We start from the raw sequence: 213,353 nt of genomic DNA on the forward strand, positions 1-213,353 counted from the left end.
CCATTTTTCGAAAGTATAAATTGAAAAGAATACAGCAAGTGGCTACCATAGTTTGAAAAAAAAATGCTAAACTAGACAATTTGAAATTATTATACATGTGAAAGTACTTAGAAACAGATGTTATTTGCAGGTTTTAATTGTTCCAAATTTATATAACAGTAAGGGAGGATCAAATTACGAAATTATATATAAAAACTCCATTAGAGTGTTTTTCGGAAAATTCTTTCTGAAAAGCAAAATGCATCTTTTTTCCTAGTTCAGTATTGTGAAAGGTTTTCCAAAGTATCGTCAAACAATTATTTCTATTCTCAAATTCTACTATTAAAATACATTATAGTTTAAGTACTGTTTAGGACCAATTGAAAGTAATAAATGGCATTATGAGGTGTTTGTGAATTGAACAAAGTATTAAAATTATACATTATTGAGTTCCTTATAATCAGTTATATATATACGATTAAATTAGTGGTCTATATGGATTAAAACTGTTTTCTTTTTTTACAGCAATTAATTATAATATCATTGAAAACCCATTTCTTTTATTTCAGATACTTTGATACAAATACTTACTCTTCGAAGTCGGACAGTAATTTCTAGGATTAGGAAAATGTACGAAAAGTTATAATTTTTTTTAAAACAGTTATTCTGTAAAGGTTACAAATTAACTCAACTTATAATGTAAATATTATTCAACATCGTATTTGGTATTATTACAGATACAAAGTCGATCGCTGATCGCTCCAATTTGTATCTATATCTACACTAGAGCGCAAAACTTAAGCAACAATGTACATTTTAAGCAGGTAACCATGAAATTGCAGAAAAGGGGCTATTGTGATCAGCACAATGAACACACAATTCAGTAGAAAGGTGATGCATATGCAAATGTCAGGAACAAAACATAGGCGACGTGAATGTACAAAAACGTGTACAGTCGGGGCGCGCAGCTCAAGATTACAAGGAAAGGAAGGACGGAGGCGCATTTGATTACATTCGCTGCAAATGCGAGGTTTTTTTTGTGAAATATGGCTTGAAGAAATCACCTGTATGATTTCACATGTGGAAGAATGATGGGAAAGCTAGAGGAGGGGCGCAGTTTGACCAGTGTATCAGAAAAGTTCGGAATCAACAAAAGTGTCGTTTCGCGCGCGGGGAAAGCCTTCCAAAACATAGGTGCAATTGTTAGATAGGTTAATGATGGCCACCCTAGGAAAACAACTGCAGTGGATGACCGATATATCGTCCTGCAGGCGAAAAGAGTCCGATGCCATATGCCAGTCAAGAAGCGCTACTACACAACAACAGGGCGACATGTGTTGCAGTTTACTGCGGCCAGACGCCTTCACAATTCGCCCATCGTCCTGAATCCTGCATCCCTTTGAAAGTTTGCCATCGGTGACACCGTTAAGAATGGTGTAAGGAGCACAAAAGCTGAGCATCTCATCAATGGAGTCGTGTCCTCTTTATGGATAAGTGTAGTTTCAGTGCCATAAGTGATTCTCAAAGCCAGTTGATTTAGAAAAAGTCGGGACACGGTTTCATCCCAGTAACATTATGGAAAGATACCGCTAGGGTGGCCCAGGAGTTGTCGTCAGGGAGGCATTATGCTGAACGAGAGGACTGAGCTCCACGTTTTCGACAGAAGTTCTGTAACTAGAGATCTCTATTGTAAGGAGGTGATCCTTCTCCATGGTGCTATAGGATCGAGGTGCTATAGGTCTATTCCGAGGGGCTATAGGACCAAACTTCGTTTTTATGAATGACAATGCAAAGGCCACACCAGACTGCTGGTGTTCAGCAGCTACTGGAAAGTGAAGATATCACACAAATGGATTGGCCAGCATTCTCTCTTGGTTTAAATTCCATAGAACACGTGTGGGATGCTTTGGGGAAACGGCTTGAGCACGATTACATCCTCCGGGGAACAATCAACAACTGAAACAGATGTTGATTGAGGAATAGGCTCTCTTACCTCAACAACTGTTGGACAATCTGATGCTGAGTATTAAGAGACGGTGCGAAGCAACCATTGCTGTAATTGGAGGGTATATACCGTACTAAGAAACATCTGCTTGTTGTTCTTCCTCTTAGACAATCATGTGTAGCGGTACTATGAGTTCAATAAAGCCTTTTTTTTTCTTTTTTTCCATACTATAGACATTGTATTCATTTTTGCTCACCTATGCTTTCGTCATCGTTTAAGTACAAAATTATGTCTCTCATTTCTGAATTTTGTGTCTTTCAGATGATTTCTCTTGGAATTATAGCAAAAAAAAAAAAAAAAAAAAAAAAAGCAAATGTTGCTTAAATTTTTGTACACCATTTTATTGCCAGATGTAATGCAGTTCAAAAAATCTGATGCTTTCAGTTTCAGTATCAATTTCAAGAACTCTTGGATTACGATTTTTCTCAAATTTCCCTTCCGCAAATAACTAAATATTTTTTTATCCATCGAATCATTTGGAAGGTAACAATTTTTTGGTATGGCTCAGTCCTGGGATGTGAAAGTAAGAAAAAGGAATGGAGGCTAAATTACTGTGCTTATCATCAGATTAAGTTTCAAAATGACGAGGCACATTCCAAAATAATCCATTCATAGCTCCATATAACAGACCTAACTCTAAGTAAATTAAACAATATTCTTGCAAATATTTTTTGAGTTATAAAGTAATTAAGGATTTTATATATATATATATATATATATATATATATTTGGAAAATTACAAATCTCTCTATATTTTTTAAAGTTTTATATTTCATGACATAAAACATATTTTTTAGTAACAACTTAAAATTTTCATGGGAACATTTCTATTTCTATATGGTCGATCAATAACTTTCAGCTATGACTGTGCACGATATTTTGCAAAATGCCTATTTACTCCTCAAATGTGTTCCCCCCCCATGATATATTCGCCATTTATTTGTCTAAAACTCAATGTTTTATTTTCTATAAATTTTGTAAATTAATAAATAGAAGTAAAATGTAAAGGCATTAAATATGGAAACCGGGGTAAAAAGTGAACGTCATCTGCTTACGTTTAAATCATTTTTACTTTCTCATATAGGACTGACAGAGAAAATATTTTAATCATCAAAAAATTCGAATATTCGAGATTTTGATAAATTTCCTTATTTTAGATCACCCTGAGCTCGAAGAACATATTTCTGGAAAATGTCTGTCTGTCTGTGAAAGATGGATGAAATTTGGTATACGGTCTTTACAACAAATTTACATATTTCTGCCGAATTTTCAACACAACCGACTTAGAAGAATTCTGTCTCTCCGCCACTTCGAATATAATCTGACACTGTAACTACAAAACGGAAAGGGCTACACGGATAAAATTCGGTGCACAGATTTTGCTTGTAGACATCTGTCATATTTTGAGCCAAATCTAACTATATGTAATTTAGTAAGTGATTTTGTGAATGCAGCTATAGTTCTGCGAATTTTGGTTTCAGTTGGCTGGGGAAAAAAACCAGCCTATAACACAAATTCTCCTTTATTAGACAGTATGCCAAAAACCTTTGGCGGGAAAAATCCCGCTGATTTTTCTTCAACTGAAACAAACAAACTTCTAGGTTCGATTGTCTAGAAAAAAAAAAAAAAAAGACCACCTAACTAAAAATGCTCATTAGAAAAATAAGAGGAAGGGAAAAAAACAACACTTGGAATGTGTCGTAAATTCTGGGGAGTGATAAAACTCGATGGCGGGGGATGATAGGCGGTTATCGATGTATATAGTAACGAAGGTTACGTCATGAGATAGAAGTCAAAACAGCTCCCGGATCAAAGTTCCTTCAGGCGTCAGGTCAATAAACGAAATATAACTCAAGTGTTTATGGGGGGAAAAGTTGATAGCGAAAAGGCTGTGTTGATGTTTTTAAATAAGTAACACATTTTTGAAGAATGGAGGAAAATCAATAAAAAAAAAAAAAAAAAAAAAACGGAAGTGAAAATATTTTATTTTCTTCAAAGTCTTTCGAGACGCCCTAATGTTTCTAGAATATAGTAGATATGAGGAAGGTTTCATATTGCGTGTTAATTGTGAAACTAACTGGGCCTTCAATTTCAAGCATTTGGATTTTCTGCATTTGAATACAAAGTCCAACCAGCAATCCAATAAAAGGGGAGGGGGAGGGAGTAGTAGGAATACATTGCTAAGGGGGGGGGGTTAACAGTTATACAATTTTCATACTAGAAAATGAGCTTTTTATTCATAGAAACAATATTTCACACGCGATTACAAAACATTTTACTTTTTTTTTTTTTACCGTGCAATTCCCTTTTTTATTAATCTTTGTTTCTTTGCACTGGAATCTTGTCTGTTCGTAGTGTTCATGATTTATTAGATTAGAAAGGCAATTGCAGTTAATATTTTCCGAATATGGATTTATCGAACGCGGTTTTCACAAGCGCATTATCTTTTTTTTTTGTTTTTTTTTTTGCCTCATTTATACGTACAGTACACGTTGTTATACTTACATACAGTCTAAGAAGCGTTAAGAAAATTGCGACAGGAACTGAGGATAAAGGATTTTAAATTACAAAAAGAAAGGTGAAGTTGAAAGATTTATAGGAGAACGTGCGCCTGCGCATATGTGTGACGGAAAAGGAAGAAAAACGAATGAAAAAAAAATGCATAATTTTGTAACACCAATTGACTGAAAAAGCAATGATAATGAAGAGAAAGCACCTTTAACCTACAAAAAAAACCCGAATTTTTAGAAATGTTTTGAAATTATCTGATTTTACATTGAAGATTGGCTCAAATAAAGAAGAAAGATGACATTTTACGAGAAACATTAAAAATTCTTTGCTCCTTTATTATCGTTACATTTTTGTTGACCATCGCGTAATCTCGAAGAAAACCTCTTTGGGCAACTTTTCCCAAATGAAGTACTATACTACATCCGATTCTATTATCATATTTAGAGCCATCGGTATATGCATTATAACCATCAATATATCAATGCAATTTTTAAAATTTCATGTTCTTCGGCCCTTTTTCCAAAAGGGGGTCAGGGCATTATTTATCTCATTTTCCCCAATTACACTTCCATAAATAATAACACTTAGTTTAGTTTCCTTAGATTAACTAAAGTTACCTGTTTTTTTTTTTTGTTAATGCTTTGAAATAAGAAGTCCCAACTGATATTCAATAAAATTCTCAACTTATAAGTTATATAGGATAAGAATATAGGTTTATATAGGCTGTTTCTATAAGTTGTCTTCTGGTTCATCTTCATCATCATTCTCTTCATTCTAGATGCATTTGTCTCTTGGGATCATTCTTGCAGGGCGGATTGTTTCTTCTGTAGATTTTTAGTCATCTCCCAATTAATGTCAAGGTTGATCCAGGCGTCATAGTCTTTTTCTTAAAAGTCTGTTGACTTTTCAATGAATTAGGGTCATTCTTCTTGATTCGCTCAAATGAACTGAACCGCCAGGACATTCTTCTTGATTGGGTCGAATGGAACTTTCACACTGAACCCTCAAGACATCCAAATACATTTTATTGGTCAATTGAACCGGAAATTTTCTGATGTAATGTTGTTTCAGGATCTCTTAACTGGCACTTTCTGATGATTTAATTCCATAAAGAGGACATGCAGTAGAGTGGGCACGTTTCCCGAATTCTTTGCTAGGTCATGACTTTGAATTAAGTTCAAATGAAAGCATTTTTTTTTTCATTTCACTCCTATTTTGGCAAAATAAATGCCTCCTGGCGCATGAACGAGATGAGTTTCCATATCCGAAAGTAGAGAGTATCTAGCTAAGGGAGATTAGGTCCCCGTTATTTTGATCAGTGCAGCCGATTGATCGCTATGTTGTGATTACGACAAGCGGCGAATACTACATAATGCATTCAATAAATACAGTACACTCCCGATTATTCTGTTCGCGACTATCCGGCCTAATTTTCTTTTATCGTAATTAAATGAAGAAAGCAAGGCAGCATTGCCAAGGCATTAGAAGCGGGCGTGTACATGCCATGCGCAAAATACAAGTTGCGACAGGAAAAAAGCAGCGTTCTGATCGTTGTTGATTGTTTTGTCAGTGTGTAACGGGACTAAATTAATTACGCTGTTCCTGGTTATAACTACACATTACTAGAGTTTTCGTAATTTGTTCTTGGGATATGTTTACTGCTTTTTTAAGTGTACCACAGTGAAGATTACAGAATTTATGTTAAAATGTAAACAGCTTATATCCTTCGACTTACTCCTTCTCTAATAAATTATTGCCTTGCTATATAAACATGTATAAACTACCAGTGCAGAATATAAATATATGTAAACTACCAGTACAGAACCTTCTATTCTAATTCAACACGCTACTGACAACTGCTAGGATTCATTGCCTCGTTCATATTCTACATAGCTTATGATAATGGAAGGCTAAAAAATGGGAAAATACGTATTATAGCAGTGCGTTTTGGTATAAAAACTTTGTCTTCTGGCATTGGTGGACAAAGAAATGAGTACCCAATACTCTCCAGCCTATCCGACATTTTTGTTCTCCGGCCTAATGTGGCCGAAAGATAGACCGTACAGTACTCGGGAGCGTATTGTACTAGAAACTCTCCACGAGGATCTATTGTTTACATTTTAGTTTTTTCTTTCAGGTTCCTCTCTCTTCCTTCTGAAAATGCTGGAAATGCGGATACCATAAATGGCTTACTGCAACACATGCAAGATTGTAACTTAAATGGAGTATAATACTGAATTCTATCAAACGGTTTTGAAGGGAATCGCAGCAAAATTCGATTAAAAGAAGGTCTCAACGATAGACTATCGATTAATCGAATAAAGAAAAATAAGGAAATTAATCAAATAAGGAAAACCTGCAACTTGAAGGAGGTTCTGAGGTCTCGAGATATTTCCATTTATTTTGCATTATTTCCTAGGTAATTTAATCGTATGCTTTACTTAGATTTACACGATTTTTTTATTTATATTTTACTGCATTAATTGCAATCTTTATACAGAATTCGGTTGCCCGATCGGAGGTTTTTTTTTGTATACTTTAAAATGGAATCAGATTAACAAATAAAAAAGTAGATAACTTACAAAGGATCTCGTAACTTTTTTGCAACCCTGAGAAATTTTTTAGCTATTTTCAGGGCAATTGAAAGTTATGGTCTCATTTTCATACTCCAGTTTATTCAAATTAAAATCAAATATTGTTTAAATCAAGAATAATATTCTTAGGTTTTTTCTTATTTTCAAATTTGCTTTTAAGCCATTTTGTTTTGCTGTTGGCTGACTGATTCTGACAGTCTTTGTATTACAGTATTCAGATCTATGTATAAAAAAATCGCGCAGTTTTCAATCATCTTATTTAAAATTACTTTAAAACTTCTCTTTTATTTAAACACAAGGCACTGAAACCAACTTATTTGAAAGCAATATGCAAGTGAATATTGACTATTTCTGTTTCTTATAATATTTGGTGCTTAAAAATTAATACTATAAAGATATAACTAAAACAAATGAAACATATCTTAGTTTAGTAGTTAGAGGAAGAAGGTTTAAAGTTTGTAATGCTTATTGCGCTTTCAGAACTTATTCCGATAGGGTTTGCATATATAAAAATTTAAGAAAATCAATACGGAAAAGACATTAGAAAATTCAGCATGACCAAATATTTATCAAGTAGATAATTCGGCGACAGAACAGAAATAACGTTAAGAATTAATCTCTTTATTTTTTTTCGATTTCTCCAAGCAACCCAGGAAGAGGATGGGGGGGGGGACTGGGGAGTAGTGAAAATATTTACGTGTGTGACGTCGTCGGCGTGAATGGAGAGATCCGCTGACGGAATGTTTGGGCAGAAAGGCGGCACGATAAACGGCAGTGTTAATAGATATTATCTGCGATCTCGGCCAGCTCGTTACAAATGTTTGTTTACTATTTCCATTCAGCTCGGCTGATAAGAGTCGTCTGGGAAGCTATTCATTCAGAACTTTTCCCGAGATAAATAACCATCTCGTTCAAAAAAAAAAAAAAAAAAAAAACCGACCAGTTTTTCCATCAGTAAATAGTATTTTTGAAGTCTAGGATGCATATCATATGGAATGTAAAATTCAAACTTTAACCAAATAACTTTTGGAATAGACTGTTTTCGGCTTTCTAATGAACTATATTGCAATACCAACTAATTTACCAATCTTGTTCAATTTAACTAGAAAATCTGAATAGTTTTGAAAATGTAAAATATTGCAAACCTGGAAAATACCCTCGCCTAGACGGACTATTATTTTCTTAACAATATCTTAAATATGAATTATTAGTGATTAACTAACGAAAGTTATTGTAGAAAATCTCATTCACAATGGCAGAGTACTAAAAAATTATAAAGAATATATTTTTAAAAAATAAAAATATATATATATTATTTTTTCACTCTGAATGTGAAATGCGAATACAAATTCTTGTTTCCTTGCAACTGGGTCTTATTCAAAGTGTAAACGAGCACTCAAATCAAAACTGATCACTAAAGCCGGATTGAAATAGAAAGATCCATTAACTGGAACATGTAATGCCAAATACAAAATAAACGAAAATATTAACAACAATTTCCAATGGATCAGTATAAATATAAAATTATAAAATGAGTATGTAATACTGTCACAGCAGAAGGGAAGCAAACAAAATTTGCGTAGTAAACTTAATGAAAGTTGACGGACGTTAGCAAGCAGAAAGCAGAGCTCCCTCGTTCATTAGTATTCTTCATAATCGTATAAGCAGTTAGATTTCTATCTCATTATAACATAATTGTATAAAAAGTTCAATAATATAAACAGTTATAGTTTACATAAGCACTGCAACTCAATATTTATTATGAGAGATAGAAATCTAATGAACGGATGTTTTTTGAGCAAGCGTCTTGTAAACGTAGACAACAACATAAAGTGGCCCAACGTCCTGTCCAGGTAGCGTTTATAATATTCAACTGAAGCATTAATTTTATAAGGATTTTCAATTTTCCATCGATTTAATTTCCATTTAATTTCACCGATTTCGGTACATACAGTACATTTCCGAGTATCAGGTCTAATGTGGCAGAAGGGTAGTCCGGATAATAAAAAAGCCGGATAGGTTGGAGTTGTATGAGCTCATTTCTTTGCCCTCCAATATTTTTATATAAAAAAAAACTTACTGTAATTTTTTACTTCTTATTGAGTATTAAATCCTCCATTTATCTCAAACTAAGTGGAATGTGAACGCGGCTTGGTGAATGATAAAAGCAGTTGTCGGTTTTTTGCTGTTAGCCGAAATATAGTCATTATATAGCGCGTAATTTCACCTCAATAGCCAATGCAACTTTTTTTCGGTTATCACCCATTTTGAAATCTTTACTCGGCTACACTTAAATAATAATAATAAAAAAAAACATTAAGCTTACCCCAAGAACAATTTACAAATACTGTACGTACTGCGCAGCTATAATCAGGAACAGCGGCAACAACCGAGATCCACTGACACTGACACTGACGAAACAATGAACAAAGAGCAGAACGCTGCTCTTTTCCGGTCACAACTTGTATTTTGCACACGACACGTCGGAGGATAGTAGTAGATATATGCTTCCAATGTCTTGACAGTGTTGTCAATGAAAGCCTTGCCTTCCTCATTTAATTACGGCAAAACAAAATTAGGCCGCATAGTACAGAAGCCCGATAATAGAGAACCGGGTATTCGGGAGTATTTTTTATATTTAAAACTGAAAGTATATTTGTCTCTTTGTTTGTTTGAAAATGTTATACAATTTTTTACATCTCGATAGATTCAAACGATATTTCTTAGCACCTGGAAGAAATAACTGCACTAATTAAAAGTTTTCTGCTGTTCTCTAAAAGGGAAGAAATTTGGATTGAAATATTATATTTTTTTGCAGTAATTTCTGAATAAACTATTGCGCAGTAAAATAATTTTTCACCATCTTAAAATTTTATTGGATTTCTCGTGATATCAATTTCATTGCAGTTACAGTGTTTTTCTCTGATTATTAAAAATTTTTTTAAAGTTATTTTAAGAATATTTTTTTTATCAGTTCTATTTTTTTTTGTCGAAATTTTAAATTTATTTTCTGTTTAATCAAATGTATCGTTCCGGCGATTCTATCAATGTTAATGTTAAGGCGTCATTTCCAAATACCTTTTTTATTTACTTTTATAATGCACAGAGTAAAAGCGAAATATTTATATGCAAGTGCAGTAATTAAGCACTGACTTTTAAAATTATTACGATTTCTTTAAGTGTTTGAAAAATTTTTGTTCCATATTTTAGTGTTTTTTTTTTTTTTTTTTTTTTTTTTTTTTTTGAAATTTTCAATGTGTCCTGTTGGCATATCATCATTGTTTTATTATTACTATTATTATTATTTAGTTTGAATTCACTGAATGATATCGTATTATACATGGCGAGTTTTTGCTGCATTATTATCTGCCATACGGCAAAACTAAAATTGACATTTAGCCCAAAGCTTTAGGAAGTAATTAATTAATTATTAGGATTAAGGTGACTAAAAGAATTTGAACCTGCTGGGCATAAAAGAGCTAAGCATTTTTATATTTTCTTGCATACAAATAGAACAAATAAACACAGGCCCCGGAGGCTACTGTGGCTGGTTAGGCATAAAATAAAGGTTAAAAAGTAATTCACATTAATGTTAAGAAAATAAATAACTGGAAGAGCTCTTTTTTAACAACTGAATTTTTGGAGTCTTGCTCTTGTCAGCATTTCCCACAATACTTTTTTTCCCGCTTTCTCTTCATCGACCGACTCGCCGGAAATAGACCTTCTGTCTAGACGCACTCCCTCCCCCTCCCTCCCAGACTCTTCATTACCGGAGGGGTTTTAAAGTACCGAAGATAAATATCGGCCAGACGACACACAAAAGCAGCGCGCACAATGATCATTATCAGGCCATTGAACGAATTAACACCATCGGCATCCGGAACAGTGCCGCGGAATCCACGACGGGGCCTGCGTGAGACACCAGACGTGGACAAAAGTGGTAACGATTTGCACAGGAATACGACTAAAGTGCCGTTAACGTTAGTTATCATTTGGAGTGCCTCCAGCAAATGTTTCATTAAGGCTATTAGAACGTTATTGGGCTTTGAGTTTTAATATATTTATTTATTTTTAATATTTTTGCAGCATTTAAAATATTAAATGAATTAGTTAAAAATTATTTACTAAAAACACTTATATTTTCTCAAATATTCTAAGTATCTCATTCGAATAATTTTAATGTAATATTTCACTTGTTAATTATCAAATATTCGAAAATTTCGAATAATTTGATTACAAACTGCGTATTATAAGCAAACAAACAAAGAAAAACATGCAAAAATTATATTTATTCTTGATATTTACAAAATACAGTATATAAAATTAATATTGTGTTCACTATAAAATTTTGGATATTCTAAGAAATGAAAGCGACTTAAATAAATAATAAGAATAACAGTTTAATATTTTTTTATTTGAATTTTAATGCTGATTCCATAAACCTAGGTCATGTCATCTCGTGGAACTAAGGATACAAAAACTATTTGTACTCCTCAACTAAGATCATTGGTATCCGAAATAGGTGGAATCCCCGTCGGGAATGAGCATGAAACACATTGTGAACAAAATTGGTAACAATTTGCACAGGGAATACTAAAGAAGTTCCGTTAGCATTAGTCATCATTCTTATTGCCTCCAGCAAAGATCTCATTAAGGTTATAGAATGTTACTGGGCACTCAATTTTAAATAAAATTATTAAATAAAATAAATAAATATTTATTATAGGTATTTACAAAATACAATATATAAAATTAATATTTTGTGTGCTATACCAAGTTAGACATACTAAGATACTAAAATTACTTAAATCTCTACTAATAATAAAGATGAAAGTGTATTTTGACGCTCTACAGGCCTGCTGGTTTGATTTGGAGCTACCAAATTTGGCACATATATATTTTGGAAGATAGGAATAAGCACATCGGAGTGATTTTCTTAAAAAAAAAGTTAATTGGAATTTCATTTAATTAATAATTAATCGAAATTTTAGGGTTCTCCCACCAAAGCGTTTGAAAATATTAATGCAGAAAAAAAATTTTACACCATTCAAAAATTTTTGAAAAATTTTCTTTTTATTGATACAATAGTCGTGCAAATTTCTTTCTGAATTTTAAATATTAAAAAATAATAAATATTAAAAATATTTTTTCCCTAATTTCCAACAATAGATTATATTGTTGTCCATAAGTTCAAAGTATTTTCTTCGTTTCATCAACTACCTAATAGTGTGATTTTTTTTCCAATGTTGAAAATTGTTTATATTTAATATCTTAATTAATTGTTTATATTAATTGTTATTGTTTAATATCTGTAGACCTTAAAAAGGCAAATGAAAAAAAAATGGAGCTATAATATCATGAAATTTAGGAAATAGATGAATCGTATATTTTAATAGCGCTATAATGTAATAGCTCTGTGCCCATTAGAGTGGTTCATGTATACTATCATAAAATTTAAGTGAAGCAATTAAAATAAAATGGTCTTAATGTAAGACATTTTGGCGAAATCATGGATATTACATTATATATAAATTACTTATCTGAAATGAAATATAAACAGAAGTCCCAGCGAATCAGCTGGTCGCCTGAGGCGACTAGCAAATAATAAGAATAACTGTATTATAGGAGTTGTGTTTCAGTTCTTATTCCATTTAACGTGGGTCATGCACCACGAGGAATCCCATAGAAATGAACTAGGGTTACAAAAACTGCATATACTCTTCAGCTAAGATTAATTCAGCTAACGAACAAAGCGAAAAATTAAGACCAAAAATGTTTATTAAATTTTCTCATAAGATGTTACTTCAGGTTTAATTTTTGTTTACAACATGTACAATATTTGTGCTTTTTTTTTTCAAATTAAATACAATAATAAAAAACTAATTTCTTGTTTTTATAGCAATTTTTAGGACCAGTGTGAATGAAAATATTGTCGGAAATCAAAAAATTTAATTTAAAATCAGCTCCTTTGACGGAATTGTCGGAATGTTAATCGGAATAAGACAGAATCACAAATTCTCTAAACTTTGCTACATTCTTTATCATTTTAGTAAACAATGATTTATTGGGACAATTAGAATGATAAATTATCCTTAAAATTTAGAATTCCTTAAATAATGAATAGTATTTTAAACATTGTTTAAAATTGGAGGTATTGTGTTCTCTATAGTAAATTGAAAATGCATACAATACGCACATGAGTGACAGAAAAAACTCTTTATATTTAAGAGGAGTGAAAAAAGGTTTTGTTTAAATATAATGACATCCTATTTTGAAACAGGATGAGATTTATTTTGGAATGAGCCTTTTTATCCTGACACGTGGTCAGATAACGAAGATGACATCTCAGCAAGCTGCTCGCCACCATATTTGAATGATATACTAGGTCATTTGATTCACCATATTAGATATATTCAACGTCAAAAGGCCCCCATATGTGGTGAATCGATGATGGAATATGGCTTCAACACCAGAACTTTTTGATCCCAATGTTATTATTAATAATTATAAGCTAGACTGAATTTTCAAAATGTCAGATAGAAAAGACTAATTTTAGATATTCAAGCTTTGATGCCCGCATAAAGAGATCTGATGACCAGGTTTATTATTCCAGGACATCATCTTTGAATCCGATTTCCTTGAATTAAGAAAAATGATTAACATTTAAAAAATCTTCTTTTTAATTTTGATAGGCTTCATACTAAAGAAAGATTAAATAAATATAATAATCAAAATATTTGTTTAACTTTATAGCAAAAATTGCTAAGAAATTTCCTTCACAATTCTTATTTGTAGAATGTAAACACGAATAATGTACATAAAGCAAAGAAACGGTGAAAAATTGTAAAAATCTATAAATCTTAAAAGCAAAAAATACTCCAGGAGAAAAAAAAAATGTAAAAGCAGAAAATACTCCAATAGGAAAATAAAATTGTAAAAGCAGAAAATACTCCAATAGGAAAATAAAATTGTAAAAGCAGAAAATACTCCAATAGGAAAAAAAAAATTGTAAAGGGAAAAAATACTGCAGAAAAAAAATGTAAAAACAGAAAATACTCCAACAGAAAAATAAAGCTATAAAAGCAAAATATACTCCATAAGAAAAAATAATGTAAAAGAAGAAAAATATTCCAATAGAAAAATAAAACTGTAAAAGCAGAAAATACTCCAGTAGAAAAAAATTGTAAAAGCAGAAAGTACACCAATAGGAAAAAAAATTGCCAAAGCAGAAAATACTCCAGCACACACACACACACACACACAAAAATGTAAAACCAAAAAATATTCTATTGTTTACTTCACAGTAAAGTAAATAAAATATGATCAAATGTACGATTCTCATCTAAAAGATTACTTTTATACATGATACCTCTTGCAAATCACTAGTCCACTCTTTTTAATCATTTGCAATAGAATTAAAACAAAGCATTTAACAAAAAAAAATCTTTAATTTCCTATCAAATGCGCAGCTTATCCACGCAGGTTTCACTCTTTTGTTATAACGCTTCAACTCATAAATAAGTTTATTTAATCTGACAATTATGAAGGTTATGTTTACGACAGCACTCGATACCACGCGTGCATTCCATATTTGTCCTAAATTGAAAAGAATCCTTGGATGTTTTCAGTACGTTACAGTAAAATAATATCAACCATACACGTGCCGATATCACGAAGCTCAGAATCTCGACGCATGCAAAAGTTTGAAAACAAGCGATTTTCAGTGTTAGGCTCCTCCTTTCGTCCGAATGGAGTGTCTCAGTTATTCTGTAAATATGATAGGATGAAATTATCATCGCAAGTGTAAGATACTGTCATTGAGCAATCGAAATTGACGAGCTTTAGATAATGGTTAGATTGGAGATATCTGCTAGACACTCCCAATTTATATGATTTAAGAATATTGATTTTAGCATTAAATTGATTAAGTCTCCGAATAATTTTTGCTAATCTATGAAATAAATGAATTAACTCATTATTTTAGACCAATTTATTCGGTTAATTGATAAATTGTGAACGATTAACATAAATAATTTCTAGTGAAAGATATTAGCAATGTGTAAAATTGAGATTGATAGTATCTCAATCATATAATATAATATTTGTCCATATGTAATCTTGGAGAGTTTTTTGTTCTTCTGTTGAAGAATATTTTCTGCTCGGACTTCAAACTACTGTTTTTTGTAATTTCTACATTCTATGTACTATGGGTCCCACGAGGGGAAGAAGGGCACCTCGTAATTCAGGATGTGAAGCTTCCAGTATGGTGGTTGATTCTTGCCACCCTTGTGGGTATACGAAAAGATGGGTGTCTGGGTCATTCCCACCGTGAGCGGACGAATTTCCTTAGGGAAGGATTGTACCGCGGCCGGTGATGGCCCTTAGGACTCAACCACAGTTCAAACCAGTGTGGTTGTTGAGGAGGTCCGATCATTCAAGTTTTTCCGTGAGGCTTCCTGTGGGTCAAAGTCAGTTTGTGATTACCACATTATAAAATATTGCTCAATTGACTCATTAACGTGAAAAACGACCTTTGAGTTTTTTGGTCCACATGTTTGTCATTTTCATTCCTTCAATTTTAAAAGAAAATATTTATAAAATTTATATTATTAACTTATAAATAAACGACTAAACATTGGAATATAATTAAAATGAACATACTCTACATTTCTTACACACGAATTAATTAACTTTAAAAATTTATTGTGTTTATTATTTATTGTATTTATTATTAATCGATTTTCTTTGATAAATTCACAATTGAAAAACGTTCCGTTATCTTTTTATACGGTTAAACTTGAATTTGTTGTCTTCAAATAAAAAACATAAAATTGATGACTGTTAATCAGTCTGAGCCGTACTTGTCCTACCCCTAGGCCAGGTCATAGGCATTTTCGAGTTATTATGAGTTTTTTTTAATTTACATCTTTTTGAATCCTGATTAGAAGGATGTCTGTCCTGTTTGTACGTAAAAAAAGACTTGGCAATTTTTCATGGTAATACACAGATATCATTCAATCGTTGTTCTCATTTCATTACTTACAACATATACCTAGACAGTTAAAAATCTTTCACCCTCGAAATTGAAATTACTTTCTCGAAATTTTTTAAATTATTGACAATAACGTTTATGGATTCAAAATGGATACTTGGAATTTTTTTTCCGAATGAATTCAACAACATTTCTATGAAGTCAAATTTCATTCAGCATGATAATGATGACGAAATAAATGATGGTCAAAAGTGCACTTAAGTTGATATTTAATAGCTTCAGTATAAAAATATATTGCAAAGTCGTATATGAACCTTTCGACTTTTTAAACTTAGTCGATTCATCCATTTATTCAGGAATATATTTCTGATAATGCATATTTCAAAAGGAAAAATTAAATTCTTGTGATAAGTTTTTATGAAATTTTCTTGGTAATTAATGAGTAAAATCAAAAAAGGCTATTCCACATTCTATAATCATGAAATTAAAACTGCATGAAAACTCGGAAATAACTTCTTTCAAAAGAAGGCATGCATTAATAGTATCCAAAAATCGAATTTGTGATTTATATATGTTTTCGTCATCAGATTGAAACAAAAATTTGAGTCAGAACTACATTTGTAATCCTAATCCGGTGACAAATTTGATATATTTAAGTCATTGCGTTTTTGAATCATCGCGTTTACACTTTTTTAAAAGTACGGACCGACAGACAGCTAAACCATAATTGAAGTTGCGTCGAAATTTATCTGTCTAGCTTTCTTCGTTTTGTAATTATCATGTTAACTTACATCCCAACAGTACCAAACAGACAAACTTCTCCTGAACAGATTTTAATCAAAATTTGATATAAGTCTGCAAATTTTGTGTGAAGACCTTTTACCAAATATCAACCATCTAGCTCAAAGCGTTTTTGAGATATCTTTGTCGCAGACAGATAGACAGACAGTTCCGAAAAACGTGTTATTCGAACTCAGGGATATCTAAGACGCGGAGATTCGTCAAAATCTCAAGTTCGAATTTTTTGTCGAATTCTTTGCTTTCTGTTTACTATGTATACGAGAAAACAATAAAAATTATTGATAAAAATAAAATGTTTGGGGCGCTGCTTCCTAGAAACTTGAGCAATATTGTTGGATGTTATCCAACATGAATCTATTCCTTATTAAGCATTGCCCATTTAAAACAATATTGGGTTCTTCCTATTCTTTCAACTAAATATGAGAAGATAATTCCGTTATTTAAAATCAGTTTTGAGGGAAGTCAAGCTTCTCGGGGTTGCAACTCTTGAAATAAGAATGACTTTGATATTTACAGCTAAAATAAGTATCTCCTGCTCACCGAATGATTTAATCTTCTGCCAGGAGCTATACTGTCTGGATAAATGAGAGTTTCGCACTCTTTGACATGCCTCAAAATCCTTTTTATTATTCTATTTTTACCGTTTCTTTTACCGCTGTCTTCCATCTAGATCGCAGACAATTTATGCTGTTATTTTTTTCATGTTGTCTTAGCTCTTCGTTTCATTTACCAGCAACTCGGCGAGTCAAACTTCAACGTATTTTTTTTTCTCTTCAGTGGGTATTCTCCTTTGTTGACTTTTTTACAAATGACTTTGCTTTTGTCTACAATTAACTATATTTGATAAGTTTTATGGTTTGCTGTTTTGAACGTTGATTAAATTTGCATGCATTATTGGTTGAGTTTAAATAGTTTTCACATTTTAACTGATTGCTGTGGATTTGGAACAAAAAAAACTCTCTATATCAGCATCAAGTTAAAAGTTACATTTTTAATTTTTCAACATTTATTATTAATACATATAAAAACTCATTTAACATCGTATACAAGTTCGTTGATTTGAATACTTTAACATTTAAGGAAGACAAGGTTCAAAGTTCAAAATGGTAAAAGGATTATTTAAAATGTAACTGTAAACAAAATTTAATAAAATTTAATTTTACACTAGTTATGCTCCATAAAAATGCAGATTATATCATATTTTTAGAATTTCTTTATTCGAATGTATTTGTGGGTATTTATATGACATGTTGTCTATTCAAGATAAAGATCGATTTACATACAAAAAATCAATCCAAACCTTAATGATATATAAGAATGTCTTTTAAACTATAATTATAGACTACAATATTTTAGAATATTCTTATTAAAAAAATTCAAAAGTTAATGAATTGTTTCTATGCGAGCTGATTTACCAAATAAGAAATAATTAACTAATTTCTTTTAAACCTTCTGATTTCATATCCAGCGTTCCACATTTGTTTCCCCAAGCTAATACACGAGAGTCTCAAATTATTTTCATGAACAATTGTACCAAGGTTTTTATATTATTATTGGTGAGCAAATGCGTAATAATTCTTATTCCTCATGAACAATTGTCAAATGTTTTATTCTTTTTCCTTGATGAATAAATGATTGGTTAATTTTACATGATATGAACAAATAAGTCATGAGTTTATTCTAATTCCAGATAAACAAATGTGCAACAATTTTGATTTTATTTCATATGTAAAAATTCACAATTAATGTTCTTGGAAATTTAATTCATTGTCTCAGACTGCTCAACTTGTATTACATGTATAATAGAAATATGAAGAATAATTGATGTATGAAGAAGATCTTGCAGATAAAACTGGTATCGTGAACATAAAGAAGTTGTCTTTAATATGTTTTAGAATACTCAATGTCTAAACGATTGCGTTAAAAAAATTCATTCAAAAATATTCTAGATTTGTACTAGCTTCATGTAATTCAAAGAATGGTATATTAAACTTTCCTATAGAACACAGTATTCATCTTTTAAGTTTATCGAAACCATGTTGCAAAGTGTTAGTTCTTCTTATTACAGTACGATTTCATAACATAAAAGTCACTTTTTCCATGCTGCTCCAAGGAGGGATGTTGAAATGTATTACGTGTATTAGTGTACGTGTATGTACACGTGTATTAGCTATATGTGTTTACGTTGTGTTGCATAAAAACGTATTATAGATTGGCAGTCTCTATGCTTATACCATTTTATACTATATATTTTACTACAATAGAGTTGATTTTAGAATTTTAATTATCCGGATATCTATTATCCGAGGACATCAATAATGTAGTTTGAAACAAATTTTATTCTTAATTTTTTAAAAGAAAATCACCACATTTTCGAAAAATTCATAGTTGTCACTGGAGCCGAATTTGTCCGATTTTCATGACGTAAGGACTTAAAAAGACAGTTAGAGGAAAAACTTCTATAATTTAAAAAAAAAAAAAAACTATTTAGAGAAAAATATATAAATGCTGCTCTATTCTTAAGTGTTTCTATAGCAACGTGATTAAATTCCTAGTATTTTCATGAAAAAAGAAGGGCATAGTAAATGTGTGTAAAAAAACTTTCATTCTGTTCAACAAGCGAAAATATTGATTTTTATTCAATGTTATTTAAATGTTTAGAGAATATTCTTCAAGAATATTTGATAAAATGCAAAGGAAACAGAGAAAATCAGGAACATTCGCGAATCTTTTCTTTCATTGATCGATCTTTTGATATATATATATACATTTTTTTTATCAGGAATGGATCTTTCAGAGGTTCTTTCTAATGTATTTTCCTCGCTTCTCATAATTTTTTTTATAAAAAGAGCAATACTTTGTAGTACTTGCGAACATATTTTTTTATAATTTCAAATTTGCACTTTTGTAAAACATTGTCAGAAAAAAAAAGAAATCGTGCTTTTTTCTGTATTAATCGATTTTTTGATTATCCCAGGGGATTACGATTCCAATCAGTTTGAAAAGTCGGGGTTCCACTGATTAGAGTTCACATCAACTTGGAAACTTTACAACAAAAAATAAATGTTTAATTTTTTTTTCTATGCATTTAACGAGGACGGAAGCATTCCTTAATATTTGTGTACTCTGTACAATAACCATTTTATAAATAGACAATTTTCTATTCTTCTTTTGTGTTGTGAAATATTACATATTGCTGTTCTATATTATAAAAGAATACTTTTTGTCTTCAATTTTTTTGTTCGCGTGCTTCTTATAATTCCTCTGTAACTTTAACAGCTAAAATCAGTTTCTCTGCAACTCTTATAACTATTATAAAATTCAGAATAATCCAAAGCTTATAAAAATAATAATTCAGATCAAAATTTGATACTTGTTTTTCGAAAAAGTTATATGGTACATTCTGCATCGAAGTTTATGTTTTGAAATATTTTTCATGCGGTACACCTGCTCCATTTGCCAAGGCGTGTATTATTTTGAAAAACATAAGGTTCAAACTATCTCATGAATAAAGGGCACTTTACAAAGTCATTCTTCTTTATAACTTTATGATTACTGAAAATTTATAAAGAGCAAAGTAACAAAATATTGTGAAAAAATTGAAAATTTAATAAAGCAATATTTTACCAATACATATCATATTTTCATAAATTCATGATGAAATTGGAGATCTATTTTTTAAATATTTTATCAATCGCTATTCTATTTTCATACATTTCAAAGAATTTATGAATGTACTGATTTGCGCTGCATTGTCTTCTATCTACTTTCAGAAATTTGCGAAGAAATCGGTAATACAATGAAGTACTTCTACTTCCAAAAAGATTTGCTTCACTTCTTTTCAGATCAATATGGAATTATTGAATTTTTAAAGATTTGGTTTCGGATGCTTTATTGGTGTAAAATCTCTAATTGGCAAACTACGCCATTATACGGTTAAAAGTTCCAGACACACAAATAAGTTAAAAACAGCCATAGGATCAAATACAATTGTATCTAACAATGTTTCAAATAAAACGACTGCGTTTCACACTACCAAGATCTAAGCTTTGAATCTCACTACTTCCTCATAATATTGGGACTCTAAACATCAGACGCTACAACTGTTTGACTCTTCACGTGGGCTGCGTGCCAACATATGAAGTGATAATGAAAGTGAGGCTTCAATCCAACTTCTGTTGGAAAAGTGCCTTTGAAAGAGCGAGTAAGTCTTTTATATTTTATAGTGAGAAACATGATTTCTGACACTTTACTAAGTAGTAAGACAAAGCAGTTCTTGCACGTATCTACTTTTACATCAGTTACCTTGTTTAATTTTGAATTGCCAGTCAGCACTTTGTTGAGTTTCAGTTACAGAAACTGTTTCAGTGCTGAGAACATTTTTTTTTGTACGTTTATGATTTAACGTGCACTCCTCGCTTTTTGTGTAGTCATATGGCTTGTATTTATTTAAAATTTATGAATAAACAAAGGTAATCACTTATAAATGTTGATAAATTGAATATTCTTGCAGTTTCAACTATTATTATGTGCAAAAAAATGATCTGATTTCAAAGTAAAGCGATGGTAAATTTGAAAAAAATCTGTTGTCATCCATATGTTCTGAAAATTTTTATTTTCAATAGTTTCCATAAAAATTATGCCATGGAATTTCTATTGAAGGATATCTTTGGATACAAAGTATCAATCTACATCTACATTTTATTTTGATTATATTAATTATTATTAGTTGGAGCTAAAAACGTATGTCCGCAAGTGGCAAGAAAATTAGAAAAAGTTGGCAAATTTTTGAAACATTTTAGTAGATATGTTTTAAAAATGTACTTTTAAAAATATGGAATTATCTTTATGGTTACAAATTTATTTCTATTTTTGACATAATATTACTACAAGCCTACTATTATATCACATCGACAGCATTAATAAAATGGCTTCTCTTCAGTGATAGAAAACTCTCAAACACTTAATATTCTTAATCTTTGAAAACCGGATTTTTTGTCTGAGAGAAATGATTAAAACAGTATCCACAAAGTCAACAAAAAAAATTATTTTGGAATTTATTGTGAACTAATAACGATAGAAATCATTCACATTTTTCTTTCATGTCCTTACACCACCAATAGATAAGAAATGAAGCGAGGGAAATATGCAATAAAACTGATTGATATTTCCCCATCTCTTAATGGAGCTAAACGATATGTTACTTCTTTATAGAATTTCCCTTAATAAAATTGCTATTAAATCTTAAAAATGAGCTTTACCACAAAAAATTCTACAAATGTTGGTCAGTACTGTAGATCAAAGCATTGATATGTAAATGACGCACTATACAATCAAACATTTCTTTTAGAATTTTCACCGTTTAAATGACCTGTTTGAGCTTTTTCTCAGCGAAAATTCGGTAAATTGGAATGGGCTGGAAATTTATAAAGAGAAAAACGATGTATGTTCATCCCAATCACAAAAAGCGGATAACTTTTCGAAATTTTTATTAATGGTTTTGTTTGCTGTACGCAATATTCTCATACATTTTTGTAAAAAAAAATACAATATTTTTGTAAAAAAATTGAAGTTTTTAGAAAAATTCCAAATTTTTTCACAGGTTATTTTAAAATGTAATATGCAGGTTTCAATCAATTTTTACGATACTCATAGAATATGTGACAATGTGTTACCCCAGAATTATTTTTAAATTCGAGATAAAAAAAAAAACATGATTATTCAAGGAAATATAAATGTTTATATAAAACAATTTGCCTCAATAGTAATAGCGTATTTCATTTTCCCTAATTTCAATGGAAGATACATACATCACCTTATATAAAAATTGCAGCTGAATACTATTGAAATTCAAAATGGTATCGACATTGCAGAAGTTGATTTTTAACCATTCTGTAAATGAACCAAAATGACACCGGATTTTCCTTAAATCGATATTTTTTTTTAATTTAATTTTTGAAAAGCTATATTGTATTATATAAAGGTTCGAGTAATGGTAAATGTCCTTGCATATTTCTAAATTAAAAGCACAATTTAAATTTCTGTAAACTATTAATCATAAATAACAATAAAATGTATTAAATTATTCTAATACAATATCAATATCATACTAATCAATACAATATCAATATCATACTAATCAATACAATATCATTCTAATATCAATATCATATGGGATTGAGCCTCGATTTCAGGGCTGTTAGTTGAATTCCTCAGCTCTAGGTGGCAGATTAAGATAAACAAAGCAGCTATCCAGAGTCGTTAGATTGAAAGGGAACCCACACATAAAGATTAAAAAAAATGTTCTTAGCTTAGTTGCCTTACAAATAAGTTTATAAAAATACATAAATTCCGTGAATTATAAAATAATAGGATAATATTAAGGTTGTGTTAATCATAACAGATTAGGTTCGTATCTGTTTCATTAAATCAGTAGGTTCATTATGTTTCATTAGTTCGTTATCATTTATTATCTGTTAGGTTCGTATCTGTTTCATTAGATCAATAGTAGTATTTAATAACACTGAGCGTTTACTTATATATTATTGTGTATAAAAGTATAGTGATAAAAGTTAATAAAATAAAAATTTAACATCAAGTAAATCATTAGCATGTTGATTAATTTAAAAATGTATTGAAATATGAAAATAAATAATGACCAGATTATTAAAAGAGGGGTCTTATAATATACATATGCTAGTGCCGTAAACTCTCTAAATCTTCCACTGCTCAACACTTGCAAAATCAATTCAACTTAGATCACAACATCCTACATCTCTATCAATTTTATTTATAAGAATGGCGTGGAATTCTAACAGAAAATATCAAAAATAAGTGGATAGCCTTCCTCATAGAATGATAGTCGCCGCTGAAGTAAAAGGCGGATCCATTTCATATTCATAAAAAAGGAACAAAGTTATATATAATGTCTAATTTACTGCAATTGAACTTTCGAGTTTAATTTATAAATATGTAAAGGTAATAAGCATATTTTAAATTTTTATATAATTCATTGTGGCTTTTCAAAGAATCAAGATTAAAATACACCAGTCTATAGAAAACTCTTCATGATTTAATCAGCGACTGTTCGACAGTTCGCAGCAATGCCGATAGTTTCGTAAATTTCTAAATTAAATTTTAATAACTTGCCTTATATATCTTACTTTAAAAGTAAGAAAATATAAATATGCTTCGCACACGCGCAATTAAAACATATTTAAGACAAATACTCATACTTCTTTCATGATTCAAATTTTAATATAATCCCGAAATTTGAATAATGTTGTGTATTCTTTCATATATTTCGTACAATTTGGTTGAAAATTCTATTCGTTATAAACAAAGAACCACGTGAGAAAATACTATTTTATTTTAAAAAATAATCTTTTAAAAATCTTCCCGAATATTAGTATAGATTTTTTAAAAATGCTTATATGTATTGTACTTGGAAAGCAAAACTGTCGATAAAAGTTAGGAATTTCTGTCATTTTCATGTGAAATTGGGTGAAAACTCACGTTTTCTTTTTTATGAATTTCTGTTGATGCCTTCAAAACCCTCATGACCGAATTATCATTTGAAACTTATGAGTTGAAACCTATTCTTTGCACGGTCAAAGACTAATTCTTAGAATGTTCTAAAAAAATTCAAAAAACGTATAAACCGAAAGTGTCCTACTGCTTTTGATCATATAGTTTAATCAATCTATCAGAATTAATATCAATCAGAAACTTTTTATAATTACTAATTTTTTTTCAGATAATTATCACATACAATTGAATTTCAATTAAATAGCTTGAGGAATATATTTATTTACAGTACGATTCAAAACATGTATTCAGAAAGTTTGTTAAAAGAAAGATATTTTCATAAATATGTTCGTTTCCTTTTTTCTGAATATTTAATCAGGAGTTTGTGTAATACTAAAAAAAGAACCCGAAATAAGGGAAAATTTTTTGAAAAACAGGGAAAAGTCCTTCATTTTATATATATCAGTCACCGATTGCAATAAATTATCGCGTATTGGATACACCTACGTAAACAAATACTAAATAAATAATGTTCATCAACTTAATCAAGGTCATGAACTTTTAATAAGAAATAGTAAACATTCCAAGAAATATTTACTGTAAAATCAGAAAAAAAAAAAATACATCCTAAAAGTATTGCGTATCAGGATATTGACATAATCATTTTCCCCCATCCAGCTGCATGTTGCAAAATAGTGTTATCAGTAATATCCACAATATTATCCATCAATTTGTCATCGGCTTCTTTCAGATATTTGTGCAAGTATCTTTGTATTGCAATACACAAAGATATCAGAAAAGAGCATTTTCTGAGAAAAATCCCTGGAATTCTAAATCCAGATGATTTGCAATAATTCAAATTCTGTCTTGCTATTGGAGAACCAAAAGCTAACAAGAAAATGCTGCTGAACCCATTCTAGAACCTCTTAAATTAAAACTGGAAATTTCCTTATTAAACATATCCTTCCTTATTATTACATCATCACCTTTCTGAAATTGGTTTAAATATAATTACAGAATACAATTTGATGCGACGATCAATTATTTCCACAGTTATGAAAAGGTGTTTAATGTTTCTACGCATTCATTTAGCAAAATATTAGGATGCCCCATAAGTTTCTTTCCTATTTCTAATATGAAATGAATACACAATATTTACTTTTAAGATATTATTTATTTTGTTATATAAGAACCCTTTTGCTTTATTATCTTCTTCCATCTCTCAGGAAGCCTCATTATGTGGCTTGGACAAGAAATGATCCTCGAGGTGCGCTTTTATTTCGCTGGTGGATTTAAAGCGCTTATCGCGAGGATAATTTTTTTTAGGACAGAAAGAAGTAATAATCAAATGAAGAGAGATCTGGAGAGTGTGCAGGATGCGATAAAACATCCCAATCAAACTGTAAGAGCTTCTCTCTTATGACTAACGCAATATATGGTCCCGCGTTGTCATGACGAAAAACAACGCCTCGTCGGTCCAGTAATTCTGGCCATTATTTTGCTTTCAATGATTCAGTTGAAGACAGCATTTCACAGAATTTATCGTTTCACCTTGTGGAAGGAGCTCGTAGAAGATTACGCCTTTCCAATCCCACCAAATGAATAAAAGAACTTTTTTCGGGTGTAGTAGAGCTCTGGAAAGACTGAAACCGGTGGCATAGACGGCTAACAGATAAGCCTGCATGTTTTCACAAACAGAGCCATTCATAGCGCGGTGAGGAGAAAAAAAACTTTTGGGACACCCTAATATAAAAAATAATGATTAATCTTCATTCATCAATTTGGCGGCTATATCACGACAATACTAGATCTTATTTTCATCGCTATTGCAAAATATTTATTTGACAAAACTTAAATGTGATGTCCTTTTTATACAGCATAGATCTACTTCTGCCTGTTCTCATGCTCGAAAGCGAAACTAGAGGCTAAAGAATCGATTTATCTACGGCGGTTTTGAAGAAAAAAAGTAGAGACATTTTTGAAATAGATGTGAAAAGGAGGTTTTCAACATATATATTCCAGAAATGACTGAAATGAACAGAACTTGTATGAACAGAACAGAAATGGCGCAGGATAGTTTCTTCTAAGGAAGCACTGAAAAAAAAATAGGTACTCTTCCGCAATAAAGTTGAAAACTTTTTCAACAAATAATATTTTTAAATATGCCATGCAAGGAAATATTTTATATATATTTAGTTTGCCTTTAAGCCATCATTTATCTCACCTGTCCGATTTTTTATTTTTCATATTACTAAGAAACAAAATCAAGCTTCTAAAATATTTAAGACATCTTACATATTCGAAAATCAAATTTTTACACAGTTTAAATTCCTATCAGCATCTTTGAAAATTTCTATTTCGAAGCAAGTTCGATCGCTATAATTTTTTTTAACATTTTGTGCAGTATTCGACCGACCTTGCTTTCCTTTCTTTTTTTTACATTTTTTGTATAACTTTACAGCATATTCACAAAAACTATTCAGAACTTTGTTACATACTTGAAGCTCATTTCCAAAATGAAAGATAAACAAAGCAAAACAAAAAATCATTCTGATTAATATAAGTTTAAACTGTTCAGAAGAAAAAAAAGACTGTTTAAACCTAGTTAACGTTTGATCGATGTCTATACAGAACTAAAACCGCAAAAACCACAAAACACCGCAGGAAGATAATTTCAAAACCGCAAATGCGTTTAGTTACAGCATCTGTCACAATGTGTCAGAATGATTTAAATGCCACCACACGAAAGCTGTGAATATCTTAGAAGTCGTGTTGAATCTGACAGCAAGAATATAGAAAACTAATATGTTTCTATATAAATATTTTATTTGAAAATTTGGCAATAGATTATTATAAACTATCAAAAAGATGTAAACTATGTTTTAATTTATTCTTTCATATACGTTTAATTCCTTACTGGTACAATGTGTTTATTTTTTTTAAATTAATTATCCCTTCCCTTCTTCACATGCTTGAGTTTTCATATTTTGTATGCTTTTATACTCTCGATGACCATATACTATTTAAATATTTTAAGAGCTTAAATATCAGTTAATTGTATAATTTAAATTGTGATTTCATATGAGTGACGATACTTGATATTGAATTTAAAATAAATGTTTATTTGATTTTGTTATAAGTATAATGGTTAGTTATAAATTTAAAGACTAAAATATAGGGAACAATTAAAGTGAAAAAACTTTACTTTTTAACCTTCTAATAAAAAAGTGGTTTTAAAATTTTCTTTTTATCAAATTTTTTAAGATTCGCATGGACTGAAGAATGAAGTATTTGTTGAACAAAGTTATTGAAAAAATTATCAAGGCAGTTTTATTTGTTTATTTTAAGGAGAACTCGATTTTGTGAAATTTAAAATAATGCAGTTTAATAAAGAGCATGATGAAATATAAGTTTCAGACTGGAACTAACGGTTGACTGAATAGTTCTAAATCCGCAAATAATTACTGCTACGATCTGAGCAACAATAAACAAAATAGCTGAACTCTCACGAGAGGTCACAATTGGCTTTTGTAGCCTATGGTTTCAAGTAGTATTTATTAAAAATATGCTGTTATTCCGAGCTAAAGTATTAATCATCTCTCTGATCTCCGGTCAAAAATGCGAAAGCAAACTTCTAATTCGTTATTAAAAGAGAAATGGATGTTTGTTAAACAAATCAGATCACATAATCCTTCTTTGTTCAAATACCAAAAATTTATCAATGGCAACGCAGATTTATTTCTTAAATCTGAGAAATTGATTTAAATTGGGAGATTATACAAGGAAAAAAAATCCTATTTCAGAAAATTGAGGAAATCTATTCTGCTTTATGAAATACTTACTCATTTTAACCCTGAAATTTAATAACTGATTTCTATTTGTTATCGGATATTTTCAAAACCTTGCGTGATATTTTTATTTTAATTGCAGAAGATTCAAAATTTCTTTTCTCTCTCTTTGATGTGTGCACTTCATTTGTTTTTGTGATTTATTTTTAGGTGACGATCAAAATACCTTCAGAACTTTATATCGGTATCCTTTTTTTCTTATCTCAGGTGTGACCAATAAATTCTAAACTGCCAAAGGAATTAGCTATTTGTTCATATTTTAGATGCACCCTTTCGGTTTCTCTGTCAATATTCAATTCCCGAGACAAAAATAACGAGCTTCAACGCGATCACGGAAACCGCCTTTTGTTGCCAGCAGTTGCTGGAGATCTCAGTCGAGTTAACGGCTTATAGTTGTCATAGAACCGGGAGCGTTTCCCCAATTTGGCCTCGTCTGGTGCTTGCCACCACGTGCTGCTTATCTGGCAATTTCCATGTCTGCGAGTCCCCGTGTTTTGGATTCGTTCCATCCAGGTAAAGAGTGTCTCGTCACCTTTGCCCAAGGTCAAAGAGTTCTATTTATCGGAAAAATCGTCAGATAAAAATACTCCAGACGGAGCGGAAAAACAGGGGTCTTCCTCTTTCTACCCCCCCTTCCATAAAAGATCGAAGCACTTTCCCTTGCCTGTCTGCTTGAGACCAGAAACGCCTGATTTGGTCGCCATGCCGTCTGGAAAGATCACCCTCCGTTGATTTCTGTTCCAAAAAGACGTAAAAAGACACTCACAGTAGACGGTTAGACAATAACATAAGAAGATGGATGATGAGAGAACTTCGATTGTGTAGCAGTTTCCTCACCGTGAAACTGTAAATTTCTAAGAAATCAGATTTGTCCTTGAATTCTTGATACTCTGGAACCGGGACCATAATCATGGGCGTGGTTTCAGGAGGACAAGAAAATTAAATGAAATCCATTATAGAAATAATATTTAGAAATTCAGAAGTTAGAAATAACTATGAAAAAATTGGAAGTGGTTAAAACTTTTATTATTTAGCTGTTGCTTTTACAATTTTCTTTTTCAGCTTTTTTTCTCTCTTTAATCTGTGAGATTAGCCATAAGTTAATGTTTGCCAAATGTGCGTAGGGCAATTTTTTATAAACAAACTTTTAAAATTGAAATTTAGTTAATCTTTTTACATTATTATTATAAATTATTCACTGTTAAATAAAAAAGATAGAATAATGAAAGACATTTAATGCGAATTTAAGACAATTACTGAATACAATACTCATCCTGAACAAATAGAATTCAGAAATATCCCGTGTATACAAAAACCTTTGTCCCGTAAGTCATTCTGTATATCCACAAGCTTACAAAATTATTTGGAATATCAAAAAGCTAGCGAAATTCAAACAAGCTCACCAAAAGGAAAGCATTTCTCGAGAAATAAAGCTTTTCTGATTAAATAGAAATTAATAATTTAGTACAGAGCGTTTTAAACTTTTTCATTAGCAACTCTTGTTTTAATTATAAAAATTTCCAAAACTCCATTTTTATTTGAAATACTATTTTGTAGTGACTATCAAAATGAATTTTCATTAAAAAAATAATAAATTTAATTTTTAATTTTGATGACCAGCAAATGAGAAATAACTAATACAGAAAGCCTCTCAACAATACAGTGAAATCTTTGAACCCATTAAATTTGTTTCATTATTTTTCTGAAAAGTTTAAGAATTCGAAGTAAAAATTAAATCTGAGTGTTATTTTTTTTCCCCCCAAGACTTTTTCTATACGCTTTATCTTGGAATTCCAAATTTTAAAGGTATTGCTGTTTATCTTCATTTCAAAGTAAGTAATATGATCTGAGAAAGTAAGTGAAAAAGAAGATTTTCCCACCATGTGAAAAATTGTAATTGAAACGCCATTTTATACAAAACAAATTTTCTAGGGTTTTATTTTCTATCCGAAATTTTGCCCCCATTTTTCTAAATCGATGCTTTAAAAAATAGAACGAAAAAATTGTGTTTTGAATGCATAAAATTATTTAAGTCCTCTAAAAAGTATTAAATACTCTAAAGAAATTTTTTTTTCTGTAATGAATTCACCTTGGTGATTTTCATTATTCAAGGCGAATACCTTATAAATCTACTTAAAGACAGCCGAATAGAACAGTCGATTTCAATTAAAAATTTTAATGGAAGGATAATTTTCTATTTAAGTGCTTTTAAACTATCTTTATGTTAACAACTTGAAGCCCTTTTAGAGTTAGAAGTTCAAACCCTTTTAGATTTGGTAATTTCAGACCCTTTTAGAGTTAGTAACTTCCTGGGAGTGTAAAATTTACTCTTTATCCTTTCGTCTGACGTAACTCTAGAGGTGGGCCAACAGGTGCTGTTGTCCTTTTGTATGTAGATGTTCTGTATGTTTGTCCTTCTGTCTTTACTTGGAAGAGCCCTAAAAATATCTCTCTGACTGCTTGAAAATACTACTGTTGAAAGAAGGATTGGTTTTCATGACCAGATTAAAAATAATCTTTAGAGTACTTGGAAAGAAGTAACTGTAGCAACACTTAAATGGAAATGCTTTCTTTCCTTATTGTTGCTTGAATGTATTTGGTGAAGAAAGAGCTGAGTAAATTGTAAATGTGTAGCGAAAAGTTCACGATTTTCAGTAATTATTATGGCAAATTATGGTTTCAAACAGCAATAGTGTTTCAGTTATTCTATATCAGCATAATAGAGAAAGTTGCAAAGTTGATGATATTGACTAATCGTGATTGATTTAGCTTGTATCTTGCTTGGCACATGAACCTGATAAAATAAGTGTAACAGCTTATGTTACTCAAAGCCGCCTTGGAATATCTAGCTATCGACTGAGGTAGAAATTTCATAGTATGTGGGAATACGTAGAAAATCGTTCTTAGAGAATAGTTAGAGGAAACTGAGCCAGAATTCTGTTTCGCTGTGCGGAAACCTCCAAAGAGCAGTCAAATCACTCTACACTTAGTGTAAAGAATAATGCATGTTTAAAAACACAGCCAAAATGGAAAATATGGTCTGCTACTTTAGACTAAAATCCCACAATTATGTCTTATAGTAACCTACTAGGGCTGTGGGGAGCTGTGAAATATGACTGAGTTTTGTTACTTTTAATCCTTTCCTTACTGTCCCGGCTCAACTAAATTCTATACTGGCGAGCCAGTTTCTATTTCAAGCGAGGCTTGCAGAATGTAAAACGAGTATTTACCAAGGATGCATTGGCTTTACATCCTCCTCTTCTTTTGGAATAGAAAGTGGACCGAATTGGTATTGAAAGCATTGTAAATATTTAATTGAAATTCTTAACAATCGTATGTTTTGATTCTTGCCTAAAAATCGTGCAAATATACATTCCATACATCACAATCTTGAAAATTATCTCATTTAGCTTCCTAATAATTTCTGCTGGTCCAAACTTAATCTGTGTGTCTATAAATACAATTAGGCAAAGAAAAGACATACAAATTCTTTAAAAGTTGTATTGCATCTTGATAATATAACTTTCAAACTAGGCATATTCTTTAACAAATTGTGACAGGCATTTTTATGTCTAACAGACATCTATATCCAATCTGCACTCTGAAGCAGTTTCGTGTAACGTAATATAAAACATTGCATACTAAGCTGAAATCTTTCACGTTGAAAGCAGGAAAATCTTCTCATGTCATCAGGGATGTGACTATCTACGCATGCTCAGATCCAGGGCTGCAATTTCTCTTGAATACCAATCAATATTAAGCTACTCGATAATTCTGTGCATCATTTCAAATTTCTCTGACTTAGTAAATACGATAACTGCGAGAAATGTTACCTGTTTCTGAACATGATTAGGAGTACTGTCTCAGGTTTCTACATAAAATAGTAAAAATAATCAAGTTTCAAACAAAACTCCTGAGATCAGGTGCTATGCCGATGAATGGCATGTAAATCATTTTGTGGAAATATTAATTAAAATTATATATATATATATATATATATATATATATATATATATATATATATATATATATATATATATATATATATATATATATATATATATATATATATATATATATATATATATATATATATATATATATATATATATATATATAGGGTTTGCCAGAAATAAGTTACCCACTTCAGAGGGCTCTAAAATGCGTTCTATTGATCCAAATGAGATAAAATTTGAACTACAGATTATTGAGATGATGCGCTTTTACATTTATTAAATAAAAAAAAATAGTACAAAAAGTCACCGTTAGGTGGTGTTGTAATGCACATAAAACCATGTAATATGATTCATAATTGTTAAATAAAGTAAAATTAAAATTGCTCAATATGTCCCACTTCATTTTCAACAATATGCTCGAATCGCATAACTATGTTTTCTATAGATGACCGGAGTGAGTCTGGCGGAATATTAAGAGTATGGCTACGAATCTTGTTTTTCAGATTTGGTAGATATGATGGTCTTTAATGGTAGATATTGGTCTTCAAATAACGCCACAACCAAAAGTCGCAAGGGGGAATGTCCGACGAGAGAGGAGATCTTGCTATTGGGAAATGACGGCTGATAACTCGTGCTTCTTTGGAATGCTGTATTAACAATCGCTTTACACGACGATCAATATGAGGTGGTGCACTATCCAGCATGAAAATGATGCCTTGAAGACATCTACGTTGTAGAAGAGTCGGGATGACAAAATCGTACCGTTATGGTAGCATATCATGGTACTGTTGTCCAATGATAAATGGACAACGGTGACCTGAAGTGGACCTCTGAAAGAATAGATTTGGATTCCACTTGAAGTTATCTTTTCAAAGAAATAAGGTCCAATGATAAATGTAGCTGTAATAACCACATCATACTGTCACTTTTTCAGGATGCAAAGGTTGTTCCTGGATAACGTGAGGAATTTCCTCTGCTCAAATTCGACAATTGTAGGTGTTAACTTGCCTATTGAGGCAAAAGTTGGCCTCATCACTCCACAGAATGTTCCATGGCCAAGTTTTGTTAATCACCATTCGAACAAGGAAATGAAGTGCAAACGTTTCACGGACCTCTAAGACCACGTCCTGCAACAGGTGCACAGACTTGATTTTGTATGGATAGAAATGTAAAATCTGTCGTAGGATTTTTCATGCAGTTCAATACGGCATATCCAGAACACGGGAAAAACTGGCAAACTCACACTATTATGCGGCGACTGACTGCTGGACCTCAACGATTGCAGTTGCAGCAATTTCGACGCTGAAAGACGGGAGTATTTTTCGTCCTCTACCTGGCAGAATGCCAAGTTTTTACACATTTCTGCATCATCTTGCGTAGGGTACCTGCATACATTGGATCTCTTCGTATCTGCTTCATACGACGAAATTTCTTTAGAGCTGCAACGGAGTTTTGTTGGTTCTGGTAGAACAATTTCAACAGTAACGCTTTTTCTTGCACCGTAGGCATGACGAACAGAGAAGAAACTAATGTTCATGTAGAATCCGCCATCTTTTTATCCAAAAAAAAATGGTAATAGACATGCGCTGTAACGCAAATTATGTTTGACATTTTCAATTTATGCAAATAAATGCCATTTGTGTTATAGCGCCTTCTATTGGCGAATTTTTGTATTAATTTTTTTAAATAATAAATGTAAAGCTCATCATCTGAATAATCTGTTGTTCAAATTTTATCTTATTTGGACCAGTAGAACGCATTTTAGATACCTCTGAAGTCTGTAACTTATTTCTTGCTAACCTTGTATATATACAGGGTGTCTCAAAAATCTTGACCGCTGGTTTTATTCCTGAAGTATTGATCATAGACATATACTGTAGATTACAATGTTGCGTGAAAAAAGGTGCAAATTACTATGACATCACTTAAAATTTCCAGGGGATTAAACTTCAAAAAATGTAAAATTTAAATTTTTATAAGGACACCTTACAAAAAAAATTCCCATGAGTAAAATGTGCCGCATCCTCTAATAAGGTCATGTACGAAATTTCAGCATTTTATCGCACAAAGTCTCAAAGATATGAAACAACATAAATGCTGTTTTAAACCACTTTTCGATATCTGGATATGAGTTCGCAAAGGGAAAAAATCATGTCGGATATTCGTGTTTAAGGGATCGTACACAAATTAAAAAAGAAAGTACTGATGGAATAAATACAAAATAATTTTACTATTTATTGGTTCAAAAGTATTAAAAATGTGTAGAAATAATAACTTAAAGGTAAGATTACATAAGGAAAGATTACTTTACTGAAAAATTACTTTTACTTATTTTTTTAAAGTTTAATCCCAGGAAAATTTTAATCGATTTCATATCCTTTTGCACCTTTTTTTTATGCAACTTTGTAATTTACAGTATATGTCTACAATCAATATTTAAGGAATAAAAGCCGCGGTCAAGGTTTCTGAGACACCCTGTATATATAACAAGTTGTCTTTAACAGCAGAATGCTTTCATGCTTTCAATGTGTCTAAAATAAACGATTTTATCCTGTCTTAAAGCTTAAGTCTTTTGACAACAAACTCTGAAGTATATAATCTATTTTCCTATTCGATAATACTCACCCACATGTTGTTAGGCATGTAAAAGAAACTTCAGAATACTTTCGTTGAGATGTGTTTCCCCATCCACCGTATCTACCAAATGTTGTTCCTTCAGATTATTATTTGTTCAGCTCCATGCAGAGCCTCTTTCTAGAGAAAGGTTCAATTCTTTCAAAGGTTCACTCTTTCTAAGTTCTAGTTTAGATCTTTTTTGACTTATCAAGCAAAAACTTTTTTTCTAACAGTTGTTAGGATGTCCGATGGTGTAATGGGAAATAGTGCCATTATCTTGACCTCAGTAATATTCTATGGGCTTAACATAGAAAAGAATTTGATGAGGTGGGAAGTTAAGATCTGGTAGAAAAAAAACAACACTACATGTACAAAAACAGAAATTGACGAGAAGTAGTTCATTCTTCATTTATTTTTCTTCAGGCATTTCTCCTTTAAAATAAAGTGTAATTGCATTAACATTTTATGAAATTCCATGGAAACATAAAGTGGTAAGGCGAAAAACAGAGTTATAGATGAATACTCCGACCAGCCCGAAAGAACACGTAAATATCTGAATGACTGGACCGCCTTAGTAGGAACTAAGGTTGAGTTCTAAGGGCCATCACCGGCCACGATACAACCCCTCCCAAAAGAGGCACGTTATTTCATCTGTAGGAGGTTGCCACCCCACTCTAGTTCTTTATCCACCATTGAAGCGAGAACTGAACCACCATTTCGGATGCTTCTTATTCCCATGTCTGAGGTACCCCTCCCCAGAGAGGCGAACGTTTCCAGAAGGGAACGACGAACATCATAATTTTAAAAACAGAGATGTTTTGGACAAAGTTCTTTTCCGGAAGATACGAGAAAGTAGATATCCGGGTTATTAATATTAATTGTGATTGGTTTTCTATCAGTTTCTAGCTTTGAAACTAAATAGAAAGGTGATTCTATAATACTAGCATGAAAAAGTCGAATTTATTCAAAGTTGTTAACATAATTTTTATTACATGAATATTAATTGGTATTTTGAATATATACGAGAAGCCGAGGGCAAATCATTAAGTAATCGTTGTAAAGTCAGAAAATTGTCATTTTCCTGAAAATTATTTAGTGCAATTACTTCTGACATTAATTGTTTTTTCTCCTTACTTTTTTACATGGAGTAATTCCAACTTGAATGCGGAAGTACCTATAACTATAAAGATCTACTGACTGACATTTTGTCACTGGCATATAGCCATTCTTTCTCAGCTATTAAAAGTCATACTTTATCTCTATGCCTTTGGCTTGTTTGTCCGCCTTCTATCAATGCCATGCAAGCGCATTGAAATATAATTAAAAAGCATAAAAATAAAAGCTTTATTTATCGAAAAACTTTATTAATGTATGAATGGCTATATGTCATGCTATATTACCAATCAATATTAGCAGCATAATAACGTCCAACATATATGAAGGAATGGATGATTACCAAAATCAACACACGTATTGTGGCTAGTTACAAGAAATTGACAATCCATGCAACGATTTTTCCAGAAGGGAAAGCATTTCAATGGCCAATATAGCGAACATACATTTGTTGTACTATTCCCGGAAGCGAGACTTTTCCTCCCGAAATTTTAGGCGCCTTTCCCTCCCGAAATAATAAAAGGATATACTATAATAATTTTAAAAGGCATTCTACTCTAGAATTTCAAAATCCTCCCAGTTGATTGAGAATAACTAAATGATGAAATTTCAATTGATGTTCATTTCAACAGTTTTTGTCATCACTGTATTCCCATATATTTATTATAATTATGTGTGTGTATTTATGTCAATATTCTTTTGAAAGAATTTAGACAAATTTTGGGTTAGTAGGTTCATCTAGAAGGAAGATTATTTAATTTTTCACGTGAATTTGTTCAAATGAAAAAACAATACATAAAATTGGCATATCACATCTCTCACATTTATGTTGCATGTAAAATGATAATGAAGCATATGAAATAAGAGATACGATAAATGAAGATTTATGAAATAAGAGAGTATTTATATCTAATGGTCATGAAATCTTTACATGATTTCATGACCTTTTGAATTCATTTAATGTCAGAATAAATTGCGTTTCAACCATGGGTGTACAGCAACTTATCTTATGTTGTAGATTTATATTGTTATACCTAAAGTCATCACATGTCTTTCGGTATAACTAAAAGTTTTCTGTTTAGTCATGAATATTTTAATTATTTGTCAATAAAAGGAATATCAAAAATTTTAATTTATAGTTTAGTTTTAACGAATAAATTAATTATTTTTAATTAAAATGTAATTAATTTATTTTATTAAATTTGAATTAATTATTTGTAATTAAATTTAATTTTAAATTAATTACAATAAGCAACTTAAAATCAAATTACTTAATTTTTAGTAATTTAATTTTAAATTTTAAGCATATGACATAAATTTTAATAAAACTTAAAAATAATATTTTTGAATATTTTTCTTGAATTACTTATTTTTATTTATGAGGAAATTTAAAACTTTGGTAGAGCAATAGAATAGAATAAAAAATAAAGATGGTAATGTATTTAGAATACCTTGTTGTTTAGAATACCTTGTAAAATACCTTGCTTCCTTCAGAAATTGTGAAGCGAGATCTATACCCTTTATTACTGCACATGCGCAGCAATAGGAAGTAATCTTTTTATAAATTTTCCCTCTTCAAAATCAGGCATATCGGGTTTTTTTCTAAGTATTTTCTAAAATTTAAAAAAGCAAACAAACCCGATTTAAAAAGAATACCATTTGCTCTAAAAAGAAAGCCATTTCCGTTTCTTGATGGATTTAGGCATCACACGCAAAGCTATTTAAATTTTTGATTAAATACTGAAAAAAGTGTGTGGATTGGGGGAGATATGTCACAATTTCGAAGTATCTGTACAAGCAGTACCATGTCAAAATATTTGAAATATGTATGCTCATATGGAAAAAATATTCTCAAAAATATATTATTTCAGTTGATCATGTAATATTCTATATTTTGATTGCTTGATATATATAGTCTGAAATACATCTCTTGAGTTTGTGCAGTCGTGAAATGACAAGAACAAGACATTGGCCGAAAAATGACTCTCCAGTCATTCATAACATTTACACTCAAGAACTTTTCTGCCTATCTATCTTTTATGTATACTCATAATGAAGATGAAAGTGCGTTTGTGTGTATGTGTGTGTTGGCGCTCTGCATGCATCTGACCTAGCATTATCAAACTTTGCATTTATATTGTTTATCTTCCTATTTTTAGTAAATTTTTTAAAAAAATTTTAAGCATATGCACAACAACTTATCTCATTTGTAAAGAAAAACTCATCTCATTTGTAAAGAAAAACTCACGCCGTTGCTACTAATATTTCATACTGCTTTTTTCTGCATTTGTGAACAATATATGAAAAATCTGCTTGTTTTTTTCACGTTGGTTAGGTTTTAGCATAAGGCATACTTTTAATAAATTTTTGGTGTTTTGTTGTATTTAAAATTAAGGTTTAAGTTCAGAGTCAGAAAAATTTTAAAGTGCCTCCACTTTACAAAATTGTTGCTTTTTCAAGTAATGTAATTATACATAAAAATGTAGATAGAAAATTTTGGAAATGCAAAGCGCAATGAGCAACAGATCAGTGCAAGACTTTTGAAACTTTGACTTTGAGTACGTTTATCAAAATTAGAAGTTTAAAAATATTATGCTGAGGAAACAATTGAAATTTTCACCGATCAGTAACCACTAGCCGTCTCTGGCGGTTAAACTGATCGCCAGAGGTAGCTAGCATCACATAAGTTAGAGCGCGCAACGCCCAGATGTACACCCAGCAATTTGGTGGATTCGTCCGATTTTGAAGTGGAAAACCTTGGAGACTAATCTACTACAGACTTGAACAGCACTTAAAAGGAGAAGGAAATGCAATAGAAATCCTTCTACATGAAAATCTAAAAGAATTAGTTGCATGCACGATGCCACGAAATTCAGAGCTGTTTGACTTCGCGAAAGACGTAATTATCTGATATCATAGAAATGGTCGATTCTTAAGGGACATATCTAGTGAGTTAAACATTCCAAAGTTGACAGTGGCTTTTGTGATTAAGAAGCGGAAAGTGAGTGGTGGTTGTCGGAATGTGTTTCGATCCGGCAGACCCAAGAAACTACGAGATAGAGCCCGATGAGTGCTGTCCGAAGAAATTCGGATAAACTGCACCAAACCAACGGCCCATATATTCCAGGAGTTTCAACAAGCAACCGGGACTTGTTCCGATAAATACTATCCGCAAGGAAGATTATTTGCTTGGTTTCTATGGTAGTGCTGTGGACCACAAAATTCTGATTACCGCGCTGCTCAGTTGAGGTGGTGCAAGGCACATCGGTACTGGACCTTAAATGAGTGGAAACAGGTTCTCTGGAGTGATGAAACAAGATTCAATCTCTAACAGTCGGATGACAGAGTCTCGGCTTGGCGTATCCATGGAGAACGCCCTTTGCAGAATGCATTGTGCCTACAATAATGTTTGGTGGAGAAGGAATTATGATCTGGGAATGTTTTTCGTGGTATGGACTGGGACCCTTGATCCCAATTCATGATAAGCTCAACGCCAACTTCACTATTCTGAACAACAATATGCATCTTACTCTGTGGCAGTTTTACTAGTTGGATCATTGTTATTTCAGCATGTCAACACCACTTGTCATATCGTGAAGTCTACCATGGATTGGTATAATGCCAATGGGGTCCACCGACTGGACTGACCTGCCCAGAGTCCAGACTTGAATCTTATAGAAAACGTCTGGGACGAATTGTATTGCCGACCTTCTAAAATCGGTGAAAGGACTTAAATGTCTTCTCCAAGCCGAGTGGAAGAAAATACCACTGTCCAAATTACAAATACTTGTGGGAAGCATGCCCCAGAGGGTTAAGTTTGTAGTTGGCTCAGGTGGAAGCTCTATAAGCTATTCAATAAGTTGTGCTTATCTTTTTTATCACAGGTGTCCAATGGTATTGGTAGAAAGTGTATATTGCAATCTCAGATGAAATTTTATTTCGAATATCAGTTTCCGGATCTAAAGGCGAATGTTTATTAGAAACTTGAAAGAAAAATGTTTGGGAGTTTATTTATTTTTTGCAATAATTTCCTTGAAATTTTAGAATCCTAAAAGAGAAACCTGATCAGCGAAGCTTCATTTCTCTTTCATTGAAAACTAAAAAGAACTGGAAACATGACTGAAACTATCTAAGAAAATCGAATATTAACAAGAAATCATATAAATTTTTTAACGAAACACAGAAGGAATGGAACGTGAAAGAATCTCCTAATCAAACTAAACACGAATAAAATAATTTATAGAAATATCCTAATGGAGCCAAAAAGACAACAGTAAACCTGATAGAAATCTCCCCTAAAAAAACGTGATTGTTGATTACAAGAAGAAATTAATTTCTTATTGAATCTTTTTATATAAATAATAGACATAAAAATTTTATGCCGAATTTACGTGGAATAGATATGATAGCATTTCGAATTTTTACTGTGTCCCCGTCAACTATATATAAGCAACTTTTCCACTATATTTAAAAAATAACTTTATTGTACCAGAGTCATTAAATTTAACTCAGAAATTTTGAAATATAATTAGAAGTTCTGTATGAAATCGAAGTTAATTTCCCCATCGCACTTAACAGTATGCATCTAAGGTTAAGATTAAGATTTATTTAGTACGGATAAACGAGATAAGAGAATCAAAGTACATGAAACGATGTTGCAGTAACTCTTGATTCAACACATGAAATAAAAACCTGCCCCAGTTTTAGCTAATCTTTACATAAATATAGGATAGATATGTGCTTGTTGCAATATTTATTATATTATCTAAGAATAATAAATAGAAAATGTTATTACTTAACTTAATGGAATAGTTATAATTTGAATAAATGCAGATATGGCTTTATGCTACGCTATTTATGAAATATTCTTTGGAAATACCGTGCAAAATAATGGAAATGATTTGTGGTACGTTGTTTATTAACACTTTCCTTTAAAAATCTTTAATGTCATTCAATAAATTTTGAATTCTTTTATCATCAATAAAAATGCTGTCAAAAATATTTAAAACAATAAACTAAAAATGCATATATATTAAAAAAAAATGGAGTAGTTCAAAATCTAACTGTTGCATTGTAGCGGAGTATCTATAAATTTCTTTATTTCAAATTTGTCTATATTCTACTATTTCTTAAATTTTGAAAAATTAATAAGATTTATAAAAAATAATTGCCAAATTGAAATAAAATTGGTATTCTTGAAAAAATAAAATTTTTATTTTTCAAAATAGAAAAAAAAAAAAAATGTTTCTTGTGGGATAAATTGCTTCAAAATTACAGTTAAAAAAAACCTGTAAAACTTTTGTTCATTTTTAATTAATTGATTATTCGATTAACTTTGCACTTTGAAAAGTTGATATTATTTTTTCTTTCTTTTTTTAAGTAACTAGTTTAGAAAGTTTAATGTTTTCTGCTTAATAGTTTAGATGAAATGTGGAATAGAATCGTTTAGAGGAAAGAATGTTCCTCTAAACGATTATCATTGTTCTCTAGCATAAGAAAAATTATTATTTTTATTTATATTAATATTATTGAATATTTAATGATGTTTTTGGATTCATTATCACAACATTTTCTAAAGGCAAGCTAACGAAAAATCGGACCTTCAATCATTTCTTTAAATTTCACATTTTGAAGCATTATCATAAAGCAATTTAAAGAAAAAAGAAGTGTTTGTAATTTTTACCTTTGACTTTGAAACAATCAAAATGAGCTCGAATAAGAGATGATAACTTAAATAAAAATTTAAGTGGACCAGAAAAAATTCAAATTCGAAATATGAAGCGACGAAGAGAAGCATATTGTAAGTGTGATAAATATAGACCAGATTTTGCACGAGCGCCTAGTTAGATTTCATGTTCGTCTATTTTATGTTATATACATGATGTCATTTAATTTGAATTATGAGCTTATCAGGTAACAGAAAAACAAATTGGATTGAAAACAACAATTTAAAAGCTAAAATATAAATCTTTGAGTAGAATACTGTATCAGCTTTAGTTATATGTTTTCCAAGTTATATCTATCTCAAGCATATTCAAGCTATATCTTATGAATTTTGCAATAATTGTGAAGAAAATGAAAGTGAAATTAATGAGTGAATTCGAAAGCAATAAAAAAATTGAAGAATGATAGTTTGATAATAATTTCGAATAAGAAGAAAATATTTTCGAGAGAAATGCAAACTAGAAAAAAAAAATTCATCAAAAAGTAATCATTAAGATTCCTCTGACCTATTATTTCTTTTCCTCAATTGTTTTCCCGCCTTCTGATAATATTTGAAATTAATAAATTTTAAATTAATAATAACATGAAAATAGAAGTAATTAATTCTAGATATTAGAAATATTTTCACTATTAAGGGGACTCTATACTTCCCACCCCCAAATTTGTTTCCACAATCAAATTTTTCAAATTTGGTGATAGATAAATATAAACTATGCAGAAAATTTAATTTTTAAAATAATTTCAGTTTCAAAAGTAACAAATTTTGGATTGTTTAAAAAATACTAATTTTTTTTTTAAAGTGCCTTTTTTCGTACAATTTTCAATATTTTCCCCAAATTTTTTAAAAGGGAACTCACAATACATTTTACAGAATTAGGGATCCGAGTTTTGATATAGATATTAGTTTCTTAGGAAAAAAAAGTTAATCAAAATTTTATGAAATTTTTTAGAAAATATGAAATTTTTCAATTTGAGCATTTTTAGAAAAAATTTTTATGAAAATTTAGGAATTATTTAAAAAAAATAGAAAAATTTTCACTTTTTTTATTCTATAAAATTTTTTTCTTCAAAATATTTATTTATAGTTCTGTTAAACAGATATCTATTACTACACAGCAAAAATTCAGCATTGATATTCAAATGAAATTAGTCATTTTGAAGATAATTATAATAACCAGTGATAGTGAAATTCTATTGAAACGTAAAGTGAAAGCATTAAAACTATAAACAAACAAAGTTACAGTTTCAAACAACTGTTCTGTTTTCTATTTGATGGAAACAAGTAAGCGGCTTGGCTACTTGCACATGAAATATGTTTGATGTAAACACTGGAAGTGGGCGTGGCACCCGATATCGTGTTAGACTCAATAATCCCTTATCTCACTAAATTCTATGTCCAATTGTTTTGAAATTTACCGATTAATAAGTCAAAGGTCAAGGATCATTTTTCACAAAATTGGAAAATCGATATATTCGTAGATTTTTCGCAATTCTTAGGATACGAAGTCCCCTTAAAGTAAGATGAAAGATAATAGACAAGCGGATGAATGAATGTTTATCAAAATTGATTAAGCGTGTAAAAGATAAGAAGGCCTCATAAACTAAATTATTAACCAAACAATCAAATGAATTTAATGTTGTGTTATTCTTATTAAAAGCACCATCTACAGGAGAAAATAAAAAAAATTCTAAACCGTTAATGTTGATGACAGCTATTAAAGATACCTCTTGCTTCAATTTTGTACTATATTTAATAAAAAATAAATTATTGCCAGAATAGAATAAATCATTAAATTTGTTCTCTTCATAAAAAGTTAAAAAAAAAAAGTATGAAATGCAAGCTATTCCAGAAATTGAATGTGTGCTGATTGCAATATAGCTTAAAGATTTGCTGCCCATTATTTTAATCGTAATTTGTTTCCTTTTCTATTATTTTTATTCTATTTTAAGTGCACTGTTTTAAATTGTTAAAGTCATCATAAGCATTTAATATAACATTGTTAGAAATAATATGATTGATGCATTTATTATATTTTCAACCCATATCATATGAGTAATCACATAATCACAAATAAATATTTTTAAACATATATTACATCAGCGTTTCTCAACCTTTCAGTATTAGTGGCCCAATTTTCAATCATAATTTTCATCTCGCCCCCCCCCGCTTACAATAAAAAGTATACAACAATAATGTATATTGAGTATTTTGTATTCTGTTTTTAAATTATTTTTAATTAACTGCCAAATAAAGAGTAAAAGCGAGCCAACATTGGCGAGAAACCACATCTGCTATTTTGAAAAGCGGGCAGTAAACAGATGAAGCAAATGAAAGCGGGGAAAATTTAAATATTATATTTGAAATGAAAGCCAAACAGAGAGATAACGTTAAAAGAATATGAAAGTAGAAAAATTCGTTAATGAAAGTTAACCTAGACGGGGTGAGCTAAATTTAGAAACTGGGAATATATTTTTACGAATATTAAAAGAAATAAAACAGAAGCATGACTAAACAAAAGAGAAAAAAAAGTAATGTTTGTGGAAGAGAATCCACACAACCGATGCCGTCTCGAGCATGCGCAGATGTTTTTTATAGGAAGAAGGAAAATGTTCGATAACGCAAGTTTCGATTCCAGTTAGTCTCATTCGAGCCGATCTTTCTATCGCTATCGAATCTATCGTGAATGTGTATGTTATATATGTTTTCGTGTTAATTGCAATTCACCATATTAAATATTTACGGCAGCAGATTTATGCAGACTCATGGATAAATTTTTAAGCAGAAGTAAGTGAGAATTAGACGACAGTCAAGCATCAACAAGTACACAGACGAGCGTGGTTCCGAAAATAAAATCAAGAAAATATTCTCAAGAATGCTTAAATTTAGGGTTTACCAGTACTGAAGTAAATGAAGAAGAAAGGAACCTGTGTATCATTTGCTCAAAAATGTTGGTCGCAGGCAGCATGAAACCTAATAAACTTAAAAGACATTTGGAAAAGCTTCATAGTGAGTACGTCAGCAAACCCAGAGAATTTTTCGAATTAAAATTAAAATCATATAAAAAGCAAAAACCATTTTTTAAAGAAATTTTGTCTGTGAATAAAAAAAGCTTTAATTGCATCTTACAAAGTTTCAAATAAAATAGACAGATGTAAAAAAAATCTCACACTATTGGTGAAGAGCTTATTTTGCCAGCAGCAATTGAGATTGTAGAAACTATGTTTGGAGATCATTTTTTAAAACAATTGCAGTCCGTATTTGTTTCAAATGATACTGTTGCTCGTCGAATTGGTGATATTGCTGAAGATGTACAGTGTCAGCCTTTCTCGAAGTTGCGTGACAAATTGTTTTCAATACAGCTTGATGAAGCAACAGATAGTAATAAAGATGCTCATTTAATTGCCTATGTTCGATTTTGTGATAATATGTCAGTAGTAGAAGAACTACTTTTCTGCAAACCAATAGAACTTAAAACAACGGCCCTCGCATTATTTTCTATTTTAAATGATTTTATGAACTAGGCAAACATAGAATGGAAAAATTGCGTCACAATATGCACTGATGGTGCTCGTTCAATGTCCGGAAGACTCCAAGGTATACAAGCACTTGTAAAACAAAAATCGCCGAAGTGCGTCTGGACACATTGCATGATCCACGGAGAGGCTTCGACTTCGAAAGAAATGAATCCTGGTCTGAATATTGTGTTAACTACGGTTGTAACCGTAGTAAATTATATAAAAATGAGACCCCCTTTAAATCGAGAATCTTTTCCGCACTTTGTAAAGACATGGGTTCAGTACATTCAGCATTACTATTTTATTGCGAGGCAAGATGGTTATCACGTGGGAAATTTTTGCAACGTGTTTATGAATTAAGAGAAGAAATCGCCATTTTCCTAGAAGAAAACAGACCGGAGGCCGAGAATTTTGCGATGATTTATTTGTGATGAAATTGTGCTACTTGGTCGACATATTCGAGAAATTAAATAACTTGAATCTTCAACTCCAAGGAGCAAATACACATATGTTGGATATGAGTGATAAAGTTAAAGATTTTTGTAGAAAGTCGGAACTGTGGAGCATAAATTTAAAGCAAAGAAATCTAACAATGTTTGCAATTGTGGACGATTGTACTAAAACTTAGAGGGCTGAAGAAGAACATGTAAAAGTTGTTTTTGTAACCACTGAAAATCATTTAGCCATGCTGGCAAAGAATTTTAAAAAAGTATTTTCTTGCTGACGACAAACTGATAGCAAGTTACGAGTGAGTTAGGGATCCATTTCATAAGACTCCTGAAGGACTCTCAATTGATGAAGAAGAAAAATTCATAGACTTCACCACAAGTGACGAAACTAGAAGACAATTTAATAATAAATCACTATTTGAATTTTTAGAGTATGATTTTAATTGCATTAAAAACAAGGGCATTTCACATTCTATTATCATTTTCAACATCCTACCTTTGTGACACTGGATTTTCTGCTGTGGCTACTTTGAAGACAAAATATAGATCTCGGCAGAACTGAGAGTGGCTATTTCTAATATTAAGCCTTTCTTAAAAAAAACTTTGCTCTGCAAGACTGGCCCCAGAAAGTTTCTAATAATTAATAAATTGGTTTTAATTTAGTATGTTTTGATTTAGTAAGTTGTTTCACTTTAATAAGTTATTAAATATGTCGAAATGTTTTTTTTTTCTTCTATGTGTATGTATGCTTACCTTTCAGTCAGTTAATCAATTTTTTTAAGTAATATTTTCTCTTGGATATTCTCGTGCCCCCCTAGGAGGGCGCGCCCCACAGGTTGAGAATCGCTGTATTACATATATGACGCTTTAAATGCATAAAAAGATTCCGCAAGTTCTTATTCAGTTTCCTTAAAGAATAATAATAATAAGACATTGCTACTACTTTTAGAAATTCAATATCTTTTGATACTAGAGAAATTAAAAAAAAAAGAAGAGTTCTTTTAATCAATTTGTGTAGTTTGAAAAGTTGAATTTCTCATTTTTATTAAGATGTAAAACAATTTATTGAGACGTAAATGAAATATTGTAGTGACTAAGTTAAAGCTACGGCTGCATCTGAATTTAATAGGTAAGCATTTATTAAATAGATAAATTCTTAAATATTCAAAGAAGTTTGGTACATATTTTAAAATATATTTTATTTTTTATGCTATGGGAAATTGTTCAGAATTTATTTCTTAATTAAGTTTGGAACTGAAGAAATTAGATGCAATTATTTTTAAAATTAATTTCATCTTTCTTATTTTATTTAAAAGATGGCAGCACGATCTACAAAATTAGAAATTACCAGAAGTTTAAAGTCACGTCAAGCAGAAGAGCAATAGAATTACAATTTTGATTCAAATAAGAGTTTGATATGACATTTGATAGAGAAGAAAAGGAAATATTGCGATACCAAAGCTAAAGGTGCGACCATGTAACAGATATAAGCTTTTAATAAGAAGATAAATTCTTAAATCTTCGTAAAATTTCTATTTATTTTAAAATATTATTTATTTTAAAATAATATTTACATTTCATGCTATGCCAAGTTTCTCAAAATTTACTCATTAATTATAATTTGAATTTGAAGAAATTAGATAATATTATTTTTTAAATAAAACATTTTCTTTCTAAGTTTACAGAAAAGATGGCAGCACTATCTATAAACTTATTAATGACAGAATTTAAATCTCACTCCAAGCAGAACATTAGTAGAATTACAATTTCAGCTAAAGTAAGAGTTTGATGTGATACTTGAGATGCTTAACGATTCTATGAAATTTCTGATTAAAATAATAATGGCTATAAAGAATTTAATTTAAATTCACAATTTTAAATTTCAATAATTTAAACCATGATTTAAGTCATCAAAACCAGTTAAAGTGTTAATTTATCTTCTAAATTTCAAATTTTTAAGTTTAAAAGAAAACTGGCTAAAACATGAAAATCGGGTGCCAGTTTTCCCTCCAAGGAAAAAAAAAAAATTATTCTTAAGCCTTTCAAAACTCGCCAGAAATGGGAAAAAGATACTTATTTGAATTTTGAAAGAACCAGGATACATTTTTCTTTTTTAAATATTTAATAACAGCAATTTGTAGTTTTAGCTATAAGCAGTTAGCTCTTTAAAGAAATTTATTAGTTTATTAAATATAGATTTTATAAAGAGATGGATTCTCATTATTTTTATATTTCCATGCGCATTAGCAAGCAATTATATTGCAAATGACAAAGGCGAGCTTTTTCTATAATAGTCTACTCATAAATGGAATAGATTTTTAAAAAATGAAATCGAAACCAATCCTATATGTTTCAAAAAGATGCTTTTCAAGGAGTCATCGAGTGCTTCAATAGAGTCTTATAGGGTCCTACTTTTCCAGGCATGCTTTTCTGATTAGCACAAGATATTTTTATCCTCAATACTCTATCGTGTGTATATCGTAAGAATGTTATCAGGCATTTTATACAAATAAAGGAGGGATTATCTTATTTGATAGAATTCAACTTTAAGTAACATATTTTTCAATTTCTTTTCTTCACCTTGATAGTTTGATTAAAAATCGAAAATACTTTGATGTAATTTTGTGAAACAGCAGATTCAAATATCAGTTTTTTAAAATTATAATATAAAATTGATAGATTTTATATTTAATATCGCATATAATGTTTATTATAAATGCGAAGACAGTAACAGTCCCATTTATGTCGATAAATGAGAATAATATATAAAAGAAATGAAACTTAAGACAAAAGCCCAACCAACTTCTGTGTGCTACTTAAAGAAATAAAAACGTGCTGATGCAGCATTGATGGATTGTATTCGACAAAAGTACAAAATATTTAAGGAACACTCACAAGGAATCTTTTCAAATACAGAGAATCGATTCTTTGTAAATTCTTTTATCATTTCTTATTTCGCTCTCCAAACTGCCATAAAATAATTGATGTCATTTTATGGAATAGTTTTTAATTTCCGATAGTGCAAATAATAAGTTTTTTCGTCCTAAAATATATCATATTGAATCGAGAGTTATTCGAATTCAGGCATTTTCAAGTGCTGCATTTCATATCAATGTATATGTATAGATAGAAGTTTTTATAAAAAGTTTAGACCATAAATTACCTTTGAAGTATTGTTTACTGTATTAGCTGTATCATAAAATTAGCCTATAAAGTGCATTATAGAAAAAAAAAAATCACAAAAAAATTGTGCGTAAAACAAAATTTTCCTAAAATCTGAATAGCTGAAACTGACTCAAGAAAAATTAAGAAATTCTGAATGAACTTGTAAGATAAAAAATCTTGCTTAATGACAAGGCTTACATTTCTTTTTTTTTTCTTTGTTCCCTTAGAATAGAATAAACGATTTTTGATTAGTGCTGCCATCTACTAATACGATATCTAAAAGTGATAGTCTACGATATCTAAAAGTGATTGAATTAATTATCACTTTCTTACAATATTTAATTACAATATAAGTAGTATTTAAGACATAAATGATACCTAAATGAATTAGTTAACATTCCTAATTAGAGTTTTCGTTGTTTCACTTTTTTCTTGTTAAACTTATTCAATTACTAAATTTTAATGTTTAAAAGGTAGATTACAATTTCTATGAAATTTGATCATTCGAATTCATTGATAAAATTTTAATTATCAAATGATAACTTTTTTTTCTGTGATAACTATAAAAAATGAACGAAAAATACAAGCTTGATTGATATTTCTGAGCCTTACTTTAGAAAATTAACGAATTGACATTAAATGAATCCATAAAGGATTAAAATAATCGTTTCTGAGAAATTTCTATTTTAATTAAATAAATCCTTTATTTAATTTAGCCTCAGTTCTGATTTTCAAACACATTTTTTTTAATAAAATATATCTTGTACCATTTGATTTGCCATGAAGTTTACTTCTTCATTTCCTTTCCAGCCAGAGGCTGCGAAAAAGAGTACAAAACAAATCCAAGATTTATGCCAAGCCAAAATGTTCAAGCACGATAGAATTTTAAGTGCGATTCGCTCGTCTCAATGGTTTTTTTAAAAACTTATTTCTACTTATGCCAACAATAACGTGTATACAAAAGATGAGAAAAATATAGAAGCCAAACACTTCTAAAATATTTGTAAAAATTTAATAAAAATCCAAAAAAAGAAATTTTAAGCAAAATTTCTATCAATGATTTTTTTAATCCGAAAAAAGGTATAATAAAGACTTCTATGCAATAATTTGCTCCAAAGTTATGGAATGAAAACATTAAAATTTTAATGATTTTTAATTAAAAATCAAATTTAAAATTTTTGAAAAGTTCTTTCTTAATGAGTGTTTATTTTGCAATTGCTGCTCTTAACTTTTATAATTCTTTTGTTTCGAGAAATGACTCTTCACCTTTTCTTTCATTTCTTTTTTCATATTTCATGCAATTTTTTTCTTCAATCAGAATTCAAACTTTCCTCCCAGAATTTTTATTATTCTTGAACTTAAAATGTTTTTTCTAAATTTCCCCCTTTTTTTCCTTTCTTTTTTGTTAATATTATAATTGCTAATATTTATTAGAGCTAATTAATATTTATTATTGCTAATATTTATTTGATTTAAAACTTATTTATGTTTTTCTTTTGAATTGGTAACGTATTTACTAGTTTTATTTAAATAACTGATTGAAGTACCTCTTGATTTTCTACAAGTTATTTAATAAACATCTACATCAAAATTTGGGAAAAAAACATTTAATAAGGAATGCAAAGCATTAAAAGCAAACTCTTCGCAGTTGTATTTTTAATAACTCAGCATATTGCTATAGGAAAAATCTAGAAAACATTTCCATATAACAATTTGATTTCTTTTTTTTTGTATGTGAGGAGTAGAGATTGCAATACCGGTATACCGGGATACCGAATACCGGTATTTTGAGCCATTTGTACAATTTTGTAATACCGGTATTCACAAGTTTAAATACCGGTTTTTCGGTATTTACTAGAAATTTTTTAAATGATCTCCATTAAATGTTCAGGGATCGCCAACATAGCAAAATAGTATACGTTTTTGTTTTTATGTCTCCCTAACAGGCGAAATTAATTAGCTAATGAATGGCTTAATTAATTGCTTAAATCTAAATTAGCGAAACATGGATTATCCCTGAAAGGAGATATTGAATCCATAACGACTACTGGAGCAACAGTTATGAAAAAAAGTTGGAAAGTTGATTGGTGCAAATCAGCAATTGTGCTATGCTCATGGAATTCAATTAGGAGTAATAGATGTATTATACCAAAAAAATAAAGAACAGAAGAACCCAAATATTGCGGATATAGAAACTTTGGATTCCGACATTGAAGAGAGTAAGAGTGAGAGCGATATTGACAAAGAAGATAATGACAACGTAATTGTTGAAGAAGATATTGCTAATGAGGATGAAATATTAACCCATCAAAAATCGCTTCCTATAATTTATAAAGTTCGAAAAATTGTTAAGATATTTAAACGTTCTCCTACAAAAATTGCCATTTTACAAAAATATATACTAACTGAAAATAAAACAGAATATATGTTAATAATAGATTCTAAGACACGTTGGAACAGTTTATTCCTAATGATGGAACAATTTTTGAAATTTAGAAATCCAATCCAAAAAGCAATAATCGACTTAAACCTATAAATTGATTTATCATATAGTGAATTCGACTTAATATCCAAAACTATATCAGCTCTACTTCCAATAAAACTGACTATAAAGGCATTATGTCGGAGAGATTATAATTTATTAACAGCTAATGCAACAATCAATTTCATGTTGCAGTCATGAAAGAACAGCACACATCACTATCTGAAGAATTATATATTACATTGAAAAATCGCACAGAAGAAAGGCATACCGAAATAGAATATGTCTTATGATATTTACATAATTATAATGATTTTAAAAATGAAAATGAAAAAGAAGAAAAGAAAATAATCAATTCAAATTCGATTAGGTTTATAGTAAATTTTCTTAAAATTTTTTACGCACAAACCTATCAACTTTCAGAAGAATTCGGTTCAGTTATCGAAGGTTATGATGACACTAATGTCGATAGTGAAAAGGAATTGTCTCTTGAACAAAAATTAGAATTACCGATAAATAAAAAAAATCAACGAACCAAAATACAATACAGATATAAGCTATATCCAAAACCATCCGACGTGAAATTGATTTATTTGAAGATGAGCTATGTAGATGTAAATACTTAGAAAAAGTGTATCGCGCATTGCTAACAGTATCACCAACTAGCGTAGATGCCGAAAGAGCGTTTTCGGCAGCTGGAAATTTTTACACAAAATTGCTTTGAAGGCTTAATGACAGTACAATTAATGCATCATGTTTTTTAAAATCACATTTCAAAAATTTGTAATAGTACCGCAGACTGAATAGTGATATTTGCACTTTTTTTGTGATTTAAATTAATTAGTTGTTCCTTTACTTTTTTATGATTCTTTATATAATGCTATAATTTGTAAGTTACATATTATTTTTGGTGATATTTACACTCTTTTATAAAACTGGCAAATAAAACAAAGAAACACCTGTGTTTTCTTTCTTTTTCTAAAATTTCTAATACCGGTATTAAAACCGGTATCCCGGTATTAAAATCTAAAAAATACCGAATACCGGTATTGAAATTTTGGTCCGGTATTGCAATCCCTAGTGAGGAGAATTAAATATCAGATTTCAAACGTTTTTCTATTCAAAGTCTTAGCGATAGATTTGGAAGCAGCATAGGATATCAGACAGCAGATGTTTTTCAACTCGTCATGCAGCTCAATATGCTACTAGACGTGTACTACTTGTAAATGAGTCATGTGGCAGTGATATCACATTACATGACTCATGCTTACATTCTGATCTCTCTACTGTTTCCCTTCATTTTGTAATCTGTCTCTTTGACTTTTAATCAAAGATCATCGTTATTTCATGTAAAAGAGATTAGAAGTTCTTAGGATTCGGTGCCCTATATTATGGAAACAATTCCTCTTCTGCTTTGAAACTAATCAGATTGAGGGTCATAAAAAAAGAAAACTGCAATTTTAGCGGTATGCCTAACAATGATGCTACAGAAATTTCTTACTAAATAAATGTCATTAAATTTTATAAAAAGTGTACTGCCAGCTTATATTATTAGGTGGGATTTAAATATGTTTGCAATGCGTCATAAAATATCCGAACATTGTTCGTTATTCCGAAAGTAATTATCGCACAATAAAATGGTAAATTATTGTCGCTGTAGAAATCTATTCTCCATGAGGATATGAAATACTTTTTTTCTTCATACAGAGGGGTATCAATGTATTTGTATTCACATGATTTAAATTTTTTTTCAAATACCAACCCCCCAATTTTACACACACACACACATATATATATATGTGCGTGTGTGTGGGTGCGTGCAGTGATATTTTATAAACTTATTTAAATCGTAACTAATTTATTAAATTTTATCTTAATTTAACCCATATTAATTTAATTCTAAAGTACTCCCTTATTTCTTGATCCAATTCTACTTTTTTTTTATTTAATTAATGTTATACGAGCTCTGTAAAACTGCTTTAATCCGCAATTTCACACGCTCCGAGTGAAGGGATAAAAATCTGTCAAGCTAAAAGAATTCCGTTAAAAAAGATATCTAAATTTTCCTTACCTAAATCGGCACATGTAAAGAAATCCTATCAGAATCTCGTTATATATATATATATATATATATATATATATATATATATATATATATATATATATATATAATAGCTCTGAATTTATTGGCAACACTAAGGGGAGGTAAAATACATTTAAAGAAGAATTTTGTATATAAATATGGAATCGGATATGAAAAGTGTAGTCGGAAAAAAAACCAAGAAATGCTGAGGAAATGAAAAAGCAGTTTTTTATTTTTGGAGCAGACGATATACCAGTTTAGTGACGTAGTTTAAATGAAAATGAATTTTTGGGAAAAAAAAATATTAAATAAATATGGAGGTTTTTTTTTTTTTTTTTTTTTGAGTTTGAATTATCAAGTCGTCTTCAAAACAAAATCTTATGGATTGTGAAAGGCATGGCGCAGGTTCTAAACAATTCTTTGCTGATAGAGGATTTTTTTTTCGAGAAGGAGCGATGTACGCTCTACTGTACATCGCTCCATTGGACTGCGCATTGTAATGGAAAAGAAGAGTTAAGGTTATATTATGAACGCTTCCCCGCTACAACAGGATCAAAAATTTTTTCACCATTTTCACTGCACGCTTTACGAGAACCGTCCATTGTATGTTAAGAAACCGGATATGGGCCACTATGGTTATCAGCGTTTCTTATTTTTTCGCCTACGCCTTTTATTTGTGACCCCATATTGATTGAAACACACACACGCACACAAAAAAATGCTTCTTTATATGTATTTTAACTACTTTTAAAGTTAGGCCTAAGAAATCAAGGACTCTATGTATAAGAAAATGAAGTTTTCACTTCCTTATGCTAAATGAGAGCCCCCGAACAAAGAACAGAAGACATATATATATAAATAATTTTTTCCGGAACAAAAAATATTTATAAAATAAACGAAAGGTATGCATTTTTAAAATTATAAAATTATATTTTATATTATTTATTAATGTTTAAATTTAAAAGTTAAAAATTTTTAATAGAAATTCACGAAACTGTTGATACCGATCGAAGTAGGAAAAGCTGAAACGTCATTATTTTGAATGTTATCTGTTTCTACTCAATAATTTCTAAGGTACTTAGCAATAACATTTGGAGTAACAGTATTTTTACTTTCTTTAGGAAACATATTAACTTTACAATAAGGATTAAAAAAAACAAAAACGCTAAAATGGAACGGGAAACAAAGCATGTTTTCCACTATTGTCTTTGATTTAATTTTGTAAACAGAAATTGGTTGGTTTGTAACAACATTTTGTTGAATCGCCTCTTGGAGAGATACATATTATTCCAGAAAATAAAGACATAAATTTAAAGTGAAAGGATCATTCAAATATTACGTCAAACCATTGTTGATACAACGGACTTTTAATCTTTGTAATTTAAATTTAGTTTCCAAATTCCTACGTGAATTTTTTTAATATTTTCCAATTGATGTTAATAATATTATTTGATTTTTTATGAATAATTTTTTATTAAGAATTAAGTATAAAGATGAGGGGAAAAATAATTCATTTGGCAGATTCTACTTTGCTCAAATTTTAAGCAAAGTTTCAAATGATAGTCGATTACAATTATAGAATTAATTTGTGAAAACCGTAACTGACAAAAAGAAAAAACCCAGAATCCAAATCTTACACTAAGTACAAATTTATGTAATGCAAAATTTAAAAATGAATAAAACATTGTTGAACGATACAAAGGCAAATCGCTGTATAAAAATGATATAATAGGCAAAATACTTTAATAAATTAAACCAAGTTTAAAAATTCTGTATTGAATTAATTTTTCTAATTTGATACTCTTTCTGGTAAGAAGCGATTCAATGGGGTAAGATGGAGCAAAATGGCCACAAAATTGTCTATTTTCAACTTTGAAAATCTTATTCCTTATGTTAAATATGTACACTTTTTTCGAATATATTTTACATTGCACTACCTGAGAGTGGCAGCAATTGTTTCTCCGTTTTTTAAAGAATAAAACTAAATAATAATCTCTTTTTTAAAGTTTGTTACTATGATCATTTTAAACCACCGCATGAGGTCAAACGATCATAGATGGTAAAATAGAGACGATTCATAAAAATTCCATCTTTCTCATTAATATCAACTGAGAAAAAATCATACATAAATTTTAACACTGAATTGAAATATCAAAGATTAAAATTATAATGGTTTATTGTGCCGAACAGTGTTTCATGTAGTATTTGAATAATGAATTTCATCTACATCTTTTTTGAAAAAATATATTTCTCTCCAAGAGATGATTCATCAAGATATTAAAATAAAGGAAATAAAAAAAAAACAGGACCTCAAGATAAGCCGAAATATATTTTTTACTTTCTTACAATTTATGTTTCTCAGTAAAATGAATGAACTAATTTAATCTGTTCATCTGTCATTTCTTCTTATAAAGATTATTTAATATTTTCTTTAAATGGGAACAATATTAACAAAAATATCTATTTCGGTTACAAAATGAAAAATACATATTCATTGAATAATACATATTCATCTTCTTACAATCTATGGATTCTAATAGGTTGAAACTCCTTTAATGGGCATGTATTCAATACCTACTTCAGTAAACTGCATGAAATTTAAACTGAATGAAATTGAAGAAAGAGACAAAATTGCCGTTTTCATTGTGCTAAAAGGATCATAACGAAAAAAGCTATTTTGATCACATCACTGCGAGATGAACCGAAATATTTATGTGTTGCTTTCTTCGGTCTATGATTCCGAATAGATCGAACTTTGTTTAATATACATACATAACCACAGACGGCCATTCACTTACCACGTTGGCCACCGAAAGCCGTGGTAGCATAGGGGACTATAGCTGAGTCCTAAGGACCATCACTAGCCACGGTGCAACCTTTTACATAGAAAGCAAGTCTCATCATTGATAGAGGGTAGCTGATCCGACACCTTTTCTGCATCTGAAAAGGCAACGAGAATCAACCACCATACCAGAAGCTTCTCATCTAAATTTTTGAAATGTACCCGGCAGATAGAAATTATAATATGTACATAAAACCCTTTTTTATATCATTAAATTGCTTTTATCTCCTTCTTTATACTGAAATAGTATTAGAGAAGAGAGATAGGCCGATATGTGATATGCCAAGCGTTTTTGAAAATGCTCTGTAGTCAATGCAACGACGTTGTGTTCGTGAAAATCATGGCAATTTTGAGCACCTTCTGTGAATCTGTACATTACCTTGTTGGAATAAAAGTCAAGTTCATTACCACTTAACTTTACAGTTTCCTTGTGTTCACTTCACTTGTCCATTTTTCCATGCAGATGACGTTTGCGGACATACTTTCCTATGTGAAATCGATTTAATAAGATATTCCCTACCTCCCCACGAAATTTGAAAAATAAATTTTGAATCATCCTGTAGAAAATTTCCATATTTTACTTTCATTCATTCTAACAGAAATTTGTTGTAAATGTATGTAATCATCCATGCTTTATCTTATCAAGTTTTTTCGGTAAACTAAGATGATATTCGTTTAAAAAAACAGTGGAGAAATTTCACAGACTTCACGGCGTTATGCTGAGTGTTTTCTTTCTATTGCATCAAGTAAACTGAAACGTTCTTAATAAATGCACATTCTCATTTTAGCTCATTATATCAAGCTGATATGTTATTTATCTTTTTTCATCTTATCTAGTAAACAACTCCAATAATTATCTCTTATTTAAATCTCTGTTTTTTTTTTCTAAAATTGCTGTGACATTCATATAAAAAGCATATTCGATGACTCAGAGTGAAAGTTTTAAATTTATATGTTTTAAATATATATTCATCTGTTTCCTTTTATTTAATTTATTCAATATTTTCTTCAGAGAAAATGATATTCATGAAAGGAAACATTTCTGTGGAATCATGGTGAAATGTCGAAAAAAATATATATTGATTTTTTTTCTTACATTTATTCTTGCAATCTAATTGCCCAAATAGACTGAAATTTATTTTGTGCATACATTCATTTCATCACATTTTGTTGTGAGGAAGTTTTCTTAAAATTCTAAGGTTATTCGTTTTTTAAAAAAAGTGATTTCGGCGTCGTTACGATGGGATTCATCGATAACTATGTGCTATGCATTCGTGGAATCAATCAGTCCAAATTGTTGAAACTTGCCAAATATACATATTGTTTGAAAGAAAGAAAAGAAAAGAAAAAGAAAAAAAACTATAGTCACTCTTGTAAGAAATTGACTATGATGACGTCAGAGACAGTGCCCTTCGATGCCTAGTTGCACAATGTCTCAGTTCAAATCTAGCGATGACATGTGCTGATGTTTTAATTTTTGTTCTTATACATACATTGGTGTGAAAAACTTACGCAACAATGTAAATTTTAAGCAGATAGCCATGAATGAATTATTTATACGTGCATATAAAAAAAAAAAATTTTAGCCAACTGAACTTGATAGGCTTTTATTTCATTCCGATATTTTCTAAAACAGAAATATAACTAAATTTACAGAAAAATAATATAAATATTTTAACTATGTAAAATGCTTTGTTGAATAGTTTAAAGAAATACGTTTACTTCATTGTTGGGTTTTACATAAACGTCGGCTTTTGTGATAGCATTTAATCCTCTTTGCTTCTGTTTCGTTTCTTAAGTTACAAGTTTAGCTATATTAACGTTCCGTTTTAAAGCAACATCAGGGCTGTTTTAGGACGGGATTCGTAAATTTGAACCACAGTCAGATACCTTGCGTTCCGGATAGATATATAGAGATCTGACAATCTGGAGAATAGATATATTGACCAAACTGAATATCTAAAGAGAGAGTGATATAAAACTAAACAAAACTATACACACAAAAAAAAAAAACTATGTGAAATCTTATGTTTTTCAGTGTTTCTTTAAGAAAATGGATTTATAACTATTTGTAAAAAAATTAAAAATATAAAACAATACAGATTGGGAATAAAAATTCAGTAAAAAAGGATTAAGACCTGGTAGGAATTTATTCTATAAAATTCAGGAGTGCATGCCATTTAAAAGTACACACACATATGATACAAACAATAAAGATGGTTTACGTGACATTGTAAACAACAAAAGAAATTATAAAACAGAGACATAACACAAATTCGTTCGAACAATCCATATACAGATAGAAATATTTTTACTTTGGTTGCTATTAAATGCAATTTAAATATACAGTCAGTATATTGAACAGCGAGTGCCAAAAACGCTTTGCTTCCAATTATTGTTTTTTTAAATATAACTTTTCGCAAATATATTGTAATATTAATATAGTCAATGTAATAAATTATAATAAGTCAATTAATTAAGCCAATGTAATATTAACATAGCAAAACAACCTGTATGAAATGACCTAAGATGAAAAATATCAAAAAAGCAGAAGGGAGTTAAAAAATATTTTGTCCAGTTACCATAACAAATTTTTTATGAATATTTCGAGATAAAAAATTTTGTACATATTTCTCCTGTACATTGCATACCTTGTAAGATTGATGTTAATATTTATTAATTAATTAAAAAAATTTTATTAAAGAATACAATCAAGAAGATATTAACTGGAAAATGAAATAGGCTATTTAAGTTTCTTATCAAGAAAGAATGCAACAACCATTATAGGCATAAAATAAAACGATAACGTGATTTATTTTCCTTTATTGTTAACGTTCATTATTTACAAAATGGAATAACATTTAATAAATAAAAATCCGTTCGCTTCACTTCGATCGGTGCTTCATAGTTTTCGCTCCCAGCATTCACTGCTCGTAATTAACTAATTTTCCCATTTTTCAATATGTTTCCACCATCTTAGAGCTCTTCATACAACAAGAAATTCCCTAACATTTGCATAGAATAATAAGTTTTTAGCAAATTGCTATAATAGCACTTTGCATTCTCAAAGCACCCTGGTAAAACACCATCCTTCTTTTAGCTGAGACCAAACAATTCATTATCATACTCTCTGAGCTGCCTCATGAAACCCATATTGGGTGAAATAATTGGCCTGACGTCCTTGACCTTGCTGATGGCTTCTTGCAGATGCATTTTCTGGCGACTCATGAGATATCCGGTGCAGATGGTGGCGGCTCTCGAAATGCCGGCGTTGCAGTGGACGTACACCCATCCTTGGCGACGTCCCTCGTCTATGAACTTGAAGCACTCATCGAAGTGACGTCGAATGTCCATGTCGGGGTGGTCCCGGATGTTCACTCTTTTGTAGGTGAAGTCTGCTGGAAAACAGTTTGCCACACCGGTGGCCACATTGAGAATGTGAGTAACTCCAAGTTTACGAAGGCGACCGAGGTCTTGAGCAACATCTTGCCCACCTGTAAAAGAAATTACAGATAAGTTATAATATTAAACAATATTAAACAACTCGGGAAATATTAAAATAAACTTGCTAAAGCAAAGTTACAGAATTTTTTATAGTTTTAAACATCTTGTTTACTTTGCATTTATTTTATTAATTTTGCTTTATTAATTTTCTTCGACACTAATAATAAACTAGAAGACTCCTGTCATGCGATCTAATAAATTTCCTAAGATCTCCATAGTAAAGGCACATAATTAATTAATGCATCTAACCACGTCGAATAGCAAGAGAATGGATAGAACCCGAATGTGGTGATGAATGTCTGAGAAATGCTGCAAAATCTGATGCAATCGATTGTTAAGAGCACGATCTTTATAATGATTCATAAATCAGGTACGGCACAACATATGTCAGTTTTTTACTAGGTGTAGATATGATTCAACAAACTCTGAAAGTTTTCAGAAACCCAAACTCCGAAAAAATGTTTATTCCGAATTGCCCGACTGATGAAATAATACTTAAACCATGAAATTATGTTGCATTCGTGAATACTTCTCCAAGGTTTCGCTACGTTTCCGCTCACATGAAATGCTTTTTATTTAATAAGTTATAATTTGTTCGTTTCTGTCCTCTAAATGCTGAGTTGCGTCCGTCAGAACTACAAGGAATATATAATCATATCTAATTACTCCGAATCGCCCGAAAGAATATGGGAAAATCTGAATGACCGGACGCCGCGAAAACACTGACATGAACTAAGGTTGAGTTTTAAGGACTATCACCGGCCACGATATAATCCCTCCTATAAGAGGAATGTTCTTTCATCTGGGGGGGGATTAACCACCTCACAACCACCTATATCCATCAGAGCTGCGAGAACCGACTATCATTCCTGAAGCTTCTCATCCCCATATCTGAAATGCACGGGGGTGGGTGGGGAGAGGATACTATAGACAGTATGTGAATCTTCTTTCATTTCCTCTGTCTTTTGCTTCAATGCCTCATTAGATTCATCGGAAGTCTTTAGACAGAAACACCATTTTAGTACTACAGATGCGAGCGACAGAAAATCCCTTCAATTTGGAAGTATGAACTAAAGGCTGGGATAGTCTGTTTGTTAGGGCGTGGAGTTCGAACCTCGCCGGCTGAAGACTTTCCGTGTACATGGTGGCTGGACCACGTTTAATTTAGCCACGAAGTCCTCCATATTAGCCACGAAGTCCTCCATATCGATACAATACCACTGGGGGCACCAGATCAGAGGTGATTGTTCTCTGATTCAAGTCTAAATTATGATCTGTGAATGAAATGTACGAATGAAGTCCGTCTCGTGAAAAGGGCTATCTCGGCTAAAGGGCATGAGTAGCTCAGATGCACTTTTGGACTTAGAAATGCTAAAACTCGGCTTAAAATCGTTGACTACGCCAGCGGGGTTGTCTATGACAAGTGCCATAAGCAACAACTACAATATGAATTAAACCTTCTCTTCTCCGTTAACATAAAATATGGGCAAAAAAATCGGGGTTAGATGAAAAGTGCATTATTTCTCCTTTATTATTAAAATATGAAATAAAAAATGCGCAAAAATATTATTAAATTAATATATGCATCTATTACAGACAGAAATTTTAATTGCTAGGATCAATCAGACCATTGTATTGAGGCTGCAGAAATGATGAATATCATATGTGACTTGATCTCTAGTGACAACTTCTTTAATTGGTTTTCATTACTGCATTTTGAATATCGTTATATGGCATATTCTACGACGAAGTTTATAACTGAAATCATCGAAATTTATGTTATACATAAATGGAATATTTTCAAAATAAAACTATCTCTGAATTGAAATATAAAATACATAGAAAAGAGTACCTACAAAACTACAAAAATAACTGTATCTTTAAGACTTTATGTTTTAAAAGCAAACTGAACATGCGTTGCTATGTGCGCCAGTATGTAGTAATCCTCAAGTACAGGACTAAAAATCGTGAACGAGACTCTATATGAACGCAATTCATGAATTATTAATATTATTTTAATGTTGATCATTCATGATATTAAAAAAATTTTATATTAAAATAAAAATGAAAAAATATGGAATATCATATTGCTTTCAAAATCTGAAAGATACATGACATTTTCAATTATATATATATAGCATTTTAAAATATGTAATAATTATGAAATAAATACAACGATGTTTACCAAGTCATATTCTTAATAAGTATTGTAGTATAATATTTGATATCTAACGATAAAAAGAATTATGTCAGTGTGACCTAAATTTAAAAAAAAATGCCCTCCTTTTGCCCTTTTGAAAAAAATGCCCTCCTTCCATAAAAAATGTTTATGCTCATATGTTTATCATACTGGTTTCACTTGATAAATATTTTTTAAAATTAAATTATAAACTTTCGGTATTTGATAACTATTCATATAAGAAGTATTCATATAACAAGCATTCATATAATGCATTTATGGTATCGGTAAAATGTTTCAATTTTCTAAAAGATAAAATAAAAGAAAACCGATTGTTTTATGATACAAAAGATTTCAATTCTCTAAAATCACAAAAAAAAAAAAAAAAAAAAAAAAAAATCTGTGTGGTTAAAAAAGATATATTTCTTTTCTTTGAAATCTTAATATATATAAATTACGTGTCACGTTGTTTGTCCGCGATGGACTCCTAAACTACTCAACCGATTTTAATCAAATTTGCACACCGTGTGCAGTTTGATCTAACTTAAAAGATAGGATAGCCCTTTTTTTGAATTTTTAATTAGAATTTTAATTATTAATTAAAAACTAACTTTCCCGCCAAAAAAATCGTTTCATTTTCCCCACCACCAAATGAGTACTGTTTCAGTTTTTTTTCCCAACAGTCATGAGGCTAGACTTAAGATTTTTCGGCTGTTTATTTAAAACGATTCTATTTATTTTTTTAATGTTTGATGCATTTAAAATTAAACATTGTTAATTAATCGATCTTTCACCTTCATTCTTAAGTACTTTTGAATTAAAATAAAACAGAATAAAGGAAATTAAAAATTTCTAATCTGCATAGCGTTACCCCAACTGGTGTAGAAACACTCACGCATTTGCGTTACGTTTCGAATCCGAATGTTAGAATTATTTATGATCCTATCCGAAAATGTTTCTCAGGAATAAGATATCGTTTTGCACAATTATTTTTTAATGCATACAATAAATTTGATACGTTGCAACGGATAAAGTATCACGATCTTATGTTTGAATTTTGTATTACTGTGCACGGTGGCAATTCTCAGAAATAAGATATTTTATTTGAAAATGATTAATTACAAACGTTTTAACGGATCACTGATTAATATAACATACTAAAATTCTGCTTTTTTTTAATTATAAAGAAGTTTGGAAAAATACTTGGAGGTGCACACGGATAATTATTACTTTTCGTTTTGAATGAATTCCGATTCTTTATTTGACTGTTTACTAAGAAAAATGTTGTACGGCAATAACATTTGTTACCTTCATTGAATTTTCAATTAAATGATTTTATTTCTTTTGTTAAGCATATCGTAAAAATGGTAAGTGAACGAGCCAGTAATAAGTTCCTCTAATCGGATAATAAAAAAATATGAACTCATTTGTATGCTAAATGAAATTTAATCTTTTTTATATAAATTATTGAAGATATGATAATAAAAAATGGTTACAATAATCGTTTCAGTTTTTCATTTCTTTACTAATAAACTGCATGTACGTATCAAGTTATGTCAGCTATCATCAACTCAGCTATCATTCACTTCAGCTACAATGCTTATCATTATTTGATAAATGTTTCTGAAACTGATTTCATTTTGTAAATGAATTCTGAATTATTGCAACAGACAAATGTATCAATGACGGAATAAATCTCATGGCAACTTCATGTGTGGAATATAGAACTTTTTTTTTAAAATCTTTCCTTTAAGCTGAGGAAGCCAGAATCGGTATCACTGAAGTTAGAGGATTTATTATACATCATAAAGGGTTTATACTAAGAAGGAAGGTTTTAAGAAGGAACAAATTATTTGTTCATTATTTGACAGTCACAATTATCTGTTAGCTCCAAGCGATTCTAACAGATGGCGGTATCTGTTGACTGGATTGAGTAAGTATTCTAACAGATGGCGCTGTGTTAAAAGTACCAACGTTTCACATAAGCTACAATTTAACGGCATAACCACCACGTGTTGCTGAGGCTAAAGTATAAGTTAAATTTATTTCGCAGTAAACGCAATACAATGAAATTCAATTGTTCTTACTTTTTCAATTTTTGGTATTAGCATAGCCGACCACGTGTTATTTAGACTGAAGTATAAATTGAATTCATATTATAGTAAAAGTAATACAGTGCAATTCTTCTTGCTTTTTAATTATTAGTGCTTCATTGTTCAACAATCTTTAATTAAAATGCATGTTTAAAACAATCATACTTATGGCGAAATGTTGAAACACTTCGATTGGCCATAAACATGCGCGTACAATTGCAAAATGATCCATCAGCACAAATATTTTCTGAACAATTAGTAGATATTGGGAACGGTAAAATAGAACTGCAACCAAATACGCAATGCATCAAACTGCCAGACAATTTCTTCACTATTCTTGAGGGGAAAATGAATTGATTCAGAGTATTTTTCCGGATATACAGAGTAATTACTTGAATCATAACTGACTCAGTTATCGGGCTATTTTGGCAGCCAAAAATGTTGATGTTGACGAAATTAACAACATAACCTTCGATTAAAGATTGGTTCACCTATTATTCTCCTGCGTAATTTGAATCCATCTCGATTATGCAACGGTACGCGTTTAGTCATCAAAAAGATCACCGGAAATATACTTGAAGCTACCATTTTAACTGGAAAGTTTAAAGGAGAAGTGGTCCTGTTGCCACGTGTTCGGATGATACCATCAGAATCTACGATACCCTTCAAAAGGTTACAGTTTCCAATTCGTTTAGCTTTTGCCATGTCTATAAATAAGTCTCAAGGCCAAACAATGTCCATTTGTGGTTTAGATTTGGAAAATCCATGTTTTTTTCATGGGCAACTATATGTTGCATGTTCACGTGTAGGAAAACCGTCAAATCTATTTGAGTTAGCTAAAGACAGGTTAACCAAAAATATTGTGCACCGATTAGGGCTAAATTAAATTGAAATTAAAAGTATTTATAATTCAAAATAATAAACATTAAGATAGTTTTAAATCTTTTATTAATAAACATTAATAAAAGATTTAAAACTATCTGCCCTACCTACCTCATTTATAAGTTTAAGTGTTACGTGTTTTTTACTAACAACTTTGTAATGTACTCATTTGTTACAAACTTGAAAACAAAAAATAAAGAAATTTAAATTTATTTTTTTTTTTGTATTGATTTTTGCTCAATATCAACGGTAGTAGAAAATCAATCATGGAGGTCCCCATGTTTTTTTACAAATGGCATCTGTGTAAAAAAGCATGGTGGTCCCCATGATTGGTGTTCTCCTACCGTTTCCCTTGAATAGTTTACTACTATGTAATATAACAAAAACCTTAGCCACAGCAACGAGTGGCCGGGTCTGCTAGTTTGTTTATATAATGAACTGAAATATGATTTACAATATGAACTGAAATATGATGAAACATATTTCTGAACTTCCATTTTGTAAAATTTCTTAAGTTAGCTTCAAGACTTTCCCATACAATGAAATTTGTTGCTCCTTATTTTATTACTGCAATTCTAAATCAGCTAATATAAAATATGAATAATTGCGCGTAAAGGTAAATTGATATTGATATTGTACAGATTCGGCATTTATAAAAATCCCTTAAGCACTTAATGATCAAGTCCTGTTGATCTATGTTTATTTACTTTCTTTTTCTTGACACATTTCAACATAACCCTTTAAAGCGCAGAGAATTTTTTTTATTATCAGTGTGATTAATCAATATGTCGATTATCTTAAGATAACCGCAAAATTGATAGAATCTATACGAAATATTTCGAATCAATTAAACTCTTTATTTGTTGATGTAACTCACTTTTTTAAATTCCTGATCAACAAACCAGTCATTCAGGTTTAAGTGACATGGATAGGAAAAAATTTCTGTTGAAAAATTATTTCAAGATACTGTTTCATTGTAGATACGATGCTAGATAATAGATTTTTCTTAATAGCTTCTTTAGCAAAAGCTTTTTCTTAAACATTAGGCAAGAAATGACTAAGTATTCATCATATTTTTGTGGTAATAGTTATATGCAATCGGTATGCATTCTGAAAACTATTCAAAGATTGGACCAGTAATAGCGTAACAAGAAATTTTCATTCAAAATCCTTTCACTAAGAAAACATGCAACAACACAATTTTTTAAAAAAATTATGAAAATCATGTGTTTAAATTTTCTCATCTTAACATCACACTATATTATATTTCATCAGACAAGATACTAAAGTTTTTATTGGTAGTGTGATATCATGAGACTTTCTCCACGTATTTGATAAGGAGAATAAATCTGAGTTAGTTAAAATAACATGGCTTTAACGTCTATCACAATTTGATACTTAAATATACTTGTTAAAGAAATTATGCACACCATACTATGCATGAGAGATTAATATCTAGTCGAACCAGCGGTTCAGCCGCCAAAGATGATTAGTTTAATAATAATAGCGAATATTTTCATCTTTTGACGTTCTTCATGGCAGAAAACCTATCAAATTCGGTATAAACATAATATAACGGGTAAGAAGGACAATGCGCATCTCGGAGCAAAATCTTTAAAAATTTTAATTCATTACAATGCAATGTTAATTAATTAAACATAGAAATTATATTTATTAGAACATAATAAAAAGATATGCGCTTTCCATTGATATTTTTCGTAAATATTATTGCACAAAACTAATTTTTACAGCATCGTAAAATTTAAGTAAAATTTTTTTAATGCTAAAACAGGACGGCCATAAAATAATTTTCCCTTTTTGGAGGCTACTACAGTTAAAATGAATGACTGAAATGAAACCACATTTTATATACAGACTGTGGAAGGTATGGGAAGATAAATTCCGCAGAAAAAAAAAATTAGCATTACAGTTGCCGATAAGAGAGATATTGGAGCTTCTGTCACGTACGAACGAGGAAATTTGCATATAAAGATGGTTTGTGAAAAATTACTAGTGCGTGAGTGACAGCAGCGCCATGCACTCCTTGTAAAAAAGGAAAAGCAAAAGATATGTTAGTAGTTCGTTCTTGACTGTTGTTCGTAATTGACAGGCTCTAGCCTTACTTCAACATGCTTGACTAGGAAATCCGTTCTTCACTAGACAGTGTAATGCAGTGGCTGCTCTTAAGCAAATCTGCATGCCTTGAAGCAGAACATGAGGCGACAGTTTACAGCAATAAGGAAAGTCATACACCGTATGCAATATGTTGTCCACAGGGAAAGTCAGAATATTGAAAATGTTGCATGGCGTCCAGGCAGTTTTTATATTGATGAATGAAAGATTATTTTTTGTGAGTTTCGTTAATTTATTTATGACAGTACTTCAACAGTAGCAGTATTTCCCCTGTCGTCAACTTTCGGAACAATTTTCTTTCTTCTGAGGAATTCGTCTTACCATACTTTCCGTAGTCTGTATATGAAATGTTGTTTCATTTCGTTCATTTGTTTTAGCTGCAGATGCCTCCAAACAGGGAAAGTCATTTTAATGCCACCCTGTATAATTCGAGTGCAAATATTTAAAAATATTTTAGTCATTCAAAATATTTAATGAATAAAATAATATTTTGCAACAGCACATTACATCGTTTCAATAAAATGAAAAAGTTCAATTTTTTTAATAAATATTTAACTGTATATTTATTTTCAATTGTAGAAAAGTGTAGAATGGAAATTTTTATGTTTGAGCGTTTATGATTGAACATTTTATATTTGAGCCAACTGATCGCCAAATGCTTCTAGGTTTACTTCAAAAGTTTTTATTATGAAAACTTGTCAATATAAAAAAGTTGTTATATAACTAAAAATACGACTTTAAAAAAAAATCAGCGACATGTGGTGATTCTAAAATCTACTGAAGAGCTTCTGTGTAGGGAAAAAAACACAAAATCGCACTTCAAAAAGTTTTCGAGAAAAAAAAAAAGAAAAAATTTTTCTTTTTTTTGTCTCACAACTGTACAGCGCCCGAGGAAACTAATTGCTTACTGCAACAGTGACCAGATGTTTCGGCTGCATTCACATTACAATAAGAAAGAAAATAAAGGAAATAATTCAGTATAAGGCCACATTTCATAATTAAGTATGTTACCATGCAGCGCATTCACTGAATTATAAGCTACTATCATATTACATTTTCGTGTAAAGAAATGGCATTTCCAAAAAACTCATTTAAATGTCTTCAATACTATCTGTGCATTTGAAAATAATGAAAGCATAATGATTTTAATGGAATATTTAACAATAATATTTTAATAGAAGGATGAAAATGATTTCATTTTCAATAAACAATGAATAAATATTTAAAATTTTAAGTAGCACCCTATTCATATTTAGGAATGAGAATAAAATTTGAACAATATCAACTTCTATATATTAACCTTTTGAAGTATGGATGTTCATAAATCTTTTCGGAAATATTTTTACTGAAGAGCCCTTGGAGAATTCTGAAATTCTTTACGCGCCATTGGCATTACATAAAACAGATATATAAACACTATACACATATCTAAACAAATCAGAAGTTAGCTGAAGCATGCAGTTTCTAGAATGTATAAAAGAAACTATTTTATTGAATGGAACATATAAAACATATCAACTAAATATTTCAATTTTAAACTTTTCCTTCTTTTGTTATCTTAGGTTTTTTATTTTTGAGTTTTATGTTCTCTTCCCCTTTCGAAAAGTAATGGCCCCGACCTTTATTCGAAACTGTTTCGCATCTTCTTGACCCATGTTGTTACACAATGAGCAACAACTATCTGCCTTTCTTTGGCATGGATCCAAAGATGCCAGCCATGTTTTAATCCGAAATGTCATTGCCAAGAACACAATTCTTTCACTGCTCAAAATAAACCAGGGAGCGGAGAACAAAAACATTTTTTTTCACTTTTTTTCTCTCTAACCATGGGAGAAAGAGAGAGAGAGCTACATTCTTTTGATGAATGATTTTTCAAAGTGTAGTCGTAATTCGATTACGAAATCGCAATTTGTGCGTCACCGAACTGCCTTAAAGGATGATTCGATTTCGGAATGACTGCCTCAGCCACGAATTCCTTAGTTAAATAGTTTGTCTCCCACTTTCTTCGTTTATTTTTCAATGAACCTAGAGCCAATGTCTAATTTTGACTCTCATTCAGAGTCAAAAGAATATTTTGATGCAATTTATACACAAAACTAGAATTTAATGTCTTTAATCTTGACTTTGAAGAAAATCTATCATTTATGAGGAAAGATATATAATTTATTTAATGCATTAAAGTTTATTTTTTTCTGATGTTTAAAATTTTTTTGTTTAGTTTCTGCGAATCAAATTCCTATTAATAAAGTGTTTAAAATGCTTAAGTGCTGCTGACTTTAGATCTGTAAGTAGATAGGTATTGAAAAATGTTTTCTGAACGAAAGTTTGAAAATTTGTAAATAAGGCCCATTTAAAAATGTAAGCATTTTTCAATCATATGTTCTTAAATTTTTTTCAACCAAGATAAAATCAAATTTATCGAATTACCGCCCTTAACTATTAATCACAGTGTTCTTCTGTGTATGTATTAAAGGTCATACCTTTGAAAAAGTTGATCATTTTAAACACCTTGGTGCAATGATTAATGGTAATAACAAACTCAGAGCAGAAATTGACAACATAATAAAAATGGCTAATAAACTTTTCTTTGGACTGAAAAAAACAATTAAGTTCCAACTGAATCAGGCGATAAACTAAACTAAGAATTTATAAAACTCTTATTATGCCTGTTCTGTTCTATGTAAGTGAAACTCGGACTCTGAACTTGGACATTCAGCGTTCTCTGAACATGTTCGAGAGAAAGATCCTTCGAACTATCTTTGGTCCAGTACCAGAGAGAGGATGTTGGGGAACTAGATTTAATTTTGAATTATACAAACTCTATAGGCAACCACATCACTAGAGAATGATAACAAATCTACCAGCAAATTTCTTTTTTTATATTCAAATATTTACATTGACAAATAGGAACTTTTTTTATGAATAATGAAACACAAGTTTATTTCGGCTACTTCCGTTTAGGAGGTGTCTTGTTTTATGAATCACAAAAACGAAGAATTATTCGAATTTATTTTATTTCCCGAAAATCCTGTTTTTCGTTCAGTGGTTTTCACATGTTTCTTTTCAAGTGACGCTTGTGTTCGCCTTTTTCCGGGAGTCGTAAATTCGAAAACGGTTCGTAAAATATGAGCTGGGAAAAGGAAATCTCCGGACGATTTTATTACTTCTCCTGCTCAGAAATTCATTTGGCTCTGCACTTTTCTTTATAGTTTTTGTGAAGGTAATTTTATGTAACTTGTCGCGAGAAACGATCAAACTTTGTGGTACGTGAGTTTTGCGGATTCTCAACAATTTTAACTATAACTATACCTAAGCAAATAAAAAAAAGTTGCATTCTAGAAATAAATATATTAGAAAAAGATAGATTTCAAAATTCAAATTTTTTCTTTAAAAAGTAATATTTTTTAAAAGAAAAGAATAACAAGCTATTTTGTAAGTTCCATTTAATATTGCATTTGAAATATGAAAACTTTGAAACCTGTATACACTTAAAACTATATATATATATATATATATATATATATATATATATATATATATATATATATATATATATGATCCTGTATTTCCAGTGAACGATTCACGATTTATACGTATAAAAAAGTTAGAGACACAAGTTACACTTATTCATAAATGTACAATGTAATTGTACAATGTACATTCTTCTTTATTCTATACATTTCTATGATATATTTTGTTTGCGAATGTGAAGTCGTTTTGATTCTACTACGAATCGATGTAGACTCATATACACTGAAGAAATTTTTCGAATGAATGCATATTGAAATCAACTGAATTTGTGAGAAAAAGAACAATATAAGACCGAATTCTGTCTTTTTTCATGAATCAATTTCGATAAATATCTAAAAAGTGTATGTATGTGTATTATTATACCTATCTCTCTCTTCTGTGGTTCCGGACATTCATAAAAATTGCTCATAAAAACGTTTTTTTTCTTTTTCTTTTCAGATTTAAATTTCATCTTTTTTTTTTTCTTTTTTTTTTGGACAATTCAGGCACATCTGACATTGCAAAATATCACTTTTAGAGCCAGAGTTTTTTGCTAACTTGCCCATCTTTACTTTCAACCTAATCAGGACAAAACAATTGCTTCTTTTGCATCCTGAAACTTTCTCAACATAAAATTTTAAAACATTCTAGCAATAACAACAAATATTTTTTTATGAAGAAGTTCAAATTTGAGAGAAATGTTTTGTTTTTCCGTAATTATCAAAGATTTTAATATCGTTTACATGTTAAAATAAATGGGACTACTTAATAAAATAGTATTGTTAGAAAGTTAAACATGTTTGTATTACTTTTAAAAATCCTCTATAACATCTTTGCGAATTCGGTAAAATAAACAATTTTCTTTTCAATAACAAAAATAAACAATTTTCTTTTCAAACAATTTCAATTTTCTGTTAACATTTATAAACATATTTATGAAATAAATAAATTTATTCGTGGTTTTAAAACTAATTAATGCAAAATTTATTACTAATTTCCAAAAGTTAACCTTTGAATCAAGCGAGATTTTGGTTTTTTTTTATATCTTTTAAAATCTAATACCAATAACTGATATTCGTAATCTTAAATTACTGAACTAGAAATTCTGAATTAAAACCTGTTTAAGTTGATAAAAGTTTTGATGTTTCGTTAACAACCTCTATCTGATTAAAATTTTCTACTGTGAAGTTTGCTCGTAACATTTCTCTCACAGGGCATGTCTTAGACACATTTAAAATTCGATTTGAAAAATTCATATTTAATAAACTATGATTCATGTTTAAATTAAACTTATTCACAACTTTTCAACTCATGGAATTTCCCCCCCCCCAGATTCGATTATTACTTACACTGTCTTTTCTTTTGTTATAAATGTGCAAATTTCACAACTATTTCATTAAAGAAGAGAGATTTCTTCTTATACCTTTTATAGGGAACTCATAAAATTTTCTTTATAAGGCTTTTGCTCTACACAGAACTCTATCTGAGCACTCTATACTACATTCCTTCGATTTTATCAAATTCGATTACAATTATTTATTAGAAAACCTAAGTCTAAATTAAACGATCGATTCATAGCAAAACTCTTTTACTAAGGTGCATCTGTTATTATTTGAAATTAAATATAATTTATTAAAACAATATGGCTAAATATATGTAACGAAAATTACTTATAGAATTTTGAAAAGATTTTAATGGGTAAAAAACTAATTGCACGTATTGAATCGATTGATCTAATTGTAAAAAAGTCTGCAGATTCATTTAAGCTTAAATGCGAGAATAATACTAAATCTTATCTTATTTCAATAGATGGTTAATAAAAAAAATTAGGATTATTAAAAATAATAATAACAAAACCGTTAATAATTTTTTTTTTTCAATAAAAACCAGTAAAAAAGATTCTATCGACACTCCCTTTCAAAAAAAAAGAAGATAACAATAGTTTAGCATGCTACAAAATTGAAGTTAAATACGTTCTATTTCGTATAAATATTACCTAATACATTTTTGTTACTTTTTATTTCGATGGCTAGAAAAAAAGAATGGCTACTATACTAAGTATATTTATGTATATTTATACTCATTTCCAATTTTCCAATTTTATCACTCACTTCCTTATGTGCTGATGAAAATTTTATGCACCAATAGTATTTTTAACAATAACACAATATTTTAAACTTTTCATATTTTAAATATCTGTTAATCGATTCATTTAATATAATTCCAGAAAAATATATTTCAAGATTTCATAATGTTTGTATTGATAAATTATTTATTTAAGAATAAAAAAATAAAAATTAAAATAAATCTGTCCTATTTTTCTTTTTCTTTAATTTCTTTAAAAATTTATCTTCATACGTTAATTATAATCTGAATTCTATTTTCTAAACCTTTTTAACAAGTAGATATAGAACATGCAGCATAAGCGAATAGGGTGACAGTTAAAGCTTTATTAATTATGATGTTATAAGTCAAAAATATAAAGATTTTCAAAACATAATAATATAGCAGTCTATCGTAAAAAAACAACTACATTGAAAATACATTTTAACAAACAAATGGTAAAAACAAAATAAGTTTCACCAATGTGGAGATTGAATTGGCTAGAATCGAACCTGGGCCCTTGTGGTTCGCAGCCGAGTAACAAGACTACAAAATGAAAGTTATTACTCGTGTCCCGTCGCTGTTATCTGGCTGTTATAAGCTTCATCGCATACAAACTGGCCACATTTTTAACATAAATTCTGTAAAGCCTAATTTAAATGATGGAAACATAAACAAAACACTAATGTAAATTTTAGGCCTAATTCTTGAGAAAATTGACTCAAACTTATTTTATATTTCATTGATAAACATATATAGATAAGAAAAGGTAACCTTAAGATAATTGTCAAAACTTACAGTTTTGGTTTTTTAAAAAAAATAGACCTGCTAGTACGGAAGCCGGATAGTCGCGAACCGAATACTCGGGAGTGTTCTTTGCTCTGAGTTGTCACTGATATTATTAGCAAACCATAGGAGAAATAGAATTTTTACAAATAATTAGCTATTATAGACGGTTTCTCAAAGAAAAAAATAAATATTAGCATATTTCCTTCACTTTAAACCCAACAAAATATTTCGCTGCAGCTGAAAATTATAAATAGCACTCCTGAGAAAGAAATGGGATCCCATAATACCAGTTGAAAATTTCTTGTCATTGTTCAGGAGGAGTTATTTTGATGTTACAGATGTTATCGGCTGATGAATAGAAAATATTACAGAAGAAAGAGAAGATTGCGCAATGGGAATTGAAAGGTTGAACAGGTGCGGTGACGGCACAGATAATTTCCGTCCAAATTAGCCGTGATAATCTTGTCCTACTACGAAAAAACGGAATACCACCTCCTTGTGGGGAAAGGGTGTTAAAACTAGATAATGACAGCTGAAAATTTAGAAAAATTGCCTATTATGCAGACTAAGCACTCTGAATGCGAATTCAATAGTTAGCTTCTAAACCTTTAGATATAGACATATATTTCAAATTAAAAAAAAAAAAGTACTTAAGTTGGTAAATTTTTCTTGTTGCTGTTCATGTCGATAAATGAACGAATGAAAAAAAATACTAATTTTAATTTTTTTAGTAGTTCCATATTTTGCTGTTCATTTTGCCACTCATAAATATCAAATTATTTTTAACACACTAATGTTTTATACAAAAAAATTCATAACATTCTGTGATTTTATAAGAAACGGGTAGAGTTTTATGCTTAAATATCATTCATAGTAGACAATTTTCGATATTTTAATAGACGTCTTGTGAAAAAATAACAATTAAACCCACGTCAATTCCTTCCGATGACCATTGATTTGAATAAAATAATGAAACTCAGAGTTTCATAACCTGGCCAGTTGCTTGAAAAAACACGGAACTTATTTCAGCAATTTCCAGAAGTGATTTATTAACTCATAAAAATAATATAGATCTTCTTTATACTGCTTTTTATCTGGAAGTGTATGGTTAGATAGGTGTGTAGGTTTCTAACAGATTAGAAATTAGCTGTTAGAAAACAAAATATGTGACTTCACTTGGTATGAATATTTTGATAAATACTCTAAAACAGTTATATTTTTGAATTTTGCATAAAAAAGATGAAAGAATTTTCTATGAAAAGAAAATATACCAGTTAAATGCCGTAAGTTTTTAAAAATTGGGAAAAAAAGCTCTCGTTTTGCTAAAAAAAGTGGTGTAAAGCAAACATCTTTTAGTTTATCAAACGATTTGCCTCACATTTTGAAGATAGCTTATGAAACATATTACTTGGTTCCTAAAAATAATCTGTATTTCTAGCCATTTTTTTATATATTTTATTTGACTGATAAATAACAAGAAATGTCCCATACTTTCCTCATTGTGAATTATTAAAACACAATCGATTCATTGTGAATCATTAAACACAATCGATTCATTATATTTCTTAATGAATAGATTTTTTATTTTCTATTTCAGGAATTGCCAAACATATTGATAAATTATTTTACCAAATTTGAACAAAAAAATATGCTTTAAATTTTAATTCATGAGTTTTTCTTAAAAAATACTACAAAATATTGGAATACAAGGAAACAACAATTAAAGATTTAATGCAGTATTAAAACAGTAGATTTAATGCAGTATGTGAATGCAAATATTAATATTAGTGTAACATCTCAAAAAATAGATTTAGAAACAAAAAAATAGATTTTATAAAGACAACTGTTGGATATTAAGAATATTAAACAAATAAATTATATATTCGCAAAAAATAGATTCTTCAATGTAGTCACCTATCTTAAATCTTTTCATCCTTTTTACTTATTTTAATCTTAATCCCTTTATATTTAATTCCTATATTAATTTATTTTTCATTGCATCATATTCTATTCATTCTTATCTTATAAAAGTAACGAAATTTCTTGATCCTTTATATGATTTTATGAATTGAGGTTAGTTTTTATTTATTCAGTTACATAATTTTCCTATGTTCATTTATCTAATTCAGTAAGATTTTTCATGACAATAGGCTAGGCGCCTAAAAAGTGTGGAGACATCGTCTTAAGTTTGTTGATTCTATAGATTTCTCATAAACGCATACTTATACGGGTTCCAATCTTTCTCGAAATGATGCTGAGAGGTCTAGAAATCCCATTTCTCGAAACACAGAGTTAGCTTCTCACCATCAAGTGAAAAAAAAAGTTTCACAAAAAATTCAATTCGGAACTTCTTGAGATTCCAGACATGTTGGGTTATTGATGGGTCCAAGACTAAAATATAGAAAATATGTGACTTTGTATTATTTTATTCTTGAGAAGACATATTTCAAATTTGTCTGTGTTGTCATGCTTCAAATTTCAACACCAGAGACATATTTTAATAAAACTTGCAAAGGAGTATAAGGAATATTTATTCGCTTAGCAAGGATTATGGTACAAATAGAGGAATATGTTTTGAACTATTATACTTTACTATTATCATAAATTTATATTCAGATAATAATCATATGATGATGATATTATTGAAAGATATATTTAAAATATTATTGTGAAAAATTATATTAAGCATAATTGATCCCTTGATTATACTTTACTTAATTTCTTAATTTCCTAATTAGAAGGAATTACTTAATTTTCTAATTAGATGATACATCGCATTGAGGATATTAATTATTATTTTAATTCCTACAATAATATAGGAGCATTTCATATATTGAAGCATTTTCAAATGATTCTTTCATTTTAACTCACTTACTACTACTTTCACTTAATTGCAAATTAAAAATTCAGTCATTCGATACTGATTCATCGATTCAGTCATTCATCAGGCACGCCATTATATTCATACGAAGAGATTAAATTTGTTAATGACGGTTAAACACTGTAAACTTAAGTTCAGCATAATTCGAGACTAATAACATATCTTTTAAGCACATTGATTTACTTTTGGAAAATAAAACATTTGACAGAAATTTTCTTCCTTCGTTTTTCTTGCATACTAGCACGAAATGGCAGATTTTACATTTTGAAGTATCATCCAAAGTGAACAAAATTGAATTTGCATTTTGAGTCTTTTTCTCTTAGACCGACAGTATCCGAAATTTGGCACAGATACACAGATATAGCACAGATATAATGCATTAAATACCCAAATATATTGAGCGAGGGACAGCATTTTTCTACTTTTATGAAGTTAACTCGCTGTATTTTTGAATTGTCTTTGTCACAGACAAATAATCAAAGAGACAATTTCTAAAACCTAAGAATTCAGTCGTATTGAATTTCGGAGTAAGCAAATCCGTTAAAATTTTCAAGACCGAAGCTCCTGACGACGACAGCATTTTCTTTAGGTATACTTAGGTAAAAAAAGTAAAAGATCGGAATTGATCCAAATGGAATCCTGAACCAGATGTAGTAGTCTCCCTGGAGACTCTTCAATCGTGAAAAATCTTATTCTCTCCCCCTGCATACAATTGTGGATTTTGTGTAGGGACGCGGAGGCCTTCCATGGCTTTGGCAAATAGTAATTAGAATAATAGACATTTGGCGTGAATCTAGCCTTTTTACTAAATCTATCATGTGAATATTTATTTTTTTCGGACCGCTTGAAATCAAAATTTTCAGAAAGAATTATTACAATGGTAGTCTCATTACAATGGCAGTCTTTGATTTAAGATTGATTAAACAATTAGTCTGTTTTTCAGCGTTCTAGAAAGTAAAATTTTAAAACAGTATGGGAAGTAAATCACTTAAGCACTGAAGAACAATGGGAATGTGGTGATTTTGGCACCAGAAACCTCGCCAAGTTGGCACCTTACAGCATCGTGTCTAATTATAACCCTTTGTTTTTAAGCTGTCTAAGGAATTTTCACTCATTTTAATGTCTGAGTACCTGTTCTAAATTAGAAATGAAGCATGAAACGTCTTCTAGAATATAGATTCCTTTTGTGTTTGAAATGAGCTTGATCTTTCAGAAGAGGGATTGGCATATCTTTCTGAGATATCGAGAAAAATAAAACGTGTGTATTAAACTTATGTATTATATATGTATATAACAGTGGGAAAATTCTCCATTAAACTCTCACGCACATTCTGATAAAAATATTATTTATTTCCACACTCCCGCATAACATTTTGGATTTTGGACAAAGCCATGAACGCCACAAGTTTTCGAATTTTTATTTTCAGAAACAAGCACATGAGAGTTGTCACAGTACACTATAGTAGAAATTCGTCATTTTTAACTGCATTTGTATATTTTTAACTGAATTTGTATATTTTTAACTGCCTGCCATTATCGTTACAATGGATACGAACGAGGCTATGAGTCTGCCATCTTTGGAGATTAATCGTTAAAATGCGGATTAATACACAAATATAAATAAACGAATATGTATTTTTTGGACCTTTTTTATTCGAAAGTTTGAAGTCAAAGTTGCAATTGCAAATCCAAAATTACATACCAAATTCAATTTATTTAAGTTATTGTGTTTACAAGCGTGCGAAAATACAAACTGACAACCTTCGACAGATTTCGTTCAAAATTTGATAAAATTCTACTTTTTAGATCAGGGATGGGCATTAAGTCGATCGCCGCCGGTGAGCCACCAAAACATTTTGGGGTGATCGCCTTTACCAAGACCTAAGATGCGCTTACTAAAAGAAACATATTCATGGAACATTATATGCTCTTTATCTCTTAAGGAAAATGAAGTTTTAGCTACAAAAGGGCATAATTCTAGTTTAGAATTTAAGAATAACTTTTGGAATCTAATGGGGAAGTAAAGAATCCTAATTTTAAAAAAAAGTTGCAAATCATTTAACATCGTTTTTTGGCTCTACCTATCTGTGTGAATATGCATTTCCAACGATGAATATAATATCAACATATAAGACATATATGATGAATATAATATCGACGAATGACGATAAATATAATATCGATAATAAGACAACATATTGTTCCCATCACACACACAGACACTTACAATCCAGTGTAAGAGTATAAGTTAGTAATTATATACTGAGATATTCAACATTGGCGGGCAATATGTAGACTAAGTATTCTTCTAACTATAACTTCTAGAACTAACTTTAGATGAAAAAGATTTATTTTTTAGGTATTTTGAATTATTTGATATTAAATGCATTACTTGATATTATTATATTTGTGGCTATGATTATTATGTTTGTAGTTATGTAAGTAAGTACTTATTCCGTATTTATTATTAAGTTTTAATAAATATTGTGGACCTTTCTTTAAATCACCACGCCTACGCCACTGGACGGAGCGCAACACCTTAAAAAAATTAGAAGTAGTCCATACGCTGAAAAAGTCTGCCCACCCCTGTTTTAGATGCCAATCTTGTGTACCAAATTTTATCAATGCAGCTCATACCTTTCATCGTAATCGAGTTCACTTGCACTCAATCAGTAGGTCTCTTACAAATTTCCTCTAAATGGACTTCCTTCAAAATTTGATAGAAATGTACAAATTTGGTCTAAAGTCCACATTCCAAATTTCATCCGTCTAGCTCCAAGCGCTTTTGAATTGTCGTGTTCACAGCAAAACTGGCATGCAGTCTAATGCCAAAAATGTGTTATTCAAACTCAGAGAGGTCTAAAACGAGATGATTCATCAAAATGTCGAGAACAAATCTTTTGACCCTTACAATACTTTCTTCATACTTCGTTTACGAGAAAATAAATAGGGTCTGAATGATTTTGATTGAACTAACAGGAAGTGAGTTTTTAAATTCTTGGATTACCATTAGTTTTTCTGTCATCAGATTTATGAATATATATTTTTGATACTAAATCTCTGTGATAAATGTTACCCATTTTGTTTTTTTCGTTTAGTAGCTGTCATGTTTACTTGTACTCGAACAGCCGGACAGAAAAATCACCCTTATATGGAGTTCGTACAAAATTTCAAAGAAACCACCAATGTAGCGCGAATGCTATATGCCAAATTTCATATGTCCAGCTGGAAGCATTTTTTGAGCAATCGTGTTCACAGACAAACGGATTGGCCCTGCTGAAGAAGGTGTGAGTCATTGTGGGAGGCTCACTTTTAGCGAGATTTCTTCCCTGGCAAAAATAGAATTGAACAAGCTTTCGAAACAACTCATGATATTTCGCAAATAATCCGGGTGGGTCCTTCCGGCTTCGACCCAGATCCCACAAACTGCTTTCTAACGCTTCTTGAGTGACCATACTACAAGCCTCACTTTCCGGCAGGGTCAAAAAATATACCCTGAGTGCCATTGGTGTTCATCAGACATGGCCTTCCCTGCCCCTAATTTGATTTGTTTGCTTTTTAACAAAGAAGAAGTCCTCCGGGACCCTCAACTGTTTTTAGACTTTTTAGACGTTTTCGGATTCATGGGGATTGTCTAGCCCTGCTAGATGATTCCGAGATAAGTAACAACAACACGAATTGGCCTGTTTATATGGTTTAGTTCTGTGGTAACGGAATGGCTGAATGTAATTAAAAGTTTCCAGAAATGTGTTTCTCTGATTTAGGGTGTTATGCAAACTCGAGTTTTTTTGTATTGTTCTTTTATGTATAGCAAATCATATTCATAAATGCCAAGATCGCTTCAAAACCACACAACAGCTAAGACTAAAATGTCACTCGTCAAAATCAACCTAAATTATTCCCCCTTAACTGTAATACCCTACGAAACAACTAGCCGGTTCTCACAAAGGAAAACGGAAATCAAAACCGCAGTTCCCAGACGGAGGCTACAGATTTCTGATTCTACAATGTTTGTTTATGTGTTTATACATGTATGTGGTGAATCGCATATAAGCCAGTAACAGCGCTTCTGCCCGAACAGCTGTTTTAGCAAAATCGGTTAGTTACTGGACTGCTAACCTAAAGGTCCCAGGTTCTATCCCAGCGCGTCTCAACCCGCACATTGGTGACCCTGGTTCTGAACAACCGCATCCTTCATTAAGCTGTCGTGGCTCCATCTACCGGCAACAACCACTCACACACGCTCGCCGTCGCCCGCCATAACACTTGGCGCGATTACAACGTTCATCGCTCGCCATAACTGGCGCGATAAGCTCTACCGACTCACTGGTGGGGGACTGTTGTGGTGGTAACATTATAAGCCAGTTAACAACTTCCGGAGAAGAGTGTACACTTTTGTCTAGGGGCTTTGTTACTCGGCTACGAACCCTTACGTTGCGAGTTCGAACGTCAACCCGCACATGTATTATAGATTCGTATAATGCTAAAGGATACATTTTCCCCCCTTTTATTCTTGTCAATTAGCAATCTCATTTCACTGTAAGTTCAACCCATTGTCACTATTTGTTTTTAGGTATTCTTGTTACATTCCTTTAGTTATTATTTCGCCAAAACATTAAATACAGCCGTGGAGGACTTGACACCGATGAGATTCTCTGTGGAGATTCCTGGATAGTTTGTCGTTTCCTTCTTTATTTTCTTCTATTTTCCCCCCTTCTTGTGCGCATCCTACCGGTTAGAGAGCTCAGTGTTATAGGCACCGGGTGCACAGAATGGCGTTATGTTATGCATTAGAAAGTAATAAGAGAGTAACATTATTTCACAAGTAATTTTTTGTTTTTTGAGTTTTAGCATTAGTTTTTTTACACAATGAAATATCACAACAGATAGAGAAATGAAAATGGGATTAAGAATGATGAAAGATAAATTTCCAGAAGATGTATTAAAAATGTCGTCTGTCATTAAATAAAAAGCTAAACAACGCAACCACCCAATATTATTTCTTAAAATAAAAATTTTATAAGCTCTTATATTAAATTAACATTTGATTAACTCAAAAAAATCAACGTTTTTTTCCCCCTTTTTCCTCTTTTCAGTTAAAAATTAATAAGGGATAGGACAGCAACGTAGGATACAAAATAAATCCTAATTTATCAATAAAATCATTCGACATCAGGGAAACTAACTGATGATTACAATGAGAAATATATTTAGCCTGTTTGTCAGAACTGCTAGGTTTAGTTAAGTTATATTAACGCCCCGTTTTAAAGCCCCACCAGGGCTATTTTGGGTTGGACCTCGTAATTTTGAACCGTGGTCAGAGGACAAGGACGACATCTGAGCAGTCACCTCTCTCTCTTCACCACACCAGCGGGAAGGCGTTTTGTCCCGACTGATTTAACGTGCACCAGACGGTGCAATCTTCGGTGGAATTGGGTCTCGAACGTAAAACCCTCCGGTCTAGAAGCCGAGGTCTCATCACCAGACCATCGAGGTCCGAGAAGTGATGTGAAATTATTTTCAGGATGAAAGACTTTGCTAATTATAAACAGATAATTAAAGTACATGAAAAGTCTTTTTTTTAATATACTATTAGTAATGCACAAAACGAAAGAAAATTATAATTTTCATCAACAATATGTAGTACTGGGGAGTAGGAGACGAAAACAAAAATTTAATCCCCATTCGTACGCAAGCGGCGTAACAGACACGTATCACGTGGTCCTGTGTTATCGTCCACTTATGAAAAGAGGGGTGAATTTTTCCTGTTTAGTAGTCTCCTCTCTTTGCTACCGGAGTGTTAACCACATCCAGAGATCCTCCGGATTTTGTTATCACACACTTAGATTACCTTAGACAGACTACCTTAAACTTAGACACACTTAGACTTAGACGACCCGCCCTGAAGTACATTGATAAATCTGAATGGTCGGAAGGCAGCGACAGCATTGGCGGGTAATAAAGTTGAGTCCTAAGGACCATCACCGACCACGGTACAACCCTTCTCGTGGGAAGCACGGCCCATTATCGGGAGGGGGTAGTGAACCCCACTGCATTTCTGTACCGACCTAAGTAGTGAGACCCAACCACCATGCCGAAAGCTTCTCATCCTCATATCTGGCATGCCCTCCCCGAAGATGTTACCAAATGTGGTAAAAAGAGGAGATTCTTATTGGTCCTTTGGGTTCTCCTGCTCAGTTAGCTCCGTCGATTCTTTGAAAATAGTTATCACCATAGTGATTTGCACGGCACATTGAACTTGAAATCTTCACTCATAAGAAGATTCGTAATATTCTGTCTCCATCACGAGCTTTCGTTTTACTTATTTTATAATTATTTCATTCAAAATTATTGAAAATTTGTTAATTTTTCTTTCTTACCACCCAGGATTTCCTCTAATATACAATCGCGCCAATCCGAATCATTCTACAGAAATATGGAGTTCATGTGAAGGCTCCCTTGTTGAATGAGAATGAATCCTGGGGGAACTATAATTTGGGTTTGGTGGTGGTGGTGGTGGGGAGAGGAGTGATATTGATTATCGAGATGACGTGGAAGAAAGTCAGCTGACTGACACCAAGAGAATTTCGTCTTCTGATGTCTTGCATTGTTATATTTATCTTCTTTCAATTTTTTATTATTTACCACCTCCAAATTTTTTGTTCCAACTTTCTTCGTTCATTTAGTTTATAACTTGAAAATTTAAATAAATTTCATAAAAAAAGAGGATGATTTGACATTTTTTTTTTCTTAAATTTCTAAAAACTAGATGTTTTTATTGAAATTATTTCTATTCTTTTTTTCTCTTTAAACATCTGCATAAGGTTATAATTACTTCTAGAATAGCAGAATAAAAAATAATGTGGTTTAATGCTGTTAATTATTATTGTGATTATTATTATTATTACATGCACCAGGCAGATGCATTGTGGAGACTTTTATTTGTAGATTTTTATCAAAGTGTGATCAAATCCATGCACAGAAAGTTTAACTGCCCAAATACAATGAATACGATAATAATAAAATGCAAGGAGCAACATGGATTTAGCGTCTAAAGTGTATATTGGTATCAAATTTTGAATTAAATCCATTAAAGAATGGACTGTTTGCTGCATGCATGTTAATCTGATAAATCAGAAATGTAACTGTTTAAATAAATGAAATTTGGTATCTGATCTTGTTTCTAATTGTAGGCCTATGTTAAATTATGGTTTCATTCGAGTGCCAAAAAGGCCTAACCTATTTTCTTCATTCAAAACGGCCATTTGAAGATACGGCAATCAAGTTTGTTGATAGTGCTTGTTGTCCAGTCATGGTAATAAGATTTATGGCCAAGATCTAGAGTGCGGTTTTTCCCATTTATTTTTTTTCTTTCTCATATGCAAAGAAAAAGCATAGTAATCCTCAAAAAAAAAAAGTTTTACTCGAGAATTTGACTTGTCTCCATGTTTCAGAGCTTCCTAAACCCGAGAAGCACATTTTTTGGAATTATGTCTATTTATCGCTCTGTCTCCTCGCCTGTCTGTCTGTTTGTGAACATAACAACTCAAAAGCAATTTGAGCTAGATGGATAAAATTTGGTATTAGGTCTTAATCTTAATCTTAATTTCTTTAAACATCTTAAGTCAAATTTGTAGAATTCAAATTTTGAATATAATCCATTTATTGAAAATCATTTATTAATTCATTTATTGGAATAGTCTATCCGACTATTTGAGCAACAAGTGAACTCGCAAACTACAAAACTTAAAAAGTTATAGAGATGATTCAAATTTGTCAACGAATTGACCATCTATCGGTCTGTACGTTCGCATGTAAGTGTAATAAATCATAAACGCAATGATTTAAATCAATGAAATTCGATATGTGACCATATGATTACATTTGTAGTTTTGTAACAAATTTTATTTCGATCGGCCAGAAAGAAAAAACATCCAAACTACATTTTCGATTTTTCTGGTACTTGTGTATTAATCGCATCCCAATGATTAATAGCTAAATATGTTGGTTCGTAACTACTGCTCCCCAGTGAAATGGAGTCTTATTTATTATACTATAAAGCACGCGACTGTCATCTGGAAAAGTCTGGAAATAAGTATCTGAGCACTTTTGACGTCAAGATCTACAATGTTATGCTGGTTAGGGAAAGGAGATAAAACTTTTATTAGGCAGAGAGAAAGTTTGAGGGAGATCATTCCGCTGTCTCATAATCACGAATGTTCCGTTTTGTCTCATAATCATGAATGTTTCAAGAAACGATATGACATTTTTGTCTCCATCTACTCATAACTAAACTTTTAACTTTAGTTCCCCTATACTGCATATTTTCTTAAACTATGAATTATTCATCACAAAGAATATTTGTAAACATTTATACACAAATTAAGTTAGCAGTTGACACATTTTATAAGAATAATTCATTTACGTCCCATTTATCAATATAATTTATCAGCATCAGAAAAAAGCCACAAATCTGAAAAAATGAACGAAAACAAAATTTGAGATGAAAAAAATATTAATACCTACTGATGTCTGCTGTTTCTAGAAAAGCGTTTTGAAAGAGAGTAGGGGTTAGTCATATAAATAAAATAAATTAAATTAAATTAAAAATTTAGAAGCAACGTAATAGTTTATTTTCAAAAATTTAGTTAATTATTATTTTTTCTCTTTAATCCATTAAAAGATATATTTTCATTCTGGATTCATTTTAATACATACAAGATAGCCATATTGTGCCAGTAGTAAAAATTAAGGTAGAAACCAGATAGATATGTTTTTTTAAACAAACATAATCTAATCTTTTATCAGTATAATCGACATAAGAATAAATAAAATTAGTAAAATTCCAGATCATTTAATCGATATCCGGTGCAAGTCCATGATAAAGAAATTAATTTGGAGCTGTACCAGTTAATTCAGAAGGTCTGGTCACTTCAGCTAGGTCAAAATATTCAGATAAGGGACTTCAAGCAAGTGTCATGTAAAAAAATTCATAATAATTTAAACTTATTGCCTGCCAATAAAATAATAACTTTGGGAATGCTACTCATTCCTCAAAATTTACCTAATAGTAATCCTGGAAGTATGACAGCAACCTGCAGGTCCGGCCTGTAATCCGGGGCAAACCACTGTCTTCTCCCACCCGGCTCATGTGTTGCCTGGAAGACCCCAGTGGTCAGTTTCTTTTCGAACTCTTGCTGACCCCCGAGGTGAGTGACTCTCGTTTCCACTGATCTCAGCCTGGCCGGCCTGTAGGACTTGACCTCGTCCAGCAGCAGAGATTTCGCCTCCCTGCTCATTCTCTTCATCAAAAACACCCCTCACCAACTGTTGGCAGCCACGGACTCCTAGAAACAGCGGACGGAAGGAAACAGGTGAGCGATAAAGAAAAACACAAAAAGTAAAAACTGAAGGAAACCAGATGGGAGAGAGCGAACTTTTGCAGCGTTTTTGGCAGGCAGCTAGCGACGAAGGAAGTTCTACGTCAATGGAATTGGAACGCTTCCAGTTCCTTCGGAAGACTTCAAGGAATGTAATCAAAGTGTGCGTGTCCGCAGCAGACATTAGTGACAACCAAAGGGTCGTGGTCATCCGCCAATTTATAATCGGAACGGGGGAATGACACCTAACTCTTTTTCACACTATGAGATTCTTGATATTCGTCTTTTATTTCTAATTATAAGCGTCCGAGCCAGCGGGTTGAAGATGAGTAGAATTGCGTCATAAATCTTCGTCTAGATTATTTTTTTTCCCTGAGTCTCCTTTCTTGGATGGGAAAAGTTTTCCGAGTTGAGGTCTTTTTTTTTTGCAAAAGTAATCTCAACTAATTGCGGTTCCTACGTAAATCTAGGACTTGCGAAACATGTTTCTTATAGAGAGTTTTAAAAAAATCTGGGAAAGTTAATTCTTACGCCTAATTTCCGCTCATGTCGTAGTTTTTGTGATTATCATCTCTAATCAAGTTTCTTATACGAGCCGAAAAGTTTCTGAAAAAGTTCGGTACGATATGCGGGATATAAAATCAAGTTTTTGATCTAAACATATCGTAAAATGTTTTCCGTTGATGATGAACATTTTGATTATTAATGTTTCTATACAGACGATATCATTAAAAGATAAATTACTTCTGATAAGATTATTTTGACCTTTCTTTTAAATTAGAATTCTAATAAAGCTCATCACTGCAATTTAAAAAACTAAATAATAATAAAAAAATCCGATTAAATTCTAGTTTCAAATTAAATTTCATTGTGGAAGACGAATTTTATGAATATCATAATTTCAAAATAAGTGATACACGGAAAATTATAAAATCATTTAGAATATATGATTCTAAGGAATTCTAAAAATGTCCTCTTGGATAATTTTGTCAACTTATTGAGCTCATCATGCATATATTTCAAAGCTTGAAAGACCGCCATCATTGTGGCAGAGGTGTGATTAGTTCTGCAGGCCAAATAGTTTTTAAAAGTAACACTTCGTACTTCAAGCAATATTTTATTATTCTATATTTTGATTATCAGAGCACTGAGCAGCAGAATATCTCAATATCTCAATATATATATATATATATATATATATATATATATATATATATATATATGATTCTAAGGAATTCTAAAAATGTCCTCTTGGATAATTTTGTCAACTTATTGAGCTCATCATGCATATATTTCAAAGCTTGAAAGACCGCCATCATTGTGGCAGAGGTGTGATTAGTTCTGCAGGCCAAATAGTTTTTAAAAGTAACACTTCGTACTTCAAGCAATATTTTATTATTCTATATTTTGATTATCAGAGCACTGAGCAGCAGAATATCTCAATATATATATATATATATATATATGATTCTAAGGAATTCTAAAAATGTCCTCTTGGATAATTTTGTCAACTTATTGAGCTCATCATGCATATATTTCAAAGCTTGAAAGACCGCCATCATTGTGGCAGAGGTGTGATTAGTTCTGCAGGCCAAATAGTTTTTAAAAGTACAAGAACACTTCGTACTTCAAGCAATATTTTATTATTCTATATTTTGATTATCAGAGCACTGAGCAGCAGAATATCTCAATATATATATATATATATATATATATGATTCTAAGGAATTCTAAAAATGTCCTCTTGGATAATTTTGTCAACTTATTGAGCTCATCATGCATATATTTCAAAGCTTGAAAGACCGCCATCATTGTGGCAGAGGTGTGATTAGTTCTGCAGGCCAAATAGTTTTTAAAAGTAACACTTCGTACTTCAAGCAATATTTTATTATTCTATATTTTGATTATCAGAGCACTGAGCAGCAGAATATCTCAATATATATATATATATATATATATGATTCTAAGGAATTCTAAAAATGTCCTCTTGGATAATTTTGTCAACTTATTGAGCTCATCATGCATATATTTCAAAGCTTGAAAGACCGCCATCATTGTGGCAGAGGTGTGATTAGTTCTGCAGGCCAAATAGTTTTTAAAAGTACAAGAACACTTCGTACTTCAAGCAATATTTTATTATTCTATATTTTGATTATCAGAGCACTGAGCAGCAGAATATCTCAATATATATATATATATATATATATATATGATTCTAAGGAATTCTAAAAATGTCCTCTTGGATAATTTTGTCAACTTATTGAGCTCATCATGCATATATTTCAAAGCTTGAAAGACCGCCATCATTGTGGCAGAGGTGTGATTAGTTCTGCAGGCCAAATAGTTTTTAAAAGTAACACTTCGTACTTCAAGCAATATTTTATTATTCTATATTTTGATTATCAGAGCACTGAGCAGCAGAATATCTCAATATATATATATATATGTTCAGTGCTGTTTTACAGAATGTTTTTACTGTTGCTCTTGATTAAACATTTCGGTTATTAATAGAACGGTAAAATGTTATTAGAAAAGTTTTAATGATGGCTGGTATCCCATTAAGTCAGAGGAAACAAAATGTAAAAGAAATAAAGAAATAAGCATCAAATAGAACGTTTAACAAGCACTAAAATTGGCTTAACCGTTGCCAAATTGATAATTCCTATGATTTAACTATTCCATATCAACCTCTTAAAATGTCAATAATATGGGTGAATAAGTTCATTCCCAAATGCGACTAGTTTAATGTAATTACAATGAGTTATTACTGTCATTATTATAAATGATTCTTTTATTTATTTGAATCTCACTGCAGTTATGGCGTGCATGTATTCATAAAACTGTAAAAATTATATTTTACACTTCTAATAAATATTGATAGAAAATATTGCATTAGTATTTCATCTTTTAATCAATTTTCGTTTTAAACATTATAAATACAAATGGGTTTAAAATTTCAATTTGGTCCATTTTAGACTTTTAAATAATTGTCTAAGTTTAAAATAAAGACTTAAAACTCCAAAGTTTAATAATAGCATTAGTGGGAGAAATAGAAGTAAAGTTAAATCGATCATTCTCTGATATTATAATTCAATATTTAAGTTCTCTAGAACCCATACGCAGTTTAAATGTTCCAGGGATTCGAATTATTACTACAATATAATTCTAAACTTAAAGACGTCACATAATTGGATATACAATTAAGGGGATTATCAGAATATCGTGTGAAAAATTAAAGGTTTATTCTCTAAAACCACCCAGCAAAATAATTACATTTTATTGATGTACAAAGCATTTTTATCCACTTTTATAGATATTTCATTTCTGGAATTGATTGATTGATTTTTAATGGCGCTTAATGACCATTAAAATGTATGCTTCATTCAAATATTTATATTGAAATAAACCAATAATTTAACTTGAACTACTGGTAAATTTATAAATATAATGTTTTTGACAAATATATCGCTTCCATTTTTTTTTTTTTTGTGCCAAATAAAAACAGTCAAATTTAAAGAAATCTTTAACGAAAATTCCTGACTAAAATAAAAAACTAAATGTATAAAAAAATGTTTGACTTCATTAAATACCTTTAACAGTTGAAATCAATTCAACGCTTCGCTAATTAATGAAGCTTCAAAATAGCACACTAGAAATGCTTTGGAGAAGATTCACCGTATACGCTAAAATTTCATTTATAAGGCATAAAAGAAATGAGAAAAATCTTTAAAACAGAAAGTTTAATAGAACGCCAAAATGGCCTAATTATCACCAAATGGATTAATCGTTATGTCTTAACTAGGTGAAATTGATGATTATCTCTTCCAAAATTCGTAATCCTTCCAATATCGTAAAAATAATTTTAGTATTAATTTAAAACAATGCAAAACCTTTTTAATTATATCAATTTCATTTCTGTATAGTTTATTTTCTTAATGTATAATGTTTTTTTAACCTTAATACACAATCAGCAGCAATGCTTTTAAAAGCACAATGCTAAGAATAAGAATAGATTCTGCCCATGTGCGCGACTAGACTCTTAAAATTCCGATTAAATATAGAAATATTTTGAAATTAAAATATATTTTTGAAATATATGATTTGGAATAATTCATAGTAACTCTATGAATAAAGGAGAAATATAGATAAAATTTATTAAAAAAAAAGAAAAAATGAAATTATTTGTCTTTCTTGAGAATCGAACAGAACACCAGCAAAATACAATGACGCACCCTGCAGATCTAGCCACCAGGCTCCGTACATCGACCGCGTCTGAAGGGTCTAAGATTCTCATTACGACTCAGCAATAAGTATTAAGTACGGTGCAAATCTGGTTTTAAAAGCACAATGCTAAGAATAGGAATAGATTCTGCGCATGTGCGGAAACTTGAATCTTAAAATTCCGATTAAATATAGAAATATTTTGAAACTCAAATATATTTTTGAAATATATGAATTGGAATAAATCATAGTAACTCTATGAATAATTTTGAAATATGGAAAAAATTTATTTAGAAAAAAGAAAAATATATAAAATTATTCGTCGCTCACCAGACGAACCAGCAAATTACAATGACACATACCTCTGATCTAGCCGCCAAGCCTCGTATCTCGAGAGCGTTTGAAGGGTCTAAGATTCTTATTACGGATTGGCAATAAGTTTTAAGTACGGTGCAAACCTGGTTTTAAAAGCACAATGCTAAGAATAGGAATAGATTCTGCGCATGTGCGCGAACTTGACTGTTAAAATAACGATTAAATATTGAAATATTTTGACATTAAACTATATTTTTGAAATATAGGAATTGGAATAATTTATAGTAACTCTATAAATAATGGAGAAATACGGAAAAATTTATTTCAAAAAAAAGAAAAATTATAAAATTATTTCTCGCTCACCAGATTCGAACAGAAGACCAACAAAATACTGTGACACAGCCTGCTGATCTAGCCAACAAGCCTCGTAAATAGAAAGCGTCTGAAGATCTTAGATTCTCATTACGACTAGGCAATAAGATTTAAGTACGGTGCAAATCTGGTTTTAAAAGCAGAATACTAAGAATAGGAATAGAATCTGCGCATGTGCGCGACTTTGACTCTTAAAATGCCGATTAAATATAGAAATATTTTGAAATTAAACTATATTTTTGAAATATATGAATTGGAATTATTCATAGTAACTCTATGAATAATGGAGAAATTGATATAACATTTATTTAAAAAAAAAAGAAAATTATAAAATTGTTTGTCGCTCTCCAGATTCGAACAGAACACCAGGAAAATACTGTGACACAACCTTCCTATCTAGCCACCAAGTCTCGAACCTCGAGAGCGTCTGAAGGGTCCAGGATTCTCATTACGACTCATCAATAATTTTTAGTACGGTGTATATCTGGTTTTAAAAGCACAATGCTAAGAATAGGAATAGATTCTGCGCATGTGCGCGTACTTGACTCTTAAAATTACGTTTATATATTGAAATATTTTGACATTAAACTATATTTTTTAAATATATGAATTGGAAAAATACATAGTAACTCTATAAACAATGGAGAAATATACAAAAATTTATTTAATAAAAAGAAAAAAATATAAAATTATTCGTCGGTCCCGAGATTCGAACTGACGAACCAGCAAAATACAATGACACAACCTGTTCATCTAGCCACCAAGCCTCGTAGCTGGAGAGCGCCTGAAGATTTTAGATTCTCATTACGACTTGGCAATAAGAATTACGATGCAAATCTGGTTTTAAGAGCACAATGCTAAGAATATGAACAGATTCTGCGCATGTGCGTGAACTTGACTCTTAAAATTCCGATTAAATATTGAAATATTTGACATTAAACTATATTTTTGAAAGATATGATTTGGATCAATTCATAGTAACTCTATGAATAATGGAGAAATATAGATAAAATTTATTTAAAAAAAAGAAAAAATGTAAATTTTTTTTTTTTTTTTTTTTGCTATTCTGATTCGAACAGAAGTCCAGCAAAATACAATGACACACCCTGCCTATCAAGCCACGAAGCCTCGTACCTGGAGCGCGTCTGAAGGGTCTAAGATTCTCTTTACGACTCTTCAATAAGTTTTAAATATGGGGAATATCTGGTTTTAAAAGCACAATGCTAAGAATAGGAATATATTCTGCGCATGTGCGAGAACTTGAATCTTAAAATTCCGATTAAATATAGAAATATTTTGACATTAAACTATATTTTTGAAATATATTATTTGTAGTAATTCATATTAACTCTATGAATAATTTAGAAATATAGACAAAATTTATTAAAAAAAAAAGAAAAATTATAAAATTGTTGGTCGCTCTCCGCATTCGAACAGAAGACCAGCGAAATACAATGATACACCCTGCCGAACTAGCCAATATACTCCGTAACATCAGCGCGTCTAAAGGGTCTAAGATTCTAATTATGACTTGGTAATAAGTTTTAAGTACGGTGTAAATCTGATTTTAATATTGTGTTTAGATTCAAATGCTCTGGCCAATTTTAAAATTAAGATTTAAAAAATTGTTTTCTTTGGACATCAGTTCGGAAATGGGATTTTCATTTCCACTTTGATTTAGAAACGTATAATTGTTTTCCTACCCCCATCCCCCAACAGACAAACACACACACACAGTAATTTGTCGCAAACTAATTCAATTAAATTCATGTTTTTCATGAGTTTTCATGAAATTCATTTGTTTCATGTAATCACCTAAAAAAATCAATTATTTGGGTGATCAAGCTGGCCATAAATGGCGGCTAGTACTCAAGTATTACAAAATCTGAGTTGGTGATCTTTAACGAAGAATAAAAGAATTTAAAAAGATTGCAAACAGTAAATAAATTAAAAACTCCAATCCTCCTTTATCATTCCTTCTTTATTTTGTCATGTCACTGAACCCACGCAAGGATTTCTTTGTTTCTAGAATCATATTTAGTTTGAAGTTATGAACTTACAGAAAAAGTCGTGAATAATGGATTGCTTCTTTGGTGAATCAGCGAACGTATCTATGAGCCTCATGAAAAGGGAAGAACGTGCTTGTTAGCAGAGGTTGGTGCGTGACTGAATGCGGTTTACATGACTTTAAGCTTAACAGATAAGAGTCGAATAAAAAGATTCCGTTCATAGAAAAAAATAAAATAACGGACAAGTGGAAGCAGGGAAAATCGCATGTAGAATTAAAAAAAATAGTTTTTATCAATAAAATATAAGTAGTTTAAATGAATCAGAAAAGTAAATAAAAAGACTGGAAATTGTATAAGAATAAACTTGAAATGACCAAGCATCTTGAATAAATTGGCTTAGATTCGGATTTATATCCCCCTCCCCTGTATTTGGAAGAATAGATTTCAACACACAAAACTACCCCATCTTCAAGTTCACGATACTTGCGCCAAATAGTTAGATCATACTTACTGTATCAAATTTAATACCGAATTTGGCGAACCACGGCTGGAAAAATTCGACTTTGGCGGTAATATACTATGTTCATAAGTCTTGCCAAAAGAAGTAAGTAAATTAATTCTTCCTAACAAAACTTTTGGTAAGTTTTTGGTTTAAAAAATATTGAGTCTTATATCAAAGTTCGAATATTCCTGTGAAAAGGTTATTTGGTGGCCATATCATATGTGATAGCAATTTTTTCCATTTTACAAGTTAATCACATATTTGTTTATTTTGCCATTTTAGCGAAATTTTGGACAACAATTAGGATAAACGTATTTGGCTAGTTAAATCCTGTTAAATCGAATTCCATAATGGACAAATTATTATTTATACAAATTTAAGTTTGGAAGTATTAAGGTATTCATGTCTAACTAAAATTGATTTCTGGAGTATTGCCAAAGTTATGATTTAATCCTCATTTAAAGCCCATTGCCTTTAAAATTAAATTAATATGAAATGCCTGCCAAACGAAAGAAAACTGTATAAGCTTCAAACAGTAATTTTGTTAAAACTGTATTATTTAACTGATATTTGGAGGAATTTCTATTGTTTGGCATGATTTGATCGAGATTGGCGAAAACTCTGTGACGCATCCTTTAGTTTTATCGAAAAATCTTAAAAAGTTTTAGTTGTTAACCTATTAACAATAAAACCATTAAAATAGTGCTTGATCTTATATGAAGAAGATAGTTCAGAATTTAGAAATTAATAATAATAGATTAAACCTGATGCACATTATAATATTTTTGAAATGAAACAAACAATGACTGAAATCTACTTTAGTATACCTATCATATGACCACTATTTCCAAGTCGCCAATATCAAAGAGCAAGATGGCTGCTAAGGCTTTTAATACAGCAAAACAATAATAGAAAGTTTTTAGATGTCTGCTTTTAGAACTTGGTTCGTTGAATATGACATTAGCAATAAATTCAAAGGTACAACAAAATAGATTTTAACAGAAAAAACTTCATCAATTCTGTATTAAAAAAATTATGTGTACCAATAGATAATCCGAGATAATTTAATCTATTATGTTGTGCTGAAATATTAAAAAAATAAATAAGCAATATTTCAAATAAATAAAATGTTAACGACTTACAATTTACTTCCAAGATTATTCAAAATTCACCAATAAAATTTATGAATAACTGTTTTATACATCATTTTATAATCTATAATACTATCTCCTTGATAGTTTTATAAAATTAGCAATCCTTAACTTTAAGATTGAGCCATAGTGGCTTTGCCAGTGTTTTTATAATGGCTTGACATTTTTTTAAAAAAATTGATGAGAAAGAAACAAAATTTCATCTTCCCGCTACATATTTTAGAGGGTACACTGATAATTTTAATCAAGCAATTAGAATCAATGAGCTGTCAATACGATAATGATCCACTTCATGATATCAATCAATTCAAACGTTTGTATATTTAGATATTTATGTAATCCTAAATGGAATTTCAATACTTCAAAATTTAAAAGCTGAAGAAAGGACTATTAGTAAATATATTCCAAAAGCGTTTTTTTACTAATTGCTCATGTGGAAGAAGAATTTTTCGCCTTGAAATTATTAATCGATCTTAGTTTCATGTAGCACTACCAAAGAAAAGACATTTCGACTCAATATTTATTAAAATCTTTTGGAATTATCTATTTGATAATTATGTTTCCTAATTTTACTATTTGAATCAAATAACCTTTTCAAAAAATTTAAGAATCAACCAGCTTCAAATGCTTAAAGTTAAGAGAAATTATTCCCTATTTAACTTAAAATAATAGAAAAACAAAGTGTTAAATTGATGATAATCGTATAAATATTCTAATTTTCTTTTAAATTTTTGCAGATTCTATTGTAAATATACAATATGCATTTATTAATAATAAGGATTTAATATAATATGTATATGATTAAAGAGCCAGAAGAATTAATTACTGCGAATGTTAGTTGGTTTTCCAAAATTGAATAAGTTTGGATTTGCAAAATTGATCATTTCTTAGTGCTAAGATATATAGAATATTTGACCGAAAATGAACCTTAGTAACACGATGAATTCATCTTGGCGAATTGAAACTAATTGGCGAGGAGACAGTGAATAAACGTATTCCGAGGATAATTCACAAAATGACAGCAAAAAGAACACAAATATACTCGATTATGCATAGTTCAAATTTACAAAATAAAACTTACAAATAAAATTATGAATGAACCGCAGATCTGTTGCTTTCCTTTTTTAATCAGGCTCTTTTGTGATTGCATTCGATAGAGAATGAATTGTATTATGTTCCTTCAAAGATATAGAATGGTCTTGGCAAAAGTTATGACGCAACCAGAAAGAATGGTTTCTCCGGAACTTTCTCGCATACTCTAATGAAGGTGAATTTGTGTTTATGACGCGTTTTTTTTCCAAACTATTTGAAACCAAAATGTGACACAGAATTACAAATACGTCATATAATTAAATTTAAAGTGTATATATTTAGGTTTTTGAGTTATCGCTTTTAAATGCTTCTGAAAGTACAGACAACAGATGTTCGACTAGTGTTTTGGATTTGACTCAAGATTTGATAAGTGTTTGCAATATAGATTTAAATCTATATTTAACTCTATCTAGTTCCATTTCATTCATAATGTAGTTATTATGTTAACTTATTTTCGAATGGCCTGACTGGCAGAATTTCACTGAATAGATTTTGCTCAAAATTTAATAGAAATTTACAAACTTGGTTAAAGACCATATAGCAATTTCATCGTCTAATTCTGAGTACTTTTGAGTGATCTTTGTTACACACAGATAGACATATGTTTCCAAAAAATGTTTAACTCATGGAAATCTAAAACATGGAGATTCATTAAAATTTTGAATTCGAATTTTTTGGACGATTACAATACTTTCTCTGTATAAGAGAAAGTAAAAATGTACTATATTATTATTGAACATAAGTAAATAGTCATTAAATTAGAACAACTAGATTTAACTCCACGGCTTTTTTCCTAATATATTTTTTAAAAAATTATGTTAGAATTGAAGTTTCCTAATTACAAACGTTGAAGATACAATATCCGTCAGTCTTTTATACAGAGAACAACACAGAATACTACTTTCCTCTCTTATATCACTGTATAAATAACACTAGGGAAAAGCCTCTTTTTCTGCACCTACTTGGGAAGTTCCTGAAGGGCATACGTACAAAAGGGTTCCGCTTCATTCATATAATAATAACTCCATCTAACGTAGAAGAAAATTTTATAAAATATTCATACAGGCTTTCTGCTAAGTCTGGAATCTGTTTGGATATGCACAGAAAGTGGAGCAGTTTGTCAGATAAACATTAGAAGCACTAACATTTCTAATGCCTCTTAAGAAGTGAGTGTTATCCTTATTACCAAGATGAATGTTGACTTTCCATCCAAATGTGATGTGATGCTCTATCCCTCAGAATTGATTTAAAAGTTACTTTATACTCAAATTTCCCTTTTCATGATTGTTTTAAATTAACTTCAAAATGATTTGAATAATCGGATTGAATTTTCAACCAATCGTCTGAAATAGAATAAATTCACATACGAATATATGTATTATTTTTATATAACGTTCCATATTTACTTTAAGCAGACACTACAAATATTTAAAAAAATGTTGAAAAGAAATTTCAATGACGTAAGTTTATAGATACGTATATATGTTTCATGGTATCAAAAAGCTATCAATTAACTCAATAATTCCAATAACTGCCATCAATAAACATATAAATAACATATATAAATATGTTTCTCAAAAAAAGTTTAGTTCTAATATGTTTCTATGTTTCTCAAAAAAGTTTTATTTAGAGAATATCTGAAAAATTTCAATACTTTGTGGTAATGCTATTATTAAAATTAATTGGATTTTACCTTCACCTTTGCACAAGCAACAGCTCTTTGCCGCCTCGTATCTAGTATTTGAATTTTAACATCTGATTTCTTTATTTTACTCTTTGCTCAAACTGATTTTTGTGAACTTTTAGAATATGCTATTAATTCTATTATTGAATTTCCATAAAAGAAAACTTCCTAACTTCCTTCCTAAAACTTCCTTCCGTACCTTCTAAATCGTATTTTTGCACTTTTAGATAATCGCAAAAAAAACTTTGGTTAGCAGTTTTCATTTTGTAATTTATGGCAACGATTTATTAATGTTCTCTGAATTTTGCTTCCCATTGATTTTTATTTTTTCTAAATGTTTAATCTGAAATTTTAAAACGCTGCTTCACCTGGAATATTTTTATTTCATCATCAGTTTTAAATTTTTAACAGTGTTAATCTGGATTCTACCCATGGCATGACGTGATTTCACGAATTTATGTTTTCCTGCCATTTTTTGTAAACCAGTTATCTATATATATATATATATATATATATATATATATATATCCTCATTGATACATTTATTATTATTAATTCTTGCTTAAATATAGCCGAAATGAATTTCATTTCTCGGCACTTCTGGATAGTAGGGGAGTTCTGTGAATGGGATTGAAGTTCCAAGAAAGTTAAATGAAATTTCACTTTTAATAATTCTATATTCCAATTATAAATTAATAATTTGGAGAAAATATTACTTTCTGTTTGGTTAAGACCCATTTTCTAGGCAGGTTTTATCGCTTTTTCCATGTTCTTTCTATATAAAAGCCATGAAATGCGTAAAATTAATTTGTTTATTATAACGTATAGGTGAAATTACCCAATAAATCATTTTAGGCAGAAAGAAGGGGCTTAGTTGAAGTAATTCACTCAAGTAACCAGTGTTTCGTTGTTAAAATTTACTATAGTTATCGAGGTTAGAAATGTAACAAAAGTGACAGGTTAGAAATGTAACATGAATATTAAAAATAAAAGTTGCTATTACTGTTATTTTCTGTCTGCAGGCTGATTCATCCACATATGTCCTCATTTTATATGTAGTAAAAATTTGGAAAAAGAATTCTTCAGAAGTTTTTTTAACCTAAATCTGCATAATTGTTTTGATTAAAATTGTTCACTAATAAGCGAAAAATGGAATTTTTGATTTAAGTTCGAGAATTTAGCGAAATTTGTGACTATTAAGATAATATGGTGTTCTTAGTCACTTTAGAATTAAACTAACATGTCACTTGAGAGAGAAAAAAATGCGCAAAAGTAAGTCAAGTGTAGAAATGAATTCTCTTTTCTCCCAAAAATATGTAGAATATCATTGAAGATATGATCAAAAGCAACTAAGAATATACCAGAAAGTGAATTTTAATTGACATGTTAATTGAAATGGCCTGGCTATGAGTTTTGGCGCTGAAAGATAATATAATGCGACATTTAGCATAAGTAATATACATAAATTATTCATGTGGCATTTACTATGAACAGATGATATCTATAAATTATGAATAAATATTTTCTTTTACAACTGTTACCAATTAATTATCATCAAATATCAGATCATATTTTGAGCACGTTATATTCATAACGCATGTGTGTTGATTACAATAAATGTCATTTGAATAATTGCTAAAATATTGCATTTCAACAGTAAAATATCCCTAAATTTTCTCTTCAGAATAATAATAATAGTTGCAAAATGTCCTCATCCCAAACAATAGTCACAAAATGTTCAGATTTTCTTACTGACTCTTTTGATTTTTCGCAGTCTAGAAATCTGGGTGGGATACCTCTATATGAAAGATAAAGTTCATAATTTGAAGTTTAAATTAATAAATAAATATTTTTGGCATGAGTAATTGTGAAAGAGATGTAGAAAAACAGTTTTTCAATATTGATTCACTTTAAAGTTTATTTAAAGTTTAATAGTAATTTCATGTTACTTTCAAACAAATTCCTACTCTAATCGAATTTGTTTTGCCCTTTCTATTGTTTTATTGTTTTTTCCTGTAAATAAAGGATTCCATATTGTTTTGACGCCTCAGAAGATCTGACATCAACCTTTCTAATAAATTGTAGAAACTAACTTGATTTTTCACATCAATGGCTACAGGATCTTTGGACTCTGAAAAAGAATCAACAAATTGAATTTATCTGTTTGTTTTTTCCAAAAAGATTCATCATCGCCGTAGATGGATTTTGACAAAACCAGAGTAAAAAGAAAAAGTTCCCCGTTCGTTGCTTGAAACTAATCTTCTTACATTTTTCACAATCAAATATTAGCTGAGACAGATCTTTTTCGCCGCCACGGTTCAAATAGCCTCTGCTCATGTTTCGAAGGCCAACAATCCATTTGATATTATTTGTCGGATTTCGGAACAATGGACTAAACTAAGGTTTGCAGAGCGCAGACATTTGTATCAGCAACAATAAGAAATACTGGTAAAAAGTTCTTGTAATGTGAAAATAGATTTTTTTCCATTGGTCTGTGAATTTCCTGATTAAGCTGCATCGCTTGTCTTATTGGAAAAATTTAGCTCCAAGAAAAAGATATAATTGATTTATATCGACTTATTTTTTTAAAAATGGATCTAAGTCTTTTGGAAATAATTTAGTTATTTTTTTTCTTTTAGAAGACCGCAAGAGTTTCATTGTAATTTATTTTTTTTCCATAACAATAATTCTTTTTTATTTTTGAAATGTTTTCACAGTCTCGTGCTATATAAACTGTACTCTCCTGGACACAAAGACTGAGTATGCTTCACTGAAATTTTGTAAAGGTATGGAAATTCCAAATCTTCACCAATATTCTATCGTGAACCAATTAACTTACATTCCAACATTCCTGAAATATGTAAAAACTAAGTCTTGGAACTTCAATTTAAACAATTCATTTTAATTCTATTTTGCATTCCAACTCTGTTTTACATTTTTGGCCAAAAATACTTCGTTCTAATATTAAATAATGTACTACTACTACTAATATGTATTCTTGCCTTTAATTACAGACTACAAAAGGCTTTGATTTTTTTAACAAATTCTTTCCTTCTTCTATATTTTTAATATGTTAATTTTGCGTCGAGTTTTAAAACTAAATGGTTATTGATAGATTAATGTTTCTTAAACTTCCTCGTATGCATTAAATAGAGAAAGTATAGTAATAGTCAAATTCAAACTCGAAATTTTGAAATCGCCATGTTTTAGGTCTTGCTGATTTTGAAAAACACGTGTTTTGAAATTTCCCGCCAGTCTCTCTTTGACACAGATAACTCAAAAACGCTTTGATCTAGACGAATACAACTTGGGATAGTCTTTATACCAAATTGTAGATTTCTGTCAGATTTTATTCAAAATCCATTCAGAGAAAGTTTGTCTACCCAGCTGCTTCAATATAAGTTAACATGATAATTACTAAACTAAGAGAACTAAATAGATAAAATTCGGTACACAGATTTAACATCTATAGCGTCAAATCAAATAGTGTCTATCAAATTTTGAGTCAAATCCAACAAAGGTTTGGCCATATGATGGTTTGTACTTTTAGAAACTTGCAAATTCGATAACTCAAAAAACATAATCACAGGAATGTATCAAATTTCGTGTGGGATTTTGTGACTATAAGTGTGGTTTTGTGTCAATCGGTTAGAAAAAATAGCGTCTGAAACACAAATTTGATTTTCGGACACTATTAACTGCTTGAAAGGGGTCAATCGTGGGAAAGCTCGCCAAGTATGACATGATATATTTAGTAAAAATGCTAAATTGATGCCAGAGTTTAATAGTTCGTAATTATTGCACGTCAATGCCATGCAAGGCGTTCTCTGGGATAACACCTTTATTAGAAAGTATGGGAGAAAATTTCGAGAAACCACTCAGGCGCTGTTTTATCTTTTCCAAATACCATTATATTTCATAGATTTCATCGCAGAACCACCAAAAATATGAAAATATTGTGATCACGGAAATAATATATAATAATATATATTTCAATTTACTGTGACACATAAATTAATTTTAATATCTATTTGCAATAGATATTAAAAAATTATTTGTGCGAAATGAATTTTGAACGAAATTTGTTATCTATACTTATAATAAAGCTCAATGTGTGTGTGTGTGTGAGTTGGCGCTCTACAGGCCAAGTCATTTGGCATACAGCTACCAAATTTGGTACATGTATACCTTGGAGGTCGGGAATGTGCACCTGAGGTCCCTTTTTTTGAAATTTTAATTAGAATTTTAATTATTAATTAAAAACTAACTTTCCCGCCAAAATAATCTTCCATTTTCCCCAACGCCAAATGATTTAGGCTTTAGTTCTTTTTTTCTCCCAACAGTGATGAGGCTTGGGTTAACATTTTTCGGCGGATTATTTCAAACGATTCTGTTTATTTTCTTAATGTTTTATGCATTTAAAATTAAACATTGTTAATTAATCCATGTTTCAGATTCATTCTGAAGTACTTTTGAATTAAAATAACACAGAATAAAGGAAATTAAAAATGTATAATCTGCATAGCGTTACCCCAACTGGCGTAGAAAAATTCACGCATTTGCGTTACCGTAAAAGGCGAAGAAAATTCACGCATGCGCACTGCGTTCTGATTGTTGGCATGGCAACCATTATCAACGGACGATTTAAATTACTTTTAGGTTAGTTGTATGCTTTTGTAAGTAAATTGTATTTATGTTAGTTATATATTTTTTGTATATGCTTATAGTTTTAAGTACATCGTTTTTTAAGTAGTTTTTTTTTAACCTGTTTTCAATGATTTAAATTATTTTTAGGCTAATTGCATGCTTTTGTAATTAAATTGTATTTATGTTAGTTATATATTTTTTGATATATGCTTATAGTTTTAAGTACATCGTTTTTTAAGTAGTTTTTTTAAACCTATTTTCGACCGATTATTTTAAACGATTCATTTTATTTTCTTAGTGTTTGATGCATTTAAAATGAAACATTGTTAATGAATCGATCTGTTCATGATGAATCTGAGAAAATTTTGTTGACAAATTCTTGAGATATTATATAAATTAAGAAAGATATTCTTTAGTGCCCATAAAGTTTAAACGCTCAGTGACTCTATTATCAGTAATCATATTATTAAAAAAAATGCTTTGTTTCAGTAAAAAAATATTATTATATTAATTGAAGATTAATCCTTTCCACTTTAATTTAAAGCATAAATTATACGAGGGGTAACAGAAAATTAGAGAGATACATATCACGTTATGACTGAAGGCCTTTATAATATTATGAGTGAATAATATGACTATCCAAATTTGAAGTTTTAAAATATTTTGCTGAAGAATCTATTAAAGTTGGAATTGCATAAAATATTTAATTATTAAAATTTTAACGAACATTAAGATTGGCGAACCGGCTGGTCGCCAAAGGCGGCTAGTTATTTATATGCATAACCTGAGGTTAACAAGAGCACGTGCATTGAAGGTCATTGAGAGTGTAGAGATGGTATGTGCTTGGATAATTTCCACCTCGATGATTACCATTTTCTGGAGAAGCAAGCCGTGGCTAATAGTTGCAACTAAAACAGCACTAACAATTTCCTTGTAATTGTGACTAAAACGGCCATCACTTAACTCCGAAGGCATAGATAGCTGTTTTGTGGTTATTGCTTCTACGCAACACTTTATAAGCATCACCGGTTCGAACAAATGGAATGAAGGATGTGAGACTTCTATTTATCCGAAATTAGTTAGTGAATGCTTAAGCATCAAAGTTTTCAATTGTGCTTGCAAAACAAATGATTACTTTTTTTATTCTTTACTTCTTATTATATTTTAATGTAAAAGATAAGAAACTTTTGAATGCACATTTTTGTGTAAGCAACTCAAAACAATTTTTATTAAATTATCTCATTCAAAACATCCCGAATTATTTCAAATAGAAGCATTATGTTTCGAACAAGTCTACTTATCTCCATCCAAAATTTCTTGCAAATGTAATTCTTCGGGCATAAATACTCTTCGGTACTCTTTCATGCAGTTGAATTTGTAATTAAAACGCATCGAATAAACAGAAAGCAAACATGAAACACTTGTTAGGAATAACCGTTAGGGTATCTTCAATTTTTTTTAAATAATTTTTTGGCAACTATAATGTCTGAAAAAAAAGGGTACTTATTTTAACTTCTTTTATAAAAAAATCGAGTCATCAAGCAAAGCAAAACACTGTTTTGCGATTTTTCTAAAAATAATTAGATAAATTTATAGGAAACTGCATGAATTAAATCAGAGCTAATGCTATTTTAATACTATTGTTTGAAAATGAAACAAATCATTTTCAGAAATAATATAAATGAGCAATTGATTTATAAAAAAAGAGTAAATAAATAATTCATTGAAAAATTCTGTGTTTGTAAGTCATGCATAAAAATAAGCAAACAAACTAGCTACCGCATTTAAATAAATTTTTTTGATATTTTGGTTATACTAATTTTAGGCGGTCCTTTAGAGGAAATTTCAATAAAAGAAAACTTATTTCATTTACAAACACACAGCTTTTCAAAATTTCAAGATTTTTAAAATTAAGATCTTAACATCTTAAGTTGTCTGGATGTTAGTAATTTTATCTTTTATTAGGTTGAATTATTTTGAACAATTGAATCTAATAATCTCTTCACTATTATATAATCGTTTTAGAAGATTTGAACAATCTGGCTTACTAATTGAAAATTCTCGTTTCTTGGGTAGTGTTTTATTCTATTCTGCAACACATGTACGAACAATTCATTAAAATTGATTTTCTCCCTTGTAATAACTTTATTTTAGAGCTTGCACTTTGAAATTTTATAACAACATACATAATTTCTTCCGTTAGAAATGTATAATGGAAGTTTCATTTAAATATAAATAAAGTAATATTCGTTTATGCATGAAACAGTAAGACTCCTTTAAAATAATGGAAATTGTAGAGATATTAAACTTTGCTATTTTAATTATCATTAGTCGAATAATCAGAAGTATACAGAAAAATATTCAATATGACATAGAAAAATGCATATTAATCAAACACAATAAAACTCGCCAACCCATGGCATTGGCATAAATAGCTTAAAAATTACAAACTTATGCCTTTAAGCCTTATGCTCTAAACTTTTTTAAAAACTTGTACTCATTTAATTTTAGACTATTCAAATGAATACCACAATCGTTAAGCTCTCTAATGTCTTTGCTCACGAAGTACATAATGAATTTATAATCAAATTTTATATTAAACTATTATATCGTTCAATCCCCAGTCGCCAAATGCAAGATGATCCGCTGTAATAAAAGGATTTAAGCACAGAATCCAATCTATTCCTTTCAAGAATCTAGCGTCGTATTTAAAACCACAAAGCTAATTAAATATCCATATTTATTAAACGAGCCAATTGCACAAACAATTATGTATGCTAACCCGCAAGTTTCCCTGGATACCAAACACCTCTTTGGAATTTATCGCCAACTGCCTGAATGCGAGAAATATTCCTTTGATCATGAGAATATATCCTGAATGTAGGAAGGCAGCTTCGTTTGTTTGCTATGATTTGTTTTGGCGACAGAAAGTCGCTAATAATTCGCCTCAGATCTATTTAGGGAATTGCGTTCACAGTAAATGAGAACTGTGAGTTGAGCAGCTTTGTTGTGAAGAGTTAACGGATGTTAATGATTATTTATGAGGGCTGAAATAATACCTGAAGTTTGGCAGCCAAATCAAAGGCCAGATATATTTCACTATTTGAAATGAGTTAAATATTTATGAAACTCGCGAGGTTGAATTATAAGTTAAGGGAAATGAAAATAAAATCTCATGCATATTTGAATCTTTGATAATATTATCTTGAACTGCATTAATAAGGGAAATAATTATTTATTAATTGACTTTAAAGTCATAGTAAAACTTTACAGTCAGTATTCTGGCATTTCATTAAATTTTTGAAAAAAGTTATATTGCTCATTAGTAAAAATAGTATGAATTTAAAATCATACTACTATATGAAACAAAAAGAGAAAGAAAAAAAAATTACATTAAATGAAAGCAAGTGGCATATATGGGAAATGCTTTTTCTTTTAAATACATATTCCAGCTAAAAATACAAAATTGAGAGTTCAATTTTATTGCTGAAAATGCAAAAGAGATAAAAATTTTCTGTGTAAATGTTAGTATTCTGTTCTGTCCTCACCCGTTAATAAGTCAGAATGAATTTCAATAGAAAATAATTTGAGCAAAATCGGAAAGACATTAATATAGCATAAAGGGAGTCATACTTTTGCTAACTACAATTATAAAGAGACAGCTAGAAATTGAAATTTAGAAATTTAAACAAAACATTGAAATGCCATTTTCCATTTTTTATTTCATTCGATGCAGTAATGCAATTTAGAATTTAGAAATACCAATTATTTAGGTTTAGCAGAGTATATGTTATCTGCTAGGTAAATTTGAACAAATTCCAGAGTTTGTACATCGTACTACAGTTGATCCAATTTGGCCACTGTTATTCATTTTATGATTTCAAAGTTTTTTATTAACCTTTCAATAAACAGGTGTAGAGAGGTTAATAATACTCATATGGAATTAATGTCCAATGTTTTATAATAACATAATATATCATAACAACCGATTTCTATCCTATTTCAATTTTGTTCATAAAGGAATGCACAATACATCATTTTTGATTCGATTGAAGTAGTTTTATATTGATTATTTTTGTGAAATTCAACATTTACAACAGTAAATAAATTTAGAGAAAACCAAGCATTAATTTTTTTTTCTGTAATGCATTACAAAATCAATTGCATGAATATGTGTATTTTGAAGAGCGTTTCTGAATGCAAAACTGGATCCATTATTTAATCATTACGCAACAATTTCTATTTGACAATAGTTTAAAAAAAGATATTTTTAAGAACAAGTTTAAAATATTAAAAAAAAGATATCATTAATTGTTTCTCAAACAATTATGGAATAATGTTATGCACTATATATATATAACCAATCTAAAGTAAGAAATATTTTGAAAACGAAACCAAAATGAAAACGATACGAAATAGTTTCGGACTCGCAACTAAAAATTATTTCTTATTCAAACTAAAACCAAAAAAGGAACAGGAAAAACTTCATAGTATTTTGAGAGCGTAACGTTCATAGTATTTAGAGTACATTTGCATATATATATATATATAGTCTTAAGCAAAATTTTCTTCGCAGTAATTTATACAATGACATACATTCATTGCGATAATGGAATGGAAAATCCAGGTGATACTGAAATAAATTCTCTCCAAGATTTTGAATATCAAGAAATTCAAGTCTCTTTAAGTCAATGAAAAATTAAGTTCTCAAAATGGTATCTAATTGCTTTATGAACATGAGAGCAATAAAATTTCTGATTGCTTTATATTTGATCAAAAGTATGGGTTGGACAAATAACATGATACTATTTTAAGGTCGCATTTATCTCTAAAGTGTGGTGATGCACGATACAAAAATGATGTATTGAAACCAGTGGCAGTAGAAGACTCAAAATTTACATACTCCTTAATAAATTAGTTACCCCTTATCCCATATAAAATTATAGACTTTGGGCAAGACCATGAATGTTCATAAGTGCTCAGCTTTTTATTGTTAAAATTGCACATGCGAATCGTAGCATAGTAAAGAAAGCCAGTGCTTGTGCATTCATTGCGTGGTGTTGGTGAACAACAGGAACGAAATATCGATCAGGATTTCGACGCTAGCAGGTGATCATTGACTGTTACTCGCCTGTACATGGTTAAGGCACAAGTACTAGAAGACCGAATATGTGCTTTGGATGTGCTTTTTTCTGACCGATTAACACCAAATATGACAGAAAATCACAATTGTTTTCAAAAGACCATAGACCAAGGTCATATATTTAAATCAATGTATTTTTTTAGTTATCGGATTTACATGCATGAAAAACAAATATGTATACAAATAAATATGTATATGTAAACAAATATGCCTACAGATGGCCCACCATTTGACAGATTTGGTTCTAAATATGATAAAAATCTGTACTTTCAGTGCTAACACTATGTACCAAGTATTATTTATCTAATATTTTATGTATTATGCATACAAAACTACAGACAGACAGACTTTAAACCCGCGCTCACATACACATACATTCTACTTTATTATTAGTGGATATATACAGAAATTAATTTGAATTCCAATAATATATTATAAAACGCATCTTTCCATGAATGGTTAACTGATTTTTTAAAAATCATTTTATTTCCACAAATTTGGAAAATCCATTACACAATAACAATAAATGTGTTTATTAGAAAGAGGGTAAAATGTAAAATGTTAAATAAAATGTGAAAGTTCATTCCAATTAAATTATTCAATTGAAAATCAGAGATATCCCTATCTACGAATTCATATTTCATGCATTTTTTTTCCCTCTGGCTTCATTCCAAAGAAACACTTTTATATTTATGATAAATTCCAAGAAGAAGTAGATAAAGCATGTATTTTTTCTTAATGCTAGAAATTTCGAAAAAAAAAAATATATTCACTTGATATAGTCTATTTTTATTTTCAATAAATTTTCTGTAAATGTGCAGAATAAATCAACATATCTTTTTCAAAATGATATACTTCTTTTAAAATTGAAAGCTAGCGAAGTTTCTAGAATTAAAACTTCTTGATCCTTCTCCAAAAGAAATGGATTTAATCTAAATAATTTTTCTGGTTGCTTAGATACTTCCTTATATATAATCCACACACAGAGAATTTCATATAAAATGAGGACATAAGGAGAAACGATGAGAATTGGTCATTTTAATATTTAAAGGCTAATTCTTTTTTTATCATAAATATTGGACAGAACCAGAAATTCCAACAAGTGAAATGTGAAGGATGATACGATGAAATAAATACGGTTGCAGCGAAATCTATTTTTTTATCAGGAAAGCAGACGATTTCGTTTTCTTCAAGCAAATGAATTATCTGGTGCATAAACCACGAAAATAAAAATTATGCCTATTACAATCTTCTACTGCTTTTATTAGATATTAAGAATTATATATTTGATCATAAATTATCGAATGATCATCACAAATTACAAAAAAAAATACTCTTAAAGTGTGATTTCGATAGGAAATCTCCGCAACGCCAAAGCAGGGTGAATTTTTTGCCTTAAGAGTTAAAATTCACTGACTCATATCGCACTGATGAATTATAAAATAGCTTTTTTTATTTTTCATACCATTTAAAATATCCATAGTTCCGAAAACTATTAGATTAATTATGAAAATGAGAGAAAATTGCTATTTAATTGTTGGATTTGCAGTTCAGATACATTCTTAATGTATTTCTGTTGCAATAAAAGTCAATCATACTCATAAATAATACACAGCTCATTAAATTAATACTAGGTAGCACTAATTGATTTGGTTTAAATAAATTTCATTAAAAATTTTATTGAATATCACAAAATAATCTATGATTTTTCTGTACTCTATTAAAATAGTTCATTTTTTATATATAATCTGTTTAAAATATTATCGATGCTTTTTCTATAATCTCTTAAAAAAATATTTCTTTTATCAGAAGTGAACATCTAGCCCTCTAAATGCCAATTATTTTCGACTGATTCTAAAATCTCTTACAATGCTTAAGAATAAAGGCTTTCTTCCGTTCCACCTCAAATTAGATCACATTAGGATTTACAGAATGGCAACCAGCCCCAATAGTATAGGTATTCGCTAAAAAATGCGGCTAAATGTTGAAGAAGAGATCTTAAGTTATAAGTCTTTTATTTGATATAGATGTTTTCGCAATGCATATCTGAAATTACCATCTCAAGAAAAAAATATATATGTTTTTAATGTTTGTAAAATCTCTCCTACACGGAATCCAAAAGTTTGCGTAAAAGACAATTTTATAGAGAATAACGATCCGTAATAACCCTGTTGCAAAGTGGATGGTAATTTAGAATTAATTTTATAGAAGGAGTGTAAAGAAAGTCGTTTAAGCCTGAGTTCTAAGGTGGACTCACCACTTATAACGTGTAAACTTTGAATTGGCGATACACATTTTAGCTTAGAAAACATGTGCTGAATTTTAAATGGCTTCTTAACAATGATCAGCTAAATATTGTCAAATCAGTGAAAGGAATTTTAGGACCACTTATCTTGGTCGTTTTAGCCTACTTGTAGTATTCTCCTTCAAACTGCTATTTTGATCCGTTCAATGCAGAATACCCGTTTAGGAGAACGGTTCAATTCCCACGCGGGTATTAAAGATTTATTTTATAACTGGATTAAAACCAGGTATTCATTTGTTGTGCAAAAGATGGACAAATATTATAGTCTCTGAGAGGAAATATTTTGAATAAATCGATCTTTAGTTTTTGTAAAAAACAAATGGCTTTTTTAACTTAAAAAAGGACAGAGTCATATTTACACACCCAATAAAACTTCTAAACAGAATTTTTTTTTATTTTGTGTTTTATGCTTATTACGTGAATATATCTTTCTTTTTTACGATGTAATTTTTTTTTCGAGAAAAAGCGCGCTCTTCAAAAAGTGATCACTTGAAGATGTTTTATTGCCTCCTTAAAGCGCAACTTCTCGAGAATCGGTTGTTGCTATAAAAAGTTGCTATCGTTTTGCTTCGTGGCGATATTTTAGGCAAAAGTGTAAAATGCTCTTTTTTATGCCTGAAGAATTTGTATTTTACCTTCGCTACTGTTTTTTCTTTAACTTAAGCACTCAATTTTTAATATTAAAGCTGAATGTCCCTTTCAAGGTATTTCCATTAAGTATTCTTTAACAATCATTTTATCATTCCAAAGGTATTATTTTAATAAAGGCTTCAATGAGCTTATAAAGTTTAATAATTAGAATTAGGATGCCCTAGACTATAATATCATGATCGCTAATTGAAAATCCGTAGAATCATGAAATATAGAGCAAATATAAAACAGATAATGATAAAATTAAAATTTTATTGATCTTCCGTAGATTTGCCATTTCTTGCACTTCAATTTCAAAGTAAATAATATTAACTTACTTACAACTTGTTCGGTGAGGATCCTTAGAATGTGGATGAATATTCATAAGAATTGAAATTCAAGGGCAAAGAAGAAATAAGCAAAGTTTATAACTGAAAATAAAATAAGGGAACATTCATTAACAGAAAAATATATAAATATAATCGAAAATATATTTTAATATCAATTTAACTTCCAAAATTCTTTTGAAAGGAAAGAAAATTTACCAAAAATATTATTCTAATAAGAAAACCGTTCAAGTAATAGAAGATAATGTACAATATTTTTACAATATTAAGAGACACGTGAACACTGAATAATATTGTCAAAATATTGTAAATCTATACTTCAGATAGAATTCACAAAATATTTTGTTATCAAACTTGAGAGCTTTTTGTCTTAAATATTCTGTCTGATAAAAGAAAAAGGGGGAAAAGAAATGAAAAGAAAAAAATACAATTGTTTTAAATGTTAACATTTTTGCAAGAATAACAAAGAAAAGCATCGTGAATACTTGAACATCAAGCTTCTTATGGAATAAGTTCGCTTTTTCTAGCAATGATATCGAAATTAAAATCATCTGATTTAGAAATTTTGCTTTATAGAAGAGTCAGAAACACAATTGTAAGTGAGGGAGAGCTATTCATTTGAAGAATTCCGAATTCAGTTTTCTACGGTTCTTAAATTTCGACAAATGATTAATCCTCTCCCAACTGGTTAATAATAAAAAAAGGATAATTTTTTATTTTCATCTATTGTTATATGAATCTCAAAATTTTCTCTAATCAAAAATATATACTATTTAAAATGAAGAGAATTATTTCCATTTTTTCAAATATTTAAATTTCTGACTTACGAAAATTTCTATTAGCAAATAAAATCTATCAAAAATCACGATAGAATGTAGAGTGTTGTGATTGTCAATTTTTAATTTAAATAAACTTTTAATTAATCGCTAATTAAAATTTCCTGCAATTATTTTGGAAAATATCTATCAATTAAAATAAGTATGGGTATTACAATTCATCCGCATTATGTGATCAAAAGTATCCTCACAATTTCAAATTTACGCATTTTTCCTAATTTCTTCAGGAAGGTTGGACGAACTTAACTTAACCATATACAAAATGCATTGGAATTTACATTTCAACATGAAGAATCTGAAATACTGATGATACTAACAAAAATTTATGAAGAATAGATTTTCCTTCCCACGTTTCTCAGAGAATTCACAATATTTTGAAGCTATCATGAATGATTTTGTTTGCTGTATATAATACTGTAACGTTTTCCTTTTTCCTCAGATAGGTAAAAGATGTAACGTCACCCGTTTTCCCACTCATAGTTAAGTACCTGCGGACCGCCAGATGTGGATCCTCACCACTAATAGAGTCACTGTGTCTAGTCATTTGTTGTATGCAGATAAAGGGTAACAGATGTGTATCCCGCAGTTTCAAATAGATCCATCAAGTCTTCGAGAAGAACGTCAAAACATCCAGATTTTAATTTTTTTTTCCTTATGAAGAGACTCGTCAGATCTTCAAGAAACGATCAATCCCCAGCAACCGTTGTCATTAAGTATCGAACTCATGTGGACGATTTCAGCCAGTGCTAGCTGTAAACTGATTATAATTAACATGTATTCGGGAAGGGCCAGCTACAAAAATGGATCATTAACAGACATTCTCACGATTGACTGAAGATGATTGAGGAAGTATTGTTGAGTAGCTATTGGGTGATAGGGAACTCAAGTTCACCAATGAGAAAATCAAAGGCGGTAATATGAAGGAAATAAAATGCGGTATTTTTGGTTGAAGAAAAGAGGGCAGCAGTGATAGGCGTCGGAGGAGAAGTCATTGGGACGTCGGTGTCCGAAGAAGTTGTTCCTGATTTTGCTAGAAAGCATTCATTAAAGCATTTTTAAAATTAAAACTGTATTAAAAAATTTTTTTTTGGAAATAAAAGCATTTTTAATAAATGGATTTTAAAATTTTAACTGCGTATGCACGAATTATGATATTGCACATTTTCAATATCATAATTTCAAAGCCAGATGTATCGGGCAACTTATATGAACATTTTATTTGAATATCATTAAGACTCAGAAAATTATCAGCGTTATAGTCAGCAGATTTTTAGTTGCTCTCTAAGAGTGGCTAAAAGGCAAGTGATTTTCTGCAAATGTAAAGTCTTCAAATTTGAATATTCGAATAGTTATAGTAAATTCTATAAAAGACTAGATGTTCAATAAATACCCTTTCATTCTCTAGATGTAGGAAATGGTATTTAGTATATTAGTCATGACATGTAACTGATTAAATCAGTATTCACACGTAACAAAATTATCTTAAGTTAGACATCATACATAAAAACTATTATGCCATTCATTATCATTTGCATAAAAATTAGCCTTTGGACACCTCTTTATTCTTTGTTTATCCTGAAGATGTAATAACAACAAATATGGTGTCCTTTTGGTGTAAAGTTAGCAAGAACACTTCTTTATTCTTTAAGTTTCCTGAAGATGTGATAACTACAAATATGGGGTAAGTTTTCTTTTTGATGTAAAGATAAAAGCTACTTTATGAAGAAATTTACCAGTCTGTGGTGTGCTTCTGCAGGAATTACATGCTACGCTTGTAAAAGAAAGCTTACATGCCCTGTCACCGAAAGTGAGATGTAATTTAGCTGGAATACGATGCTCCAACTCTTTCAACAGTCGCTTTAAGGGAATGAGTTTTATATTCTGAGTTTAACAATCCATATTTACATTTAATGTTTGTGCAAAATAATAATAATTCGTAACATAATAAAAATATTTGTTCTTCATATTGCCTAATTTACCACTACTTAAGTTAAATGGTTATTGTGTAAGCATGAAAGGGTTTTTTGTATATTTCTAATCCTTTATAGAATTCAGAATATACTTTCGAAGTATCAAGTTTGAAGATTATACTCCTTTAAACTTAAAAATTGAAATCCAGCTCAATGCAATGGCGATTTTGAAGATGCGCAGTTAAAATTTATGGAATTATCTTGGGATGACTAATCATAGAATTATCTTTAGATTTTAACATCATGTTTCAATAACACTTTGCCATATATTCTGTATATATAATTTGGGGAAAACTCAGCATAGCAAAATACTTATAAGGCACAACTATACTTTATAAGCAAAATTTGGTAATTAAAAAAAAATTCTCTTTTAGAATAAGCCTGCTATATTTAAGAAATTGTATAGAAGTATTACACATGACTTCTATACAAATAAAATGTATTACAAATAGAATGATAAACGAAAATTGCAAAATACAATCAGCTTTCTGAGATGTAGGTAGGAAAATCATTTAATTCTTCATTAATATCTGAGATGTTCTCTCAATGTCTTCGTGACTAAATGACAGCGATAAAGTGTGTGTTCAATCACATTTTGTACTCGGACGAAGTTTAAAGACAGTTCGTTATTTGTTTCTGAAGAAATTATGAAAAATGTGTAAATTCGAAAGTATTCGAATACTTTTGATCACGTATTGTAGTAATGTATCAACTGTTCTAATGATTTCATTTACCAGCCGTTATTCCTTATCAGTCTAAATCTGACAATAAACACATAATTCTAATTAAATAGAAAAATTTCTCGTAATTGAAAAAGCTTTATTTTAACAATATCTTTGAAATTTTTCATCGTAAAGTAAATAATCAAAGAATTAAACTTATAGACTAAATTTTGTTTAATTGATTTGAAGAATAGAGTTTTCACCAAAATAGGAATTAAAACTAATATCAAAAATGTCATTTTAAAAATAAATAAAGATTAAAAAAATCTAAATTCTGGCATTTACCAACTTTTTTTCTAAATCAATAAGATTTCTCTGTTCAACTGATTGCACTAAGGAGGGTGTTTTAAATATATTTGTCAAAAAAGGGGATAAAAAATCGATTCATTTACGTTTCTTGCGACTGCGATGTTCGAAATTATCTTTCTTTTTTTCCTAGCACTTCCGGGTTTGTTTAATAAAACTTTGTCCATAGATAGTACGTCCATAAGGAGCGCTGGGGATGATCAGAAAATTCTGAATGAGACTATGACAAGGATTCCAAAAAGGAATCCAGAACAAAATCGAATTCTTGTTTGCAGCAAACGATTTTCTTGAAACGACAAAATCGATGAAAAGATCTTCGCCGCGTCGTCGCGACCTATTTACTAGCATTCCTTTCTTTTAGCCCGCCTTTGATGACTATCGTATTATAACCAACGAAATCGATGACTGCTTCCAAGGGTGCATACGAAACTCTGCATTATGAGTTATGATCTCTACGGGAAGATTTTATTCATTCGTTTTCTCAGAGAAAAAAAACACCCGAAGAATTCATCGAGTCGTTTCTGTGCGACAGAACAGAAAAAGAAATTTTTTTATCTCCCTCCACCCCTCGCTTCATTGCCCACACTACATCTTTTTTCAAAATGCGATTATATCTTGAGTTAAAAAGATTTATTGCATTTCCTGGACGAGTGCCAGATCATTTTTTTTTCTTATTAAAATAAATGTTTAATTGTAAGAAACCGATTGATAGTTAATGGTGCAACTGTGCACAATTTTCTTCTTTGTTGAGCCCACCTTTTGATACAATGTGTGTGGATTATTTCCAAGATAATAGTTATTTTGATGTTCAGAGAAAAAATGTACTCTCTCTGTTCATTGACTCAGTCTTTGAGTAACTTAATTAGGAATACAATAGTTGTCTGCTTTAAGTCAGATGCCCATTGTCTCACTTGGGAATAAACACACTATTTGTTGGTGGAGTAATGTAATTTTACTATCATTTTTATTGTTTGATAGATGTTGCATGCTAATGTTTGTTTAAAAATATTGAAATGAGTAATTTGTGTCACTTGGGAATAAGCACGCTATTTGCTTATGGGCAGCTGCAATTTTATTATAATTTTTCTGTATGATGCGAATATACGAATATTTTACTCATGCGAATATTCATTTAAAAAATTTAAATATTACCTTCATATGCTTTCTCAGATAAATTAATAATTTAGTTTTATTGTGAATTCCGAATGACATAGTAAAAGTATTATATAAGTAGACCAGTGCATTTTCCTTCGAAGTTTGGCACTGCTGCTTTAGATTATTTTTATGTTAACCTTTCTTTTCAAAACTATTACCCGATAATTAATTTTAGGCCATTCTAAAAATTAATTAAGTTATCTATTAAATTATGTAAGATTCTATGGAATCTGTGTTTTTTTGGGGTGGGTGGAGGGATTTTGTTCTAAAAAGTTTAATTAATTAAAGTATGCTGATGTTATAGGAATAATAAGTTTATTAAGACTTATGAATAAATATGCTGACTTAAATGCACTTAATATTTTCCTTTGAATGTCTGCAGTGAGATTTTAAATCAACGCGAATAGCAATGCGAGTTATAAATATTTTTAAATACTTTCTATTTATGTTTCAATTTTCACACGCGATGACAAAAATTTGTTTTTTTTTAAACAATAATGTTTATTTCTGTTGTCGAATTTCATTCAAATTTTGATACAATTCCTCTTTTTTAATGTAAGAGCATATGTTTAATTGCACACATCTGTGAAAAATTGCATTTTTAGTAATAATTCATAAAAATGATATACATCATACCTATTTTTTATCATGCAGACTTTCATCACCAAACGGAATATCGAAAACAAGCATACACAAAAAAAATCCTAAATATATAGCATAATAGAATAATTCTCATCAAGATCTGGTTACAAACGAGAGATTTTAAATTTCATCCACTTTGATTTTTAGAAAACGCCCAATTGAAAAATAACCGTTTTTAAGATAAAATTTTATTCGACACGTGGATTTCTTTAAAAAAATTTGGGAAAAAATATAAAAAGAATTCTTTAAAATTTTCGTTTGCATTCAAAACATTAATTGTTTCGTTGAGAAATATAATTTTTCTATCCTTAAAAAATTTCTTTTATGGCGCTTTTCGTTCCTGAGAAACATATTTTTTTCTGTTCTTTCAAAAAATTCCTTTATGAACGTTTTTTCGCTGAGAAATATATTTTTGTCTGATGAAACGATGTTGACGATTCACATAAAGTTACATAAGCATATGACAAGCAGATAACACTTGAAACTGAACTACAAATTATCTAATGCAATTTTGTGACATCATGTAAGGTTTCATTCTATAAAATACCCGATGAATTTGAACAATATATTAGCATTGCACATGCACTATGTGCTCACGAAATGATGCAATTGCTCATAAAAGTGGGCAACAGAATTCGCATATGAAGAGGAAGAGAAATTTCATAAATGCTTTTGTGATTATATTTTACTTTCTACTATGCGAAGTACAGAGAAAAAAATATTGCAATCGTCAAAAAATTCGAATTCGAGATTTTGACAACTCACTACGTTAGAGATATCTCTGAGTTCAAAAGGTAAGTTTTTAGAAAATGTCCGTCTGTCTATCCATGACAAAGATAATTCAAAAGCGCTTTGACCTAGACGGATTTCTATCAAATTTTGTAGAAAATCTTTTCAGGGGAAGTCTGTCCATCCGGCTGTTCGAATATAAGTAAGCGAAACTGCAAAATTAAGAGATCTAGATAGTTAAAATTCGGCGAAGAGATCTAACGTCGATAGTGTAGACACCTATGAAAGTTTTTTTATCAAATCCAATAAGGACTTGACCGTTTGTCTAGGTCAAATGTTTGTGCTATGTTCCATTTTTAGACACATGAGAACTAGGGATTGCAATACCGGTATTTTGAGCTATTTGTACAATTTTGTAATACCGGTATTCACAAGTTTAAATACCGGTTTTTCGGTATTTACTAGAAATTTTTAAAATGGTCTTCACTATATGTTCAGGTATCGCGAACATAGCAAAATAGTATACGTTTTTGCTTTTATATCTCCCTAATGGACGAGATTAATTAGCTAATGAATGGCTTAATTAATTGCTTAAATCTAAATTAGCGAAACATGGGTTATCCCTGAAAGAAGATGTATCCATAACGACTGATGGAGCAACAGTTATGAAAAAAGTTGGAAAGTTGATGTGTGCAAATCAACAATTACGATCCAAAGCTGATGGAATTCAATTAGGAGTAATAGATGTATTATATCAAAAAATAAAGAACAGAAGAATCCAAATACTGTGGATATAGAAACTTCGGATTCGAACTTTGAAGAGAGTAAGAGTGAGAGTGAGTGATATTGACAATGAAAATAATGACAATCTAATTGCTGAAGAAGATATTTCTAACGAGGATGAAATATTAACCAATCACGAATTGCTTCCTATAGTTTATAAAGTTCGAAAAATTGTTAAGATATTTAAACGTTCCCCTATAAAAAATGACATATTACTAAAATATATACTAACTGAAAATAAAACAGAATATATGTTAATATTAGATTCTAAAACACGTTGAAATAGGTTACTCCTAATGATGGAACGATTTTTGAAACTGAGAAATCCAATTGAAAAAGCAATAATCGACTTCAACTTATAAATTAATTTTTCAGATAGTGAATTCCAGAATATCCATAACTGCATCAGCTCTACTTCCAATAAAACTGACTGTTGAGGCATTATGTCAGAGAGATTCTAATTTATTAACAGCTAATGCAACAATAAATTTCATGTTGTAGTCACTGAAAGAACAGCTCAGATCACTATCTGAAGAATTATATATTACATTGAAAAATCACACAGAAGAAAGGCATACCAAAATAGAAAATGTCTTATGGTATTTACTTAATTATAATGATTTTAAAAATGCAGATGAAAAAGAAGAAAAGAAAATAATCAATTCAAATCTGATTAAGTTTATAGTAAATTTTCTTAAATTTTTTAACCCAAAAACTTATACACATTCAAAAGAATGCAGTTCACTTATCGAAGATTATGATGACACTAATGTCGATAGTGAAAAGGAATTGTCTCTTGAACAAAAATTAGAATTAGCTATAGATAAAAAAATTTCAAAGAACCAAACTACAATACAGAAATCAGATATATCAAAAACCATACGACAAGAAATCGATTTAGTTGAAGATGAGGGATATATAGGTAAATATTTAGAAAAAAGTATATCGCTCATTCCTAACAGTAACATCAACTAGCGTAGATGCCGAAATAGCGTTTTCGACAGCTGGTAATTTTTACACAAAATTACTTTTCAGGCTTAATGACAGTACAATGGATGCATTATGTTTTTTAAGATCGCATTTCAAAAAATTGTAATAGTACCCCAGACTGAATAGTGATATTTACACTTTTTTTATGATTTAAATAAATAAGATGTTCCTTTACTTTTTTGTGGCTCTTTATATACTGTTATAATTTATAAGTTACAAATTATTTTTTGTGATATTTACGCTCTATAACAAAACTGGCAAATAAAACAAAGAAACATCTGTGTTTTCTTTCTTTTTCTAAAATTTCTAATACCGGTATTAAGATCTGAAAATTACCGAATACCGGTATTGAAATTTTGGTCCGGTATTGCAATCCCTAATGAGAACACGATAATTCAAAAATGCAATGACTTAAATATCTGAAATTTGATATTTGATTTTGTGGCAAACTTTTGTTTCAATTGGTTCGGTAGAAAGCAAATTCCATCATCGTATTCTAGTAATCTCATTCTAGGATTAATTACCAAAAAATTCACCAAAGATCTCACTATAGGTTCTGTAAAAATGCTAATTTCAAGCTATGCAAGGCGTTCTCCGGGATGACCAGTTTTTTTTCTTTTTAGAATTCTGGTTTAAAGAAGAAATTTGAGGTTTATCTTAGCCATAATGCACATGGCTAAGTTACTAATTTTGGCATCAATTATCAGATTCACCATACATTTTATTTATGGGAAAAAATGCAACAATTTTATTTCGATGTTATATAGAGCATGAGTTAGATAAAGCAATATCAATTGTCAAATTTTCTTCTTCTTGATCAAGAACTAAATTGATCACTGGAGCTAGAAGGACAAATATAATGATTTATTTCACTATATACTTCTTTATAGTCATTTCCTTCTCTTACAGCAGTATTTTGTATCGTAAAAATAAATACCATTCCTTCTTTCGTATTAAATGCTTGTTTCTTTCAGTATGAGAGAAACTTCATTACGTCATTCGGCAATACAATTACTGTGAAGAAAGATTAATTTATCGAATCCTTTCATTGACATCAGATAATTCTTTTAAGTAAATGGGTAATGAATCAAAAGTATACAAATGTTCGGTTTTTTTCCCTCGAAAGACGTTGATTTACGAAATGGTAAACCAAGGTCGTAAATACAAAATCGCTTTATGATTCTTTTTAACTATCTTGGTATTATTACCAAATACATTTAATGTGGGTAAATGAATCAAACGAATGATTAAATATCCAAACATTCTAGAATTCCTGATGTTTGTATAAAGCATAGTCGAGAAAATAACATAAAAAATTATTCAGAAATTTGTTAGTAAAAGCAAATATGCATTAGAAATGATTAAGAAAAAAAAAACAGAAAAAGAAAGCGTTTTATTGAATTAGGTTTGATCAATGGCCAAAATGAATAGAATAGAGTAGCCTCAGCACTTTTCGTGTTATAATCTAATTAGGCCTTTTTCTTTTATCTACCATGCAACTTTCCCTGTATAATTTTTGTATTAATAAATGCTTACGAATTTCTTTTATCGTAAATGGAATATTTCTCATTAATATATTTTTGTATTACTTTAATTTTGTGGGGAATATTAACTTTCTAACGAGAAATCGAGCGTTTTATTAGTTGATGTTTATCATTGCCAAAATTACTTTAATACAATAAAGCTGTTTGATAATTTGGCAATATTCCTATCCGAAACAAAACTTTCTGTGGACAAAATAATGCATTTGTTCTTTAAATGTACGATTTCGTTAAATACATGATTCAATGAAGAAAAGAAAGGTTGAATGTATGAAATAAATTGAATAAAAAATTCTTACAAATGATTTTAAAAAAATCGTTTCAGTTGGCAATATGCCAAAAATATTTCAATTAAAAAATATTTCATTGCTGGTGGAAAGTGCTTACTTAACTATTCAACAAAAATATTTAGTTTTAATTTTGAATTACATTTTTTAAAATTATTTAATTTATTAAATTTTTTAAAGATTTTTTATTTAGATATTAGAAATAAATTGTGTCATTTGACAATGGTTTCGTTAAATACATGATGGTTTAAGGGTATAAAAAAGGACATAAGAGAGCGCAAAAACGTCTTCTAAACGTATTTTTTTTATTTCAAAATGATTTTTTGAATGAAATTTGAACGTGAAAATGAATTAATTGAGGAAATGTATCATAGTTTTGTGAATACTGTATCCAGAGTATTTAATTTGGTATATATTTTTATTTTTTGGCTAATCAAAATTTTCAACCATTGTAATTTACTATGGAGTTTTATATTCTAATTATTTTCTGCTCTCAGAATTTTCTCCACCAATGTTTTGTTTCACGACTATTTAACTACTTAATATTGACTATTTCACACTTCCAAGTACTTCTTCATTACATGATGAAATTAACAATTATAAAAAATAAAGTGCTATAATTTCTGTGAAAATGGTTTTGGTAAAATTGAATCAATATCTAATCATTTTACTCAAATGAACAAAATAAAACGTTATTGAAATGAAATATTATTTCCCATAAGTAAGAAATAAAAATGAAATTAAATATCAAATTTGGTTCACTATTGTGAAACAGAACAAACAGTTTTTTGATGTACATTTTAAAATGGGAAAAACATGCGAATATTATGAGAAAATAATTCTAAGAAAAAACATTTAAAGTAAAAGAGAAATTTATGATACTAGGTTATCAGAAAAATAATTATTAAAATCTTTTAGTGTGTAAATTTAGCTTTTGTGTCGTTATTATTTTACACACATTTAAAAATAGAGAATTAATGGCATTTTTTGATAAATTTAATACCTTATTAAAATTTTTTAAAAAATCCTGCGAAATATGTTCATATTAAATTTAGGACCTTAAGAAGTAACTTTTTAGCTAGTAAAGCACCTACTGAAAAAATATGATTACAAATTTTCACTTATTTGTTTGTTGTTAGTCCAAAGAGAGAGAGAGAGAGAGAGAGAGAGAATCCGATGAGCATCAGTCTATTTATTATCATTCGAGATGATACACATGAGTTACAATCTAATTTTAAACGATCAGCAACATTTTAAAATTTTGTTTATAAATCACTTCGCTTTTTCTGCACTTTTTAAAAAAACAGCTGTAAAAGTTAAAAAATTTTTAAAAAATGCGTCTTTTAAAATAACAATTGTAACAGGAAATTCTTACATATCTAAAAAAAGAAAAAAGAAAAAATCAACTACCCTTTTGCAATCTAAAAATTTCATTTTGTCTTAAACCTCCTAGAGTTTTTGAGGTATTATAATTATGAGCAATTATTAATTGTGAGCAACAAAGTATAATATTAGATGAACATAACAGCTGCAAAGTATAATTTTATTATTTACTAATTATACTATCACGTGTTGATCGATATTTAAGGTTTTAAGTATGGTAATTTATACAATAATTATTTACAAGGATGATAATTTATACAAATCAGGCTTTAACTGAATGACGATTAAGACAGAAAAAAAACATAAGAAATGCTAGTTTTTAACGAACGACGATGAAAATAGAAATAATATATTTGTAATTAACTGCCAATAATACAGAAAACTGGATTGAGTAAAACTTCCCGAAACTTATTCCCGAACCCCCCTCCCCCCATAGAGATTCATCAAAATATGTTCACATTTTTTTGACGATTACAATTCTTTCTTTATACTTCGCTTACGAGAAAGTAAAAATGTTGTAGAAAGTAGAAATGTTGCATTTTTAATTGACAACAATTAAAATTAAAAAAATAATAATTTATATAGTTTTTAATGCTTAAGTGTTAAAACACAATTTTTAATTAAGTATTTTGAAACTGAAATAAGATTTTAAAATGTTCCAAGAATTATTCGTCATATGTTACATTATCATCTAATTACTTTTATGCCCTTTTAGTCAAAATTTTGAATCTCCAAGAAGTTTGTTGATAAAAGAATAGCCTTTTTATTCTTTTCCCTTGCCATCTTTCTAGATGGGTATTCTGTTATCTATTTGCGATGGATAGGAAATATTCTTCTGTCTATGTAGTAACATTATCTGAAAATCCGCGCGTTATGTAAAGAAAATTGGTTTGTTTTGTATGGATTTTTCTTTTTCTTTTATTTTTGCAAATATGGAAAAACTGAATGCGAAAACATTCGATTTTCAATAGATAGAATTTCTTTTCTTACAACAGTAAAAGATATTGCTTCTATGACATAACTAGCTACTTATGCTACTTATTGTTTTTTTTTTATATCCATGTAAGATTATTTATTGCAAAACTGATGCTTTTTTTTTCGCCTTCTAAACAGAAAATTATTTTTAGGAATATCAATTTGGAATATTCGATTTTAAATAAGAACAACTATTTCCTTAAAACTAAAAAATAAAGCACAATTTCCTTTATTATTTTCCATATGTGTTAAATTCTTAATGGTATCATCTGTTTCTTCATCCTATTGTAAAGTTAGTATAAATAATTGTTTATTTCTACTCAATTAACTTCCCATTTGGAAATTTACCTCTCCATTTGAACCATTATCAGAAGACGAAGGCGACATCTGAGCCAACATTTTTAGCTTCAAATTTCTTTCCCATATCATTGGGAGAAGTTTTAAAGTTTACTTGAGCCACGAACTCAAATATTTATGATCGGATACCAAGTATTAAGTGCTTGCATATATTGTGATCATTTTTTTTTTCATTTTAAAAATGCATTTACTGAGAAAAATTAGAACAATATATCTATCAATCAAAATATTTTCCATCATTTTGTACAACGTTTTCCCATTTTCGTGCTATAAGTCTTGCAATTGATTGTCTTCGAATTTGTTTGATCCTCCAGACTGTTCTTTGCCATTGACATCGAAATCATCATCTTAAATCGTTGAAACCGAAACGGACGATTGGGATATGACGGAGCAGCACCACCAGAAGTTTCTAAAAGTGTTTGAAGGGCTTCGGCTGCAGATTTCTTCAAATAAAAAAAAAGCGATGAATGTCAAAAATGCATTTTGTAGCGTTCCATGATTGGAGTCTTTATACTCTGAATAACTCAATAATACTAAATGGAAAACTTTCAAAATGATAACAATAAAGGAATAATAAACTGGTAGAACCCAAAACTATTTTTTATAGATACTTCATATGTTTACCAATGGATGTTGCTGATTAAAATGCATACAAGCACCTAATTGAACAATCAAATTTCTACAAAATAAATCTAAATACGACAATGAAGCAAATAAACTGGTCCCAGCACTTCATTATTTTTATTTCTTTTTGCAAATATGAAAAACTGCATTTGTAATGCTACATTATTTGTAGTACAAAAGTAACGTTGTATTAGTAAATAGTGTGTATTTGTTTTCTCCAAATATTAAAATATACAATGTCTCATTTATTTAAATTTAAAATTCCCAAAAAATAGGGCATATCATGAATTGGTGCATCAAAAATGTGTCAGATGAGTAAGCAAATCAATCAGCATCTAATATTTATCATATCTCGGTAACATTAATGGTTTAAAATATTGGGTTGGCAACTAAGTAATTGCGGATTTTACTCATAGATGACTTCAGTTGAATTTTTAGGTTTGTAGACGTAGTAATAATGTAAAACACATTTTGTTATTTGATAGTTGGCAATTCAGCTGTCAATCAGTAAAAAAAGTTTTTTGATCGGTAGCATAGTTTTCGTTTGGCGATCGTTGAAAAATGGACAATCAAAAGGAACATTTTCGTCATATTTTGCTTTTTTATTTCCGCAAAGGAAAAAACGCATCGCAAGCTCATAAAAAAGTTATGTGCTGTTTATGGTGACGAAGCCTTAAAAGAACGGCAGTGTCAAAATTGGTTTGCCAAATTTCGTTCTGGTGCTTTTCCACTCAAAGATGAAAAACACTCTGGTCGTCCAGTTGAAGTTGATGACGACCTAATCAAAGCAATAATCGATTCGGATCGTCACAGTACAACACGTGAGAGTGCAGAGAAGCTTCATGTATCACATACATGCATTGAAAATCACTTAAAACAACTTGGCTATGTTCAAAAACTTGATACATGGGTTCCTCACGAACTGAAAGAAACGCATTTAACGCAACGCATTAACAGCTGCGATTTGCTAAAGAAACGTAATAAAAATGATCCATTTTTAAAACGACTGATAACTGACGATGAAAAATGGGTTGTTTACAACAATATCAAACGGAAAAGATCGTGGAGCAGGCCAGGTGAACCAACTCAAACAACATCAAAAGCTGCTATTCATCAAAAGAAGATTTTGTTATCAGTTTGGTGGGATTACAAAGGAATTGTCTACTTTGAACTCTTACCACCCAACCGAACGATCCATTCTGATGTCTACATTGAACAGCTAACGAAATTAAACAACGCAGTTAAAGAAAAGCGGCCCGAATTGACAAATCGAAAAGGTGTTGTATTCTATCATGACAATGCAAGGCCACACACATCTTTGGTCACTCGGCAAAAATTATTGGAGCTTGGTTGGAATGTTTTGCCACATGCACCATATAGTCCTGACCTTGAACCATCTGCTTACTTTTTGTTTCGATCTTTACAAAACTCCTTGAATGGTAAAAATTTCAATAATGATGATGATGTCAAATCGTACCTGATTCAGTTTTTTGCTAATAAAAACCAGAAGTTTTATGAACGTGGGATTATGATGCTGCCTGAAAGATGGCAAAAGGTCATTGATCAAAATGGGCAATACATTACAGAATAAAGTTATTTAGTTCCATGAAAAAATTGTTTTTGATTTTCTAAAAAAAATCCGCAATTACTTAGTTGCCAACCCAATATAACCTTTTTCCGATTTTTAACGAAGTACTACGTCTTTTTTTAAAACCATGTAAGATTATTTATTACATTTTTTTTTTTTTTTTTTTTTTTTTTTTTGCATTCTAGAAAGAAAATTATTTTGGGGAATGTCAATTTTGAGTAATCGATTTTAAATAATAACAATTATTTTCTTAAATGTAAAAAATAAAGCGCAGTTTCATTTATTATTTTTCATACGTGTTAAATTCTTAATGGTATCATCCGTTTCTTCAAGACATTCTAAAGTTAGAGCATATATCTGTTTATTTCTACTCAATTAACTTCTCATTTTTTTTCTTAAATTATTTTCTAGGAATTTTAAGAAAATGTTACTACTCAGTTTAATACTCAGAAAATCTGGTTGTTTTTTTAACACAAAACGGATGTTTGTTTATGCGATTCCGAGTGCAGGTTCGTGATGAAAGGCCCCGCAAACTCTTATCAAAGCACTTTCACGCTTCTCCACTCTATTGTAAAAGCGAAGCATCTTTGTTCAAGGCTAATGACTCTCCAGATGACGGTCATTAAGCAACGGAAAAGAAAGACGAGGGAATAATGACAGTTGTTAAGAGCTTCGGCTCGAGAAATGTTGCTGAATTGCTGGTAATAGAAATGTTTTAGCAGAAAAGGATTTAATTTACATTCCTTAAATTTGTAATTGTGAAAGAATATATCCTTTTACAAATAGAAATGTTAGGATGTCTCAAATAAAAGGATTTATAACTGTCCACTCTTCATTTTTAGAATTCCACATCTACAACTTTAACTCGTCTAAAATGAATTTAAAAAAAGAAATATATTATCAGTGCCCAAAGCGAAGAATTTTCATTAATTCCCAATTTGATATGGGAGATAAAGGATAAAAAATAAATATGTCAATCAATATCTCACAACATACATTTTGCAATTTTTATGTGTATTTGCGTTTAAATGTAGTTGAGGATTTTCAACTAAACAGCTACCTAGGATTGCTCGATTGAAGGAAAAGGTGCAAACAGGTCAAACAAATTAAAAGATTATTATTAGTCTTTCGTCAAATAAAGCATCTTGTAAAAAATACAAATTTCCTAAATTATCAACTATTAGCAAAATATCAATATTTTATCAAATTTAATTTTATCAGTTTCCAATCCAGTTGAAATCATATATACGTGGATGCGCCATAATCAGGAGTTATAAGAAATACATAATAACGTATACATTTTCACAAAATAACTAAATTAAAAATATAAATATAAAAGACACGATTTTCATAATGATTAAGTTAAAAATTTGTTGAAATTTGTAAATAAATTAGCCATTTTGTTAAAAGAGACGCCTCTTAATACGTAATGCGAAGGCTTTAAAAGGCCTAAATCTTTTGTGCTTGTATAATTATAAAAGACAAATATTTTTATAATTTCTTGGGTGTTCTGTAGAGAGAATTATAACTGTCCCTCCAAAACCCGGTGGATTTTAGATATTGGAAGTGCATATCTCCAATATTTGGAACTAGATTTTTTAAAATTGGTTTTTGATTAACTGTAATAATAAAACATTTACTTGTGGATTACGTTAAAGAGAGTTCATTTCAGAATCTCGCATGTTAAAAAGCTAAATGTATGAATAAAATAGTGAAAGGAATTACAAAAGTCTCTTAAATGCAATCTTAAAAAAAATTCTGGAATTTTATTCTTGTGACTCAGATGGTAAAAAATTGTATCATACTGATGTTTAAAAAAATTTGAAAACTAGAAAGAAACATTTTGACATTAATATCCTGAAATTTAAGCAATATTTTATTTCAGTTTATTAATTCGAATACATGACTATTTGCAAATGATTTGAAATTAATGTAAAAGGATTGAATGAACTAAACTATCGAACTCTGAATATACTAAAAATATTTGAGGTTTCTTAATACGGTGGCCTAAATGTTAGTTCCTAGGAAATCGCATGAAATAAAATTTGCTTATTTGATAAAGAGTCCAACCTTTAGAATGGACTCTTTTAGCAAATTGTTCACATTCAGAAGATGGAATTGCATCTATGATTTGATTTGAAGTTTAAAAATAGAAGAGGAAATTAATAAGACTGTTAGAACATATTTAACCTTATTGGTATGTGGAAAGCCTCAGTCTTTATGCCATTTCCACATTTTGAGAAACGATCTACATGTGAAGTTCCTATAGAGATGTTCGATATCCCGATTTCTCTAAAAGTAGAGTTATTACACTAGAATACATTCCGAAAATAAATAAGACCCGCATTCACAATGCATCAATATGCAAATTTTTTTCTATATATTAGCATTCAACATTCATGTTTAAACTTCACTGGATACCTGGCAATTTCACAACAATAAGATCTCTTAATTTCATTGCGGAATTTTTAATTTTTTAAAAAAAAATTAGAACAAAGATTTAATTTTCACTTAAATAAAATGCTTGTGAATAAATCCAAATATTTTAACAACTTAACTAACTCTATTTAAAAACAATGACTTAATAGCGTCGACCACTAAAGTGCTTGTTATGAATTGAAGTTAGCAAGAATCTCAATGAATCCTTATTATAGAAAAAAAAAAAAAAAATAGAAGAGAATACAAATCTTGCATTTAATGAAATGCTTCTAAAACATAAACTCTAATAACTCTTCCTAAATCAAACTTTTAGGTAGTAAAAATACAAAATTTTCTAGAAATTGGATAGTAAAATTAGGTTATTTAATTTCTCTACAGAAGTATGTTTTTAATAAAAAAGAACTTTAAAATGTCAAATCTTTTTTCTTAATTAATTTCCTAAAACGTTTCAAATCTACGAAGTGATTCATAAGTTATATACAACCAAAGTTATTAAATAAGCATATAAATGCATATCAACGAATCTAAAAATTCATCTCAAATCAATAAAAAAATGCATGTTTAGAACTTAATGCTTTAAGCACACAATTTAAAATCCGTTTGTTAATAATTTCACCCGATTTTCACACATCGACTATTTCCGCAGCTTACTTAATACTTCATTTGCGGTTTTGCCTCACATTTAGCAATTTAGGGATATGTTTAGATTCTTTGCAATTTAGGGCAAGATAAACGCTTTTTTGGGAAAACCTTTATCAGTCTAGAATTTAATTCAATGACATCTGAGTAAATTTCAATTTTTTGAAGTTCTATACTTTTCTCCAAAAACATTTGATACGAGATGACTCCTTCAAAATAGAGTTTAGAATCTGGTATCTACGAGGAATTACCATTAAGTCTAAGAGGTTAAGGTGGGTAACCACAAACTGGCTACTCCGACCCGCTGGAAGGCAACACTGGCGGAACTCTGGTTGAGTCCTAAGGGCTATCACCAGCCACGGTACAGCCTTTCCCTAAGGAAGTCGTTTCGTCATCATGGGAGGAGCCAGGCCCACACCTTTTAGCGTACCCGCACGGGTGGCGAGAATCAACTACCATACCGAAAGCTTCTCATCCTCAATTACGAGGTGTTCCCCTCGTGGGACATGATTAAGGTGGAATATTTGACAAAGTATAATATATTTTAAAAGAATTAAATTTATAATAAGAAAGGTTGTACATTTAGAAAATTGCATTAAAATATATTTGATTTTATATTTTCATGCAATTTTAATGTTGGTGCTTGATCTAAAGATCTTACATTGCAATATTTTGTTGTTATAGTATTAACAGCTCGATAAATTTATACTTCCACGGTCAAAGAGTTTTACCCATTCAATCATAAAAAATACACCTCATGAGATAAAAAAAATCAATTTTAATCTAATTATTTTCTTCTTAGTAGTTGTGCCACATTCTTGCGTTGCCACATGCAAGTAAGTGGCACTTCTGGACTAAAATCTGCTGTATTTTAGATGGTACTTTCAGCATGAGTAGAAACTAATAGTCACTTGGACCTATCACGACAATAAGAGATCTGAGAAAGAACAGAGAACGATTATTTCGGCCAAGAATATGCAACAAATCTGATAACTAGGCGCTTGCGTAATGGCGATTCTAAAATGTCCAATCATGTGCTCTTATCAGAGTCACAAAAGCGTCGCAGGATATCTGGATGGTGATTCTTGGTGACGGATGTATCGTATAGCGCATGCACGAGATGAAATATGATATTGGAACCAAAGAAGCATGCCAATATGACTTTGACATTGTTGTGGACCCACTTTACTTTTTTGTCCCTGGAATGTTTGATGCTGCCAACGTCAAGTCAACAACTTTACTTCTGTTAATAAGTCGAAATCTCATACCCAATGTTTACAATGTCGAAATAGTTGAGATTACTGCTGACAATCACCCATATATTATCTGTGATTTCAAACTCATTTTTTCTATTTGATTATTAAACCCTTTGTACGATTTTCGCTGATTTATTTTTGAAATCTACATTCTCAGTGAAAATGAAATAACAGATTCAGTGCTGATCTGTCCTAGTTTGCAAGTTCCTTTATTGAGATTTGATGATTGGCCCTCACCAAGGTTTTCACTTATTGAAAGACAATTTCAAGCTTGCATTTTGGAGACTTATTGAAACAAGCTATGCTCTCCATTGATGTGTGTCCATATGTAATGCTATTGTACCATACTTATAAGCTTGATATTCATTATTTCGTCTTCAAAACTCTGTTTAATCTTTTAGATCATTTACACTTGCGGATTTCCAGGCTTTATAAAAATTCTAAGGCGATAATTTTGTTCAAATATTTCCATAATTTTGTTAAAGACGGAAATCCGTTCGGATTTCCGAAAAATTGAAATCCGAAGACTCTCTTCAGTTATGCCTATAGGATCGCCATATCACGATGTTCTAACTGTGTGCATAAAAAGAATGATCGGATTATTTTTGAACCAACCTCAGTCTTAGCTGATAATCATTTTTTCATTCCTGTGTGTGGCATGGACTATCGGCACACTTACAACAAACAGTAGCCCACATTAATCAGTAGTAATAACAACCATAGCAAACAAAGAGGCCAGACAAAGTTCAGCAGGAGGAGGGAATCTATGTAGTTACTCTCTACGATCTCTCCAAACGCCTGCAAATCTCCACTGATTTCTCACTTTAGCTGTATCCAACTGCCGACTCACTATTACATGACTGGCTACTCCTCACACAATTCGATGCTGCTTTTATAATAAACACCAGGATTTGGCACACAGATCAATTCGCCAAACGCTTGAGCTCCACACAATGCTTGCGCTTAGCTCTGTCTACACGACTGTCTTCAGCTTAAACTGCCAACCTATTTTATAGTTTCCGGAGCCGGATAGAGAAGGTTCTGGAACAATCAGGCATAGCTGGTTTCTATTGGCTCTATCGGCAAAATTCGGAAAGAGTCTAGTATTATTTTGTCTCCAAAGTCGCCAAATTTTTCGCCAAGCCCTGAGATTATTGATTCGGCATACGATCAGGATCCAGCATAGCTAATCATAGAACGGTCTTTCCAGTGATTGAACTAACCATGCTGGGAAGTAACATTGCAGATTTGTAACAATATTGTAGCTTTTATCTCACTCTTTTTTATTATATCTTCTAATATTTCTCATTTTCGCAGCGATATTTGTTTTTTAAGGGTCTACAATTCGTGATTAGTTTCAAAATCCGTTTTCCTTGAATACAGTTTTATTTTCTATAAATATCATTTCAATCAGCTAGTATGAAATAGCTTTATAAACATTATCATAAAAGAAGACTGTCGTAAAGAAAATTAATTCTTTGCGTTGTTAGAGCAGGCGAATATTTTCAATCAATGGAACTGATGTTTAATGATTGCAAAGAATGACTAGGTACTAAGTACAATGCATTTGAATAACACATTGATGTTATTTCGCAGAAAATCTCTACCTCGTGATAGTTCCGTAGAAATGTATAAGAAAGAAATTGAAGAGTGTGTTTTTAGAAAAGTTCTCTTTTCAGAAATTGCTACAGTTTCAATTATATGTGTTCCAACTTTTAAAAAGTAAGGACATCCCAAAAGTGTATTCATGAATAATTTTAATCAAGATATTGAATACTAAATTGAAAAGAATATTTCGAAAATTATATGAATTACGTTCTTCCGGAAACGGGAACGAAAATTAGGCTGTTTTTCTCCATTAGATGATTGCGAATGGAAGTCAGAATATTGTTTTTTAACAATCCTCATCTGAAATGAAATTTAACATTTAAAGTATGACTACCTTCTTTTCCGCTTTCAAGGTATTGCTGTTTATTTTTAAAATGACTACTGTGAAGTTTTGATTTAATGTTTCATGTCTTAATTGTCAATTGAACTCTTTTTTTTTTTTTGATATAGCAAGTACAAATAGTTATGAAACGCAGATTTTTTAGCAAGAATTTTAAAACTACACAAATTTCTTATTCACACATATAAAAAAACGTGCACTTTAATCTGCAGCTAAATTTCAGTTTCAAAAGCTACATTATAATCATATACAAGATGAATGTTGTTTAGGAATGAAAATTCGTCTCTTTCATAATTATACACGAGCTACTTGTAATTAATCATCTACGAAAATTACTTCAAAACCCATTTTTTATTTTTCATTAATTTCATATGACAGTAATAATATGCTAAAATATGAATCGCTATCTTTAACAAATCACTTTTTATATTAAACTGTTATATTGCTTGTTTTTTTAAATTAACTTTAGCTAATCTTTCTTCTGCATGGCCTACCGAAACACTTTTATTTATAGAAATTAATGAAAAAAAAACATCATGAAAGAATATTTTAAGAAATCTGGCTGAACTTTCTTACAAATATTCCTTAATTTAAAGAGTTACAAAGCTTGATTTTTATATTTTAATTTTAGTAAGCGTGTTCCTGATTTTGATGCTCAATTATATTATTTAAAAAATGGACTGGGGGTTAATTTTTCATTAACTGCTTCATTTATTTATATATTTTACTTAATCTAAAAACACATTAGTAATTGTCAATACAAAGATTCTTGATGATACACATTATGAATTTAACACTGCGATACTCCGATTCCGCTGTTCCAACCTTCGCTAGAAACTGTTTACATGGTTCTTTATCATCCCCCCCCCCAATCTGAATATTTACCGTTTTAGAATATGATACAAATATGAAATTTAGGGATTAAAATAAAAATAAAAAAGAATTTTTCTACTCTTTTTCAAAAACGAGGCGGAAACGACAGCAGAAATTGATTTAGTAACTCATGCAATATAAATTGGCAATCTTGCGAAGTAAATATTTGGATTTCGTGTTGAATTGGAGCTGCGGTGGCCTAGCGTTGAGATCTCGGCATCGGAACCTGAGGGCTGCAGGTTCGAGACCCGATTCCGCCAAAGAACTGCCGGCATGGTGCACGTTTAATTTATCGGAGCCGAACGTCCAGCCGCTGGTGTGGGTTGGAAGTTTGGAGAGAGGCGGTGGGTTCTATTTCAGGTGTCATTCTCCTCGCCCGACCGTGGTTCAAAATTAGAAGGTCCGTCCCAAAATAGCTCTCGTGCTGCTTTAAAACCGGACGGTAATATAGAAAAGGATCGGTAGCTGAGGGTAATAATTAAATTGACATGTTGATCTTATAAAGCTAAGAGCTAAAAATTGATGAATTTAGAGATGTGTGAACAAATCACTTCCATAGAACATTCAACCTAATTCAATATTTTATCATATAATATTCAAAATTTTATTGATCTACAGAAATAGTTTTTCTTTTATTTCGGCAAAGTTATTTCAATCAACTAAATGAAGTATAACGAATTACAATTTCCATTTTCACTGTACCATAATACAGCAGAATGGCAAATCAAACGCGTGGTATGTTTGTGGGCGGTAAGATATCAGTATTCAAGAGTATTTTTGAATTGATACTATGCAGTAAGAAGTGAAACTTTTAGTATATTTCTATACCAATAAAGAGTATAAATTGATACTACATGCGAATGATATTACATGTAAGGCGAGATGATGCTTGTAAAGATTACAGACCGAAATGATACTACATGTAAAATGATTAATTTCAAACAGCAATTATTGAAGAAAATTTTATAAAGTGTGTCCAATATAATCGTTAGTTGATAAATTCCTTAACTACTTGAAATAGGCATATACTTCTAATTAGAATTTTTTAAGTTATATTAAGAACTATGTTTTATATTTTTATTGTAAATAAATAAGCGACTGAAAAATTTGTAAATTCTTAATTTTTATGCAACTCCAATCCTATTAATCATACATTATATTTTGGAATTTCAATATTTAGCTTTGATATATATATATATTTTAATTTTTATAAATAACTTTGAATTTCAATATTTTAGGCCGATCAACGGCCCATTATAGAAAGCTCCATGTATTGAATAATTGCTGTTTCTTGAGGCGGCTATTAATATAATTTAAATTAATCTAAATGATATTCTAATCTTCAGATTTCAGGCCATTTTAGTGGCATAGACATTTTGATATGACTGAAATGCTCTGATTGTTTAGTCATACTTTTTAAATAACATTTTAACATATTAAAATTTTCTTTTGTTACATTTTTTTTTCATGACAAACATATTTTTCTAAATATGTCTATAATGATTGGATACTGTATAAAAATATAGGCATCGTAATTTTTTCACTTCTGAATTTATTGATTCAAATAACATATATCATTTATATCTGATTACGTCATTTAGAACATTTATTTTTCATTTGGAAGTATATGTGTCTATAATAATGGAGAAACTATTGGTTCTCAATTAGAGTGGACATTTTAGGTATACATTTTCCCTTAAGAAGTTATTTTTATATTCATCGATAATAAATAGTCATAGGTTAAATTCTTCTTTTTTTCCTGCATTAAGATACCTCTATATATTCCAGTCAAATGTTCTGTAATTTTTAGATTATTTCTGCGCTGCGTGGACTAAGCGCATTTTGACTTCGCTGCGTATTATTACGTTAGAAATTTAATGAGCCAGTTTTGTTCTGATGTATTGCACGAGTTACAAATGATTTTACATCTAAGTTGATTTCGTACTCTCTAATAAAATGTTACATTCCTGCGAGTTAAGACTTTTCAAAAATTATCAATTAACAGTTTATTTTGCTAAATTCATTTATTATTTATTTTCATAAAAAGATATTGAAAATTAAGGTATTAAAATTAAATAAACGTGCAGGAAAGTAATTATTGTGGAACTCGTGAAATGTTATCATAAAAGCATCAATTATGCTCCGTGAACGAAAATTTTAAGGAAAGTACTTTATTAATCACACTAATTAACATTACGCTTCCGAATACCAATACGTTTAAAGTGATTGACTTCATTAACATAGATATAAAATTAAAAATCTAAATAGAACCTCGTAAAAAATAACGCCTCTACAGTGATTTTGGGCTTTTAATAAAAGCTGTAAAATGTTAAGCACTTTTCCGAAGTACATAAATTTTAACGCTGACAATCCATCACCATAAAATGAACTCTTCATCATGGAAAAAAGATATGCTTCCTTCTTCAAAAGAAAATCTGACATAAATCTTGTCAGTTTATGGCTTATTGGACAAAAAAAATGCTTTCAACTCACTGATTTTAACTGTGTGAGCTTTTAATTGCATATTAACCGAATTATAAAACTTGGATAAAAAATTAAAAAGCATTTATACTTAATTAATGCGCAAGTAAATAAAATTTCTTATTAATGCTAACTATATAAGTGCTCTTAGACGTTAGTAAGATGGTAATAAATTACGGTACACTCCCGAGTTCGCAACTATCCAGCCCAGTTTTCCGTTATCGTAATTAAATGAGGAAGGCAAGCCGTTGCAGAAGCAATCATCTATTAAGGACTTTTTCAAAAACTAAAAACTTTGACTCTTATCTTAGAGTTACATTTTCATATCTGTGTAATCATTTATCAAAGAAAAATAAAATCAGTTTGAGTCGATTTTAAAAACTAGGCCTACGATTTAAGTTAATGTTTTGTTTATGTTTCCTACATTTAAGTTACGCATGACAAAATTTATGTTGAATTATGAAATTTTAAAAATTATGAACAATTTATATCCTTTAACTTACTTTTTCTCTAACAAATTCTTGAAATGTTCAGTTTAATATATAAACTACCACTACAGAACCTTCTATTTTAACTCAACTATGGTTCATCGAATCACATTCACATTCTACCTGTCTAGCGATAAATGCAGGACTTAGTACTCAATAAGAAGTGAGAAAATACATATTACGTATTATGCGTGGTATAAAAACCTAGTCTTGTGGTGTTGGTGGGTAAAGAAATGAGTTCACAGAACTCAAGTCTATCCGGCTCTTTTGTTATCCGGTGTGCCCTTCCTCTACATTAGTTAAGGTACTCGGGAGTGTAATGTGTTAACAATATTATTTATTTAAATATTCATCAAAGTCTGTAAAGAGAGAGAAAACTTTATTTCAAGTTCTAATAAACTTCAAAGAAACCAAACATTAAATCAATGTGCTTAGCAAAGATACATTGGATTAAAGGTGATGGATTAATTCAATAAAACCAAAACAAAAAAAGAACACATTTTCACTAGTTTTTTGACAATTGAGCAAAGATAACATGATCAATTGGCATCAAAGGCCGTGTGATATTTTGCTACAAACCATTTGTTTCACTAGGATAATAGGAGCTTTGCCCATGTATAATAAAGAGCAGTAACTGTTTGAAAAGCATATTTTAAAATAGAGGAGAAAGATAAACATCATCTTAATAAACTAGAGTTTTGAAACTGCATTGAAGCTTTGCTCCTAATAATAAAGAGCCATTTTCTCTTTGGTTTAATGCAAGGTTAAAGTATTTAAATGTCATTTCAGTAGTATCCAGTAACTGTTCTTCTTTCTCCTTGTAATATAACCAAGTTTAAAAGTATAAACAAGATATTTTATTACTGAAGATTCTTATCAGTTGCTTTAGTCAGCTATTAAGATTCTAAATTTCATCGATTTTTTTCATTGCAAAAAATGGCATTACATCTTTATAAATTATCTAAAATAATCTGCTACTCTACTCCATTCGTAAATAAACTAAAATTTTGCTTATTTAAAAAGAAAATTATTTTGAAAAATCCAAAAATGAAACATGCATGTAGTTCATTTGAATACGTTATTGAATACATTTTACAAAATCAGCTGAATTAAACGAACTGGTTTGAAAAAACAATTAAAAATTATTTCTTAATCTTGTTATTAGCTCTACATGACGCGTACATTTTATATATATTATATCCTACGTTATATTTTTTAAAGCTAAACTCAGTAGTTGTGTTCTTATTTTTTTATTTCTTTGTGATCTTAATCTTTTTTTTATCAGAAACTAAATGCACCTGGCTTTTTCAAATAGCAGGAAAAGACAAAAACAAAATAAGAATCAAGTTTCGGAAACTCACAAACGCGCCGTTGTGCAATGAAGCAATATATATAATAGGTTTTAACACTTTTTTAACTTACGATTTCGATACAATTTGAAAAAAGATCTTTTTTCGTATGATTACGAAGCTAAGTACTTCGAAGCAATTTAAATTTGCTTATTTATATTTTTAAAATTATGAGAATGAAAAGTTGATAAAAACATTAAACTCATTCAGACAGCTTATCACTCTTGAATATTGCAGTGTGAAGTGATACGATATAATTTAAAAATAAAAATAAGAAATATTGTTTATTAATTATAAATGTTTTACTTTATAGAAAGCCACTATGAAGATGATCATATTTTATATTTCCGAAAATCTCAAAAACTTTACAGAAGTTCATACAACAGAAAGATAGCCTCACCTGTCATTTTCGGTAACCTTTAACCTTTTCGCTACTATTAGTGAGTGTACTAACTCAAGTAATGACTCCTCAAAGTATGCAATAGCAACAAAATTCACGCAAGTATTTAAAATTCTAAATCTAGTTATCTGAATATTTTAGAAAGGAAAAAAAACTGAAAATGAAATTAAATAAAATCATTTTTTTAATAGAAACAATTATTTACGCTTAAAATAAAAAAAAAATTGAATAATATTTATTTGCATTTGCTTTAATAATCTTCTCAAATTCCTAAATAATATCTTAATAATTAAGATAGTTAGTAATACTTAGAGCGATAAATAAATATAATTAAAAAAGAACACATTACTGCTATTTAATAATTTAAAAATTTTCCAAACGATTTTTTCTACCTATAAGCCAGTGGAATATTTTTCACAAACAATAATCTTTTGTCATTATGATTACATCTCCAAACTTACATTAAACGCTCTGAAATGATGCCAAATTTCATGTTATTCTTGACGCATAATTTTTTTTAAATCAATGTGATGCTGTTTACTTATATGATATCGATCATACTTGCTTCGGGCAAAATTAATTGCTTTTCAAAGTTTCTGAAGGAGCAAAAGTTTCTAAAAATCCTCCTCTGATATCCACATGGTTCTACTACAGTAGTTTTCTTTTATAAACTTAAACTATGATAATGGATTTCTTAACATGAAATGAAAGAACAATAAAAGTACTTGCTGAAATTTCAGAATTGTTTTCACTTCAATCTGTTTCCTTTATTAATTTTTTTATTGGGTGCGTTTTTGAAATTTTTATTGTTTATCACATAAAAGATAGTGATTAGTTTTAGGGAATAAAAAGAAATAAAAATAGTTAAAGATTAAATTCAAATGAAATGGATTTTCGACAGACATTTTTTAGTTTAGATGCCAGGGTAAAATACGCTAGAGGGAATATATATATATATATATATATATATATATATATATATATATATATATATATATATATATATATATATATTGTATTCAAACTAGATTTAAAACTAGTCGCCTTTGGCTGCTAGCTATTCAAAAGAAATATCGGTTATATTTAATTTCAGTTAAATTGCTTAGACAAAACTTCATGTCCATGATTCTTTCAAATTGCTATTTAAAACTGCGCTATTTTAATAGTCTTAGATGCATTCTTTTCAATACGAACTTTCCTAATGGGGACAAATTTCATGATATCATAGCACTACCACGTACTGTTCATTCATCTTTTAAATTTAACGGTATAGAAACTTCGCTTTTTTTTATTAGTCATGTAACTATATAGATACTAAACAGAGTTCTTCCTTATTTTTCAACAATGGAATAAAATCACGGTATCAATTATTTGATGAAACAAAGAAAATAATTTCATTTTTTTATAATGAAAATATTATTCTGAAAAGTAATTAATGATATATGTGAAAATTAATTAAATCTGAACTTAAAAACTTTACAGCAACTAAATTGCAACATTAAAAAAATATTTCTTGGACTTTAAAATGGTGTAAAAATAATTTCAGCACGGGAATGTTTTCGGAAATTGTCACACAAAATATCAAAATCTGTCTCGTTTTTACTTAATTAAAATTTCAAAATATCCGCTTCCATATATGCATCATCACGCTTAAAAATACATCTTGATCAAATTTGGTATCTCTAAGGCAAAGGGTCCAGCCAGTAGAATGCCAACACACACGCATTCATCTTTATTATTAGTAAAGATGACTGTATGATTGCTGCAACTACTAAGAATTATTAAGTTGATGAAATATGCTGTTGTGGTTGTTTATGTAAATAATAGGAACGTATACATTGGTTTCGGAAGTTTATATTGCATATGTAAGCAAATATGAAATGTTGAACGGACCCTGATTTATTAAAAAATAATTAATCTTTTTCAATTGGATTCTGTTAAGCAAAAGGGAATTGTTTTCCAAAATACAAATACCTAACTAATAACTAATAATTAACAGAAACTAATAATACATGATGAATCAATTGTTGGATTATAGACTGTTGCCCATTAGATCGCTTCCATTTCGTTTTGTAGATTGGTTTGGTTCAATTTTGAATAATAATTGAATAGTAAAATTTGCTACAATGAATATACAATCAATAAAATAGTTACCATTTTCAACAATTATAACTTCACTCAATTTATGTATCAGTGGATAAGTATATATAAAGATACTAAAGGATTCGGTTTCTAAAGGAGACATATACAAATTTGGTGTGAAATCCATATATCCAATTTTATCTGAGTAGCTCAAAGCGTTTTTGATTATTTTGTTCACAAACACACAGACAGATAAATATAATACCAAACATGTATTTTTCTTGTTTGAGATGTGGAAATTTATCGAAATCTCAATTTCGAATTCTTTTGGCGAAAGTACTTTCTTTTTGAGCATTTCGGTGGCAGGAAAATAAAAAATGGCATCTCTAAAGGGAATTCGGAAACTGAATGATGACAGAGAAAAAAATGAATACAAAACTGAAAAAAATATAGCAATCTGAAAATTAATTAGATCAAAATTCGCTTTTATTTTACAAAAATAATCTTGATATAATTTTTCGATATTTTTGTATTAATATAAATTTAAGAATTGAAAATACTTGTAAAGAATATAGTAATTATTTAATAGAGTATTTCTTCATGATTATATCTCAAAATACCAAATATATTTTCCATGACGTTTCGAGTTTGTTAAATTGGTGCAATTATTACTCAACAGATGGATACAATCATACCTTTTTATATATTACATTTCCGATTTACCATTCAAATTCAAATGTCGTCAGTGGTTCTGAGTAGTTTCGATTTGATGGAAATAAAGAACTTCCTTTTTTGCTTTCAGAGTATTTCTTCATTTCTTTACAAACTTATGTATTTAGAAAAGGAAGTTTCAAGTACTTTCAGATTCAATTTTGGTTTTGGTACTCAAATGCATTGCAGATAAATGGCTAAACTTTCAGGAACTTTTCTCAAAACAAGTATTTGTCCACTGCCATCAATATTTACCAGTCACTTTAAATTCCCCACCCTTTATGTTTCTTCCTGAAAAAAATTATGCAGAAGGGTTGGGAAAGGACGGGGAATGGAGATGAATCCTCGCATTTCATGTTTTCATTGAAGACGCAAAATGAAGTGAAAAAATACCAAGCAATTGGTTCTGCATAAAAATAATAATAAAATCTGAGATTTATCCTTCGATTACCTAAGTTTTTTGTTGGTGTTTCTTTTTTTCTGACGCTGATGTGCTGATTTTTCAATACTTTCAATACATATTTTTTGAAAACCTATCATAAAAAATAATTCTGGAAAATATTTATGGCGCTGTCCTGTTTGATATTCGGTAAAATGAGGAAGTGTTAAATAAAAAAGTCAAATAAATTAAGTCAAAACCGTCAAATCTATTTTAATATGGGTTTCATTTTAATATAAATTTGTTGCGTGATACCTATTAAATCTAAATTCAAAATGCAACTAAACAGCAACGCTGAAGTTCAATAATGATGTGGAAAATAATTATAATATTAATCAAATATTTTGAGTTAAATTTTTAACTCTGCAAATGCTATAATCAACAAAAAAAAATCAACATTGTAGTATATAACAATTAATGGAAATTATTTAGTAGGAAATCCATCACTTATACAAAACCAAAAAATGTTGGGAGGATTAACTCTGCCTTTTATATAAGTAAATTGTGTGATATAAAACTAACAAATATCTTCAGATATAAAATAATATTTAGAATTTTAATTTTAATTTCACTTTATATTTAGGAAACTGAATCAAATGAAAATCGAATCAGATACAGTATATAAAATACCGAAAATTCTTATTTATTTCCTTTTATAAAAATAAGAAAAATGTTTTTCTAGCTTTGAAAAAAATATAAAATATTTTAATTCAAACCACCTAATTCAAGGATTAAACTTTAATAGTTAATAGTTTTGAAAAAGTTCATCGATAAATTTAAAAAGTGATTTTAAAAAGACAATTTTAAACTAATAATTCTTTAGAAATCATTTTAAGAGGCACTAATCTTGCATTTAAAAAACGAACAAAATTAAATACATAAACATTGATAAGATTAGCAATAAAAAAAGTCTTTTAAAAATATAAATCAAAGATGATTTCAAATTTTTCCAAATAACAAGATAAATAATGATTTGTTGAATATGGAGCAAGACATATTTGAAATAACTCTTTTATCGCTTCTCGTAGGTTCATTACATTGTTTTTGAGGTAACCTTCAAGATATTTCAAGGAATCTAATTGTTCCGACATTCATTAATGTGTTTGTATTATTAATCAGAATTATTAATGGAAAAACAAAAGTTGAAACAATAATCAAGAATATATTTATTAAATTCATTTGATCTCCTGTGGGAGAAATAACCATTTTAATAACAAAATTAATTTTTATATTGTTTCTAAATAATGTTTCGAAATATTTGACTATATCATGAATTAAATTATGTAAAAGTAATTTAAGTTTAAGATATTTCATACCGAGCTTTTATAATAAATGAATGAAACAATTATTATTTTTACACTGAAATGTCAGTCAATGAATCCGGTTTATATATTTACTTCATTTAAAATCTCTTGATATGTAATCTAAAACTTTCTGTTCTGGCTTTCCAAGTACTTTGAATGGCGCCTGTTTTGTTTATTCTATTTGTATTATCACATTAGAGTGGCCCGCTTATGAGTTTAAGTGAAATGATGATCTGTTTGAGACAAAACAGGACACTTTGCAGACATTTGTAAGCATTCCTCAAGGTCATTTCAATAACATCCTTACATGGAACTCTTAATTGCCCGTCAAATGCGCTATGCCCTGACAAACACCCCAAGAAATTTCCGCTGACACATACTCAAACTGATACTCATACTAAGGGGATGCTAAGGGAAGATTATGGAACATTTTTATTTGAATCTTCCCACGCATTCCAATCCCTACCCCCTCCATCAAAATAATCTTCTAACCCACTTTGTTGAATGGGGGTCGCTGAGAAGGACAAATCTCAAAACTGTTGAGGAACAATGGAGTGATGTATTTGAGAGAGAGGGCAGAGGGGCGGAGCACCCACGCCTGTGACGTCACGCCCCTGACCACCCATTGAACGCGAAGGCTCCAGATTGTCCGGCGCGGGGAGTATAAAGGCCTTTGCGTCCTCCTCCTCTTCCATCCCGACTTTGCTCTTCATCCTCAGCCAGGAATCTCTTTTTGCACTCCCAGAAATCAAAGAGTAATTGACAGGCAAACAGAAGAGAAGAGATCTCACAATGCAGGGTAAGATGGCTTTGATATTTGATACGCAGTGTTAAAATATGAAAGAGAGAGAGAGGAGTTCGAAAAGCGAAATCGAAACCTAAATGCAACCGCGTTTCCGATTTCAGAAAAATTCTGTTTTAAAAATTATTGATGTAATTCAAATATCGTAGAAGTCTGCATTCTAAAATGATGTAAAAGTAAACTTTTAATTTAATATGTGATATATTTCTATTCATTTAATTTGATAACTATTGCAATGAGTTTATCGATTTTAAAAGGCATAATGAGAGATATTATTCAATATTTTAAATGGTGTTAAATATTTTTCGTTTTTAAATGGTTTAATAACATTGAAATATATTTAATATAAAAGTTTTCCTGACGGAAATTACATTCAGAATAAATAATCATAATATTTGAAGTGTAGAATATATTTTAAATAAGTTTTGATTGTTACTAGTAATCTTAATTATTTATTGGAATAATATTTGTCTTACTTATAGAATTTAAGGTATTTACTTTTAATGAACATGCTTAATGATATCCTGAAAATGATGCTGTAATGCTAATTTAGATTTTTTTTTATGCTTGAGCTTATATTGAAATATCTTTCAGATTCGGTGCTTATTAATCATTTTCTGATATGCTATTGAATACAAAACTCAATAAAAGCTGTTGTGTTTTTGAAACAGTAAAATATATGTTCAATTAAAAACTATTGAAAAACCAAGTATAATTCTTTTTAATCATAACATCAAAAATAGTAATTTATATTTTAAATAAAATGCTGATATTAGAGAAGCTAAATCAATTTATTCATGTGAAATACATTTAAAGTTAAAAATTTAACAATGTAAGATCGATGAATAATTTAAATAATTTTTTAGATAATTTTTTATTTATATTTTAGACAACAAAATTCATTTTAAATCAATAGCTTTCAAGTGACATGTAATAATATTTCTATAAAAATATATTTCATTTTATTGTTTTTAAAGCTTGATATGGTGAAAATTGAAAATAACCATTTTTTTTAATTCGATGCTTTGAAAGTATTTTAAATTTGAACGAAAATTCTATGAATTTAATTGACATTTCTGTATAAAAATTTGGGTATAAGCCAAATATATTAATTGTCCAGATTGTATTATATTTATTGTGAAACTTATTTTAATTTATTAATTTCAAATTTATAGAAGTTTTCAAAATGCGTTACTCTATTAAATTCGGGAATATCATGACTGTTGCCCTATATTTAATTATTAAAATTTATCACTTTATAACTACTTTTCATGGAAAGAGAGAAATAAAAAATATTTTTTTTTCTTTTAATGCTATATTGAATTTCTGCTTAAAAATTTTTCACATTTAATGAATAATAATTTAATTTCTCAACTTTTTAAATTCATTTTTAAAGGTTCTTAAACCACTTTTATATTTCCAAATCACCGCTTTATGTTCTGATTACTAGATGGGGTATAATATCTTTTTTTGTCAAATGTAATCTGAACATGTTAATAAGAAAATTTTTCTGAGTGCACCTTATTATTTTAGCAACAATTGCATTAAGTAATGATGGATGACTTAATGAATAAAATAAGAAAAATTAAATAATTCAGTCACCTTCATTGCATACTCGAAATTCTAACTACACTATCAACGCAACTTTTCAGATGAATTGTTTCATATGATATGAATAGTTTTAATACATTTAAATAAATATTGAATTATTTCATACCTGGAGAGGAAAAGTGTCATTTTCTTTATACTTTGTATTGAAAAGTTATTCATTTTTTTTTTCAACAAAGATGAACTTTTCCTGTTCGGAAAAGATTTTAAGTTAATTTTTCTCTATATTATTTAAAGTATACGAAAGCTATTCAAAGTAATTTGATTAAGAAATCTGACTTTATTAGATTAAATAAGTTGAATTCAAAAATGTGTGTGATTTGTTCTCTGAATGTGTATAAAAAGTAAAAATTGAAAATCGTCATAATAAAATTGATAGCGACCATAAGTCTGACAATTACTAGTATTTTTTCAAATTTCTTTTATTTTTGTAACGATACAAACAATTTATAAAAAATGTTAGTTCATGGCGTTTTTGGAAATATATTATTTTTTTATATTTTAATTTAATATATAATTATTATTATACAAATATATATATTATATAATATTTAATACATACATAATATATTATTTTATATATATTTATATAATATTTAATATATAAATATTATATTTAATTTTAAAATACAATTTTATATTTTAAAATTAAATATATAAAATTTAATTTAAAAACAAATTAAAATGGATTTATATTTAAACAATACATTATAAGTGGATTTATCTTTAGTATTTCTTCCAATAAAATTATCAGTATTCTATAGACAAAATAAAAAAAAAGTAGAACTTTATTTAAAAACATGATACTTTAGGAGCTAAATATGAATTTATTTTAAATTTCATTCATTGCAATAAAAATGACGATTTTCTGAATTGAATAAATTAAATTTGAAATTTTGAATTATTTTTTTTTCAAAATAGATATTATCTCCATGTTAAGTGAACACGAATATTCAATACTGAGTGGAAGTCACAAATAGTTATAAACAAGTAACTGAATTTTATTTTAATATCATTTGTTAATTTTAATATCATTTGTTACATACTAATAATTTAACTTTTTCTTTGTTTTAAAGTTGATTCAATAATTTTAGTTTGCTTTGTTTATTTTTGAAAGTTTTTCTGATTAAATTTAAGGATATTAAGAGATTTTTAAATTAAATTTTTATGTTTTATGTAATAATCTTCAAAAATTAATAAATAGTATTAGGCTCTCTAATTATAAAAAGAATATAATAAAAAAAATTGAATGTAATTTTTAATTTCCATTATGCAAATTTAAAGAAAAACTCCCGTAAAACTTTATTGATATATCTAAGTTAATATTCAAGTTTTATCCTTTAAAAAAAAGAAAATATTTTTTTCTTTACTTATTTAATTCTACTGCAATTTTTTCCATATAGGATTGGAACATAAATATTAAATTTTTTCAACTTTGATTCTCAAATTTCAGTGATTGATTTTATCATTAAATAAGCTGATTTAACAACTTTTCAGATTTCACAAAAACAGATGATTTTCGGTGAATATTTAATATTTTTATTATGTTGAATAATTTTATTACAAACACTTAAATGGTGCAAAGAATTTTTGCATCATTCTGATTTTTTCATTTGTTTTAATATCCAGAAATATGTTTCCAAATAATAGTGAAATGTTTAATTAACCAAATTATGAATATATTTTTATGCAAATTGCATTTTTTAACTTTTTTATTTCTATTTAATTAATATTAGAAATGAGCTTCGAAAATCTCTTGAATGCAATTCGATAGAAAACAAAAGCTCTTAATTTTTTATTTGTATTTTGCTTCTGTAAATAATTTCATAACATTTAATCTATTGATACAAAAAATAGCATTCAAAATTTTTATTGCAAACCTCTGCTGATGATGAAAAAAGAAATATAATTTCAATCATTGTAACTTCCCGATTCTTTTAGAGGATATGTGTTTATTACTCATTTTGAAATAAAAGTATGCCTTTTGTCTCTCACGCCCATGATTCACTAAAAAGTTTTTTAGATTAAAAGTCAATATTTGCAAAAATTTCTTTCGTGATGAGATGAATACTTTCATTAAAAATCCTTTATGGAGAATAAAACTTTATTAAGTGGGAAGAACAAAATTTAATCAAAATGGAGACAGCCTTCTAACAGGATTAAAGATAGTGAAATTTCTAAAAAGTATATATTTTGTTAGAAAATATGATTTCAATATTTTAGAAGGAAGATTGCGATTTTGGTTCGAGTAATAAAGATTGTTTGGTCTAATTAGTTTACAGATTTCAAATTCAATGATAATTTTATTCAAAAGTAATATTTTTACGATGTCAAAGACTTTCAATACAATTGTGAAAGACAATACAAAAGTTATCAAAATATTTTATAAAATGAATTTAGGAAATCTCTTAATGAAATTTAAAAGAAATAAGCAAACATTTCTAACTTCTTAAGAATTTTTTTATTTTTATTTTTTATTATTAATATTAAAACTCAAAATGCTACAGAAGTAAAAATTGGGGCTGAGAATACGAACGAAAAGATCTTGCTTATTACTGCCTATACGCAATTTGATTACCGTCCATATTTGCATTAATGTCATTTTACCCTTTTCCAAAATAATTTTGATTAGTTTCAATATTGATTATTTATATTTTAACTTATTAGGTATTAAATTTGAAGCATGAAAGATTTTTTTATAAATAAATTTTAAATATTTTAAGATATTCATCTAGTTAATTTCAATTAAAAATTTAATTTCTAAAACTATTTCACTATATTTTTTATTCTCATCTGTATTGTTCTGTAGAACTATGATTGCAATTTAAAAATTATCAGTTCAAGATTTATTGACGAAATTTATTGATCTCCGTAACATAGTGCTAGACACAAAGTGATTTAATATAAAAGTTTTTAATTATTGCAAGAAAAAAACATCCTTTTTCAAAGTGCATTCCAGAGTTTTGGCCATGCCTAGAAAGGCTTAATCAACTACGAAACTTAGAAGAAGAGCTGGCAAATATTTCGATTTAGGGGACATTCCTTAAGCAATTTACATTAACAAGAATTCTTCTGCAAGAAAATTAGTTCCAAAAAGAATTTTCGACAAAACACACGATTTGTTTGGTAAGTATTCGGAAGAACAATTGAATACAAAATTGTTTCAAAGGGGAATTAATTTTAAAATATTTATTTTGTATGAATTTATATGCATGATTATCATAACGACGATTTCTAAATCGATATTAATTATATATATATATTGTCATGTTGTCTGTATTTCATCAAGATGAAAAAAATAAAAATTAAAAATTTTTATTTTTATATTATAAAAAATCAAGCAGATGTTGTTGTCTTTTCTAATGTAATAAATATAATTTTTCATTAAATTAAATTATTAAGAACTCAAATTGTTTAGCGTTAATCTGAATTATAATATATGTTTAAAAAGAACATATGAATACATGACGTCAAAATATTTTTGGATTATTTATGCGTTTTATAATATATTTTTTATAACTTTCATATTTATAAAACATATTTTTCTGTTATGCAAATGCATTTTTTTAAATTTCTTATTTACAGAATTATTTCAATGATATAACCAGAATGCCAGATATAAGAGAAATTAAAATGCTCACTTCAAAGAGCATAATAAAATACCCATTTCAAATAAAATACTTTGAGAATGTCAATAATTTTAATACTAAATATTTTTTTTTAATATAACAAGAATATTATGCATTATTTTACAATGCGAGCTTTTAAATATATATAGGATTCAGTGAATATTCGAAGCAAAGTTTTTAATTTCGATCTATATATTCAATGCATATTTCAATTAATATTCACCAATATATAAATTTAAACACTTTTTTTCCTAAATAAATAATTTAGTTACTCTAAATTCTTCGGATATATGCTTTGGTAAGCTAGAAGAAAAGTATTAGAGTTGCTAAAAATGTGTAAATATATCATATATGGTATATGTATCTTGCATCTGGTATAACATTGTAAAATTTAGTTTTAAAAATGCTAAATGTATTCTTAAACCTTTGCATTCCGAAAAATAATAGAATGTATAATTACATATATATGAGAGTAAGAATGTATTCTTTTAAGATTTAGGAATCTCAAAAATATAATTATATGTTTTTTATAACTTTTAAAAATTCATGTGAGAGTTTTTGCTCTTATGCAAATTTTATAGCGACCATTGTCTAATAATATTGTGAAAACGATGTCAAAACGTCGAATCAGACTTGACGCTGGAGCGCAAAGGATTAAAATAGCTTTATAAGAAAACCTCAAAATCGGTAAAACAATATTCGCACAAAGCGATCAAATGAAGTTTTCTAAAAAATTCTTTTCATAGATGATTGCTTGTAGTCTGATTGTTAACAAAAATTTAAAATAAAGCAAGAAAACTTAGACTTTTACACAAAACAATCAACTTGCATTTTCAACATTCATTGCATTCCCAAATTGCATCAATTCAATAATGCTTTTTAGACAAAGATTTTAGGAAAATTGCAGTTGGGGGTTAGACTATATATATTTAAGATAGTGAAACTCTGAAGCTACCTCGTTTCACGCCAAGCAGTTCCATATATTGGTGTTACATAATCTCATTTACTTTGTTCCATAATGCATAATTGGATTATGATCAGGAAGCGGGTTTCGCTCTCTTCACTCCTTGGCATCATTTTCTGCTGCCATTTTTCTTCATTAGCTCAGTTATGAGAAGAGAGAGAAAATTTGTTTCATCTCTTTTAAGTAATTATTTATTAGAAATCGCGAAATAAACGATGCGAAAATATGCATATGAAAGTCCATACCATTATAATAATATTCATTTTTAAGTAAATTTTCGAAACTATATTTATGTATATTATTTTTCGAAACTATATTTATATATTTTACTATGTATTTCGAATGAACTTTAATTTATTTTTCCATGGGACAGACTGTTAATTTATATGGACTGACTTTAAAGCATATCTGTTCACACTGGGATACAAGTGAAAAAATAAACTTTTTTCTCCTCAGCGTTGAGAGATCCTTATACGATTAAATTTGACTCGTGTCAATTCAGGAAAGGGAATCTTAGGTATTTTTGGAAGGAATGCAGCGGGGTGGAAGTCAGGGAGGGATTCTTATCTCTTCACTTCTAGAGTGAGAATTACAGGGTCATCCATTTTTTAGAGCGCGTGTTAGATAAAAGAGTGAGATTTGGATCAGAAAACAAAAGAATATTTTATACTATAGCAATTTGAGCTAATTTAAGATTAAAAAATAGAGAATTAAATAGAATTTAAATTAGATTATCATTAAATATATGGTTTAGAACATTACCTCCTTAGGTTACTATCCATTATTATTTTTCGTATAAATTATTTTATAGCCAAATTTTTCTATCATAAAATCTAACCACATAAATAAAACATAAATTTCAACGTTACAAGGAGTCAAAAAAACTAAATGACTATTTACATAAATATTATAAAAAATTCGTATAACACATTTTTTAATATAACTCTTATAACTCTTTAAAAAAGTTGAAACATATAATAAGAGAATAAGCAGAACATTTACTTTTTAAATCACTTGAAATAAAATTTTTTGATCTCGTAAATAATAAATATTCTGTACGCACGCATATGATATTATCTCTTTTTTAATCGGATTCCTTAAAATTTGAAAGAGTTTAAATTTGTTTAATATTTGAAAGACATATTAAATAGGAATGTGTCTTTCATATAATAATCGTATCTGAAGTCTAAACAAATGAAGTAAATTATTGTAACTTTTTAAAAGAATGACAAAACACGGTCATCATTTCTTAGGCCAAACATAGAAATATTTTTTAAATCTTATTCAAGATTTTTTTTCAAGCTGTGAGAATAATAATTTAAATTTTTTCCAAGGTTTTTACAATATTCTGCCTCGCTTTGGTAATATTTTGTTTCAATATTATAAATAGAAATATAATTGAATTATAAATATTTGTAAATATTTAGAAATGGAATCACAAGAGACAATATTATACAAAATGTTTATTATTATTCAAAATACCAAAATAATTTAACTTCAAAAAGTTATGTGAGAATAAAAATGTACGTTTTAAAAGCAAAGTTAATTCGTACAGTTTAAGGTACACAATTATGAAATAGTTGCTTATTGCAACATGATACAAAAATGTGATAAAAATGATTAAATGTGATAGTTTAGCTACCACATTTTATGAAGAATGGATTTGACTTATTTCTTTCAAGCATACTGAAATAGATTATTTGAAGATAGTCAATAAATTATTTTTTATTTCAAATATTCATATTTATAGTTCAGTTTTAACAAAATGATAAACTTGTAAACGTTAATTATTTAAATAATATTTTATTAATAATATTTCGTATCGTGGATATCAATAATGATTTCCTTGCATCTTATCAACGCGTTAAAGACATAAAATTAAAACTCAAGGTTCATTCTTTTTATCGGTTTCATTTCCGGAATACTTCGGAAATGCTTCGGAAGATGCGCTAAAAAAAATTGCAATTGATCGCAGGATTTAATAATCTGAATTTTAAAAATATTCTCTTTTTTTAAAACCGGTATAGATTATTCAGTGTGCATTCTTCAGAAAATAGTTAAATATGAACTCCAATTGCCAGGAAATCTTTTTGAATTCTTTTACAAATAAGTGATGAAATTTTTTATTTCTGGAAAAATTCTAAACCTTGAATGCACAGTGGTGAAAATAGAGTGTCGTTACACGGAATAAAAGAATATAGAACAATTATTAAGGCTTCTTACTTTTATAAGACTTAATAGATACTTAAAGAGAAACATTTTGATTTAAAAGAATTAATTTTTCTCAATATAAATATTTCTTTCTAAAAAAAGACCAGGAATCGAAAAGAATCGAAACAACGTTTTGATCGAATTGATGATAATGCAAGTTTTTCTTCTCTTCCTCAAAAACTTCTTTTAAAATGATTTTTGGAAAATCCATGTTTAAAGAAATGCAATGAATTGAATTCCTTTTAATGGTTATTCATTTCTGTTTCTAACATTCTGAGACAGAAATCATGCTTAAAAGAGAAGACTTCTTACAAAATGGCTTGGAAAGAAGAGCATAATTTTTTTTTTTTTTTTTTTTATTCATTCACAAAATTAAATCACTATCTCAGAAAAATATTGACTGTTATTAAGTGAAATAATTATTCTACTCTTTTTACATTAAAATTTTACTTGTTTAAAAAAATACCTCTGTTATATGTGCTGAAAGTATTTAATTGCTTCCAAAACTCTTTCGCTAGTTTCTCTAAATTCCGTTTTCTTTTTTAGAGTTTTTAAAAAAGAATATTCGGATAATATATTCAAGGAAAAATATATTGCCAGAAATATTTTAAATAAATGATGTTAACTAAATTTATTTTAGTTTGTAAGCCTACAACACCTTATCGAAATATTTTACAAATTTAACCCTTTGCGGTCGTATGCCTACTATCAACCACCAATGCGTTTTTACCATTCCAGTCATATATCTGCTCTCAGCCACCCGGCAAAGATATATACTAAATTTATATTGTATATGTCATATCTTAATCTCCATTTAGGATATATCACTTTACACTTTCAAAGAAAGGGTTCAATCAACAGTGTTTCTACCACTTCGTGATAGCGAAACCTAATATTAAAGACGAACAGTTATTGGAAAAATTGTTAATTTAAATATTTTTATATAAGTACTATAAATAATTGGAATTTTTTACTAGAAGTTAATGATTAATCTATTTATTTTATTTTTCTATATTTATTCACAGTTAAAACATTTAATGTCACAGAATATGGATTTGCAACTCAAATTCAACAGCGAATAATAAGATGAATATTTTCCTGTTCCCAACATAAACTATATTTTATTCAGGTCTAATGAGAAAAGGGATTTTTAAATTGAAAATAGATTAGGATTTTGAAGCCCCATTGTGAAAAAAAGTTCTGCAAAGAAAACTATAACTGAATTTGATCTTCACACTAAATGGAACAAGAAATGAAATCAAGGAAAGTGCAGAATCAAACTTTTGTCGATCGTAATTTACGACAGAAATGGAGCAGACCTGTTGCGAATTTCTCTTCTTCATCAATTGCAACAGAAAGAATCGAGTAAGCATTTATTTATCGATTAGCAATCGATCTGCTCCAAACAAAAGTGAAAGCCAGGAATCACGAAATAGAATTATCCTCAGCCTATTTGCCGTCAGGATTAGGCGCCTTCGACTAGATAATAGGACTATAATCAGAAGCAAGGTAGGAGATAGCGTTCTGCAAATAAACTTATTTGCTCAACGTTATTAGATTTTCCCCAAAGTATTACTGCCAATAATAGAACCGAATTATGGGCAGATTCCATGAATACTTTCCTTTCATGATTCAAATGACAATGTATCAAGTAGAAATCTTAACCAGAGTTGTGACGAATTGGTTCATTTGTTGCAAGCGTGATAGAGATAATTTATTTAAACCAGTTCTATCAACTTCAATTTTTATTTTAAAAAAATATTGCTTTTTTATATGGAAATAATGGAAATCAGAAACAAATACAAAAAGCATTTTAACCTGCAAAACATATTTAATTTAATTTTCCTAAAATTAATCTCCCGCCAGAGAAATGGGGACAAGAAGCATCTGGTATGGGGGATGATGGTGTAATGGTGTGGTCCGTAACCCCCTGCCGATGAAGGGATGTGCCTCCTACGGGAAGGATTGTATCGTGGCCGATTGGGCTGAATCTTATTTCCCGCCAATGCTTTCGCATTGTTTGATAATGCAGACTTATCAGTATACTTTCTGGGAGGGCTAGAAGGGGACAGAATAATTGATTATAGTGTCCTAACTTTAAAATAATTACTGCCTAGTATCCTTTCTAATATTTTAAGTAAAAAGTAATAATTTCTTAACTTTTTTAAAAATTTCGATTGGATTTGTATATTTATGCTTTTTGTTCACAGATAAATAATTTATGGTTGCTGTGTATTTCATCACAACTTAGTCAAATCGAAGGATTAAATGTGTAACGATAGAATAAACAAGTAATATATAAAAAAATTAAGTCAATTCCTGCTTAGGTCAACAGAAAAATTATTTTAGTTACTTTTTATTAAATAATTACAGTTAATATAAATATATTTATACATAGACAGAATAACAATATTAAGTGGCAAAATGGAGCTTGTTGACAAATTTGGCGACGGATTTAGCGACTTTGGCGACCAAATAGAAATTACTGGACAAATTTAATTAATTAATTAATATTTGAAAAAACTGTATTAACATCAAGTGTCATCCACTACAAGTTTAATAAAATGTATTTGAACTTGAGTGGATGAATAAAAAGTATTTTATTTTAACGATTGAAAATTTGAGCAAGATATATGTAGAGAGAATGTGAGTTAATAGTAGGAATTGAAAAATGAAACTCGAATTAGAATTATCTTTCATCGTTGAAACTTCTACCTCATTACCTACATGTTTTCACAAATATAATTCCGATAATAGTGAAAGGCTTTTGTGTGGAATTCATAAAATTGTAAAGTCTTAGATACTTATTTATATGTATATATTTTTTTTAAATTTAGGTTATTCTTTTTTATTTTCTCAAAAATTATAGTTTTGCTTTTCAAAATTTGTTATTTATGCTAATTTGCTCAAAAATACTTTTCATGCTTACATGCATGAAAAGTATTTTTGACAGGGTACAAACAAGCAAATTTTTATTATTCAAAAATTTGAAAATTTGGTACTTTACTGTATTGTACAAAAGGAGTATGTACATACTTCCTAACGCGAAAGCGTGTTACGTTAATTTTTATCAAAAAAAGTCTTTAATTTGAAACTGAATGCATGTTGTTAATGAAATATTATTATAAGAAAATTATTAATTTTCATATCCGTACATAAACAATAAATAAGTGTATGCATTATCTTTTCAAAACAAAAGAAAAATTTATAAAAGCACTGAATTTTTTTCATAGGTAATGGCGCTATATAGTCATATCTATTATAAAAATTATTGCTATATAGAAAAGTGCTATATTAAAATTCGCTATGAATGTTAAAATTCATAGATTAAACCGAAATGCAAAAAAAGTACACAAAGAAACGCAATATTAAACAAACCAATGAGGTATGGTATTTTTTTATTAAAAACTAGCAAAAATAAAAGCAATTAAATAGCAAAGGGAAAATAAAAGAGAAATAAATTACATTCTATTAATTCCAAGTCACAAAAATTACTCTTAAAGATGGTAATTATATATTAGTTCGTGAAAATTTCACAAATAAATTTTTACGTGTCGTTAAATGTAAAAAAAGTTTAAGAAATCTAATGATGAATACAGGTCTTCGAGAGAAAATGAAAGGAATTTTATGTGCAAACTTAAGCTAATACTCTTAAAATGCAGCATGTATTCACACATTATCACTAATATAAATTCAATTTGCTCCGAACAAGAGTTGATATTTTGTGAGAAATTTGCCCTTTTCTAATCTTTTTTATTATCTTAAACATGTTACTTGAGATGTTGTCGTTAACATAAATCGTCAATACGGTAAGTGCCTAAATAATTACGATGTCATATTAAATGCTTTTTATTAATTTTTCGACTGGAAATCAGCAGTATAAAGCGTAAAGAACCCTTATTTAATTACAAGTTTTAAGAACGAATCATTTTGGTCGCTTCGAATCTGCTGTTTGCTTAACATTTGATGAATCCATTAGCTTTCAAAGGAGCAATAAAGTACTTAATTTTGCTTTCAACATAAACTCTAAGGTAAATATCATACTAAATTTAACAAGCAGTACTAAAATTTCTCGATTCTTTCAAAGAACTCGAATCTAATGTCGAAATCTACTTCAAAATAATTTTCAGAGCTTTTAATGGAATGTTTAACTAGGAATTAGTGACATACCTTTTTCGTGATAAAACATTCCATTAAGAAAAGCTATAAAGTTAATAATCGGTTTAAAAATAAACCTAATTAGGTATATTGTCGGAGAGAAATTTTGTGAGATATCTCTTATGACATAACTTTTGGAATAGATTAACTATAACAATTTAATTATCAAGTTTCTGACTCTGAATTAAGATAAAAGAAATTTCGAATACATATCGATATTTCTTTTAACTGGACTCTATTTGAGTTGATAACTGAATATGAAGAAATGATTACTTTCCAATCAGACTTTCATCTTAGTTTTATAAAATTAATTACTAGTAATTAACAAGCAAAATAAAATTCGCAATGCAAGCTGACAATACCTATTAGACTGCGTATTTGTTTCTTGGTTTGTTTGTGTTATGTTTGATGATACAAAATTCCGCTTTCTCATAAAAAGCGATGGCAGATCTTTTTTAGTTATCAAATCCTTTTTAACCAAATTATTTAAATTGTGTGATCTCCCTTTTAAAAGTAAACTTGTCCACAATTGTATTCGATCGTGTACAATATAAGTTAAACATGCTGCGCCAATTAATTTAGCATCCATTGTTCATCTGGCAAAAGGAGAACGACATGATTTCACTCAAGATATTAAAAAAACACCTAGTTAAATGCTTGGAGAAATCCTCAGTTACATTCTTCAAGAAACTATTATGTCACTTGAAAAATCTACAGCCTTCAAATAGAATTGAAATCTGGTTAGAAGCAGTTGCTCCCTCCCCAAGATGCTTACCTGTCTGTTGACCAATTTCAGTCGTTAACTGTCCTGCTATTAATTTATTGTTATCATTGTTCATGTAATGAAAGATATTTTAATAGCAGCTTAATTTGTCTTTCGTGGGCTCATTCTCTTTCCTCGGCTCGTTTCTTTAGAAAAATATCCAAGAAATTAGTGACTCTTCAAGAATTGAAAAAAAAAATCATATTTACTAGCATTCTTCTTATCAGTTCATTCTATTTGTAATGACTTTTATATGAATTTTATTTCATTTAAATAAATATCTCGTTCTGTAATTACATTAGACTTTTTCATACAGGACTTGTAATTTTGAATATTTTTCAAATTCAAGGACGATATTAGATTAGGCACATCATTATACACAAACTTTCCATAATTTTAATAGAATTAATAAAAGCTTTCTCATGTCAAAAGTAATTTCACATGATAATTCACTATACTCCAATTTATCTAGTATTGTAGCTGTAATCTGACTTTACAGCTTTTTATACTCTTACAGGTAGACAACGGATTCCAAAATTAATTAATGTGTTGCAATGGGTGTTTTTCACATAAATGGAATTTGGCACCCTAGATATAAAATCATTTTCTGCTTATTTTGAATTTCAAACGACATGATCTCATGCTTGAAAGATTTAATTTTTCTCAAATCTATCAATCAGTTGCCTTTCGTTGTAGAAATAAAACATTTTAATTTGCACGAGTGATATGATTTATTTCATGATGACATCTTATTTTTCGAGAACCGTCTCAACAGTTATTTCTTTCAAATTATTATAAATTCAATACTCCTTTTTTAATCACTAAAATTAATGTTAAATGCTTCATCGAAACCATAATCATTTTCAAACAACTATTTTCCTTGTTTGCCCAAATTTGTACTGAAAGTACAAAAGAATTTTAAACGATAAAACTTCTAATGATTGAATACTTTTCGATAAATTCAGTGTTATTTTCCTCCAGTTTTGTTGTTCCAGACTTATCTGAACGTTTTATCATTGCATATCAGTAAATTCTAACAGTATATAGCTACTTATGAATAATTGAGAAAACTCAAAGTAACATATTAAATCAAAATTTCAGAAAACAAAAGTACCGAGATTTCAAAATTTCTCCGTTTTATGGTACTTAATAGACATTTGTTAACTGTAACTAGACGAAATTCTAGCCAACAACAAAAGATGATTAATAATTACAGAGTCTAGCATTTGTTTTTCAGTAATTATATATTTTCGAATAAATAATGGAATTTTCAAGTTTAGTGATGACGCAGGAAGATGCTACTTTTCTTTGAAAAGAGAGATTGCAACTTATCTGAAAGCTTCAGGGCATGTTTTATTTTCTAGATAATTCTTTATTAAAACTATAGTTTAAAAATGAAACTTTTTTAAAAGAAATAATTGGAGAGAATTATTAAATTTTTACATTATAAAATGGCTTCTTCCTTTTTCTATGAAACAAAAACGTAGTTAGGAAGGACTGGTAGTGAAGTTTTGAATAATTTTTTTGATTAAAATTTACTTTATTTTCAAACAACATACAATTAAAAGGAGAAAAATTAATTTATTTGCAGAGAAATTCTAAAGTTTTAAATCAACTAAAACATATAAATTGCCCAAAATCATTTACAATCATGAATACCCATTATACCCATACCCATTTCTGATTACAGAAGAAACATTATCATTATTTTGAGATCATATGATAAACGATAATTGACATCATGATTGGACAGATCTTAACATATAAATTTTTAAGAACATATATATCTACAAACCGTATTTCTTTTAAAAATAATAATTTGTTCTTTGAGTTAGAACAGCCAATTCGAGATCGGATGTCACAACTGATCAGTCTTATATTACTATATCGCACATCGAAAGGCATTGCAGTTAAATTTGCTATTCTCGGTAAAAACTTCTGGCTTTTTCATGGCAAGAAAGGTTGAAACAGAGGAGTGCTGTGTCAGTTATTATCCTTGTTCTTTGACCACGATTCCGAGTGATGGGATGAGTCTGAAATAGCCTTCATGTATCTTCTGGTCTTTAATCGAACTCAATCAAGCTAATTCATCGGACTTAAACTTCACGAGCTATAAACTAAACACAAATGAGTCGAAAGCATTAGAATGAGACAATTCCAGATAATTGAGTTTGAGATTCAAACATGTGACTTAATGGGTGCATATATAGATAATTGTTTATAACATACTATCTTTAAATTAAAATTTGTATTTAGGCTTGTGCTTGATAAAGTATATTACACATTATAAAGTCACATTTTAAAAATTATATCCTGTATTACGAAACTAAAAGGAAATGTAAAATAAGTCAAAAGCTAATAATTCAGTAAAATATACAAAAATCGTTGAATGTGTATTTTTTTTTCGTAAAATAAATCACGATTATAAAATTGCTGTACTTTCTTTAAATACTTCTTTTCAATGCTTCTTTCCTAGTGTAAATTCAGAAAGTTAGTGGAAAACCTCCAAAAATTATTTATATTAGTTTCAAGATTCAAAAATCTGGAATGCTGATTTGAAATCAGTATGAGAATAAATATATGATCTATTCATTAAAAAATGTTTATGGGTAAAGCATATAAAATTAATACGAAGTTAAATCGAATTAAATACGTGATTAATACGAAATAAATGCGTGATTTATTACGAAAAGAAGCTTGCTATTATGCCGGATTTACACTCGGTCAGTTATAAGACGGTCAGTAGGCAGCGCATGCGTAGAAAGGCTGAAAAATGCTGTTCGGTCAATGGCAAGTAATTGTCCCGACAGGACAAAATGCCGCCGTATTATCGAATTTTTTTCTCACTGCGCATGCATTTGTAGAATTTGGTGGTTTTTTTTTTTTTTTTTTTTTTGGTGTAAAAAAATTGATCACTTTATCTTAGATTAATTCCGATACTTTTTGCTCTTTGTTCTTACGGATGTGACATTTTTTTTTCATTATATTTGTCATTTCTTTTTGATAGTTTTCCAAATTTATGTATATTTACTTTTTTTATTTTGCCATGTTTCTTTGTATAAATATCCATCATTTTAATAAGATGCGCAGTGAAGAAGAAAAGTTCTGCAACATCAAAACGGCAATAAATAGCCAAGCATGGAATGCCTGAACCTATCTTATGAAATTATGGCAAACATAAATCAGTCCCATTCTACACATGCGTTGCTTACTGGCCGTCTTATAACTGGCCGAGTGAAAACCCGGCATTAAGTGTTGCCCAGCAACGCTTATGAGTATTTAAATGGAGTATTTAAAAGCCGGTTTAAAAGATAAATCATAAATTGCGTTGTTGGTGGGCACAATTGTTCAAACGCTTAGGAGAAGTAAATGAGCAGATTTTGTGTTCAAAGGCCAATTGAATTTAGTACTGATACAGTTGGATTATGTAAAAGACGTCGAACATGTGGGTTAATTCTCCCTGACTACTTTCTGAAAATTTCGAAATTTCACAAAGTTAAAGTAAAGACCTCAAAAATATTTATATTATCTTCACGATTAAAAAATCTAGAATTTTCATTGAATACAGACCTGAAATCATAAAATATTTACTCTGCACTTTAAACAATAAATTATGTGTTTATAGTTTACATATGTTTGAAATAAGGGTTTCCATTGATCGTCAAGACCGAAGAAATTCTAACCTTTATACTTTATTTTATCTGAGAAAAGGAAAAAGAAAAGTTGAAGAAATCTTCGTGAAAGGAATGAAAAGGTTGATTTTGCTATTGCTATTCAATCAACCTTTTAAATGATAAAAGTAATTCAAAAATTTATATTAATTAAAAATTGAGGAATTAATATTTTCTAAAGATTATTGTTGATTCAAATCTAATCACTTATTAGCATTTCTATATGAAACCAAAAAAATAAATATTTTTTTAATCTGTTTTCTGTTTTTTAGATTCTGAATTAGTAAATCGGTTAAATGATTATAGGTTTTTGTAAAACGAGTAAGTATTTATATTTTTCCGTAAATATTCTATTTCCACAATCGCAGTATATCAAGGTATAAATGAAAAGTTGGTTAAATAATCCTTTATAAGCATGAACGAAACAAAATGTAATAAAAGTTAGTATACATATCATATCACTGTAGTTTTGGTGTTTACATACGAGCCTTTATTGTAATATGCCTTTATGTAATAACAGTTTCTATAATCTAAATAAGAGTAAACGAAAATTAGGTTTAATTTATTATCTGTGTTTAAGATTTAAAATTTTGTACAAAACATTGTTTCAAATGATATGCACCTTTTATTAAAAGAAGCAATTATTAAAATTTTAGGAATTTTTTGGCATCAAACATTTATCGTAATCAGATTAATTATTTTTTTAACAACCATCATTTATTGGAATTTTTAAATTTCAGGAATTACATCTTGAATGTAGATCCATCTCAATTATTCTTAGAAGAAAAAAAATATCTAATTTTATTGCCATTTTTTTATCAAAGATTTATACAAATGAAAGTTTAATATTTTTGTGATTAATTCTTTGAATATATTATATGTTACTTAGAAATGTAATAAATGACAGCAAAAATTGCAAGTAAAATATATAATTCTATTTAAATTTCTCAAGCGGAAATTGAAGTACAATTTTATCATATTATATTATATTTTTAAAAAATGTTTCGAGTTGGAAAAATATTGCATAGTGAAAATTAAAAGAAAAACATTTTTATAATACTTTTCTTTTTTGTTCACCAATAAATTTTATAAATAACACTGAACATTGAAAGTAGTAGTGAAACATTCAGCGAAGTTAAAACTCAGTTAAGATTATCTAGATAAAATGAAAATAAATTTTAATATCTTGATAAAACGAAACAAATTTTAAATTTTAAAGCAAATCCTAAGAGGGAAAATTTTATTCTTCATATCTTCTCCTTCATCTGCTATTCAAATTTCTTTGAAATATTAATGTTTGCACTTTACTAGCGCTCCTAGTTTTTAAAGATGTTAATAACTATCGCACTGCTTCAGATTTTTCGCATTAGGAGCTCAAGGTACTCCGATGTTAAACACTCTGAGAACAAATTTTTCAACACATATAATTCTAAAATCAAATAACTTTTTTGAATGTTACTCCGAACAGAACTGAACACTTCTACAGAGACAAACTACCGAAGATTTCAATGAGGAATCGATTGGATGTTTCTGTATGTTTTGCGATTCAATGCATGTAAAATTGGATCTCTTTATTTTCATAACTTTGCAGCAGAATTTTAAATTTTAAAAAAATGCTATCATTACTTTGTGATTAAATTCGTAGCTTGAGAAGAAAAAAGATTAGAATTTTATATTTAAACTAAACATTTGCCGTTAAACTGAACAAAGCTTAGCAAGCATGAGAAAATAAATTAGAATATAATTATTTTACTGATCTCTTAGTTTTTAACTGTAATCATGTGGTTAGACGAAATATGAGCCTAACATTCTCTACAATGTTCCGCACTACACCGGCGTAATAATGTTTGCAGATGGCATGTTTAAATTACTTAAGGACTTAGAATGAATTAATAGTGAAATAGAACGTGACATTGTAATCTCTGATCCTGAAGTCTTACTATTATTAGCATCTTATTAATTGATTAGTCAGTCCATTCTCTAAATACCTTTCGATTAATAATGCTTATATGTGGGAAGATTTATTGTGATAATAACCTTAGGAAAAACTTCAAAATGGAAAGTCTGATGATGCAGTCGTCTGAAGTAAATACAAAAACAAGAAACCGAATGAAGGTCAAAAGGTTATATGGCTCGATCAAGTTTAAGTGAATATAGAATTATATTCACATAAACTTGCAACTTCAGAATTAAGAAGCATGAATTTAAAGTGTTGAAAGATTAATCGTTACAGGCAACCGAATCCAAGAGACTTTTCATTGGTATAATTTTATTTTTCGACAATATTTTTCACCCATTCTTATTCAATTATGATGTTCCCGTTTATACCACTACAGTCCAGGTCTTTCGGTTTTCAATTATTTGAAATAACCAAAGAAATCTTTGAGAGCATAATAATTTCTGTAAAGAAGGATGGAAAGTAGATGATTTGATTTAAATAGTTCTCGAAAATTCTGCGAGAAATGTATGAGGTTATTTATTTCGCTACAGTCCATTTTCTATCTTGCTGAAATATAAGTGTCTTATTGATAACTAGCCGCCTTTGGCGACCAGCCGGTTCGCCAATCTTAATGTTCGTTAAAATTTTAATAATTAAATATTTTATGCAATTTCTACTTTAATAGCTTCTTCATCAAAATATTTTAAAACTTCAAATTTTGATTATCATATAATTCATTCATAATATTATAAAGGCCTTCAGTCATAACGTAATATCTCTCTCATTTTCTGTTAGCACCCGTAGAATTTATGCTTTAAATTAAAGTGGAAAGAATTTATCTTCAATTAATATAATAATATTTTTTACTGAAACAAAGCATTTTTTTATAATCTGATTACTGAAAATAGAGTCACTCAGCGTTTAAACTTTATGGGCACTAAAGAATATCTTTTTAAATTTATGTAATATCTCAAGAATTGGTGAACAAAATTTTCTTAGATTCATTATGAGCAGATCGATTCATTAACAATGTTTAAATTTAAATGCATCAAACACTAAGAAAATAAAACGAATCGTTTAAAATAAACGGTTGAAAACGGTAGAATTTATGCTTTAATTTAAAGTGGAAAGAATTTATCTTCAATTAATATAATAATATTTTTTACTGAAACAAAGCATTTTTTTATAATCTGATTACAGAAAATAGAGTCACTCAGCGTTTAAACTTTATGGGCACTAAAGAATATCTTTTTTAATTTATGTAATATCTCAAGAGTTGGTCAACAAAATTTTCTTAGATTCATTATGAGCAGATCGATTCATTAACAATGTTTAAATTTAAATGCATCAAACACTAAGAAAATAAAACGAATCGTTTAAAATAAACGGTTGAAAACGGTAGAATTTATGCTTTAATTTAAAGTGGAAAGAATTTATCTTCAATTAATATAATAATATTTTTTACTGAAACAAAGCATTTTTTTATAATCTGATTACAGAAAATAGAGTCACTCAGCGTTTAAACTTTATGGGCACTAAATAATATCTTTTTTAATTTATGTAATATCTCAAGAGTTGGTCAACAAAATTTTCTTAGATTCATTATGAGCAGATCGATTCATTAACAATGTTTAAATTTAAATGCATCAAACACTAAGAAAATAAAACGAATCGTTTAAAATAAACGGTTGAAAACAGGTTTTAAAAAAACTACTTAAAAAACGATGTACTTAAAATTATAAGCATATACAAAAAATATATAACTAACATAAATACAATTTACTTACAAAAGCATGCAACTAACCCAAAAATAATTTAAATCATCCATTGATAACGTTGTCATGGCAACGATCAGAACAGAATGCGCATGCATGAATTTTCTTCGCCGGTTACGTAACGCAAATACTTGATTTTTTCTACGCCAGTTGGGGTAACGCTATGCGGATTAGAAATTTTTAATTTCCTTTATTTTGTTTTATTTTAATTCAAAAGTACTTCAGAATGAATCTGAAAGATTGATTCATTAACAATGTTTAATTTTAAACGCATCAAACATTAAGAAAATAAACAGAACCGATTGAAATAATCCGCCGAAAAATTTTAACCCTAGCCTCATTACTGTTGGGAGAAAAAAAAACTGAAGACTTCTCGTTTGGCGCTGGGGATAATGAAAGATTTTTTTGGCGGAAAAGTTGGCGGTGGGGAAAATGGAAGATTTTTTTGGCGGGAAAGTTAGTTTTTAATTAATAATTAAAATTCTAATTAAAAATTCGAAAAAAGAAACCCCAGGTGCACATTCCCAACCTCCAAGGTATACATGTACCAAATTTGGTAGCTGTATGTCAAACGGTCAGGCCTGTAGAGCGCCAACACACACACACACACACACACACACACACACACACACACACACACACACACACACATTGAGCTTTATTATAAGTACTAGCCGCCTTTGGCGACCAGCCGGTTCGCCAATATTAATGTTCGTTAAAATTTTAATAATTAAATATTTTATGCAATTCCAACTTTAATAGATTCTTCAGCAAAATATTTTAAAACTTCAAATTTTGATAGTCAAATAATTCACTCATAATATTATAAAGACCTTCAGTCATAACGTGATATGTATCTCTCTCATTTTCTGTTACCCCTCGTAGAATTTATGCTTTAAATTAAAGTGTAAAGGATTAATCTGCAATTAATATAATAATATTTTTTTACTGAAACAAAGCATTTTTTTTAATAATATGATTACTGATAATAGAGTCACTGAGCGTTTAAACTTTATGGGCACTAAAGAATATCTTTCTTAATTTATGTAATATCTCAAGAATTTGTCAACAAAATTTTCTCAGATTCATCATGAATGGATCGATTCATTAACAATGTTTCATTTTAAATGCATCAAACACTGAGAAAATAAAATGAATCGTTTAAAATAATCGGTCGAAAACAGGTCTAAAAAAACTACTTAAAAAACGATGTACTTAAAACTATAAGCATATATAAAAAATATATATAACTAACATAAATACAATTTAATTACAAAAGCATGCAACTAACCTAAAGATAATTTAAATCATTGAAAACAGGTTAAAAAAAACTACTTAAAAAATGACGTACTTAAAACTATAAGCATATATAAAAAATATATATAACTAACATAAATACAATTTAATTACAAAAGCATGCAACTAACCTAAAAATAATTTAAATCATTGTAAACAGGTTAAAAAAAACTACTTAAAAAACGATGTACTTAAAACTATAAGCATATACAAAAAATATATAACTAACATAAATACAATTTACTTACAAAAGCATACAACTAACCTAAAAGTAATTTAAATCGTCCGTTGATAATGGTTGCCATGCCAACAATCAGAACACAGAGCGCATGCGTGAATTTTTTCGCCTTTTACGGTAACGCAAATGCGTGAATTTTTCTACGCCAGTTGGGGTAACGCTATGCAGATTAGACCTTTTTAATTTCCTTTATTCTGTGTAATTTTAATTCAAAAGTACTTCAGAATGAATCTGAAACATTGATTCATTAACAATGTTTAATTTTAAATGCATAAAACATTAAGAAAATAAACAGAATCGTTTGAAATAATCCGCCGAAAAATCTTAACCCTAGCCTCATTACTGTTGGGAGAAAAAAAGAACTAAAGCCTAAATCATTTGGCGTTGGGGAAAATGGAAGATTATTTTGGCGAAAAAGTTGGCGGTGGGGAAAATAGAAGATTTTTTTGGCGGGAAAGTTAGTTTTTAATTAATAATTAAAATTCTAATTAAAATTTCAAAAAAAGGGACCCCAGGTGCACATTCCCGACCTCTAAGGTATACATGTACCAAATTTGGTAGCTTTATGTCAAATGACCTGGCCTGTAGAGCGCCAACACACACACACACACACACACACACACATTGAGCTTTATTATAAGTATAGATATATATAATATCAAATTTGGAAACTGCAGAAACTCTTTATTGCTTTATCGTCTGCTGGTGTGTTTGTTAATGCGCATCTCTTAAGTCAAAGAAATTATTTGTAGAATTCTTTTGAACATTCTTACGTTTGCTTCTACAAATTTCCGATACAAAACGCATTCTCAGCTTTGGAAATATTTGTAATGTAATTATTGTTTGGCGCAAATGCTAAAGAATTAAATTAATATAACTGATATAAGATTTAATTAATAAAAGAATTATATTAATATTATTGATTTAAATTTAATAAGGAGAGGGCGCAACTCATTCATAGACAATTGTCAAATTTCTGACAAATGTTTCCACTCAGTTAGTTTGTCTATTCCAATATATGTGAACTTTTTGTACAATATAGTGTGTAGAATTTTCAAAACTTTATAAATTTCTGAAGAATAAAAGGGTCAACTATAATTTAATAATTACGAATGCACATTAGTTTTTAAAAAAATTAATGCACGAAATCAAAAAGCAAAAATTCTAGAATATACTTTAAGTTTGAAAACAGAATATTGCAATATTTCTTATCTCTCTATTGTAAAGGAAATTCTCTCATGTATTGAAAAGGGAATAAAAGAGTTGAACAAGAATGCAAGAATTCATTTTTTGTGGGGATTTATATTATTTTCCTTTATTTAGGTATGAAACAAAGCGCTGTGTGTCTCCTTGTGGTCCTTGTTTTGGTCAGCTGCCTCTGGAGCACGGAGGGTCGATATTTGCCAACTCGGTCTGACAACAGCCGGTACGAGCACATCAAAGAAGTACTCAGAGCGGTGAGTCATGATTTGTAAAATAGATGTTACATTAGATGTAATTAACTGGGGATTATTGCATAATTACCGGTGGCACTATTGCTGCAGAAATTCAAAAAGAAAAAAATTCTTACAGATGTGAAGCTATATTTATTTGTGGTACTTTAATGATTTATGGTATATTTAATGATTTGATGAAGCAGTTCTCTGATATGTGAATAAATATTTCAAATTATAAGAAATTTGCCTTTTAATATGTCTGGAAATTATGAAACGCATAAGTATGAAACACTGTTATTTGCCATTCAGTGAAAGAGGGACGTTTTATTTATTAATTCTTCTTTATTATGGGATTCCTATAAAAATTTATTATTTTAAATTCCTTTATATCCATTTCCATACAAACCAGATTGTCTGTCCTTAATTTCTCACCTTATTTATTGAAAATTTATGATCGCAATTATAGGCGCAATAATTAAAGAAATTGAAATTTTCCCCTTTTTTTTTTTGGCAACACACTTTATCATAACTTTAAAAGAAACTGGAGAACGTAAATTGAAAAATAAATTATGTTCCTGTGATATATTGCGGCATATAATTTAAATCTCTAAGTTATCTTATGTTGCTATAATTAAAATATCACATTCATTCCCAATTAAACTTTAAAATTTACAATTCATCTCACCAAATTTTCCCAAATACCCTTTTTGCGATGTTTTAAAAAAAATAAAAGAAAGAAATTTTCTGTCTGAATAGTCAAAGTATGTATTTGCTATGCGAAAACTTCGAATTTAGTTCAGTTCAGTGGCATCAAAGTCTGGTTTTAAAGCAACAGAAGAGTTATTTTGAGAGAATCCTCATCGGATGATGAGGACGACCAAGTTCCCCCTCGTCTCAACGGAGTGATGTTTGATCAACGAAATTAGATTTAACGTGTGTTAAACCCACATACAAGACGAATTTTCAGTCGGATTTAAGTATAGGACATAGAATTCCTCAGGCTCAACTATATATGATTGATATTTGCGATCCTAGGACATTTTAAATATATTAAAGTTAAAGCCAATGTTGAGGAGGTTTGTAGCTTTAAAGAATTTCATTTAATTTTAGCTCACAGCTTTTTCACAAAATATTATACATTAGATACATGCACCTTTCTGTTTCGCATTATATATACCCTTTTATTACTGAAAGTAATTCAATATATTTTTTGATAACTACTAATTTTCAGATGGGGAGTAATTGCTAACATTTTTTTTATTTATATTGCTTATAAATGAAAAATATTTATACGAAATTTTTAGAATGTTATATTTTTGGACATTTTGTTTCGCAGTTGTTGGATCTGAACGACAGTGAAGTTCAGGCCGGAAGACAAAACTACATGTATGAGGATGTCTTGCGTTCGAAAAGGGATGCTTTTAAACAGCACCCGTCCTCACCTTTGGAATCTTAAATCATCGGAAAAGGCTAGTCCATTTCAACATTATTATTTTGTAGCTAGACATGTGAGTGATTCCTTATGAAATAAAAATAAAAATTAATTGAATCTGATTTTAACATTAAGGTATTTTTCATTGTGCGATTATTAAGAATACTTTTTTCATTAAATTCAATAATTGAATTATAATTATATAGTTATATCTAAATTATATTAAAAGCTTCCACTAGAACTCTTAAATGCGGAATCATTTATTCCATAATCAGCTGAGTAAATATGGATAATTTTTCTTTGTGATTGCAGATGCGCAGTATAAACAATCGATGTGTCATAGATTTTGTAAGTTACTTTCAGGTTTTGTATGACATACACAGAAATAAATACTGACAGAAACGTCTCCCTTAACCTTCTCCTTCCCTTTCTCATTGGTAAATTGGCCACGTTGGTAGACACAAAATGATCAAATGACTACAGACATTTTATAAAATTAAGAATCACGTCCAAGTATAATTGATTTTGGATGGATTTTTTTAAGTATACAAAAATTTTATTAATATTGATTTAAAGAATATGCCATCACTTTAATGAGTAACTATTAAGTAATTTGCAGATTATTAATGTAAGAAATGGAACAACTTTTTGCGCTTGAATCGAGAAGCCTATTTAATCTGTATAATGTATAGATAATCTGCATATTACCTGACTTTTTTATGTACATCACCTGATGTCCTTTCGTGGTGACATATATATTTATACTGAAAAAGTGAAGGACGTTGAGATGTCCATTAATATTATTGGATAATTTTCAGATTTTTTCAACATTTCTTGTTCAAAAATAGTTCACCAATATGGTTTTTCTATAAAACATCCGTATTTAACACGGATTCCTAAACAGATTATTATATTGAATCCTTCTTCCAAGTATAATAGTTTTCTCGCTGTCAGATAAAGCCATATATGATTTCGAGTAGCTATTATTGTTACGTGTGTATTAATAAGTTATATTTAGATTATATGTTAGAATATTTAGATTTTTGTAACGTGCATGTATTTTATGTATGTTAGTGCGTTATATTTAATTATTTTCATGACGTTGCCTTTCAGGAAAGAGAGCAGATCATCTTCTCACTTTCAAAGACTTTATTTCCTGCGTTCGTGCCAACTAACTCTCCGATTAAATTATTAATGAGTCCTCCTATTTTGCTCAGAAGTTGGACCTTATGCATTTGAAATCTGTTCATTTCATGTACAATATTATGTTATCATTCAGTGAATAAAATCATTTTATTGGTGTCCTATTTGTTTCGATTCATTTCTCGAAATGTTCTTCTCTGCTTTGATATTCGTCCCTTTAAACGATGACATTTCTCTAAACGGGCTAGAACATCATTTTCAATGAACTGAGAATGTGTAAATTTGATTATCATAAAGTTACAAAAATTTTCTTAAAATAGGTGAGACCGAATTTTTTTAAAATTTTTGCTTCATTTAGGAATTTTGAAGATATAATTTGACAATTTTTATGGTTTAATTTAGTAAGATAAAACTTAAGGTGCTATTAAAGGTGATAAAATTGCTATTTAGAGCTAAGAAAGGTAATTTTGTCGACAAAAACATGTATAATTCTTGATTTAGCCCTTTTTACCTCGAGATCTCTAAATTACAAGCTAAGGATGAAAATTTGAGTCAAACTGATTTAATGCAAAATGCTATTTCTTGATTAAAAACAGAGAACTCAGTAGAGTGTGAAGTATTACCTGCTCTTTACTATTCAAGCAGGTGAATAATAAAGGCAGAAGGTAATTATACCAGATATCACATACCGATTTATTCTTCAGATTTTCTGAGAAACAATTCACACTTTAATTTATCTTTTCAATCCCAGTTGATTTGGGGGCCGTATTTCCCACCATATTTGAATTAACTTTGAGAGTCTGCTATTTATTTATGAGAATGTAATATTTTTCAAAATTGCATAATGAATGTCGAGTAAATAAATCTTTATACATATATGAAAACTAAAATTAACTGACCCAAGTATGGACTATTTCAGCCAATTTTATTTTAGAAGATATTCAAAATAGTATACGTATTATATTGATAATTAATCTTTTATTAGTACGGTAATTATCAAATTATGAAATTCTCTAAACAATTTTAAGAGCATACTTTAATGCAAAATTTTTAATCAAAAAGTGATGGTAATTCCAACCAACCAAAACTATTTTTTGCAATCATTATCGATTTTAACAATATTGAAACTTCATACAGAAATGACGCTTTTTACAATATCATATTGTAGAGAATGTAAAAAATCAAATCAATTTTTTAGAGATTTACACTATAGTGACTAATTCAAATAAATAAATACTGAAAGCAAAAATTCTCTGCTATGGATGTTCGACTTATTACTGCTACAGATGGAATTTTATTATTATATTACTAGGATAACTAAAAGCAGGTTTGAAAAAGTGCCTGGTTTCGAAAGAAATATTTGAAAGATTTCAATTTGTATTGTATCCTAAGTAAGATAAAATGTTAAATATAGATAAAATAAAATGATATCAAATCATGTATAATAATTTTTATTTCCAATCTTCCTCTGCAGAATTTTCATTTAGTAAGCCTTCCATAGTTAAACGTGAAGATATTTCAGGTCTTTATCGACTGACAACCGATTTTCTTTTATAAATTTCACCTTGAACCAAAAAAATATCACGGTAAAACACAACAAAGATTTGCATTAGTTTCAATCCATTATTTGTAATAGTTTCTTGAAATATTAGTTATTTTCAAAAGTAGTTTTGAAAATAACAACTGTCGAACACTAGATACAACTTATATAATAATGTTTATTTTGAAACAGTTTTTTTATTGTCAGCAGAGGATTCGAAAATAACTTATTCGATGCAATTCATTACTGATAATAATTTTCTTTAAACAATTATTTATTGTTGACGAAAATGTTTGAAAATAATAAAAGAATCCGAGTAGATACAATTACTTATTCATAATACCATTTGATACAAGTATTTATTTGCTTAAAAGGTTTAGTCTTTCTGCCATTAATTTGTAACCTTCACAAATGGCGATAAATTAAATAAAAATCTTGATTAGTATCCAGTGAGAAAATGTGAAGACTGATCACAGCATCTCATCAGTAGATTTGGATTTAGAAATGACTTATAGTAAGCGGAATATTAACAATCTCAAATCATTCCATAGGAAATATATAATAACAACTGAATAGAAAATTCGTTTGGCATATTTGTAATTTCTAAAAATGCCTAAACATATCGAGTTATGAGAAACAAGCACACTTTAAACTTTTTCAACTCCATGGCCTTGATTTTAGAAAGATCTTTGATTTTCTATTCTATTGTGCTAATTGGAAGTTTTAGAAAAGGGAAGAATTTTCATTATTTGGAACACACAGAATATCTTCCAAATACTTCCTTTAGAAAAGTATGATAACATTTCAAGTTCGCATATTTCTCTTAGATCTCTTCTATTCGAGGAGCATTGTTTAAAACAAAATGGCGCTTTTCTATTCTATTGTATAAGACAAATATAGAAGAATTTAAGGGTTTTTCAATTTCTAATACGATTTAATAACCTCCATTTCAGCTCTTTTACGCAATTTTAGACAGTCGATTCATACAAAAATTATATCAAAATTATTTATTGGAAAGATTTAAATTAGCTGTACAAATGTACCGAGAAAAAAAAAGAATACTCTTTAAAGATTCTGAAAAAATCATTCTTAAATAACCAATGTCAAACCACAGGCAACTTTTAAAATAAAGGTGAAGTATTTTAAGTGAATGTATAGAAGTATTCCTTATTCATTTATGTAAAAAAAACCAACTAATTGAAAATTTTATTTCGAATTGTTTAGTTTTTGTAATTCCCTTACAATTACAACTTTGCTGTTGTATTATAATCTCACATCTTTTATCATATCTTACATATGCATTGTATGTTTTTATATGTTCGAAATTCTAAATAACTAAATAATATCTTAAAGTACACACTTACCAGAATATCAGATTCTTACTGTTTTAAGGAACTTCAAAGATTTATCAAGAATACGATAAATAGACAATGCACTTAAAATTATGTTTGAATTCAATAATTATTAACAGATTTTTAACTGATTATGACTATAGAACTGCTTGCCATGATGTTGTTTTATCTTGTATTGGTGACAGACAAATAAAAATAGTTTTAATATTGCAAATATTGGTTGTCAGGAGAGAATGGTTCCTTTAAAATGAATGGATAAAATATTTTAAAGAAAATATGAGTTGAAACAAAGAGGCAGTACTACAATTTTATTTTATAATATACATATATTTACAATTGGTATTTAAAATTTTAAAAAAGAAAAAAATTCAAAACCTATAAAAACCAAAACAAAGGCAAATTTGAAAACAATGAAACAACATGAGTTTACCCATCATTCTTTCATAGTTTAATTCTGAATCATCACTTCACTTCATTGCATTTTTTTTTTTTTTTTTTTTGGATTATGCTAAAAAGTTAGACACCGTTTAAAATAATTTTTTTTTCAATGCATATAAAAATTATTTGAATTCAAAAAAAAAAATTGGCGTTTTTTCATGTGAATATTGATCACAGAAATATGTATGTGAAAAAATTATTTAAAATTTAATGTTGATAAATGTAAAGAATGTCCCAAATTAAATATTTAAACCTCACAATAATAAATTAATTATAAATGAAAAAAATATTTATAAAAGTATGAATTTATCAAAAAAGCTAATAGAATACTTTAGAAAGTGCTTTGAATCCATAAAACTTCTAGCATTTTTATACTTACCTCGATTAAATAGCTTAAAATGCAAATAGCAGAATGCCTATAAGAACGGTAATGGAATGATGACAGAATAACATGCCACTCAGATCAAAAAAAGACCAAAAGCACTTTTTAACGCTTTTATAATACCTCCAAATGGTAACATAAATTTATCTAATTTAAAACAATGATTTAGTACTTTTTTCAATTTTATATGTTCCCATTTAAAAAACAATTTTAAATCTCATTTAGTGTAATGATTCTGTTCTTTTTTAAAAAAATATTTTTTTCCATCCTAATACTTCAAAGATGAAACTCACTCTCGTTAACTAAGCAATTTACGATTGCTCCAAAAATTTCTTTAAAAAAACCACAAAGCACATAAAAATTGATCAGATATTGTGCAATTATTAAAGTTATGAAATGAATAAAAATTATGACTGATCTATTGTGAGAATTCTTGTATCTGCTTTATTCATTAGACAAATTATAAATATCCAATTCGCTAAAGAAAACTTTTTAAAATATTACAACATGTATCTGCCTCGTCTTTAATTTTTGTTAAAACCCGATCGGAAAAAAGGAAGTTACGAATACTCTGTCTTTAATATTTTTTGAAAAAAAAATCGGTTGGTTTTTTATTTATGGAGGAGACTATTGTATCTTGAGCATAATGTACTTTGAATCAATGATCTTTACATCGATCTGGGATCCCTCTTCTATCAAATGAGCAAATATTTATCGCTAACATATAATTGACTTTATACTTTAAAAAAAAAGCGCTAAAATTTGTATACCTCCCATCTAATCCTTTACGATTGATTGGAAATTTTCACGATTCCAGGTAAAGAAACATGTAGTAATATTAAAATACTTAGTTGAAACCTTTCATGTCCTGCTTATAAGAACATCTATGAAATTGCTTCTTTATAAAATATAAAATTTTTATAGATTTATATATTTTTTATTTACGAATTTCCAAACTGTTTGATGTTTTTTCCTATATTTCAATCTGTGCAATATAGTTTTGTAAGTAAACATACATTTTGTCTGCATGTAAAGATTACAAAGTGCTAGAATTAAAACTTACTTTTTAAAATCATGAATCACAAACACATCCTGTTCGACGGATAATTGAGCATGGCGCGCTATAAAATTATTTAAGAGAAAACCTGAATCAACAAGTTTGCAAGAGCAACAGTCTTCACCCCTCTCAATGTTGAATCAAGTCTTAAAAACCTGAAAGATTGTTTGTAAATATTAAATGTTTTTCTTATCTTCTTATTAAATCTGGAATCAAGACTATCATTATTACAGACAGCATAATGATTCAAGATCCAAGGGAGTGTGATCAAAGACGTATGGTCAATTTGTATCATTTTGCATGTAATAACATTTTTAATTGGTCTTCTTTATCTTATTATTTATAGGTAGCGAAAAATAAAGTTAAATATATGGTATATAAAATGAGATACATGCAAATAAGATAAAAATATATTGTTATAAGTTTTTTTTTTTTTTTGTAGAATAGATGCGTTGGATTTCTTCTCAATTAACTCTAATACGAAATTGCTTATATTAATTTGCTTTAAATCTTGTATAATGCCTTCAAACATTTCACACCATAAACTAATATGAAAATAAAGAGATTATAATTAAAGTTCGAAACTTTAGAAAAAAACTCCTTTTGAAAGTTCAAATTGGAAAGAAAAAGATAATATTTTCTTTGTGTAATTATGTTAACTTCCATTTTTAAAGCAACGATAGGTCTATTTTAGGACGACTCTCGTAATTTTGAACCGTGGTCAGATGACAAGGACGACACCTGAATTGACAACAAAAACCTCTCTCCAAACTTCCACACCACACCAGAGGGAGGACGTTTGACCCTGACGGACCAGTCGCTCACCAGACGCGATAAAACAACGGTTCTTCGGTGGAATCGGGCGTCGAACATAAAACCTTCCAGTTCCGAAGCCGAGACCTTACCACCAGGCCACTCCGGCAAAACCCTTGCCAATGAAAAGTCTAATAAATACAAGAATACCATTTTTTCTCTTATTTTCCACAGAAGAATATAATAATTGAAAGGTGATTCTATGATAATTTATCTCCCTGTATAACCTGAAAAAGTATTAAAATGTTGAACCAAACTATGACTTGAATCTTTAAAAAACTATTTAACCATGCTCACAAAAACACCTCAATGGATTAATATGTAAAAAAGTGTAATTTCTCTTCTCCTCAGGTGGTCAAATTACTCGGAGTTTTCTTCCTCTTTTTGTGGTATAATTTTGAGTATTCGCTGAAATTTGAACCGTGAATGGAAGTTACATATTTGTAGTGCTCTCATGATGATTAGGTGTTATCAGAAGATTAGCTATTCAAAAAAATCTTTCAGATGCGTGTGTACTATATATAAAATAAGCTAAAATAAAAGCCGGAACAAAAAATAAAGGAACAGGCATAAAAAAAATGGAGAAGGTTTAAATGGCTGAAGCAGAAGAGCCTAAATAATATTCCACAGTAAGAGAAAATTTGAAACATAATTAGCAAATAATAAAATTTACCAAAAAAAAGGCAGTTTAAACTTTGAAAACAGAAAAATAAAATAAAAATAAAAAAATAATAAAAGTAAAGAGAAAAATATAAATAAATAAATGAAAAAATAAGTAAATAAATGAAACAATAAATAAATAAACAGGAAAAATAAATATATACATTGTTTCCGTCTAAAGTAGAATTCATGATGAGGAACAAAAGGCTAGATAAAGAATTCTTTTTGCATTTTTTTTTCTTATGCTCACAAGATACTGTCCACCTTTAAGAGTGCTTGACTTTCTTCACGCATACTTTGAAATATTTGTAGTATAAAAAATTATTGATATTTTACATAATAGGCTTAGAAAAGGGATATTTATATATATATTTAATGCCGGTAGAGCGGACATTGCTACATCAGTTGGCTTAGAGAAGGGTAAGAATTCTTTTTCGCGCAAATTTATCATTTTTTTTTCATTCGCATTCATCCTTGTGGCCAATAATGTTTTAAGTGTAAAGGATCCGCTCGCCATCAACCAAGCTAACAATCTGACCTGGCAATATATATTTAGAAGACAGTGCGAGTATGTGAAGGCACATATCAGCATGAGAAGATATTGTAAAAAGTATAGTATATCTGGAGTTCTTCTCTCTAAGATAGTCTATGTTCTATACATAATAAAAAAATGAATTAAATATTAAAAATCAATTTAAGTATTGCGTGCAAAATTAATTGAACTGGAACACAATGTAGAAAATTGAAACTATTACCTTAACATTCATAATTAAAAATATTTTATTTTAATTAATTATGATTACTCCTTTTTTAGTATAAGTACTCACACTTGATTAATTAATAAAAAAAAACTTTTTTGATGCAGAGTGCTGTATATTGAGAAGAATGTTTAATATAGAACTGCAAAGGATTCATTTCTTGAAAGGTTCATTCCCTACTTTTTGCAGTTTCTTCGCAGTTTCTCGTCCTATGAAAATATTTTATAATACAGATAATTGAAATTTACTAAAAAAAACTTCATAATTTATGACTGCAAACCAGAAACTTCGGAAAGAATATAGAATTTTATATTAAAAATGTAGTAGTTGAAGATTTTCTCTATTCTTATCGCAAGTATTATACACCCACTTTCAAAAAATTTTATCAGATATTCTGAGCTGCAAGAACAAGCTCATAAATTGCTGAAGGAAATGGAACGATAATTCTTGATGTCTTCGCTCCTATCATAATGACCTCGATTAGTATCGGTCGCAGCGGTAAGTATAGGAACGATAACAATGAGAAAATCTCGCTTAGGCCACTGGAAGGGAAATAAATTTCTTCTTATCTAAGATGAGCGAATTTCCATGAACTAAGTGCATTAATAATTCAGAGAACTCTGTAAAATTAGTTATGAAATCGATTCCACTGTGAAAAATATTAAAGAGAAGGTTAGTGAAAATTTTTAAACAGTTTTGTCAAATTACTCAATAACCTTATAAACTGCTCTTATAGATAACGAATTTAATTATTCTTAATATTCATTGCAAAGTAAAAAATATATTCACTGTGTAGTTAGAAAATATTTTATATGAGAAAATAAGAATTAAGCTCATCCATTTGCACTAAGCTTATTTCTGATCTTAAGGCAGATATTGTCTTCTTTCCAATTTCTTTTCTTGAAACGCCTATTTTAATTATTTTTTTTTACTTAAAATTAGCATAGTTCATTCTGTTTAGAAAAAACAAAACACTGTATATAATTCCATTAAAAGTAAATACTCTAGCAAATTCGTTTCAAATCACAGTACTATTTATATGCTTCTTAAAATTTTAGTAAACATTTACGAATTCGTGAAGAAAACAGTAGATTAGAGATAGTTATAACTATCATGAAAATCCCAGTTCAAGTTCTTATTTGTTTTGGGAAAAAGTCATCTGTATATTGACATTAATCTCATATTATCTCATCTCATCATCTTGTATTAATAGTTAATCTCATATATTTATGTAATCTAATCTATCATTCATATAATCACATTTATTTGATTAATAATTGTCTTTGCCGATTATCATAACAGCCGGAAATGATTGTTGTTTGTAATTTCAATGAGTTTCCTTAGTGCAGTTTTAAGTAATCACCAAACACTAATGAGCTGTGATTGGGTGGTGTGCTTCAACATGAGTAGATTTGTAATAATTCTAAATAGTTAGACATTACGCTTAATAGTTGATTAATTAATAACCTTAAAATCTAATAAAAGCCAAATAGGTGATCGCTAAAGGTTTTAATTGAGATAAGTATATAATAAAATTCTGCATACAACATAAAATAAAAATATATAGAATATAATAACCAAAAAATTTAAATGAAATTTGAAAGCAAATTAAGCATCTCACCCCTTTTTTATTCTCCAATAGACGTAGTAGGCTTTTTTAAAAAAATTGAAAATATTATTTTTTAATTTAATGAATACAGAAATTATTACTTTGCTATTTGAAAATTATCAATAAATGTAATAATTTTATGTTATCTATATCTGCGTAATAAGATTAACTATTTAAATAAAACATTTTTATTTTGAAAAATTGGATACCGTTAAATTATTTATTAACTATTTATAATTAAATTGATTGTGTAAATTTCGTATTACAAAAAAAAAAGTGATGCTCCTAAAACTACTGAAAAGGCTCATTTTAAGCACATTATACATTAAAAATATTAATTTCAAAGAGGATTCTTGTAATATTACAGTTTTGTATAATTTTAAATAATTTATATATTTCAGTAATTTTCCCCCTCAGGAAGCATTTTAGTTTTTTAATCAACTAAACATGCTATTTATAACAAATCGACCAGAATTATTACTAGTTGCAAGATATAATATAAAAACATGCAATTTTGAAATTAAAAGTTACATTAGTTAAGTTATAATAAATAGATATTAGTCAGCAATTTTAAAATAAAAATACATTTAATTTGTCAATAAGTACTTACTACTATTTAAAAGATTGAAATAAATAAATGTTTTCAACATGTTTGGCTTTTCAAAAATTTAGATATAATAGTCAAATCTTTACGTTTATACTGTTTAAAACATTACAGTAAAAGTATATCATGATGTTGTTAATTATTTATCGTTTATTTATATATTAGATCTAAATTTTTCACTAGTATACAAAAAGTAAATAAATAAATAATTATATTTTAAAAAACACATCTATACTATTATAAATGTTTTTAATGCAAAACAGTTTTTCATTTGCATATGCCACTTTTCTTTACAGAAATAAAAAAAGCAACATTTTTAATTAGATATTGACTAAAGAAAATAAGAAAATATGCTAATGAAGCTTTTTAGAAAAATTAATTTAAAAAGATTATCTTAAACGCACGATATTTATCATTATTTTTTTAACTCTTTCATAAAAGAGGTAATAAAAAAAACACAGTATCTTTTTGGTATCTTAAAATTACCTTTTGGTATCGCTTTTTAACTCAGTAAACACATTTTTTCTAAAAGAATTTACGAAACAAAAAAATTATTCAAAAATCGCTAAATAATAAATTGTCTTCTAGTTTCTTTCTTTTTTAAAAAAAAAAAACTAAATTAAATTATTTAATCACAAAAAAATAAAATAAAAATAATTTTTGTTCAAAAAAATGATTGAATGGCAATTAGTTCAGAATGGAAAGCAAAAATAGCAATTATGAATGATATCTGTATATCTGTTTCATTATAATTTCATTATTTTTTGGCTTAAAATCGCAAATTTAAACTAGATGACGAAGATACAATAATTTAATAATAATAATAACAGAGAATTTTCAAACATTTCTTTTTTTTTCTGCTCTAGTTATAGAAAATAAATGCTAAAATCATGACATTTATTTTCTGTCATGTTTTAAAGAGTTTAAAAATTTGTCTAGCAATTTTTGCAAAATTTGTCTAGTAAAGCAGCTAAAAAAAATGTCGTTCCCATTTTCCTTTAAATGATGTCAAATTGTGCTAATGTTCATCTAAATCATGTTTTTAAATTTGATTCATTTGAAGTTCCATTCCGAGGCATGAAAATGAATTCTGATTCTATTTTGATATTTTTTAGAAAAAGAAAAAGTTTGTACTTTTTCGTGTACAAAATAAGCAAAGAACGTAGTAACAGAAAGGTCAACCTTGAGATTATGTTGCGTCTTCCCCTTCGATGTTACAAAACGCAAGTCACCGAAAAAAATGATATTTAATGAATACTTTTGCTTCAAAATTGCTAATATATATCAGATATTGGAATGAATTCGTTAACGAGAAACGGAAGTTTGTTTTAAAATGTACATGCACTTTATTTCCTTTACTTTATATACACTAAAAAACTTAAAAAAAAAACTTAAATTTATAAGAACTTAATATGATATTTATATGAAATAAACCCTCATTTATTTTTTGAATGTTGCTTTCATTGAAAGATATCACGTGTGGCCGACGAAAGAACGATGGCTGATATCTATTTTTCCTATGATAATACAAAGTGACATACTAAATTGCAAACTGTGCGATTAAAAATTGTGCGAAATTTTCTACAAGACAGATCATTGAAATGAGAACAATTTAAATAGACTTGCTATGCACTAGATGCTCATTTAAACACGGTTTTCAAAATTTTAATTAAATCTGTAATTTAAAATTAATTGATTATACATAATACTCTGCAATTTTGGAGTATATTATCTCACAAGAATCATGATTTCATCAAATTAAAATTAAAAATATTATCCGCTAGCAATGCACATTTTATTTCTATACGAAGCATTATCTAATCTTAATGAATTTTTTAAAGTATACATAATTATCTTATATTTTGAGTAATAATCTTTACATACACTTGTGACTATGTATAGTTAGTATAATACATTTTTGTATTAGTTTATTGTATCTGAAAATATGTAAAATAATATATGCAATGATATCAATTAAATTTAATTTAAACCTTAATTAATTTCCTTTTTTTATCTTAAATTAGCCCATGCTAACTCCATTTTAAATTTCTCTCACATTTCTTGATCTGATTTCTACTTTTTGATTTAATTATTTCTAAACCACACTCTAAAAAGTGGCTGAATCGGTAAATCCCACGCCACGAGTGGAGAGATAAAAGTCCCCATATTTCTTTCAAAAATACCTAAGGTTTCCCTTCCTAAGTCAACATGTATTAAAGAAATCCTTATAAGAATACCATAGTAAAATCACTGAAGGGAAAATTTTCTGTTACTTAGCTCTTGTGTTCCGATGCGAACATATGTGCTCTGCTTTTAGCCCGCTTGTACAAATTATGCCTCCCATGGCGAAATAAAATGAAGTTTATTCCAAATGTTTCTTCCTTTCGGATCATTTCGGCTTTTATTTTTTGTATAGTGTACTACTAGCTTTTGGATTAATTGGGTTGGAGATATTTATACCATTAATAGAAAAATGAGCCAGTAAATTAATCGGCCCAACATTTTCACTCAAATGATTCTTTTGTTCCAAGAAGTGATATACATTTAAGAAAAGAGAAAATAAAAATGTATTTAATAATAGCATTCTATGGAATGTTAACATGGACGCAAATGAATATATTTTCATGCAAATTACATCCTACCATTAAAGAAGAAAATGTGTATGTATATTTCTCTTTGTGCGTTGCTGTTCTCAGCTACAAAATTCATACATATATTTCATACATATATTCATACATATATATTTTTCATACATATATATTAAAGAGAAGAAATGTGCGCTTCGGTGCGATTTTTTAAAAAAATTTTAAATGATAAAAAGTGAAGCAAAATTTTGTCAGGGGTGGGGGTTATTTTACTGCAATATTTTTCTGAAATATTTAGCAAAAAAGTAATTTTTACACTGTTTTAAAAGCTAAAAATTATCATTTTAGTCACCCAAATTTAATTGCAATGTCATTTCTTTCTGTATGTTGACAGTTTTTTTTAAATATATATATATATATATATATGAACAATTATAAAAAATAGTATTCATTGTTCCGATGAAATTCATACTGTTTTAATGATTGCGTCAAATATTTAATCGTGTGATTTTCTCATATTCTTGAAAATCAATAGAAAAAGGATTCTGAATTGTTATCTGGTGGTTTGTGTAAAGAATAAAAAAATGAAAACAGAGTGAAGCGAAAAACTACGTTAAATTAGAAAATAGAATGTCGGTACATTTATGCTTTTAACGCCACTATAAAGTCATGGATGTTAAGAATTCAGTTAACCACGTGGTCTTCTTGGGTGGAACCAGCTGTCAATCATGTAAATACCACGTGGTCTCACTGTTCATGTCAGATTCTTTTCTTTTCCAACAGTAGCAAACTTGAATGTCATGTACTATGTTGAGTGTGATCTCAGCTCTCTGCCGAATATTATGTAACTTTCTAAGCCTACTACACTATATACAGTATATTTATATTTTCAGTATATTTTCTTGAATACTAGGGCGTAATCATATGTCTATCTACCTTCTGTCTATCAAGTATTATTTAAACTGTTATTAGAAATTTTCAGTCTAAATTGGTTGATGTTACCAATAAACCACAAAAAGACAAACCTGTATCTTCAAATTATTTAAAATCCCAGCACTAGTCTTCTTATCAATAAATTATTGCGAATCAAGAAAGCGGTTGCGGAGTTACATACACTCAATAAATAGAAAAGCGTAATACTATTAAAGATACAAGAATGTGTATAATAATTTGAAGAGGAATAATTTATTGAGGAAGAGTTATATATATGATATAAATTGAAAGAATTAATATTATTCTGTATTCAGTTAGTCTACTAGGAGGGCTTGAAATTGGAAAAAAATAATTCCAATGAAAGTTAATTAATACAGAAGTATATGGGTAAAACAATTTACAATATTTTTCTTCTGTTTTAGAAAGCAAAACTAAATTTACACAAAATAAACCCTTTCAAAATTATGATAAAAAGGAATAAATCTCTAAGGTAATGCTAAGAAAAAAAATTCCCACTTCTAGAGATTTGTATCACAAGAAAATACTTTTTGTTGATTTCTAGTTTTTAATTTAGTTTAGTTATATTAACTAAACTAAATATATATTATTTATTTAAGTTAGTTTTAAAGCAACACTAGGTCTATTTTAGGATGCTCATAATTTTGAACAGCTATTAGATGACGAGGACGACATACCTGAGCTGACACCCCTCCCCTCTCCAAAGTTCATTTCTAGAGGTAACTTTTAATTGTATAGCAATAAAGCTTTTTTTTTCTTTTCATTTTGGTATAAGGTGGCTTGTTGCAGAGTCACATATATTCACAATACAGATACTGCACCAGTCATCAGAAGGGTTGCCGGAAACAGATTTTGTCCTCTTTATGACGTCATAATAATGAACTTCATTAATGATCCAAAATTTCGAGGTCCATTCCAAAAAATCATTCGTGTTGCATCAAAATGGGATATAAATATAGCTGAACTCTATTTTTTAACAGATAATGAATTTAGTCCATTTATGAAATTATGCGGAAAAATTGAAATCTCGAATTTTAATCTAAGGTTATCTATTTAAGAAAGGTAGGTTGCACAATAAGCTGAAAGTTTGTTGCAGAAATTCATCGATTTGCCGGCAATGCATTTTATTCATACACTATCTTTTATTCTTCTAAAGAGGATAAAATAAATTATGCAATCTAAATTCTATCACAACGATTTACAAGTTTTCATTTGAAGCGAAACAATGCAATTTATCTTATTTTTTTATTATTTAAAAATACATTTCTAAATTCATTTCTTATTACAAGAATAATCTTGCGTTGAGCGAAAAAGAAACTCATTAAAGAGAGCTTCCGCAGTCTAATCAGGATTGTAAATAGATTAAGATGGAAACAAATTTTTCGCGACGTTACGCCGTTCTTATTTGTCGTTTCTTGTGCGCCTTATGTGTAGGGTAAAGATGTAGATTAAATATTTGTAACAAACTTCTTTACAAATGTCATTACAATATATAGATATGAGATAACATTCCTTCCAATGTTGAAATATAGAATAATTCAAAATATATCTAAGTGTACATTTCTTAACTTTTCCCCACCCTCACCTCCAAAAAAGGAAAATATATAAAAGAATCAACCAAAAAAATAAACACAATATCTTACATGAATATGATATATAAATTCTTACTTATTTTTAATGCTTTTTTAATTGGCAAGAGAAATATTTTTTAAATAAATTGCATAAAAACGATATAAGTAGTTTTCAATTGGCTACTGCGATTTTACCATACTTTCTCTAAACTTCTTATCTTTATTCTTGTAGCAAAAAAGGTAACGCACCTTACAAAATAATGCTAAACATGCTACCCTAACATTATCCATTTTAAAATACCATTTATTTCGTTGTAAATGTTGACAGCAATCAGTCTTTCAATAGTTTTCAAGTCAATAGTCCCTCCGTCAGTATTTCGTTTTAACAAGTTATTTTGGACAGACTTGGTTATATATACCAAGATAAACTTTTTCCTAAATTTTGGGCTGAGGTATTGAAATGATAAGACGACCTACTTTAAAGTACATACATATTCATTAATGTTATCTGTCAAAAGAGGTAATAGACAGGAATTCAATATGTTTCAATTTAAATAACTACAGTTTAAATATCTTCATTGGTTATTTTACTAATAACTAGACTTTTGTGGTGATACCGTTGAAGCGATTTCACATCCCTGCCTTCTAATAAATCCCTCGGAATTACCAGAGCGAGATAGGATAAATTTCTACTGCATTGCTTTCGAGAAGAAATAATTTTTAATGACCATTTGTGATGCAAATGAAATTTTTAAAAGGTTTCATTCTGAAGTTGTATCCTTGAAATCTGATGTGTTATTCAATATTTGTAATAAAGATTCTATGAGGGTTAATGCCCTTAGAAAATCCTCCAGATTTCAAATCTCTTGCCATCTTTAAATGAATAGGTTTAGTAGTTGAACAAACAAAAGAGCTACATAAACTTTTGAATATATAATTATATATATTTGTTCCATTCTTAAATATTTGTGAAAAGAGCCAAAAATAATCTATTACAAAGTTTAAAAATAGTGCATTTAAATTTACTTTTCCTGAAGGCAATTTTTTTATTAATTAATCTGTCCTCTAAATCTTTGCCAAAAATTTCCTACTCAGTTTTGTATTGTATCCTGTATCTTTGCCATAATTAGACCAATATTGCATTGGAATTTGATGCTCTAAACCCTGAGTGCACGCGCAGAAATTTCTTATACAGATGTTCAAATAGAATTTAGTAAACATTTGACAAAGTTATTTGATACTTGGAGCAATAAGCCAGTGTTCTTATGCCCTTTACCAATTCTGATTAAGAAATTCTCACCTAAATAAAAATCGGTTAAAGCAACTTTTTAATTTTTTTTGAAACAACTAGTGTTTTTTTTCAATGCTTCAACTTCTCTAAATTCGCTTGGCCTTGACACTCTTTCTAAACATTCAGCACTACTCATTAACTATTCTGTAGTTAAATATTTACTCACATTATTACATAGTGACTTTGCTTTAAAATTATTTATAAACTTAGACAAAATGCTATAACTTCTCAATAATAAACTACATCATAAAATTGTGACACAAGATCGCATGCCAAAATTCATTTACTTAAGTCACTGTGTGTTGTTTTCAATTTTTGCTTTCACCTATATGCAAAAATACATGAAGACAAATGATCAATCTCTTATCGGATTTGATTGAAAATTTGAAAAATACTAAAATATTGTACTAAAAAAATATTATAGATACTAAACCTGATCTTTCTATCCATAATTTTGTAATTAACATGTTCATTTATTTTTAGACAGCCTATTGGACAGGCTTTCTTTGAATAGATTTCTCTCAAAATTTGAATAAAATGTGAGTACTTGGTGTTACGTCATTATGGTAAATTTCACCCGTGTAACTTAAAGCAGTTTTGAGTGACCTGTTCACATACAGGTAAATATAATCCCAAATATGTGTTTTTTAGACTCAAGCTAATCCAAAAATATGGATTTCTCCCAAACATCATCATTACGAGTTCGAATCTTTTTTTAGCGACTTTCTCTTCATCTTCTCCTTTTTTTTAACAATATAATCTGTTTGTTGAGAGAATGTACAAAGATACTATTTAATGTTGTGTTAATGTTGTTCAGGAAGTCAAGATATGTGTGTGAATTAAGGAAATAGCGTATCATATCATTTAATGATATTTTGGCCATTGATAACTTAATGTAATATTTGTTCGTAGGAGATCTTCGGATTTTAAATGTATAAAACAGATACAAAAGTAAGTTGATGAGCTCCTTTTTGATTAAAAATTTAATTTAGACAATTTAATTAGCAACAAATTTAATTTAATTTAATTTGTTGTATTTTGTACTTTACAAGTTTAAATTCTAGTATTTTACTAGAATGGTCCTCTCACCTTAATAATCTCAGATGAGAAGATTGAAAACCACTTCCTTATAAAGATAGTAAAAATAAGTTAAAAATATAAATAAAATAGTAAAAATAGTTTCCTTATAAAGATAGTAAAAATAAATTTAAATGAAATGTAAATTATTTGTTTTAAGATTGACAAAGGGAAAAAAGACAGATTATTGATTTCTCAGGGCATTTCGTATTTAAAAAAAAATGTTTTCTAACAGTAAAGGTTTAGATTTTTTTAAAGGTGGGAATAAATTTATTTAAGCAATTGAATTGTAAGCAATTTTTCTGTTAATATTATTTGTCTGAAAAATATTTAATCAGTTTTTAGCAAATATCAATGAATTATTTCATATTTTGTCACGTATGTGGATGTATCTATTATTTCCAAATATTTTTTTCCGAAAATCGAGGGGTTTCTTTTTTTATACAACGAATCTAATGTGACTCATTTTATTTCTATGGGAAAAAATAGAGTTATATCTGTGTTACAACGATAGATTTTTAAAATTTATCATCACGTTAAACGTTATTTTAATTAAGTTTATGTCTGAATACTAATCTAAAAAAGAAAAAAAATTAAAGAATTGCCCACAAAGGGCTTTAAAAATTTGTAAAATATTATGGCCATTTCATTGCATTTATTAATTTTATTATTATTCAGATTGTATAATTTTTGAAGTGACAAATAAACTTAATACACGAGCTTGAGCGAGAATAAAATGTTTTCAGTTTACCTCCTAAATAGTAGATGGCGACACAAAACATATCTTTTACCTTTTCTATTTTAAGTATCTAATCCGATGATCTGGAAAAGCTGACGCTGATAGATCCCAATACTATTTTACAGAAAAAAATAATAAACTACATTCATTGTTTGCTGAAACATATAAAAATCGTCATCAATCATTAATGCAAAAGTAGTAACCGCAAAATTAAAATAGGCACCATTTAGTTATTAATTATGATTTCATCATTCATGTCATTATTTTATCTTTCATTAACAAATAAAATTATAATAAAATTTCGGTATAAGATATTCAAATGGGAATAGTTGGGGGAAGCGAGTAAGAAGTAAAATAAAAATGTATGCCTCTGTATGTAGGAAGCAGAAATATTCTTCATCTAATCTCTAAAACATTCAAAATTAAAAACGATTTCCAATGTTGGAAATTACAATAACAACAATTTCCTCTGATAACCCGTTTCTCTCTCACCCCCAGAATATTAGTTTCAAATAAATTTCGTATGCATAACCTGTTGATGAGGACGATTCTTATACATAACTTGTTATTGAACCTGATCAACTAAGTATTTTTAATTATCCCATTGTCAATGACATTGAAGCCATATTTTTTAAAATAGCCTTATATGCATTATGTTTATTGTATACATCAACCAATGTATCTGTGTCCCATGACGTTATATTGTATTTAAAAACTGTTCGGACCATTTATCTTCTAAATGCATTTTGTCTTTTGGACATCTCGAGAGTACTGCGAAAATAATAATAATACATAATCTTTCATTATTAGTTATCAACAACGGGAAAAAAAGTCAGATAAGTAAATGATAAAATGATGAAAACGCATTTAATTTCGTTGTAACAATAGAGTTTTTTAAAAAAAGCATGCCAAAATTATTTAAAAAACTATCAAGATAAAATTGCGTGGTAATTTAATTATTACCATTAAAAATATAATTATGCAATAATATTTTCAATATTTTTGGCGTGAAAACAACACAATTTAGTTTAATATTTACTTATTCAAAATTTTAAGTAGAATTTAAAAATAGTAATAATAATATTCTTTGAGGTCAAAGTGTGTTTGTGAAAAATTCGATAACTCTAAGCCAAGCGGTTTGGCCTGCACAACGGCAACAGACACACATACACTCATTCTTTATTTTTAATATTATAGTAACATTTAATAATCTCTAATAATAACAAAATAGTATTGCTTGAGTGTGCATGTATGTTTGCGTGTGCACGCATGCGTGTTGCCTCTTTTTTAGTTGACCTCCGTTTGGCTTATAGTCATCAAATTTGGCACAAATATGCTTTGTAGGCTGGGGACGGGCATTTACAAAAAAAAAAATGTTTTTCTTTTAAAAATTTAATTAGTTGAAAACTTAGCCTTTCCTCTCGATAACTTCCGAAAATATTACGGTAGAAAAATAACCCTTATAACATTTTAAATTCTAAAATTTATTATTTTGACAATACCAAATTAGAAGTACCACAATTTTCCCCTGAATTTTGACATTTTTATAAGTATTTCTATGCAATATATGCGCAGTATTTTTCATTGCTGCTATGAAAGCCAAACTATTTTCATTTGTTCATCAAGTATTAAATCGCGTGATTTTCTCCCATTGTTGACATTTAAAGGAAAAATAATCTATTTATTATGCGTATTGTTCACGTGAGATATTAGAGTGTAAGTTACAATCCCTCGAAAGACAACGTGCAATTATAATATAAATTACATGGATAGTTGCGTTTTCAATAATACTATAACATTATAGGACCAGTGAATAACTATTAATACTATAACATCACCAGAGCATAACTATTAAAACAGTATAATTGTGATATATATTGCGCATTTGATGATTAAAAATAATTCGTTGAATGAATTATGAATGTCAAGTTATATATAAAAGCTTCAATTTATATTAAACAGATGCAATATGCCAGATGAACTAACTGCGAATAAAAGAAGTAAATAAAATGTTAATTATATTTTTGCAACATGTTATCAAATCTTTTCTAATATATAAATCAATATTCATAGTTATTTGAACTGTGAATAGAAAAAAAAGGAAAACAGATGTTCGTTGTAGCATTTTGAACCGTTTAAACTTCTCTACTAAAATTTATCTACTTTCATTTTCCTTTTTCTCACCGAAAGAATTGTATTTTCATGAAACTGCCCGTGTAAGCCAATTCAGAAAAAGAAAATATCGTACTCTTTCCGATGTCTTGTCTCTATAAGAAGCATTTCTTTAAATTTTTTGTCATCAGAGGGACATTATTGCAATTAATACCTCTGATCTTAAATTCGCAACTAAGTACGAAGGAGCGAAAATATTGAATACATTTTTTGTTTGTGATTAAATAAATTTGAAAAATTCCTTTTACTACTAATTATATTATGTTGTGTTCAAATTAAACCATGTAATTGCTTATAATGAATAAAAATTCCTAAACTTCCAAAAATATACAATTTTTATTAGTTATAATTTTATATATACAGGTAAAACAAAATATGTTGACAAATTGAAATAACATAACATTTAATTATGGGTCACATTCAAGATACTTGATTCAGTTTCTCAAGTGTAAAATATACTTTATTCTCAACATAATATTAAAAGAATAGTAAAAAAGGAATTTTAAAACTTTCTAACATAATCTGTATATTTTAATACAAAATTAGACTCTGAAAAAAGTTAAAAAAAAAAAAGGTTCTTTTATAATTTGTATATAAATTGGAAAATTAAAAAATGAACTCAAAAATAAGGTTTCTTAGTTTAAACTTTGACATTAATTGAGAATGTGTCTCTTATAAATAAAATGAAAGTATAAAATAGGGATACATAAAAATAATGCAAAAAAATCTACGGCTGTCAAGAAACTTAAGTCTTTAGGTAGATGCCTACTTTGAAAATTTGGTAAACAATCTTTTCTCTTTTAAAAAAAACATGACAAATAACTGTAAATTTAACTGATATTTAATAACTAACATTTAACTGTAAAACATGACAAATAACTCTAGAATTTAGAAACAATATTTTATTTATACATGTATCATTTACACTGAAGTAAAGCAAATGACAAACTTTAGATACTTTTTCAGAATTCCACGATTAATTGATCTGTTAATTAGCATACTACATACTTTTCGATATACCTTCATAGTTGCAAATATTATTCCCATAAAAAATATTTATGTTTGATGAGAGTTTGCATCATCACATAATAAAGCAAAGAACAGAAATCAGTTATGTAAGTATGTACAAAGACATAGTTGTTATAGCTCTTTTAACAGCTGTAACCTGCAGCTTATCATTTTGGAAATATAAACTGAGTGTTATTACTAGAAGCACATTTTCTTTTATTATTATCTCAAGAAGTTCAAATTATTCCTGTTTTTAATTCTTTCATTAAAAATATTAGTCATGTCGGAAAGACAGACATGAAACTGCTGTGTAATAAAAGAAATATTTATACCACATAATGCATTTGTTAACAAAACACGAAAATGTCATTATTTTAATATTACTTTCTGATGTGCATTTCATTTATTTATGTTACTGTAAATGTAATAAACTAGTGATTATGTACAATTATCTGCGATTATTCATAATCACCAATAATTTTTGTGGTGATTATGAATAATCATCTCTAAACTTATTGGTGATGACGATTAGTTATTGGTGATTATGATTACTTATTGGTGATTAAACTTATTGATGATTCAAAGATGATTATTCATAATCACCAATAAGTTTAGTGGTGATTATGAATAATCACCGGTAATGACACATAATTATAAGTCACAAGTACATTGTTATGTTGCGGTAAATGTGAATAATTGTTTATTACACATTAATCACATTTACCGTAATATTTGAAGAGATGACGGAAAAAAACTTTATGCCCAAATTATTACACAGATGAATGATGCACATGTCACATGGGTTTCATGTTAAAATTGTGATTCCGGCGGGCGTGGAACAACTTGTTTCTGGAAACAAAGCCAGCTTTTTGCACGCTATTCTTATGCAAATAGTGCGCACCGGAAATGACGATACAAAAACGCTTATTTAGCTAGAGGGATTTCTACTCTTCAAACAGTCTGTCTAGAATCTCTTGAAGGCAAGCCTGAAAGAAAAAAAAAAGTCAGAATCCAATTTAATATAATGTGTTTTAAATGTACTAAATCAATAGCATTACGGCCAAGTCGATTGTATACTGAAAGCTAGAGGGAATGAGCCAACAAGATAAATACATATTTCTTGAGGTAATAAAAATTGCTTCATGAAAATAAATAGCTTTTTTAAAATATAGATTTTGTTAAATAGTTTATCAATTATTACAATATAAAAGACATTTTTGAAAGTGAATATATAATTATACTTCAATTTAAATTGTATACCACATGAAGCATGTGCGATATACGAAAATATAATTCAAAAATCCCTAGTCTTTCATAACAAATTCTAAAAATTATCTTTTTTTTTTTGCTTCTAAAACAGATTAAGTTGCTATAAGTAGATGGTAATAGTAAATAATCGTATTTTGAAATAGTTTAAATAATTAGTCACTAATTCTATCAGATAATCATGTCAAAAGGACCAAATAGTATTCGGTGTATAGTATAGTATTCCAAAAAGAAATTACTGAAAAAACGATGCACACTAGATGAAAAATGTTTGTTTTATAGAAGAAAGTTATTAATATTAGTTTTAATTGCGTGCATCGGATTTATTCAAAGTTGAAATTGTTTCAACGTTAACAAATCAATGTTGAAATTTTTTTCAACATTAATTTTTTTCCAAGTTAAATGAATTTAATCGTATCAGAACAATTTGTATTTGTGTGTGTGCGTATGCAATATGTTTGATTGGAACATTATTTATTGGGGTATTTTTGAGCAATATGTTTGATTTTTATTTATCTAATTGTCTTCGTTTTGTAGTTATTGCGTTAATTTATTTACAAACAGCCGGAATTTCTTCAAAATTTGATAGAAATCTACAATTTAGATGTAAAAACCGTATACCAAATTTTATCCATATAGCTCAAAGCATTTTTGATTATCTTTGTAACAGACCGACAGACAGACAGATGTGTTTTTCGAACTCAGGGAGGTCTCAAATGGGAGATCATCATGTGCGAGAAAGTAAAAAATAAAAGTCACCCACATTTTGTGTGAGCGAACTCTAACAATTCTTCCGGCTATCACACACATGTAGAGTGTGATACACACATGTAAAGTGTGATAGCCATAAAGTGTTAAGAGATCACACTGTCGTTCAACTGTCTTTGTTGACCTTCAAAGTAAGGGGATTTATTGAATCAAATGGGCGACGCAAACAAAAACTCCAAAACAAAATGTGCGGAACATATGTGTAAGAAGACAGTAATCAGCTACCAATCAGCAAAAGCAATTCTATTGCGACGCCTTATCAAAAATAGCTGAATTAACCGCAGAAATTAATTATTATAAACAACTTTTAATGGTGCTATTTCATATCTCTCCACAAATTGTAAACTGTTATATTGTCTGTATAGTTCCAAACATTTTCATTTTTCGTATTATGCTTTCAGTTTCAATTTATTTGATGCAATATTTATGGTTTTATTAAAATACTACAAATTCTTTTCTCTTACAAAATGCTGTTGCAATGTAATTTATAACTACCATTGCATTAAGATCTAACTAGTAACAAATATTTACTTTCTTTCATTTCTTCAAGAAAAAAAAGACTATGTATAGATGTTAAATGAAATCAATGTATGTGTATCTAAGGAAAAAATTTATATAATTACGCAATGTTTTAGAATAAATTCTTGATAGAAAGCAAATACTTCTTCTAAGTAACATTGTAAAATACCTGGGCTTTTTTAATAGTCTAATAATTTTTAATAGTTCGAATCGATCTTATAATATCGATGACATACGATATCGGTACATGAAAATACCAGACTGCAGCAATAGAACTAGTTAACCTAAAATGTTTATTTTTTATTTATTTATTTATTTATTGAATGCCTACCTGAAAATCATTCATGCCTTTAGAAATTTCTTCTTCAACTTCATCTTCTCTTGATGTTTCCTAAACAATGAAAAAATTACGGCAAGGAATGGTACAGTATATTTCAAGATAAATAGATAAGTATGAAAAATTTTACTTTAGTACAATATTAAATGTGTGAAAAAAAAGAAGGCAAGATTCCAGCCTTGCAACAGAAAGCACTTCAAGTAACAGTTTTAATAAGAATACACAATGGTGAAAACTAAGGTCACCAAATAGTCTTTTGTTTGTTTGTTTGTTTGTATATAGGAAGTACACGATCGCCTACTTTCAATTTCACAAAGTTGGGTTTCAAAAATTATTTTTTCATCTAGCCAGGAAACGAGGGCGATTTCAAAATAATAAGGCAGATTTCAAAACCGGAAAATGGAAGTTTTTGATATGCGTTGGTGCAGCATGGAAGTACTTGAAAGTCAATTCACAGATAAGCATATAAAAGAAGACACATTTTAAAATATAAAAAAGTTGCCAAATTCTAATTTGAATTGGTAAATGGAAATTTTAAATCGCATGGTTAATAATCCTGAAAATTCAGTTATTTTTAAAATTAAAAAATATATATATATTAACACTGAAACTTACATATAATTCACTCAGACCTTTCTCCCAACATAGGAAAAGCTGAAAAAATAAAAACAAATTTTTTTCAGTTGACAAAATAAACAAACTTTTAAACAGTAAACTATATGTTGAATTGATACGTACAGAAATGGTGAAGCCTTTTTTAAAAATCTGAATAATGTATGATAACTTTATATATTTGGCGTTAATTTAAATTAACATACATAGCTACAAATTTAAACATAAAAATAATTTAATGATCTGTTGCTGTTTTTTCCTTTTGTATGTATTAATCATTTGTAATGTCTTTTATTATCTATTTTTTAGTATTATCTCAACAAATAGCGAGTTCCTTATTTGTTTAATGTACAAAAAAGAAGAAAAAAATTTCACTCCTATAGTTTACATGTAAATTATTACAAACGACAAAAGAATTAAGCGAATGAAGAATATTTCATTTCTTTTACTAAATAAATTTACTTTAAATATCTTTTATCTCAGAAAATAAAAAAAAGAAATATTTTGAAAGAAATGATGAAGAAATTAAAAATGAAGCACAGAAAAAAATTAGATTTTCCTAGTTGTCTGCAAAAAAAATTCCCAAGTAGAATTTTGAATTTCTTTATTTTATATACAAAGAGCCTTTAGAAAAAAATCATTCGTTGGTGCATTTATGCATTTTCTAAAAAAAATAACACAACTTTCCTAGATTCAGATTTGATTATCGAAAGGTAACATTACAGGAAGTTGATGATTATATTATATAACGATTATAGATATAATATAAATATAAAACGTTACAAGGATAATAATAATTGCGAAATTCCTAGTAAAAATTTCAGGTTATGTTTTGGCAAGAGGAATTCTGTTGTTGCCATATATAATTTTTACAATATAGTATATACTCATCAAATAATTTGAAAAAAAAAATGTGATATGAATGCCCTTAACATACGCATTATTAAAATGAAATTAATCTTTGTAATCTATAGAGCGATCATGTTTTAAATATATATTATGATTAAAGTAAAGAGATCATGATTAAAGTATAAAGTATTCTCAAATGTTTTATATTAAACGAATGATGTAGATTGCGATTGCAACTAGATAGCCAACATTAGCGAACTGCTGAAAGTCATAAATCACATTTTAGTTAGCCACATTTTTCATCTGGTCAAATATTTTCTATTTTAAAATCTGTTTGAATTGACTTGATATAAATGTTTATATAGAGTTTATAATCCTTGTTGTAATTCTTTTTAGATTCTTGTAAACAAAGCATGCAGAGGGCTTTTATCAAAAACTTCAACCTCAAATTTTGATAAATCTTCACGTTCCGGATCTTGTGTCTGAAAATGTATCTGTATTTGATCATTAAAGCTAAATTTTAGAAATATGACTATCTGTTTTTTGACGTGTGAATATGACAAATGAAAAATGATTGATAGTATAAAGATTTTTGTTCTATTTTTACAGATTCCTATCAAATTTTGAATAAAATTTATCTATGAAAAAGTCTGCTTATTCGTTCTTCCATGTTAATAATATCCCACGGGGGATCATAATTGAGGATGAGAAGCTTCCTGCATGGTGGTCGGTTCTCACTACTGCTGTGAGTACACGAAAAGGCGGGAGGGTCTAACTCCTCCCATCAATGATGGGAAGTACTTCCTTAGGGAAGGGTTGTATTGGAGCCGGTAATGTCCCTTAGGACTCAACCACAGTTCCCACCAGTGTTGCTGTTGCGGCGGTCCAGTCATTCAAATTTTTCCATGTGCCTTCCGGCGGGTCGGAGTAGAAAGTTTGTGGTTGTGGTTTTGATTCCATGTTCATAATAACATAATAATTCAAAAAGCCATATTGCTAGATGAAGCAATAGAGCTTGAAGATGCATCATTGTAATTTATGTTTACTTCTAATGTTGGAGCCAATCATTCAAATGTTTAGTCATCTGTCGGGTTGCAGATGTGTCGATATGTAAATGGGTTTTCTGGAAATGCAACACCTTAGACAAAAGAATTTAGAACAATCTAGTTACCAATATTATAAATTTGTATCAAAAGTTGGAGACATTGTGGGAAGGAGAATATCCATAATATATCGTTGCTATATTATTAATCACATTATGTGCCATATTACAATATAAAAAATAGTCAATAAATCTCATCATAGTTTTAATAGAAATAGTAAAATTAGGATTTACATTTTGTTTCGTTTAATCTTAAGAATTGAGTATTTATTATATACTCATGATTTTTTTTCTTTTATTTTGCATTTAGATACAGTAAAAAAATATTTCATGAACAAATACTTGAGTTCTTAAAAAAAAATCCGGAATCTCTTACCAGATCTCTGATATCTTCTCTATCACAAAAAGTTTCTGCTGCCAAAAACATACTATCTTGAAAAGTTTGACTCACATTCCTGCCACAGCTGTACACAGTTTCTTTACCCTGAAATAAATAATCAAAGTAAAGGTTATTATAATTGGAAGAAGGCAACAGTAGAGAAAGAAATGAAATGCATAGGGTTTGAAAAAAAAGTATCAGCATATATAAACGTCCATCGCTGCCTATAACGCTGGACGGAGTTAAAAATAACCCCTCCTTTTTTAGTCTGCGCCATTACTGGACTCTTATATTCAGTCTTGAGTGCATTTATCAGAATTTTTTAATGATTATTAGTTTTGTTTAATTCCTCCTTTGCTTTCATTTCTCTTCGCCGGTGCATAAATCAAAAAAAAAAAAAAGAAAGAAAGAAAGAAACTATATGATAATTGCGGAGAATACATTTAATTTAGAACGAACCATTTTTTAAATCACGTAGAATTCATAATTTTAGTCACAAACAAATTTTTTCGCAAGTCTGGGACCTAATAATTCTGTAACTCTAATTTCTCTTTCTAAGACAGCAGACATTCCCTTCATCCTCGAAACATCACAAAAATAGATTTCACTCTAAAAGGATTGATATGCAAATGAAATATCTGCTCACCTGATGGTATCAAGGGTTTTTTTTAAATAAAATGGATTCGGCTTTTACTTCTATCAGAGTGAATCATTGTATTAAAATGTAGCAAGCAATGCAACTATTCAATTAGACACAAGCAAAAACAGGCGGGAAATTGAAAATTTTTCTAGGCTATTCGGAGGTTTCCGTATTTATAGAAATTAACCCTTAAATGCATAGCAATGTAGATCTGCAGGGTATGTTTAAAATTCCTATCTGTTTATGTAGCAACCTTTGCATTGAAGTTTTTTTAATTTTAATTGTACAAAAAATATTTTATCATTTCCGAACGCAACTAGAATCTTTGACAGTTTCTTTATTTGTGACACTTTTCATTGTGTGGCGCGCTATCTGAGTACAATTTCATTTCGACGGATGTTACGATTATTTATATAAAAAGTAATAAATGCATACAGGAAAAAATGTTTTCGGATGGAAACAAGGTAATAATAGCGAAAAATATTTATATTTTTGCATATGCTAATAAATTTATGCAAGAAAAATGTAGCTTTTTTTGTGACGTAAATATACATCATTATGTAAAATCGATTCTACATATGGGTTATTTTATCCTTTGCCTTCTATGTAAGTACGATAAGACGGCTTTGGTCATTGATCTATATTTTCAAACAGATTGATGTGTAAAATTCCACTATGTAAGGGCACCACACAATGGTTATGTAACATATGCAATGTTCCTTCATGTTTAAATACTAAAAATATATAATTAATGAATTTTCGTGTTTTGTAATCTAATGTGAGGTATTATTTATATTAAAATGTTACATTATTGTAAGCAGTAGGTTTGTAGATCTCAAGGAGGGATTGTACAAGATGGTGTAGATATACATCAATATGTTTTTTTGAAAATTAAAAAAAAAAATCTTATATAGATTTTTTTTTCGTATTTTCTCCATTAACCCATTTCCTGATTCATTTCAAATTCTATATATTAAAAATATATATCCATGCATTTAAGGGTTAAAGAAAAGTTCTATTTAAGTGTATCCATTATTTTTAAATTCATTCCGCACATATATATCAATGTTTGACTGAGGCGCCTTGATATGCCATGCTGTTTTCCTCGTACAGTCATCTTAAGTTTTCACTGTGTATAATCCAATATTTAAAATGATATTTACCGTTGGAGGCAAGAGATCTGCGCAATGGGCTATAGCCTTCATTGTATCTGGAACTGAAAAAAAAGAGAGGAAACTGAATTACAATAGAAGAAATTCCTAAAATGTATCGCATTGATAAGCTATCTTGATTCATTAAAATGCAAAATAATATAACGGAATTTATATGAAAGTAATAAATGTCAATAAAACCAAAATAGCGTTAATATTTCTAAAAAAATGATATTGTGCAGGAATTTGATCTTAAAATCCTACATTACATTATTTTCCTAATAAACAACTCCTTGCTTAAGAAATTCTTAATATTTTGATACAGACATTAATTTAAGAAAATGATTCAAAGTAAAACTTGAAGTTAATACAGTACAAAATTAAGGACAAGTTTTTCGTATTAATTATTATTTCCATTTCCTATCACTCTCTGGAAAAAGAGGGCTGTATAAGAAATTTTCTGTAATTATTCATGATTCAGTTCTTATAACAAATGTAGTTCAAACAAAGTTCAGTTCTTACATCAACAACAAAATTTTAATACAATTAACAAAACAATTGATGATTGTATTTAAAAACTGATTTGATTTCTTCTCCTGAGGCTTCACGTTTTGTTTTTTATTAGTAATATGTTAATTTATTTATCGCAAGAAAATTGCTATTTATTTATTACAAGTAATTTCATATTAATTTATTTTATTATAAGTAACTACAAGTGTACTAATTTATTTATTACAAGTAACTATAAGTGAAATAATTTATTTATTACAAATAACTACAATGAGAAGCAAATTTTCTCTGTAACAAATCATAATCAGATATTAATCCAGTATAGCCTCAGCTCCGTCTAAATCAGCATCAGCTCTAAGTAAATTAAAAATTACAATCCGAAGATGCATTGATGGTTTTACTTTTGTTAAGTATCTTTCCTAATAAAAGGGAGTATCAACAGTTTTACGATGTAAGTCCAGATGTGTCTTACCGGGCTGCAGTTGCTATTGAAAATTCTAAGCATATAATAATTCTTGGATGGTGAAAGTGCATATCAATTTTTGTTAATCTTTTACCCTGTTTTCTAATCTTTAGTAATCGTCAAAAAATTCGAACTGACCATTTTGACGAATCTTCACAGTTTTTAACCTCCTTAAGTTAGAAAAAACATTTTTGTCAGTGACAAAGATAACTCAAAACCACTTCGAACTTGGCGGATGAAATTTGGTAAACAGTCTTTGCATAAAATGTGTAGATTTCTATCCAATTTTGAGCACTTTTGATGCAAACTAGCAATATTGTATGCATTTAAAATTTATATATGTATTTACTATTCTTCAATGATTAAGTTTTAAAATATTTTTTAGCAATATTAAAGTAGATTATTGTGTTTTATGTTCTTTCTAACATTAACTTTTAATGCTCAATAAAAGCTGATGAAGTCTACAAGATGTTTCTGAAATGAAGGTATACATTTTAAGAAGAGATTAGTCATACAAAACCCAAGTTATTTTTGTATTGGAATATACATTTTCTATTTGTTGACAAATTAGTTAAAGATTCAAGAGGTTAATGATACTGTTCACATTTAAAGAAATACAAATAATATATAAAAGCACAAAATTGCAGTTGCATAATTAATGCCATGCCAAAATAACAACACAATGACGAGGAACCCTTTGAACATTTACTTCAAAAATTGTATTGCTAATTCACGTTCTACCCATGTTTCCCTTATCTGCTATGTATGTTTTATAGTGTTATTCATGAGATTGGATTGATAAACTGTTCGATCCGTTTTATATATTTTCCATTAGTGTTGGAAATGCTGTCTGATGTATTCTTCCATTTATTTATTGAAAAAGTAGTCTTTTGCTTTTCCAATCTATGACCTATCGCAAAATCGGCTTCTTTCTGACTCCTGACCTTAAATTTAGCATCGTTACTTTAGAAACATCCTGTACATAGATGAATATAAGAAATGCAAGAAAAAAGTATTAAAACATTTTTGATATTGATTTTAATTTAAAGCATTCGCTGTGATAAGTCCATAAAAATATTTACTAAAAACATTTTCTCTTTTCCCATCAATAATATATTAACAAACTTCTTGAATCTGTTATTGCATTACTCAGAATTAAATGAAATAGTGAAACGTTTTTTTTTCGGCATTTTCGTATACTAACAGAAGACGGTGTATTTCGTATTTCAGAGCAAGCAGGAAATCAGAGGAAGTAGTTCCCTCAAAACTTTCTAGCACTAGAGTGTTATCTTCTTTCCCATATTCACATAAAATTTTGGACTTGGCCGAGGATGTGAACTTCATGAGTACTCAGATATTATTTTCACAGTCCCGCGCATGAGTGTAACATGCATTCTAGTATATTAGAGAAAACAAGTACTTGTATATCATTAACCGCATGCCAATGGCGACCAATGGTTATGAAAGAACCTATATGGCGAATAATAGTTTAGTTTGGTTATTACAAAAGTGCCAGAATTTCGAAAAAAATATAATTAGATGCTTTTTCTAGACTAATTGAAAGCTGTGTTTAAGTAGTTAGATTTGAAAGGATTTATTTCGAAACATTTATAGTCATTCATTTAATGACAAATAAGTAATAGTTTATTGAATAGTCATTAGTTAATAACAGAATAGTTAATAGAATGAGAATTATATAGAACTCTGTTGCCTGATATTTACTTAAATATTAAATAGAGAGATATTATAAATGCCCTTAACGTTTTTTTAAAAATACTGTTAATCAACTGATCCAATATCATTTGTGTAAAAAAATTTCATATATAGTGCAGAAATTAGAATTGACGAATACAAAATAAAAACTCGAAATATTAGATAAAAAGAACTGGGTTTAAAAATTTATGCATAATTTGAAATTTATGTAATTTTAAATTAATTATGGTAGAAATAGAGAATATATTTTTATGTATCACAGTTTTAATAATTCATAATTAATAAAACAGACTGAGATGCAATTTAAATTTTTAAATATTAAATAATTATAATAAAACTGTTTTAAATAATTTTTTTAATTTTCTAATAAATTTATTATAAAATTATAATTTTTTTCATTTATTATAAATTTATAAATATTATTTTTTATAATAAATTTTTATAAAACAAAAAGTACCTTCAAAATAAGTTCTATAATTCACAACTAATATCTTCGAAGTTTTAAAAAAATGTGAGGAATGTTTACGATACTTTTGATTGCATGTTCTGAATAATAATATTAAGGACGATACAAACTTATTTATTTACGTACACTAAGAACAAAAGGTAAAGGAACTATTGAACTAAAAAAATCATTTTAAAAATAAGATTTAAAAAAATTATTGTAATTTTTTTTTCAAGATTACCAAATTTGATTAGAGCAACAGACTATATTTTTGCGTAATGTTAATTAAATTAATAGGGACTAACTGTTTATTTTGAGGTAGATGAAATCAGCAAGTAAATAGTAGCCAGTAATTCGACCACAAGTTCACAATTACTGGAATATTCTGGAAACTATTCTATGTTTGGTAAAAATTAATGAATGCAATGCAGTTTGATTCTCAAATTATATTCTAACATTTTCAACATATTTAAAAATTCTTTGAGAAACTCTTACTATTCGTAAGAGCACGGTTAAAGTCTTAAAAGTACCGTTATAAAGTATACGAAAATCGTTAAAGAATATACAGAAATTTGGTATTACAAGAATGCGATAATGGAAACATAAAAAAAAATCGAATACACCAAACAATATTCGTTCAATTCTTTTGTGGCACGAGATTCATTAATTAAAAGTAACTAATCAAACGATATATTAGTAGAACTATCTGAAGGCCTTAATTAATTAAAAATAAGAAACCAAACGATAAATTAGTAGCGCTATCATTAAGGTCTTAATTAATTAAAGGTTAGAAACCAAAGGATAAACTAATAATGCCATTTATATCTGACGTCACAACATAAAAACGATGAACAGGGAAGGAATCAAAATTCCTATTACTCAAGTTCCACTGAGTATAAAAAAAAAGTTGCACTCACCGCATAATGCTTCTATGAATTGATCCGTTTCGACTTCTTCATCGACAGCTCTACTCTCCCTCAAAGCGAGGCACAGAACAACGAAAGTTAGCTGCGATAACATACTGAAAATGCGAATCAGATTTTTTTTCCAAGCCGAAGTGAGTGTGATGAGCAAGTCGTAAACACTAAAAGCCACCGATCCACAACCAGAAGCTATAAAACAAATGGGCGTGCGGACATCTGACATCCACCTTTTTATGCACACCATCTGTAAATAATAATTTTATTCAGGCCAAAAGCCATAACCGTCTGTGACGAAAGTGTGTCAGCGGACCCATTTCGTCTGAACCCGTAATAATTTGTTGAGCTAAAAGTCGCAGAACAATAGATATCCGTAGCAGTGCTAATTGTTACGGGTTCATTGGAAGTAAGGCAAAGGCCAATTATGAAGTGGGATCAGTGAAAACGGATGCGCGAAATCCAGGAAGAGAGCAAACTTTGATATCGGGGTTAATGGTATTCCAAAAAGAGGTGTTTTGCATCCAGACATGCTTTGGTTACCGGGGAAGGCGCAAAATCATGGGAAAGTGAGAAGTGTCAACTTCAGTCAAAACAAATGTTGTCTGGTTTCAGTCCATCTGCATATCCAGGAAATGTTTTCGCTGTCATATGCGATGTAAAAGTTGTCAAGATTTTCAGTAGGGATGCAAGAATATTATGTCCTCAGTTTTGAAGAAAATTTATTTCGTTAGGTTTTAAATGAAATAAATTCTTGAAATTTCAATAGAATTCTTCGATTTCATACTTTCAGTTTCATACATTCAATCTATTTGAATTCTCTTTGGGTTCTCGAATGATCGCCAATGTCATTAAGCAACAAGTTAAATTTCCCGCATTGAGTTACCTAAAATTAAATATATGAAAATTATATTAAAAATGTGATAAGTATATAATAATACCTCTTTTTTTAAAAGAATTTTCCAAACATAAATTATTAAAATCATAAATTCCTAAAGAAAGCAATGTGATTTGGAAAATGAGTATTGATTTAATTTTTAAATATTAGGTTTCAAATATAGTTAAAAAGGAAAATTCAGAATTGAAAAAATTTTTCATGGTTGAATTATAAATATGTATCCTCTAATGCATAAATACACTGCATTGTTATTTTTTAATTTTCAAATAAGAGTGATACGATGCGAATTTAATATAGTCAACATGATTTGTATTTTCAAAGAAATCATGGGCACAAAAATGGCTCTTTATGAAAATTATGCGTCGCTTCATTAGTTTATTTTTAGTTTTGACTTTCGTATTTTTCTTCATAAATTTTTCATCCATAATATTGAATCGCAAGAGACCAGAGCTGTCTTCAAGGAATTTCGATTTCATTCAGTTGTACTAAATATAAATAACTAAATGGCTCTTAAATTCTATCTCTATACAAGTTTCCAGAATAAAAAATTTATCTCTGGGTAAGCAAATTAAAAATAAATATTATATTCTTTAAAATTTTCTGAGAAAATTTATCGCATATGTATTAAAAAAATTAATCTGAAAAAATGGAATTTTACATGCTTTTCCCAGAATATTATTCTATATATTAACTTTGTTTTTACCTTATAAAATCTTTAATGGCGGGTTTTGTAACAGCTATTTGGCAAATATTTATAACATTCTAAATAGTATGCAATTCCAATTATTGTTTATTATATCAGAGCTAAAATTTGACAAAGAAGGAAACTGGGAAAAAATTTGTACTGTTATAGATTAAGTTACAAAATTATTTCATTCTGAAGAATTAGCATTATGATATTCTAATGAAATGAACTTCGGTGTTGTTTTAATATCTTCAGGAAACATCATAAGAAAAATATCGTAAAAAAAGACAATTTCAGTCGGAGCAGATATCAAAACGAATTTCTATAAATTTAACACATTCACTGCCAGAGAAATTTATAAACGCTTCATTTTTACCGCAGTTTTCTACGAGATATCTCGTAAATGGCAATGAAAGGGTTAAGCCCAACTAAGAAAAGTTTTTTTACATCGACAATATAATTATGTTTTAGTATACAGCTGATAGCCAATTTTAGAACAAAAACAAAACAAAATTATTAGGAATAGAGAAAAATTGTATTCAATGCCGGTCTGTAAAAAAGTAGATGGAATTTTAAAAATAAAATTCATTACTTCTTTATTTTAATTTCTGCGTTAAATGCACAAATGCACAAAATGCACAAATTAAGACAGATAAGATCAATGCTTCCATTCCAAAAATTAGAAACGAAGACGTAAGTTGATTAAAGTTGTTTTTTGTTGTGAATCAATTTCAGTTGCATTCATAACAATATGAAATCTTTTTTAAATGAATTAGATTTCCCATTTGTTATTTTTTGATTTTTTTAAGCAATTTTGAAAAGGAAAAAGGAGTATAGTAATTCTTTAATATATCATTAAATTTGTCTAAGGTATAAGGTATTTAGTAAAATCATTTTCTTTTTAATTGATTGTTCCCTTTTTTTTTTTTTTTTTTTTTTTTTTTAAGTTCAATATCTTGTTAAAATCTTTTGAATCTGCAGAATCACGATTATCGAAAAAAAGCAAGTCTATTTCGATGCGATATTTTAAGTTTTTTTGCATAAGAGTATGACAAAGCGTATTTATTTAATAAAATAATAGGTACTATTATTTGTTTTATGTCCATTATGTTTTAATTTTGAATATTTTTCTTTTCAATCTTTTGCTTTTTTTTCTTTCTTTTTCTTTTTTAGGCTTTAAAATTTCTTCTGATATTCTTGTATAGGAAATAATTTGTCTACTTAAAAGCGTTGATGTGATTGAAATATAACATTTAGGCTCAAGAGAGTCTTCAAATCAGTTTAAACAGTTTTCAAACCAATGCAAGCAAATTCCTTTATTCCTACTTACATAATTTTAGGCAAATGCCATAGAATTTCATGCTTATGAGATTATTGCGTTTTAGTTTTAAACAAAACAGAGTGATCATATATAGGTCTTAATTGCGCTGAAAGTACTGGGCCAAACCCAATGCTAGTTCGAATATATATTATTCAGACCAAGAAGAATTGATTAATAAAAATTTTTAAAAGCTTTAAAAATAGTTCACATTTTCGCTACCAAAGTCAAAAGTGGGATTGCAGAGTGAAATTGGGTGATAAAAAATGCTTATGTGAATGCTTTATGTGATTGTCTAAATTTTAATGGATATTTTATCACAGAACTAAATTTTGAACCAAGTTTACAGATCATTTTTAACATTTATCTGTCTTTTTACACATTAATAATTTAACTCTTGCCTTTACAATCAGCAGTTAAATTTCACTTCTTTTATTTTCATGATTTAGTATACAAAATATGTTCGATATGTTTCCTTTAAAAATGATGGCCAGTCCTAATCCGGAAATAACTCTATCGATAGAAAAATACATCATTTTTCTATCAACACTAGAAAATAGCTTAGTCTCTTTTATAGCAAAATATAATTATTTTATGATAGGTGAAATTTACTTCTCTTATATAACAATAAAATCAAGAAAAATAGTAAATAATATTTTATGGGCAATAAGCCAAAATAGTCTATAAAAGATATTATAAAATAATATAGATAATTATCTTTAGGTGGATATGTACTTAACACTTTAAAGATTTTGTGGAAAATTATGCCAGCATGGAGCTATGGACCATCTTCATGGCATTTCATAAAATTTTGAAATGTAAGTGTTTGCTTAATACAAATTTCATTAACAGAAAAATTAATTCAAAATTCTTAACTATGTTTTTAATAATATTCAAAATTTAAATTTGGTTATTTTGTCATTAGTATTGCAGTACTGACCATTAGGCTATTTTTCATTTTATTGGTGTTCTTATGACTTCGGGTATTTGAACAGGTCACGCCACCTATCTGACGGGCGTCCCGATACCCATATTTACTATTTATACAAACCGTTTTCAACAATCCATAACCAAACATCATAAAAATTAAGATAAGAAGAAAAGAAAATTGCACAATTAATGAAAAATAAATGGAAGTATTAAGAAGTATTTCTATGTTAAAGTGTTTAATAATATTAATCAATCATGTAAAATATTCCATTTTTTTAAATTATGCATTTTTTTCCTGTCCTTTTTTAAATTATGCAATTTAAACCTGTAGTAGCTTTTCTGGCTCCAGGGCCAAAAATGTACTATTATTTATATTTATTTATTACATTATTTACTAGTACATTCATTTTTACATAAATCGATTCTCTCTATATATCGACTCTCTATATTCGAACATAACATATTTAAAGAATATGTTATGTTCTGCCCTGTATATTATTTTTTATTTTATTCAAAACACTTACAATTTTATGATGTTTTTTCTGTTACTTAGGTTATATAGAAAAACGGATAACTGAATTAGCCTTTGAAAAAATTAGAAGTGGTGAATGTCATCTTACAAACTAATGAAATGTCACATTTGTCTTGTAACTATGAAAAACGTTGCAATGGTTTCTGCTTCATCATAGCATTTCTGAGGTAATAATTAGATATCCCGCTCTTTTAGAAGATGATAAAGTATCTATTAAGCTTCTAGCATGCCATTCCGTTTCTTACATAATCACTTGCTGGAATTCAGTTCTTGAAATTATCAATTCCTTTAATAAAAAGGAAATAACACTATTTATTTAAAATAAAAATATTTTATTTTCGAAACGTAGAACAAACCTAATTTTTGTAAGCCAAGTAGAACAAACCTAATTTTTGTAAACCAAGTAGAGTCATCACAGAAATTCAATGTAATAAAGTTTTAATAAATCCTCTGCATGCAGCTTTAAAAGACTATGACAAAAAAAAGAACATTTTAATGATTTCTTGCTGTTTGAAAATGTCAATGTTGTAAAAGAAAAACCGTCTCGATGTATATCTAGCTTATAACAGTAGACAGATACATTATATAATGCTTTAATGGACCTGCAAAATTTCCCATAAAGGACAGCGAATATGGAATATGATCGTGCTGCCATCTGTTATGCTTTAACAAAGTAATTATGCTTTAAAAAGTAATTCATTATGATAATATTCTCTATATATTTTGATTATTTATTAAAAATATAAAGAAACCGATGGAAGGCAGTTTTCTTGTTAAATTGAAGTTAATCAAGTTAAGGGACTCAGATTTTTTTGCAGAAATATTAAATACACCACAAATTCAAATAAAGGGGACTTAAGCTTTTAATAGAAAATGAATGTTTTCATGCTACATATAAACATGCATTAGTTTTCAACACACCATATACAGTATATTTAAAAACCAATAAACAATTGTTTATACGTTCACTATTTCAGATTAAATTCATTTTTTTCTTATCAACTAATGTGTGTTTCCGTTATTTTCTGTGTAATTGTTTAGGCAAAGTCATACTATTAGTCCAAGGATTTTATAATTTTTTTTGAAGTTGAAATATTTTCAATATTATACAAACTCCTGATGGTATGTTAATGAAAATAATCGTGTGCTTTTTGAATAAACAAATAATTTCCATTCTGTAGTTTCTTGTTCGCATATTCCAGTCCTAAGTATACTTTGAAATTTAGGCTTTTTGTTTTTACTATTTTTCTAACACTCATCTTCCAATAGAAATAAATTGAATTTATGATATATTCACTTCTATGATATAATATCTTCTAAGTCAAAAATGAAGTAAAAGAGAAAAATGCATCATCTAAAATTACTTTTTGTTTAGTTGCGTGAATGCTGTCAAGATATTTATATAAATATATAGTTATATGTTTGTTCTTTTCTAACATGTGGCAATGTTGCTTTGTAGAACTAAAAAATAAAGAATTAAAATCACTGCTGTCTTCTTTCTTCTTCTTCTTCTTTTTTTTTTTTTTTTTTTTTTTTTTTTTATTTCGATGATGAGTGCTTGCAATTCGAAGGAAGCATAAATCATTTTTTTTGTACCATAAATCAATATAGGTAAAATTTATAGGCAAAGTTTGAGGGAATTCCTTTAACTTGTACAAAGTTATAGAGAGAAAACAAAATATTTTCTCGGAACTATTATTATTTTTATTTGTATTGCTACAGTTTTCTTTTAGAAGAAAATATAAGAGTCTATCTAAAAATTTCCTTAATTATGTATTAAATAATATATCATAGTGAATTATAAAGAACGAATATGAATTATAAAACTTACTCTTACCATTGAATTTTTTAAAAAAAAGTAACAATACATAAATCTATAGAACCATTCCCTAGATTAAGTACGGGTCGCGATGGCCTGGCGGTAAGGGCCTGGCTACGAAACTGGAGGGTTTTAGGTTCAAGACCCAATTCCACCGAAGAATATCACGTAAGCGTGTCTGGCGGACGTTAAATATATTAGGACCAAATATTCTCCGGTTGGTGTAGTGTGGAAGCTTGGAGAGAGGGGCGCCACCTCAGGTATTGCCCTCGTGATCTGCCCGTGGTTAAAATTTCGAGGTCCGTCTCAAAATAGAACTGATGTTGGTTTAAAACAGGATGAAAATATAACTAAGCTGAATAAAACTAAAATAGATCAAATGCAAGGCAATTTAAGCATTTTTGAACAAGCTTTCAGATCGTAAAAATTTCTTCGTAAATGGTTAGATCTAAGAATGTTTTTTCATTTCCGAAGAATGTGGAGTTGTATCGGAATGTTTTCTGAAAGTATGTTCAGAAGTTGAGTTAGTGAAAGAATTATCCCATCAAATGGATGTGGAAAGTGTCAGATCAACATTAAAAAGAACGAAAAATTGATTTCGAGGCAGTGTATAGCACTAAATGTTTTCATTTAAGATTTTTTTCCAGTTTTTCTATGCAACAAAACAGTGAATAATACTGCGGCCACCATTAATCGTACGAAATCACTTTCCCCTGAAATTAAACCTACGAGCATTCTTTCAACGAAGAAACGTAAATTTGCGCAAAATTGTGAATTAGTAATGATCCTTTTTAATTTCTCTGACCGAGACATAATAAAATACAATTTAGGTGAACAATTTATGGAAAAACTTGTCAATTCCAAATTATTTACCCACAAGAAAAATGTCTCACGTATAAAAATAACACTGGAAAAGGAAGAGAAATTATTTGGATTTTCTCATGTTTCTATTCAGACGAAATACAAAAATAAAATAAAAAAAATCTTAATGTTTCTACTACAGTTCCTTAAAATTATAGCTTGTTTTAATTTTTATTCGTTTATAGTTTTTTTTAAATTTACTTAATATTCTGAAAAATATTTTTAATATATCCGAGCGTTTCATCACCTTGTTTTAAATAAATTGCTTGTTCAAGTCTTGGTGCTGCCTTAGATTTTATTTCTTCTTTTGTTCATTGTGCAGTTTCAGTTCTGGAATGTTATTGCTTTTATCGTTAGCGACTTTTTTTAATTCATGTGTTTGTGACATCATTGACAAATATGATATTTGAGCCATTAAATTCAATAAACAACCAACTAATGTTTACAAATGTAAATATAACAGTCAAGAGAAACATTTTTTTCTAAACAACCAAATCACTGAAGCATAAAATTAGCACCAAACGATCCGAAACTGCCGAGCTCTTTCGATCATGGATAAAATGCGTATATTTGCGGAGGAAATGGGGAACTCTATTATTAGGAATGAGGACTTGATTTATTCATTTATATTTTTATTAAAAATTGCCATAAAAACACAACTGTAAGCGTATTCTTAAAGAGCAAATTTCTTATGTTTGAAAGAGAATATATTTCATGGTTAAACGAGAATGCATTCTTAATTAGACTTGGTTTAGCATATTTAACTAAGTCCAAGAGTTAAGACTCGCGATTGAAAATGTGCGGCATATTCAGTTGAAACTGGTCCACATTTGTGTGACAGGAAATCCTCAGAAACCGGTCTACCCACAGCGATAAATGAATTGTCAAAATGCAATTGAGGCGATCTGTTTTAAAATGATGTTACTTAGTAGCTATGAGAACGATGGAGTTCCCGGTGGCCTAGTCATGAAGTCTCGACTTCGAAACCGGATGATTTCAGGCTCGAGACCCGATTCTTCCTAAGAACCGTCGTGTAAGCGGATCTAGTGCACGTTAAATACATCCTGGCCAAGTGTCATCCCGCTTGTGTTGTGTGGAAGTTAGAGAGGAGGATGCCAGCTCAGGCGCTGTCCTCGTCATCTGACTATGGTTCAAAATTAAGGGTCGGTCTTAAAACAGCCTTAAAGTTGATTTAAAACGGGACGTCAATAAAACTGTACTAAACAAACTATTAGAACGATAAAATCAAATCAAATTTATTCTTTGATACACAACTGTCTGCCGTGCGATATACTACCCCAATACGCGGGTATATTTAAAAGTTATGCATGCCTTCTCCGCCAACTACTTTTTAATTCTCTAGCGTTGCATTTAATTCAGTAAGATAATACACTCTTAACATCACTAAAGATCACTTCACAAGCATTCTCCATAATTATTAGCTTTTCTATGTTGCACTCAGACATTACTTCGCTTTTCTTCCTACAAGATACGTGAAGTAAAATAAATCGTTTGATATGGATTGCTTCTCGTTTGAAATGTTTACAAATTCTATTTAAAAATTATGTTCTAGCTTTTTTTTTATTTCTCTTGTTTTATATACTATATACATTTATTATTTTCATTTTAAAGAAAAAATATTCGTAAAAGAGCGTAAAAATGATGATAATTCGTAAAAGAGCGTAGAAATAATTTCAGCGCCAAAGATGATAATGTTTCTACAGAATAGCCTTAGTACAGAATAGCCATAGTTCCACAAAAAAAAATCACTAGACCGAATGCTCCAATGTGGAACATTCTAAATAATTAGTTCTCTAGAAGGAAGGAATTTTCCAAATGTATTAAATATATTTGGAAATATATTTAATAAATATTAAATTAAAAATATTTAATTAAAAAAACAAAAATCTTTAATTAATTAAAAATAAACGATATTTTGATATTTTTATTCTTAATTTTGGATCTTAGTTTTGAATAAGAAACTTTTTTAACACTCTTTAAAATTAAAAAAAAAATCTTTCTTAGAATACCAAGTTCATTTCTGAATAAACGTCTAATTAATTTTTCAAAATTAATTGTGAAGAATTTGTAACACAGCCTTTTTATTATTTTGATGTAACAGAAACTGATAAAATTTTCCAGCCAATCATTAACGCGCATGGTTTTATGAATGTTACATTAATATTACTAGCTTGCCAATGCTATAATTATCAAAAACTGCCAAGATTGGACATTCATTCTGAAGAAATTTTTCACTTTCGCTCTTATTTACATGATAGTGTTTTAAATTTGGTCTTGTCTTTGGTTTTGGCTTTTAATTTGGTCAGTGTCTTCTATCTGTATACTGCGTTTTGCTAAAATGATTGCTCACAAAAAGTGATATTTAATAAAATCACGTCAGATGGACTCAAGATCCGTGCCATTGTATTTCTAACTAGAGATTCGAATCTTCTTTATTTTTTTGATAGTATTATTTATTTATAGCTATCGAAATTTATCCTATCTATATTTTATTTTTCATGAAAATTTAAAGAAAACGTAAAAACAAAAATCAATTCAGAAAAAAATCATTTCAACAACGGACTCTTCCAAACATTTTTTCTTGTAATTTTTTTCTGAAAATCTTTTTACTTTTTTTTTTCTTCTTTTTCCTAAGATAAACAATGAATTTTAAGTCAGTTTCGTATTCTCTTGATCGTTCTTTCTACTCGAAGAAGATGGCTTGGCAAATACCATTTCTAAATATAAAGATGACAAGTTGGATGCTGTGCTAAAATTAATTTTTCTTCCTTCTTTAAAGAGAGCTTCTTACCTCCTTCATTATGATCGTTTCTGTAATTGTTCTGTTGTGAATATTTTTAAACACAAGGTCAGAGAAAACAGGTTAAAAAATGCCATTGCGGCTAAATAAATAAAAAGCCTTTAAACTTTCTTTTCTTTCTTCCTTTATGGTTGAAGTGATTGACGTTCACGTCTCGCCGTTTGAATACAACGCTGTGAAACGAAAGGCATTCTTATTTTTTGAAATCTTTATGTCACGCCAGAATGTATGCATATTCTTTATCATAATTTTTTTTTATATTATGTCAAAATTTTAGATACCATAAATACAAAATTTTAGTACAATTTTTAGGGTAAATGTATTTTTTTAAGAGCCAGTGTATTAAAAGCATTAAAATACATTAATGCTTTTAATACACTAAAAGCATTAATGTATTTTAATGCGTTTAGAATATTTAATGTATTTTTTGGTCCAAAATTCTAAAAGCATTTTAATACCCATTTTATTTTTAGTGAATTCAACATTAATCTAAAAAATGGATTACATAATACTATAATAAATGGACACCAATCTAAAAATTACTTTATTGGTGAATATTTCTAATCAAATGTATGGAATGCAGTGTTCAGTATCTCCCATTACTTGAAAGATGCAGCTGGAGTGGTTAAAACAGAAACGTTTTTGAATAATATTGTTATGTCCCTCCTCCACATATAAAACTGTCGACTTTGAGCAAAACCATAAATGCCAACCACCAAATTTTTATTATCAGATCATCAGGGCTTTGTGCTTTGTAGTACAGTAAAAAAATGTTTACTTGAAGTGTATGTAAAACGTTGATAAATGTACTTGTTCATTCATTTGCACAGGATTGGCGAATAATAGTTACAAAACATCAATCTTTGGCGATTTATCTCATTCTTATTTTTATGAATAATTGCTGATATTCTGCCAACATATGCGACCGCTCTAAAAATCCTCGTTTTGCTAAAAGTTTTCAAAACTTGATTTAATTTTTATCTTTATAGATAATACATTGAAACATTAAAAAAAATATTCTTGTTTTTGCAATTGCTAAATGCAAAAATATAAGCATAAATAATAAATCGTAAGTAAACATTTAAAAAGCCTTAAAATTGGAAATAATTTATTTAAATCATCATTCTTTCATTCTCAAGCAATATATTGCTTAAAAATGAAGATATTTTTTTCATTTTTAAATCTTTTATCCTTTATTTTTATTCATTTTTTATAATATTTTTTGGTGGCAAGTGTTTTGGAAATTTAATTTTGCGGTTAAAATAGAGAAGTCATATGTCATTAAATAGTTGTGCCCCAGTTATTTCCATCGAACCTTTGAAAATTTTAGAATAAGAAGACATGACGAAACGCTTCAAAATATGTTAAATTAATATGATCGTAAGAGAATTGGATAGTCGTATTTCTAAATTAAAACGAAGCCTTTCATAAACCTTATGATTTCATACAAAAACTACATTTAATCATTCTATTATTACCTCATACGGCGTAGGTTCCATGGAATCTTAGACAAACCAAAAATACAAAATATTTACATAACTTGAGATATATTTAAAAAGATAGTAGAGCCAGCAAAACACCTAAGTGGTAAAATATTTTTTCTTGTCAATCATTTTCTTTGTTTTTATAAAGTTGAAATATTTTATAATATTTATTACCTTGAAGCATTATGTATTAAATCAATTTGCAGACCCAAACTCTTGGGAGGTTATCCCCTAACTTCAGTAAGAAATCTTTCTAAATTGTCAATCCATTAAAATGGAAAGAAATGAAAGTAAAATATTCCTAAATACTCATGACGTTAAACCATGCAAGATGACTTCTTGCAACGTTTTACTCCAGATTCCAAGCCAACTATTGCAATTGTTTCATTAGACCTAGCAATTTTATATCCAAGAAAAAAATCCAAAACTATGTTGAAACAAGCCTTGGAATATTTTTTCGGATGTCAGAAGACACCACGATATCAACAAAATCGATGCTAGTCTGTAACCTCAACTTTTCAAACCAAAATCTACAAGAAGCTACCCCCTTTTTACAGAAGTCCTTTTTCAAAATTTGTTATACTTTAATATTAAAAAGTTATATACAATCTTAAAATATAATAGATGGTATTGAAAATCAAATTCTTACTGTGTTGATCCTGCTTTCATCAACATGATGTCACAGTTTAAATCGTGCGATGCACGAACCAACTGTATTTTCTTTTCTTTTTCCGAGATTTATATACGTATTCCATTTAGCAATTTTTTTTCCTTAATGTTTTCTTTAAATAAAAAAGTTATTTAAAAAAAAGAAAAAGAAAAAAATACGGTAGACTCGTGCATCGCATAATTAATTCGCTTGCGCAACTTAAACTATGACGTCATCTTGATGAAAGCAGGATTGCCACAATACTTTAAAAGACCCATTTTTTATAAAAATTTTCATTTCTATATTTTAACCTAATCACGAGCGAAATTTCTTTCCTCTTTTTAATTTAAATTAAATTTTTAAGAGGAATTCAAAATTATACGTGGGTTTGTAATGTTATTCCATATCAAGCGGAACTCCAAAATAGACACTCCGTTGCCATTATAAAGTTTTACTGCACATAAAACATATTTCAAAATTATTAGATAAAGAAATAAGGTCATTACGTAGTTTTCTATATGATAGCTTTAAAACAATATATTATCGAAACTGCATGAAATCAAGTCCAGCTGTGATTCTGTTAAAGAGAAAAAAATAGCTGAGAAAGCCTGGTGAAAGCAAAATAAACTAAACTTTTAAAA

General features: G+C 29.1%; 3 protein-coding genes across 6 annotated transcripts; 1 reads left to right on the top strand and 2 right to left on the bottom strand.

Annotated features, from left to right (window-relative positions):
* The first annotated feature begins 20,942 nt into the window (after nucleotides 1–20,942).
* LOC129969416 (uncharacterized) lies at nucleotides 20,943–168,601 on the top strand. Of its 3 annotated transcripts, none has more exons than XR_008784508.1 (4): nucleotides 20,943–21,086; nucleotides 165,750–165,883; nucleotides 167,199–167,370; nucleotides 168,408–168,601. XR_008784508.1 is itself a non-coding variant. In XM_056083981.1 (4 exons), the coding sequence occupies exons 1-3, from the start codon at nucleotides 21,032–21,034 to the stop codon at nucleotides 167,316–167,318; spliced, it is 309 nt and encodes a 102-aa protein (XP_055939956.1). In that variant the 5' UTR covers nucleotides 20,944–21,031; the 3' UTR covers nucleotides 167,319–167,331; nucleotides 168,408–168,601. The 3 variants fall into 3 exon arrangements, 2 of the variants coding, with proteins under 2 accessions (XP_055939956.1, XP_055939957.1); XM_056083981.1 differs by having other exon boundaries at nucleotides 20,944–21,086; nucleotides 167,199–167,331; XM_056083982.1 differs by lacking the exon at nucleotides 20,943–21,086 and adding an exon at nucleotides 142,019–142,171 and having other exon boundaries at nucleotides 167,199–167,331.
* On the bottom strand, nucleotides 59,012–172,163 carry LOC129969415 (dual specificity protein phosphatase 19-like). 2 transcript variants are annotated; one of them, XM_056083980.1, is made up of 4 exons: nucleotides 172,147–172,163; nucleotides 110,067–110,159; nucleotides 85,342–85,624; nucleotides 59,012–59,697 (listed from the first exon to the last, which is right to left on the bottom strand). In XM_056083980.1, exons 3-4 carry the CDS (start codon nucleotides 85,583–85,585, stop codon nucleotides 59,300–59,302), a joined length of 642 nt encoding a protein of 213 aa, XP_055939955.1. In that variant the 5' UTR covers nucleotides 85,586–85,624; nucleotides 110,067–110,159; nucleotides 172,147–172,163; the 3' UTR covers nucleotides 59,012–59,299. The 2 variants fall into 2 exon arrangements, with proteins under 2 accessions (XP_055939955.1, XP_055939954.1); XM_056083979.1 differs by lacking the exons at nucleotides 110,067–110,159; nucleotides 172,147–172,163 and having other exon boundaries at nucleotides 85,342–85,682.
* A 17,643-nt stretch (nucleotides 172,164–189,806) lies between these two features.
* LOC129969548 (uncharacterized) lies at nucleotides 189,807–200,907 on the bottom strand. The gene is made up of 6 exons (XM_056084169.1): nucleotides 200,716–200,907; nucleotides 196,680–196,732; nucleotides 194,874–194,981; nucleotides 192,550–192,588; nucleotides 191,929–191,988; nucleotides 189,807–190,030 (listed from the first exon to the last, which is right to left on the bottom strand). The coding sequence occupies exons 1-6, from the start codon at nucleotides 200,816–200,818 to the stop codon at nucleotides 189,989–189,991; spliced, it is 405 nt and encodes a 134-aa protein (XP_055940144.1). The 5' UTR covers nucleotides 200,819–200,907; the 3' UTR covers nucleotides 189,807–189,988.
* Nucleotides 200,908–213,353: the final 12,446 nt, after the last annotated feature.

This window comes from Argiope bruennichi, chromosome 5 (assembly GCF_947563725.1).
Source record: "Argiope bruennichi chromosome 5, qqArgBrue1.1, whole genome shotgun sequence".
NCBI classification, from domain to species: domain Eukaryota; kingdom Metazoa; phylum Arthropoda; class Arachnida; order Araneae; family Araneidae; genus Argiope; species Argiope bruennichi.

Coding starts and splice junctions, on each gene's coding strand:
- LOC129969415 (XM_056083980.1), bottom strand. CDS start 85,585: ATGAAGAGAATGAGCAGGGAGGCGAAATCTCTGCTGCTGGACGAGGTC. Junction 59,698..85,341: donor ACTTCCAGGATTACTATTAG/GTAAATTTTGAG, acceptor TTTCTTTTACAG/GTGGGCAAGATGTTGCTCAA.
- LOC129969548 (XM_056084169.1), bottom strand. CDS start 200,818: ATGTTATCGCAGCTAACTTTCGTTGTTCTGTGCCTCGCTTTGAGGGAG. Junction 194,982..196,679: donor CAGATCTCTTGCCTCCAACG/GTAAATATCATT, acceptor TATTTATTTCAG/GGTAAAGAAACTGTGTACAG. Junction 191,989..192,549: donor AAGGTCTGAGTGAATTATAT/GTAAGTTTCAGT, acceptor TTCATTGTTTAG/GAAACATCAAGAGAAGATGA.
- LOC129969416 (XM_056083981.1), top strand. CDS start 21,032: ATGAAAGTGAGGCTTCAATCCAACTTCTGTTGGAAAAGTGCCTTTGAA. Junction 21,087..165,749: donor AAGTGCCTTTGAAAGAGCGA/GTAAGTCTTTTA, acceptor TCCTTTATTTAG/GTATGAAACAAAGCGCTGTG. Junction 165,884..167,198: donor TCAAAGAAGTACTCAGAGCG/GTGAGTCATGAT, acceptor TTTGTTTCGCAG/TTGTTGGATCTGAACGACAG.